Raw genomic sequence first — 288358 nt, forward strand, 5'->3', positions numbered from 1 at the left:
TTACAGTCATATGTACTGGACGGAGTCCGGTGTCGCGTCGGAGGTTCCAGAGCTTGGCGACAAAGTTGGCGACTATTTGGCGACTTTGGCGCCAAAATAGATTACACCCGAAACATTGAGAATTTTCCTGACCCGTCCAGTAGGAACCGAGATATGCCTCGGACGTTCCTGATTGGTTGAGAGGCGTCTAGCCCCGCCTCCTGAGACCTATAAAAGGAAGCGGCCGCGCCTGCTAGGGCATAGTAGTCGGAACCGACCTTCCAGAGATAAGCGGAGCAGCGGCGGAGTGAAGCTGGTGCTGAACTAAGCTGTGTGCTACTGGCTGTAATAGAGTCTGTTGTATGCTGCACGTCTCGGCTGAAGATAATCGTCTTCTGTGCTGTATATAGTTGTCGTCTTTGTGCTGTCCTGTGTGTCTTCGTGTAAATAAACGTCGTTGTTTTATTTTCTACTGCCGCCTGCTGATTGAGCGTTCTTCACACCATATAACCCTCACTATCCAAACGAACCCCGGAAATTTCGTAACAATATTCTTTTTAACACAAAATATTATGATTTTGTTAGATATTCTAAATGTCCTACGATATCGTAAAAATATTATAATCATGTTGTTGGGCTTCTGTGCTATCAAGATTGATTCTTAATTTCCCATCGATTCAAGTACGTGTTAATCTTTAAGAAGATACAATTTTCGTTTAAAGGTTTTTCGCTCACTTTGAAGTCAAACTAGTAGTCATATTTCATTTATCAACATCTAAAAATAGTTGCATTCTTTAATATTCCCAGGTTGATAATTTGAACGCACGCACTGTTTATTTAGAAACAGCAACAATCTACTGCCAATATTGCAAAAGAGGTTTCCGTTTTGTAATAATGAAAAGAAAATGCAATTTGTAAAAATTCATCAGCAGGTAGGAGAATTGATTGTCACATTGTATATAGAAAGCATTGATTTCCTATAAAAGTCTTTTACAGTAACATTTGAAATGAATGATCAAAAATGAATTTCATGCTTTTTTCCAACACTGTTCCGCAATTTATAATTCAAAACTGTTATTAAAGAATACATTGTATAAAAAAGAACTTTTTATTATAAATTGTACCTGAATGAAAGAAAAAGGTTCAATTTTATCTTTTATGGTTTTTATCATTCTAAAGGTATTTAGGGATACAAAGTGCAGAAAAACGGCATTTGGTGTAAATCAATAAGCATGAATTTTTTTATTCGGGGACTATCTCCCTATTTAAATGTGTTTTCTGCTTTTGAGAAAAGATTTATAATTCAATGCAAGTCTTATTTTTAACTCTATTTCAATAGGAAATAAGGTTAAAAATAATTTTTAATGCTTTAGAAAATGGATACCAAATTCGACATGCAAGCTTCTGCTGTGACTTTTTGAATAAAACTATTTACAAATTTCAACTTTCTGTAAGGAATAAAACGAATATTTGGCTTGCTGCCTACTCCATATTGATAATAATTATTAATTTTTAATAAATGAAACAATGATAATTTTTTATTGTGTACTTTAGAAAAATATAGATCGTGAAATTTATGAACAATTAGACATAGGCATATGTTTCTAACTGGAAAAATGCTTTAAATGACTTAAAATTTATTCTTTCATATTGTTTGAGTAGTAAATTATGCACTGCTGTAGAAAATTGCAAAATTAAAATTTTTATTTAATATCCCGGTCATATCATTCATATTCAGTAAAATGATCTATACTTTCAAATATTTTAATAGAAAAGAATTCTTCTTTTGCGACTAAGATCTTGTATATTGCCTTTAGGTATTTTATCTTGTACAGTTAATGAGACACGTTATGGGTCTTTTTTGCCCATATTCATACTCTGTACTTTAACATACTTTATATGTTGCGATTAAAGTGATTAATCGATTGTTTATCGAATTGGTGGGTTAATATTAATAATAAATGATTTATCGCATGGATCATAGTATATATAAATATACATATAAGGTAATAGAATTCAAGTAAAAGACTCGGAATATTCTGAAACAATTTATTTAAACGGAAGCAACATAAAAAGTTATATACACTTTTTACACTAGAATACAAGCATTCACAATTATGGTTCAATGAAAATATAATTTAAGATACAAAATCACAATGCAAGTAATATTCTCATAGCATATGTTTAAACATATAATTAATAACAAATATATTACAAATCATTCATACTCTCTCATAACATTTATTAAGATTTTTTATACTTTGTTATAAAAATATTCTACCAACATAAATTCCGTTATTTTTTGCAATGTTTAAAGTTACCATATCCAATAAATTTTGTAAATCATTTTGAAAATATTTCATTTAAGAATTTGATTGGAATCACGTTTGGTATTATTAAGACTTTTCTTAACACAGTTCTTAAAAATAATGTAATGTTTGAAAAACAGTTAACAGAAAGAATTACAATTTTAAGTTAAAAGATTTCACTTATAAGAAATCTTCTAATTGCCATCAAATGCAGGTCTTCAACTTTAATATGAACGTTTAAGATTTATTTAAACTATTATCTATTAGAAAATTCTCATTTTCCACTATTTGCAATCGTATCGAAAGATAGCTATCTATCAATCAATATAATTATATACATATAGTTTTCTTATTAAACTAATTAAAGGTTTTTCAAATATTTAGTTTCTTATATTTTAATGTTCTTACTTGAGAAAAAAACTATACTTATTATGAGATTAAAAATATCTTTATGGTGAGCGCATTCAAATGTGATTGATATTGTAAAATATCTCACGTAACAAAGCCTAAATAAAGAGACTTTTTAGCAGTATTATTTTATTGTTTTATGCTGTAAAACAGAATTTCAAAGCTATAAAAACGTAAACATGAAGAATGGATAGTTTAAATTTATACATTTTTCGTTACTAATTGACACTTTAAGAAAAAGGAGGAGTTAAATCTAATGCATTCACAGGTAGATTTTAGTCATAACGTAAGCGATGTCTTGGAAAGGTACCTGTTATCATCTTGGTAACCCATCTGTTGTAAAACAATACAACAGATGGCAGCCCTAATTACATTCTTCCTTTCTTATGGATTTATTGTGCAATGATTAATTATGTTTTAAAGGGAAAAAATATATCGAATGTGACCATAAAAAGATTTATGCGCCAATAATGGTATGCCAAACATCATTATTTCACTTTAAAATACATTATAAAACGCATCGCATGGCATCGCAAGATATCTTTACAACTAACTAAATGTCATGAAAAACAATAATATCAATACCAAACAATGATGCCAAATAAAAAATACACATCTTGTAATTAACTTATAAGTAAGTGAATCACGTTACACATTTTATGACACAGACATATGCAGATGAAAGAAAAATGCTTTAAATATAGCAAGCGCAATACAGCAACCTAACAAGCATCTCTTTTCGAGCGATTTATCCAATTAAAAACTAATTTCTAATCATGATTCGATTCGTGTCGATTATTTGCGGTTTCACCCTATGAGAAAAATTAAATCCAAATCATCAATTATAAAAATGAAATAAACATTGCTTTATAATATCATTTTGATTTTTAAGAAATTTTATTGAGCTCTAAATGGTTAAATTGATCTAAGTTATCCTAAAATAAAGGAGCATGTTTTGAAATTTTGCTCCAATGTGAAGCTTTTAAAGCTGAAATGCTTTAGGGCGTCATTATGGCACTTGATGAAAAGTAAAACTTTATGCTAAAATACTGCACATCCAAATTTCAATTGCAGTAGAATTCCAATTATTCGAAACTTTATATAAATCTCCAGTTATTCTAATCGTTTGGGATAAAAAAAAAGAAAATTAAATGTCAAAATTAGGAAAAGAATGCTGAAATCGCACTCTGTTGCCCTGAAGCGTCTTTTCCCAAACAAATTATATTATTTATTCTTCATGTCAGCGCATATTTTCGATATGTGTCAATGAAATAGTGCATGTATTGTACTGTAATGTATACAAACATTGTATAAATACATTGTATTGTAATATATTGTACAATATATACACAATGAAATAGTGTATATATTGCTATAATACATATGTATGAATACAATGAGCTTTCATGTTTAATTTTTCTGTTAACGCAAAATGTTATAAGATATCTCATAATGTTGTTCGATATTCTGAACAAGAATATCGTAATATAATGTTGTTAGGCATTTTGTGCTGATAATTGTTTTTATGTAAACACAGTATTTACAGTTTTCTGCACTGTTTATTTTTATAAAACGAAATTTTATGAATTAGCTTAGTTTTTCTATGTTTGATATCCTGGTTTTACTCAACTTCGAAGTTTTATTCAGTCATCTATTTCTCTCTTAACCGAATTTATCCAAATTCTGTTTAATTCGAATACTTGGTTTAATTTAATTATATTAACTTCCCATTTTAAAGCAACACTAGAGCTAGGGGAACGGCACTCGTAATTTTGAACGAGACGACACTTCAGCTGGCATCCTCCCCTCCAAACTTCCACGCCACACCTGTGGGAGGATGTTTGACAGCGACGGTGGAATCAACATCCTCCTGTTCCGAAGCCGAGACCTTACCACCAGGTCACAACGGCCATGTTCAAATAATTGGAATTCTAATCTAATTACCATTACGTTTATGATAATTTGTTCTACGAGTATATTATAATATTTGGGTAATATCGATTGACTTATATCTTATTATTTTCATCAATTTCGCCTTAAAAATAAAACACTGTCTCATTTAACATTTCTTCGTCATCTTGCAAAATTTCGGAAAACTTCTAAGGACGATAGAAACAATAATTAATATTTCACAAATTATTGAGAGCATCAAAACAGTGGAAATTTCAGCACTTACAAAATCGTAGTAATTCTACATTGCAAATAATTCTTAGTAATTCTATAATTATCACTTATAAATTCTTCTTCTCATCACTTATAAATTTACGATGACACTTTAAATAAAGGTTTTGCTTACAGTAAATTTAAAATAAAGGGTAATTAAATTTATATTAGCTAATCTAGACTATTAAATTAAATTTAACATAATTGGAAAATTTTAATAGCTCTTATGAAGAATGATCTTACTGAAAATATTTTTTTAAACTATTAATAATAATATACATAGTTAACTTTAAAAACTCCTATTTTCAAACAGTCTTATTCATTATGCTTTCATTCCTGATTACCTAAGCAAAACTCCTTAATAAATTACTGCGAATATCCTGCGCTTTTCAAATTATGTCACCAATAACAATTCCTAAATCAATAATGCTTCTCAGATGGCACATGATAATGCTTCTCGACTGGTTCGTAATGGGAATATGATTTTGCTTCATGATGATGGCTGTGTCCACCACCGAGATCGATGGCAATCCCTGCCCCTTTATGAGCTGGCCCTATTTTCAAAGCTATTTTACCCAGCTGACCCAGACCCAGAGCGGATACACCAAGACCTGCACCTGCCACCTTTCCAAGAGCCATCAGCAGCTTTAACTGTGTCAGGCCAAGAACTCCCAATTTTGCGATGGTGCCAAAGTCGAGGGGGATGTTGATGTCCACATTGGCAGACTTCTTTGGTGGTGGATGGTAGTCATGATGATGATGTTCATAATGTCTGAAAAGAAAGTGTGAAAAATTAATATTGGTAAAATTTACAAGAACAGCAGTATATTCAAGTCTTTAAACAGCAAGATTCAAGTATAACAGCAAGATTCAAGTCTTTAAATCTTTTTGATTATCAATATAAAAAAAATATGGGGTGGGGTGGGGTGGGGGGTATTGATCTATATTCTATTCAGTAATTTATTAACGAGAATAATATAATTTGAATATTCTTTTTGAACCATCGATTAGAAGTAGATTTTTTAATAAAATCACAAAAGAGAACAAGGCTAATCATTTTAGTAAGAATATGGAAAAATAAAATGCAGTACGATGATTTGTATATTGAGAGTCACTCTAATCATGATCCAGAAGCTAATTTCTGAATAATAGAGAGAAGCAAATTCTTCCAACTTGTTTTAAATGATGTAAAAAAAATTGCATGTTTTGATGTCTAAATCAAGAGAAAGATTAAGAAGTTTAAATTTTTATACACTTCTTCTATTCGATTAGTCATATTTTGTAAAACAATATTGATGCATCAATATTTTTATAAGCCATTTAAGAATTTTTAAGTATTTTTACACGAAAATCAAATATATTATGGTATATGATGTAAAGTCCAACGGGCTCAATAAAGGAAAAAGATACTTTAATTTACACGAAAATGTGATTACAGAATACAAAATGCAGTCGAAACATATGCAAGAACAGCACTGGCAATATACAGTAACACAAAAGCAGTAGATTACTATTAAGTAACCGCAACAGCACAAAGTGCTCCGAGAGATTCGCTGAACTACTCGCTTGAATTCACCATTATGTCTCTCGAATTTTCATAACTTTCGTGATAAGGCATGGAGTGCTCTAAAGCAAATGCCGGAATTCGAGTTTTAATAATACTCTCGTTACGATTCGCAAATACTTGGAATCCTTTACTTTTGTCGCCAAATTTGTCTCTACTGTCAAGGATCATTGACTTGGCATCTATTCAGCCACCATTGCGATATATGCCCGTACCAGGTGACATACTGCGCAGGTAAGCTATATTACAAATTTGTAGCAATATGTTCTGCTGTCTCTTATAGAATCGGCTGTATGCCAATAAAAATAACACAATTGAAAATGATGACATGAAAATTATATTATATTGTGCAAATTAACTAGATGCTTCATATTTTTGGTCAAATTTATTCATTGCGGAGTTTTGCAAAATTTCGGTGACGCTTAATATATTAATGTTAAAATTTATGCGTAATAATATAAATATTAATGCAACTTTTTTTTTTTAAATCGTTTGAGCACCTTTTTAATTGAAATGACTGAACATTAATTATTTGTCATTTTTCATTCTCAAACAAAAATGCAATTTTTTTCAAATGAAAAGCTTTTATTAAAGCCATTGTGTGGTAGAAATCAATTTTATATGCAGTGGTATATTGGGAAATTTTTTAATATTATAAAAACGATAAAATAGAAATTCAGGAAAAAATTCTTCCACAGAGGCAAGAAACAATAAAATGCGAAGATACTCAGTAAATGTTTTTTTAATAATAGGGAGTGGTCTCAAAAAAAACTTTCCCTTTGAAAGACATTTAGAGAAAAGAATTCTTCAAAATAATTTAGTAACATGTCACCAATAAGAGAGGATTCAAAGCTGTTGGAACTAATACGAATCATAATGAACGTATGGAAGATGAATTATGCAAAATGTTATTAATGTGTGAATCATAAAAAAATGCACACGCAAAAATGAATGGCATGTAGTATGAAAATTACAGAAAATGGTCTTTTTTTAAGTGTTCTGTAATAAGCGTGAATTATTTACAATTCTCTAACAGGTGCTGCATCGGCAGCTTCTAGTACAGTTTTTTCTCATAATTCATCTTTCCATGCTTTCCACAGGCTGCATATGAAATTTGATTTTCCTCCGTCCTTTAGATTTTGTTGCAAATACCTCCAAACAAGGAAAAACATTTTAAGGTCACCTTATGTCTACTTTATATTATAATGTTAATATAATCAATGAATAGAGGAAGCGTGTGATTCTTTAAAAAAATAATAAATTTTATAACACTCCTATTTTAACATAATGATTCTAAGTTTCTATTCTTTCTATAAATTGTGAGATAAATTATGTTTAAATTTCATTGCCTATTGCAATCAAGCCAGACGAATGAAACCAGAAACATTATTATGTTACAATGTTACAGACTACAGTTATAAATTTCCTTTTTTTATGAATACATGCACGCACAAGCTCACACATATTTCGGTTCGAAATCGGAAAAGTTTCAGTTTTGATTTTATTAAGGTTAGCCGCCTTTGGCGTCTATCTTGTTCTCTCAAAATATTAAATTTCCAGTCTTTCAAACTACAAATATAGAATGCATTTATTTAAACATTTCATTTTGAAATTCGACAAGACTAAAAAAATAAGAATTAATGGAATCAGTCTGATACAAATAAAAAAGCACAAATAAAAAATATATATACTACGAAATTGAAGCAAAAACAAACATCCTACCTAGGATTTAATATCCGAAGAAAACAATCGTGTAACCTTGATTTTAATTATGGCAAAAGAATGTTATTTGACGTTTGATTGAACTATGAAATTTATTTGACTTCTGTCATTAAAATAAAAACATTTTGTTACAGAATGTCTATAAAATTAAATTTTAAAAAGGATTAAAATTAGAGAAAAAGCATACGAAAAAGAAATTGGCATAGTTAAAAATGTAATGTTTAAGGTGGCGAAGGAATTTGTGAATTAGTATTTCCGAAAGATGTTTTTAAAAAAAACGAAAATCTGAATTGTTAATTAACATATTTTAATTATCCTTTTGGAATTAGAAAAATTGACAAGCGACAAATTTTTAAAAACGCATTGTTAAAAAAGATTTTAATTAATTAAAATTTTATTAATTTCGCCATGAATTAATTTTTATATATGTTTGAAAAAAGAATTATCAGATTCAGATTTTTTTTAAAATTTGATGTAAGTCTATTTTCTTTCTCTTGTTTTAAAGAGCACATATGAGAAATTTCTTCAAAAATAGGGCAAAAACCATGGATTTATTTAATACAATCAAATATCCCTTTTTATCTACGTAATTAATTGCTGAAAATTAAATAAGTTAACATATTGAATCGAAATCAAGAATTATTTTATTTGTTTCTTAACGATAGTCTAATATGCGGATGAAGAAAAATATTTGTGAAAATAAACTTACTTTCCCTCGTATGATGGATATTCGGCGTATTCTCCACCAATGACAAGCTCGATGTTGGCAACGACGATGAAGAATAGCATTAAATAGGATGTAAATACATGAGATGCTTTCATCTTTACAATGTAGTATAAAGCTCCTGAAAAAATAGAAATTTTTTTATTCAATATACAAAATAAAAACTTAATATAAAAATAAATTAGCATTGTTCTTTATTAATAAAGATTATATTTTATTAATAAAGAATAATCTTAAAAGTATTGTTTTATTAATGTACAAAAAAAAGTAGAAATTTTTTTAATCAAAATGGTGGCTGTCAAAATAAAAATCCTTATTTTAACCTTGAGCACCTTTAATTGCTATTAAAACCCGAAACTTACTCTCTACTCTAATACACTAGAGAATACACTCTAATAAAGGTGTTATACCAGAGAATGCCTTATATGGTATTGGCATACAATAGTTACGGAATATTAACCTATCGCGTGAATTTAACATTTCTACTGAATCTATTGTGCCATTTTTGGCGAATTATTTGGCCACTAAGCACTGATATGCGGTTGATAGCATCCGAAAATCGATTTACATGCGTTTTACCCAATCGGTTGAAAAACTGTTAAAAAGCTACACTTCTATTCAGAATCTCATACCTAATTTAATATATTGTTACGAAATATCCCACTTCTGACACCAAATGCTACGAAATTTCCGGGGTTCGTTTGGATAGTGGAAGTTATATGGTGTGAAGACACACAGGACAGCACAAAGACGACAACTATATACAACACACAATTATCTTCAGACGGGACGTGCAGACAACAGCACACAACAGACTCTTCTGCAGACAGTAGCGCACAGCTTAATTGAGCACTAGCTTGACTCCGTCGCTGCTCCGCTAATCTCTGGAAGGCCAGTTCTTTATCGTCGATTCCGACTACGCTCTTCTCTGTCGCTTCCGACTATTCTCGCACTCCACTGGTTCACGACTGCCCGACAGCTGCGGCTGCTTCCTTTTATAGGTCTCGGGGCTAGAAGCCTCTCAACCAATCAGGAACGTTCGAGGCATAACTCGGTTCCTACTGGACGGATCGGGAAAATTCTCCATGTTTCGGGTATAATCTATTTTGGCGCCAAAGTCGCCAAATGGTCGCGAAGCTCTGGGACCTCCTATGGAACCAACTATGCTGGGAAGCCGCATCACAGATTCGTAACAATATTTAACTCATTGCGTTTGTGAGGTATTGCGTTTACATGTTTCTGAAACTACAGACCGACAGACGATCAACCCCTCACTGGATTTGGCAGAAAATTTGATAACTGTCTACTCTGCAGATGTTAAATGTGTGTACGGAATTTTATTCATCCATCTCTCTTCATTTTGTAGTTAGCGTGTTAACTTATATTCGAACAGCTGAACAGACAGACTTCCTCAGAACGAATTTTGCTCAAAATATGATAGAAATTTACAAATCTGGTGTAAAGACTATATATCAAATATCATCCATTTAGATTAAAATGTTTTTGAGTTATCTTTGTCACTGAGAGACAGACAGTCTTTTTCCAAAAATGTGTTTTTCGAACTCAGGGCGGTTTAAAACATGGAGATGTTTAAATTTCGAGTTCGAGTTCTAACGATTACTATACTTTCTCTATACTACATATAAGAGAAAGTAAAAATTAGGATTGTAGTCTTTGATTAAGTTTTAACTTTTAGTAAATCCCAATCTTTAAACAAATGAGCAAAAAATAGTTTCCTATAATGAAAAACCAAAAAATTGGTCTTTTTTTCTGCAATGTTTTAGCAGGTGCAATTAGCAATTTCATACCTCAGTATTCAAAACTTTTAAACCTTTAAAATTTTCACACTCATAGATAAACCAATCACAATCTTCCCCGCAGAATTAATTTCCTAAATTAAGCCTGAATAAGATTAGAAGGAAAATAGACTTTAAATATTACAAAATTAGGGTAAAATAGTATTTTTTATTAAAATGAATGGGCAATTTGAATTTCAAATATTACAAATTGCAAAAATATGTAACAAAAACTTTTAATGATATTTTTTCTTTTATATTATTAAGTTTAAGCATTTCCGAATATAAGTTAGTATTTTTAAATCAACCTCTTATTTCTTAAATATAAAACTGAAATTAACTTTTTTAAGTTACAAAGCTGGATTAAGGGTTAAAACTTTTTGTTAAATCTCAAAAGAATTGTTTTAATGCATGAAGAATAAGAAATCTTCTAGAGAAAAAATGAATAGTAGTGGTTTGATGATAAGATCTCGGATTCCAAATGCACAAACCTCTTTCATCGTACACCCACTACGTATATGAACTGAAAAACATTAAATCGAATATCGGGGGACAAATGTCCTATCGTTTGTGCGGTACGGAGTTTTCATCTGACCTTTATTCAAAATTACATTGGCCTACTCAAATTACCCCTCATGTTACTTCAAAATAGTATGATGATACTATTAAAATTATAGAATTAAATATCATTTTTTACTTTTTTTTAACAAAAATGTTTGAACTTTTCAACTGTTCTCTTTATTAACAATAGTGTAATAATAGTTTATATTAATTTTATCAAACATCTCAATTTAAACATTTTTTAACCTCAATATTTTGAGGAAAAGAATAAGAATATAGCTTCAATTTCTATTTCTACATTTTTCTTTTGAATCATTTATCTCACGCAAATCCAATCCACACAAATTCTACTCAGGCACTGTAAAGTCCATACGAGAACTACAGAAAATTGTAACGCATAAAGGATATGAAAGGTTAAGGGTCTTGCAAAGATTACTTCCTCATTTTCATTTATTTTTAAAGTTTTTTCTTTCGTAATTAACAAACGTTTCTTATAACCTAAAATGTCTTTTCTTCTTTTCTTAGAATTCCTTGATTTTACCTACAGCCTAAAGGAAAAAATAGCATGAGAAAATGTGGCTTTTTAGAACAAGCCCAACTTCATCTTATCAATAGGTACCTTTCAGTAAGTAGAACCTTATATTATGCATTATTACCCAACTTTTACGTTCTCGTTTTTAACATTTATCTTCATTTACAATACTTTTCATAGAATCCCTTAGGTTTAATATGTTCATTTGAAGTAATCTTCCTGAATAAATATAATCTCTCAAGCTTTCTTTTATGAAATTTTATGTTTCCCGCCGTTTATTCAAATCAAGCAATTCGAGTGGAAGAAACTCGACGAAAAATAGCATCATTAACAATCAGAAATACTTTAAGGAACTATGGCATCATCCAGAAAGGAAGCGAAAATAATTTGGATTGTCCTAATGAAATTGAAAGGCAAATAGAGGACATAAGAAATTAGAAATGCAAACAGAAATTTGTCTTTTCAGTATATATTCAGGTAAAGAGCTGTAACTGAGTTTTTCGTTTGGAATAAAAGTTTATTAATATTGTTGTTATAATATTGTTAAAATTTTAAGTTTCCAAGCAGAGAAAGAATATACATTGGATGTACAGTGAACGATAAACAAATTAGAAGAATCTGTTTTGAAATATAGTAATTACTATTCTACTAGCCGCAAAATAGAAGGACTAAGGCAAAATAATTAATTTCCATTGGGTATTTAAAGTAATTATTCAAATATAAGCAAAAATATAAAGATGTATATTAAATGTTGCTACAAAATTAATAATCGTCTCTACAATATTAATAATATTCATTTCCCGCCTTTACACCACTATGCTTTTCGTCTTTTGAAAAATGTCAAAACTGAAAAATAAATACTATATAATAAATTTAAAAAAATTATTTTTTATTATTATACTGAATCTATATTAATATACTATATAATCACTTCTGGCGATTAACTAATTCATCTGGAATATTAGACATATTTAATTTTATTTAAATCATATAAACATAACTTCATATTCATAATTGTGGCAAATTATAAGACACTGAAACCGTACTATTATAATTATTTTTAAATGTGCTCTATTTTTTGTGTTCTACTCTTCTGTGTGTAAACGTTCTAATGTAGTCTGAACCCCGTCGATCCTGGTGAGGTCTTGGGTTATCTTATGTTAAAAAGCAAATTGACCATTTCATCTGAAGTAATTCGTTATTGTGTTGTGACTTATGGCACTTTACAAGCCCGCTGACAGTGATTTAAGGCAAGTGAGCGTCTCTTGGTTTTTCAGTAGCGCCAACTAGAGCCAAGAGTACGACTTAGTTGCTTCATGCGTCACATTCGCTTGCACAACCCCTTTTTAAAGGGGGGCAAATTCACACACCTCACAGATAGAACACAGAAGAAGAACAACCATGCCCGAACAGGGACCCGAACCCTGGACGTCCAGATCACGGGGAAGACGCGCTACCCTTTTGCCAGGAAGCCGGTGAAGTAATTCGTTTAATACATTAATAAATAAATTACTTTTACTTTTTAATCCTTGTATTTTAAATGGTTGGTGTTTTAGATCATTTTTCATCGAAAGAGTAATTCACTATTTATTACGCAATTATTTTTTAACTTATACGCTTAATACGATGTTATTATTTGCTTACCTATATTAATGAGAGAAAAAAATTTCTCTTGTGGATTCGTAATTTTTATAATTTCTCTTACTCTTACCATATAATGATATTTAGAATTTTCATTTTTTAAATCAAGAAGATTGTATAAGTAATCCCAAATGTAATTTGATATTAACTTTTTAACATTTCAAAATTAGTTCAAAGGAGACAACAGCCAGTAAAAATTACCCAAACAGTAGGATATACAATTAAAACATGTACAGAAAATAGTGTTTTAAATTCCAAACGCTTGAAAATCATAATTCGGGTGTTTTACTGATGATTTTCATCTCCAATAATAAGATCAAAATTAATTTTGCCATTGTGTTACCCAATGAAATTTTCGCGGTTGATATCCATAAAAATTCTATAACGATATCAAAAGAATCTTTATAGAGATGGATTCACAGAAGTTTTATTTTCCATATATATCTTACTTTCGGTAATAGCTTCGGATACTTGCTTTGAAGAAACCGATTTTAAATTGTAAAACACATCATTCTCGCTGTATTGTTTTTTATACTTTCTAAGATATCTAAAATGTGTAGATATCTTATTCTTCAACTTTTTTCATGATTATAATACTTTTCATTTACATTTTAAGCATACGAGAAATTGAATAATAAAAATAAAAAGATTTTCAATCATGTGTTTTATAATGTACTGAAAAGTCGAAATTAATTTTTATTAAATATCTGGAGGTCTAAATAAAATCATAAAAACAATACTATAAGAGAATTAATTCACAAAAAAAGCAACTACTCAGCATTCTAAAAGGTTTAAAATATGTTACAAACGTTAAGTATTCTTATCAATACTCTTATTGTTATTTCTTATTAAGTATTCTTATCAATACTCTTATTGTTATTTCTTATTAAGTATTCTTATCAATACTCTTATTGTTATTTCTTATTAAGTATTCTTATCAATACTCTTATTGTTATTTCTTATTAAGTTTTCTTATCAATACTCTTATTGTTATTTCTTATTAAGTTTTCTTATCAATACTCTTATTGTTATTTCTTATTAAGTTTTCTTATCAATACTCTTATTGTTATTTCTTATTAAGTATTCTTATCAATGCTTTTATTATTATTTCTTATTAAGTTTTCTTATCAATACTCTTATTGTTATTTCTTATTAAGTATTCTTATCAATGCCTCTTCTAATTTATTTCACCTCGAAAAATTTAGATGTAAAATATATTTTCTGCTTATAATGTTCAATTAAGTGTATTTCAAATAAGTATTTATTTTTATTATTTCAAACTGTTAAATCCTTTTAATGCCGAACGAAAGTATCATAACTTTGCGAGGAATGCCATCTCAATTTGACGAATTTACTAGGATTTGGTAAGAAGCTCATAAAGAAAGCAAAATAAAAATATTTGCAAAGTTCAAAAAGAAACATATTAAAAAATAAATGGAGAATAAATTAGTTCCAGTTGTATTTCAATATTTTTTTGAAATGCAAAGTGCCTTCTCCTACATAACGATATATCTTCGTTGGCATTTTTCACAAATGAATGATATATCGTCGTTCCATACTAAAAAGGTTAATCTCCATTATATATCCTAAATTTTATGGATTCTTATAAACAATCTTTTTAGAATTCAATATCAGATGATGACTGTCATATAGATTCAAAATCAATTAAGTAGCTGGCTATGAAGTTCTTAAAATACTAAATCATGATATACTTGAAGCACATAAATGCACAAAATTGCAGGACTCTAATAAATGCAAAAGAGTAAAGATTTTATTAGTCACTAATAGACACATTACCAAACTGTACTCATAGCTAATAAAGAGACAAACAAAAGAATTCATCAGTGAGTAATTAACAGATAGGGAGACAAACAGTACTCATCACTAAGTAGTATTCATCGCCAACTAATAGATAGACTCACTCAGTTGAGATTAACCATTTGCAAAATGCCTATGCTTAAAATTTACAAACGTGAAACAAATCAAATTAAAGTATGTCAGTTGATTTTTTCCAAATTCATAGAAAAAAATTTAAAATCAGATATTATAAAATTATGAGGGCATCTTTTTTTCTTGACTACTATATTCTTTTACGTATACTACATATTTGAATTAATAAAAAAAAAGGCAGACATGTCACCTTTTAACTTTAAGTTATTCAATGAAGATTTCATACGTCATTCAAAGACGGGTGTTTCCGACATAAAAAATAGTTAATAGTTCTGGGAATAGCCACTTATTTTGAATGGCATTTTTAAGAAAAGAATCTCATTTCTTTCTTGCAGAGAAAGCAATCTATTTTTGCATCTGCCAACGGTCCGAACAGGATTTTCCCTCCGACCTACATCCAGAAACTAGCCCACTTTTTCTACTTTCCCAAATGTCTCTCCACCTTCGCGATTCGCACCCCCGGGCGATGGAAAGAATTATCGAAGCACTAGAAAAGTCGACAAGTCCATTGACCGAAACCCAATGACGTATTTATCAAAAAGGACCGCCGACGGCTGTGCGGATATTGCTAACAAATAACACCAAGCACGTCTGTTTGAATAGAATTTTATGTTTTATTTGACATTCCAAATATCTAGCAATGCAAAATGTGTCGTGGAATACAAAACAGTTTCTATTTTTCCTCATTTTTTTTATTGATTATCAAGTTTAGAATTGTAACATCGTGTAAGTATGCGGAACTAAACATTGTGGTTATTCAGTTTTGAAAATTGTAAGAATTTTTTGATGTTCAGTTTTATCGCAACATTTAGAGTTATCTTTTTGAATTTGAAAACCAATTTAAAACATAGATATCGCTATAATGAATCCAATGCAATATACAAGGAAACAAATCACCCAATTTAGTATGAAAGGATATCTAGCTCAAAGATGGAAAAAATAATGAATGACATTTATAAAAATTTGAATAAATAATATATTTTAAAATAATTTTTTTTCGAATGGGAATGAATATATTTTGACTTATAACTCATCTTTTCTTTTCTTATTAGTTGTGTTCGATTTGCTACTTAAATAAATCGTCTTCCCAATCCGAAATTGCTTTGTATGGGAAAAAAAGTTTCTTCTAAATTATAGTAGTACCACAGTTATATTCCCCATTTACATTAATACGATTTCAATCTTTTGTTTAGAGCACCATAGTCAGCTTCATGGCTTTGTCATCGGGGAAAAAACTTAAATTATAAGTAATAGAAAGCATTTGCATTTTTTTTCATTATATTGAACTTTACCAATTCTTTTCAAATGTGCTTTTTTTAAAAGCTATACTTTGTTGTTCTGCTATTGTACGAATAATAAAATAACATTTTTTTTCTAAAAAAATACTATAAGAGTAATTGGGAAAATGTAGCTTTAAAAAAACTAATGAATCTTTATTGCTTTGTGATAGAACGAGGAATATAATTATGTATATCAGACCTTGAAGGAAAATATAGGCCGCGGTGGCCTGGTGGTAAGGTTTCGGCTTGTGAGCCGTAGGGTTTAGACCGTAGTTTCGAGACTCGATTCCACCGAAGAACCGTCGTGTAAGGGGGTCTGTTGCACTTTAAATCCGCCATGCCAAACGTCCTCCCGCTGGTGTGTTGTGGAGGTTGCCAGCTCAGGTGTCGTCCTCTTCATCTGATCGCGGTTCAAAATGACGAGGTCCGTCCCAAAATAGCCTTAGTGTTGCTTTACAAGGGGCGTTAACATAACTAAACTAAACTAAATCAAGGAAAATATTTGATTATAATATCATTTATCTTATAACTTTAAACTAGCAATTCTTGTATATACGTTACCGTTAATGTGTGAAATCCGTTATTTCATAGAATAACTAGGTATCTCATAAAATAGCTATACAAGGAAATTTAAGTATATAAAATTATTGAATTCTACGATTTAACTAGGTATTCTATAGAAAAACGATTACTTGATCGTTAAAGAATGAAATGTGGCACTCGAATGTTCTTTGAACCGGTTCTAGCTGCTTTTAGTATATATATTTTTGATATTTATATATTTGATATGTATTTTTGATAATATTTAAATATAACTAATTCTGCAACATATTCTTTTTTTTTTCTTTCTGTTTAACTAATGATAGCAATATGAGCAATTATAAATTATATAATCTACTTTACCTTATTATTTATCTACTTTACCTATTTATTTATTTACCTTATTATTATTTATTAATACTCTGCAATAGGGATAAAATTTATTTTTTGAGCGATTTAACTATTTATGATCAATAAATTTATAAAATAACTTTGAAATTGTTTATTTTTTACTTTAACGTCTATTATTAGTTATTTCATAGAATAACTAGATAAAGTATGAAATTTTTCATCTATTATATACTGGCTTGTCTAGTTATTTCATGAAATACTTAATTATTTTAGGAAAAAAACTGAATTATACATTGTAACGGTATTGTATAAATTTATTTAGTTATCTTCGAAACGACTCTCACAATTTAGATCAAGTTTTATATTTAGATAATATTTTGCTTTTTATCTATATAGGTGTCTTACCTGAAAAAATGCAATTTTTCACACAAAAAAACATTATTTTAAAACTAACTATTAGAGTTCTTTTTTTCTTTCTGCTTTCATGCTGACAATGTCATATAGCGCCATCTAAAAACCGATTTCACCATGTTAAAACTGAGTTCAAGTTCAAAAATATAAGAAATGATAAATAAACTGTAAAAGGAATTCTATAATATTTCAGATTGTTTCGAATAATATGCTAAACTAAGTGCATTTGTGTTCCTTTTTATTCAAATGACCAGTTAATATGCAAGTAGGATTGAAAAATATTCATATGTAATCAGTAAGTGATTGGTATCTAAATATTTTCTCCAAAAAAACATGGTTTTAATAAAAAAAAAAAAAAAAAGTCCTTTATATCAATATAGCAACAAAAAGGCGAAAAAGAGGATGTTCGATTCGTAGTTTCAAGTAATGATTACAATTTAGTATGAAGAATATTTCTACGCTTAAATTCAATTGAAGAAAAACCAGTTGGGATAAATTAAAGGATGCAATCTCGATCATGATATTTAAGATAATATGTTAATTATATTTATGCTTTTCATAAAATATATAAACAAGTTAACAGCTAATGTTTCATTAGAAATTCATTTCCTATCATGAAATAATAATAAACAATCTGAAAAATATTCTTGCACTTAAATGAAATCCAAAAAGAATCACTTCGAGGAATATTGTAATAGGTTATTAAATAAATTTAATCTCTAAGGAAATGCTATATTAAAAATTTATTTATTTATTTAAACGAAAACATTTTATATATTGACCTTATAACAAAATATGATAACTTAACTTTTAGCAAATCCTCTTTATAGATTCAATTGAACGTTATAATTAATTTTAAAAAATATTTTAAAGCTTAAAATTAATTTTAAAAATTTTTTCCTCTTATAATATTTATTTATATGTAGAAGCAACTAATGAAAAATAAATATTTAGTTATTATCCTATTTTATTTTCAATAAAACCATGTATGATATTTTTTCTCCTGCAAATTGATATTTTATTTTATAGAAATTATCTCTTCATTTGTTTTCATTATAATTACGCGATAAGTTGAAATGCTATTTTTAGATGAAAAAGATAATTTCACTCAAGCATCAACAAATTTCTGAAGTATAACTATAAAAGCATATTATTTCAGTTTTTAATTTAGTTAAATTTATAAATTTTAAAGGAATTAAAATTTTTTACGACTTTTTAAACACGACTGTGATAAAAAAAAAAGTGAAGTGTGACATGATCAAAAATTTTATATGGTAGCAAAGATAGGATACTAAAACATTAGAATACTAAAAAATTCGTGCATCTTTGTTTTGAAATATTTACAAAAAAAAAAAAAAAAAACTGTAAAATTTCTACTGTTGATTGGCAGCACTTCGTCACGCCTATTTCTTAAAGAACTGTGTATTATTTATATATAACTGTTTCTCTCGATCTACTTGTCGCGATATATGAGTTTAAGCAATCATTATAAAATTGCCATTGGACTATTTCCAGATCAAATTATTTTAATATAAAGTAGAATTTAATTTCTTATCAAAGATAATATATTTAATCAGTCAATACAAAATAGTATAGAATGAATATCTTATTAGAAGAAAACGAATTAATGTTGCTAAAACGCGATTTTTGACGAATCATTGATATTTTATAATCCATCTTTCTAAGATTTAATAATCAATGATTAATTGTACAAGTAATGCTTACTCATGAATTTTTATGTAAAATTTGAACATAAATCATATAGTTTGCATACTTTCGATTTCGTTTGACATGAGAATTTCAAATAAGGGCTATGAAAACTGTCTTATTTATAAATGACAATCAAAGATAGTTACTTATTTTAAATCGAAAAGTATTATTTATGGAGGAATTAAAAAGGATGCTATTTTATATTTTTATAAGATATTCTATGTCTACGACTATTTATATTCTATGACTATCTTATCTGCGCTTTAAATATGATTTTATATTTTTAAAAAATATGCAAATCAAGGTATGTAATTCAAAGTAATTCAATTATTAAGCCTAAATAAACTGAGAGTCAACCAATTAGCACAAAGGCAAAAGGTAAAGTAAAAACAATTAAGTAAATAAAAATTCATCTTTACTCTTTCCTTTGCCGAAATAAGAGCATGCGCATTAGACTGAATCCCATTTGTAAATAGCTTCATTTTAGAAATTCTGAATACAGATATTTGTAGTGCATCCATCAAAGCCGATGCTGAATTGCTCATTTTATGATGTCTTTCTTTTTATAAAGTGAATGTGAACTTCTTTTCTTTCAAAATGTATTGATTTTTATATTCCTCCTGAGGTTAATTCAACCATCTATTCTTACTGAATCTCTTGTTTTATATTTCTAAAAAACTGACCTTATAGAAACACCAATGTTATTCTGATTCAAACTACAAAATACATAACTTGCTCCCATCGCATAACCATATTGGATGAAAATTACTAGAATAAAATTTAAAAAGGACAAAAGTTGTATAGCTATTTCTGTATTTTGCAAGAAATGAGAAGCGGCTTAGATTTAAGTCTAACAACTGCAATATCAGCGATATTCCACTGAAACTTCAGTATCGTTGTCTACAGTGAATACAGCACTTCAATCGTATATTTTCATATTTAAAATAATTCTTTATAAATTTCTATCATTTAACCCACAACCATTTCTATCATTTAACCATTTAATGCACATGCTCAGGTGTGTATTAAATATAGTGACAGATAGAAATATTAGGACATATTATTGTTGTTATAATCTTTGCATTCTGTTTACAGCAAGAACTGTTTCAAAGTTAAGATCTATACTTGTTCAATGTTTAAGCAAATTTTCTACAAGTGATATATGATCAGCTTATTCAGAATCATCATCCATAGTAACAACTGAAGATAGTATTACCATTACATCCATTGTTATTTAAAATGATGCAATGCTAACACCCTTGATTAGCATCATAAGTTTGCATCCAGAAATCGAATATAACTGGTTTAAAATTAAATTCCCTATCGAATCATCTAGACCTCTATCCCACTTTCTTTGTAGATGATGTTCAATTAAACCTCATTAAGTACCGTCCTTCACAAAGAGAATTGATGGCATTTCCGTCACATTCCTTCCTGTTTGACATAGTACAGTACCAGCTTCTAGAACTCACACCATAAATCAAACATAGGCTCACATATGTCCCAGATTTCATGACAAAGTCAGTAAAGTATCATCAGTCAATAAAGTAAAGTATAAAGTCATTAAGTATCATCCTTCTGTAAAGTATCATCACTCAGTAAAGTATAAAGTCATTAAGTATCATCAGTCAGTAAAGTATAAAGTCATTAAGTATCATCAGTCAGTAAAGTATAAAGTCATTAAGTATCATCCTTCAGTAAAGTATCATCAGTCAGTAAAGTATAAAGTCATTAAGTATCATCCTTCTTAAAGAGAATTGATGGCATTTCCGTCACATTCCTTCCTGTTTGACATAGTACAGTACCAACTTCTAGAACTCACACCATAAATCAAACATAGGCTCGCATGTGTCCCAGATTTCATGACAAAGTCAGTAAAAAAAAAAAAAAAAAAAAAAAACTTCCGAATCTTCCTTTTCTGTTTTTATGTAACATCACACTAAAGTAAAAATAAAATCAAAATTCCAGAATGTTTTTTTTTTCAAAGAAAAAAAATCTCATCCTACTAGCAATATCTGGGTGTAACACAAACAATAGCACTTCAGGGCATACATCAAATTTAGAGATATTATAATAAACTTTGCATTGGGCTTATAACAAGAACTGTCTTAAATCTAAAGTCATATAGAATCATCTAGACCTCTGTCCCAATTTCTTTGAAGATGATATTTGACTGAACCTCGTTACGTATCATCGTTCATTGGGAGAATTGGTGGCACTTCCGTCACATGCCTTCCTGTTTGAAGTAGTACAGTGTAGTACAGTACCAGCTCTTAGAACTCACATCATAAATCAAAATAGGCTCACGTGTGTTCCAGATCTTATGACAGAGCCAGTAAAAAAACTTTCAAATCTTCCTTTTCTGATTTTATATAACATGACACTAAAGTAAAAATAAAATCAAAATTGAAAAAAGGTTTTTTTTTTCAAAAAAACAACATTCTACTACCAATATCTGGGTGTAACACAAACAATAGCACTTCAGGAGAAACATCAAATGTAGAGATATTATAATAAACTTTGCATTGGGCTTATAACAAGAACTGTCTTAAATCTAAAGTCATATAGAATCATCTAGACCTCTGTCCCAATTTCTTTGAAGATGATATTTGACTGAACCTCGTTACGTATCATCGTTCATTGGGAGAATTGGTGGCACTTCCGTCACATGCCTTCCTGTTTGAAGTAGTACAGTGTAGTACAGTACCAGCTCTTAGAACTCACATCATAAATCAAAATAGGCTCACGTGTGTTCCAGATCTTATGACAGAGCCAGTAAAAAAACTTTCAAATCTTCCTTTTCTGATTTTATATAACATGACACTAAAGTAAAAATAAAATCAAAATTGAAAAAAGGTTTTTTTTTCAAAAAAACAACATTCTACTAGCAATATCTGGGTATAACACAAACAATAGCACTTCAGGACAAACATCAAATGTAGAGATATTATAATCAACTTTGCATTGGGCTTATAACAAGAACTGTCTTAAATCTAAAGTCATATAGAATCATCTAGACCTCTGTCCCAATTTCTTTGAAGATGATATTTGACTGAACCTCGTTACGTATCATCGTTCATTGGGAGAATTGATGGCACTTCCGTCACATACCTTCCTGTTTGAAATAGTACAGTACCAGCTCTTTGAACTCACACCTTAAATCAAACATAGGCTCACGTGTGTTCCAGATCTCATGACAGAGCCAGTAAAAAACTTTCAAAACTTCCTTTTTTCTTTTTAAGTAACATCACACTAAAAATAAAAATAAAATTTCCAGAATGTTATTTTTTCAAAGGGGAAAAAAGATCGTCTTCCTAGCAATATTTGGGTGTAACACAAACAATAGCACCTCAGGGCATGTATCAAATTTAGAGGAAAGAAAACGAAAGTTTACCACTGACCTAGATGATCTTCCGGAAAAAAAATAACAACGCGCTCCATTCTGCTCACGAACTAGATAAGATTAAGGCAAAACTAGATTATCTAGAAGAAACTGAAATGTTATAATGCATTTTTATATATTTTTTCTTTATAATTTTCTACAATCAAAATTGAATATAAGATAAATAAGAGGCACAAATCCTTAATGAATATGTTGGTTTCATATTACTCTCATAATCATTTTGATAGCTTAGTATATTCAAGATACAAATGAGAAAAAATGCAAAGAATAGAAGAGTTCCAAAAAAAACTCTTTATTTCCTTGGAATCAATTCCATAATACATCTGATATTAGCCATAGATACTCTTCTGAGCCTTAGGGTAAAAGTCCAAAATTTGATTCGAAATCTAAAATAGAGATTTATCCTGTTGACCTGATTTTTTCTCGGATAATTCAATTCTTTGACAAGAAAAATCTTTCATACAAACCACAAACCGCCGAAACGAAAAGAAAAGAAAGTGAAACCATCAACATTAAAAGCAAGTGTGTCACAAGTGGGATTATTGTCGAGTCTTTCCTGTTATCCATCAAGGATTACTTTTAACACTTGATGAGTAATGGATGAGGTAGAGAAGAGGAAATGCAACAGTGAATACTAGCCAACGGCTACTTAGTTCCGATTATGGGTTTTTCTTTCTTTAATTTGTTGGTAAAGCGAGATCTGTAATGAGATCAACTCTATCTAGTAGACACCCTGCACAGAAGAAACCCAAAAGATAATAAAGATATACAAGAAAAAAAGACATCTGTTAGACAGTAGACAGGAAAAAAGTGAATCCGCATCATCAGAAAGTCATGTAAGTTCAGGCGGAAGTCATGCTTTATATACATATCGAATACAAGTTTATTTTAAGAAGTGGGGGTAAAAATATCACTTTTGACAGCAGACCGGAAGTAAGGGAATCCGTAACTAAAGTCACGCAGGGTTCAGGCGGAAGTCATTGTCTGCTGTTCCGATAACGATCTGATATATTTAAAACTAGTTTTAATTGAACATAACATTGTTAGGTGAAAATGAATGCAGGCAAAAGAGAGGGTATAGAAAACGACTTCCTGCTCATTTTTGTTTCTTTATTTAGAAAATATACGTTCATAATTAGAACACCGCACTTTGAGCTATGTATTCTCATAACAAATGGAAGGAACTGTTTGAATATTGAACAGTAATATTTAGGCAATGAAAACAATTGTTGCTTTTAAAAAAGTTCAATGACTTGTGATAAATGAATTACAATCCTGTGAAATTAGTAACTTTATATTAATAATTAATTTGTTTAAAAGTCCACGTGCATGAACTTATTAATATATCTTCACTGTCCGAAAAACGAATATTCCACATTTTAACAGTGTAACTTCTAATTTCCTAATTTCTAAATAATTTATTACTTAACTCGTAAAAAAAATTTCAAAATTATTTTTGCAACAAAAGTAATTTTTTGATGAGCTTAAATTCTAAAACTTTGGTAATCATGATTTCAGATATTTTTCGTTTCAACTTCCGTACTTTTGTTTCCTGTAGTCTCTATTAGTGCGATTTTTTTGTATTCTTTTTGCACTTTCACCTGGCTGGAAAAACATAAAGGGTCGTTAGCTGATTTTCCGTCTATTTCGTTGTGTAAAATCTTAGAAAATATGTCACAAATATAAATGTTTTTGGTGTCTGACTTAAGAAATATTTGAACAATACCCTTGAAGCAGTATCTAGCAAGGTTTCCTTTTAATATTTTTGCGTGTTCAATTTTGCGAAACAATACTACAAAATCTCCGTGTTGCGCTTAAGAAACAAATAAATATGGGGGGAAATTTTTAAGAATGATTTAGTCATAATTCCTCAATATTACTTAAAGATGATTTTAATCCGAAATCAAGGAACTTGAAACCCTTTATGAAGGGGACTGATGCATGAGAACCCATAAGGTTTTCATTTTGAGTTCTCTTCTTTCATTAAGTTAAGAAATCATCAAAAGTTTTAGCAATGTTTCCCAACAAACATATTAAATTTCAATTTATAACTTCAGTTAAGTATACCCAAATTTCAAGATGCATTCAGTTATAAAAAATATAATTGCATTTATTGGCAATACTGTTTTTTTTTTTTTTTTTTTTTTTTTCGATAAAATGAAAATATATTATTTTAACTCTTTTTTTTTTCAAAATTGCGATTTAGAATTAAAGATGCTACTCGATGAATTATTTTGTGATATAAAATATTTAATATAGACTAATTATGACATAGACTATATAAATAAACTAATTATGACACAAATATGAAATGTTTATGTTTGTTAATTTGTTTCTAAAGCAAATGTATTATTTCAGACGAATTCACCAAATACACATTCTTATGATCATATTTTAAGTTTCTACTACAATAAATATTTCAAATATGAACAGCAGAGTTTTATGATTAATATTTATGATTAATGATTAATATATCACACCAAACCTTTTTGGCCTTTTATGAATATATAGGACACCAAATATTTTGCTTAAACTTCTGAATTAATTTTTTTTTTCTTATAGGACTCTTACCAACAAATATGCCGTAATTTTATTCAGAACTTTAAAAAGAGTTTCGATTATGAAAAAATTATTATTGTTGGTTTGTAAATTTCTTCTGCTATGATTACATAAAGAACTGAACTGGCTTGATTGTGCAGCTTTCTCGGGTTGCGATAACTTAAAAATATTACATAACATTCATTATATCAAAAATTATCATACAATACCTTGTACGAATATATGGATCGTTTTGTGCAATTTACATTGCTAAGAGAATCCAGTATGCATTGTTAATTTCTTCTCTTTAACTGATTTGAATCGAAATTGGATGCATATCTGAAATTTAGATTTTAGGCCCATATTGGGAATTTCTCCACCATAGTTCGATGGGTTTTTGGATTATTGCAAATAGACCAATTACCGCAGCTCACTAATAAACCGATCAGTAGATAATTGATCAGAAAATTCAATATGGATCTACAGTTCTGAATTCAATCAAGTTTTCATTGCGTTTTGAGTTATAGTGTTATTATGCATAGAAACGGTAGTCAGATACATTTTTGAAGAAATATTTTGCTCAAACTTTTATATAAATGTTCATTTTTGGTGTTAAGTCCACCTATGTACATTCGTTTTTGTACCTTTTTGGAAGCTGTCTTTTATTGGATGGGCACAATGGAAAATATGTGTTTTTGCGAGTAAACTCGAAAATTCTAAACGTCTCTAGATTGAATTTTTTAACGATTACTATAATTTATTTTTTTCAATATTGTATGAAGGGAAAAAAGTCAGTTATTTTAAATAAAAACAGAAAGTTTTGTGGCAATAATGCCATAGCCATAAAAACACTTGACAATTTTGTTTCGACTTAATTTATGTTTTCTATAATTGAAAGGATTCGTTCAAAATGAATTATTTTCTAGTTCCCCAATTTTTTTAATGCTTTCTTTAACCAACGTATTAGGCATAGAGAAAATATTCAAATACTTTGTCGGCATTTAAATAAGAAAAACTTTAGTATCAATTTTTTGTAATGTTAAATAAAGTTTTGATTTCTCTTTTTCATAAAGTTCAGAAAATATCTTCATATATATCTTCATATTTCTTTAAATATGAGCACTATAATCGAAAAAAGTCTCCTTTATTATTTAAAATGTATTTTTTCGCACAGAAATTATTCCCAGGAATCCCCTTTCCTTCGTTTAACCTTTTCCTTTGCATTTTTAGGAAGTATTACAAGTAGATTACAAGTATGTCGATTATTTTATTCTTTATTTTCTCTCTCTCTCTCTCTATATATATATATATATATATATATATATATACACACACTGAAACTTAATTAATATTATAATGAATTTTAGTACAATAAATCGAAATTATACGGAGTTGTATAATTAAAAGTTAAATATTATTTTTAACCTAGTTTTATTAAATTATAAATATATCCTACATTTTATATCCTATTTTGAAGCCACTTGGGCATTATACTGACAAGGAGTCTTACTCTGAATCTCGTCAGATGATGAGGATGATGCCTGAACTGAGACACCAGCCTCTCCTGACTTTCACGCCTCACCAGTATGAGGTCGTTTAGTCCTCAAAGTCTACCTCAAACATCTACTAAACGTGCATACAAGGTAAATCTTTAATGAATACAAAATCATCCAGTTACAAACCCGATAAAATTTAAATAAAAAATTATATAAAAGTATTTAAATTTTAAAAATCTATAAATACTTCATCTCTTTAAGTATGTGCTGTACAAAAATATCTCTCCTAAAATATTTTCACTTCCTTTTCTCTGCATACTTAAATTTTAAAGTCTATTAATTCCTTCAGTTCTTTAAACACGCCCTGTCCAAAAATATCCGGTCTGTTATTTTTTCGATGAATACTTAAGTTTTAAATGTTTATAAATTATTCATCTCTTGACGCACTTACAAAAATATTCGTATATTCGTTCGGACACTTTTTAGCTTCCTTTTCGCTGGATATTTAAGTTTTAACAATCTATAAGTCCTTCAATTCTTTGAGCACGCGCTCTACAAAAGTATCTGCTAATAGGTTTTTGGTTCTCCAAGTTATACGATTAAAAATGCACATTTATTTTGCAGTTCAACGAAAAATTTGATATCACTTTTAAAGAAAACTCAAAAGTTTCCTTTTCATGGTTGACTTTCTTTTGAAAAGTAAACGTCATGGCGCGTTTCACACTACAGCAGTTCAAATCGGTCGAACCCATTCCTGTAAGGTAACTCGCCTTAATTAGAATTGTTTTAACAAAAGTTGACTACACTGATCTCTAGGTTAAAATAAAAATAGATATTTTTTTTTTCAAAATAATAATGAACTTTCGTCTGGTCATTATTTTCCAAGGTTGCTTGCAACGCTTCGTTGGATATTAAGATGACCTTGCTTGAGCTATGAAGAAGAACAAAGATATGAAGATTCTTGTTCTAACTTTTTACAATTTCACAGATGGATAACAATGAATTCATTTTTAATCAGAAAGATTAGAAAAGCACTTATTAGAGTTCGTGGAATCAAAAGCTCAGATATGATTGTTATTGTAGAGAATTGCCCTAATCATGTGCCATTGTTACGCATTTTATGAATTCGATTAACCGGCGGCGTAAATACTTAACTAAATATATTTACTTTTATTCGAGAGTCTCAATTATTTGGGGTCTATTTTAAATTATATTCGCTTTGATTTGCAAAAACATTAAATTTATTTGAGATATAAAAACTGTTATTATCGTAAATTACTTTTAAAAGCATATGAGCTGTATAATAAGCATTAGATATTTTTAGCCTATTAGACTTCTGTATAACATCAATGTTATATAGAAGAATCATTGTAATTATTTAAAGAACGTGTTGTTTGTATTACTACATCTGTATGATTATTTAGACAATTTATTTATTTCTTAGATTATTTTTCTGTTTCATTGATGGGCAAAAACTATAACTAATGAATGTCATATTTTAAAAATGCCACAAAATATTTAAATTGATTCTGATTTTCTAAGAGTACCTAGTCACATGCGATTCAAGATTAACATATACAAGCCCATGTTATAGGGAGATTTTGAATAGGTCTGTGTCTTCATTTCACTAACTTCCAATCACAAAGTCAAATATTTACCATTAAAACATTTATAATTGGCCTTAATCGTCATGGCTCTTGCGATAAGTAATTATATTCATTTTAAAAACTTAATTTGGAGGGAGGAGGGTATTCAAGGTTTATTATAATTAACAATTCGGTGGTTGTTATTCAAATATTCTAGAAATATAGTTTTCTGACGTAGAAATAAGAAGGGTAATATATTTTTCATCAACTGAAATACTCTTATATTTTAAAGAAAAAATTCTTTATACTTTTTATTTATCAGAAACTGAGATAAATAATTACTGAATCAAAAATTGTTAAAAATAATATTAAATTAAAAATATTACATCCTTAAAATTTGCTATAACTTGATTTTAATAACATTTATTAAAATCAAAGATAATTCGGTACCGTTATTGCTAGAATTTCGAATGATTTTTTTCTGGTAATCCCAGATTTGCGAAGTTCAGATACACTACATTTTCCAATTCTTTTAAGAGTAAGTATATCTGTCAGAAAGGAATTATATCAATGATATTTTAAAACCTAAAAAAATCCCTGAGAATGCTGTCTTTAGATACTGCGCATATGGTGAATATCATTAGTCTCATGAAATAAAAATACATGTGAAATTTTGGAGTCTGGAGATATTCTTAGAGACAATGTAATTAAATATTTAAAAATTAATTTAATGTTTTGGCAATTTATGACACTTTTTTACAATCCACGATATACTACTCTCTGCTGTTTCTAAGCTCTAATACTGATTAATATCATCACTATAATGTCAATATGTCATAAATCAGCTTTTCCCTTTTATTGGCGAAGAAAACTTGTATAAATTTTCTACATCTGCTTCCAAATTTTATATATCGTATGTTTGTAGCATATTTCCAGATAATAACTTATGCAACAAGTGGTTTTCACTATCTTATTAAAATGTATGTTTTATTATGTGTATGTTTTAATATATTACATTTTGATGTAACAACAACGATTAAATTCTAGTTTAATATTTTTAAGGTTAAGTGAAAAGCCAGTGTCTGCATCAAAATGATTTCAATTGTTGGTAAAGAAAAACAATATAAAAGCAGAAATTTCCAGACTTTTAATTTCTTCCAAACACAAGAAAAGGAAGCTAAATCTCTCAATATTTTGGGGGTTTCTTTTTTTTTAATACCTCAGAGAATTCAGAAATTTAATAACACACAGATATTTTACCATATAATATGACATCGAGCAATATTCTATAATATCATGTAACAAACTATTCTACAAGGGAAAGAGTAAATAGTTTTGTGAGATAAACTATAAGGGTTTATTAGGTTTTGGGCTCTAAATTTTTATTGTATTTTTTAGAAATTCTTTGCATTTTTGAATATTGTATTGCTAGAAAGGATGTTTGGCAGCGCAATCAAAATTTTTGAAGACTCATCAAGGAATTGAGTTTCTTATGGTTAATATATTCTCATTTTGTATACTTCATATGCATTAAAAGTACTTTGATGCAATGAAAGATATAATAGGTATTAAAAAGGAAATATAAATTCATTAATATGGCATAAATCAGCAACTTCGTGAGAAGTTTCATAGTTATTCGTTCCCCAAAACGTTTTGACTTAAGCCAATTTTTCTATATCAGAATATAGTGAAAATTATATCTATTCTTACCTTATCCAATATTGCAACCTTCGTATAAATTGAGAAAAAGACATCTTAACGACAGAAATAACATAGGAGAATTGGAATGTTTCATGCTTTTTAAGCATAACATATGCTTTACAATTTCTAATGAATATTCCACAATGCGTCATATTAAGTATATTTTATTATGAAATTAACATTTTTTCTCCAATTATAGACTTATTTGAATTTTTCTTAAAACTTAAAAGTAATTGCAGTTAAAATGAGTGCGTGCAAATATTACGTTATTAGACTTATATATAATATATCTATAATTCATTAATGCCTTGTTCTTAAATTATGTATCTATCTTAATAATACAAGATGGTCATAAAATTTTTCTTTGATAATAAAAAAAATTATTACTAATGAACCAGAAAATATAACACTGTAAAATTTTTACAATGGAATAAACATGTTCTTGATTTTTTTTTCTTGGTCCAACAGATAGCTTAACTAATACAGAAACGAGGATGTTACGTTTGATTTTATCAAAATGTCAACGAAGAAAAACGCTCAATATGTTCTTTGGTTCCATGATTCAAATTGACCAATATTGTTCAATACCACTTTTGGGATTTCATAAAATACGAAGTATTTGCAACACTAGAGGAAAATATAAATGTATTCAGAGATCGAATTACCGATACTATGTCCAATGTAACAACTGAATTGTTGGACAATATTTAGTGAAAACTGAAGTGCCACCTTGACATTTTTCGAGCAACCAAGGGTGCTGCTCTCATTAAAATTTACTGATGCAAGTGGTTTTATTAAAAACTTAAAATCCATCTTTACAACATACCGAAACAACCATGTGACATTTTATAAAAGATTTTATAGTATTTTTTTGTAATCAGAGAATGAACTTTTGTTACCTTGTATAGTTATAATTAATTTACACAGTATTCTTAAATAATGTATTATTAGAAATTTCCGTCTAAAAAAGGATATACCGTGAAATATGATATAAAACTTTATAATGGTAAATATTTTTTAATAAATCCACATTTGTAACTAAATATTTGATACACATGGAGCATTTTAAAATATAACTAATCTGTAATTTCATAAGTTCAAGATATCAAAAATCATTTAAATATCAAATCCACTTTTTTCACGAATACAATAATTTCTGTATACATATATAGTACACAAAAGAAATAAATTTTTCAGATATTACCAGAATATTAAAAAAATTTAAAATTGGAAATTAAATACTTCATTCTATTTTTCCCAATATAAAAGCTCATTATATCCTTAACAATTATTAAAACTTTGTCCTTATTTTTAATAAACGTATGAAAGCAAGGATTTATGAATTTAATTCAGTTTGCTGTAAAATATATTTATTCATTTAATCACTGTACAAATCCACTTTTTTCACGAATACAATAATTTCTGTATACATATATAGTACACAAAAGAAATAAATTTTTCAGATATTACCAGAATATTAAAAAAATTTAAAATTGGAAATTAAATACTTCATTCTATTTTTCCCAATATAAAAGCTCATTATATCCTTAACAATTATTAAAACTTTGTCCTTATTTTTAATAAACGTATGAAAGCAAGGATTTATGAATTTAATTCAGTTTGCTGTAAAATATATTTATTCATTTAATGAATAATATGATAGGAAACGTATAAATATTATAAAAATAAACCAAAACACAAAACTGAAATTTTTCTTACTTCAATCACAGATCAGACGAGAATTTCAAATCTCCCAAACCAACTTAAATCCAACTGACCACTCTTCCAAACTCGACGATCTTTCTCCTCGGTCGCTGTCAGATGGTATGCTCATTGTCGGCCATTGCCACTTGCTTAATATAGGTGCTCCAGATTTGGGAGGCTCGTTTGTAGGACACACACTCTCCCCGTCTTTTTTCGACCCCCTTGCAGACCGGTTTCCTACGAAAAAAACTTTCTTTTTTTAGAGGAAGTTAATTAGTTTGTATTTAATTCTTTTTTTCCATACCGCGCGGTTTTTCCTTTTCCGGCTTGTTATTTCAACGCTGTCACTTTTGTTTGAGATAACGGAACGGCAATTCTTTTTTATTTGTTGATTAATATATAACGACTTATGGATCATAATAAGATCTCTCTAAAAATATAGACCGTATTTTGTATAATGAATGTTCATGTTGATAAATGAATTTTGAAGTCGATATACAATGCAAGTTGATTGAATTCTGTCACACGTTTCCTTAATCGAATTTTTCTCAATTCTTCGCAAAGTTTATTTTCGCAATATTCAATTCATTACTCCGATTTATGTTGACAAGAAAGTCCTAAATGATTTATTTAAAAGCTTAATTTTTCTCACTAGAAAATTCATAAACATTTTCCATGCTTTGATGAATTTTCAGTTGTTGGTTTATTAAAAGTAAGATATTATAAATAAATCGATATTCATCACAGAAATTACCCTTTTTTTCAAAAGTATTTTAGAAATATTATCAATTTTTTTTCTTTGAAGATTTCTATATTCTCGATTGGAAAAAAAAAATTAAGAGATAGGAACCTCTAATCTTACTCTGTAGAAGAGTGATGTTTAAAACTTGATTCGTCTATCTTTAATATTAAAATCTTATTTTAATGTCTCCTCTCGGTTATATATTAGCAGTAGAATGCAGATGAAAACGATAATTAAAATCGTTCTCAACGCGCACGTGCATAACACTGGTAATTACAACAATAAAAAATATTTTAGAATTTATTGGAATTAGAGAAAAAAAATTATAAAACTGAATTCACCGAAAAGCGCATATTTTGTATTTCAAAGTAGTATAAAAATGATTTTCTTGCAATTATATGCTCCGAAGCTATTGAGAAAAAGATTAAAATTTTAATTAATTTTTAACTAAGCGTGAAATTAAAATTTTTTTAATGTTTTCCTATGTTAGGATCCATAACCGAGAAGTAACTACGAGCCAAAAATGGTATCTCTAAGTCAAATGATTTTCTTTCTGGACTGTTTTGGTTAATTTTTTTATCTTGCAAATCACAATTGACACTAGTGTACCAGCCTTGAAACTTTATCGTAAGCGTTTCTTTTTTAAAGGATCTTTAGTATTTTTCTATAGTATTTTATTATTAAAGTTGTATTTTAGTATATATATATCTTAAGCTATTGCAATGATTATTCCATGGTTATCTTTAAGCTATTCTTGATATGACTTTAGGAACTTTTCTGCAGTTCTTCACCATTCATGGTACCTAGAAACCCAAACCATTATCAAAAGTTTATATTTATATATTGTCCGTATTATCTTGTTAACACGATCAATATAATACGGACAATATATAAATAAAAGTATTGTCTGTATTATCTTGTTAACACGATGGGCCGCGCTGGCCTGGTGGTAAGGTCTCGGCTTCGGAACCGGAGGGTTTCACGTTCGAGACCCGATTCCACCGAAGAACCGTCGTGTAAGCGGGTCTGGTGCATGTTAAACGTCCTGGCCAAACGTCCTCAGCTGGTATGGCGAGGTGTGGAGATAGGGGTGCCAGCTCAGGTGTCGTCCTCATCATCTGACCGAGGTTCAAAATTACGAGGTCCGTCCCAAAATAGCCGTAGTGTTTCTTTAAAACGGGACGTTAATATAACTAAACTAAACTAAACTTGTTAACACGATAACTAGAGTATTTTGATTGAATTTTAAGCCTCCTGAGTTATGCTGTGAGGAGAGTAAAAATCCTGGATGAGTTTGTAAATGGACCATCTAGTTCAAAGAGAATGGAAACGGTTGGAAGGAGTTGAAATTTTCATTTCCCCATAATTTCTTTACGAGGTCCGTCCCAAAATAGCCCTAGTGTATAGATAGAAAAATAAGTCCAATTAGATAAATTGGCATCTCATTAACAACATTTATATTAAAAGTTTTTCAATAACCACAATGGCTTAAAGTTAGGGGCTAAAAAGTAGTTTTCAAAACCTTGCATCAACTATCTGTAATGTTATCTGTATTGCCTACTTTCGTTCCTTAAAAAAAAAAAAAAAAAAAAAAAATCAAGCGCATGTGGACACAAATTTAATTGCTTTAAGAAAATAATTAAATAAAAATAAAAGAAGAAAAATATTTATTGGCAACATTATTTAAAACTCATCAACTTTAGAAACTTTCAGAAAGTCCTCTTGTTTCAGTTCTTTCCAGCGTATCTAATTATAATTTTTATTTAAATGTGGCAGCACAAATCATATTAAATATATATTTTGCGATAAATGCTGTATTGTGTGATATGAATTATGTCATTCTCTGTGGTCGCTCCAGTAAGCAGTAATTCATTGTTTTGTCTATATTTGAAAGGAATTTGGAAAACATTAACTTATATTATAAGGGAACTAACTACTTTTATCTTCTTTCTAACTTGTCACGGGAAATATTTGTTGATAATGGTAACGGTAATGTTAGTAGTAGTTAAAATGTAATGCATTGCAATAAAATCTCTCTAAAAATACAGCCTTTATGCATTACAATAAATGTCTCAAAAAATACATACTTTATGCATTACAATAAATGTCTCAAAAAATACAGACTGTATACAGTAAAATGAAATCTCTCTAAAAATACAGACTATATGCATTACAATAAAATCTAATAAATTTTTAACAATCTGCATGTAATGCTTTACTTTAAAATCGCTAAAAACATGATCTGTATAAAAAAAATGATCATGTTGAGCAATGAGTTTCGAAGTTAATCTGTAATGCCACTAGATGGAAATATGTCATTAATGTCCTTAATGCGATACTTCTCAATTTTATGCAATGTTTGCATTTATTTTAATAGAGTTAAATTCAGCGGAAATGGTTTTTCGAAATTTATGTTTATTTTGGCAATAAAGCTCTAGATAATTTATTTAAAATAGCTTTTTCTTCCACTAGAAAATTCATAATTGTTCTCTTTACTTTGATAAATATTTAACTAATGATTAAAAGGAAATGATGTTTTTCCGCAAAGAGATATTTTTTTGACGAAATCAATCACTTTTTTTCTTTTTTTAAGAAACAACAGTTAATATTTCTAATGAATATTTCATCAGCAGCTATTGTTCCAATAGAAAAACAGAAATCATGAATGTTGATATAATTATTCGTTTGCATATTTTAGACACTTGAAAAAACAGAGCGATTTGATATGTGCAAACCGTGATAAGATTATCAGCCGTGACAAGAAAATGAAGGAAAAAAAATGAGGAAAAAAATGATGTCAATATTATAAACACTCTATGGAGAAAAGAAACGTCAAGCCGTATTTATTCCACTTGTGGGCATTTTGCAATATACAGGGTGTCTCAAAAACCTTGACCGCGGCTTTTATTCCTTAAATATTGATCGTAGACATATACTGTAAATTACAAAGTTGCGTTAAAAAGGTGCAAAATGTTATGAAATCGATTTAACTTTTCAGGGGATAAAACTTTAAAAGAACACAAAATTTAAATTTTTATATGGACCCTGTACTAAAAAATTCTCAATGAGTAAAATGTTTTTCACTCCCTAATAAGGTCATGTACAAAATTTCAACAATTTATCACAAAAAGTCTCAAAGATATGAAACTACATAAATGACCACTTTTCGATACCTGGATATGAGTTCGCAAAAAGGAAAAATCATATAGGATGTTCGTGTTTTAGGGGTCGTACACAAATTAACAAAGAAAGTAATGATTGAATAAATTAATAATAATTTTGCTGTTTATTGCTTCAAAAGTATTAAAAATTTGTAGAAATAACAACTTAAAGGAAAGATTACTTAAAGGACAAATTACATAAGTTTTTTTACAAGTTCATTGACTGTGCTATTTTTTTATATTTTTCTGCGTCGTGTCATCTGCACTGAAGCTGTAAACATTTGCATTTTAATTTGTGATTGACCCTTCACCAGCTTTGTTTTAACATATCTTTGAGAGTTTTCAAGATAAAATTCTGAAATTTTGTAAATTCTTATTAAAAGACGAGGCACATTTTACACATTGGGAATTTTTTATACGGGGTCCGTATAAAAATTTAAATTTTGTATTTTTTGAAGTTTAATCCCCTGAAAATTTTAATCGATTACATAACAATTTGCACCTTTTTTTTACGCAACTTTGTAATTTACAGTATATGTCTACGATAAATATTTAAGGAATAAAAGCAGCGGTCAAGGTTTCTGAGACACCCTGTATAGAGGTGAGCTGACTTAGAGAGAAAAAAAAGTTAATACACCCACTTTCTTTTTATAATCGTTCAATAAATCCTTTTAAAATTCTTCAATAAATGAGAATCTGAAATAATAAAATCGATTCAGAAATAAAATCAGTATATAACGGTTATTTTATTTCTAAACACAATCGTGCATAAATGTGTCTTCACTTTCTTCATCCAAAGTAGCAGAATATATAAATATGCCTTGCTTTCCATTTTTTTTTCAACTGCATAGATGTTTTCTAATCCATTTGTTTTGTTTATCCATACAAAAAATTCTGATCCCAATTATTTATGGAAACTAGAAAAAATTAAATATATTGAAATCAAATTTAATTAAATTGAAAAACATTTCGAAAATTTTAATGAAGTGTTTCAAAACAAATAGTTTTCTGAATGGCTTTTATTTGTTTAAATTAAAGCTGACAGATTCTCGCATTGTGAACACTTTGAAAAAAAATAAAGGATAACGACCCAGTTTTAGAAACAATTTTTAAACATAAATGAAATTTTTACATACAATCAACTGTCGATATGGTCCTGAATATTAAGCACGAGAGTCTAGCTCATGAATCATCCTTATCATCTGACCACGATTCGAAAATATCAGTCCTGAATAGTTCTCATATGGCTTTAAAGTAGGAGGTTTATGTAACTAAACTGAGTTATAAAAAATGTATTAAATGGCGAATGTTGATGTTTCTTTATAATGATTTTTATTTATAGCCATTTAAAAATATTTAAATAAAGTATGAATTCAAGTACACATTGTAATTCACGACATCTTATAAAATCGTGATTCTTCAAGAAGTGTTTTGCTTCATGAAATTTTGCTTCAAGTAATCAAAATGACCACATCCTTAAAAGATATAAGATTTAGCAAAGTAGTGTTATTGAACCACAGGTAGACGGATACTATAACGGAACTATTACACTGTTACTACGAAAGAAAATGGCGAAATGTATCATCAGTTCCTGAAGTGGTTTGTCTTGACACTAAATCCTTGGAAAATCCGAAGATTACACATTAGAATTTGCTTTCAGTTACCAATCTTTCTTATTTTTGGTTTAATTCTCTTGGAAATCTTAGTTTTAGTAAAAAATGAAACGGGTACTTTCTTACTTTTTTTCTATTATACGACTAAAAATTAATAATTTATATTATTTTGATTATAGGTGTATTGTTTTATGTAACATTTAATCAGCTTTTGTTTTATAATATATAAACCACATGATCATAAAGATTAATTGAAAAAAAATAACAAGATGGTCTTGTATATTTGATCACATTCTCTTGGATTTTGGATAATATTGTCTGTATTAGTATTAATTCGGTTCCGACGAGATTTCAGTTACGATGAGGAGAGAATAGGAGCTAATCTCAACAATGATTCATAAAGAAATTTCAAAGAGGTTTCAAAACTGATAGAATTTGAAAGTAATTCTCTTCATCGTCTTGAACTCGTCACTTTTGGACTTTTATTGGGTAATTTTTCACTGTGCCTTATCATAAATAATTTCAACTATTCTTGTCTGTACATTTTAACTCTTTCTACATGAGAGATCAATTTTGTTATTGATCATTGAAAATGTATTAGTCAGATTTTGAACTCATTTTTTTTATCATTCTGTAATTCCTCTTTGCACTTTGTTTATATATTGTTCCAAAGAGAGCTCTTTTTTATTTTCAGAAAATATTTTTCTAGAGTCGCACTGAACATCATAGTTGCATTTCTTTTTTCCCACACTTCTTAAAAATGTCAAATGCCGAATTAAGGTTGTAAATTTAGCTTTCAAACCTTTATACGTTTCCTTAATCGAAATTTTCTTTTCCTTTTCACTGCATATAGATTCAATCAGTGGTGTAACAATACCACTAGACAAAAGAGTACTCTCTTCTCCGTAAGTTGTTATCTGGCTTATAATGTTACCACCACAAATGGTAACAGACATCTGGAACATAAAATAATTTTTTCGCCACTATTGTCATTAATAGTTCAGTAAGTATAGAAGTAGCCTAGAGTATGGCATTAGGTTTCCTGTCCAGCATAATATTTCATTTCAAAAAAGGATAGAAACACATTAAGATTTTATCCAGATAGAGCCTCATAGGGCTATAGCCTTCCCGGTCGCTACGCCACTGGGTTTAATTGCTTATCTCATAGCTTCAAGATCATATTTACCTTCGTATTTATCTGTATTATGATCTTATAAGTTAAAAATAACCATGATAATCAAGCTTATATATTTGGATCAATTATTCGTGGTTATTATGTGTTTAAGAACCAAGGTGCAAGAAATGTATTTAAAGTTGTAACAGGATAATATTTATAGATTATGATCGAACTACAAAGAACAAACAAATTCATTGATCAAATATTATGAATTATCAATTCAAAGTCAATATCAAATATCAATATCAATCGTTTCAATTACCAAGATACAGATGGAATTACCATGGCAAAGAAATTACATGACACAAATTGGAATTTAATGAAAATAATCAATATTTTTGCATGATTTCTAGAAAATTACCCGTTTTCTTAAGCTTCAAAATATAGCTTGCAGAGCATCTTAAATTCTTAAAACTAAAATAATACTCCAAGCAATTTAGAATTCCATCGGCTTATTTATTCTTTCAACATAACAGCGTATCTTCCAAACATTGTCAGATTCCAGATGGTTTACAATTGATCATCAGCTTTTATACAAAAAATAAACTAAATAATATTAACAAAATATGTTTATCAAAGAAAAAATCGTTTGCTTTCACTTTTTTATAATATTTTAACAAAATAAAAATAGTAGCAGTTATTAAACGTCTGAAAAGGAATCGTCGGCTAAATGTCTATTAACAGATTTAGATTATGATATTTACCGAACAAATATATTCTTGAAATTTGTAAATAAACGAATATAAGTATTTGAAAGTTTCACTCCTTACATAAAAAAAATCAACTGCACTCATAAGCAATATATGAATGGTAAACAGCAATATATTTCTATTGAGTACTGATGAGCAATGCTTGAGATAATTCAACTGTTTGATACAAATAATCAACTCATGCCGATATCAGAGTTAATATTCCAAAGTATGCTATGCCCAAAATACAATTATATCCCTACACCAACTGTGATTATTAAAAAATTCGGCCTAAATATTTTAATGAATATCCATATTTTGGATCTTCAATTTGAAAAGAAAAAAGGAAAAAAGTTCCATCCTATCTATGAAGCGACGACAGAAAAGCAATAAGGAAAGTAAATTAAAAACAGAATTCTGTACTTAAACTAAACTTGTTTATATGTATTAAATTTTGATTTTCCATTGTTTAAAGGAACCTAAAAACTTGCCGTGCTATATAATTATGCCAGACAGTAGAGTAACAGACACTTCCAGTGGTTACATAATTTTTCTAAGCGAATCCAGTTTTTACTTCCTCATATACAAAGAAAAAATATTGTATCATCGAAAAATTCGACCGCGACATTTTGACGAATCTCCATATTTCAAATCTCTCTGAATTCGAAAAACACATCTCTGGAATTTTATTTATCTGTGAACACGATAATTGAAAACCGCTTTCAACAAAATGGATGAAAATTAGTATTTAGTCTTAATACCAGACTAGTAGGTTTCTATCCAATTTCAAAAGAATCCATTGGCAGGAAGTCTTGGTTGCTTATTCAAATACAGAAGAACACATTAACAACGAAACATAAAAATAGCTATATACATGAAGTTTTGTCGACATTTTAAACCTAAAGTATAGTTTTTCATGACAAATTTTAAACAAAATCCGTCAATGGGTTGTACATTCGCATGCATATGATCACAATTACAGAAAAACTCAACCATTTATATAAATAAAATTTGGTACGTGATCTTATTTCTAAAATTATAGTTTTGTGTCGAATTTCGTTTAAAAATGAGTCGAAAAAAATTCTTTCAGAAAATAAATAATCGGATTTTTTTACTACAATAAAGCTAAAAACGGCCATGCACTAAAACTCAAAAATAAAAATCTGAGCAGTCAGGGCTTTCAAGTCCGATGTCCACAATTATTATATGGACGGAAAGGGAGAATACACCTTTATAAAAGAGTATGCGTGAAAGCTTTTGGGAGACCTGGTTGCTGTTTTTTTTTTTTTTTTTTCTTGAAAAAGGAATGTAAAATAAGTTTAAAAAAAAACACATTTGAAAATCATTTTATCAAAATATTTTTAAATTAATAAAACTGTATTTTTGAAATAATAGATATTATATTTATCAGTTCGTAGAAAGGGAGCCGACCTAATAATGCTTATAGCTAAATTTCATAACGAAGCCCCCCCCCCTTTTCTAAGTAAAAAATGAATAGAAAAAAAGGAAATATTTAATATAAATTAATTCTATGTAGCTATCATTCACAATGAATGCTTAAATATATATAGATAATAATGTCTCCGACAAGATGATACATTTTACTTTTTTCCTTCAGAATGTTCGTTGATGATAATGATTCTTATCTGAGGTCTATTTTTCATTATAATATTTTCAGAATCGATCGATAACTTTCGAACGCTGCTGAAAAGCTGTTATCAAAGGACTTTCAGTTACATAATAGTCTGAAACATATTTGGTTACCATAAAATCATTAATGGTTGAAGTATAAATCCTGGCCAAGTAAGTTACAAAGAACCTTGTCCTGTGATGTATGATGATTGATTCTTATTAATTCTGCTTTTTTCTCTTTTTTTGAATTGTTATCGGTATAAAAAGAATATAATTAAGCTAAAAAATAAATTATTTTTATTTCATTTTCAAACTTTGCGCTCTGAAGAAATTGAAAAATATTCTATTCGTTCTGACTTACATACAAGTCAAAACAAATAAGACATCTTTCAATTTATATACAGTGATGACTCTAGACTTATAAGTATGTCAAAACTGGAAAATTGGGCAAGAGCGTGTTTTCCCCTCCTATACTTGCACAATATGACGTGTCTGTTATTTAGCTTCATATTACAATAAAAAGCACATTTTGCTCCTATTCCCGGTAAACGAAAATTGACAACAGATATTTAGTCCTAGTATAATACATGAAGCTTGATTTATCTCGCTTTATTGGTTTTGAATTATCGTATTCAGATATACAAAAGCAAAACGTCCAGACAGATTTACCAATCTAAAATCAATACAACCTATTAAACTTCATTTACTTTATTTTACTTTTTTTTTTAAATATCGTATTTAGGTACTATATACAAAATAATAACAAGCAAACTACCTAGACTTATTCATAGTTCTATAATCAAGAAAGCATATGAGACTTCATTTATTTTCCTTTTTTTCTTAATTTTTATTTCCTCTATAAACGGACAGAAAATGAACATACGATCAAGAATTATTTATATTCTAGTATCACGACATCATATAGATTTCATATAACTTGCTTTTTTTTTTTTTCCCCAATTTCCATGTTTACATGCGCAAGGTCAGGAAACAAACACAAAGTTAGCCTCTTAATGGCTTTACAGTATTAGTATATTAGTATCAAGATAGCATATGAAAGTTAGTTTACCTTGCTTGTTATTCTGAATTATTGTTTCTGTACATGCAGATAGGAAATAAGCAGAATATTTATCTTTATGAATTTTTTTTCCGAAATTAGATACAAATTTTCAATTTTACTGAAAATGCCATATATTGAAATTCTCTTATCCAATTTGTTCACGTTTTAAAATACTCTCAAATAAACAAATCAACAGACAAACAACGAACACATTGAGAGATTTGGTCTGCATTTTGATATTGATCTGTCATTTTAATGATAATCTCATATGCTAAATTTCATATGTATAAACCTGGAACCCTTAAACTGTTAAGTATTGCGACGCACTTTTTAAATCATAACGACCTACTTCATCTTCGGTGATTAGAATTTTTACTTTATCTTTTTCTTAGTATAGAAAAAGTATTGTAATCGGCAAAAAATTCGAAGTCGAGATCTTGATGCATCTTCAAATTTTTGATTTCCTTAATTTCGAAAAACATATTTTTGAAAAATGTCTGTCCTCTGTCTATTACAAAGGTAATTCAAAAATGATTTAAGCTAGACAGATGAAATTTGGTATACAGTCTTTATATAGTTTCATCAGATTTTGAGCAAATTCGTTGAGAGGAAGTCTGTCCGTCCGGCCATTCGAAAATAAATTAATACAATAACTACAAAACGAAGAAGGCTAGATGGGTAAAATTCAGTACACCGAATTAACAACTATAGTGTAGACAATTACCAAAATTTGAGCTGATTTCAACAAGGGGTCGACCGTCTATCGGACAGTATTTTCAGAAATATATAAAAGTGATAATGATTTGAGACTAAAAATGTAGTTATGTATCAAATTTTTGTTTCAATCGGTTGTGAAGAATACGTCTAAAGTACAAATTCGATTTTCGTATACTATTAACTGCTTATCAGGGATTAATCGCCATAAACATCGCCAAGTATCACTCAATGGATTCAGTAAAAATACTAAATTTGCGCCAAAAAAAGGGACCAAAGTTCATAAAGAAAGAAACCTATCAACTAGAAAGAAGAAAGAGTTTTTCTTCAATTTTCAGTATAAATACCCATCGCTGGATCTTGACGAAGTTGCCAACAGAAAATCCCAAATTAGAACTGACAGAATGGCTGCTGACATTCAGATTCGAATCTCCCGTTTTAGAACCTTTACAAAGATACATCAAAGTTTCTATTCTGAATTTTTCGACGATTACGGATTTTTTTTTTCGGCATTGTAAACATTTTTAAATAATATAAGAGAGTGAATGAGATTTTATTTGAAATACGAAATGAGGAGTTAAATTTTGAAATTAAAATATCAATTAAAGTGAATTTTATATTCATTAATTTTATTAAGAACAGCTGTAAAGAAAGCACACAGAAAAAAAATTGCTTACATTCAGATATGAATTTTGTTGAGTAATTTATTTGTTAACTCAATTCAAATAAACATGAAATGTTTGGACAATGCTTACTTATTTCTATTTACAGGACTTCAAAAAAAAATTTTTTTTTCAAGCAAATTTATTATTCAAAATGTATTAACAAAAATTACTAGTCCTTATGTAAAATATTTTATACCAACAGCAGCAAATAAAAGGTTAATTAATTTCATGGAATTTTTTTCCCTGTTATCGGCTTTTATTTTTCCCTCTCTTTAAAATATAAATGATAATTCTTTTTCAAATTCATATAATGTGTTTAAAATCTTAGCTTTTAGCTGTCGATTATTAAGCTTTTAAAAAATAAAAGCTACTACACTCACTAAAGATTACACCAGTAGCATATAACTATGAAATTATAATATCATGAAATTTTATTTTCATCCTAAAAGCGTTGGATTGAATTAAAATGCGTTGTATTACGTGATGCATAGACTAAATCTGACTATTCTAATCAGACGTATGAATTCTAAGGGAAGTATTTTCGGAAAAGCTAAGCCCATGTAATTGCTAGTAAAGAGGGAAAAGGGAAATACAATTAGCTGATAGAAAAGCGATATTGCAGCAATTAGTTCTATTTTAATACAGCCAAGATTAGAAAACATCGAACAGCAATTGCTGCTTTGCAATTTATTATACTCAAACAATGCTATCTGATCTTACTTTTAATTGATACAATCGCAATAAATAAACTTATAATCTACAAAATATCGCTGTTTATATGTGCACGGCCATTTAAATTCAAATCCAACTACGTCAACAAATGTATGTATGTTAGCAGCCCCACAGCATATTTCTATATCTAGAAGCACTTTGGTTTCTTTATCATTAATTTAAATAAACATACATTAGAAGCAAATCAATTTCAATTGAACACCATCAGCGCACTGGATATTTAGAAAATTACATATAGACAACGTAGCATTACCTTATTAAATATTATTTCCACAATAAATCGATTGTCGAGCAACAAATATAGGTATATTGTGACGTGTTTAAATAACCACACAGGGCAACTCCACCCCGCTAATTTAAGGCATTCGGATTTTAAATACAGATGACTTTATAAACGAATATGTGCCATTATATACGGTTATACAATGTCATATATGTCATTATATACAACAGATTATGTCATTAAAATTATAAAAGGATATATGTTATTTTTAAAACGGATATATGCCATTATAAGCGGATACGCAAATTTATTCAAGAATTTGAATGATCGGACCATCGGTAACTAAGGTTGAATCCTAAGGGCCATCGCCGGCCATGGTACAATCCTTCCCAAGGGAAGCACATCTCGTCATCGATAGGAGGTAGTCGACCTCCCCACGATTGTTTAACCCACCAGAGTGGCGAGTACCAACCACCATACCGGAAAGCTTCTCATCCTCATTTTTGAGAGGCCCCTCGGTGGGAGTGGCTTATTTAAATTAATAAGAAATTTTAAGTCACAATGAAAAAAGATCATTACTATATAAGTTCTAAATAGCATAAAATACTTTATTATAAATCGAACAATCCAGTCTTTGGACTTTAAGAACACAGATAATTTTATAGAAACAAAAGGTTATGTAAGGTTAACCATATTAAACTAAACTAGTCTTCGAAATTAAAACTTAGGGAAATTAAATTAATAAAATAAAATAAATTCAAACAAATAATTAATTTAACTAAAGTATTGTAGTATATAAGTTCAAAATTGTCCTTTATCCAAATTTTTCCCATGCCTGTTCACAATTGGTTTATGCGTAAATAGCATACTCCTTATCAATAATTGTGAATTTACTTTTTAACACTCTAGAAGCATTTTGTCACGAGCGCCACTAGCACCGAACTTAAATTGTTTTTGTTTGTTTTTTTCTTTTTGAGAGCGAAATGAAGTTTTCTTTTTTGAGAATGGCAACAAAAATGTAAATAAAATTGTAAACATTATTCTTTAGAACGGAAATAAGTGAACTCAAATTAACAGGCATGTTATTTAGCCTTATAAAACCACGTGATAAAAGTATTTTAAGTGGAGAAACGACTGAATGAAATGAAATTCAGATAGAATCTCATCACATTTTAATTTAAAATAAAATTACTGTTCATGATCTATGTTTACTTTAAAAATTGGCAAAATAAAAGATCGTCTAATGACAAAAATTCTAGCTTCTTCTGGCTTTTATACTAACTTAAATAAAAACGAGAGACAATCTCTGTAGCATAATGGAATAAGTCTGGAAAGACTGTAGCAAATAACCAAATAAAATATTAAGCAACTGCTGACTACATTCTGCAGTAGGCAATATATCGGATGCAAATCTTTTATATTTATACTATGAAAGGGCATGTGATTTTGTAATATTTGAAAAAAAAAATCATTCAAGAATCCAAAGAAATGAATTCAACATTTTAAACCAGCGGGAGTGGTCTTTCGAAAACTTTCTCGCGCACCCTCTAAGAAACTTGTCATGCCAGAGAGCATCTTGCATGACAATGGCGTACATTAATTACGGAATCTTAACTTTTGGCATGATTTTAGTATTTTTACTGAATGCATCAAGACATACTCGGCGAGTATTTAGCAATTAATCCCTGGCCTGCGGTTAATAGTATTCGAAAATCAAATTTTTGCTTTAGACACATTTTTCTAAATCGACTGAAATAAAGATTTGATTCAAAATTGCAATTATAGTCACAAAATCCCATACATAATATACATTTAAGTCATTGCATTTTTTAAATATCGCATTTACATCTTTCTGATTGTACAGACCAATAAATAGTCAAGTTTTTGTTGATTTTGGCTCAAAGTTTCAGCCAAAATCAACACTACAGATGTTGATTCTGTGTATCGAATTTTCTCTATCTAGCTCTCTTCGATTTGTAGTTATCATGGTAATTTAAATTCGAACAGCCGGACAGACGGTTTTCATCTGAACATATTTTATTAAATATTTGATAAAAGTATGTGAATTTGGTGTAAAGACCATATACCAAATTTCAACCATCTAGATCAACGCGCTTTTTAGTTATCTGTGTCACAGGCAGGCAGACATTTTCCAGAAATGTGTTTTCCGAACTCAGGGAGATCTAAAATGTGGAGATTCGTCAAAATCTCGAGCTCGAATTTTTTAACGTTTATTATACTTTATCTGCACTGCGTACATGAGAAAGTAAAAATGAAAAGCTTTCAATAAATGCCAAGACATCAAAAGTAGGCTTAGCACATTCTTTATGGCGAACGTCGCGACACGATCGCCAAACCGGAAGTGTTAAAAGCGTGGAAGATTCTACAGAAATTAAATAATGATGAACATAATTTAGAGATAATATTCATTGTTACATAATATAAAGCAAGCATATTGAGAAATCTTAAATAGGCCAAATAAATAAAATCTAAGTTTATGTGTCATAAAAGGCTAAAATATTTTGTTTATTTTGTGAAATCCATTATAAAAAGGAAAGAATACAACGTTAAAATGTATCTATTATTTCTATCACGTAATATCTTTTCTGTTCTACTATATTTCCTACTTCGAGATTATTCTTGTTTGTGATGATACTTTTGAAACTGGTCCAAATTCAACTGAATTTTGCTTGGGACGATTTAATTTTCCAAAATGAATAAATAAATAATACTGATGCAATGATTAGTGTTTACAAATATTGAAGTAATTTCATTTGGGAATTTTCGAATATTTTCGAAATCTGATGGGAAGATATTTATCTAAATTCTCCAATTTGGAATAGCATTTTGCCCTATTTAAGTCATCGGAGCATGGTTAAACACCACTTCAATATTTATGAAGAAAATCTATGAAAGCGAATTGAAATTTACTTGTGAAGCACTTCTTCATTTCAATTTTATTTTTCATATGATTTAGAATTTTTACTACATATGCTTAACACAACAATAATTTTACTTAAACTTTATATAAAATCAAATTTCAAACCAATGAAAATTAAGTTTTAAGTTTTAAAAAATTGGAAATGGAATTTTGTTGCATATTTTGTCTTCATATGTATTCTGGGGAGGATTAGAAAAATAAAATCATAGAAAAATTTTTCATCGGGATTTTTTCAAAGCTAATTTATAGGACATGCTATTAGAAAAAATTTAAAGAAATGGGAATCGCTAATCCAAAACACCGTAGCTTGGTAATGTTTACGATTTGATTTGTTTGTCATATATTTTTTTGATTAACCTTTAATTATAGCAATGATGACACAAAAAGTTTAACGTGTTCGTAATGCAACAGGCTTGTATAAACTTAATAATTATACAATGAAAAGTGCTATTCTAAAATATAATGAAAATAATTTTTCAAAATTTATTAAACTGAAAGAAAAATTTTACATAAATAAAACTGATATCACTGTAAAACCAGTTTTATTTATTTATTTATTTATTTTTAATTTTAAACAAGTTAGCAACATTTTTTTGCAACAATATGCTCCGAAGTTATTGATAAAAATAATAAAATTTCGATTAATTTTTAATTAAATATCTAATTAGAATTTCGACAAAACCTTTTTTTAATGGACCTTTACTATTCAAAACGTAAATACTATCAAATCAAGTTGCTCTAAATCTTATAATCTGCACTGCAAAGCATTTTGAATCATTTTTGCTACATGTAGTTTATACATTGTATAACATAATTTACAAATGGCATTCAGTCTATGAAAATTTGTACACTAAAAAATTAATTTCATATCTTATTTGCTGAACACTATTTCTTATTGTAAACAATATGTCTTAGAGAATAATTATTATGGATTCCATATGCTTGTTCTAAAATGTTTCGAATTTCCTCTAGAATTTTCTCTGGGGGCTCTAAAATGGTTTGGAAACTACGTGATTGCATTTTCTGCCAAACTATAATTACGCAATACATTACATCTAGAATAATACATTTCATAAAAAAAAAAAAAAAAATGTTTTTCATGGCCTATTTGTTGCTACTTCCTCTCGAATCAATATAGTATTAATGTTTCTGGGAGCCGCAAATGAAAACATGAAAGTAATACAAGAGAGAAAACTCTCTAAGTACCTGTAAAAGTTTTCGCAATAGTTTTAAAAAACTATCCTTTGTGGATCCAATTATTTCCATCCTCGTTCAAAAGACAATTAAATGCCCAGCACACTCAACGGTCCATTTGTTTTGATACACATGTGACCCAAAAAAATTATGATGTTGAAGAGTGAATTGTTACTTGAACAATTACTGAAGTATTGCAAAGCCTATGCTTTCCGTATTTTCTGGGGAATCAAAAAATATTATTAAGTGTCTTACACCAAAAATTTATTTTGAATCTGAGGTAACTAAACTTGAATCAATGTTATTCAGTATTTGATAATTCAATTCGTTGATTACGAATTAAAACTAAATATTTTCTCATTTTTCCGTTATTTATTTCTCTTTATATTAACGTAACATTATAATTTTTCAATTAAAATAGAAAAATAATTAAAATTTTGCAAATTTTAAATGTTTGTTCTCCACAAATAGTTTTGTTGCAGTAGTCACATACGTGTTATATTATTCTATATTTCTTAGATGATAGAAAGGACCAATTTTGCTTTTCTTAAATATATAGAAAGTACAAATTTTGCTTTTCATAGAGGGATAGAAAGTACAAATTCTGCATATCTTAAATAAACAGAAAGTGCACATTTTGCATTTTTTAGATGCACAGAAAGTTCAAATTCTGCTTTTCTTAGATGCACAAGAAGTTCAAATTCTGCTTTCCTTAGATGCACAAGAAGTGCAAATTCTGCATTTCTTAGATGAACAGAAAGTACAAATTCTGGATTTTTTTTTAAATGCAGAATTTGATACTCATTAGATACTCAACAAGTGTGCGAATTTTTATAAGTTTTATAGTTATCAATTGCATTCATTCTCGAAACCCGGACAACAGACTTCTTTTGAATAGAAATCTACAAATTTGGTCTATATACCAAATTTCCTCCGTCTAGCCCAAAGCATTTTTGTAATATCAAGTTCATAGACAAATAAAAATAACACCAAAAAGTGTGAAACATGTCAATATATGATAATTTTTAGTTGGAATTTTATGAAGATTAATACTTTCTCTTTAGTTCATATATGGGAAATAAAAAATAAATATGTAAAATAGATGGAAGTAAAAGTCAGAAGAAATGCAAAATATTCACAATGGTTGAATATAATATTTAATCAAATTTCTGCACATTATCACTAAACATTAGACTTTTAGACAACTATTATAGCAAATCTCGAAAAGTAACCGGCAAAATTAGTTTCCTGAATCTTTCTCGCGTATTATAATAAAGGTCCCCCCCCTCGCATAAAATTGCTGACCTCGGTCAAGGCAGTGTATGCCATAAATGCTCAGATTTTTATTTTTAGAGTACCGCACAGGAAAGTTTTGTAATTCGTAATAAAGTAAAGAAAGCCGAATGTGCATTTTGAGTAACCTTTTTTTCACCCGATTAAAATCATACTTTCCCATAAAACTACACTTTTGATAACAAGATCGCATAACAATTTTCATTTATTTAAATCATTGCGTTTTTTAGTTATCATATTAACTAGTATGCGAAAGCTCAGACAAACGGACAAACTTTGACAGATTTGGTTTAAAACTTTTTAAGAATCTGTGCCTACTTTAGATGTTAAAACTGTTTATAGAATTCCGTTCACCTAAATCATTGCTTTTTTTTATCTATATCATTTACATGTATGTGAAAGTATACACAGATAGACAGTCGATCCAAATTTGTATATTTTGTTTTCAAAATTTCATACAAAAATGCAATTTATATGATAATTTAGTGCACTAAATTTTATCCATTTAGCTCTTTCAAATTTGTATTTATTCATTTGTATTCGGACAAACAAATAGAATTAATGTGAATATATTTAGTTCGGAATGTAATAACACTGTTCAAATTTGGTGTTAAAAATACATACCAAATTTTATTAATCTAGCTCAAGGCATTTTTGAGTTATCGTGTTTGTAGATAGAAAAATAGAGTAATAAACAAACATAATTTGAAAAATGTTTTTCTCACAAGAGAAAAATTCAAATTGTTGAATTAGTTTATTTTTTGAATTTTAAGTTCACATGAAAATTATTTTCATACTATAATATTTTCGGAACCATGCTCAGAAAAACAGCAAAATTTAGCTTAATTTTTAATTAATTAAAAAGTTAGTTAAAATATGGGTAAAATGCTTTTCGAACAGGTATAAAAATAGGAGAATTTTAGAATTGATTCAGCATGGGACTTGAACAATTGCGAGCAAGAATATTATACAAAATATATTGAAAACTCTTTTTCATAATAATGTTTAATGAGTACAGTATTTACATGATTTTTGGAACTGTGTTATGTTTTGCAAAATATGTCTTGTATTAATTATATTACTTTTTCTTATTATAAATACTATTTTAAACTGTGTTTTATTTATACTGTTATCATATTCTTTACTTTTATTGTACAGTCAGTTTTATATTTACATATATTTTCTTTTTCTTTTACTTACATATTTTTATTGCTATTATTTTGTCTTTTTCATCTTATTTGTTATTGCCATTTTTTACGCTTTAAACTTCGCTATTACTTTTAAGTTTCATGCACTTAATCTTTTCAAAACTCTTATAATTACAGATATTGTAATTTCTAAATTCTCATTATATGTAAATTTAGTATTATATTTTATCGATACAGTTAGAAATTATTGGATATGGAGAATATGAAAGCATCTGCTATCATCTAATTTGTTCTGTATGTGCTGTCTTTCGCCCGACTTTTTGCAAATTACCCGCAAATCACGTTTGGATTAACCGGTTTTCGTTATCTTGGATGCTACTCTCAAGTCAATAAGTACAAGATAACGCTGCTAAAAGAGACTACTTTCTGAATTCTTAGAACTTACTAGAAGACGGGAAAATCTAGGCTTCGAAATGGAAATACCGCTGTTTCGAGAATAAAATCGTCTAAAATAACGCTTATTGTTAACTGTTGAGTTTGAAAGTTTTAATATGCATTCAGTCTGGAATTTTAATGTAATCGAGTCTTCTATCTTTTTAAAAATACTCTTCTACTATATTATAACTAACCATCAAATTGTTTCTTAAATTATCCAATGTATACCCAGACCATCTGAATTCACGGTGAGGCCCCGGCAAGATATTGATATAATGAAATTAAATTAATGTGAATTCCGCAGAATATCGTGAAACAGAGTTGCAATAATGGTTGGCATTTTGTACTATAGGAATGCCCAGTCACATGCATTATTAAAAAAAATGTGTTTTCTATCCATTTACTGTAATATTAGTTAGCATGATGAGAATGTGTGAATTTTATAATCGAAGAAATTAAATTTCAAAGTATATTTTAGCTCATGTAGATACCTATTTATCAAGAATAAGGTATTAAAAGAAACGAAAATTAGAAATATATATATATATATATATATATATATATATATATATAATATTTCTTATCCCGAGTTGCCACATCCAGATCCCTTTACTCTATTAGTAATAAATTTTCAATAATATTATGACAATATTTTCATTATATTGCATGGCTTTTGGATCATCGAATAGTTTCGTGGAAATATTATGCATCTTGTTTTAATAAAGCTTGACTGGGGATCCCTCACTTCTTAGTGGGCTCTGTGTAAGCTGTGAACTTTTGAAGTAAAGGCGAAATTACCCCATTATTTCCAGAATAAAGAATTATAGCTATAATCACATACTTTATAGTTCTATTATCAAAATCTAATTTGGCTTATTTAGTAATACACCCATGTAAGAAGTGTATTAATCGGAATTTTGAGATTGATTGTTCATTTTTAGATCTTTGTTTCCTTCCTTTTAAACAAAGAAAACTAAAAGGGAAAAAGAAAGGAAGAAACTCTGGACTATAAACTTGAATGCTAACCAGCTGTAAAATAAAAGTAAAAATACATTTTCCTTTTCAGGAAACAAAATCAAGAACTCTATATGACATGAAAGTGGGAACCCAGTAGTAGAGTATAAAATGTATAGCTAATAAACTCATTCTATTAAATAAACAATGGCGTAGATGAGTAACTGGCGTCTGAGGCATAGTATAAATTTTACTCCCCCTCCAATTGTTATCAGTGACTTTAAGGCAAATGGCGCCTGATGCATAATATAATTTTTATCTCCGCCTATAGTAAAAAACTTTAAAAGGGGCTATAAAAGCATTAATGCCTTGCTTTTAGGCAGAGAGCCCTTAACTAATAACTATTTATACTCTCTCTAACACCCGATCGTTTCACCACAGCAAACAAACATATTCTTGAGATATCGTTAATATTCCACAATATTTCTTTCGTGAAAATTTATTTCAATGATATAGCATTATCATAAATAAGATTTTTATCTCAGTCTTATCAGGTGGGTGAAAATCTTATAGAACTGATTTTATGAATCATATTCTAAAGTCCTCAGATACTTTTATCAACTTAGAGCCCAATACATTATACTACAATCAAATGTCAGAATTTTGTATGAAAATTATTTTAAGTCATTTGTAGTATAATTCAGCCTGTACTTTATTTTAAAATTGCAAAGTTATTAAAGGATTTTTTTTTTTAAATTCTGATTTGTTTTTATTTATTCAACCAAGTTTTCTTATACCTCGTGTTCGTCTCTATGGTAAACAAAACGGTAAGCTCGAAACTTGAAATTTTAGGACCGATTGTTCAAAGACCTTCGAAAATAATTCTATATAGTGCCGCATCTAGTTTTATTTTTCAGATATATTACAAAATCTTTTTTTAAAAAAATGTTTGGGGATGCCAATGCTTTAGAAAAACATATGTGCGAAATGTGCAACAGAGCGTTTAAAACTAGAAAAAATCTTAGATTGCATTTCATTACTCATGCAGGTATAAAACCATTTACATGTGAAATGTGCAACAAGAAATTTACCAGAAAATTTAGTCTGAAGGTACATTACAAAACCCATACTGGTGAAAAATCTTATATTTGTGAAATATGCAATAAATCTTTTAGTAAAAAATCTAATATGGTTAAACATTGTGTGACTCATACTAAAGAAAAACCATATCCTTGTGAAGTGTGCGGAAAGCGATTTAATAATAAATCTAATCTTGCCGTGCATCTTCTTATTCATACTGGCGAAAAACCTTTCAAATGTGATATTTGTTGTCAAGCCTGCCCTACTTTATCTAAATTTAAAAAACATCTTCAAACACATTCTGGTGAGAGACCATACATTTGTCAGGTTTGTGGAAAAGGTTTTGCTACTAATTGCCATCTTAAAAGACACAATCAAATTCATACTGGGGAGAAACCCCATATTTGTGAAGTATGTAGCAAAGGCTTTATTACAAAGGATCATCTCCAAAAACATTTCCAAATTCATACTGGCCAGAAATCTCATGTTTGTGAATTCTGTAATAAAAGTTTCAGTGCAAAATGTTATCTCAAAAAGCATCTTCAAGTTCATAATGACTCATTATTTGTGATTCAACCAAAAGAAGTACCTAATACTGAACTTAGATAAAGTCACTTTCAGTATAAAATTAAAATACAGATTTTACTGCCCTATTTTCTATAGCAAATTGTTGAATGAAATGATTTTGCATTAACATAAGAAATATTTTGATTACATAATTATTTTTATATTTATTGACAATGTAGCTTATTTTTAATGGCAATTTACATATTTAATTCATTTGTAAGCATTTTCATTCAAATTTATTTTATCTGTTATATTCAATGAATATATATATATATATATATATATATATATATATATATATATATATATATATATATATATATATAAATATTAAACAGAATATGAGATCAAAATGTTTTCATATGGAAATTTTGTTAATGATATAAGAATAGAAAAAGTTTTGTTACATAAGTAATATTTACAGATTTTGATATTAATATTTCTTATATATTTATTTTTATTCTATTTGCAAGCATTTAATTTGTCAGTGAAGAACAGTCTTTCATTTCATGAAAAAAAGTATGTTCTTCAATTTGCTGTGATAAAATTTTTGTCAGAAAAAGATTTTAGCAAGGTTTTCATTTTATTATTCTTCATTAATGTATTATATTTTATAACTTTCCATCATTTGTTCATTGTTAATGTATTTTTTGATCTTGTATTATTATTCTTGATTATAAAGATTGTATGATTCTTTTTTGATCTTGTATGATTATTATTTTCTTCTGAATTCTTTTTTTATGGTGTCTCAATGTCAGACTATTTACATAATCATTTTGGCAAAAGAACACAATATTGTAACTATATGAATTAACTTTATATCAATGAATTTGTTTTGGATTTACATTTGATTTTACATTACAATGATTGTTTTACATTTGTATTAAATAATAAAGAAATAATTTTATTAAAAAAAATTTGTGCAATATCATTTTCCAGTTACATTTTTTCAAAAAAGAAAATTTATTTTTCAGGAGTTTCCTTGTTGAGAAAGATTACAAATTAATTAGCCTAAAAAAATTATATATAATGCTAAATGGATTATCCTAGTTTCAGACTGATTTTATAAATTAATATATACATGATTTTTAAAAAATTATATTTTTTTATAATTATAAAATTATAAATTTTATTTTTACATTATACTTTAAAAAGTTTCTTAAAAAATTTTATTTGAAAAAAAAACTTTTTTCTTTCTTTTAAGATCTAAATTGTGAAATACTGCTTTAGTTGCTTTAATTTACAAAGTAAATTCTATTATCTACTAACATGTATACACACACACACACACACATACATATATATATATATAACACAACTATTACTTTATATTTTGGGAAAAGTATATGGTATTTATAAATCAAAAAATATATATTTGGCACCATAAAATGGAAATGATCACCAGACCATAAGTTTCTTATACCCAGAAACAAACAAACATATATCTGTGTAATATATGTAAAACTTTAATAAATGACTTTAGTTATTCAATTCAATATGAAAAATACACTTTTATTTCCATTTCATAGGGATGATTTGATATGCATATATTTAAATTTTCTACAAAAAATTATAAATACCTTAATATGTTATAATAAAATTTCAGTTAAAATCTATTCTTGCTACGTACAGTTTATAAGAAGGTTTATAAGATTACTTAAACAATAAAACAGCCTTTTCATTTGTTACTGAAAAATCTATTGATTGTTTTGTGTCTTGTTTAAATTCTGTTCACATTGACATAACACTTAAAATAAATTATTGAAATTAATTTTAATTAAATTTAGTAAATTTGTATTATCAGTATAATTGGTGTGGATTTTGCCCCTCCCCTTTCTCTGTTTGGTTTTTATCTTTTGTTACAATTCATATGTATGTCCGTGAATTTAGAATTTCCAGTACCATTTTGTATTTAGATTCACATCAACAACACAACAGTGACCTCCAGTTTTATAAATATGTTTAATGAAACTTTAAAACTAGTGGTTTCACATTTGTTTCAATAAAATTTGTATTTTTTTATCACCTGATTGTTTCAAATTTTTCATATAAATGAAATATTTTTAGATATAATAAATGAGCTCATTTTTATCCTTTTTTTTTTCTTTGTATTTACATGGATTTGAAAAAAAAAATACATGAACTGTTATTATACTATAATGTAAGTTATTTATTTATTAGAAAAATTCTCAAATAAGTAAAAAAAAAAAAATCCTTAAATTATCCATAAATTTTTTTTAATTATCCTGGAAATTTGTACATCTTAAAATGGTGAATGTGGTTGCAGCAACTTTTTGCATTAATTTGCTTTGTAATATTTATTTATTTTTATTCCAAACAGTTATAACTATTTTTAGTATATTCAATGTTTTGTTGCATAAGAGAAGAAAAGAGAACATTCTTTTACAGAAAACTTACACCCTTGATAAATGCAGCTTCTTTGCAGTTGCACACACAGGTACGTTTACTTGTCAGTTAATTATTTTAACACTTTCAAAAGTGAAGTTGCTTATAAAAGTGATCAAATTCTGAAAAGATTCATTCTAAGCATATTAAACATGAAATGATTCATGAAAACATAACTAATTTTTATATATTCTTTTTAAAATAAAACTAATTTTCAGTTTATAAGGTATTATAGATATATAATATTTTCATATTAGATCAAAGTTCTATTAAGAAGAAAAATTCGGTGGACATTTTGTCAGCAAACCCTCTTACCCGAGCAACTGCAAATGATTTTAAGAGCATCATGAAATGGAAGAACAAGTTAATCGGTATTTTTGATGCATTTAGTAATTGGACTTTCTGAAAAGAAGTAAAAAGTTTGATGGTAAATAGAATATAAAGTCATATTGGGAACTGAGAGATTTTTATCTTGATCGAATAAGAACAAAATTTTGATCACTGGATTGATTTCTACAACATACAGCTGAGTTCGTAATGATAAATATGGATCAAAAATTGAGATTGTCACAATTTTGCTTGTTATGATAGAAAGTAGCACTTGCATTAATACGAATTGAAATGATTGATTCAGTATTTTAATAATAAGTAATTGTGATTCAATTACTGATAAATATTATCAGTAATTGAACAATATTTCTGCTGTTGACCAACCTACTTTTTAAATCTCCGATATTAAATCTGCTTTTGTTAACAACGTAAAACATTAATGTGTTCACTTACATTGTTGATTTGGTAGATATTAAAAGGAGAATAAAAGAAGTTAATAGGAGCATTCTATTTTAAATATGCATATCATTAAGAATAAGCGACATAATTTGTATAAATTACTACTTCTTTTATTTTTTGATGTATTGAGAATGAAAATGCGCGTACATTGGAGCATAACAGATTTTATAGAACTTTATCCTCCCTAAGATCAAAAACAATTTAAAACATAAGAATTCTAATTTGTATTAAAAATATTGCTATAGAAACTTATCTTATTAGAACAAATGCCCTGTATTATTATTATTATTATATATTTTCATGATATTCAAATATCAAACAAATCGTTAAGATATTGTACAATAGCATGTGCTATTAGAGTGAATAGGCCACTTGAATAATAACAGCACCAGAAAAAAAATCTTTGACTGCATTGTAATAATTTTATTATTATTTTTTTACATTTAGACATAGTAATTTCTTTTGGATATGATAATTCATTCATAATTGATTTTTTTAATCATTTACTTTATATAAATTTTTCTCCAGTGATGACTAATTTTGATATTAATTCCTTTCCAATTCATTCCATTCATTAGATTGTAATTTTGTGAGAAAATATCAGCGTTTGTTCTTCGTAGATTATAGAATTTAAAATTAATAATAAAAATACAATTTTCTTGGAACAGTATGAGAATAATCTTATAGAAAAACTATTTTCCATAAGGTATTCTGAAAGCAAATTGATTCTCAGTAATATAATACGTCTCCCATAAGAATCAATAAAATAACACATGACTGAAAAATTACTTAATTGGGAATTCAATATAACTTTCCTTTCTAATAATATATTTTTTCTTTTCATATTTTTCTTTCCCCCATGTATTTATTTATTTGATTGGAATTCTGGAGAAATGTGTTTCCCCCTCTCCAATCGAAAGTGGAAACGTCTCGTTCATAGTTTTTTTTTTTTTTTTTTTTTTTTTAAATCAAAGAGAAGAAATATTTATGCCCTCTTGGTTGTAATCGAATCGAAGCGTTTAGTTTGCTATCTAATCAATGCTATAAAATATTTTTATCTTATTGCAGCAAATATATAATGATGTCCGAGTACACTTGAAGAATTCAAGGCCAAACTCTGCATATTGTACAAAATTGAATATTATTGTACAAATTATGTTGCAGTTTGTAGCGTAATCATATTTCCATCTGAAGATAAGTATTTTCCTTTATTCTTGTGTCACTACAAGGAAAACCGATTTTAAAAATATGTTAATCTAGTTCAAGATTTCTTGTTTGTATTGGCATTGGGTAGGAATATTTATGTAAACAAAACCTTGCATGGATCCTTTATTCTGCTGAGTCCTTTAATTTTTGTAATCAAAAGATTCCATTTTTATAAAATATTGTTGGAAATGAGTACTAACTACAAATATTTCTTTCATTGTTAATTTTTTTTCCTTTTTTAACATCTGTTGATCACAATTTCTTGAAAATAAGTTATGGCAAGTTTCGTTACGAATGGTTCCATAAAGAAAACATTTCAAACAGTCAATGAACTCTTTAAAGAATGTTTTAATTACTTCGATGTTTAAAAAAGAAATTATTCCTAAATACAAACCATGATATTTTAAACTGATCTTATTTATCTATACACATAATGCTCCTGATATCAAAAGTAAGCTTATTAAAGTCTCTTCCCTGCAAAAAATTGGAAATTCATTCTGCCATTTTGCGACTTCATAATTTTATTTCTCAAAGTAAATTCGTCCATTCTTGGAAAGTTGTGTTTTATGGCACAGATGAGATATCCAAAGTTTCATTAGAAGCTTTGCACCTAAACAGGTAAAATTTGTTTTAGTTTCATCTCAAACTTTTTTTTTTTTTTTTTTTACTATTATGTTCCATTATTTTATTCATTTCTTTATAACTGCTGAATAATATCATGAGTGTAAATATGTTAAATTATTTTTTTAACTAGCAATTGTTGCATTAGTATCAACTTTTTCTCATACAGTAATGTGTGATTATTTAAATTTTGAATGTTAATTACTTGAGAAAGCAATTTTTTGGGGAGGGGGCAGATAAATATATTAGTTCCTAATGACAGATTTTGATTTTATATGCACTGTTGAATAATCTAGTTATCTAAGAGAATACTAAAAACATGACTTTAATATCTAAATTGAAGAGCATTCACTAAATCAAAGTTGTGGATTATTTTTTCGATATTTCAGAACCTAAAAAAATCTTTTATGTACTACTAAATAATTAGTATTGTAATATGTGTAAGTACCTCTTTTTGGTTATATTCATTGAAAAAAAAAGCACTATAATCTTATTAAAATATCTAATAAGATAATTTATCAGAGATATAATTATAAAATTGCCTTTCATCATTTCTTTATATAATATTATATATGTGTATGTGAAATGATAGAAATAAATCTTAAATTTATGTCCTTGAAGCTCCTTTATTAGATATTTTATAAACTATATCTTTTTCAAAAAGGTAAACAAACAAATTCTTAGACAGCAGTTATATTTACTGATAAATTGTATGCCATATTTATAAATTGTTAGAGCAAGAAATTATGCAAAACTGATTCTGAAAGCCAGATTAAATTATGATGATGAAAAGAATCTAAACACAAATTTTTAACTGGTACAGGAATAGAGATTCTGTCATTGAAATATATTTTTGATATCGTCAATTTAGAAAACAGTGTAAATTAGTATGCCAAAAGATATCAAGATATCAATTTTCGACAGCCAGGAAAGCAAATAATAATATTGTTTTAGCTTAAAAAATTGACTTGACAATCTTCATTCATATAATTGACTATTTTTAACTTTTAGATAATACTTTTGATGGCACAGATACTAAAATACTTTTGTTTTAAGTTTCTCAAATTAATTAATTTTATATATGAAGTAAATCAAATATCATTATAATAATTTTTAATCGAATTTAATTAATTTCGAATCAAATCAACTTGATTGAAGATTTGCTCCTCCCCCATTTCTTTCAGATGATCTGCTACATATTCAAGTGTGATACACAGTAAATCTTAGCTTAGGGCATGAAATGGTCTCACAGATATGCAAGAACATTTTGGAGATAAGATATTTTCTCAGATATTGTCATAATCACTTCTCCATAGTTCTAAATGATATCTGTCTCAAAAGGCCTTTGTGCAACTTAGAACAAGGCACTAATTTAATGAATTATTGATAATAATTAACATTTTAGTGGAATGGTTAAGTAAATAAACCAGAGGTTTATACACTTAACCATTACTGATATATTTCAATTAAACCAGAGGTTTACTTGTCTTATTCAAGATGGAATTCTTGGAATGAAGATGATTTAATAGTTATTGAACAAAGTGCTTAGTGATATATTTCAAATATTTAATTCAACAGGAGTCTAAAAAAATATGGTGTACGACTGTAGTCCTTTATTTAATTATATTGTTTATATTTGCATTCCATGCTCATTATAACTCATTTATCATAATTTGATGATATTTTTAATGAATAAGCATATTTCTTGCTTTCAGAATGTCTTCAGATTGTGATAGAATTGTTAATGATATTGATATAGTGTGTATCAAAGTAAGTTAAATATCTTAAACTTATTTCTCTTTTACATTATTATTATTGAATATTATTATTGTTAAATAGAAATATCTCAATTGCAAAATAATTTTCTTTCCTAAAAAAATTACTACTTTATATATTTGTTTATATTTTTTGTATATTTAAATTATTCCATTTTTATTATACTTATTTTACACTTTTTTGTTCTTCCTTCCTGTATGATAATTGTTGTAGATGGTTTCAAAATTTATTTTTAAAGAATGATAAATATATTTAGTTAGTTCTTTCTATTTCAGGTTATTTCTCTTTTGCTTTGTTGGTATATAAAATTTTGGATTGTAAATCTCTGAAAATATCAAGTTTCACTTGTTACCAAAATAAATAAATGACTCCAAAAAATAGGAAGTTCTTTCTGAATTTAAATGTGTATTGCATGAAAAATTAGGAAGATAAATTTTATTGTTCTAGAAATGTGTTAACAATTTTATTATTTATGTTAATTTTTTTTGTAAATAATTAAAAGGAAGGAAGGAATGAGGTTTGTTTTCCGGCGTATGCTCCTATCAAAACATGAATATCACAAAAAGTAAATAATTAAAAGAATGTTTATAATGAAAATAAAACATTTTTATTATTCAAAAGAATGTAATATTTTCCGCTATTTTATTTGTAAATTGTATATCAGAAGTTATCCATGACTTATTAATCAAATAAGTCATGGAAGCTTAATAAGTCAAATAAGCTATTGAACTTATTTTAAACTATTATTTAGTAGGGGTTTTTTTGTTTCGTTTTGACTATTTTATTAAAGACTTCCATTTTAATTCTTTGCACCACTATAGCCTTTAAATTTTAAACTCAAACAAAAAAAGTTTAAGTAATCTTTTCAGGCCTAAAGGATACAGATTAAGTTTCTTGAAACTTTTACTTATTGTTTTGATTCTGTGCATGTTCTATCAGCTGGAACACTGCATCATTATGGAGCTCTGAAAAGTGTAACTAAGTAAGCATTGCAGTGAAGCAGAAAAATGAGTAAAATCTATTATATTTAAATAAAAAAACACTACTTTATACCTTTATAGCAAATTTAATATAACCCAAACTACACCACAAGGTGGCATGCTCAAATTCACTATTCAAGAGCAATGTTTGAAGCATTTTTGGTGCTTCAGAAAGTTTATTATACTTACTTATATACTTATACCGAGTTGATTTCTCTGCACTATTTTCAATATAACTAATTTACAATAAAAAAACTAACTACAATTATATTCAAATTAAATAATAATAATATATATTTAATTAAAATATATTTACATAATTATATAAAATGAACAAAATAATGCTCAATAAAATGACTAAAACTCAAAATAAAGAGCAGAAAACTTCTTAAAACTGTAAATAAAGCTGATATAAATTTCCCAGGAAATTTCTGAGACCCAGAGTAAGAGTTGGTTATTTCCAAGAATTCTAACTTACTCAAATAATATCCTTTGAATTAAGTTCATTTCTCACGGAAAAGAGAGAACAGGAAAAAAAGACACAGACCATCATATAGCATAATGTTGCATGACACGATCAGGGCCGTGATGGAACATCAAATTTGATCTAATGATTATACATATGTTTTATCTTTAAAATATTTCAAAATATAGAGAATAAATAGCTTACAATACAACCAACTAAATAATTTTGAAATTTATTTTCAGATCATTAATTTTTAGCAGAAAAAATTTACAAAATTCCTTGAAAAATAGGCTTGTACATAGCATGCAATAGCTAAAAATTATGTATTTGCTTGATTTAAATTGTCATCTATTGTTAAGAAGGAAGATTAAGAGTGAATTCTATATCTATTTTTTCCACTTATAATTGAATTCAGTGATTTTAAAAGTGAGCAAAATTAAGTGTGCCAATCACTGCATTGCAAATATTTGATAATTTACTTTTGATATTTGTTATTTATTACTTACATTTCATTTATTTTTTCTGTATTATGTCTTTTACATCTATATAGACTGATGTTTGTATATAATTGGAAAGAGAATGAATTAATTGTCTTTAAAAATTAGGCAAGTGCTATTGTTTGATAAAAGATTACTTTAAGACTAAATGAAATTTATATACTGCTCGACTCTTATATCTACTTTTTTCATATGTTTTTTTCTTTACTCTGGTTCATCTTTAATTTTGACTTTATTTTTTCAAACTCTTTCTGTGCATATATTTTAATTTAAAATGTAAAAATAATTTTATATACATTTTCTTGTTTAAAATTATGAAATATATAAACAATTTGCTTTTTAAAAAATATTGAATTTTATCATATATTTGTTCATTTATTTTTCACTACAATTCTAATTTAACCTTCTACCATTTAATTTGCATTTTCCATTTCTAATGTTTAATCCTAAAACAGTTATTTCACATTTATTTGTACATTTTCTGAAAATTTTGTATTTAAAATATTCTTCAGAATTCTACAAATCAGTTATGTTGGATAATACTTTGATTTATCTACAGTAAAAATTTCTTCAAGCTAAGCATCATTTGATCAGAATAGTTAACCACTTGGAAGATTATTTAATTTTTTTCAATTACAGAACATTTTTAGCAATTTTATGTTTTTATTTTAGAACTTCTTTGTATCAACTATTTAAAATATTTGAAAATAAGAACCTTTGTAGTGGTATAGGATTAATATCTTTCTTTTTTATTTTATTGTAAATGTAAATGATGAATTACCATATTTTTAGATATGATTTATTTTTTGAAGTCAGATTGTCCAGTTCGACAGTATGCAACTCTAAATAATATGACAGTGCACACCTGGCCATACTTTCTTCCTTCTAATATGTATGATGTTGGAGTAGTGGTTTCCTTTGGACATATGATTCCATCTGAAAGTATTCTTGCATGTAAATAGTAAGTTTCTTTTAATCAGGATTTAATTCAGTGGATTTAAGATGTTAAAATATATTCAGCATACCCCCTGCCATTTCATTAAATTTTATATGCACTGTAGGTTTGAATAATATTCTCATTGAAAGCGCATGGCATTTTCTTGTGTATTAATTGAAAAATGTTGTTAGCTATACATCTCTTCACCTATAAATTCAAATACTAATTTAGGAGACGATTTTTTACATACCTTTTACAAATTAAGCAATAACAACATTATTATTGATCAATAATTTAATAGAAAGCATTATTTATGCTATTTCAAGAAAAGGTATTTTATCTTTTTATTTAAAAAACTATTTCATAAAATAGCAAATTATCCAAGCAGATTATTAATTAAAATGTTAAAATACTTTTATAAATACAATCTTTTGTATTCAATAAGCATGGTGAAATTTCATATAATGAATTTGCTATATAATGAATTTTAATAGTTAATTTTTTAATTATTAATTATTATTTTTTATTTTAGTGGCATTATAAATGCTCATCCTAGTCTATTACCTCGATGGAGAGGTGCCGCACCTATAATACACACTATCTTAAATGGAGATATTGAAACTGGAGTGACTATCACGCAAGTGTCTCCTAATAAGTATGTTTGGATATCATGTTTTGTTATAAGTAGGTCTGAATGTCGTGTTTGAATTCATAAAAATATGACTTAGATAACAGCTTAATCCATTAATAGCCAACTTGATATAAATTATAGATTTCAATAAATTTGGTTTTAATTATAATTAAAACCAAACATGAATATTAAGGTAATTGTAAAGTAAAATCTAATTTTGATTTTGGTTTTAGAAAACTATTAAAAATTAAGTAATAAAATCATTTGGAAAACTTCTTTTAATTATATATATTAAGAAATTTTCAAAATGTAGTGAAATATTTAAAAAAGATTACTTTGAAATTCCTTATTTTATATTAAAAATAAATAGTAGGGTAAAAAAAATGTAATAATACTTTGATTTCAAAATCTAATTGAGAATATATGCTTGCTAAAAACAGTCAAGGATTTTAGAATTTATATTGACTTACTGGACGAATTAAAAAAGAAATAATGATATGCAATTTTTATCCATGGAAATAAAATACATTTGTTCTATAAATAGAATGGTGATGTTAACAAGCTAGGCATAATAAGTGAGCAGAGTTTGTAATGAGAAGTTATTTAGAAGAATTTGAATTAGAACTTCTTCCTTGAAACATGCACTAGAAATTATTTCTGATGTATGTTTATAAATGGTTGAAAAACAGAATTATAAATTCATCTATTACATTTCATTATTTTGAAATTATATCTGAATAAAAAGGTCATTTTGAGATTCTGTGTGTAATTTTATTCCTTCAGGAACTATTTATTCTTCTAAAGTTATTGCGAGTTACGATCTATTAGTCTGCATGCCTACTTGTAAAATATCTAGTGTGGTCTTCCCTCTAAGTAAATAATAAATGAATAATCTACATAAATCTAATTATCGGTATGTGGTGACACAATTGGAAAACTATTTATGAGGAGAGTGAGGTTATTTCCTCCATGAATTCTAGTTGTTTATGACTTGATGATATGACTTTATGATTGTACTCCTTATAAAGTGAAGGTAAATATTTATTATTAAATTTTTAGAAATTATAAAAACACTGGATAAAAAAAAAACTGTCTGTTTATTGACAGAAATTTTTATTTGTTTGTTAAATGAAGAAAGTAAATACAAAAATAAAAATTGTTAAGATTTGGCATCATTGGATTTACTTTATGATATTGATAATAAAATACTTGTATTATTAAAAGCATCTATATGATTCATTTATGCTGTTATAACTTAATAGCTTCATCGATCTAGTATTAAAACTATTTTTGTGTACAATTTTTAATATCATGAGTTCTATCATTACTTTTTATATCTTATAGTTTTATATATTGTTGATGATAAATTTATTATCTGATATTTATCTGAAGTTTTATGCATGTAATAGTTCTATATATTAAATTTTATTCCAAAATTATTTATTATATGTAAATAAAAGTATTTCTAATAGTGTGTGAAGTTAAATTGATTTTTTTTTATTTATTCCCTCTACTTTCACAATTTTTAAATTATTATATTTCATTTAATGCATTACTTCATTATTTATATTTTTCATAGCTATTCTAATAAAAAAAATCATATTAACTAGATTTGATGTTGGAAATATTTTGATGCAAGAAAAATACAAAGTGCCTCCTGGATGTTCTGCAAAAACTCTGACAAAAGAACTTAGTAGAATTTCTGCCCATCTAGTAGGTTTTTATTTCAATCCAATAGTTTCTAATTTATTAAATGTGATTATGTAATTTCAATATAAATTAAGGTTATATAGTAATGATGTAAAGAATGAAATGGTTATAATGCATTTATAATTAACTGTTTTCTCAATTTGTGTACAATAAACTTACTCCCCAAAGTTAAAAAAGTGGCCTCTTTCTCCTCTATTTTTCAAGTTCGACTTCAGATGTGATTAATTATTTTTGAACAAATCATACGTACTTTTAAAGAGAAATTGAGATTATTATTTTAAATATTGTACTATATTTTAATTACTTTATTGATGAACATTACTAATTGTTTATTTATTAATTATACATTATTTAGTTAAATTTGAATATTAAAAAAATCGTTTAGCTTAAAAATTCTCCCTTTCTTCTGCTCATTTTTTGAACAAGCTTTTCTTAATTTAAATTTTTGGATTAATCAAATTTTTATTGTACTCCTATCAACCTCAAATCAGACAAATTACACTGTATGAGAACTTTATTCTTCATTACTTTTATAATATCCATATTGTATATTTTATTATTTGCTTTTTCCAATTTTTATTTGTGTATTCTGATTAGATAATGAAAACATTGAAAGCTTTACCTCATTATATTGAACACAGCTATCCACAGACCAAGGATGGAGCAACCCTTGGTGAGAAAATGCTTTATAATGTCTAATTTCAATTTTCAAATAAGTAATAAAAAGAAAACTCATTATCTACATATTTTTTTTGCATTGTAAAATTTTTAAATTAGAAAATAAGGGTACCTTTTTATGATAACTTCAATATTTTATTTCCCTAGCTCGTAAAATCAAACCTCATCAAGGCAGTATTGATTGGGCAAAAGAATCAAGCCTGCATATATATAGAAAATATAAAGCTTTTAATGGGTTTGTAAGTTTTAATAATTTTTATGCTTTTAAAACAATATTTTGCTGAAATATAAATTTGAATTATTATTTTAAAAAACCCATATGAGTTGCAAAATGTGGAATTTTTCAAAACCAAATTCTCAATAAAACTCCGACACCAATAAAAAATAGAATGTTTTTAATAGAATTTAAAATCCATATTTTTTTCAAAAATTGCTTGCATAATCTGTGAAAAATTATTTTCATGATTGCTATTAAGTTAACTGATTATAATATTGAAGTAAAAGTACTTTTTTGAAAGTATTATCATTAATATTTAAATTCGATTATAATTGTAAAATGATCTAGACATTTTTCTTCTTGACAAAATAATAATTTGAAATTATAACTGAAATAGATTCATCATTTCTTTTCTGTTTCTTTGAGGTGTATTTTCTGTAGAAGGAAAATATATGAATAAAATACTGCTGTTTGTTAACTTAACTGTTACAAATCAAATGCGGTTTTTCAACAACTGTGCTTTAAAAGGTATTATGCATTAAATAATATTTTAAGAAGTAGATTTAAAAATTAATGTGTAAATTCTATATTGATATTAGTCAGAAAGGTCTGCAAATTTAATTTATTAGCTAAGTCTTGCTTAGTAAATATCTTTTAAAAGACTGTGTATAAAAAGCTGAGGCTTTTTAACATACTTAAAACATCTGTTTTGGAATCATTTAAATTTTTAGCATTATAATTATTATATTAATATTTTCTTAAAGTGTGAAATGTTATCACACCTCTCATTAATAATGGAAAGAGGGTAGTTAAGTTTGATATGATACCCTAAACTTGATAAATTTTTCTCAGCTTAAACAAATTCTTATATAGATTTGATTAAGGATTTGCTAATAACTATATCAGCATAACATTTTACATGTATCTTGCAGACATGATGCAAGCTTGGAACCAAAAGCTAAACTTCATAAAAATAAAGAATTGTGTTAAAAATAAACATTAGGAAGTAAATTAAGTATGATTAAATTCATTTCCAATAATGCTGAAATTTGTTATGTCTTATCTTGGTAATTGAATTATCTTCATTGTTCTATCTGATTTTTAAATGTATGGTTAATGCAATGAGAATTTAAACTGCTGCATTTTATTCACTTTTATAATTTGAATTTGCAGTTTGATATCTACACATTTTGGACAGATAAGAAAATAATTCTTCTGGAATTTCTTGAACCACAGGAAGTTGAAAATGCAAAGATTCAAAGTTTAATAAAATATCCAATATCTCCAGGATTTTGTTATTTCCATAAAAAGAGGAAAATTCTCTTTGTTAAATGTCAGGTAATATAATCAATTTTATATTTGGTATATTTATTACTTGTCAATTATTCAATGATGCCTATTCTAGCCTGTTTACAAAAAGAATGCAATTAATTCCCTTTGTTCAAAATATTTTGAAATTTTAATCCTCAGGCTGCATACATTATAAAATTTTTTTTTATTATACTAACTGTAAAATGTTTTAACAATTTTCAATAGATTTTGGAACAGTCTTTCTAATTAATAAATACTTAGCAAAAATATGCATTTTTTTCACTCCGTATTTTTAAAAGTTAAAATACATTCAGTAAACTAAAAATATACTCTTTAAATAATTTTGATATCATTGTATAATTTATTTGATTGTTTATAAAACCTATTATTACTTCTTCCAGGATGGATGGTGTGGGATTTTATCTGTTAAAGTACCCAAAAGAGGCAAAATTTCAGCTCAGGACTTTTATAATGGATTTATATCTAAAATGGAACCAAGCCATAGTTACTTTCATGCAAATGATAATAAATCTATTTGAAATTAGATATATATATATTGATTTATGCAAAATATTATTATTGACAGATTCTATATAGTATCTATATACTTAATTCAAAATATGCTTATATTATACTCAGTATCTAAAAAAACAAAACATAAAACACATTTTGACATTTGCTTGTAAGTTATCCATAGAAGTCAATTATCTTGCAAAATACAGACTAAAAATAAGGCAATAATAAAAATATATTGAAGTTTTATGCATTTTTAATAAAAATCTTCAAAGTATTTTGAACTACCAAACTGAATAAAAAGAGTAGTTTTGTTTTAAAAATAAATAATGAATTTACAACAAGACATGTCTCTTAACCTCAGAAGTTTTAGTTTCTCCGCTTATTAATGAAAACTGCCCAAAAACTTACAATTCAAACAAATCTTCTATAACAAGCCTTATAGTTCAAACTTTTAGATGTGTTTAGAAGATTTCTTTGAGAAATGTAGCTTACTTAATTTGAGCAAGGCTGCTTTTTAATCTTGATGGTTATATAAATCAAATTTCAAAGCATTTTCTAGAAAAGCTCTGCTTTGTTTATCAATTAAATTACCATGCTGCATAGTTTCAAATCTTCGTCTTCTCACTTCTATTTCTCTTTTAATTATTATTGGATGTTTTGAATATTGCATCTGTATTAATGAATGATTACAAGAATTAGAATATTTCAGTTAACTGAATGACATTTTTATTAGTTAAAATGCATTACACAAAGAAAATAAATTAAAAACATTATAAAATGAATATGAAAAAATGATTACATGAATGATAAATAAAATGCATTTCTGTTTAGAGGCAAATACATGTGTAAATTTGTTAAAAGTAAATCTATATTTCACTTATACAGTATCTGAATAACTTAACACAGTTTCCATAAAAAAATATAGTAAAATTATAATTAATAGGTTAAAATATACACAAATATACTAAAGAAAATCAATGTGCTGATAAACTAATGGCAAATGAGCATTCAGTTGTGTTATTTTTAGATACAGTGTAGCAATGTGAATTATAAAAAGAGAATAAATAAATACATTGAATTTTAATTTATATAAAAGTAACAGTTCAAGCACATAAAAAATATGATAAATACTATGCAATCTTTCTGGTAAACAATCACCATTTAATATTTTTAATATACTTATATTCCATTATAAAAAAAAATAAACATCTTTTAACAGTATTTTAATTGGACAATTTCATGATGCACAGGAAGCTCTCATAAGTGACTATTTAATCAGTTTTATATAGTAAATTTAATACATAAATCAAACAATAAGATTTCCCTCTTTTTTTTTTTCATTTTCAAAAAGTTTTTTTTATAGCAGTATTTGTAACTGTTATTTACGTAAAGCCACAACTTGAAATATTATTTATAAATAATATTCAATCCAAAAAGGTTTTTAATATAGTTTTTAATATATATATCATATTTAAACAAAGCTACAATATTATTATTTTCTACACAATCTGAATTTGTAAACATTCCATAAAAAGCAATTGATATTTCATTTCTGCAATATAAAAAAATCTCTTATTTCAACTTGAAATATATATATATGTATAGTATATAATATATAATGCATACAAAACCACTTTTGTACATATGTATACTTTCAATAATCTAAAACTTATTTGCTTGCTGTCCCATCAAGTATAATCTGTAGTAGCTGAGTATCTTTGTAGCAGAAGAGTGTAGCATGTATCACAGACCCGTACTGGTTTAGCTGATGAAGGAAGTGGCATAGTGTTATCAGAACACGAGTTGCAAAATATATCGCCACAATGTCTACAATGATGCTGAAAAAATAAGTGGATAAAGGATTATGAGAAAAGTATTATTTCGATTATAGCTGTTGTTGTTATAGCTTATCCTATTTAATCTAGTACAGTAAAAAGTCAAGGATTCATGAAAAAGGAAAATGATGAAAGCTTTTGTTAGTTAAAATGGCATTTGATCTCCTAGATATCATATGATGGAATCATTCTTAAGTCCTTTAGTGTAAGGAGGCAAATTGCATTTTTAGAGGACTTTCAGAGAGACCTAACATGCATTTGCTTTGCAGGAAAATCTTCAATAACAAGCTTGATCATGTTCTATGAATCAGTTGACAAGTTTTTGTTACACCAATTTGAAGATAGAACTCGCTACCTTCTAAATGAAGTTTTTCTGTCAAACAATGGCTTAATCCTTTCAAATAGATACTGATTCTCAAAAGACATTTTAAGAGAGTTTCAAAAATGGAAGGTGGAAGAGAAATAAAATTGTATGAAATGAAAAATTCTTTAAATATGTTTTATTATTATTTATATTGTGAATACTATTATCAGGAAAAATTATAATATTAGTATTGAAACAAGAAATGTACATTTTATTACAGTGTATTCAACAATCACCACATTAGGCATCACAGTTGTTGGTTATTTCTAAATTGTTCAAACCAAATATAATCCATTTGTTGACATAACCACGATAAAAGTATTAAAAGGTTTCATAATATATTATTATTTTGTAAATAAATAAAAAGTTGTGTTTAATGACTATGCATTATTTGTAAGTAATTTGTTAAACGAATATTTTTTTTAAATTCTCATAATTTGAACTTTGTATATGAAGATATATTTTGGATTGTTGATATAATTACAATAATAATTTCCATTAAATTTTTTTAAAAAAATATTCAAGTACTAAAATTATTGAATTATATGAAGTATAATAATTTAATTTTTTACATGAACCATATTTCACAATTTTTATTATTTATGAATAAAAATTAATATTGAATATATTATAAAGAACTAACCTTCCGTCTAGCTACTGAAAAGGGTTTGTTACACTGTTTACAGTATGTAACTTGTTTATCTTGAGTCCATACTGCTTCTTTCATAGCCATCTGATTTTCTTTCAAATCTTCGATTTTTAATTTTGATCTGCATGAACGAAAGAGGCAACATTATATTTAATCACAAAAAATAATAAAGAAATTTTTATTCTAAAATTAATAAAATTACTCTTTTTATTAAAATTGATTGTATAATTAATATTTCATTTACACTAAAGATATACAAATATTTAGCTAATTAAATAAAATTAGATCCGAAATTAAATTTTAAATATTTTAATAAGTAAGCAATACAGTATTAAATAATTCCATTAACTTAAAAATTTATTACTTTTCAGAAATAACAACAGTTCAACAAGAAAATATATCAATTTTTAGTTTTATTTGCATTATTCTCATTTATATCCAAATGGAATTAAAACAAATCATAAAACAAAATGTATTCCTAGGGGGTCATGATACTAAATTTGGAAACATTTAACACTTGATTAGTTCAAGCCGGAGGTTAAGAATACAAAATTGACACTTCAATAGTTAATCTTATTGTACCAGACTTCCCCTCTTTCTTAATGTTTAATTTTGAAATAGTAAAAATAACCATTAAAATTGATCTTCAAATGCTGATGCAAATTTTAAAATGTCTGAAGGAAGATGAAATTGTATGTTTAAGAAATTTTTTCCTCAGTTTTATTGATCCCCCCCCCCCTTTTATTGCATTTTTTAAAAAATATCTAATCACTAATTTTTTAAAATTTATTTGCTAAGAATCTTTTAATTTGTGCAATGATTACATTGATGTTTGGTATACATAATAAATTTAGACATAATAATCATTAGAAAACAATAAGACAAATTCAAGTAAACATTATTTTTTAAAATTAATTATTTTATCTTTTGAATTAAGTCTATAATACTTTATCCCAGATAGATTTTGGCTTAGCATTAGAAAGAAGAAATCGTCCACATTTCATATAATTTAATGAGATCTCTCAAACAAATTTAGTATTCAATATGTATTGCAATGTTTTTCATCGAGATCACTGTCAATGGATATTTATATTTAGAAAGGAAATAAAATTAATTTCTTGAACATTTAGAAGATGGAATGGGTCACAAGTTTTCCAACAACATGCATGGCTCTTTAGAAGAACACAATTTCCTTAATGAAAAACTCATTAGGTAATATCAATTCAAAAATTAGCATCTGGTAAAATTATCCCTCAATACATTTTTTTTAGTGTTTCTGTATATGTGTATGAATGATTTAGGTTAATGGTTATGCTCAATCTTCTCAGTAAGTCTAAACGATTTCATAATCTCTTGATAGCAAATTCCTTTGAATAAAATGGAACCACAAATGCCATTTAATTTAAAGGTATAGAAGAGATTAAGAGGTCAAATAAGTGTGGATGATACAATTATGCTTAAAAATGAAAAGCTATCGCATTAAAATTTGAGACCATTTTACAACCTATCCCAGTTAAGCTAATTTGAAAAAAATGGAGAGAGGATTCTGAAACCAAATAAAAACTGAAACATTTTGTATTTTCTTCATTTTCAGGACGAGTCATCAACATGTGTCAGTTAAAAAAAAACAAAAACTTGAAGCAATGCATTTAAGTTCTTTAATTCATAAAATAGGTTTTTCAAAATGGTAAGAGAAAAGGAAGACATTTATTTCCCCCTAGAATAAAGTATTGATATTGTCTAGAATTTCAAATAATATATTTAAAAAGTCTCGATTCTTTTAAATAAGTTTTCTTAATAGAAAACAAGTTTTTTCAAAGAAATAATAGGAAAAAAAAAAAATATTTGTAAGGCTGTTTATAAATATATGCAACAATAAATACTGTTTAAAGATAATAAACAATACTGAAACAAATTTTAAGTGACACTTCTAACATACATTACATTATTAATACAAATTTATTTTCAAGTACAAACTGCTTACTCTTTTAACTGAATTCCCATTTCTTCTAATGTTCTTTCATGCTCGGAATGCAACCTCTGTAAATCTGCATAGCTAGCCTTTAATTTTTCATATTCCTGGAAAGTATAAATATATATCAATATTTACATCCGAATAATAATGTGTAATAAAGTATGGCAAATAGAACAGCCTATTAATGTAAACAGATAAACAACACTCCAATGCTGTATATTCTTTTTGATATTTGCTTAAATTCTAATAGAAAAGAGTCATGTTGAATGAAGTGACTAAGTAGTCTAATTATTTTTTTTGCCAATAAATCTACCTGATGTACCTAATAATCCGAATTACCATGGTAATGCCACTTTAGCTATTTTTAGTTAGTTATGACATAAATCTCACTGCATTAAGAAATGTAATACCATAAAAGAAATTAAATACATTCAATAAAATCTTTGTTATATGTAATGATAATTTGTTTGATTTTCTTTTTTAAAATATGATTTTATGATTCTATAATTTAAAATTTAAGATTTTCCAGAAAAAAAGCAATTAAAATAGTTTATTAAGAATGTTTATAGTTTATTAAGAATGTTAAACTTTTCCATTCTACTAGTGATGCATGTTCTTTCAAATAAATGAATGCATATTTATTATTTTATAACATTCGATTACACATAAAATTCTACTTGCATTTTTTATAAACACTAATTTTTGCTAATGATTTAACCATACGTGTTAGATAAAAATATGTTTGTCTTTGCCCTGCATAAATATATCTTAAGAAGTTATTTAAAAAATAATGTAAAACTGAATATTATTCTTCAAAACTTTCTATGTATTTTTAACTCAATATACAAACTTATAGAAATGACAGCTCATGATAATGCTCACCTGGTTTACTAACTGAGATTTTTTAATTGTATCCTTGAGTGAAGCTATTTGTTTCTGGTAATTATCAACAGTTGATTGCAATGAAGCTCTTTGAGCTCTTTCAATCTTCAGATCTGATTCCAAAACTGACCTATAAAATATACAAAACATGATAGTAAAAGCATGCAATAGAATACATTATTATTGTTTTTTAACTAGGCAAAAATAAACAAAAGTGGTAAAAATCAATATACCATCAAAAGTTTATATAACAAAACAAATGCGCGATTATATTACATTTATTAGTTCTATTCAATTAATGAAAAAAAAAAACGCACATATTTTTTAATAAAAAATCATTTAGGCATACAAAGTATTTTAAAATATAGAGTTTAACATATTTGTTTTCAGATTCAATGCTAAATTACATAAAATTTTAAAAAAGATTTAAAATAATTTTTCTGAAAAATTTAAAAAGGAAGAAACCCCAACTCATAAATATTCAATATGTACTTTCTGTAAAAATCTTTATCTTTGTTAAATAAATAAAAGGTCATTTTCTTTACCTTGATTGATCCTTTTCTGCTAATTGAGCTCCAAATTTCCTCACTAATTCTTCATTTTTACTTTTGAGATTCACTAAGTCATAACTCCTACATTAAAAAGAACAAAAATTGAATATATATATATATATATATATATATATATATATATATATATATATATATATATATATATATATATATATATATATATATATATATATATATATATATATATATATATATATACATTATTGTAAGAGTATTAATGTATTCTGTAAAATACTTTTAGTGCATTATTATCTTTTGTAATACATGTAATTAATAAACAAAATGTTGCACATAAATCAATTTTCATCTACAACTATTTTTATGATACCAATAAATATTGAGAAATGTGTACATATGTACATTTTACAATAATTAAATTTCTGTAAGACTGTCATGAAATCTCAATAGAAGCATTAGATATATTATAAAACTTTGGCATAAGATCTTCACCAAAATCATATATTTGAATAATTCTTACACAGAAAATCAAATGTGATAAACATTTTAAAAATATAAAAATGTGATTCAATTAGATACCTTTTAACTAGGTGCAAGAAGTAAATAGAAAACGTTCACTAAAAGCAGATCATAATCTGCAAAACACAAGTTTGTTGAAAATGCCTTTTTTTGAAATATTTTACATATTTCAAATATTCAAATTATACATTCAAAATATATTTTGTTGAAAATACTTTTGAAATATTGAAATTATTTATTTGAAGATGGAAATTAAAGGTTGGTATAGAAGAAAAATGCAATAATAAAAGATAATGATGAAAAAATTCAATATAAGAATATTTGAAGTGATAAATTATAAAATAATCAATCTTGAAATTCTTGAATGGTTAGCTTTTATATTTAAAACCCATCAAAATTCAAAGGCATAAATAAAAGAATTTCTAAATTTTTTTAAAAGCCTTTAACAGAACTGATAAATATTTTTCTGGTTCATGAAAAGGCAAGAAAAAGAACTTATTATTGTTCCAAGTAAAACAAGAGATGGCAGTTTGAAAATTTAAATTTTTCAGTCTTGGTATGAAAAAGCAATTGCATGCATTTTCGCTATTTATGAAATTGTTGATGTGGTTCTACTAATTAAACACTTGAATTTTTAACACTTTCATAAGCAAGAGTGAAAGAATATATTCATTAGAAAAAGACAGTTATTACATTTAATACTAGAATACATTTCTTTAATACATGATTTATAAGTTAATGAAACAACAGCCAAAATATTTTACTCAATTTTTAAGAGCTCAACTTCATACTAGAGGACATTTAATATTTCCTTATATAAGCACAAAAGAATAAGCACCTGTAAAATGACTGATCCCTGTTAATTATTGCATCTACAAGCAAAATAGTAACTATTGTTTGCAGTTTCATTGAAGAATTAATGTATAATAATAACACAAGAAAAATTATACTTTGTCTGAAAAAAAAAATCTATACTCTGTCTTATTTGAGAAATCCAGTTTCACATGAAATTTAAAGAAAGGAAATTTAGTACAGTTTTACAATTTATTTACATAGCAATAATATATTGGTTTAATTCTTAAAATCTTAATTATTTTATGTCGATAAGATAAGATTAATTCAGATTGCCTGAAATAAATTAAACCCATTTCAGCAAAACTGTAATAAAAAGATTACAAATGAAAATCAAAACAAATCAGGAAAATAAATGTACCCAGTACATTTTAAACTAAGGTACATTTATAATAATATGACATACAGACAAGGATAAATTAGGAATATACAGGTTTTGAATTTAAAAAGAAATAGTATATAATATCAAATGTTAGTTATCTAATTCTTAGATATATATAAACCTTACAAAAATTAATACTATAAAATTCATATAAATTATTAATTAGCTGATAACTTTCTATAATATCCATTTTATGATATATTTTAATAAATTCACTAAAGAGAAAATAAAGCTGGATAAGATATAAAAAAAGAAAAAAAATATTAAACTGTATCATTAATAAAAATTATACAATACATTAATAATTTCTGCAATAAAATAATTTCTTTTCAGCTTCATTAATCAATCCTAACCAATACAGGATGCTAAAACTGAAAATCAATGTTGGGCGGAAAGGATCTGCTGTTTTAATATTTAAATTAAACATAAACCAATATGTTTAAACAAATATTATTTCTTTCTTAATTTCTGGATAGTCCAAAAAAAAATCTTAATATTTTTATAATATTAACTAATGATTAATTAGAAATAATAGTTTAATTTAAAATGTCATTTAATTAATGAAGAAGTAATTTTCAATAGATTATGATAAGATAATTCTTTAAAAATGAAAATGGTTTTTCAAAGGCAATAGCTGACTAACACCTAGTCATTTTTATATAATATATGAAAAATTTAAACTGCTTTAAATGTGGAAATAGAGAAACTAAAATTATTAAAGTGAAATAAAATAATAATGAATAATTTTTATGGCAGAAATTAGAAATGTTAAATATTATCACGATATTTATATGAATTTATTTGCTGTTTGTTAGAATTTTATTAATTGCTTGAAAGTAGTATTAATTATGGCACTCTTTAACCTATATCTTTATGACACTTATTAAGCTAATTTATCTTTTAAGACAAAATCTCAATAAAAGATAAATAACAGTGGTAGTAACATTCAAAGTTATTTTTAAAATATGTTTAAAAATCTACATTTATTCAAAAAAATTTAAAATCTATTTAACTTTGCATTAAATATTTTCAATAATCTTAAACAAATTTATTATAAATTAAAATTTATTTATCATTTGAGACAAAACTACAATAAAGTTTAGAAAGGATAAGAACTTCACTGGAATGATGAGCATTTTTCAGAGAAAATAATCTTATTAGCTGTAGAGCAATTTCCCATGTTAAAATGATACAGATATTAAAATAATGAAGCTTGGACAGAAAGATTAGTTTTTAATATTTGTAGACAGAATTGTTCACTTTAGATTTTGACTGGTACAGCAACAAACTAATTTTTATAAATTTCAAAACAATATTTAAATATCTTTTCAAAAATTTATGTTAATTATTTTTACGAATGTTTATGTACTATCTGTTCTATTCTTTGTACTAGAAATATTTAAGAGCTGACTTAAAATCAATTAACAAGAATACCCAATGAAAAATTATTATACAATATAGTGATTGAGAAAAAAGAAATAATTGCAATACCTTTTTCAAAAATTAGAAGAAAAAAGAGAAACAGAGAGTAATTACCAATAAGTCTTGCTAAAAGGGAAGTAAATAAAACTATATCTAAATATGAACTTAATTCATAATCTTGTTTATTTATGCCATCAGCTTTGAAGCAATTTTGAAATGCTTTTAAATAATGAACAATTTTTCAGCATTTTTAGTAAGCCCTGTTTTAATAAAAATATTTATTTTTATAATATTTAAAATTTCTATTTATTACTAAAAGTTGATTATTAACTTTCAAAAAAGATTTTTTTTTCAGTAAATATTTTTTTATGAGCAGAAAAATAAATAATTAATTTTATTTATCATTCAATAACTAACAAATTCATAGAAAAGACTTCCAATTTTGAATGATAAAATTATTGTAAAAGCTTCATTGAAATTATAGTAGAATTAATTTAAAATGAAGAAAATGTGATTTGCTGATAATTATTTTTTCAATCTCAATTTCACTTTTGTATTAAAAGGCTGATGAATGAATTCAGCATTAAGGGAGAAAAAATACCCGAACAGTTAAATGTTATTCATAAAAATAAATAATAAAACCCATAGTTTGGCACAAAAAATAATTTCAAAAATGTTCTAATCTTAAGTAATGAACAAAGTTTTTGCAATAAAATCTTGTATATAAATTAAAATATTATTATGTAAAAATCAAAAAATATACTTTGCTTACAAATACCGAAAAAAAAATTATTTCTTTATTTATCCAATTATTAGTTAATATTAAATGGTTGATTGTAATCATTTTTTTTGGTTAGTGAATGATATAGTGTGAAATATAAAATTACATTATAATACAGGAACAAGATTTTATTACAAGCAAAATGTTCATACAGTGTAAAATTTCATTGCATATTACAAAATTATTACATAGCATTAACAAATTTACAGTTGTATCATACAGTTTCTACAAAATGTGATGTTCCATACAGAAAAAATATAGGATTTTCTAAATGAGCACCCTTTCCTTTCCGCCAACATAAATACTTTCAGGAAAAAGCAATACAGTGCTTCCCATAGTACAAATAAAAAATCTCACTTTGAAATCAAGCATGGAAGCATTATCTATACGTTATATATTAATTATAAATAATTACATCATACTGGAAAATTATCAATAATGTTAACACAAGAATTCACCCATGTTGTAAATATTGGCAAGAAATGTACACTTTTTTTTTAAATTAAAGAATTATATTTTATACCTATCAAAAATATGTTAGAATATTTTAATATAATTCATTTAAATAAACTAGATTTAATACAATAAATGTAAATAATTCAAAAGAAAATAAATGACTTTTAGAAATTTGCAGTATACAAAACTTGACTATTAAAAAGAAATATTATGCAAGAAAAAAAAATACTTTGATATTTGAAAAGATTGTTCAAAATCATGTGAGTATGTATATTTGTGAAAAATTGTAACATAAAATTGTGTAGTACCTTTTGTGCACCTTTATACATAAGAGTTGTTGCTGTTAAATTAGTACCTTAGAGATAACTAAAAAAACATACAGTGCAATAGAGTAAATATCACATCCATTTCAATAATTATTAATGCAACTGCATAAGTTATAAATGGGAGGCACGTAACATTACTTTTTTGCACAATGGGAATTTTTCTAATGGTCTTTTTCAAAGTGCAGTTTCAGATTACAGTGTCATTTTCCTAACATTTAATAAATAATTTAATAACTAAATTAATTAATCAAAATATTTATATATAAAAACTAAAAGGGTTAAATTATGGTGGAAATTTTTATATGATAAATGCCCTTTACTAAACTTTATTTGGATCATTATGTAAAATAGCTTAGTTATTCTTTACTAAATCAGAATTTACAAACAGAAATTGAAAGAACATCATGTACTGCAATTTTTCAGTATGCCCAATTTTACATTAAAAAAAAAGTCATATAAAAACAAATAAATTAGCTGTTAAAACTGTTTGGTGTCTAAACATTAATATAAATTTCAGCAAAAGGTATTTAAACATTTCTTTTACTTATTATCTATATTCAAATACTTAGAAAATAAATTCACTCCATTTTCTGAAATACAAATTTTGTTCATGACCAGAAATATTTCTGCTACATATAGTTTTAAATGATTTAAAAATTTATTTAAAAATTAAATACAAAGGTTTACAAATTAGTCAAATCTAACTGAAGCATAATTCTGAATATTCCAAATATCCCTTCTGATTCAGAAAGGAGTCCAATTAAAGAAAGGCACTTGCATCTATTTTATAAATAAATTTATATTGAAATAAACTATAAAGTACTTATGGAATTACAAACCTTTAATAATTAAATATTTTTGTTTTCAATAAAGGTATATTCAGTATCTTATACTGACATAAAATCACATCATTAATATTATAAAAACTGTTCAGACTTGTCTTTAGGTAAATAAATGCATGCTAAGTTTACATAAAAAAATAAAATTCCTTTACAAAGAATAAAATCTAGCCTCAAGGAATATTGATAAAAAATTGAAATTGTATTTTTATTATCACAAAGTTCATAATTTTCTGCAAAGAACTGTGTAGAAATTAAAAGTGCAATTTGTAACTCAATCATTAAAATATTTAGGAACATGAGAAAAAAAAATCACCCTTAATATTTAATATTTTTAAAATTTAAATACACAAAATAAAAAAAAAAATTGATTAAAATTTATTGCATGAAGACATGTACACATAAAAATAATTGAAACTAGAAATGAACAATAATAGTTCCTGAAATAAAATAAAAAGGACAATAAACAAACAGACTTAATACAAAAATAAATGCAACCATCGCAAAATCAATATTTTCTAATATGTAGATTCTTCACTCTTCCATGACATGTACCTAGTAATATGTATGGTTTGTATGGAGTTGTACTTATACTATAATTACTTAAATGCGAATTGATAAACTAAAAAAAATTTACCCTGTTTATAAAATTTTCAAGGAACCAGAGGAATAATTATGGAAAACCAAGAAGGAAATTCAAATCATGGGAAACTATTTACATTAATTACCACTTAAAATTACTCAAATCGGAACAATAAAAATAATAAGAAAAATGTAAGATATTTTAAAGAATAACAAGTTTTGTAAATAATAAGAAAATGGTAAAGATGGGAATATACAAGCAAGGTGATATAGTAATTAAGGATCATTCATAGGAGTACAAAAGTTTGCTTTCATAAATTTATATTATGTTAATACAAATTTTTTTCATAGTTTAAATAAAGATAAAATTTGTTAGTTTATTTTTGTTATATGCATTAATTATAAAAAATTTAAATAAAAAGATTTTTAATTATTTTTAACATATGAGCCTATTTTAAAAGAATTTAAACTAACATAAGAATTTCACATGCATCAAAATGCAACAAAAGATTATTATTTGGAATGAAAAAAAATTATATCAAATATGCCAAAAGCCAATAATGAGATTACTTGTGAGATGGGTTTTTCATAGATGTTATTATGAAACTATAAAATGGTAATATTGCAATTAATCTTAGAATAAATAAATTTACATCAAAAGCACATGATAGTAAAATAACATATTAAACTAATTGAATGTTGCTGTTATAATTACATGCAAATCTATTCTATAGTTATTTAGGAAGCCAAAAAATATAAAAAGCCTTTTATGAATAGCATAAATAAATGCTATTAAAAACTGATTCCCAGAGAGAATGCTTAAACAATTTACCTTTCTTTTGGTACTAGATAACGCCTTTAAATTGCTTCATCAATAAATTTAAATAAATTTAAAAAAAAGGTTAACTTACAACATAAACCATAAAATATAAACATCCAATATTGTTTATCAAACTCCCTATACCACAAAATAGTAAACAGTTTGTTTTCTGTTAAATTATTTTGAAAACAAAATAAAATTAAAAATCTAAGTCAATATATAAAATAAAATGTTTTTAAAATATATGATAAATGTTTTTTAAAGCAAAGTCATCCCCATAGAAACCGAGTAAAATAAAAGATGCAAATAGATAATATGCAAAGTAAAACCACTCTACTTTGCATTGCACATATTAGTTTTTCAACGTCATAATAAAGTCTTTTGTGGCTCACTGACAAGACTAGATTGTGCTCTACATAAAACTTCGTACTTATCCTCCAGTTCATGCAAAGACTTGTTCAGCTCTACAATTTTTGATTCAAGCTCAGTCGAATAATCTGTTTTCATCTTCAAATCTTTCTCACAGGCCTAAAAAAATTGATTAAAAAAATTCATTAAAGAAATTCATGATTCAAATTTAATAATATGTTATATATTAAAGTGAATTCATATAAAAGGATTATGTTAGCTTTAAATATGAAAATGGGGAAAAAAATTGTTAAATCTGAGCTTCTTAAAATTTTCAAAATTAAGACCAAGAAAAAGTTTGATAAAAAATAATTATTTAGAAAAACTCAATGGAATCTTTTCAGTCATTTCATAATTATTCTTGCTCTCAAATACTAATGTGTCTGACAGTAAAAATTCTTTGATAAAATTTGGGGACATTAATTATATATATATACATATATATATACACCCTAGTATGAGTCATGATAAAATTTAAGAAGCCCTAGATTAAGTAATACTTTTTTATACAAGCATATCCAAAAATTTGAGAAAAATGTACTGAATATGATGCATTAAAACACATACAGCTTCACATTAAAATTTCACCCAGTAATTTTATTTACCTGTAATTTATTATAAAGTTGAAGATTGATAGCTTTAATGTCTTCCAACTGCCGTCGCATGGATAAAATAGTGTCTTGTTTTTCATGTATATCTTTCTCAAGGAGCTTCATTGCAACTTCTGCTTCATCTCGTAATGTCCTTTGAAGCTCACATTCAACTTCCAACTCCTGTAGAGAAGTTAGCATTGGATCATTCCATGTATTACCAACCTGAAAATAAGTAAAGTTTTACCTCATACGGCTGAGGTTTACATTTAAAGCTGCTTATTTTGTTCCACTGTTCCCATGTTCATAAATTATAACATTTAACTGAAAATTCTTGCAAACTTATTAGGAAGCATTTAAGCCAATTTAACGAATTTCATTAAGAATAGTTTTAAAATATATTCTGAACATTAAGTTTTAATTTATTTCTATAAAGGCAAATAACAAATAAGAATATTTTATACTGATAGAAATGTTGCAGATCTTTCTGTTATTTAAATTAAGAAACAATTATTTTTTTTTTCAAATAAAAGTAAAAAACTCAAGTGTAATTGAAGCAGGAGAAAACTGAAACATAATTAAACTCAATAACATAAAAACATGTTAATGCGGAATTATGAAATTAGTGTGAGTATTTATTGTGAAAGGACCACTGAAGCAGATTGAGATTTTAAAATATGACAAAATATGCATAATGTGTAGTGCATTACATGATTGTCATGCAAGGAAATTAAGATAATGCAAATAAAAATATTTAAAAAAATCAGAATGAACAGGCACCAGTCAAAAACCTGAAAACACAGAAAATAAAAATAAAAAGAGACACTATGCAGTACTTTAACACTATCATATGGAATGTAGGTAAAATTATTAAATCAGCATATACAGTCAACAGTGCTCTTAGTGATAAGAAAAAAAAAAAAAAAAAACGAACATACACGCACACACACAAAGAAAAACCAAAATAAATATATACATATATTTTTAAAAATGTATGAAAGCAAAGAAAAACTTAATTTCACTTGCTTTTCTTTTAGCCATTTCTTCTTGCAGTGAATTTCTGATATCTGTGTACATGGAATCAAGGCCAACTTGAGTTGTTTGATAAGTTTCTCTTTCAGTCATCATATCAGCCTTAATTTCCTTTAATTAATAAAATTGGTCATATTTAAAGTATTAATTCAAAAGCTAAAAATTCTAATAGTTTTGCTTTCTACTTAAAATATTTTCATACTTACATCAAGCCTCTTTTTGTTCTCTTTTGTCAATTTATCACAGATTTTTCTTAGTTGTGCATTTTCATCCTGAAGTGTAATAATCTGATTTTTTGATATGGCCAAATCTTCTTTCATTAATGCATTCGTGGTTTGTAGCTGCTCAACTTTTTGTTGTAAATCTGTTACAGTAGCACTGTAACAGACAAATAAAAACAGACAAATTTAGAAAAATTAGACTTTTCTCACAGATCAATAGAATGCATAAAATGTAAAAGAAACAATTCCTTCATAAAAAGAAAATGAACATCATTTAAATTCTTAAAGACATATAAATAAAAGATAATAATAAGAAATCAACAATTTATTAATTCATCTATTTGTTTTATTTTTAAAGTTATATATGAGAAGCAAAGCATTGAATAAAAATGCAACTATTTAAGACCAACAATTTAATTTACTCATCACTAACTATGACAGTCAACATATAAAGGAAGAAATTAAACAGATTAACTATTTCATTTCTAATTCATAAAATTTTTATAATAGTAATTTAAAGTTTTTCAATATTTAATTGCAAAAAATACACAATAAATAAAAATGCGAATAAAAGATAGAGGAATTATTTGTATTTCATTTTCTGCAAACAAGTTCATTTTTTTTTTAAAAAAAGTATGTTAATAGTTTAGAAATAAATAACTAATTGCCCTATTATGCATAAATAAATACAGGAAACTTCACTAATAAAAATGTGAATAAAAGATAGATGAACTATTTTGTATTTTATTTTCAGCAAACAAGTTTTTTTTGTTTTTTTTTTTTCAAAAAATATGTTAATAGTTTAGTAATAAATAACAAATTGCCCTATTATGCCTAAATAAATACAGGACACTTCACTAAGAATAAACAGAATAAAATTTAAATAGTGAAACAAGAGAAATTTATTTATTTCAGTTTTTTAATTTCATGGTGCAATGAATATCATTTGAATCTTAGTTCAGATAAAAAAAAATTGTACAAAATCGTAAATAAACTAAAAAAATTGTAATTTTTTTTTTTTTTTGTATCAATAGATTAAATATACACTGCAAACTTTTTTTTAAATAAAGCAATTTCAAACACATGAAGATACACATTTTTGTGCTCCAAGAGTCAGAAAGATCACTTATCAAAGTACATGATTGATAATAAATCTACTGTATAGCAATTCTGTCCTTTTTTCAAACAGTTCACATCTATATATATATAGAGAGAGAGATTCCCATCTATATATATATGTAGATTATTAATATAAATGTCATATTAATAATAGAGATAACTTTCCTATACTATTTTAATAATACAGTTATATTCTAAAAAGAATAAACAAAACTGAATAGTAATTTGCAGAAGTTTAAATCTTTCCCAATGAAATTTTTAATAATTTTTCAATTAAGAAATATTAGTTTTCACTTTAGCACCAAAGTGATGGTCAGAAACATCTATTCAGACAGCAAATATTTTTTTAAGTCATAAATAATTTGTAACAGCAGTTCACTTATTTCATTGTTACTTAGCACAGAGAGAAACTGCAGAATATGAAAATTTCAAACAAGGAACAATAGAGGGAAAAAAGATTGAAAATAATTCAAATTTTTAAAGATTAGCTTGTTTTAATTAAATTAAATTGTTATAAAATAAACAACATAAACCAATACTTTAAATAGTAGAGAGAAATTACTTGAGATGACGATTCAGCTCTTCAATGTAATTCTTCTGATCTAAGACTGCAGTGAAGTTGCTAGTTTCTACACTGTAATTCACAAAAGGATAACATCAAAATAATGAGCATCAGTATAATATTATTAAAAAAATAAAACATTTTTTTTTCTCTAAATAAATGGATTAAAAACTTTAAACATAACAAATAATTTTTGTTTTTCTAAAGTGATTTTAAGATAGATAATGAAATTCATCAACATTTTAAAAAGGTGGTCATGTTAAAAAAGGTTCCCATGATATAATAAAAATATTGTCTTTTCTTTCTTTAAAAGACAAGACGAAAGCAAAATGCCCAAACCAATTTTAAAACATTCAAAGCGAAAGTGAAAAGAAATTGCAATATCCTTCTTCTATTAGATTATAAATTGTATAAATGAACCAAAGGTAACATGAAGTGTGCATTTCTAACAATTATAAATAAAATATAAAAAATATTCCTTAAACTAGCATATTGTCTTTTAAATAAATGCTGAAAGATTTATTGCAAGACAAATTACAGAAGGAAAAAATGTTTTGTATAAACTAAACAAAACTTTTTCAAATTATTGTGAAAGAAATTAAATTATAGTTACCCTTCAATAGGCTGAACTTCACCATTTGGTTCTCTTAAATATAGACTGAAATCAATGACACCTTGCTATAGACATAAAAATCACAATCAGTACATCATATTTTTATATATTGAAAATGACTAACTATGCAAATGCAAGGCAATAAGAGAATATTAAGAAACATTTTAAACAACGGTAGAGAAAATTTGCACTTATGATAATAGAATATAAGTCTGGAAAGTCAAGTGTAAGAAACTAGTTATAAAAAAATAAGCGAAGTAAAAAGAAAGACACCAAACGAAATTTATCAATCTGTTTAATGAGTATTTTCAGTAGATAATAAAAAGAGTGACTACAAACACAAACATGCTTAACATCATAGCTGCACAATAACAACTGTTGGCAGAGTTAGACATTTATGGCTTTAGGAAGTGCACAATATTAGGGCCATCTCTTAATAACTGATTAGTTTTCATATACTAACCTATGTTTGATTATTAACAAATTAATGATTTATTTCATTCTTTTAGTAACTTTGTACAAACAGATGTTTAATATGTAAATCAAGGAAAAAGTAATGAAAGCAGTAGAATTCTTAAAATTAATCATAATTATTATAATGGATTACAAGGGAATAATAGACTACAAGCATATAAATATTAAAAATTAAAATATTACAGACCTTCCAACAGGACTATTACTAGGCAAATAGATTATTAATCCTATATATTATATGCAAGTAATTAAAAGTAAGTTTACAAAACAAGTAAATTTTAATTTATTTTCTAATAATTTTAATAATGAATTGCAATTCTAATATTTTATAATTCACTGAATCATATTTTATAATCCACAGATTTCATATTTTGAAAGATACCATTCATATTTTGAAAGACATAAAGATATATTTATAATGATTCCAGCATTAACAGACAATCTGAGAAAGAGTTCTTGTTGAGTGTCAATGAAGGTATTCAAAAAAGTGTTTTTGAAACGCCCTCACACAAAAACAAAACTTCGCAATTTTTATATTTCCAGGGGGGTAAAAAACTGATCATCCAGCAGTCTTTATAAATGGGGTCCTGGTAATTCAGATATTTACTAGTGCCTAAATCTGCAGTTTCCTTACACACATTTTGTAACACAAAATATTTATTTTGGTTCACTCTAAATATAGCTATTTTTTTTCTGAATATATTAATAATATACTTACTTGATAATCCAAATCTTCCTCCTTAACACATAAATTACAATCTATGACATTCAATCCAACTAAAAGACCACCCACAACAATTGCTTCTTCAGACATCATAAGAGCATCTCTTTCATAAAATTCACTAAAAGGTAATTTAAATATATTTTAAAATCATTAAATATTTCTTTTATTATAAGAGTAACAACCAAAACATGAAAAAATAATTAATTATTAAATAACAGATTAATAATAGAATACAATAAATAAATTTAAAATTACCTTAGAATCTCATCTTTTCCATCAATTAGCATTCTGAAATAATCAGCTAATTTTTTTTGCATTAATGCTAACCTAAGCCATGCTCTTGCTCTACCTAAATGAGTTCTAAAAATATATAAAAGTATTAGAAAACACTGTTTTATAAATTAAAAAATTATAATATAGAATGAAGACACTGAAAAAACAATTATAAACAAAACATAGTAAATTATTACCCAAAAATATATTAATTTACTCATTACACATTAAAAGGTACTAATTTTTGGGAAATATGGAGATAAAAGAAATAATTTTGTAACAAGGAGCTAATTACAGTTTGAAATATAGATGTTTTGACATAACATTGCAGAAAATATCTTAGCACATTCATGAATAGAATGGTTATAACCATTTGCATACATATGACTAAACTAAACCATAAATACAAATGACAGTTACACACATCAATAAAAAAAAAAATGTAATTTTTAAATTGTTATACCTACTAGGATATTATTCTGTCAATATTTTGAAAGAAAAATCACTTTAACCCAGAAGAGAAAAATATAACACTGTTAGTTCTAACCATATTTAGACATGCCAAACTGAAGACTAAGTCTTCAGTTTGGCATGGAAAGACAAACAGATTTGAACAATTTTCAAAAAATAATCTAGTATTCGTAAAATAATAGCTAGAATCTGTTTGAAGAACTATTGTCTTTGAATATAAATTATAGTAATCATATTGTTTTAAACATTTAAAATAATTCTATGGCATACTAATCAACAATGAAGGTCATATTTTGTTTAAATTCCCATTTTAATTATGCTGTTAAAAGTACGATGTGAAAATATGCAAAGTATATAATTTTCTTTACTTCTATCACTTAATAATAGAAATAAATAATAATAAAAAATACGTACTTTACAGATGGCAATTCCCTGACACTTGAGGTAATATCTGAAGCTTCAGGCATGTATTTTTCTACAGCTTCCATTACATTCCACAATTCTTTTTTAGGACCCAGAAGACCTTTCTTAGCTATAATTCATTTCAAAAACAAACCATATTTTTAAAAAAAAATGGTGTTAAATAAAAATTGACAAAAATTTGTGAAAATATTTTTTCTAATGACTCAAATTTTAAAAAATTGTATAAATTTAATAAGCACTTAGTTACTCTTAGAAGCTCTATATTAAAACAGAAATGAATACTGAAAGGAAATTTAATGTAAAATTAAATCATTAAAAAAGAAATTCATTTTATAACAAATATTTACTTAAGGGCTACTCGTAACTAAATAAAAATTTCATTCAACACGCAAGTTGATATCAGTTAATTAACTATATTAATTTATTAACCATAATAAATTAAAATTTGGAAAAAGGTTTTGCAACATTGTATTAACTAATTTAAACCAATGTATATTTTAAAATATGAATAAATAATTTGAAGTAACTAATCATGGATACATTACATTAGATTAACTATTGCTTTTAAATGAATAACATATTTAAGCTGTAAAAATGAAATAAAAATATTAATACATAATTAAGAAATTAATTTTAATGAAAAAGTGAAAATTATAACTAAATTTTTTTATTATTTCAAAAATAATTTCAATAATTCTGCAAGATTCTTTCATAAGCAAACAGAAGTTTAAAAAAGTATTTTTTTTATTTTATTTAATTATTTAATTGATTTTATGCATTCTACAGCAATAGAAATCTTGGATTATTTAAAAGCCTTAAGAAAATTACTGCATTTATAATCACAGAAAATATATTTTGCTGCCAAAACAATTTAGAAATAAAATGACATAAGTTTTATGTTTGAACTAAATAAAATAAGTTCGAACAACAGACGATATTTTAATTTTATTGCATGCAGAAATTGAAGAGCTCAGATGGAAAATAAAATAGAACTAATCAAATTATTAGTGTTTTAATAATAATAATATTAGTTAGTATTTTAATAATATGGAAATATTTGAATAGAGTAAAATTTGGAACAGTGGCAAGAAAAAGATAAGAATAACTTACGTTTCAGACCATGTCTCATAGCATGCTCCATAAGAATAAAAAAATGTTGCAGAGGAACATGATCTGAGTCGAGTTGTCTACCGTACTTAAGGGAGGATTCAATGAGCTCTTTGACAACTAATTTAATCACATTCAAAAGATTTGAACGTTCTATGGCTACAGGATCTTTTTCTGAAAAGAAAAATTAAACAATGAATAAGAATAAACGAAGTATCACATTTTTACTAAGCTAACTAACATAATTTGAAATTTTCAAAAAGAGAAAAAAAAAATGTCATAATACAGGATTATTACAAATGAATATTCCAACTGTACGTGTCTATTTAAAGAAAACAAAACGGAGCACAGCTTTGTTATGCTTATAATGAGCATTTATCACTGTGTTGAATTTAAATTTTCAACTACTATTTGTCATTTCTGACGAATAACAAGGTTATGCTTTGCTTTGTTTTCTTTCGGGATATTCATTAATAATCGCCCTGAATATGTTTTCTTATGTGATTGTGTACCTAAGAAACAATGTATAATTTGCATTAAATGTTCTAAAATAAATTTATAACCTTTTAAAATTTACAAGCTAAACTTTGTCAAAAAAATCATTTATATTTTGATAAGTATATATTTTAATAACTTAATTCCTTATAAACGATAAACTTTTATCGGCAATGAGTGATTCTCTGGTAAACGGCAGTTTAAAATTTTTTAATGGAAACTTTAATTAAAAATAAAAATTACAGGACTGTAAACTGTGAATTTTTATTGAGACATATAAGGTCTTTGTAACTCCACCAAAGTAATTTCTACGGCTACTATGTTTAGGGTAAATCCAGAGTTGATTATTTTTGGACTATAATATCTTAAAATTAAATCTTAAATTAGAGAATAGTTTAAATTTTGCTAGTAATAAATTATCTTACCAATAAAATCTTAACAAATCTCCACTATACAATTAACGAGATTAATATCTAAAATAATTGTGGTAATGAAAAAGTACCGATACCTTAAAATATGAGATAAGAGTTTTTATATGAAATATTTCGAAAGATATATGACTAAAAAAAAAAGAAAATAAATCACAAATATCAACAAATCAATTTAAAAGAAGACTAGTAGTACAGAAAATATAATATTCACAATTTCAGAAATCTTAGAAACTTATAATTATTCCAGTCAGTGTTATTAAAACTGTAATAATACAGAATGAATACTTAGTAGTTTAAGCAATCATTCCTATCATCAAGCAGACATTCAAAATTCGCCCACGCACAAAATAATTTAATTTTTTAATGGGCTTCATTTGTTAAACATTTTCACTGATATTAATATAAAAGCATAATAATAAGCATAAAAAGGTGATATAATTCTACATGCATTAAATTTTGATAAGAGATCGGCTAGTAGATTGTGAAGTATTACTATTCTAAAACAAAGAAGCGGTTGAAAACAACAGAATCTTCTTTGGACTGTAATTATTGATAACCTACACAAATTCTTTTTTAAACTTTTATCGTGTTCTTAAAATTACAGTATTAATCAGAAAGAAAAAAAAAATCCTTCAAAATGCATATGCTCTTAAAGAATCAGTTGCTAGTAATGTGAAAAGAAGTGAGGATTAAAATTTCTTAATATAGTAAATATTTATATAATTTCTTAATATTGTTTTATTTTAGAATGAAAAATCTTGAAAACGGTTGAAAATAACATAATTTTTTTTGGACTGTAATTATTGATAACCCACACAAATTCTTTTTTAGACTTTTATCACTTTCTTAAAATTACAGTAATAATCAGAAAGAAAAAAAAATCCTTCCAAATGCATATGCTCTTAAAGAATCAGTTGCTATGCAATGTGAAAAGAAGTGAGGATTAAAATTTCTTAATATAGCAAATATTTATATAATTTCTTAATAATGTTTTATTTTAGAATGAAAAATCTGTATTATGACACAATTATGATTAATCCGAAAATGCTTTCCAAAGAAATGTCAACTAACTTGCTTTTTCATTTCTAAAAGAAGTCCACTTATTTATGTTGAGAAGTAAATATGCAGTGAATTCTTCATTTTGAAAAATTCTGTGTATTATTGTCAATACTTCTGACAGAAATAAGGATTCTTCAGAATCACATACAGATAGAATACATTTTCTATATAAAAATAATTTTAAGAGAAACATGCGTAGATAGTTTCCTACTTATAAGGCTCAAAAATTGGCACTGCCAGACAAAAATATAGCAGTTCTAATGTCTTGAAACAATAAACAGCTAATATTATAAGATAAATTAAATAAATAACTAATACTATAAGGTAATATCAATGAAAAACAAGCAGATATCAAAATTAAAATAAAATGATTAAGATGGTCCTTGAATAAATACTAATTACCCATTTGGCAATGAGTAATATATCAAAAAAAATTATGCAAATAGCAGATGCAAAAATATTTAGCACATTTTTTCATAGGAAAGACTAAAATACAATAAATGCATATAATCGTTATTAAAAAAAATGATCCATGAAATAGTAAGCAAACCTTCTTTAACTTCATAAGTTTTCTGCACGGGAGAAGTTAGTTGGCTCGCATCAAACTGAACATCAGTTAGTTCTCTTAAACATAGCCATTCACCATCAACAGAAACACGAAAATTGCATAGATAAATAGTATCTTTAGCCATGCCGAAAATGCACTACACAAGATTTCAGTTAAGGAGATATTTTAAGATTCGAGTTCCACATACAAATTTACATTATTATGTCACATTTATTTTTTATATAAACAAATTTGCTTCATACACATAAAAAAAATGAAATTTTTTTTTAAGCTGATTTTAAATGAACTTCCCTTTTTGACATAAAAGTACAACAAAGAATAATTTGCGACCAGTACAGAAAAATAATGATAATATTAATTTAAAAAAAACTAAAAAAGTAATAAAAAAAACTCAAAATAATTTTTTTCTTCTTCTAATAGATCTATCTACTAACTTAACCCTTTAAAGGGTCATTTTTTTCTAGTCATATTATGTTAAAATATTTTTAGGCTTGAAATCAGAATAAGAAAAGGGCTTATTAGATAAATTTAATTTTAGCTTATTAGATAAATTTAATTTGATTAATTAATTAATCTGGTTAATTAATAATTAAGTAACAAATCAAGACACATCATTTTTTCTGAGATAAAGAACTGAAGCATGTAAGTTTCTGACTTACTAAAAAAAATTGCCAGAATTTATGCCAACCTACATAATTTCATACAAAGATTGATAAATTTGGGGGGAAGCATACTTCCCACGGCCCTAGAAAGCGTTAAGCTCATAAAATATTATTCTTCGAAAAAGTTAGCCCACATAGGTTATTTATTTATTTTTTAAAACCTACAAAATATAAGTTTTTCGCACAAAAATAAATCTAAAATAAAATGTTGAAGTCTTTAATATATAGTTTAAAATGCGACAGAGCTTACAATTAGTTAGCTCAAAGAATATCTATCATAATACTTTAAAAAGAAATTTATTATAATTTTATTTTAACTTGGAACAACAAAGTAAAAAAAAAAAAAGACAGTTTATGGAAATGGGAAAGAATGAAAATAATTTAATAAAGTTCTAAATTAGTATTTTACATAAAATATTTCAAGAGCTATTCAAATTACTAAATTCAATACAAAATATCACACACACACAATTCAAACATAGTATCATAATATATTAGAAATTGAATTCATTTCTTTCTGGATTTATGAGGGCAAATGAGATATCATGTATAATGTAATAGCCAATAAGGTAACAGGAATTCAAGCCCATTGAAAACTGGCTGTATAAAATCAGTTTAAATGAAATATTACGTATCCATTAATATACATTTATATATTATCAAAGAAAAAATTGAGATTAACACATTGAATAAACAAAATATAATATTTTGCGCTCATCTACATATACAACTAAGGTTATTCAACTTGAATATGGAAATGATAGAATAATGCAAAGTATTTTGGCAGAAAATTACAGTCATCTATTTCTCAATAAACAATATTAAAATGTACCTTCGATGATATAAATGTAAAAAGATTCCGATTTAAACGCAATAGAAAGAGTATACAACCGCATATGGATAAAAATAATTCTAATTAAAAGATACTCTCTTTAGGGTAAATATATACTTTACGAAAATGATACTAAAATTTCTTAAAGATGCTCGTTAAAATTTAAATAAAGGGAATATTATTCTTAAAAATGACCTATACATGATGACTAAGCACCACATGGAACTACGCAGATTAAAAAAAAAAAAATGAGAGAAAAAAAAGGAGCTCACTTGAACATATATCAGCCAACTGTCTACAAAGCAAATCGAAAGTGAAAAAATAAATCACATGTTTCAATATTATAAAGAAGGGGGAAAAAAACCTAGATATGGATGATGTTATCTTTTCAATAACACATACTAGTACAATTAACTAACAGAAGAACTATTCAAAACATAAGGAAATCTGTACTAGGAATGGCCAATCTAAGTAGTAGCTTGCAGTTCTGCAGAACTATTTACTTGTCAATGTACGTCACTAAATCAGGTATATACACATGATTTAACAGCAAAAGGATACATGGCAGTCAAGTCTCAATACAGTAATTAACAGACTGTATGGATAGCTTAATAAGTTAGCGTGCATTCGCAACACAACATGGAGAATTCTTTTTAGTACGTCATAGGCCGAATTTGGTCGATCGATAGTGGCATCACATATTGATCCGACCACCTGGTGGATGTGAGAAGAACTACAGCTTATTTTCTAAATATAGGAACTCAAGAGAACTATGGATGAGGAAAGAGGGTTAATGGGTCATTTATTATTTGCTTTTTTAATGGAAATTATCTTTTAACGATTCATTCCAACGATTTCAGGTAGACTCAATTCACAAGACACCATTAAAATGGACAGTTATGAAAAAGAAATGACACTAGCAGGAAAAATGATAAAACATGTATTGAAAGGTGGAGTAATAATTATAATAACAAAGTAATTAAAAATAAAGAATTTTTTCCTAAAATATGAATACGCTAAAATATCTTCTTAAAATATCATATGCTAAAATATCTGCAGCAGCATACAAAAGAAAAATACGTCTTGACACGTATTTTTCTTACTGAACACAGGAAGCATTACTGAAACACAGGACATCCTTGAAAATAGATCCGTCAAGTTTCGGCAGCAAAAAAAATTGCCCATTTGTGATATTAAAGACACTTTTGACTATCCAGCCTGGTTAAATTAATAATAATAAAATAAAAAAATAATTTTAGTAAGAAGCGTCTGCACTTTACGTTGAAGCTTTTTTTTAAATTTAAATTTGTTTGCATTCTCATTCTATTTAGATTCCTGCGATTAGAGTAGACACTATAAAGTTTATTCAAAAAAATATAAAACATTTTAAAATAAGTTTTCAATATTTTTATGCTTTGTCTTTTGTCAGAATATTTTAAAATACACAATACAAAACGTAGTAAAAATTTATAAAGTATTGGCTTGTGTTAAAACGTCAGAAAAGATGAAATTATGTATAAAAAATAAAATAAAGAAAATAAGACAAATTAATTTTTAAAAAATAAGCCAAAAAATTCCTAATAATTGCAATGCAAGCAAAATTTTCTTTTTTAACGATAAAGAAGACAGAACTGTGATAACTATAGACCATCCCTCCCCCTTTTTAACTATTCAGTTAAAAAAAAATTAAACGATAATTTTTCCTAAAATAGAAAATGATAATGAAGAATATAATAATTATAAAGGGTATATAAAGTATAAAGTAACTTATTCTTTTTAACTGTTTTTTAGATTCAAATTACAAAGTGAGAATTTTAAAATGAATAATACCGAAACAAGGTTAAAATGTTAAATCTTGAAGTATCAAAACACACAAAGACTAACGCATGATTAAAAACAAAACATTAGCTTATACCACCAAAAAAGTAGAATGAGACAATGTATTCATATTCATTCTTATGCATAAACGTCCAAAATAAATAAAGAAAGAAAAATCTACCGCTCCTATTTTTAAATTAAAATTCCAGAACAACTTAATTATTTTACTCCTACTTCTCATCCATCCATCTCAAAATAATCTTTACACAAACTGAATTTATGCTTTTCATGTGGAAGTATGTGAGCAAACTCAGGGTAGAAGTTCCCGAATTCTGAATTATTTTTAATAAAACTGGACAGAATTTATGAGCATTCATCTAATGGGTGCTTTTCAGCAAACTGGTATTGAATTCCATACAGACATGGGCTACGAAAATTTCATTAAGTTGCCCCTAAGTTGCTATAAGTTAAGACCTATTACATTCAAAGAGCGATAATCGTGATTATTATTAGAAGGTAGCATTTCAGTGAAGTCGAAAACGACATTTTACAAACATTTACTGCCATAACTGATAATACCCAAATATATGCACACAGAATAACTACCATCTTCTTATTTACTTACAAATGTAAGCAGTTATTATTAATTATGAAAAAGAAAATCACCAGGAGAAACTGATTTTCAGTTTTACCAATACGATGTCCGCAAAGAGAAAAGATGGTAAAAAAAGAAGATAAGTAAATTGCCAAGAAGAAAACTTTAACCCTAATACATTCATATTCATAAATTAAGAATAATTCAGAGTCACGCAGAAATCGAACTCTAAAATACATACATCACCCGTAAAATGTCTACACACATCTTCAAAAATCATATGCAAATTGCAGGAAGTCACCAGATGACACCGATAGTACGTCACAATGACGAGAGTGTAAGAGGTGTATGTATAAGGAATACAGGCAAAGAAGTAAAATTGTTCGCAAGCGCTTTATAAGCCTTTCATTGCAATAACCGCATAGTTATAACACAAAGGAAGCATTTGGATGATTTTTTACGTGGTAGAATTATCGGCCGTCTAGAATGTGGGCGTACCCAGCTGGAAGTATCCGAGGAACTTGGAATCGCCCAGAATGTCATCTCCAGACTTTGGCAACGATTCCAAGATGATGGTAATGTGGGTAGATGTTACAGCACAGGTCGCTTCCGAGTTACAACGTCGAATGAGGACCAGTATTTGGCAGTTACTGCCAAAAGAAACAAAACAGAAGACAGCATCAGACCTGTCTCGTCAGCTCTCTTCAGCCACTGGTACGACAGTTTCAAGGCAGACCGTGTACAGGCCTTTAGGGCAGATTGGTCTATATGCTCGTAGGCCTGTCAGATGTATTCGACTTACAGCAACTCACTGTAGCCTGCGGTTAGCTTGGAGTAGAGAGCATGCATTGTGTACACCGCAACAGTGGGCTTGTGTGATGTTTTCCAACGAGTCCAGGTTTAGCTTGCTGTCTGATTCTCGTCGGACTTTCATATGGAGAGCGCCAGGTACCCGTTACCATCAAGAGAACATCACTGAACGACACCGTTACGGTGGTGCAAGATTGCTCGTTTAGGGAGGAATTATTCTGGGTTACAGAACTGACCTGCATGTTAAAATTGGGACCGACCATGACAGGCCAAATCTATCGGGACGTCATTCTGGAACAACATGTATGTTTTTTTCGGGGCGCCATGGGCGTAGAATTCGTGTTTATAGATGACAGTGCCCGTCCTCACCGTGCAAACATCGTAAACGAATGTCTTCGATCGGAGGATATTACTTGTATGGACTGGCCAGCATTCTCATCGGTCTTGCATCCAGTAGAGCATGTGTGGGACATGCTTGGCCAAGGAGTTGCAACCCATCAACCACCTCCTACATGTCTACCGGAACTTCGGAATGTCTACATGTCTACCGGATGTTCGGAACTTAATATTCTCCAAGATCAGATCGATAATTTGATACTCAGCATGCCTAGACGTTGTACGGACTGTATTGCATCGTCTGGGAGACATATTATATATTAACCATCATACCAACCATGTAATATTGGTTTTTGTAAATATTTTTTTTTTTTTGTAATTTGTTCCAGGGAGCAAAAAATTGTTATTTTTAATAATGATATCAAACATATAGCATCTTCTTTGCTCTTTACCCCTTGTTTAATAAATAGGCTTTACAAATAAGTCACATTTGTTTTGCTTCTGACTCTTTCTTTTCCTGAACTTGCATCGTTACATCTACATGTAACAATAGAAATAATTTATATTCAGCAATATCAGAGTCTAATTAACTTAAATAAATCTATATTTATTTATAAAAAAAGCTTTTTCTTGTTCTACGTGTTAACTTTCATGAAATAATAATAATAAAAAAAGAACTTAATAATTTTTTCCCCACGCTAGCTTGCATCCTTTGGTTAAACAATGGGTTTCAAGATAATAACTGATAACGGGCAGATAATAAGCTACATTTATTTGTATTTCTGGCGCGCAGACAGAAAGCACATGGAATATTCCAAAAACAAAACAAAACAAAATAATTATTTTGTAAAAATTAATTAAAAACAAATGTTTTATGGATGTTGTTTAGTAGTAAAAATTATTGAACACCTGTGAAGTTAAATAATTCGTTTCTCAAACACTTAAATGCTGAAATCCGCATTCAAGATATTCTGCAAACTGAGAGATAATAGTGATTTGGGTCTAAAAATTATCATGGATAATGTAGATACATTTTTTTAAAAATAAAAATCAATCACAATATTTCATTAGCTGCTGCTCACTGAACGATAGAATGATGGGGGGAAAAATAAATAATTACGCAAGATTCTAGTCTGAAACATCGAGCTGTGATGGTTTGGAATAGAGATTAATCTCTTTATTTATTTATTCTTTAAGCTTCATTCATCTGTTTTTATATTCTCTCTACAAATTTATTTTTAAGTAACAACAACGTGCTCACAGGAAGAAAAAATTTCTAATATCGCCGTAACGCGCGTTTGAATAAAAACAGTTAAAAAGCTAATAACAAGGGATTTTATAAAATATGCTTAAAAATATTTTGAAGGAGATATTAAAATTAAGTGGAAAATTCAACAGAAATAAAATTAATATAAATAAAAAAACACTTTTTAAAGTTTTATGTGAAGTTCAAATGTTTCTTTTTGATACAAATTGCCGAATTATTAACCCTCTGACTGCACAATTTTTTAAAATCCGTATTTAGATGCGACGTTTGCAAATAAGTTCAAATATATTTTTAACAAAACGAACTTATATATTTCACGAAAATAATATGATATAATAAAAATTTATAATCGTAAAAATAAACACACTGAACTGCGAAAAACGCGGAATGCAATAGAAAATGGACTGATTGCCATCCGCGGAAATCACGGGATGAACAGCTGAAGGGTTAAAGAAAAAATGTAAAGATTTTACTTAATTTTTAATTCAAATTCTGAAAAACTCTTTCACCGTGAGCATTTACTACCAAGAAATAACTACAACCAATTTCGGTTGCTCTAGGTATTTCGGTCTGTGATACCTAGATTCGAAATGCACCTTTCCATCATGCATATCGCAATTTGTACATGCTATGCCAGCTTAAAAGCATAATAATGTTAAAATGTGTGCAAATTCCAGATATAGATAAGACTTTATCAGATGCATCGCCGAAATGAAACACAACACGCCTGATCAATAAAAGTTGTCCTCGTACTTTCATCAATCATTATTGCTTAAAACGATTGACTTCTATAAATACAACAAATTATTTGATTGATGGTGATGGACGTAGTTCAATGATTAAAAAAATCAAAAATCTGCATCTGCAACGAATTTAGTAGTACCTGCGAAAAGGTTTTTAGGAAAAGAAATTATTACTGTTCGTTTCAAAAATCTGTGCCTATTTGGATGATTTTACTCCGTAGAGGAATGATACTCAAAAAGTAAGATTCTTTTTAGGCGCGTCTTTATTTCAGCTGTTCTTTTCTAATATGGATATTGATTTCCTTTTTGTATCATACTGTACCGTTTTAGCCAACACCACCTAAAGTACACGGGTTTTACAGGGTACAATAAAGTACTTTCCGAGGTGTTGTTTTAACTCGTAACTTGAGTAATATTTAAATCCGTTGCTTAGTAAAAAAATAAATATCTGCTTTAATGTAGCCTATTTTTCGATGAATAAATGCCAATTGGCTCGTGCGCAGAAACTTGGATTTCTTTATTTGAAAGCCGACACTACTAAACAGGTATACCGATGAATTTGAGCTTCCAAATGTTAATTTTCAAGGGGGAAAACATGGGAAAGGGGGATAATTACATTCTTTTTTTTTCTTTGCATATTTCCACAATTTTAAGCGTTTTGTAATTATGTTCGGCATAAACAATCAATAACGCATTTTGACCCTTCTCTTGAGGTAGAGTCAAATATTTGGCACAAATTTATAATTTTGGCGTAAATATCAGAATTTTATTTACTTACTATGTTGCGTTTTTCAGTACTCATGTTCATGTACATAAGGAGAAGCCAACCGACAGATAGTCAAGTAATCGGCGGAAGACAATAATTTCATTAACAAAATCATATAAGGCATTTCATCGGCCCATCTCTTTGTATTTTTGAATTATCATTAAATTTGTATATGGATCGAAAAATCAACTTCGACATGACGAATTTCATTTAAATTTCAACAAAGATTTGCAATTTGGAAATAAGGATAATGTACCAAATTTTATTCACCAACTTCGTTCCGTTTCGAAATCATTATATTGAAAAATAAACAAGCATTATTTTTCTTTCGAATGAAGGGTGGTCTTAAGCCCCGAAGTTAATTAAACTCTCAATTTTTTTTAAACACACTTCTAACTTTTTCTTGAATTATGCGCAGAAACGTAGAATGCCTCTTAGGAAAGTGCGTTTTACATTTCGATCAACTCAAAGAAAAAAAAAAAAAGAAAGAAAGACGCACGTACATCACATACATATTAAAATAATGAATTTCAACACATCATTGTGACGGCGATTTTTTTCGTTTCAACTCTCTTCACACTCATTCATGGCTGAACACTGAATAATAATAAATATTTATGATTTGGAAAGCTATTAGTTTTTTTTCCCACAACAATTCCATTGTTTCGGGCGCCGTTTCACCAAATTTTCAGGCGGAAGCAATAATTAAAAAAGGGCGTAGAGTTAAAAAAAAATCCAGTTGATGGAAAATTTAGCATTAAAATTTATAATTTATTTGGAAGTGTTGAAAAGAACCTGTGGGCCAGATAACGAACGATTTTTGAAAGTAAAAACAATTTTGATTTTATATATTGACAGCATTATTACGCAAATGAATTTTACACATTTACTACCATGATTGTATCTCGCTTGATAATCTGACCATTTATCAAATTAGACGATCTCTTCATTACATTATCTTAACTATAGTAGAGAAAGAATCATCTAATTAGATATATGGTTCGGGACAAATAGATGGTAGATGTGAATTAAATGAGAGTCATGCAGTAGTCAACGTATTAATATTCATAATGCCAATTCCGCAAAAATATACGATGTGGTTTTGATATATCAGTGGTAATAGATATTTTTTTATTTTAAATTACTATTAGATAAGAAAGCGTAAAGGAAAAAAAATCATAAACTGGCATTTTTATTTCTATCTTCTCCCCTATTTATTTTGTTCCTTTGATTTTAATTATCTTGTTTAATATTTTGGTGAAGGAAATGCTTTCGATTTAGCATGAATTGTACTAAAATGTTTTCTCTACTTCTCTTTTATCAATCAATCAGACAAATAATCATAATCACAGGCAACAAAAAGAGTACTTTGGAGTTCATTTTTATTGTTGTTGAGGTGAATTAAAAATATGGATAATGATTTACATGTGTGAAACTATTTAATCGATGTAACAACTGAAATATAGTTGTTTGATTCAATTAAATTACCATAAAATTAAATATTTATTAAGTTACATTAAGTTATGTTGTTTTATATTCCATTTATTTTACTACGTATTTCTCTTATTTTCAACTCCTAAAATTCATAGAAAAAAGAAAACGAAAACGAATACACTCCGCTACTTCTAGCCTTTTAACAATGTAACCTAATTTCTAACCAAAAGCAATGAAAAATCTCACATTTTTCATGTTAATAGTATATTTTAAATATAAATTCAAATCTTTACCAGATTCTCCGACTTAACTAAATATATCGCTTGCTTTCTTGAAATCTGCTATATCAATAACGTTTTGTGTTAAAGATAGAAGCTTGATTTCAATTTTTTTTTTAATGAATATCGATTGTAGGTAATTAGGATTGTAAAAAAAAAAAAAAAAAAAAAAAAAAAAAAAAAAAATTAAAAAAATGAATAATGACTTTTAACAATAACTATAGTGTTCTTTTGCATTATTGCTGCCTATACGTTTACTATTCTAAGTATTCTTGATGGAAAATATGTTAAAAACATTAAAAAAATTATACAGAAAAAAATTCATATCACTAAAAAGATAATTTCTTTGAACTGAACCTCGAGATTTTGAGAATCAGAACGTTTCACTAAATTTTCACACTTAAAAAGCTTTAGGAATTAAACGTGTGTGTTTCTTAACACTACAACTGAGAAACGATATATGTTAAGACGGATCAAATTTTACATACTGGTTTTAAATAAAAATTGTAGATTTCCAGCAAATATCAACATAAATGCGTCAAAAGAAAGTCTGTTTAAGAGTCTATCAGCATGTATATAAGCAAAATAATTTTTTAAAAAAACTACACGGATGAAATTTAGCGTAGTAGTTTCTTTTTTACGACGTATGTGAATGCGATATAAGCACGAAAATAATAATAAAATAGCATGCTACACGGATGAAGCAAAAAAGCAAATAATAGCAAAATAATGGATGGTTGGATCTCAGCAAATGATATTTACATTAAAATCCAAGTTCTTTAATTTTGAACCATATTTACAATTCGAATAGGCATCAAGTGTATATGTCAGAGGGATAACGCCATACCCCATTAGAAACCCATACCCATAATTAGCGTTACCCATAAATGAATTTTGATATGTAGTCTTCGAGGAAATGTGAATTAAAACTAATTGGTCAAAGGAAAGAATCCAAAATGGATATTCACTTCATTTCACTATTTTATGAAATTAAATACAAGCGCATAGAATTGTGTAAGTTCACAAGAAAGGATCCAACAAAACTCCCAAGGCATAAATTTTAAGAAATACATTTTGCAACATTTCTGGATTTTGAGTTGAGCCGCAACAACTCTAGAAGCAGAATTTCCTCCTCTTTTCTTTTCTTCGTCAATGTCTACATTACATTCGTTCAAAACCATGCCAGAGGGAAAAAGAATTTCTTAAGCCCTAAAAGCCCTAAAGAACAGACGAAGAAATTGTTTTCTATCAAGAATAAATCCTATATCAGGAAGTAAGCTCTGAAACTGACAAATTAATAAAAGAAAAGTTTTCAGCCGCTCTTGCAATCAAAACAGGATATGAGATTTCTAGAAGAAAAATAATAATAAAAAGAAACATTTATTTCGATTACACTTCCGAAAACTTTAAGCAATGTTCTTCAACTTGGGAAACATACACATTGTTTTTTAGAGACGTATTAATCAAAAGTTTAAAAGGGGGGGAGGGGTCATAGAAAAGTTGACAAATATATCTGATTTTTATATGCAAACAATTTTATATTACTTTTTCCACTAGTTCATTGATGCAACTTAAGAAAACAGAATTGGAAAAAAAAAAACCTATACAAATTTCGATAAATAGAAACAACAATTGTAAATATGTATAATTTTCTAGTCAATTTTTCAAAAAAGTTTAAAAAGTTTTTAAGAAAAATAATTTATTAAAGAAATGAACAAATATGCATGTAATTTGTAAATTTATTTACAATGTACTAATAAATGTATGTTTCTACAAAAAAATACATAATAAATAAAAAAAAAAGAAGAAAATTCTTATTAATTTATTTGGACAAAGGAGTCAGTCCCTCATACTTTTTTGAACATCACATATATTGAAGATGTTTCAAAATCAAGTTCACTTTAATTCAGAGATAAAAATTTCTATAGGAAAATTAGGGATAAATACCTTTAAGGAGTGAAATCTATGACTATTCGTTTCCCCCCCCCCGACAACAAATACACATAATTCACATAATTTGCAAAAATTTTATGCTGTATAGAAATTTTATTCAATATACAGAAACTACTTCGTTAAAAAAAATAAAAATTAAAGTTTTTTAAAAAGTTCGATAGGCAAATTTTCTATATATATATATGGAATTCCATTTATCTAAAGAAAAAAAAATTTCACAACAACTTATATAACCCTGAGGGTTTTATCAACTTAAAGAATAAACACATGTAATTGTAACAATTTTTTATAGAGTGGCATGTATATTTTTTTCTTTCATAAAACATGAATTATAGAGTTTATTTAGCCCTTATATTGATTAGTATTCACAAATAAATCATGGAAACTACTTGATAATTTTAATGCAGAGCGGATTTCAACAACAACTTATCACTGAATATTTTGATTTTGAGAGAAAAGCTATTTTTCTCTCATTTTATTTTCTTCTTTTACATTCAAAATTAGTTAATTAGACAGAGCGATTTTTATATTGTAAAATATTATGTGATATATATATATATATATATATATATATATAGCGAAAATTTTTACTTTCGGAACCACAATAAAAATTCCGACAATTCCACAATAAAAATTCGCTAAGTTTCAACATTTATATTAAATCATTTTTAAGTTTCAAAAAGGTATTTAAGAAAGGATAACGAAATTCGATATTTACAAACACAAAACAAGACAAATAAAATGAAAGCATCTAATAATAATTTGAAAATCGCACTAAAATAAATCGACGAAAAATAAGGGATCCAAGTTTCAATCCTTATTCAATCCAAATAGCATTAAGAAAAAAAAAAAAAAATAATAATAATAAACACATAAAACTCAGCGTTCAGCTATTCGAAAAAACATTAATGTAATTGAGTGCTTCGAGTTTCGGAATGCTTTTCACGAACCAAACTGACAAAAAGAATGACTCTTAGCTGTCTAAACTGCGAAAGAAGATTCAACTGCCATGAGTCCATTACAGAAGCACTAATGATGATGAGATTGGAAAATAATCCAATAAATTCTAAAAAATAGCTCGTAAACTAAATACTTTAATAAAAAAAGGAATGACTTTTAATGACTGATAGAATCAGATAAATTTTTTGACAAAAAAAAAATGTGTATTAATGAGTTGAAAATTTTTTGGGATATACTTTTTTTCAACTTGAGAGAATTTTTATTGCCAGAATAAAAACTAATTAGTTTCCATATCATACGGATAGTTTTATCATATTTTCAGAACTGGCTGAAAGTCTGGAGAAAAAATTAAATTATACTAAAATTAGAAAGAGAATTACAAGGAAATTCACTAAATAAGAATTTAAAATTGCTCAAATGAATTTTAAAAGTATATTTTTAAATAAATATTATAAAAGTATATTTTTAAATAAATATTATAAAAGTATATTTAAAAAAAATTATATTACCTTGTACCGATCTAGAATGTGTGTCGTTTTGCTTTACTTAAAATATCACATAATGCATAAATTGTAATGTTTTCGGAAATTTAGATTATTTAGCAGTTATAAAACAATATTATCGAACTAATCTTTAATGACCAAGATAATAAACGATCATTATAAATTGTATTTGGCAGGGGTGGGGGATCCACAGTTTCCTTGTTTATAATTTGGTTCTGATCATTAAAGTGTTATATATTTTTTATGTTAATTTTAATAACAACTAGTACTCAATTTTAAAAGCATCTGGCAGAAAGTTTCGACTCAATTTAATTTCGAATTAGAAAGAAGTTAAACCTGCGTTGAAATGATTATTGAGTTTATTTGCATTTATTTTAAACACGAGATTGTTAGCTAAAATCATTATAATTGTATCAATTGATATTTATGAAACCATTAATTAATATAACTAATCACATTAAAATTATCGGAGATGAGCCGTATAATGATAATCAGCTGGCGGCTGATTCAAAATTTCAGTATTAATTAATAGCTTTATAACAAGGTGGTTGCAGAAACTGCGAAAAAAATTTCCTTGGCTTTCCCTTGACTAAATTTGCAACATTTCTCTGACTTACGACTATATTACTTTCCCTAATCAGAGTCTTTGGGTGTACACAATATAACATTATTAAAAACACTTTTACGGGTAATTTAATATAAAAAAAATATGTTTTTTCGTGAAGTTTAATTTTTTAAACAGGAACATCCTAAAAAAACTATTAAAACAATATATTGCATTTCTTATATGAAAATAATATTGGAAATCTTAACAAAATACTTTGTTTCTGAAACTGCTTAAGAATTCTAAGCAACATTTAAACTACTCTTTGCAAAACAAGTTAATTAAAACAATATGGTTATATTCATCTAAATTCTTATGCACTTTACAAAAGATTTAAACAAAACAAAATAAAATCCCTGACAAAATATTACTTCAAACTTTTTTCTTTAACAAATCATTAGAAATTATTACTTGTTCTAATCAAAAACTTATATTTGTATAAGTGAAGAAAAGTTTTTAATTCCATTTATTATTACAAATAATGCTACATATAAGGTAAAGATAATTTAAGCATAATAATTCAAATAACGAATGCCTCTCACTACAATTAAAATGTAAAAAAATTACAAATAATAACCAAATATTAATTTTAAAATATCAATAATTACAGAACTAATAAAAAAAATACTAGATTACAAACTAGCAATTAAGTAATTTTTTTTTTTTTTTTTTTTTGCAAAATTTAGAGGCTTGTAATTTTTAAACTCTTTTTTAGATCTTCAAGAATTATTATTTTCATTTCCTTGTAAATCTTTTAGCTGATACTATATTCCCCCCCCCCTTCAAATTTTCGCATAATTCACTTTCTTCCATTCGTTTCTTCTCTTTACAGTTTTCATATCTAGCTCATGAATTCCTCACACATAAAATCAATTGTTTTGTCACTTCAGAATTATTTATTCCACTATTTGCTTGAATACTGTCATAAACAACTCATCTTGCAATTAGTGCTTGTTTTTTCATATTCTCCCGCACACAATCTTTATCGAACAAAAGTCCTCTCAACATTGTCGTTGCCATGAGAAAGTATCATTATCATCCTTAACACTGATGTGATATCATTATAAGATTTTGAATTCAGAACAGGTCGTACCAAAATTTATTCACTCTCTCTGTCATTTGAAAAGTGAAAGACGACTTTTCCAAAAAAATTCATTAGGGTTGCTATTAGCAACATCACTTTATCATAATGGAATTCAAACAATGTCGCTATATTCTTGAAAGAAAGTTGTCCCAGGTTGATGCTGCTATTATAGTTTTGGCGACATTAGACTTCCGATGTAGAGAAACAGCAGGAAATCACCAATCACGTGCATGCTTGGAGTGAAACACTCTCGTCGCCAATTTCTTTCGATTTTTAGATATTTTTACAAATTTCCCTGACTTTCTCCTGATTTTTCCAGATCTATTATTCAATTCCCAGACTTTCCTCTGATATCCGAGTTCTGCTGCTATTCTGTAGAATATATAAAGTTCATGTACAAAAAGAAGAAAAAAAAAAATCATCTGTGTAATAAAATTTGAAATCAGTGGCATTTTGGCTCAAGTTTAATGAACTTCTAATGAAGCACATGTATAAATTTATGTGACAGTTCGACTTATTTTGTAATTTAATACTCTCTTCCATCTTTGTTCAAAGTAATTTTTCTGCATATAATCTAATTCAAAAAGAATTTCAAAACGGGAAAGTGGTAAGATTTTTTTCCTTTCAAAAAATTTGAGTTGGAATGATTTATTATAAGAATTTCATGGCAAAAAAATTAGTTTTCATAAAAACTGTCACTTTATTTCAATTCTTTGCAAATTGCCCTTAGGTAAAGCGACCATTTATTTACTACAAAAATGAATGAGCAGTCTGAATGAATTTCTAATAGAACCGATTATGAGGGTTTCATAAAAGAATTATTGTAGACATGGAGTTGGCGAATGAAACAGTAGTAAGAGTTCAAATTTCGTTTCATCACCTGCCTGGTAAAAAATAATAAAATCTCACAGAGTAACCCGTACATAGTTAGGGTGTTAACCTAATGCGGGGAATACATTTATCGCAAATTTTTCGGACCAATGACGTTTTGTTGTGAGTAATAAAAATAAACTGCTTCAGGGCTTTAAACATCCGAAATTAAAAAGCAAAAATAAATAAATAAAATAACCACGCAGTCATTCGCTTTGGTTGTATAATACTTACGCACGGCCGCATTTGCATTCAAACAGCAGATTGTAAGAATATAAATATTTTGGGTAAGAAAATTAGATGAAAATCGGAGAGGCAATAGAAAATGTCTATTTCTCAGTCTAAAAAGAAAATGATTAATGGATGAGGATTTTTTTAATAATCAGCATTTACCCCCATACAAAAACTGATATATACCATTTAACCATTAACTCATTTCACAATAATAACTAAGTTCATCAGTATTTTCAGATAGTTCTTATTATTATATTCTCATATTGACAATTGCTGACTAACATATGATATTATATGAAACAAGTTTTCAACAAGCGAAGACTGCTAATTACATTAACATTGATAAATTTTATAATACTATAATCACTTAAACATTCAAGCGCAAACAATACTATTTAACGGATGAGCACAAATGCGACTGAGAGCATCTGTACCGATTCCGTCACTGCCTCTAACAACAAAAAGAGTTCGCAAGATTGGATGATTTAACCCTTTCATATAGAAATAAGAAGTACGACCGTGATCAAAACTACAGCGAATAAGACTGCTGATGTAGTCTTTGCAGTAATATTATTGAATTGTATTTATTTTGAAATACAATTGAAGAAAGAAAAGGTCTTGCTCCAAATCACATACCGATTTTTACTACATGAAGTAACAAACACAAAACGGGTGGCTTTGTGGAATTGCACAAGAAAGTTCAAGAGAAAAACACTCCAGTTGTTATAAAATTTCTAACACAAGAGAGAAAAAACAGGCAGAAATTCAATCTAGATGATCGCAGTCAGCTAATTACTTAAACATTAGCAGAGAGAATAAACAAGGTTCTCTGTTTATTTTTTAAACAAATTCAGGTTTTAAGTTTCAACATGAAACGTAGTTCCTAAATAAGGGAACTGAAGTTACAACCAGAATTTCCCAAGTTTAGTTCCTTAATCTATTGATTTAAATTGATTTCCGACATAAAATTATCTTATCAATTTTTCAAACTCTATTTTCCTATTTAAAATATTAAACTAGAGAGTTTTTGGCAAATAAGATAATCATAGAATGATTTTTTTAAACAATTCTAAATTTGGAATCCCTAGACAACTATTTGCAAGGGGAAAAAAAAGATACATATGATATTTGTATGTAAATACAATCAAACCCATTTATTTAACAAAGAATGGTTAAATTATAGCAATTCAGCTTTTAAAATTTTAAACAAATAAGTACTTATTGTGTGGTAAGTAAATACTAATTCGATCAATTCGACTTTAAGTAAGAGTAATTAAATTAACAGGAATAAACGTTTATAGAATACAATAGAATACAGAATACAAAAGCAGGCCAGTCTCATATGATTAGTTGCTTTAAACATTAAAGAAAAATAAATTTAATCAGAAAACACAACTTTCAAAAAAAATTTCTTGTATGTGATAAAGTTGCTCGATATTTTCAAATCTGAACAAGAGAGGCGAAGTACAATTATAATTAAAGAATCCCCCCTCCGATTAGAAGGTCAAAAACGAGCTCAACACCCCCAGGAAATAGGATGGTGAGTGTTTTCTCATGTAACTGAGACGATATGCTGCATCCGCGATCGTTTAATAGACATTTATATTTCCATATGCGAAGTTAACTTTATGGTTAAAAGCTACATTAATTGTTAATGAGGGAGAACTATAACCGTAAGGTCAGACAAATCCTATCTTAACTCAAAAATTAGAGAATGAAATATCTTCCTTTTTCGTCACAAGATTACCCCAACCTCAAAAAAATCATGTCATATTTTCTGTCATCTATTATATTAGTATTCTGAGTAAAATTTAAAATTTAGATATTTGTTCATTAGAAAAACAAACAAACAATTTTGAATAATGTATAAAAGAGTAATGCAAACAGTTCTTTCTATAATAAGCGGATGCATTGTGACTGGAAAAAAAAAATCTTGAACAAGTAAGTGCTATAAAAAAGTATCATTCACACATTTTTCAAGTAAATGTTTTAGGAAAATGACCAGAGCCAGGTCTGAAAACAATGTATCTTGTTTGAATAAAATAAAATTTTATACATGTAGTTCTCTTCGTTTTGTAGTTATCTACATTCTTATTTTCGGACAGCTAGATTTCCTGTGAATGAATTTCGTTCAAAATTTGATAAAAATCTAGGATAGAGATCATACACTAAGTTTTATCTCTCTAGCTAAAAACGCTCACAAACATATAATTACAAAAAATATGTTTTGGGAATTCAAGGGGATCTGAAACGTTGAGATTCATCAAAATCTCGGGTTCGAATATTTTCAGCGAGTATAATACTTTCTCTTGTATACTTCGTACATGAAGAAAGTAAAATTATATTCTGAAAGGTTCATTTACCTAATTTTTTCTGCACAGAGAACATTGTCAACCTCTTGGCAATCTTCTATAAAAATCTAGTTCCTTTACTCATTTTTCTAATTAGTGGTATGTTTACTTGAAACTAATAAGATTACAGAAAAAAGAATTTTTTTTCTAATGAATAATACATAAAAAAGCGAAAAAAAACAACCCCAATAACTATTGAATGCCATTAAGTCATGCGCAAGCTGGGCAGATTTTAACGATTTTATTTAACATTTCATTTATTTAAGAAATTGTCCTCTGACATTTACTGATTATCATACGGTCCAGCCATTTCCAAAAGGAATTTTATACCCTTGGGAAGAAGATATCTTTTAAAAAGAAACAAATATAAATTTGTGTTTACCCTTGTATTTGGAAGCACTCACTGAATTTCAGACAGAGCTCACACTGGATTTTCATTGCTCTAAATATTATTACGGTTTTTATTTGTTGGAACTATTTTTCAATTATTTGTTGGAAGTATTTTTCAAATTTCGATATCTGTAATTTTTTTTTCACTAATAAAATCGATTTGGATAATTGACTTCCGTGTGATTAGGTGAGGAATATTTCTACTTTAGTGGAATTGGAAATATGTCTTTACGTTAAAGATGGAATAAACAACTATACGTAAAAAGAATACAATTCATTGATTCAATAAATATATAATATTTTCAATTAATATCAATATAAATTTTAACTCAGATTTTGTAGAAACCTGAGACAAAAAAAAAAAAAAAACCACACACACACACACAAACTAAAAAAAAAAAAAAAATTATAACCAACTATTACCAAGTCCAAGAGATGGTGCCACCAGTCCAAGCTGTACCGAAAGGCAAGCCTCCGAGCTTCAGTTAAAATCTTATAATTTTAAACGAGCAATTTATATATATATATTTCATGTATCTCGAAAACTACTCTAATATATATATATATATATATATATATATATATATATATATATATATATATATATATATATATATATATATATATATAATTAACTATAAGAGCCTTTTTCTATCTGCCCTCATACTGACAATGTCATATAGCTCCTTCTCGGACCTGATTTCACCATGTTAAAACTGAGTGCAAGTTCAAAAATATAAGAAATGATAGATAAACTGTAAAATGAATTCTGTAATAATAGCAGATTGTTTCGAATAACATAGTAAATTCGCATTCCAATAAAATATTAAACTCATGTATTTCATAATTTTTTTTATTTAAAAGATTAGTTCATAAGCAGGTAAGATTAAAAAATATATATAACCAGAATATTATTCGTACCTAAATATTTTCACCGAAAAAACACAACTTTTAAAACAAAAATGAAAGAAAGAAAGAAAGAAAAAGAAAAACTGCCGAGCTAAGCTCGGTCTCCCTGATAGTAATAAATATCTGAAGACAAAGAAAAATTTTTTAAATTTTATTTATTACTTATTTGGGAATTTGATTCAGCAAGTAAAAAAAACGAATGTGGATAATTACGAATGCTACAAAAATAACTAGGAAATCTGAATAACATTTGTTTTAAAAAAAGTATATATGTGAGGAGTGGATTTGTGCACGAAGTAATTATATTAATATGCTAAAAATAAACGTTAAACATGAGATATCACAGCAAAGAAGTTTTAATTTAAGATTAATCTTTATTTGACTGATGAAGCTATTTTAAAAAACATAAAAAAAATGTTTTTAAATAGAAATGAATTAAAAATGCTCTGAAAAACGTCTATGTAATAATACAAATATATTTTTTTCCTCTTAAATACTGTAGGGCCTCTATTCAAGCTTGTTGCTTTCCATTACTACACAGAAAATTCCTTAGACAGAAATTTGTAAATTAAATTATTAAAACGGGGAGAAAATAAAAACTGAAATCTATCAATCCACTTTATTTTTAACACATTAACAAAACGTTAACCTTTTTTCGTCTACGAAGTATACAAACTGTAAATACTGTGATCGTCAAAAAATTCGAATATAAAATTTTGACAAATTTCCATATCTCAGAACTCCCTCAGACCAAAAATACATTTTTGGAATTATGTCTCTTTGTGAATATGATAATTCAGAAATCAGTTGAGCTATAATGGTGAAATTTGATATATGGATTTAAATTAGATTTGAAGGTTTCTTTCAAATTTTGAAGAAAATGAATTCAAAGGAAGTCTATTTGACCAGCTATCCGAATAAAAATTAACAGGATAACTACAAATCAAAGAGATCTACATGTATAAAGTGCAAATATGTATCAAATTTGGAATCAATTCCGTTAAGGAATTAACCGTCTGCCGGTCTGTATTTCATAAGGATGTAAACTCAAAAGAAGAAAGATTTAAATATTTGAAATTTGGTATAGATTCTGCCACTACAATTTAGTTCTGTATCAAATTTTGGTTTTAATCGGTCTGGGGAGAAAAAGAGTCCAAAAGGAACATTCGACTTTCTGGAACTTATATAGTGTCAGCAAACCAGCCCTTTTTTTGGTCCACCATTTTTTGAACCACCAAAGATCACACACTAATAGGCTTTTCGGCAATGCCATGCGGTTAATAATGTACAAATACGTTTATTACAGAGTATGTGAGAAAGTTCGAGAATTTAAATTATTTTGCATAGAACTTCCATAGAATATATTGTATTTTGTAAGACAATCAGCAATCACAATGCCTTCATCAAAGTGGAGAAATTTAAACAGATGTATAACTTCTGCATTATTAACAGCATGGAATCGTGAAGAAGCAGTCGATTTGGTTTGAATTTAGCCGAATCAAGAAACATTGAAAACAAAAATCATCTGAAAACTCTGCTAAACAGAAATTCATTCATAATATGATGAGTACATAACATATAAATATTTTTCAGTCAAGGATCTGCAGAAAATTTCGCTAAATAGAAAACTTCATTGAATGGAGACTCTATTGTTGTAGCTATTTTTGACTTGGTAATCAAATATACTGTAGGATGTGTTGGAAAAGTTGTAACCTTCTGTATATATAAGCATAGATGTTTTTTATCGAGAGAATTTTAAAAAACATCAAATTTGGAACAAATTTTTTAAAAATTTTCTCAAATGTTTAACAAATATTTAAATAATAAAATATTTTTAAGCGATATATAAATTTTTACATAAATATCATTTGGAAATACAAAAATATTGCTTGAAATATCGTTTATGAAAAAAAAGAGAGGGGAGAGGATCACCGAATATTTTAAAAATTCCGATCTTCTGCTATCAAGTTATTTAGATCAATGATCAAATCAAATAAATGCAGTCGGTTAATGAGAAAATTTTCCTCGAGGTGGCAGTCAAAATTTATTAATCTAAAATAATCTAAAAAGTAATATTCAAAACTTCATAAATGGATCGATTTTAATCTCAAATGAACAAGTAACTTTTTTATTTAAAATATTAGGATGACAAGAATTTCTTACTAGATGTAATTAATAATGGCAGGGATGTATAAAATTTTAACTTAGCAAAATTTTCAGAAACGGTTCAAGTTAGCATAAAATATAATTCCTCACACCATTTACAGCATTTTTCCAAATGCTTATCTATAACAGTTTAGACATTAATTACGGACTACGATTGGAGTGAACACCTATTATATAATCAAATAATAGCTTTTCAATAACAAAAGAAAAAAATCACACAAAGTGACGAACTCATAGAAGCTAATGCGTCACAGTTTTAGAAAATTCAGAACTGAAACTGAAAACAAACATAGATAACATATAATACTGATAAAACACGCTATCGAAATTCTACGAACTAATTTAAGTTAAACAAATGATAAAGTATACTGACCTCATGTCTGAAATAGCCAGTAACACAAGTGCAAGGTTGTGAAAAAATAAACACGAACGCATGCTGATGAATTATGAAGCACGACATCGGTTTTTTTTAAACACCTGCCTGAGACAGTAAACTTCAATTCTTTATTTTCTCATAATTAAAAACGGAACAATGTTTTTCACAACAGTATTATGGTAGAATTGCTCTGACAGAATAATATAATAATGTGTGACTTACAATTAATCATAATAACTTAAATAAAAAACAGTTTTTAACAATACACTTCAATTATTATTGAAGTATATTCAATCAATATTGAAATTTTTATTAATTTAATAATTTTCTACTTTTTAATCGTTAATTTATAATTCATTATTTAAAACATAATGAAATATTGAAGTTCTTTCGTTACCAACTGATGCCACGATATGAAATCAAAATTTCATTAAATTAAATCTTTAATTGATAGTTACATTCTGAAACTACTTCATTATTATATTTATTATGGAATCTGGTAAGCAATAATTAACTAGCAAACGACATTCACTATTTAATAAAAAGGAGATAAAATAAACATATCAATTAAACTCTGAAAATATTAAAATAGTATATTGTCATCGTGAGCATATAAATGTACACTAAAGAGCCAGAAAAACTGGTATAGGTTTGGATATATATAAATAAAGAAGCTACTCAACCAATCAGAGTAACATGATATAATCGGTAGCGTCAATACACTGAGATGACCAACGTATGCCAATACAGCAGTAGTATCGCGAGCTAAAAGTATAAATAGGCAATGCAATGTCAGGTCATTTGTATTCAAGAGATTCACGTAAAAAGATTTCTGACGTGATTATGGCCCCACGACAAAAATTAACAGACTTGGAACGCAGAATGGTACTTGGTGCTAGACGCACGAGATATTCTATTTCGGAAATCGTTAGAGAATTCAATATTCTGGGATCCACAGTGCCAAGAGTATTCCGAGAAAACCTAGTTTCAGGCATAATCACTCATATGGACAAAGCAGTCGCCGGCTGCTGAACATTTAAAGCGAATGATTTTGCCACTTAGATTGTCGGACATGAATCCCATCGAACATTTATTAAACATAATCGAGGGGTCAATTCGTGCAAAAAATTCTGCACCGGCAACACTTTCGCAATTATGGACATCTATAGAGGCAACATCGCTCCAGATTTCTGTAGGGGACTTCAAACGACTTGTTGAGGACATGCCACATCGAGTTGTTGCACTTTGCGGGCAAAAACAGGTCAGACATGTTATTAGGAAGTATACCATGACTTTTGTCACCTCAGAATACAAGTCAATAGATGTCTGGGCAAAGCCATTAGATGGATTCTTGCAGCTACAAGAGCAGGCTATCAAAATTTATGCGATTTTGAACAAGGCATTAAAGGATGGGACAAAGCATCTTTAAAGTAGTGATGAAATTAGAATTTTCGAGTACAAAAATTTCACGAATCTAACGCGAATATAAAAAAATCCGGTAAAACATGGAATCTCCGACATCAGAGCGACTAAAAAGAGACCGTGAAAGACAAGGACCACCTACAATTGACGGGAATCCTTAAAAGATATAGACGTGCAATACTTCTTGAAATTGTCGCGAATTCCAATGCTGGAGTCTCAACAAGTATTAACGTGCAAACTATTCAACGGAATATCATTAATATGGAGTTTTAAAGCTGAAAGCCCACTAATGTGCCATTTTGATTGCACTTCACAAAGCTTTATGCTTGTCTGAGATAGGCAACACCGGTATTGTACTTTTGATGAATCGAAACATGTTGCCTGGTCAAAGGAATCTCGTTTCCAATAGTATCGGGAGGATGGACGTGCATGAGTATGGAGACAACTTCGTGAATTTACAGAATTTACATCTCAGAAGGAGACTGATCAATCTGGTGGAGCCTCTGGGATGATATTGGGCGTGAGAAGTTAACGTGATGTGAAAACTCTGATATATCAAGAAAAAGATCTGACAAATGACAAGTATGTATACACCCTATTCGTTCATTTACAACAATTCATGTCCATTGAGCATTCCGACGATTTCGATAATTCCACAAGGACAATGCGATACTCCACGCATCGAGAATTTCTATCAAGTGGCTATAGGAATATTTTTGATTTTAGACACTTCCATTGGTCACCTAAATCTTCAAATATGAACATTATTGAACACATTTGTGATGCCATGCCACATGCTGTTCAAAAGATATCGCACTCATACAGCTTTGTGGAATACCCTGAGGAATTCATGATGTGAATTGCTTCCAGTATTGCCTTCTGACGTAAGTCGAATCGATGTTATGTCTTTTTGCGGCACTTCTGCGAGCTCATCGGGGAGGGGTCTACTTGATATTAGGTAGGTGTACTAGCTTTTCTTTAGGATGTTTAGCAAGTAGAAAGCGAAAGTAAAATGATTACAAAAATCTTCCTTAGTACACATGAACTAAGTTAAATATAAATTTGTAATATTAAGCTGCAATAATTAAATGAAAATTAACTTTAATGCAGTAAAAACTAAAAAATATTTTTTTAAAGATTCAGAAATTTGTTTTAAAAATAAAGACACTTATTAGGTTAGTGTTTACATATGTATATTAATTTTCTTCACACTACATTAAAATGCTTCTCAAAATACAAATGATGAAAATGTATACACCTAATTTTACTGACTTAGCAAAACAGGAAGATAAAAAAAAAAACAATAGAAACACGATTTTATTACAACAACAAATTATTTTTGAATTTTTGAATAATTATTTATATTTCAAGAACCAAGAACGATGAATTTTCAAAAAATATAGGCAAAGCTAGATACTAAACTTTCAAAGATGAAGTTTATCTTATATAAGATAGTTCAAAAATAGGAGACATTATAATCAGAAGAAAATAAATTCAGATAAAGATGATATTCAACGTAAAGATATACAACGTTTAAAATTTCAAACCTTATTTGAAAATTAAAAAAAACTCATTTAAAATACAGCTATATTGGATTAAGAGGTACACAGAATAATAATTAAAAACCATTAAAAATCTCTCTTCATTTAAAAAAAATCCATTTTCTCTATATAAAAAGATGTACGGAAATTTATTATACTTTTAAGTAATGCTTTAAACTGGATTTATTTTAAATTCTATACAAGAAATTTGGTATCATTCAATTTAATATTTATCATATTTTAATGTGAAGTTTCTTGAAATTTCAAAATCGTTACAAAATTATAAACTTAAATTTCCAAATAATATTTTCTTTTTTCATACCTAGATCCAAGCATGACAGATCTGCGAATATCACTGATGATATTTATCTCATTTCTTTCTCATCATCATCACATTTTTTTAACAAGATGTTTGACAAGATGACGTGGTCATCGCATCAAATTGTCACAAGTGACTACTCTTCAGAGGTGACATCACAATAAATAACAGACAGAAAGCTAAGCTAGTAATTAAAAAAGACACATATACAATCCTTTGTAAAATACAATCAAAATCCAAAAAATATCCATGAGAAGTAAAGTGAAATGCTAAATAATAAAATTAATTAGTAGTGTAAAATCCGTGCAATATTTTATACACACACACACACCTGTTGTATATATTAAGTTCATACAATTTGAAATTCAGTTCAGGTAAAGCATTATTGGATTGATTGAATTTTTATTATTTCTGAATTTCAACATTAAAAACCAAATTTTAAGCGAAATCACAAATTCGTAATCAGCGAAGTCATCATAATATTTTTTAATGGTGATAAAACTTTTATAAAGAACGGCGAACTATTTCAAATTATAATGGGTACACTATAATTTGAAACAGTTTGCTGAGAGATGCGCATAAGAGATTTAACTGAAATTAAAAGCAACCAATACTGCCAAAGAAAAAAAGCCGGTGGTTAAAGACAAAGATTTTTGCTAACTAAAAATTGCAAGAAAAATTTTCTCAAATTTCGGTGAGATGGATTTGTTAGAGGAACAGGTATCTACAATGAACAAAACACTAGCGTTGCTTCTAAAACATAAAAAGTTAAAAGGGAAGTGTTGTTCCTTTGGCTGATTATATCTTTGAGTACTTCTGTCTGTGCTGGAAAATGGTAACAAAATTTGAAAATTTTGTGCATAGTACAAAGATTAACCACCATTTACTTAATTTAATTTATCGCTAAGAAATGTTTACATGGATGAATCAGAACAATTATCTGATTTCACTACTAAAAAGAAAGCATTAAAAATACTACCTTTTGTCCTATAACATTTTTTTATACCATTAAGAAATGATGTTAGTGTATGCATATCATAGACAGATTAATAGCATTATTTTGAGCAAACTTTGATTTTACCATTCCAAACCTAAAATGTTATGGTGATTTGAATGTAAATTTGAAACTGTACCGATCTGCACCTCTGACAACTATGAGGTATTGTTCTTTAGACCAGTCAGAAGTACAATATTTCTTATTTAGAGTAAATTAGTAAAATTTCAATTGAGACCATTTTCTCAGATTATGAGCAATATGGTAATTTATGCATGAAACTTCTATTTGAACCAGATTATACGGCATTTCGCAAGTTATTGCCATTCCAATTTTAAAAACCATTGTAATTAATGATGAGTAGATATATATGTTCTGGGAGCCCAAAGTAAATTTTCTTTTTTCTTTTCTCTGTGAATTGGAAGCACGCTTTAAAAGGAACGATTAATTAGATATTACCGAGTTTCTAGTTTAATCCATATACTTTGAAATACAATATTGGACAATATCATAGGTCTAAATGGTTTATGCTTTAAATTACTTTTTGTCTACAATTTTTTTTCATATGAGATTGTTTTTCGATTTTTAAATTACTTTTCGACTTTTAGATTACTTTACAGGACTACTTTTCTTCAATTATATATGCACTTTATCGATCATTTCCGATCAAATCCAAAGAAACCCTCACTGAAACTCCTTGACAACCACAAAACATACATAACTATTCCTGTTACTGAAATGACAAAAGAAAAAAAAAAGATGTGATTATCATGATCTTTTATTCTCATTACAATTACCGAACGCGGCCATTTGACAAGGGTGTATTTTGCCCATTCATAGCTAATTGCAACCGAGCAATGAATAACGGGATATTGATATCAAGTAATAGAAATAAACCTGTTACCAACCATATATGATGAAACTAAATGGATTATTAAATCCACGACTTCAAATAATATTCTAAAAGGATTTAATGAAAGAAAGATTTTTGAAATAATCTATACATAGTATAAAATTAAGTTTCCTGTAAGCGTCTGTATGTTGAAACCCTAAAAACTCGAGAAATACTTAACTAATTTTGGAGATATGTGTACCATTCTGTAGGGCATTTACTGGGGAAAGTTTTAGTATATTAAAGTCATATCAAAATTTTTAAAAAAAGGAGTTTTATAATTGCAATTTTAATTATTTTCCTACTACGATTCGCGCACGCGTAAAGCAGCAGTATCTGTGCTTTGCACTTATCCGTGCGTGAGCGGAAATTTCAAACTTCGCATGTGCAAATAGCAAGAGTTGTGGCATTCATATGCGATACATTTCTTTGTTTACGTCTAATTTTAAACAGCGATTCAAATCTTATTATCCCCAAAAGAAGGAAATTCAACCTTGGCTGGAGCACATTAAATGCCAAAACGCTTTGTTTGTTGAGCGATAATGAAAATGTTGAGGAACGTTACGTTAGCGAATATCAGAGAAAGAATGCCCACACTTTCTTCAAAGGAGGGTCTTCTGTTGAGCGAAGTAACCGTCTCTCTTTAAATCGCACTACAATTGAATTACAGAGACATACTGAATCTCGCCTGTCTGCTGACAGAGAAAGACATTTAAATTTGAGACACAGGAGAAGAAGTGAAAGAACAAACTTTCCTGATATTTGGTCCGAAAAGGAGTACTCCGCTCTGAATTTCGATCCATGTGTGGATTACAGAAATGATGCTACGGTTTCAATAGGAACAATGTCTACAGTCTCTCCATATTTTTCAGCTTTAAGAACAGCTTTGATATACAGTCATTTTCGCCAAAAAATAATTTATCGCCAAATTTTAACGAAATGGCCGAATGTGGCGAGAACGGCAGCAATGGATAACAGTAGCAAAAGCGCCATCGAAAAATTGCCAACGTTGCAAGGCGCCAAATGACTGTATATCAAAGCTTAGACCTAAATATTTCTGAATATGTACTATACAAATTGTTTTGTAGCTGTTTTTGATGACTTCTAAATATATTTTTGATCCCGCATGACATTCCCATGTCATATCGGATGGAGACTGGACTTACATTTAAAGCCAATTTTTCCTCTTAGATACTATGCCACGGGCAACGCTGTGCGGATACTGCTAGTTATATATATTTTTAAATTTATTTCTATTATATAACATTTTTTTATGTATTCATTATATGTAAAATTTTATTCGTTTTGTGGTTGGTAGATAGCGAGTCACTTGACCTATGACATTTAAGGTTTGTTTTACAGTACTGTTGAAATATCCAATGAAAATTATTATTACGACAGTAAGTATTTATATTGCACTTGACGGTGAAATAGTTACAAAAAAAAAAAAAGGAAAAGAAGAGCTTTAATTAACATCAAAAGAGTTTTTAAAAAAATATTATTTGTTAATTCTAGTTGTACACGCAATATTTGTGGTAGGTAACACTAATAAATAACTTTCTGGTTTGTTTACCTTTTTTGAGAAACGGAAATTTTTCGTCCCTTAGCTAATAACGTCTGAATATCTAAACAATACACGTGTTAATCCTGCATTGTTTTTAAAAAATAGTAATGGAACAAACAGCGATATCAGATAAAGAAAAAATGTTAAAAAAAAAAAAAAAAAAAAAACCGAGGGAGACTCTGACAATTTGAAAAGAAAAACTGATCGTGAAGTTGCTAAGATGGCAACAAAATCTGAAAAATTGATTCAATATTTAGATATTGGAGAAATAAGCAAAGAATGTTCTCATTGTAGGGCTCTGAATTTTGAATCGGAAATAAGTTGATCGGAAAATTCATGTTCTCATCATGGAAAGATTAAGCTTCCAGTGTTGACCGAATAGCCAGTGGAGTTTAAAAACTTGCTAAAACTATATAATCTTGCAAATAGCTTGTTCTCATCTATAAAAAAAATGAGTTTTAATCAAATATAATTATTTTATTTTTTGTGTGATTAAAAGTCATTTTCTCATTTATTTTAGTAACAAATCATCAAAGATCCATCACCTCCCGATCAAAGATATACGTATCGTTAAAAAAAAAAAAAAAAAAAATCTGTGTAACTTTGTTATTTATTGTCGCATCTTCACAAATTTAGTATCGATGGAAATTGCTTAAACGGACTGGTTTTTTTATATAAATAAACTGATTAACCAATTTAATTAACTACTGTCTCCAAATTTTTTCAATTATGGAAACCAAGATTTTTTAAATAATTCTATTTAGCTGATCTTTTTATGTACGTGTATCAAATTTCATATTCACATCTAAATTCACGTTAGTTCTTGAGATATACTTCACTCTATTTGCAGAAAATTCCGTCTAGAAACAACCAAAACAACGGGGGCCGTACTTTAAGTAATACTCAGTTTGCTAATAGCAAAATAAGACTTTTTTCGTATTTTTAATCAAATAAAATTGAAATTTAATTGGATAAATTTGAATTGTGTTGTTTTAAGTTGAATTAATTGTTTTGTTTTTAAAATTGTGTTGTTTTTAAAATCTGAATATTTATTTTTATTTAAATATTGTAATACTTCTAATACTTTTAGAATCAATTGAACATTTATCTATTTAGTTGATCCCATCCTGAGAAATTAATACATTTTATTTATAACTTAATTTTTTTGGCGAATGAAATACGTTACTTAGTTCATTTTTTGTACGATTACGATTACGATTCATTACACGATTACCGTAAATCCGTTTCAATGAAATGATCAGTGTTTATTAAAAGGAAGGAATTTTATTTTCTGTAGAAAATGATTGCTAATCGGATAGAAGATTTATTAAGTTTCAATGGAATATTTTACTATAGTAAAAATATTACACGCATGATTTTCACACAGAGTTAAACAATAATTATTTTATGCTCTAAGCAAATGATAAGAGATTTATCTGTTAATGCCATAACAATAAAATTTTAAATTACAAAAGTATTGAGAAAGTGAAAGTTAATTAGCGGGATGAAATTCCATTTATCAGGCTGTAGGACTGCATGAGGAGAAAATTTAAAGCGATGAAACCATATTTGGAATAAACATTTTTTACTTGTCTGTATACGCAGAAACAGTGCAAAGAGCTGCAGTCTTCAAATAAATTGATCACTAGATTTCAGTGAATCTTTAAATTATAGTTCATTTCGGATTGACAAATAAAAGCATATTTGAAATTACATTCAACTGTCTGAGAGCACGTTAATTCAAAAACGGAACGAATTATATGGATGAAAATAATTATATATTTTTTACATCAAATTTATTAATTTGCACGAAGTTCTGGATGAAATCTTCTAAAATAAGTCTATCTCACCACTTAAATCAATGCGAGCATAATAAATGATAAGGCCTGATTGATGAAATTTTGTACAGTCTTAATCATAAACTTGCATATATGTGATAAATTTTGAAATTCTAGTTCTATTAGAAGGAGCACCCCTCAATTTTTCTATTCTTAGATACTGAAACACGATTACAAATAAAAGCAAAACAGTAGAACGATAAATACAGTTTGTAGTTATACCTAAACTGTTCTTAATCGAATTTTATATTCAATCAGTTGAACTTTTGCATGCTTTCTAGAAAACTATCTGTTTTCTTAAGCTTCAAACTATAGCTTGCAGAGCATCTTAAATTCTTAAAACTAAAATAATACTCCAAGCAATTTAGAATTCCATCGGCTGGTTTTTTCTCTCAACTTAACAGCGTATCTTACAAATATTGCCAGATTCCAGAAGGTTTACAATTGATCATCAGCTATTATACAAAAAATAAACTAAATAATATTAACAAAATATGTTTATCAAAGAAAAAATCGTTTGCTTTCACTTTTTTATAATATTTTAACAAAATAAAAATGGTAGCAGTTATAAAATGTCTGAAAAGGAATCCTGTGCTAAATGTCTATTAACAGATTTAGATTATGATATTTACCGAACATGAACAGATGAGACTTAAAAGATAGAATGAATAATATGATCTAAAGGAAGAAAGTTAACGAAAGTATATTTTGTTAGAATACAGAAACATTTTGGAGTTTAGAATCGAGAGCTGGTTGAAAATTCATGATAGACTGCATAATCTAAGTTCGATTTTAATATGTTAATATTTGTTTGCTGATATGATATCTATAAACAGCACAATGAGGCGTACGAAAACCACTCATTACACGAAAAGAATAGGGGGAAAAAAATTAGAAACATAAAAAGCTGCTGCAAGAATGACAGAGTGACGGACATTCTTTTTGTTATGCAATAGCTAATGTAATCCAGATGAACAAATACAAATGAACTGAGCCTGGCACATACATTATCATGCTACAATTTATCGCACTAGAGTTTCGAAACTGTGTGTTTTCATAAAAGAAACTGCAAAGAGAAGAATATTTCGTAACTTTGAGAGAATCATCCTACGGATATTTTGAAAATATCCTTCACTAAATTAAAAATATTTGTGAATAAGCGTTCAACATTAAGCCATTGAGTATATAAATAATACGTGAAATTAATTTCCTTATATTGGCATTAATTCATTTACTGAATGATAAGAAATTATATGGATTTCCTTGGATCTGTATTTCATTTACTAGCAGATGAGCGTCGGTAAAGAGTAAAAATTAACTGAACATTCCTATAATCAATCTGTTTTGCTATCAAATTTTTATATCGCCAAAGTGAAAAAAACACACACTTTTTTTAAAGGGAAACAAAACTTATGTTCAGTTTAAACCGTCTAATCTAAAAATAAATTAAATATTCAACTAACTGCGATATTATAATGGCATGTAAAGCTCGTGCTTCACGAAGAGCAGATCCATAAATACAAATAAATATACGGTCCCTCAAAAAAAATTGGCGATGCAAATCGACTGTGAGAATTTTATTACTTTTTGTGAATATTTCGAAAGCTATTTCGGTTTTCCGCAATTTTTTTTTGAATTCCAGCATTTTAGCATGTCAGCTTTGGTCTCGTGCAAAAATTCTATATCATAATTTCCTTTTTGCCAATATTCATGCTTAAAAATTCATAAAAAAATATTAGCATTATTTAAGCATTTATTTGTAATTTTATGAAATGTGATCATTTTCTTTAAGCGAGTGAAAATACTTTTGAGAAATCTATAATTGCTTCTAAAATATCACCGAAAGTTCATAGGATTCATTTAATATTAGAACTAAAATTTTCAAAACCCTATGACTCTCAAAATCATTATCAGAATTTCATAAAATTTTATTATGGGATTAATTTTATAATAACAAATCGATATAACAAAAAAAAAAAAAAACTGTAATTGAAAAATTTTGTGACAGAAGTTAATGAGTTTGTTGTTTGGAACAAATCTGTCCCCTCGAATCATTTTTGTCGATACCAAATTTGTAAAGATGCGAAAGTAAATATATTTATATATATATATATATATATATATATATATATATATATATATATATATATATATATATATATATATATGAGTTGTTTCTTTTTGGGTTGTAGTAGTTGTTGTTGGCGACTGTACAGCTAATCACTATGTAAGATTTAAAAAATAATAATAATAATTTCATAAATATAAAAATTGGAAATTTTAGTATTTTAAATTATGTGATAACTGCAAAACTAAACACAGTTATGACCAATATTTCAACAGAATTGTGAATTTATAAATTGCACCAATAAAAAGTCAATAGTAAAAATTAATTAAAGGTACAACATTTTCCTCTACATCAAAACTGAAATATATATATTTTTTCCAAGCTGGCCTATCTTATCCAAATGCAAAGCTTGAAAAAATATTTTGATGGTCAAACTAAGTTGTATATAGGAATTCACTGTAACCGCATAAAAAACAGGTGAACGAACTGTTGGTCAAGGGTGGCTAGTATTTGAAAAGTACTATAATAAAATCCATTACAGAAACCCAAATCGCAAACGGAATTACTGATCTGATCTTATGTTTGTTTATCATTTTAATTCTTATACAATTCGTTACTGATTAATCATTATTATGTTTCAATTTGATGAAATGTTTTCTTATACTGATCAATAACGCATTCTCTAGATGATTATTTGAAACTTTAACGCCTTTACTGCTTTCTTTAAAATAATATTGGGAATACTATATTATCGATTTTAAATTTTCTAGTATCAAAGAGCCATATAGAAACTAAACAAAAAAAATGCATAATTAATTGATTAAAAGAATAAATCACAATCTTTTTTTCAAATTATTCATTTTATTTTGAAATATAGTATTTTTTAATTCTATTCTAAAATACTATTATAGAATAGAATTTACTTAAAATATTCATGTGCTTCATATCTATATTTTCCTTGTGATATTGATTCTCCTAGCCGATAAGTACTAGGTTTACAAAATAGCACGTGCCTCATTTTGTGCAATTTACTGATCAAAATTTAAACAAGAGACTGCGTACTACAAACTAGTTCTTGTTAACACTTTATTTACAAAACAATAATTATATCTCTTTTTCTATGTGTTCTTTTACGGTAGCGAAGAAGTTTCGTCGTGACTAATTTTACCTACACTTCCTGATGTGCTTGGAATTCTGATATTATGCGGGGTTGTGTGTTCCCAATGACAAGACAAAATTTTAAAGCCTCCTTTTCGCTTTACGTAAAAGCAAACCGTGTTTACAAATAAGAAATTTTAACAGTTTCTAAAAAAGTTAAAGCTCCCACAAGAAAATCAACTGTTTTCTCAGTTTTGAAAGTGGATGGCAGCAAATGCATGTCCATATTTCTATTAATCGAAGTAGTTCTAAATAGAAACGGCTATTTAGTTGAGAATTAACAACACTTGATAATATTTGAAACAAAATTAAATTTAAATAACAGGTGTGGTCTTCCCAAAACTCTCTCGCATACTCTCTAATAATGATGTTTACCCTTTTCACAGCATAAAATTATGGACTTTATATAAGGTCACGAATTGAATAACTGGTGAATAACAGTTCCGGAATATTGATGTTTGGCGTGCATTTAGCATTTTTACCAAATCTATTGTATGATCCTTGACAATTTTTTTGGCGATTAATCCTCAGCACGCGAAAAATAAATCTTCGCAAACCAAATTTGTGATTAAGACAATATTTTTCCAATCGACTAAAACCAAAATTTGACGCAGAAGTAGTCGGAAAATGACATACCAATTTTCATACATTTAAGTCATTGCGCTTTTGAGTAACCGCGTTTACACGTTTGTGAAAGTACAGGCCAACAGACTTTCAATCCCTTGACGAATTTCGTTCGAAATTCGATAAGTATCAACATTTTCGATGCTAAATCTGTATAGCAAATTTCAACTATCAAGCTCTCCCCATTTTGTAAGTTATATTGTTAACTTGCCTTCGGTCAACCGGACAGATAAGATTTCCTTAGAATGGATTTCGCATAAAACTTGACAGAAATCTACAAATTGGGTGTAAAGATCATATACAAAGTTTCATCCACCTAAGTCAACGATTTTTAAGTTATACTGTTCACATACAAATCGATTGACAGACATAATGCCAAGAATATATCTTTCGACCTCTGGAAGGTCTGAAATGTAGAAATTCGTCATAATCTCATGTTCGATTTTTTTTTTTTTTTTTGACAATTACAGTACTTTTTCCATGACTCATATACGAGAAAGCAAACATGTGACTGTCTAGCGCCTAAAAGCACTTTCTTAGTTTAATGCTGTGCTGTGATTTCACGGCTTTTCCATCTTAAAAAATGCCCAATGAGTTCAAAAATAATATAGGTTTGAAACATTTTAAATATACCATATATCAATGAATTTGCTTTTTTTTAACCGTTAAAATAATTTTCACCATAGAGTCTATACTATGTCTATTTTAATTATTTTGTTCTGCTTAAAAGAAAGCCTGTTTAAAAATCAAATCATAAAAGCTTGAAATAAGAAATTTATATAGCATCTGAAAACGTTAAGATAGCCTCTGGTTATCTCGGCTTTAAAAATAGATGGCAGCAAATGCAAGTTACACTTCTACCAATCAAAGTAGTTCTAATTAGAAATTCAAATTATTGTAGAGATGTTAACAGTAATATTGATTACAATGGAAAAAAATCTGCAACAAAATAAAACTTAAGAATCAGAAGACGAACAAATAACAAACACTTTCTTCGTAGTCAACCATCACTTTTTATTTTCACAAACGCAGACACAAAGTTATTGTTAAAAATCATTATTAGCGTTGCAATTTTTTTTTTTAAATTTACGTTCTTAACATAAAGTATATGCCGCACCTTGATAAAAGTATTTACAAATTGATGAATGCAGAAAAGTTAAGATTTGATAAATGATCGCGTGGTATTGATATGCCTGAGATTTACTAACATATTTAAAAGAAAATGCAAGAATTAAATATAAAATTTTATCCACAGCCCTATAAGCTTATTAAAACTGATTAAAAAATATTAGTCAAGACACAAGGATATTTAAAGTTAAACGGCAATGCATGGAGATAATTACAAAATGAAACTTAAATAATTTCATATAACAAATTAGTATCTAAAATAAAATTAGCAGAATTTTTTCTAAATGTAATGGTTTTTAACAGAAAAAGAAAAGTACATATATAAACTCTAACAAATTCAATAAAAAAAAAAATTAAAAAAATTTCAGAATTCACCATTAAATCTATAAGCAAGAAAGGAAGATGCATTAAATTAATTAATTCGAATGTTTTCTCATAATTTAAAACAAAAATCACTAATTGCAAACTCTAATTACAAAATTCACAACTTCTGACTTCTAATAATTCTTTACAATTATTTCCTCTTCTTTCCTTAAATTTTTATTCTTACATGTATTCTTTTTTTGTATAAATCATTGAAAAAAATTAAAACAAAAAAAAATTAATAAAAACAATGTTGAAAAATAAATTTACAGACATAAAAACATTCTACTTTTTAGTCCTTAACATATAATTATTTAATATCATGTTGGGTCTTAAATATCTCTTTAATTAATCCTCATTATAAATGTAGTAAGATCTTGAAATCCCCATTTTCTTACATTTAATCCTAAATGGTGCTATTCGTATAGAATAAAAATTTAATTAAATTCATCAATTAACTAATAATCGAATTCCATATATGCTGAAACAGTAAACAAAATTGAAAAAAATAGCTCAAATAAATCAAGAAAATGAGTGATAAGAAACCAAGACCAAAAACCCATCCTCATAAAAAAGGAAGTCAAGTAATTTAAAAGTGTTTAAAATAAAATATCCAAATGCATTAAAAATTCAGATGACTTTATATCAGTTTGGACATCTTTATGCATATACTATACTATGACTACTATTTTTAAAATACCAATATGTCTATAAAATAAGTGAAAAAGAAATATTTTTCATAAATGCTTTAAAAAAATCAAATTGTAAGCACACAATTGTTACACAAGTGTTTGCAAGTAATCGATGAAATATAAATATGTAATTTATTGCTACAACACCTTCATTTCACTAATTTAATAGCAAATTATATTTTGATGTAATATCTATATAATACTATGGAAATTATAAATTCAAATCTATTATATAAAGTAGCATTCTTTTAGAAATACAGAATCATAAAAAAATGTCCATATAATTTTTTAAAATTACAAAATATTTAAAGTAGCCTGAATATCAATGAAATAATGAATTATTTTTCCATGAATTCGATAAAATTCTTAATTTTGACCATAAACAAATAAATTAAAAGAAAAACTGGAATAAATAAGGCAGTATTATATATTAAACTCGAAACAGAGTATTTCTGTTTCGAGTTTATTTGAGCGTAAAAATAAATTTAAACATCGCCAGTTTGGTAATAGTTATAGCTACGTACATAATCTAAGAAAATTGATGTTCATATCTTCCAATAACAATAATTTCATAAAAGAAATCTTTGTATTACCTTAAAAAATTATCTTTTTAATGATATTAATTTCATTTCCAAGAATTTTTCTCTTAATTTTATTAATATTTTAAATTTAATTTCATACACAATTTGTAACAATGTTTTAAAATATTATAATGAAATTAAAATTCATCCATCAAAATATTCAATTTATGCTTTTACCATTCATTAATTCCGTTACTGGATTTTCACTTCCGCTTTTATTTTTTAATACATATACTTTTTATTTGTAGTAAGTTGGTTCAATTGATTTCATGTTTTTCTAACGTATCAAATAACAAGGTAAAATTTTTTAAAGTAAAAGCATTCCTTATTAATTATTTAATAGCGTAAAATGTCAATACTCTGGGAAACAAAGTGGTCATCAAAGGTGGCTAGTTGTAATATAAAATCGAATTCTCATCACCTTTCATCAATCACATAACCTAAATACGGCTCTTAAATATAACGTGCAAGAAGGGAAATGGATGATGCGGAATTGGGCTTGGAAACGTCGCCAAGCTTTTTTAAATGGCGAAACGGGGTCAAATTATCCTTGTTTAGCTTCTCTGCAATTTCTTCAATTGTTATTCTAGTGTCTTTCTACCACATCATTTACAGTACGAGACTGTCCACATCATTACGCTGGAAGACTGTCTCGAACTTGGGTGATCTTCCAGTGTAAAAATCATCACTCTTAAATCTATTAAACCAATTATTTACAGTTCACCGAGAAAGAGCACGATCTAATTAAATAGACGGTTATTTATTTATTTGTGCAGTTCCAATATTCAGGTTTTACCGAAATTCATAAAACATTACATGTCGGAAATGAATTTTTCCATAGTTAATTTTTAAAATCGACCTATTATATCAATATTTAAGCTGTACGGATCATGAGACACTTTTATCTTTCAAGTGCAAGAAACACAGTCTAACATCACTATTTCGCTAACACTATCAATGATATGTTTATTTCTAAAGTTATCGTTTTAATAAAGAAAAGCATTACAAAATTTATAGTCCTGATTTTTCAGTTCAGTTTTCCACAAATTCTTATATTTACATATCAAGGATGACGTATTTAATAAGTACTTTTCTTTTTAATAGGTTCCCTAATATCAAGGATTTATTCAACGTTGGATAAAAATAAAATAAAACCACAATAACAATAAAGATCCTAAACTAATTAAAAAAACTAAATTATATATATATATATATATATATATATATATATATATACAAAAAATATTTTTGGATAAAAAAAGTAACTAATAAAAACTAAATCAAAATATAATAATCAGCATCAAATGGTACACAAATATGCAAAAAAGATTTTAGAAATGATTTCTGCCTAGCACAGGAAGAGATCAAGAAACAGAAAGGGTGAGGGATCCCTAAAACTTCACAGAACGTATTTTCTTATAATTTTTTTAAAAAAATATTATGTACGAAAGAATAAATGGAAACAATCAACAATGAGAAGAATGTTGAAAATTTTAGAGAAGACAATTCTGGATAAAGTTAAATTTTATGAATGAATTTAAAGCTGAATTCAGAAAGAGACGTATGTAAACAATAAGAAACCAAATTCTCATTTCTCCAAATATAATAATAATTTTTCTTAAATGTAAAATTACATAAAATAAAAATTTGATGATGCATTATACTTTTTAATATACATTCTGATACTAAAAACAAGGAGTCATGAATTAATTAAAATTAATTTACTTTTAAATGTAAGTTTACAACAGTGGAACAAGCATTGAAACATTCAAAATTCACAAATATGGAATTCCAAGAAAAATTTGTATGTTCCTTTTATTAAAAGAAAAATATACTTGTACATTAACTGCATACCAGCGATTAATCGCCAAAAAATTGTACTAAGAAGTCATGTTAGTCTATTGACAATATTTGTCAATCACACAGGATTAAATATAAAGTTCACTAATGGTATAAAGTTGAGCCAAAAGTTTACCAATGGCATGTGATTAATACACAAGACCAAATAAGTTTTTCAGTAGTCTTATCCATGAAACAAATATAATCATACTTTCATTTATATTATTGGAATTAAAGAGAAAATTGGAGAGTTAAATGGGAATTTAGAAGCAATAAAAATAGAATTTTAAATAACAGAACTTAAAGAACTTTGTTTGAGAAATCTTCAATATGCTATGTTTCATGGTCTATTTGAGAATAATTTAATGAGTTTAACTGGATAATAATTTAGTTAGGTAAGATGAGGATTAACATACATACATCCCAATATGAAAGATTTGCCAACTGTTTCACTTATTCTTAATGTCTATTCTTAGAATTATTTATAAAATTAACTAATTAATTATAAAATTCATTGTCGATGAAACTTATTTTATATTCTCAAGTTTACACATTTAATAGATAAGCAATTCTTAAGAAATGACTTATATATTTACGTCACAAGATAATTTCTTGAGTATCAAGCACCTGATATTTGATATGTATTGGAAAAATGGCAAAATATGAAGAATCATGCTCTTTCATTATACATGTTGAATATTCCATCCCATACAAAGATATACAAAAAATACATGTTACTGCCACATCTCATCAACACATTGATCTTCCAAGTCACACAAATAAAATTATTTTGACACTATTGTCCAAGTCATTTCCTTAGAAGAATTATAATGTAAAAGTGTTGTAAGAGTCAAACTGCAACATAACTTCAAAATTTGGTTCAACATAATTTTTTGCCTTTATCATCAAAAATATCGATTTAAATACAGTCAAATATTCAACAACATCTTTAGATGCAACTATAGGTATTCAAATCATGCAAATATATATACATGACAATTACATATTTAGCATGATCAATATATGCATACCCTATTTCCACTTTTTATTCAACTGAAACTAAAACAAAATTAAATATAATACAGAACATGAGAATTACATGAACTTAACACAGGTTTTGTTATTCAAATTCTATCACTCATTAAACCAACTAAAACTCATGGCTTTCCCTGACCCTAAATTTTATTAAAGGATATCACAGTTTAGCTACAGAAATATTTATTTTAAATATTTTACAAAACCTAAGAATAACTGAAGTTTCAACACAGTTTAGGGATATTAACTTTAATAATTTAAATATTAACAATGTCACAAATAGTTCAATTTGATAACATAAAAAGTAATCTGAATTTGGACAAAAATATATTTTGATAACTTCAGTTTAATGTTTTCCTTTTGACAAATGTCAAAAATAGTGCAAACTTCTAGTTAATGACCTTATTCTAATAAGAAGTGGACAATGATATCTTCAAAATAAAAGTAATTAAAATTAATTTTGTATTTAATTAATATTCTTTGAATTTATTTATTGGAAATACTAAGAGTTATTTAAATTTGAAATGAGAATCTACATAAATCCTATAATTGAAACTTTGAGCATATGAGTTGTTCATATCTTCTGGAAGAACAGATGCAATCACAGAAAAAAAAAGTACCACCCAACTTTAATCTAGTATTGCTTATTGTAAAATTATAAAAAAGGTATCATTCCATAAGAATTAACAGATACTTAAAAATCTTTTAATCAAAAATTTCAAATGAGTTTGTCAATACATTGATATAAGAACAAACTTTAAAATTTCCAGCAGTGACATCAAATTTCGTCATCAATTTAAAAGCAAAAAATTATTCGAAGAAACTAAATTTTATAAGTCTAGCTTTATTCAGGTTAAAATAAAGAGCTCACTAAATTTTGATTCTTGAATGTTAAAATAAGAATTTCGATTTTTATTCTTATCTCTCGTTATTAACCCGAAAAATTTTTTGTTATAAAAAATATAAGGTATTCTGCATATATTACTCATATATTTATCATTAAAAAGTCATTTTTCACATAAAATATAATTTTTCAAAATTGGAATAACTTTTTTTCATACAACTAAATTTAAGCATAAATCAACTGACTAGGCCATTTTAGTTGGGCACGTAAAATTTCAGCTTATTCCTATGAGCAATTTTTCCATTATATTAAATTCTCTGCATTCCATCGAAAACAATGTATTCAGGGGTACATTTACAAATTTCAAATTGACAACAAATTTTTCTTTGACACTCAAATGTTATGACCATGCATTTCTTGTATCAAACATTATTTTCCACTTTATTGTAAAGTATGAACATGTTAAAACCAGATGTTACTGATCGTACAAGTATTGTATCAAAAATTGTTTCAATTTGACTGTAATACAAGAATATATGAAAAATTTCATCTGTAAAGAAAAATATTAAATCAAAGCAAAAAATATGGTCCAGACATAACATTTTATTAATAGTTGCTACTTTTAAATCTGCTGATGAGCTTCGGTCCATATGGCAAGATAGTATTTTTATTTATTGGCTTATATATTATTCCTTAAAAGAATAAAAGGAGACAATGAAAAATGTGAATTTTTCTTCCTAATAAATATTTTGTATAACTGTAACTATTTAATTTTACAAACATTCTGAATAAATTATTCCTGCTTGTAATTAATGCATAATGAACTCTATATTTATTTTGTAATGAGAAACGGTTCATTTCTATTTATTTAATATTTATTATTGCTTGTTTCATTTTGTGTTCCAAGGTTTCTTACAAACATTTCAAATTTCATAAAATTAATCAATTATAATTGTGAATAGAAGAATCTTAAAAAATAATGAATTATAAAAAAAAAGAAAGAAATATAACAATTTTATTAATGCGACTTATACAAGCAATCATCCTATTTTAGTACTTCAAGCATAATAACAATTCAGGTTCGAGAACAATTTACACAAATCTTTGGATGCTTTTTTTTTTCTTTGTGGAAATTCAACTTCTACTAGAAGTTTTCATAGCAATATTTTGCCATGCATCAAGAACAACTGATTATAACCTTATATATGCTTTTAAAGTGTAACAATTTGTTTTTAAATTACCAATTTCTAGAGAATACTTGAAACAACCCCTTAACAGAAAATGTCAAATATTTCCATCATGCAAAATATTGAAATTTGCATTCCAGATAATTTTTCTCTTAGCAATCTATTTTCATCCCATCAAATAAGGATGTTACTATGGGAAAATTTTAAAAGTTTATATAATTTTAAATATCCAGAGGAACTCATATGAACATTTTTAGGCTCATTATCTTTTAGCATTCATTATAACTTTTAACATGGCAAATTTAAATACACAATGATTATTCCAATGATGTTTATATATAATTTTACCTAACATTTGAAGAAAGAAAGAATTTTATTTTTCATATTAAAGAAACCAAATTTTTGCCGGCGAAATTTTTGTTATTTTAAACAACTATTAATATTGTCATACATTGCAATTACTATTAAAAAAAATGATTTTTTTTTCTTACAATCGAATAAATATAGAATGAAATACAATTCTAAAAATGTTTGTGGTAAAAATATAGTGTGGCCATATAAAAATGTTTTAAAAGGAAATATTCATAAAGAAATGAAATTATTCAGAGTTCAGAGAAAAACCGAAAAAAAAAATAATAAAACTAACAAAGTTTCGAATTCATCTAACCATTTGACTAAATAGCTACTAGTTATGTCAAAAATCTAAAATTTACTATTCGGTAGGTAGATTTCTTGAATTCAGACAAAGACAAATTTCTTCAAGACATAGAAATATGTAGGGTTTAATACCATATTTATCAGCTATAATACATTCTGGAATCGTACTTATAGCAAATTAACGTCTTATATACATGACCTTGATAGACAAAATATGTGTTTAAATAGCAATACTTCAATAATTATAAAAATATGTGCCCTTTCTTCCGAAAAATTACCGAATGTGTCTTAGAACATGAAGTTGTAAAATACACAACTAGCGAAAGTTGATAAAAAAAAAGAGAGAGAGAGAGAATACTTTACTTACTTTCATAAACTTTATTACTTCTGGGTTCAGAAGAAACCAGAAGTACAGGCCATCGATCTGCATTGTTTTTCAGTTGTCGAGGCTCCCCGCTTTCTTCGCCACCATTCTCCATTTCATTTACACTTTATTTTGCGAACACAAATACGACTACAGATACGGAAGTATGTTTACAAATCAAAACCAAACACCTGGCTGATTCATTGGTTACAGTTAATCAAAATTTATGGCCGTTGCGGTTATGGATATGTTGTCAGCTCATTTAATAAACAATTAAATTTTAACGGGGCTCTCGAAGCCAATTTTATGTTTCAGAACCATAAATCTTAATTTGAAACACCGCATTGATTTTCTTGCCTAAACTCTTTATACATAAGGGGAAAAAAAAGTATTATGTACAATGTGAACATTTAGTGAAGAAGTCACGTGATGTACGGAAAGTTGATCAGTCATTAATAGTTATGCAGAATTTAATCTTTTTTCATTTCATTTGAAGTAGCTAATACATTGATAGCATATTAATACTTTACTAATTGAGTTTCAGATGATTATCTTTCCAAATTTTCTCAAAAATAAGTAAATTAAATAGAAAAATTAAGATATACTTACCACCTCCAATTTCAGTTACACATGATTCACGAGATTGCTCCCATTTCGTTAATTTGATTCGTATTTTGATTCACTGAATTTATTTTAAATAATTTAATTGACGAATTCCTTAAAAGGAAAAAATGTTCTCGAGCAGAATCAGGCCACATTTCCTTCGAACGCCTAAGTGGTTTAAGATTCTATATGATTAACCAATTCATCGATTCCTGGATTTAAACTGAAGACTTGCAAAAAACACAGCAAATGACCTGCAGCACAATAGAGATGCATAATCCCCGATTTTTTGAATAACAAATAATTTTGCTATTGTTATTTTTAAATATTTGTTCCAAATATCTGTTATTTCAATAATATTATTAATTAAAAATTATTAATTAGTGTTAAATATAAAATTTATTAATTGTAATTAGTACTTAATTTACTCATTTAAGTAACGTGTGATTGAATTAATTTATCTATTTCAGTTTACGTTCTTAAATTCGATTTTTTTCAAAACTATTTATTTAATTTCTTTATTGGAGTAACCATTTTCTGAAAAATTTGAATTAAAAATATATAAAATTTCTTTAAAATGTTTACTTTAGTTCTACATTCTATCAATAGATGGCGCCAGCAGTAAACAGAATATATGCAGTCATGTCACAAGCAATTAAAAATGATCTTTATGGAACAGTGCATCGTCAAATGCAAATATCGGAGAGTCAAGGTCACTCCCATGAAGTGGAGCGGTGACTTCCCACTTTCCAGTGAAATCACCGCTCCAATAAATTTCAGTGATATGCAATTCAATGATACGATAATTCCCAGAATAACCGGTTCGTTCACTTTTCAACCCATTCACAGATCGTATCGATTGTTACTTAATATCGTGATCCAAGACCTGTAATCGAAATATCCAAATTAAGATCGTATCAAGGATTTGAACCACACCCCTCTTTGAACAGTATAGATCACTGGTACTTGTGACTCTTGAATATTAGTTACGTAATAAACACTCTTAAAATATTCGTCATCCTTACAGCACAACCCATCAGGTCACACTTCCTTCACATTCAAATGCGGTTTAGGATTGGATATTCGATTAGCGATTCCTAATTTGAAATAATATGGGTCTCTAATTAAAAAGCACAGTGTTATGGGCAGGAACGTTTCTTCGCGTTTGTAAGATCTTAACACCCAAAAAATGTATTAATTTTATTTTATGAAGTAAAGCTATTGAAATAATACGAAGCCACTGTAGGAATAGTTTGGAGTATAATATTCAAAATAACAAAGAATAAAAATATATATAACTATTCATCGCTGTGAAATTTGAACTATAAACCTACAAAAAGCAGAAAAATTCAAAGCCTTTCTACCCTCAGTATACGCATCCATCGATTGCCAAGGAGGTCTAAGATTCTATATACGATTAAACACTCCTAGTATGAAATACGATGCGCCTGTAGTAGGGAGGCATAATACTATGAATAAAACAGATTTCTGAGCATGTGCAAGACCTTGACTTCTAAAAATTGAATGAATTTTTCTAGATATTTTTAAGTTAAATTTCATTATAGCTATTGTAAAAATTTGTAGAAACAGTAAAATTTACCTGAAATATAATATTGAAAACTAATGAAAAAAAGAATAAAAATATATATTCATCAACATCAGGATCAAACTGAAGACCTACAAATGCAACGAATATGCTCTGCCATTCCAAACACTAAACCACACTTTCCTCGAATGCTAAATCGGTTTAAATTTCCGTATAACTATTCCTAATATGAAATGCGATGGGTCTTTAAGGTAAATGCACACTGTTATGAATATTAAATATCCTTGCTTATTTGCACGAACTTGATTTCTAAAAATTTAATTATTTTCATGAATATCTTGAATACAATTTTATTTTATCAAGTGTATTTATTGAAATAATTCGAAGTAACTGCAGAATTAGTCTGGATATAATATATATAGATTAGTTTCGATATAATATTCAAAATAAAAAAGATTGAAAATCATAAAACTTTTTATGTTGGCGAGATGCGAATTGATGACCTACACAAAGAAGCAAAAATGCCCAGCAGTCCCACTAATCAGGCCACACTTTCATAGAATTCTATTTCCGTTTAATATTCTATAAATGATTAATTATTCTTAATTTGAAATACGATGGGCTTTCCGTTTAACAGACAATATAATGAATAGAAATGATTTCTGCGCATATGTAAAATCTTGACATCTAAAAATTCAATTAACTTTATAGACATTTTTCGGTAAAATTTTACTTTATGAAGTATAATTATTAAAATAATTAGTAGTAACAGAAAAATGTGTCCGGAGCATAATTTTCAAAATAAAAAGGAAATAAAATGTATAAAACTATTTATCATTAAGAGAATTGAATTGTAGACCTTCAAATGTAGTGAAAAAAGGCAGGCCTTCCAACCCATCAGGCTATACATATCTCGAATCCAAGACGCTTTCAGATTCTTTATACGATTAACCGTCCCTAGTTTCAAATACAATGGATTTTTGCTCTAAAAGCATAATGCTGTGAATAGGAATGACTTCTGCGCATGTGCAAGACCTTGACATTTAAAAAATGAGTTTATTTTATAGATATTTTGATGTAAAATTTTATTTTATTAATCACTACTCTTCAATAATTCTTAATAGTTGTAGAATTAGTATGGAAAATAGTATTCAAAATAAATTTAAAAAAAAATTAAAATATCGAAAACTGATCGTTTTTCCTGAAATCTGCACTTTTAAGTAAGATCTGAGATCATTGAATAATAAAGGAAGCTTCTTTTGAAAAATGTTTTTTGTCACAATTGCACGGTTCCATGTGCCAATCTATACATTATTAGATAAATCTGAATAAGATTCGAATTTTCATCTTTAGTTATTAAATTTTGATGCGCAGTAATGCTTTCTATCATTTTATTCAGTAAATGTTTAACATCTATGGCATTTTCTAGAAAAATATGGAGAAAATAAAAGTTTCATTTGCATATTTTCGAATACTCCAGAATTCAAAAATGTATCTGTTAAATATCCCAAACTTTATTGTAGCTGGTTTCTAATATATCGAAATTGATTATTCTTTCGGCTTCAAAAGAGACTTCAAATTTTAAGTAATAATGCTTTTCTACATCAGTTCCCATTCAGTTTTGATGAATCATTGAATTATATTGATCATGAAAAAGACACTCTGATTTTTATAGACAATTAAATACTGTCCTTTGAATGCGATTATCCTAAATTTCCCCATGTTCCTTTAGAATGGACGATTCTTTGAATGCAAGGAATTCATTTTAGTGGAGGGGAAATATAGCTTCATGTCCTCTTTCATTTCAGTACAATTACTCATATACTATTCTTCTACAACATTGCAGAGATCGCCTTTCAAATATAGTGTGTACTCTGAAACCGGTAGGAGATTTCATGGTAAGTTTTTAAATTTATCTAATATTATGTAGATAATATTAATGAATTGCTTAAATATGCAAGAAAGTTAATTTATACGTTTGTTCAAGCAATGCTTCAGATAAATTCAGTTTGATTCAAATACATTTTACACGATTTCTGGATTTCGGCTTCAGCATATCTTAGAAGGAGATCAAATAAAGACGACAGGGTTTATAATGAATATTTTATTTACATTATGTACACAGATATTCAATGCGATTTCCATTAAAGTGTACTCTTTCCTTAACGCTCAAATAAGAATCTGATGCCCTTCAGAGGGGCATTTCTTCTACTGCAAGGCGATTCACGACCAACACCTACACTAGTGTTTGACGTCCTTTTCATGTGATATTCCCATCCTTCTGTTTTTCAACTTATTTTATCTTCCATCATGGATAGTAATAGAAACAGCAACTGCAATAGCGGGAGTTTTATTCTTGCTTGATGCAAATATCACATTTCGGCCATGCATGCCAAACAGTAGGCGGGTGGTGCATTAAATTCCAAAGAGTATTAATTCGACTAGTTGTTGTTGTTGTTTATAATGGCACTTGCCATAGACAAGCTCACTGACGAGGTCAGTGATTTTAAGCCAAGGGCGCGTCTCTTGTTTCAGTAGCGCCAACTAGGGCCAAGAGTACGTCTTAGCTACTCACGCGTCACATTCGCTTGCACAACCCCTTTTTACAGGGGGGCACATTCACACATCTCACAGATAGAACAGATGAAGAACAACCATGCCCGAACCGGGACTCGAACCCAAGACGCCCAGGTCACGGGGAAGACGCGCTACCCCTATGCCAGGACGCCGGCATTCGACTAGTAATAACTATATAATTAAGACTAGTAGATATAAAGAAACAAATAAAAGATAAATGTTGATTCATGCCCTTTTAAAAAGTCGTATCAGCATATAGAAAAATGAATATACAAATAATATAACTGTTAAAGAGATATATTATATAATGGCTAGGTATTCAGCCGTCTGACATTAGAGTAACTGCAGTGGAATGGTGACAAATAAAAGTCTCCAAAGATTGGGTCCGACAAAAGAAAAGATTTAAATTAAACACAATTTATTAAGAGGAAATATTATGAAACACATGATAAACTATTTATAGAAAAGACGAAAAACTTAAAAATACAAAGACGGTCATAACAGGCCAGAGACCACCAACGACATTACAAACATAAATATACGTATTTATATCATGTCTTAGTTCTTATATTTGCCTATTCGCTGCGGTTATTGAGTAAAATAAATCTCAGATACGATACCGATTAAATAACTATATGTTTAATGTCAAGTGAAGTGATTACCCAAACTAACGAAGCACAGTAGCAAGTTCAAAAAGCAATGCATAATTTTAGAATAAAGTACGGGACACAAAAGAAATTTGGAATTTAGGACCTAAATGCCGAAATTTCCTAATGATAGCAATAAAACTAAGAATCAACAGGAAGAGAAATGTCGCTGCAAGAGGAGAGTGCACTACCCATTAGGAAAGACTAACACCTCGTTCGATCTATGCGTGGACACATCTCCCCTAAAACGTACAAATAATATAAAATCAAAAATAGGAATCAACAAGCTGAGAAATGTCGATGCATGCCGAGCGCGCAGTGCCTGTTACGAAAGACGGACACCTCGTTCGTACTATGCGTGGACATATCTCACCTAAAACATACAAATAATATAAAATCAAAAATAGAAATCCACAAGGGAAGAAATGTCGACGTATACCGAGCGCGCAGTGCCCGTTACGAAAGACGGACACCTCGTTCGTTCTATGCGTGGACATATCTCAGCTAAAACATACAAATAATATAACATCAAAAATAGAAATCCACAAGGGGAGAAATGTCGATGCATGCCGAGCGCGTAGTGCCCGTTACGAAAGACGGACACCTCGTTCGTTCTATGCGTGGACATATCTCACCTGAAACTTGTTGGAGTTTTTCTCAACAAAAATAGCAGAGTATAAAAAACCAGGCATTTAGATTAAAATCAAATTCTTTTAATAAAAAAATAAAAGGTCGGCATCTTACAAAGTATACAGCTACGAATTATACACAGACGGTGTCCGTTCTTATAATTTAAAAAGAACAAACATCCAATGACAGTTCATCCGGAAATACAACGTACTTCCAGCTTACAAAATCATTATCCAATAATTTTGCTTCTCTGGGACCGACATCTGCTTGATTTGAATATGCAACATTCGGTCCCATCGGTCTCAGAATCCATTTTAAATATATACTTTATTACAGAATAATGTTTCTCTTTCACAAGAGGTTCTGTTAAGAAATCAGCCAAATTTTTCTTAGAATTTAAATATTTTAGATAAAATTCATTTTCAGATAATAATTTCCGATTAAATTTATATTTAATATCAATATATTTCGTTTTATTATTCTCAACATTATTTTTAGAAAAATGAATTGCAGCTTTGTTATCGCAATACACTTCAGGAATCTCAAAATCAATTAAATTAAGTTCCTTTAGAATTCTTGAATACCATAAAATACATTTCATACTCTCAGTTAAAGCTATACATTCCTCTTCTATTAAGTTTAGAGCAAGACATTTTTGTTTTTGAGACTTCCAAGATATGAGTACATTTTCAAAAACCATTATGTAGTAAATTTATTGAATAAATTAAAGATATCATTGGAAATCTAACTTTTGCAGTTAAAAGAAGTTTACTAATTCCAAGGAAATAAAAAATCTTTCAAAAATTGTGAATAAACTATTTCTTTTTAACACACACACACACACACACACACACACACACACACACACACACACACACACACACACACACACACACACACACACACACACACACACACACACACACACACACACACACACACACACACACACACATATCAAGAAACTTAATGAACATTACCAACTAATACTTTACCAGAAAAAAGCAGATATTCAAAAAAATTTCTTTTAAATTATTGAAAATTATTTATTTATCCAATTTTGAAATATATATATGAACGCTTTTTTTGCTAGAATCATGGGAATAAGGATGTTTGGTATTTCTTAAACTGTGGAAAAAGCAATGGTTAACACAGTATTAAAAATATCCAGAACAGCCTGTATAATCTTTTATAGAGAGATGACTAACCTTTATTGAAAACAGGATTGCCAATATTTCAGGCTTATTTCGACGGGATTTTCTTCTGAACAAATCAGTGCAAACAGAAAGTTCGGCTTACAACTGTTCAAAATGGAGGTGAAATGACCCTTCCCAAAGATGAATCTCAATAATAATGATTTTTGATATTGTTAAAATAATGTAAAATGCATTGTAGGAAATTGAAATGTGGAATAATAAAGAACACAACCTCATAGTTGTTATATATTGTTAAAGGAAATTAGCATATTTTTATGATGTAAGAGGCATTGTTACAAAAAAGAAACCAAATTAAATCTAGAACAATAATATTAGATATGATAATAATGCTATATTCTATTCTAGTGTATTGTTATATTCAACAATATGTTTCGTTCATTCTTAAAATGACAGTAGATTTAGAACAATTTAGTAAAATTGAAGCAATTTGGTAAATAAGATATGTAATGAAAAACAAAAATTAAAAAATCTTGGAGTATCTGGATGAAAAGCTGCTGAGAAAGTTAGCGGACTTTCGCTTTTTCTGTACCATAATATACATTTGGCGCAGTATAAACAAAAATGGCTTTTGTTAAAGTCGACTCAAAGAAAATAAATCAAATCTTGGTGTGGGAAGAGACGAATTTACCCTCAATTTCGATGAGGAATTGTTAGTTGTAACGGCGATCAAAAAGCGTCAAGAAAAAATTTCGCCAATTTGGTAGCAATTCAGTTGGTAGCAAACTATTCGCTAGTGATTTGATCTATATTTATGAACATATTTATGAAATATATAAATCTAAGCACTTGAATATATTTTTATAATTTGACAAAATTTTTTCTTGGTACTTTTTGGTTGCTGTTACGGCAAACAAGTACCGGGGAATGTAATTATTTTTACATCGGTTTTCTCTCATAAAAAATGTTCTCTAGATTTTTATTCTCTATTTCAGTTAGTACTAATATGCCTATCATTCAGATCATTCAGATCTTCTTTGATTACTTTGGAGTGGTCGGGTGAGTTCAATTTTAGTGATTAAATTTCGTTTCTATGATGACAAACCACAGCCAAGCTAACAAACCACTTCTCAAACAAAATTTTATATCTGGTTTTTTCCAGCATGCATCTGAAATTCAAATGTTTCGATTTAGCAATGTTAACGTCTTCCATTATTTATCTTAGTATGTTGTTGGGTAAATACCAGACTGAATATTTATTTCAGAGGATCATGTCTGAAAATTCGATAAAAGTCGATGCATGTCGAGAAAACTGTGATTTTAACAAAAGACGAACAACTCTTTAAATGCAAATAATCGATTGTCACTCCTGATGTATTCTTTACATGAAGCAGAAAGAAATTTCAATATTAAATTTAATATCCCAGTACAATTCGGTATAACGGTGATCAAAAAGAGCCAAGAAAAAATTACGCCAAATTATAAAAATATACCCAAGTGCATTATTATTTATTATAAAAAATTTTGAAAGTGCGAATAACATGCTATGTACACTGCTCAAAACAATTAAAAGATATTGAAGTTGTGGGTTGATCTTGCACCTTGAAAACTGTTTGAATGATTCATACATTTCAGACAAATGTAATAGGCTATATGAGATAAAAATGACATTTGTTTGGCAGAAGAAAATGCGTTTTATTGAGCATTTGGGTACAAAAGAAACCCCCCCCCCACACACACACACAATTTGTGTATATGAGAAAAACGAATAAAAAAAGATGTTTCCTTAAAAGAAAATCGTTTTTAGTAGGGGGTTTGGTTTCCCCGGACGGTCAGCAACGTTGAACACCTTCGAGGTATCGAAATGAGGCTATTAATGAGGGGCTAGGGTATTCTATCCCACTCCTCCAAAAGAGTTCTTTTCAGTTCTTGGAGAGTTTGGGGGGGGGGTAGGCATCCAGCAATTCCTCTGCCTAGAATGTCCCAAACATGCTCGATCGGGTTCATGACCGGAGAACACGCTAGTCTATCCATTCGTAAGATTCCTTCCTCCAAAAGGAAATCATTCACCAAGTTTGCACGACGTTATTTTATACAAGATTTACAATATCCTTTAATTGTTTTGAGCAGTGTAGTTTGACGATTGAAATCGCTAAATTGGCAAACTTTTTTCTTTCGCTTTTGGGTCGCCGTTAAAACCGACATGTACCACTATACCTTACTCTTGGACCATTATTTTTAACTGTAGTTTTGCAGCGGATATTTGTATAGATTGGAAATTTCAAATAAGAAATAAAAATTATTATATATACATATACAACATAATTTGGAAAAAATTTACATTCAGTTAAATGAAAGCAATGAAACATACTCATAAGCACCAAATGCTACATCTTGCGAAACGAAAAGGAGATTCTCTCCAAATTTAAATTGCTGTCCACAGAGTATATTTGGAAATTGGTTAGTTTGAAATGTGTTCAGCTTTCGCTTAAATTTATGTAAAATGTTTTATGTCAAATATTTTGGATCTAACTCAGAAATACAGGAAAATTTTTGATTATTTCTGATAAAAATCAGTGTATGATTTGGACTGAAAATCTGTGTATAACCAGCAAATTTGAATTTTTTCAAGCGATAGTGTTTTTATTTTCTTGTATACGAAGCATAGGAAAGTTAATGTAACCATTAAAAAAAAAGTCGAACTTGAAATTTTGATGAATTTTTATGTTTTATATCTCACTGAGTCGAAGAACATCATTTTTGCATTATACCAATCTGTCTGTGGCAAAGATAACTCAAAAACATTTCGAGCAAAACAAATGAAATTTTGTGTACTGATTTTACACCAAATGTGTAGATTTTTATCAAATTTTGAGTAGAATACATCAGATGTAGTTTATGTAAAATGTTTTGGATCTAATTCAGGAATACAGGAAAAATTTGATTTTTGATGATAAAAACGTTCAACTGAAAATCAGCGAATGTCCAACAAATCTGAATTTCTTAAATGATATTGTTTTTACTTTCTAATACAAGAAGTATCGAAGCGTTAATCTAATCATCGAAAAATTCGAACTTGTGATTTGGGCGAATCTTTACGTCTTATACCTTACTGAATTGAAGAACATAAAATTCGCATTATATCTATCTGTCTGTGGAAAAGATAACTCGAAAACACTTTGAGCAAAACGAATGAAATTTTGTGTGCGGCTTTTACACTAAATGTGTAGATTTCTATCAAATTTTGAGTAGAAAATATCAGATGTAGTTTGTTTGTCAGCTGTTCAAATATAAGTAAATACGGTAACTACAAATCAAAGAGAATTAGATGGATAAAATTTGGTACTACTAAGGTACTCGGATTAAACATCCATAGAATAGTGAAATATCAAAATTCAAATGCAGCAAGGGGTTGACCGTCTGTCAATCTGTACTTTTAGCCTTGTAAATACGATGATTCATAAACGCAATAGCTAAAATATGCTGTATTCGGTATGTAATGTTGGGACTATATCTGTAGTTTTATGTGTACTTTTCCGTTGGCCGGGAGCAAGCAAAAAATCGCCAAATAATGTTGAATTCCGCCAAATTTCTTACGCCAAATTCGCGTTTGGTTCACAATCCGTTAACCGTGCGCAAGCGAAAAATCGCCAAATGATGTAGAATTACGCTAAATTTTAGACGCCAAATTCGCGTTTGGTTCACATTTGGCGATGTTTGTGCCCGGCTAACGGAAAAGGCAGGCTCGCATTTTGTTTCCAATCGGATGAGAAAATCTCGTCTAAAACCAAAATTCATTTTTATGAGAAAGTATGCAAGAAAGTTTTAGAGAGACCACTTTCATTGGTAACTAATTAAAAATTAAAAGCTTAAATTAGAGGATTTATAGCAATATGGTCTGTTATCCACAAATGGTTTTGCTAAATAACCAGAAACCAGCTCGCTATCACATTTTATAAACATAAAATAAATACTCTCAAATATTTTGACTCTCAGTGAACTAAATTATATATTGACGGAAATCAAACAAAATTAAATTATTAGAAAAAATACTAATACAATATGTTCATTTCAAAATAATGCTACATGGAGACAAAGAAAGTTCTAATTTTCAACCTAGCTAAAAATTTTAGACAAGAAAATGTAAGAAATTTATTTAATGAATAAAAGTAAGCTTGGGAAGACTAATATTTGAACTAAAAGAAGTCTTTAGGTTCTAAGGAATTTAAGAGTTTTGAAGAATCTTGGTGGAATTATTTTATTGTAACTTATATATTAAAAGATTATTGCTTATAAGACATATAAATTTTTTACCTGTATTGTACAAGTTCATAGATTTCAAAATACCCTCCTGCCTTATCGACATAATAGCCAATTTCCTCAACAAAATAACATTTCAAGTTAAAATAAATAATATTCTTTCTTCTGAGGGTGAAATGAAAGCTAGTAAGCCTCAAAGAAGTGTTCTTATTCCTTTACTTTATACTATCTTTACAGCTGACTTCTTCAAGAACAATTACATCACAAACTACTTCTTTGCTGATGATATTGCTATTACGCAGGGCTATATCACTAATTTTGTTGACTAAAACTCTTCAAAAAGGACTTCTGAACATTGAAATACGATGTACGAAGTGGCGAGTTGCCATCAATACGAAAAAGACTCATGCTGTCATGTTTGGGAAACGGCAGTTAAAGAAGCCACTATCTACACTCGCATTCTTTGAAGATAATCAGACTAGCGAAAAAGGAGTGAAACATCTTGGACTGATCCTACACAGTAAACTCACTTTTAAAAGTCATATCAACAATAGTAAAAAGAAGTTCCCCCTTTCACTAAAGAATAAAATGTTATTATACAAACAAGTTTTAAAGCCTATCCTCAAATATGCAAATTTGGAGTCTCGCTGATAAAACCAACCAAAACAAAATTCAAATTTTACAAAATAAAATTCTTCGTATCATTGCCAATGCTCCCTAGTTTATCCGGAATGATATTATACACAGAGATCTTAAAACTCCAAAGCTCGATGATTTAATCGAAGAACTTTCAAGAAATTTTTTTAATAAATCGAAAGCATGAAAATCCCACAATCAAGGAACAAATTAACTATGCCTGCTGCAATGGAAAATACGCCTTCCCTGACTGTACTAATAATTGGGCTTTGCCACTTAAACTTCCATAGCTTCGACCGAAATTTAAATTGTCTCTAAAGAACTTCAATTTTCACCTTAATCGCTTTTAAGCAATATTTCTTTTACTCAACTGATGGATCAATGGTTGCATTACTACTGATTTTTCACTCTGCCACTTATTACCTCAAATTGAATCGAAGTGTTTAAGCACTAAGATTCTTCACGCATGTAATTAAAGATAAATATTATACAAAAATTATTAAAGATGTTAATAGAATATTTTCTTTTAAATTCTTGAGAAAGGATGTAATATATTTGCAATAAAGCAGTGAAAAGTCTTCTTTGTTTCATGCATCTTGAGTATAAAGTATACTCGACTCGATATCGTTTAGATTGTGGAAAAAACATTGGTTAAAACGGTATGTAAAAATGTGTTGTGCAGTAGATACAAAATGTACAATAGCAAAAGAACTAACTTGTACTCAGAGCAAGATTATTGATGCTTCGGATTATTTCGATGGGATTTTATTAGCTCTGAATAAATCAGGGTTAATAAAATTTTTGTTAACAATTCTTAAAAGATGGTGGTGAAATGGCCCTTTCCAAAGATGATTATCCGTAATAATGATTTTTGATATTCTTGAAATAATCTAAAATGCATTGTTAGAAAATGTGATTTTGAATAATAAGAATTCTCGAGTAATACTTATTACGTATTGTTATAATCAGTCAACATATTCAAATAATATAAATGGTAATGTTTAAAAATGATACTAAATTAAGTTTGGTACTATAACATTCGGCGGTTAACAGGTCTATGTTCTATTCTTGCTGATTGTTATATTCAATAATATTGTTCTTTGTTTAAGCTTTTTTTTCTCTTATTCTTAAAATGGCGGCTGGTAGTAATTTTTAATTTAGTGAAATGGAAGAAGTTTAGTAAATTATGCATATGATTGCAAATAAAAAAATTAAGAATTAGAAGTAACAGACAAATTAGAAAGATTCGAGTAATATAAGAATTGTTATTAGAACAAAAATTCAGTATATGGATAAGAGAAAACTATTTTCCATTCAGAGATCATTACTTCTCTATATTTATGGGATCATTTTATTATTGAAAGGAAAATTTTTACTTCATTCCGATTTATTTGAATTTCCACTAAAAATTAAAAAAAAAAAATACACTTATGTCCAAAATTAAGGTCACAGACATAAAATCTGCGAAAAATAAAAAACTATTCACTGTGTTGCCACGAAATTTGGCACAGAGGTGCACTACAATGGAAGAAAGAACATAGAAACGTAACAACATGGAAAAGATTTTAATTGGGAATCAAGGAACAGGGTATATCAAAAAGTGTTACACTATGAATCAGAGATAAAGCATTTATCTCAGGGAAAGTCTGTCTAATATGGTGTATTATGGTATATAATATTTTAACTCTTGGAGGGTATTAGGAGATGGGTTACGCTGTGCAATGGCTCTTCCGAGACCATCCCAAACATGTTCAATAGGATTGAGATCCGGAGACCTCGAGGACCAGTCCATACGTCGAATATCCTCTTCCTCAATAAAATCATCAACGATCTGGGCTCTATGTGGACGCCCGTTATCTTCCATAAACATGAAGTCTGGGCCAAAAGCACCCCGGAACAACCTCACATAGACTTCAAGGATCTCATCCCTATAGCGATGTGCATTGACAGTACCCTCATCGAAGACATATTGTGGTGTACGACTGCCCAATATTATGCCACCCCAGACAAGGATTCCTCTGCCATCAAATCTGTCGATTTCTTTTACGTAGGAGGGATGATAGCGAACTCCTCGCTCTCTCCAGATGAAGATTCGACGAGTGTCACTCTGTGAGATAAATCTCGATTCATCACTGAAAAGAACACGTCCCCATTCTTGCTGCGCCCAAGACTGATGTGTTCGGCACCACAACAGCCGGGCTTTTCTTTTGGATGCAGTCAAAGAGATGCACTCAACTGGTCGCCGGGCATAAAGGACCCTCTCTGATAGACGTATGTATACGGTTTGTTTGGAATTCTTATTCCAGAGCAGTAGCAAGGTCACTAGCAAGTTGAGTAGCCGTTGTCAGCCTATGCCATCGTGCGCTTAATGCCAAATAGCGATCCTGTGCAGGCGACGTTGATCTGTGATGACCTTGGCCGGCCTTCCTGGTTACAGTATCACTTGTTTGGAATTGATTCCACAACCTGGATACCGCTTTAGGTGCCACTTGTAATCATCAAGCCACCTCCGCTTGAGACTGCCCAGTTTCAAGCCGGCCAACGACTCTCCATCTCAAGGAATCGTCAACACGATTATGAGAACACATTCTCACTGGAAACAGGTTAAATATTTTGTTCTAATGCAACATTCATAAAACTGCAGGCAAAAATTCTAGATGTCTAAACGGTCTAATTTCAGTAGTTCCTCAAAAACTAATACTAAACAACATTTTTTTTTCTCACAACAAAGGCTAATATCGTGTTACCACTCCTTCACAATATATAAAATATAATTTGTTTAAATTTTACTGGTAGCCATTTAGAATTACTTTGAAAAACATTTTTGTGACATTAATTTTGGACAAGAGTGTAGTATTGAAAGAAGCAAATATGAACCTTGAATACTGATAACTCATTCATAAAGATATATATGCTTAAAATTTTAAATTTTAATTCAAAATAAATTTATAAGGAAAATGAAATTTCATCAAGCAAGAAAAAATATTGGATATAATATAACTGGAAAAGCCTACTTTCTATTAAGTCGAAGCAACCAAAATATGCGCCAAATAACGCAAAGAACATGCAATATACCGTCAGTTTTGCATATTAAACTGCTGTTTATATGAGGTATTTTCACATTTGAAAACAGGATAATTTATAATATGTTTTTTATTGCTAAGTTCCTGTTTTCAGAAAATTATTTGTGGATCTAACGCAAAAGCAGAAGTTTTCTTTATCAAAAGAATGGACTGAAAAACGCTTTATGCCTCACAAATCTGAATTTTTCATCAGAATGCTTTTAATAATTAACTAGTTATTGGCGTACGAATAAATGCGATACATATTAATCAACACTATCACATACTTTGACTCATCTTGCGAATTAATTTAAATGCTAACTGCAATTTAAAAAATGAAATCATAAGGAAAACACAAGAGCACTATAATTCTCTCCCTGACTATTATTCTCTTCCTGATTATTATTTATCATGAAAAATTTTAAACGTGGGTATTACATGCTATATTGTTTAACGATTAAAATCCCAAAATTGGCGAAATTTTTTCTTGGCGCTTTTTGGTCGCAGTTATAACCAACAAGTACCGTAACCTGTACTGGACAGAAAACTATAGATGTTAAACGATACACAAACAAGACTTTCTTTTATATTCTTGAGAAATGAAAATAATTTCTTGATACAAATTTGAAAGATAGAAGTGAAATGACAATAAGGATTTTCTATATTATTTACATTATAGTGTTGAAAAAAAAAGTGTGCTTAGAAAAAGCGTTGTTTAAAAAATGGTATGTTAAAATATTTGGTTGCCGGTTGTAACGACAACCAAAAAGCACCAAGAAAACATTTCTGCACTTAGGCGATTTCAATCATTAAACTATATAGCATGTGATTCGTGACTTGAGTACATTCTTATAAATGGGTGAAGTTTTTTCTTGACGCTTTTTGGACGCCATTAAAACCGAATTGTATCAATATTTAGAGCAATAGATACGAGATGTATTAGAGAGGGAGGACTAACTTTAATGAAGAGAAGGTTGCAAACATTTCGGGTTGCTTCGATGGGATTTTCTTCTGAATTCATGAGAACTAAAAAAAGAATCATCCATACAATTCTTCAAGAAGGTAGTGAATTCACGTTTATTGAAGATGAATTATGATATAATGATTTTTGACATTGTTCAAATAATGTAAAAGGTATTGAAGGAACTGTTTATTTAGTAGAATCCCCAAATAGCATTGTTATTCGTTGTTACAAAAAAAAAAAAAAAAAAAAAAAAAGACAAAAAAAAAAATACACGATTTTAACTAATGTAGAAGGCATTGTTAAAAGATGAAACTAAATTAAATTTGGAAATGTAATATTTAGCAAGTAATGATGTTACATTCTGTCATAGAGAATTTTTATATTTATCAATGTGTATAATTGTTTAGACCATTTCTTAGATTAGGAACGAAAAAGAAACTTGGGAACGTGTGGACGAGAAGATATTGGATTAGTGACTGAACTATTGTTTTGTCTGGTGTCATATTATTATGGTTATGCAAGAATAATAAAAATGGTTTTTGTTCCAGAAAACCCCCCAAAAATAAAACAAATCCAATCAAATCTTACTTCTAGGGATATAATAATTTAGGACTGGGTTGGTTCAAATCCGATGACGAGTTTATTCACATTCCCTTAGGTGTGAAGGCAATGCGAGCATAGCTCAATTGTAAAGATAGGTGCTTCTTTTTGAAAATGGCGAAGACGATAGTAAAATCCATAACAAATTAAAACTATTGCATACTAATGATTGACCTATAATAATTTCAAAAAGTTCTTTTGTGATGAACAAGACATCTTGTAGAATTTATTTAACTAATCAGAAATGAAAATTTGATTAGAATTTTGAAGTGCAATTGCATCACTTAAGTGAATAAACGCCTTTAATAAACAAAGAAAGTGTATCAGAAGTGCATCCGGAACCAGATAATACAAACCAAATGCGTTGCATGTCTTCGTCAAAATGTAGAAAATTATAGCACGTTACATATGAGATTGCATTTTCTGAAGTACAGAAAAAACAGAATGTTAACTAAATTACAGAAAATTGTTAATCTTATTTTTATTAATTTAAATTAAAATTAAGAAATGGAATTCATTAAAAGAATTATTAATACAATTAATCTCATGAAAATTGTAATATTATTGATAATCATTAAATCGTGCTCTTTCAAAAATTGTAGTTTTGAAAATAACAAACAATTTTTTAGTTTTAATAATAAAATGATCATTATACATTTCAATACAATATTAAACAATTCCATCTGGATAATCCGAAAGAGCTAAATAAATTCTTCACTTGTTCTTCCGTTATATAAATACGAATATTTATCTTTTTTATATCCAGTCTTTGATGATAATTCAGAAGCTATCCTGTACTTTTCAAATCTAATCCTGCATTTAGATCAATTATCAGGTGTTATCAGGAAAATGCTCTAAGAAACCAATTTATGAAGTTTTCATGGCTCAAATTCTGTTTTAGTATTCATCCTACGATGTTTGCTAGCAGTAAAACTTATAGAAAAGTTTAAAATAACTTTTTCCTATTGTTGCCATCATGTGATGTTTGCTTTTGTTTCAGCGGCATAATACTGTTACAGACAACTAAAGAACATTTATTAAATGCAAAACTATAATGCAAAATTTGGATGCATCATCAATTCTGAACATAAACTAACGGCATTAAAAAGTTACCAGTAACTTAAATTGACTGCTCGCAATTCGATATCCAGGTAGCACAACTTGTTGCACAATATTATACAATCTTTACTATATTATACCATTTAATATTGAACAATATAATAAAATATTTTAAATATTGTTTAATATAATAAAATATTGTGCAATAGATGTGTGCTACTAGGACAAGTCTCAAAAGTTCTACACTTATAGCACAGATACAAATAGCTTTAAAAAGTGTAATAAATTTTCATTAACTTGAATTTGCTTTTTAATTTCGAAATTTGGGAATAACATTATATACATACACAGTTTGGGGTTAAGTAAATACTGTCTTTTCTATTAGATTATGACAATCACGGCACCCAGTTTATATTATTTATTTAAATTATACGATGAAAGTTTAAAGAATCTACATTACGTGAGAAAATTTAACCTCAATTCGGGCAAGCATGGAATGCAGTGACAAATTTAAATATATTGGGGCTCTAAGCAGTGCATATTATATGGCAAATCAGTTTTAATAAATTGATAAATTTAGTTTCATATTTCAGCAGATTTTTATTTGAAGAAAATTCATTAGATGATTATTAATCTTTTATTTTAGTAACTTTGTGAGAAGATATTGTATTTATTTATTTATTATTTATGAATATTACTAAATTAAAATTAAAAAACATTCGTATCCTTCTTTTTTATTTTTAAATGAAAATCATGTTAATTTAATAGTTTCATAATATAGTTAATTATTTTATGTTTTTTTATTGTTAAAGCCGCATTTCTAAAAGTTCGTTTTCTCTGTAACTTTAACCAAAGTAAATTTTCGTTTACTTACAATTTGATACTATGAAATTTCAAAACTAGTTTCTCAACTGAAGCTCGTTGAATAAATATTAAAAAAAAATTATTTGTTACATTTCGTGTAGAGAAATATTTTCTCCCTCGAACTTCAGATTTATCTTATTTTGTAGTGACAAAGATCATTTGTTGAGTTACAGTTACAGGATTTAAGTTTTATTTTAATTTTGTAGTCATTATAATTCAGGACACTTTATAAACATTTTGATGAAAAAAAATATTCTGTTCAGATTCATTAATTTGGAATATTATTTAGAAAATTTGTTATTTAAAGTTTTCTGATAGCTAGCTATTTCTAAATGATGTTTTTAATATTTTTCCAGAAACTGTTTTTTAAAATTTAGTTTCTTTATAAGGCTATTTAATTTGATTTTTTTTAAAAAAATCATCATATTTTTCTTTTATTCTATATACTTAATGACATGGGTACTTTGAAACTTTTCTCAGGTGTATTTTTCTTTTGAAATTTGATAGTAATGCACTGATACTTAGTTTCAAATCACTTAAAGTAAAAATGGCTGAAAGCGAAAAAAGTTACAGAAAATAATAATTCCAGTTTCAATTTTCATTGAATTTCTATGCTACAGTATTTTAAAACAATATAGGTGAAATTTTAAACGTTTATGTATTCCAAATCAATAAAGTAATAACCATGAAAGCTAATATTCTGAGTAACAGAGCTGTTACCTGTGTAAATAAAGCAACATTGAAATGCCGCTGAAAAATAACGAAAATTATGTTAACGAAACGAAAATTATATAAAAATGCAAATGCACTGTATTTGCATTAATAAGTAAAATTTGAATAAATAAATAGAAAACAGTGGAAGAAATTCAATAGGCATGAAATAAAATGCGTTTTAGCACGCAGATTTGACCTTGCAGATTTATTGAAGATTTTCTTAAAAGATGAACTACTCTGGAATATCAACAAATTTGAACTATAAATCTCTTAGTGTTTGATGAAAAACCGATAGGATTTTGCAATTGATCAAGCTATTCGTGAACAATTCGCATGTGTATATGCGCTTTTATGCATTCATTTAAAATGCCTACTGGTACATATTTACATAACCATTCCCACTGAGGGGCACCTCAAAAATGTGAACGAGAAGCTTCCGGTAAAGTGGTTGGTTCTCGCCACCCTGGTGGTACAAAAAGAGGTTGGGGTCGGTTGCCTCCCATTGATGACGGGACGTACTTCCCAAGGGAAGGGTTGTACCGTGGCCGGTGATGGCCTTTAGAACTCAACAACAATTCCCGCCAGTGTTGCGGGAATTGTTGTTCAGTTTTATCCGTGTACCTTTAGACGGGTCGAAGTATCCGATTATAGACTACAAAACCAGAGTTTATTCTTATAACTTAATATGCTACCATTCCAATAAATTGTAAATACGAAAGCAATAATACTGAGCAATAATTTATTACAATTTTTACGATCTTATAAAGAATTTTTTTTGTAAACTTTTTAAAAATAATTTTTTCTAAAAAAAGATTGAAATGACTAATGTTTTCACGATAGATAGCGATATATCTTGCTCCAACTTTCAGCATTATGATTACCGTGACATTTCAAAGTAGATTAAATTTCGGAAAGTGCTATAAATATTTTATCACTTTTTTAAAGTTACCACAAGCAAATTACCACAAACCATGTAAATATTCACAATTTTGAACTTACATATACATTAATGATCAGATAATGGTGTGGTTTCAGCAAGTAAAACGCTGAAAAGTTTCACTAGATTCTAAATTACCATGGAAAAAAACATCCGTATAATCTCTGTAAAAATATTTCGTGCTTCTTCTCTAAAACTATATCTCCTACATGCACGAAATTTTAAATTGAGAAAATAAGTGTTTCGTCTATATTTCGATTTCGCATTAAATAGTAATAGCTTACTCTATACAAAATCCTCCAAAGTTTCACCTCTCCATTTTAGGCTTTTGCAGTAATAACTAACTTAAATATCCGACAAAAATGTAGAAATAGTATTATTAGAACAAATTTGTTCAAGTTAGATGGTATCTAAGTAAGCGAATCCATAAAAACTACTATTAATTTGATATTCTTAATGGAATTCATTAAATAAACAGCAAAAAAAAAATAGTGTACATCAACTCCATAGACAATGTTACAATTAAACAAAAGAAAGATACAAACGATCAAAAGTTAAAAGACACAGGAATAATTTTTTTTAGTTACATTTTTCAATACTTATAATGTTCTGTTCTACCAGTCTTGAACCAACTGTTGCTATTTCTCTACCTTTATGTTCAAAATTTGTAAATTTATAAATAAACAAACAAAAAAATACTGGTTATATCAAGAGCAACTTTAGCAGTAAAACTACAGCAATAAAAGTAAAATAATCCCAACAGAAGTGATGAAAATGCAACGAACCATTTACCATTTTGACCCCGGCTGCTCATCAATTCTGAATGAAAACGACTCTCTAAAGCTCAATAAGCTCAGTACAACAGCAATACAAGAAAGTAAATATCTTTCGAGATCGATGAGCGCCTGAACAAAGTCTATACATTTCTTGAAAGGAAATGTTAGTTGAAAAATTATTGTAATATGAATACAATTCTGTTCGTTCCACGAACTTAAATTTTAAAACTCTTGTAAGCATTTTAGATCATACTAACCACTTAAACTACAACTACGGGCATAACCCGTAGTATGATGATTGGGCCAAATGTAAATAATACGAGCATAGCCAGTAATACGATAATCACACCGGGACTACAAATAAATGTTATTGATTTATGTTATAATTTAGAGATTGATAATAATTCTTTTGAATATATATCACAGTTATTATATCAGGATGTAATTACCTATCAAATATCCCACAACTTGAATTAGATGCATGGAAAGCCTTAGTGCCTAGACACCTCTACTCAGTTTGAGGTAATAAATAGCAGAGGAAAAACAGAAGTAATCTGCCATTGATGCGTCGGTTGAGTAGAGGAAGGATTGTTTAAAAGCGTTTTGAGGTGAAAACTGAAGTAGTTCATTAGATGCAATTTCAATTTCGGAGGAAGCTATGGAGGTTTAAGTGGCAAAGTCAATTTTATAGTAGAGTAAGGGAAGGCGTATTTTACATTGCAGCGGGCGTAGTGAATTTGCTCCTTGATTGTGGAATTTTCATGAGTTTTGAGTTGGCTGAAAAATTTTCTTGAAAGTTCTTTGATGAAATCATCCAGTTTTGGAGTTTTAAGATCTCTGTGTAAAATATCATTCCGGATAAACCAGGGTGCATTGGTAATGATACGAAGAATTTCATTTTGTAAAACTTGAATTTTGTTTCGGTTGGTTTTAGCAGCGAGTCCCGAAATTGGAACAGCATGAGTGAGGGTAGGTCTTAAAATTAATTTGTATAATAATATTTAATTCTTTAGTGGAGGGTGAGGGTACGTCTGCCAATGAGTGGGATAATGATGTGAACTTAAGCCTAGAATTTTTTTTACTATTGTTAATATGACTTCTAAAAGTGAGTTTATTGTCTAAGATATTAACCTTTTTCAACGAGTGGCACTCTACGCTCACAGGATACTTTCATTTGCCCTTGACATTAGTTAAAAGTTTAATCGTAAATTAAAGAAAGGCTGGTTTGGTGGTTTTCATATTTATTGAATTTATGTTATTTCGATCGCATTTACGATCACACTTCCTTTAAGAGAAAACTGATCTACCAAAGATATTACATTTGAATTTTTAAAAACACTTAAATGAATAGAAATGAATCAAAGTCAAGTCAAAATGGAACATTTGAATAGATGTCGACATCTTTTTACCAATAGTTTTGAAAACGTCACTTTTAGACATTAAAAAGGCATGTTTTTTTAAAATGTCATGCCGGATAATTTTCAAGAAATATTCTTTCAAATTTACATACAATTAATTCATTTTTTACATTTTAAAATAGAAATCTGAGATCACATTTAAACAACAAATTAATTCATTTTTGTACAAAATGAGCTAAATACGAATACATTTGTCAAACTAAGTGTTTGTGTCAAAATGTACTTTTTCAGAAAGCTATACATGACTTCTGAAATTTTCTCCGCTATTGTATATTAGTATTCAGAAAAGCTGAAATTGTATATTAGTATTCAAATGCCAAAAGTAGAAAAAAATTAAAGTGACAGAAGTAAACACAAATTCCTCCAAAGACGTATAATTTTCATTCATTATAAGTCCTTTTCCTAGTGGAAAACTAATGTTTAGAAGTATCCAAGGAAACACTTCTGCGTTGAGTGCAAAAATGAGTTTTACAATGCATTCGCTTTCATTATTGTTCCGGTAGTTACTTTTCTAAATTACATAGAAGTTGCAGTGTTCATCTCTTTAAAGTCTGCTTCTCTTCTCGCTTTCATGACTTTCATTCTAAAGATTTTGTTTATTTTTAATCTCCATCATTTAACATCAACGCTAGGGTAAGTGTTTTTTTAATAAAATTTCTTTCTTTGATTAAACATATAAATTTCAATATTATGCAATATTTATATAATAGTTTTTATTGGAGATTATTCATTAGCCGTAAGCATCATTTTTTTAATTTCTTTTATTTCTTTATTTTTATTGAGTAAATAAATTTTTATCTTAAACATAGATTTAGATTTTTAGGTCATATATTTCTATTTTCACTTTCTAGCATACAAAGTAGTACAAAAAGAAAGTATTGCTTGAACATCACACTCGAACGTGAGATTTTGTGGAATTAAAATTTTCAGATTTCTCTACACCCTCCTCCCCCCCAAAATCTCCTCCTCAATTTTCAAATTTTGTCTGCCTATCTGTGAATATAATAATTTATAAAAGCTTTGATCTAGACAGATGAAATTTGGTATATGTGCAATTCCAAATTTATCATTTTGAAAGAAAACCTTTATGAGGGAACCTCTCTGTAGAAAGCATGTCCTAGTACCACAAACTCGATAACTACAAAACGATAACTAGTACAAACTCGATAACTACAAAAACGTAAAGAGAAATATATATAAAATTTAGCACAAGAGTTAGTATCTAAAATATAGATCCATATCAATTTTTCTTTGTCAACATTTGTAAAAGGGTTGACTGTCTATCGGTCTTATTTTCGCATGCATGTAAACACAATAACTATAAAAAGGAACTAATTTAAATAAATTAAATTTGGTATGTAATTTTGCAAACACAATTGTAGCTCCATATCAAATTTTGGTTCCATTCGTTAGAAAAAAAGACATCCTAGGTATATAATATTAGGTATCCTAGGTATATAAAGATTTCCTAGGTATATAAAGATTTTTATATTTGTGTATTAACCGCATGCCAGGGATTAATTTCATATATCGAATAATTGAATAAAAAATGCTAGATTCATGCAAAAGATAATATATATATATATATTATCTTTAATTACCAATTTTTGAATAATTTCAGTTAAGAGCACAGAGAGAATCACATTCATAATAAATCGCAGGGATCAGAGAAAAATCTGAATCATTGATGAAATCGACTTAATAATGAATTACCCGAGTCTTAAGTTAAATCTTTAGGTCTAAGATGTATATATATTTTTTGAAAAACTGATTTCTTTTTACATTTTTTTTCCCAGAGACAGTTACTGCAAGGATTTCATTCCTGATAGTTACAAAAGATTTATTGCTCCAAGTAATGAAGGTAAAATCGCAATTTTTGAATTTTCTAAAAAACAATTCTTAAAAAATTTCAAAAGTTGAATCGTTGAATAAAATATGCAGAATATATTAATGCTTGAATAAAGATAAATATTTAATGTTGATTTTAATTTGAAATGAATTGGGATTCTTTTTTATTACCTATATATTGAATTTGCTATAAAAAAATTCTTAAAAATTTTCAAAAATTGAATAGTGGAATAAAATATTAAGAATACGTTAATGCTTGAATAAATATTTAGTGTAGGTTTTAAGTCAAAATAATCTTGAATTGGTTTTCTTATTTTTTGTATATTTTAAACTAAGAGGGATTCGAAAATTAAAATGAAGTTTTACAGTGCGATTCAAAATTTAGCATACGAATTGTTAAAAAAAGTTAAAAAACACAATTGGCCAAAATCACAAAAGAAGAAATAACAGAAATGATAAACGTACTAGATAGATGGGTCTGTCTTCCAGCTTTAAGTATGTAAAATCCAACTGCATATGTAAAATATTTAATAGTTCGTTATGCTTAAATAATGGATTTGCACCTTGTGAAGGGAGTAATTGACAATAATTGAAGAGCTTCAACAGGAATGTATATATAGTGGTAACTTAGCAGGTTACCTCATTACCAAACGTTTGGGACATTTTGTAATAGCAAGTATAACGCAAGCTCCAGCAGATAACAGCAGCTGATTAATTGAATTATCTTGTGTGGATTTTCTCTGGTGGGGCCCGTCCAAGCCATGAACTATGAGTTCCCATGACTTTATATTCATTTATTCTAAAACTGGAAGAGTTATGGCAACCCCTTGTTTTTGACTAATTAATAGACACTCAGTAAGGAGAGAATTTCATCAAGATGGAGGGAAATAGACTTAAAGAAGTGATGATGATGGTAGTAATTTGAACAAAATTTAAATAGGCGTTGTAAAGATAAGATGAATTTTACAAAGTTTTATAGTGCTTATATAGTAACAGAAGTTTATTTTAAAATATAAAAAAAATATGATAAAGGAACAACAACAAAAAAAAAATAGCAAGAGATATGAAAAATATTTACAAAAAAAATAATAAAACCCAGTAAAGAAAAAATTTATTTTAATTTAATTTTCGTCAGGACAATAGGTTATATCACAATTAAAAGAAAAATGGGCCGTATCAATTAAAAGAATAATTTTTTATATCAATTAAAAGAATAATGCGTTATATCAATTAAAAGAATAATTGGTTATATCAATTAAAAGAACAATGGGTTATATCACAATTAGAACAATAATAGGCCTTATCAATTTAAAGAATAATAGATTATATCACTTAAAAATAAAGGGCTATATCACATAAATGATTATCAATTATATCAATTAACCCAGAATAATAGGTAAAATCAATTAAAAGAATGATGGATTATAACAGTCAAAGTATTAAGGGTTTATATCAATTAAAAGAATGATGGGCAATTTTAACTATATGAATAATGGTCTATATCATCTAAAAGAATCATGGGTAATATCAATTAAAAGCCTTATGAATTAAAACAATTAAAAGATTAATGGACTTTATCACAATAACATTTAAAGCTAATTATTGATTCGAAAAAGGTTAAACTTTAAAGCATTTCAGTGTTTGTAAACAGAAAACTGAAACAAAGAATTACATTTTCTTCGATAAAATTGCTCCAAATAGTTCATTTAAACAGATTTTTTTCATTTTATTTATATTATTACTTAATACAATTTACTCACAGGACCAAAAGTAACATGCTATCTAGCAGATGCGTGCAACTTCTCTCATGCATTTGTGAGAGAAATCGTACTCATTATATTCGAATTGCATTTCATCAACCTGTAAAATGAACTTCGGATTAAAAAAATAAATTTATGAAGTGTGTTTGGAATGATTGAAATGGACTTGAGTACTTGTGTACCCGTGCTAAGCATTTTTGCACGTTTGAAGATTGCTAAATAAGCATGAATGTATAAAAAGGCATGAAGGGAAGCATTTAACATAAGGCAAGGTATTTTAAGATATGGAAAGAATTTATACTAAAGATATATCAAAATATCACTAATCTGCTTTATTTAATGACGCTGATTAGAGTTTTATAGAAATTGATTCGATCGTACATTTTAATCATTAAATAAACATGAATTTACAAGAGATAATATTTTTATGTGTACGCCTTCTAGACATCTGAAAAAGAAAAATTAACAAATATCTTTTTTTTTTTTTTTTACCAGGGAAACCTGTTCCAGTTTATATAAAAATATCGATCGTAGATATTGATGAAATGAATGAAGAAAACATGGTTAGTATATGTTTTTGAACCAGTATTTTATACTTCATCCATAATGAAATATAATTGATCCAGTTTTTGAAAAAACAAACAATGGGACCTAATCAATTCTAATATTTATTGTAGACCCATTCGAAGCTATTGGATGTACAATAAATATTCGAATTTATAATTAAATTCATAAAAAATATATGTAAAAATGAGTACAACAAGAGAAAATAACATATTTTAAACCAAAAATTGTAAATATTAATATATCAATAATTAATAGATTTATTCTAATCTACGGTAATTATTATAACAATATCCATAACAGTTTTTTTTTAGAAATTTTAACATAATGGTTTCAATAAATAAATATTTTCCATTCATAGTAAACGAAAACAATTCAGAAATAAAAATTATTATTTCCATAACTTTAAATTTGAAACTTGAATTATTGAAATCAGTTTGAATTATCGACGATTTTTTTTAACATTATGCTAACAGGAAATTCAAGGAACGAAGAAAAAAAAAATAAAAATACACACAAAGTCACATTTAAAACATGCAAAAATTCGACTATTTGTTTTTCGCCTTTCTTTGCAAAATAAATTTCCACATTTCTTGCTTTGTTCGTACTATTTTAATTGCTATGCTTTTAGAATAAAGAAAACTTAGTTGGGCGTGCGGACATGTAACCTCTAACCAAGCGAAGGAATCGAAATAGATAAATCTATAGAGCGGGAAATGTAGCATGAAAATTCTTCATTATGCTTTGGCAGAAGCAGTATTAGCTTTCAGATTCGATAACCATAGCAAGTTGAAAGATAAAAACTCATTTAAGAGGATACTAGAAATCAAAATCAGTGAAATGTTTCTTTGGTTCTCGGAATCCTTATTGTTTAGGACAAATTAAAAACGGACAAATAATAAATTCTAAATATTAAAATACATCCATTCTTCCTACATTGAAGATTTTGTCTGACACGAAAATTGTATGAAGTAATATATATCTTTACAAAGCATCTGCCGATTTTTGTTCCTCATTGTATCGGCTGATGGAGCTTTCATAACAAAAGGCCATCAAAGATTCATTTTTCAATCATAACTAACTTTTGAGGCCCCTAATCATCTCATGGATTGTTTACTCTCCTTTCCTGTACTTATTTCTTGAAAGATTGGTAATTGATGGAACAAGAAATAGAAAAATAAAATAATAATAATAATAATAAAACAAGAAACAGTGCCGTCGAAAAGGACAAGGGTTTCAAATCCTAACTTTAATTAAAAGATTTAATGACTGAGGAATGGAGAAACACTTTACTTTTCCTTCGTCAAAATAATGTTTGTCTGACTAGACATAGTTGGTGTGCTACTTAATTGATTTTTTTCGGTTACTTGCAAAGTATAGTGCTTTTTGTGTTTAGTTTGTCGATTATTGGCAGACATTCAAATGTACTATTTGCTTTAACACTTCTCTTATTTGATCACCTGACTAAAACAATATATATATATATATATATACACATAGCTATGATAGTAAATAAAGGTTTATTTTGCCACACGAAATCCTTGTGAAGGAAATGAAAATGAATAAAAGCAAAGACATGCAAGTATACTAATTGTATTAACACTTCTCTTATTTGATCATCTGGCTAAAACAACCATGAAACAAACCATTACATAAAACAGATAAACAAACCATATATATATATATATATATATATATATACAGTGGGTAAATAAATTTTTCGCACAGAGCTATGATCGTAAATGAAAGGTTTATTTTGCCACAAGAATTCCTTTGAGAAGAAAATGAAAAGTACATAATAAATTGATACAACAATAAAGTACATGTTATTTATTAATATTATAAAAAATATCGAGATATTCAAATAATAAATTGAAATTAAAAAAAATACCAAAATGGCAAAAAAATGTTTCTTTATACAGCTGGAATTGCAAACAATAATTTATTTTATCATAAGAAATACGTACAAGTGTACATATAATTTGACAATATTATAAAAAATATCGAAATATTCAAATAATAAATTAAAAGTAAGAAAAGGAAGCTTATGAGTAATCACTCATGATTAGCAAGAAAAAAAGTTTCTGTATGGTAGCTGCATAGTGTATGAACGATTTTCACTTTCTCGTATACACGGTATAGAAAAAGTTTAGTAATCGTCAAAAAATTCGAACTCGAGATCTTGATGAGTCTCCACATTTTTGATCTCACTGAAAAATACTATTTCTGATCTTACTAGTTCGAAAAATGCATTCTCGGAAAATTTCCGTCTTTCTATCTGTCTGCCTGTTACAAAGATAACTCAAAAACGCTTTGAGCTAGATAGATGAAATTTAGTATATGGTCTTTTCACCTAATTTATAGATTTCTATCAAATTTTGAGCAAAATCCGTTCACAGGAAGTCTGTCTGTCCAGCTGTTCGACTATAAGTTAACATGATAAGTATAGAATAAAGAGAGTTAAATAGATAAAATTTGATATATATATTTAACATCTATTATATAGACACCATCAAATTTTGAGCAAAATCGGTTCACAAGAAGTCTGTCAGTCCACTTGTTCGAATATAAGTTAAGATGATAATTACAGAATGAAGAGAGCTAGATGGATAAAATTTAGCATACACATACATCTACAATATAGACACCTATCAAATTTAAAGCCATGTCCAATAAGAGGTTTGCTGTCTTTTACTGATATTTCTTGACATATTTCATATATATAAAAAGGCATTTTAATATTTTAACCTCTTGTTATCTAAAAAATAAAAAGAAGTTTTCATACTTTTTGATATTTTGTACTCGTTATTATGTATTTTATATTATATATTTTCCCATCTAAAGAGAAAAAAAGGATTTTCATATTTTTTTGATATTCTGTACATTGTATTATGTATTTTATATTATATTATATATTCTTATTATATATTTTTTATCTAAAGAGTAAAAAAAGGTATTTCTATACTTTTTGATGTTTTGTACACTTTATAATATATAGTTTAATTGTATTTTTTAGGATTTTCGATTACACATATATCTCCACACAGCATGGAACGACACCAGACTGAACAAAAGTGTTTTTGCAACATTCAACGACGAATGTACAAAATACTTCTGGATTCCGGACATTTATTTTGAGAGAACGAAACCTTCACCGTCATTTTCCAGTTTCCATCTTGGCTTCAAAATCAACAAAGACGGATATTTTTATCGAACAGAAAGGTTTCCGACATGTTTATTGAATTAATTTATTTCAGGGAAAAATATATAACTTTAAAACTTTAGATGAAACTTGAGTTAAATATAATACAAAATTATTAGTTTGAAATAACATTCAAAGACATACGTTATTTTACTAGTTGAAGGATAGAGAAGAAAATAACTATTTAATGTGTTGATATTTTTCGCTTTTATAATTCTTATAATACGATCTTAAGAACTCGTAATTCTTCAATATATCTTTGATTTTATTGTGCGATCATAATTCTAGAGTAACAGATATCATCTTGAATATGTGTTTGTTCGATTATTCAATATTATTATCATTTTTATGCGTTTTTAGTCATGCTTTGAGAAATATGAGTATAAGAGTTCTGATTCTGAAGCAATAAGTACCTAGGGATAAATTCCATGAATTTGAGCCATAATTAGATTATGTGAGAATCTTTCTAAATTTATGCCTCAATTAATGCTACGTGAAAAATAATAAGTATTTATTCAATAAATAGCTGCCTTCGGCGAACAGCTGGTTCGCCAGGAAAGTAGATAATTTTAACTTTCATTTAAATGTCCTATGTGTAGCTAAATATATTAAGCATCAAATTAAAACAGATATCAAAGCCGTGAAATTTTAATAGCCTTATATCTGTTCTTTTCATTGTGTATCCCAATAGAATCAATTCACATGACATCATAGTGCTGTTATAGTACTACTATCATGGTACCTTTTTGGCATTATATTTCCACTTTTTTTTTTCCTTAACTAGCTGGCTCGCCGGGAATATTGGATATATTTGATTTCAGATAAATCATTTAGATATAACTTCATGTCCATGATTCTACCAAACTGTCTAACATTTAAGCCGTGTTATTTTAATTGTCTTTCTTGAGTTCTACTTATTGTGTGCATGAACCTTTCTAATGTAAACAACCTTATAGCATCATGGCATTATTAATAACTTAAGTGTCTTATTCGTCTATCTTCTAAATTTCGCGATTTTGTGGCCTCAATTTTTTTTATCTGTCTTGTGAATTGCTTAAATATTAAACTGGTATCATAAAAAAAGCAATTTTTTAACTTTCGAAACGGCGTGAAATTTAATTTTGTGTTATGATATTTTTGGAAGTATCCCGTGAGATGTCATTTTTAAAACTATATTATTTTTTAAAATTAAAAATAACAACAGATTTTTCCATGATTTCCCTGAATGTTTAATTGTACTAAGGGTCATTATTTCCCTTTTGGCTATCATATAAGAGTCGAAATTTTTTAATGTTTTTTCTACTGCCATAAACGATCTTGAATTTCAACTTTTACTGAAATGCTACTGAAATACATAAAATTAAAATCTTTTTTATTTATAAACTTAGCAAGCAGTTAGGAAGTAACATAAAAAAGGGTTGCTTTTTAACTCTTTAGCATTGCCGAGGGGTATATTACACAATCAAAACTAGTTGGAGGAACTTCTTCAAAACTTTCACACATACTCTCTAATAAAGGTGTTACATTCCCGCTAAAAGTTTACTCTTTAAGTAAGGTCATACATAGTGGATGGTGCTGGTGAACAGTGTAACAAAATGTAATCTCTGACATGAGTATAGCATCTTTACTGAATTTAGAGTACGTTCTTAATAGGTTAATCCCTGTTATGTGTTTAATCCCTGTAATGTGATAATATCCGAAAACTGAATGCATACATTGGACGTCTTGTTTTCCGATCGTTTAAAACTAAAATATGACGAAGATTTATAATGGTAACCGCAAGATTACATATTAATTTTTATTCATTAAAGTAGTTGTGTTTTGTAGTTATTACATGTACATGAATATAAAAGTACAAGCCGAAAGATGTTTGATATTTTTGAGAGATTTCTTTCAAGATGGAAATGTTCACTTTAGACGTTAAAATTATGAACCAAATTTCATATATGTAAGTTATTGCATTTTTGAATGTTATCGTTTATATGCATATGAAACATAGATAGACCGTCAACTTTGAAACAGATCTACATTTTAAAACCTAAAATGTGATGTAGATCGACATTTTATATAGTAAACATGCGTACTAGATTTCATCTATTCTGCTCTGTACGTTTTTGTTTTTGCCAAGTCTATTTGTATTCAGACAGCTGGACACACATACTTCTTTTGAAGGTATTTTGTTCGAAATTTGATAAAATTAATCAAATTGATTTTGATAATTTTATCAAATTTATTTTGATAAAATTAATCAAATTTGGTGTCAAGTCTATATACCAAATTCCACCTGTCTATATCAAGAGTTTTTGAATCATTGTATTCACAGACAGATGAACATAATTCCAAAAATGTGTTTTTTGGACTCTTAAAGGTCTAAATTGTGGGATTTGTCAAAATTTTTTTGATGTTTACATTACTATCTCTTTTTATACTTAGTATAAAAGAAAGTGACAATTTTCTGTTGATAGGTGTGATTAAAATGAATGGCATGCACTAAACGAATTGCATGTTGCTACTAATTTATGAAACATTCACCAATATTGGCTTATAATAATTTCGCATTACTGAATCCGACAAATATTCTTTCAAATATATACGGAATGAATCCAAATCACGCGAAGCTAAAATCATACGATATCACGCGATGTCAGGCAGTTGGATATCTAATTGCACGTTATCTTACGATTTAGTCTTGCTTTTGATTCATTTCTTCACGCTGTAATTATTTTCTTTTCTGCAGAATAAGTAACTGATTCTATATTTAAAATGGCGAGAATTGCTTCATGTGTGTCACATAAATATTTAAATTTTTTGTCTAGCATTGATCTTTTAGTTTTCATAATTATTCCACTGATTTTCTCGTGCAGAACCCAAACTCTTTGTTTACACTTTGAAAGTTAAAAATGTTTCACACCGTATCTTATATATTTTCCGATAATATACTACTCTGATTTATAGTTAAAAGTATTGAAAATCACATGCATGCTTTCCCATGTCTATTAAGCAGTTTAGATGAGGTGAAAAAGTTCTATATCAGAGCAGCGCACTAAATTCTTTTATTTTTAAAAAGAAATGTTTGTATCCCTTGCCTAAATCAAACAGTATTCAGACACACGCGGAACAGTATTTAAATTTCTGGAGACGTTTTTCTTGGTACAAAATGTAATATAAATATTCAATTATGTCGAAAAATTGTCAAAATTTTATACAAAAGAGCCTTGGAAAGAATTTTAGTATATGCAGTTGCAGCCTGGTGGAAGGGCACTAATAGTCAATGGCAAAAGATCGATAGTGTGCAACACAAAGCACTGTTAGCAATAACGGGGGCTTTTCGTACAATATCTACAACAGCTCTACAAATAATTAGTGGACTTGAACCAGTTGATCTGATATGTGATATTGAAACCGCTTGGTATTGGATAAAAAATCACCATAAAGACATCAATATTTTTAGCCAAACAGTTCAGAGCTCTAAAACGATTAGTTATGAAAATAGATGGGTTCACCCCAGTAAGATTGAAAAGATACAGTGGGTTGTTTCTGCAGTGACAGCTCCGCATTCCATCTATACAGATGGTTCGAAAATGAATGAACAAGTTGGTGCGACTTTTTGTGTTTTTGAGGGCGAAGATAAAATTGAAGAATTTCAATACAGGCTTGAAAATCAATTTTTCAAGAAGAACTTTTTGCAATATGGCAAGCTTTAAATTGGAAAAATTATAATAAACCATATTTGCATTATAATTTATTCATGGACAGCCTTGGTGTTTTAAAGGCTCTTCAAACATTCAACCCCAAAAATAATTCAGTAGAAGATGTTAAAAATCTGGCAGATTGTAATATTTCATTTTACTTGGTTAAAGCCCACATTGGCATCAAAGGTAATGAACTAGCCCATCTAGCTGCCAAAGCTGCTTCACTTAAACCTGCAATTGACTATCACCTGGGAGAATCTGAAAGAACAATAAAAACTCGTCTTCGTAAAATTCTCATCGATGAATGGCAATTAAGATGGGAAAATAATGAAAAAGGCCGCTTTACTTTCCGTATCTTTTCTCAGGTAAAAAGAAATAGATGCATTGACAATAAATATTTAGCCCAATTAACTACAAACCATGGACTTTGCCCGCATTATCTTAAAAGATTCAGTTTGAGAAATTGTAGTTGTAGATGTGGTAATGATTATGATGACATTCCACACTATATTTTCCATTGCCCTATTCTTCATCATTTGAGAAAACTTATTAAACCTCAACTAAATATTTCCCAAATTCTATTAAATAATAAATTGATTTTAGAAGCTCAAAATATTTTGGATTTCCTATATCATAATGAAAACAGAATTTTCCAAATTGAACAATAATTTATCCTGGTTTGGTCAAGCACTGTTAAAAGTGGACAGTATCTAGTGAGTACAAGGAAAAAAAATGCAAAAAAACTCTATCAGGCCTTTTGTTCCTGATTCATGGAATCTACCTTAGACTGAGCCATTGTATATATTTATTTTTCTGTTTGTTTATTTTTTCATTTACTTATTTTTTCATATGTTTATTTATATTTTTTGTTTATTTATATTTATTTTTATTTTAATTTTTTCTTCTAAATTTAAATTGCCTATCTTCGGTAAATTTTATTATTTACAAATTATGTTTCAATGATGCTGTTGGAATATTATGTAGGCTTTTCTGCTTGGGCTATTTAGACCTCTCCGCCTTTTCTTTTTTATGCCTACTCTTTTTTTCTTTTGGCTGTTTTTAGCTTCTAGTACACAAGATTATGAAAAAAAAATTTGAATAGCTAGTCCTTTGATAGCTATTTAAATTCTATTTTTTAAAATTTTATTTATGAGCTTTTACCGGTGTAACACCACTTTTGGCACACACCTAATCATCATCAGAATACAATTATATATGCGCTCTCATGTCGACTAAATAGTTTAGATGCCATGAAATAGCGCAGCGCACATATCTGTGAAGACTAAATTGCTTTGTCTGCAAATAAAACGTATGTATCCTTGTCTAAGCCAAACTCTATACAGATGCACGCGAAAGAACTTCCCGGAGGCGGATTTTTGTACAAAATGTGATATAAATATACAATTGTGTTTGTGTTGCCCTGTCGATTAAATAATTTAGATGAGGTGAAATAGCCAGCACACACGCCTTGACTAAACTGTTTTGTCTGAAAAGGAAACGTATGTGTTCTTTGTCTAAACCAAATTGTATCCAGATGCCCACGGATGGATTTCCTGGAGACGTTTTTTTCTTCTTTTTTTTTTTCTTTTAGCAAAACGTGATATAAATATACAATTATGTACGTGTTGCCCTGTCGACTAAATAATTTAGATGAGGTGAAATAGCCAGCGCACATGTCTTGATTAAACTGTTTTGTCTGAAAAGGAAACGTATGTGTCCTTTGTCTAAACCATTGTATCCAGATGCACATGGACGGATTTCCTGGAGACGGTTTTTGTCCAAAAAGTGATACAGATATACAAGTATACGTATGCGTTTCCCTGTCGACTAAATAGACTAAATAGTTTAGATGACGTGAAATAACTCAGCGCAAAAATCTTGACAAATTATTTTGTTTGGGAAAGAAACATATGTATTCTTTGTCTAAACTAAACTGTATTCAGATGCACACAGAAAGATTTTTAGGAGACGGTTTCTATCCAAAATGTGATACAAATATACAATTGTATGTGTTCCCCTGTGAACTAAATAGTTTCAATGAGGTGAAATAGCAAACCCACATGACTAAACTGTTTTGTCTGAAAAGGAAACATATATATATCCATTGTCTAAACCAAACGGTATTCAGATGCCCAAGGATGGACTTCCTGGAGACGGTTCTTGTCCAAAATGTGATACAAATGTACAGTTATAGCATAAAGGACAACATTTCATTCCTTTAGCTAGTATTTTCCCAAGTATTCGTCACAAGTATTTTTTGTCAGGAAGTGTTTAAATCACTGAATGCATAGACAGACAATTTATAGACGGAAAATTTAAATTAAAAATAAAAGATTAATGGAACTTTTTAAGATTGCGATGTTTTCTTATAATATACTAGCAAGTAAAAAGAAACAAAAGAACAGTTATCTGTGTGCATTTTTAATGATCGCTACGTCTTTAAATCTCCCAGCAAAATGATGAAGTCATGCTAAAATAAGGTCAACAGAATAAATAATGCCGAATATTAAACAATCACTGTATGCTTTATTATATAAATTCGAAAACGAAGAGGCATTAACTATGCAAATGCATGCAGTTCATTTCATTTTGTTTAAAGCAAAAATTTAAAAAGTTATGCAAACGGTTCTAACTATTTGTGTATTTTATATGATTAGATATTTTCGTGAGTGCTTATCACGAATCAGAAATTTTGTCTTTTGAGTAAGCAGGAAAACGTAAGCTGATTAAAAAAGATATAAATACTGAAAATGGCACCAAAATTGATCCTCCTCCATTGTTTTTTTCTTTCGCAAAAACGAATTAAATGTTACAACCGCCAAAAGAAAATATGTTTTCAGATTTTCATTTTCAACATTTAAATAAACATTAAGTTAAATATGAAGATACACATGATATAAGGAAATTTTAATTCAATATGTTTAGACGTTTGATCGAATGTAAAACAAAATTAAAAAAATCATTAATAAGTGATATTAAAGAAAAAGAGCAGATTTATAATAAAAGGTACAGTAACTAATAACGTAAGCTTAGTATTAAACCAGCGGGAGAGGCAGCATAAAATTTTCTCGCATACTCTCTAATAAATGTGTCATGCCAGAGAACGCCTTACAATGAAATGGCGTACAAAAATTACGAAATATTAACTCTTGTCTCTTGAATTTAGCATTTTTACTGAATCAATCGTGTCAAACTTGGCGAATTATTTGGCGATTAATAGTATCATTAGTATTAGAATGGCATGTGTTAATAGTGTCCCAAAATCGTATTTGTGTTTTAGATATATTTTCTTCAACTGATTGAAAAAACAGTGATAGAAAATTGCCCTTATAGTCATAAACACCATACCAAGTTTGATATATACAACTCAGTACGTTTTTGAATTACTGTGTTTACATATTTCTGAAAGTACAGGGTGACAGACGGTCACCCCGTAGTTGCATTTGGCTCAAAATTTGATAGGTTCTGTAGATTGTAAATGTGTGTGCCGAATTTCAATCATCTAGCTTTTTTCGTTTTGTAATTATCACGTTAACTTATATTCGAACAGGCGGACAGACTGACTTCCTCTGAACAGATTTTAGTCAAAATTTGAAAGAAACCTGCAAATTAATGTAAAGACTGTATACCAAATTCCAACCATTTAGATCAAAGCGTTTTTGAGTGATCTCTGTCACCGACAGACAGACGGATAGTTTCAAAAATGTGCTTTTCGAACTGAGGGAGGACTAAAACGTGGAGATTCGTCAAAATTTCGAGTTCGAATGTTTTGACGATAACTATATTTTTTCTATACTACGTATACGAGGAAGTAAAAAAAAGGCATAATTAAATTATTGCACTCATTAATAATAATTAAGCGATTGCTATTATAATTAAGATTAATTATAAATCTCAAATATTATTATTAATGAAATAGTAATCGATGTTGAGATGAAATGTAAGGATCAAAAAATCAAAATATGAAAGCATAAATATCTAACGCTTTTAGAGGATTCATAAATATTTGAATGTTGGAGGCTGCAGCAGTTTAGTTCATCTCTGACATTTTAGGAAAAAAATTTAGGTGATAACGCAGTCCAAGACAAGTTATAGTTTGGAATTGGTTAATATATGGAAAAGAGTTTATTATATGACTGTAATGACTAGATATGGTTTATATCCTCTATAGATCTTTAGCCAATGCAACCTTCGATATCCCATTCTTGTCCTTAAAGTCCAATCTATTATTAGCTTTTATTTATTGATTTTAGTTTAATATCTACACAAACTCTTTTTTAAGTAACAAATATTACAATAAACTAATAAACAAAGCATTTAATTATCGGTCATTCTCTAAAAAGTTGGTTTAAAAATTATTCAAAAAAATAATTGAAAAGTAATTTTAAATAAAATATAAAAGAAAAACTTCAAAATTATTTAAATACTTGAATGTCAGTCAGCCAACTGCAAAATATTTTGAATTGATTACCTTGGGCTTATCTGAATTTGAAGGCATGAAAAATAAAATGAATGAAAAATAAAAAAAATAAACCATCATAAGAATCATATTTTAAATTTAAATGGTATTTCAATTTAGTTTGAATACATTTGAGACTTGAGGACCTTGTAAATAAAATAGAAGTATAAAATGAAATAAATATTCCTCTCAGGCCTTTTTATTGTTCTAGGCAGCTGTGTAATCTGTATTTTTGATAATTCGTCCCTGGTAAGTGCATTCCTTCTGTTAAGCTGATTTTCTGAATTAATCTTTTTTTACTAATGATTTACAAGATATTACATTTCAATGCCAATATCTTACTAATAAAAGATACCTGATACCTTAATAAACTTGGATGATAACTTATAGTTTGCCATGCTTCAAGTTCTATATAAGGATATAAACTTTTTGTATAAATTGTTCCTGTAATTTCAGTTCTGGAAATCTTAAACTAACGAATTTTCCAAAATTTCGTTTCAGATTATCCTTGAAAGTAAGCTGCTTGATGAAATTCGAAGATTATCCTTTTGATGTTCAGAGGTGCATATTTTCCGTTGGACTCAGTAAGTATCTTTGCGAAAATAAATAATCTGAGATTTCAATAGAATATTTTAAATTGAATTTTATAATAAAAGCTTATAAATGATTTCAATCTTAGAACTTAAGATATTTTAACTTCCCACCTGGTGGGCATTTTAAAAATGAGGATGAGAAATTTGCGTTATGATAGTTGGTTCTCGCCACCCTGACAGATATAGAAATGGTGGGGTTTGGCTACCTCTTTTCGATGAGTGGGCGTACTTTCCACGGAAAGGGTTGTACCGTGGCCGGTTGTGGCACTTAGGACTCAACCACAGTTCCCGCCAGTGTTACTGTCACAGTGGTCTGGTCATTCAGGTTTTTTCTTTTGCCTTAGGGCGGGTCCGAGTTGTCAATTTATGATTAAGGTATTTTGACAATTTCATTTGACATTTCAACATTATATATAGAATGGCCCTTTGATCATATATTTAGCAACGAATTTAGTTCATAAATATTTCCTTTATACTTGATATGTCTCCTAAAATAATATGCGAATAAGACTGAAACTTTAATACTTATTATTGTCAATACGGCAAAAACTAAGCAGCAGAATTTCTTCTAGATAGACTAGGTAGTTGCCAAAGATAGCTTGAGTGAGAGGAGTTGCTAATAAGCTAGTTAAAAAATAAAATTTTTATGAGCGATAAATATTAAGGCACTATTAATATTTTATCAGGTATAATTCGGCAGGTTTCTACATTTTTCATTACATTCACCTGATTATTAAAATATTTATGAAACTAAGCATCTGTTTCTATAGTATTGTATACAAACGCGCATGCCAGGTAATCTGGAATCACAAGGGCTAAATAAAGAAAACGTATTGTTATGAAAAAGTTTGCTAAAATCAACGGTTTCGCTGTAGTGGGTGTATAGTGAAACGGCGAACAAGACTCAATAAAAAATAACGACAAAAAACAGCCGAGACACACACAAATAATACAAAGCAGCCAATTTAGAACAAACAGTAGGCCACAAGTAGCAATCGGTTGTAAACAACCGCAACAGCACACAAAGCAGCCAGGCAGAACTCAGCAGGAAGAAAGGATCTATGTAACTATTCTCTAAGGCCTCTCCAAACGCCTGCAATTTTTCTACTGTCTCCTCAATTTTGCCATACCCAAGTGCCGGCCCACTACTATATAACTGTTACTGAACACATGATTCAATGGAGCTTCAATACTTTCTACCAAGACTCTGCTCTCGACTCAATTTTTAATACACCAATCGCTTGAACTTCACTCAATGCTTATGCTTCGTTGGACTGATCCAACTAATTCGTCGCTGACTCAACAAACGCTCACTATGCTATTGATTTTAAATTTGTGTACCGAATTTTATCAATCTAGCTTTCAAAGTTTTGTAATTATCGTGTTAACTTATATTCGAACAGCCGGACAGACCAACTTTCTCTGAAATTTGATAAAAATCTGAAAATTTGGTGTAAAGACTGCATATCATATTTCAGCCATCTAGCTCAAAGCTTCTTTGGGTTATCTTTGTCACAGGCATACAGACAGACAGGCGGACATTTTCCAAATATGTTTTTTTCGAACTCAGGGAGGTCTAAAACATGGCGATTCTTCAAATTCTCGAATTTGAATTTTCGAATACGAGAAAATGGAGCATCAAACTTGATATGTAGTCTTCATACGAAATATGTTGATTTGTATTTAATTTTGAAATAAATTTTAAATGGAAATCTGCCAGTCTACGTCATTTGTTCGTGTACTTGTGAATACGATAAATCAAATTCTATAGAGCTGGGACAGTAAAAATCTAATATATAAAAATCTCGTGTCACAGTGTTTGTGTTCGTACTTCTCCGACACGGCTCGGCTGATTTTTATGAAATTTTTATGTGTATTTGGTAGGTATGAGAATAGGTCGTAAAATGTATTTCATAACGCTAGGTAATTAGGGTGTTCCTATCCCGACATTCCACGTTCAACGTACGCTGATGAGATCAACGCTTGCTTGAAATCATCGCCACTGTGGCGTAATGTTGAACAAGACCAGCTAAATATAAACATGCGCGTCCAAATGCTACAAGATCCATCTGCTGACACATTCTCGGACCAATTGTTATACATCGGCGATGGAAAAGTTGCTGTCTATGAAAATATTGGATGCATAAGATTGCCAACTAATTTCTGCACTATCGTTGATTCGCAAAATGCTGTCATTGACCGCATATTTCCCCATGTACGCACAAAATACATAAATCATGCGTGGCTGGTAGAAAGAGCCACTTTGGCAGCAAAAAATGGGGACGTCGACGATTTAAACTTCAAGATACAGCAATCGTTTCCAGGATTTGATATCATACAAATCGATCGATACAGTTTGCGATGCTAACGAAGCTGCAAATTATCCAGCAGAGTTTTTGAACTCACTGGATTTGCCAGACATGTCACGATAACTTCTACTACTGAAAGTTGGATCTCCTATTATTTTACTTCGGAATTCGAACCCAACACGGATGTGCATTGGCACGCGATTGGTCATTAAGAAATTGATGAAAAACGTTATCGAAGCCACCATTTTGAATGGCAAATTACAAGCCGAAATTGTTTTGCTGCCACGAATTCTAATGATTCTCACAGACGTGACAACTGAATTCAAATGCGTTAGATTTCCAATTAGATTGGCATTTTCAATGACAATCAATAAGTCGCAAGACCAAACGATGTCTATTTGCGGCTTAGATTTGGGCACGCTATGTTTTTCACACGGACAATTTTACGTGGCAAGTTCTAGTATTGGCAAACCATCGAGCTTATTTGTGTTGGCTAAAGACGGATTGTTAAAAAATATCATACACTCAATTGCTCTTCGAAATGAATATTGATTTTCTTTGTTTCATTTTTATACTTCAGGATAATAATATAGTATATTACTTTTTTCACTATACGTTTAACTTTTAAGAGATCAAACAATGTATATGTTCGTTACGTTAATGAAATACATTGCATTGAGAAAATGAATGGTTGTGTTTTTTTGTTTTTCATCGTTTACAGCACGCCATTCCTCTTTCTGTCATAGATGCAATCCCCAAACGCTTACAATATATTCGTTATTTTTTAATTAATAACCAAAATATTCACTAGAAATAATTTATATGGCAGAACAATGTTTGCTGGATCAGCTAGTTTTATTTATAAAACTAGCTGACAAAAACCGCTCAAAAATGAGATCCGTTGATAGTTTTTTTTATCGACCTATTCGATTGCATATGAATGCGATATCTTAAAATTGCTGCAAAATTAGAGGAACGAAATTCACCATGCGAATTTCCTATTTGATCTGTATCGTATTTCGAACCTTGTCATTCAACAGAAAGTGTTATAAACTGCAGGTTTGATTCTTCTCCTGTATGGCGATGTTAAATACAAATTATGTGAAAAAGTATATTGGAAAACACTCCCGCTGATTTCATACTGGTTTTGCTAATTGATTTTACATTCTTAGTGACAACCACAGATGCCGAAGCCGAAATTAAATGGTTTTCGGACGAAACATGTCCTTATATGGAGGCTCCCTTAGAGATGCTGAGAAAAATCGAGCCCCTACAATTTTATCTTGGAGAGCCAACGCTGCACTCGATCACGAAGGAATATTTTCAAGGAGGATCAGAAAACGAGGTGGAAAAAGGTAAAAAGTCTAAAATTATATAATGATGTTTAAATCTGATTCAATTCTAGAAATTGATTTTGATTGAAAAACGTGTTGAGATACAATATTTCCGAGGAGACTCAAAAAGCGAGATCAAAACAAGTAACTTGTGTCAAAATGATGGAAGAGTATCATTCAAATTTAAAGCAGTCTTACAATTGCCATTATTGAAATAGGGGTTTAAATAAAAACAATTTTTTAAGATGACTTAGGAAGATAGACAAAAAATGGTAGCAAGTCCAAAGTAACAAAAATTAAAATGTTCTAAACTGGCATAAATCAAGAAACTGTATTGATTGAAATAGTTATTGAAAGAAAAAAATTCCTCTCGGCAAGTTGGAAGACAAAGGTAGATTCCTTTATAACTAAGTTACTATCTGGCAACATAAATTGTTAGAAACCGCAGGGCTTGAAAATCATTTTTCAGCTCCTAACTTCTAAGATATTGCAGTTATCGAAAAATTTGAAATACAAAAGTTGTTCGTCTTAATAAGGTGCTAATTCGGTTAATAGGATTTATTTGTCTATCTTCAATATTAAGAAAGTTATAGCGAAATGAAAATTTCACCCCCCCCCATTTCCACCTTCTTTGAGCTACATGGGTCATTTACGAATTCGTCCAAGATTTTTTACATTTCTAACAATATATTCCATGCCAATCAAAATCCAAACAAAATTACTTTAGTTATTCTGTTCACAAGATAACATGGGCAAAGCGTTATGCGCATATAACATAATATAAACTTTTGAACGAAGGGTTATTTTGGATTCTATGGATCATGATCTGTAAAGTACTGAAGAAAATTTTCCGAAGTTTTATCATGAGAACCACTACAATAGGTTGTCTTCCTACCTAAAGCATTTTTATACTATAAAATTATTTGGTAATCGAACGAGCTCTTATTTACAAAAAAAAATTACTCCTAAACATACTCACCACCTTCCTTTTAGTGTTTAGATATATTGCCAGGTTTAAAAATAAGAGCGAAAATCTTCGAAATGTCGAAATAAAACACTTCACTGAAGAAGCGATATTGAAATATGATGGAATTCAAATTTAATAGATTTAGTAATCGCTTTCATTGAAGGAAGAATCTAGGGGGAAAATTCCTTTGCCGAATTTTTAATTCACTGGTGATTAAATGACATAGCTACAAAAATGAATATTTCAAAACAATCCACAAATTATTAAACCAAATCAATATTTTCAATATTGAAAAATGTTAGGAAATTTCTTCACAGCTGAAGTAGATCTATTTTAAATATTTCTTTTTTCTTCAAACCAGAATAGAAGCCTTTGAAATAATGCACAGCGAACGAGATGGCAACGGAAGTATAGATGTTCCGGGGTCCAGTCTTTTGGAGTGCCATTGGCACAAAACATAGGTGCTCTTGCATCATTTTTTCAAATGGAATATGATGATGGAACGAAGTATAATGTCATATTCCGCGCTAATGATGACTATAAGTGATAAAATTACATTTATATCCTGAACATCTACCATCGAGCTAGTCCTGAACATTTCGCTATGCCACATTCTTGAAGTTTTGAAAGTGATTCTTAACCATCTTAAACTAGTATATATGAAAATATATATGAAAGCGTCATAGAGTAGGTAGATGGACATTTGATAGATAATTGAAATTCATAGTATGTCTTTTATTTGACAAGAAAGAATAGCCTTTCTGCTCAAGTTTATAAATAAGTAGAAATAAAACCAAAGCAAAAGGACTGAGGGTAGATAAAAAATGTGAGTGTGTTTATCAGTGGAGGGAAAGACATATTATAACTTTAACTAACTTCTCAAAGTTAAATTTAAATGGTTTAGACATATTAATGACTTAATTTGGAAAAAACTGCAGAGTTAATTTGGATCAATCCTCATGATTTTGAACAGTCATTTCAAGATAACTCTATGATTTTGTATCGATTATCACCATAGCTGGCGAAAGAAGGGCAATTTTATCAATATCAGAAACAAAATGTACTATGTTTGGACCAAACGCAATGGATCTTTTTGTCGAACTGAATTAATAACTTTGAAAGTTACGAAACTCACTCTTTGAGCATGACTTAATATTAAAGTTAATTTTCCGTCTTTTTGTGTATGATACTGATGAGTTTTAACGTAATTATGCTAATTTTGTCAAGAACAGAATTTCTCGCTGAGTATTTGTATTAAAATAAAAATTAAAGTAACAATAACGTTTTACATTCTCAGTGTTAATGTGGATTAAGTTATTTTGGATTACATTTTTTAGAAAGAATTATTTTATTTATACGTGTGCAAAGAGCACTCGACATCATGGATCTGTTTATTTTTCAGACAGATTCACGTATCTATTGGTCAACTTTACCTTCGTCCGGCGGATTGTGAGCAGCATCATTAATATTTATGTCCCATCTGCTTTGATTGTAGCCATGAGTTGGGCTACATTTTGGATGCGTTTGGATTCGATACCTGCCAGAGTGGCTCTGAGTGTCACGTCCCTCTTGACGCTCTGTACTCAGGTGATCAAAAGCTATTCTTTAAATTCTTCATATTTCCTTTTTCATTAAAAGAGATTATCATATGTTTGATGTAGTGCCAAAAGCTTAACAATTATACATAATGATTAATAAATATCACTTCTGTTAGGAGTTCAATACCAAAAGGCTAGGAGCATCTTAGATTTGAAGAAGGGAAATATCTGGAATGGTTATTGCTTCCGAGATGGGAAGTTTCTGAAAGAGAAATTTCTGATATGGTTATTGCTTCCTAGATGGGGAATTTCTGGAGGAGAAACTTCTGGTATGGTTATTGCTTCCCAGATGGGAAGAATCTGGAAGAGAAACTTCTGGTATGGTTGTTGCTTCCCAGATTTGAAGATTCTAGAAGGAAAAGTTCTAGTATAGTTATTGTTTCCCAGATAGGAAGATTCTAAAAGGAAAACTTCTTGTTAGTTCTTGCTTCCCAGATGAGTATATGAAAGCTGTGGAGTCGAGTTGCCTTGTTTTTATCATGGCAGGTAATGACATTTAGCGAGCATCCCCATTTTATTGCGATGATCGTTATTCAGATTTAATCGGGCAGCTGGGTACGGGGGAACCCTGATTAACCAACATCCTTCAGGCACAAAGTAATAATTCCACTCTCACTAAGCCCGATTAACATGGTAGGCCGCGTAAGCATATTTTGGAAACAGAATGACTTATTTGAATTTTTAAATGCCACTAGATGGCGCTAAACGACCTTCATAAAGGTCGAGTAATTTGAATGGGCATCAGTTTTTGTTCTATGCTTCTGGATTTTACTGAACAAACTTTGGATCACAATTCTTTAAAAGTGCACATGGGAGTTAAAGGGATTTTAGCGATCCTGTTTATCGTATTGCTTTTTTTTGTTAAAACAATAGGGGAATGTGCATTCTCTTGACTAGTACAGGGACTGAGAATGAAATATTTCTAGACGTATTTTGCAGATGTTTTGCTATAGTGTTGTTATATTCAGTTGATTTCTTTAGCCATGGCTAAGAGACCGATGTATCTAACTGAGAATGAAATATGTAAAATTATGAATGGAAGTGATTCCGAGATTAATAAATTATATAAAAATTCATTATATAAAAATACTGATTTTATAGGATTTTTTTAAAAAAATTAGGCTTAACTGTTAAAATGTGCGTGAACCGATGGCGACACTCTGCGACTGACTTCGTTTTCCCACCACTAGTCTTTAAAGGGCTAAATCAAGTTTTAACTCGTTCTAATCCCGCCATTAAATATTTGGTGAAATAATAGAAGCAATTTCATTGCCATTTCAACTATAAAAACTGTTGCTGCAAATTTTGTGAGAGAGTATATAAAAATTTACTATAATATGGAAAGCATTTGTAGATATAAGATTAGTATCATGAAAACAATAATTTTTTAAATATTATAACGGTTCTAAAAGTTATTTTTTTCCCTCAATAATATTTTTGGAAATTATCCTGGAAAACGTCAAAATCTCGCTTAATTTTGAATTAATAAAAATTAAAAAAAAAAGATTGTTGAAAACGCGTACTGACATTCCTATTCTCCAAAGTACGTTAGTACAAAATTTGGTTACTTTAGGTCAAATAAGTTGCTTTGTAGCGTATCATTACACTCATACATACATACATTCTCCTATTTGAAGAAAAGAGATGGAGATTCTTGTCTGATTAATAAAACTGAAAATTATTGAAAAACATTTCCAAGTTTGTGAAAATGTTAAAACTTAACTTGCTAACATCGCAAAAAAAAAAAAAAAAAAAAAAAAAAAAAAAGGGGGCCGCGGTGGTCCGGTGGTAAGGTCTCCACTTCGGAACCGGAGGATTTCAGGTTCGAGACACGATTCCACCGAAGAACCGTCGTGTAAGACGGTCAGTTGCAAGTTAAATCCGTCCTGACCAAACGTCCTCCTGCCGGTGTGGTGTGGAGAGGGGGGTGCCAGCTCCGGCGTCATCCTCGTCATCTGACTGCAGTTCAAAATACGAGGTCCATCCCAAAATAGCGCAAGTGTTGCTTCAAAGGGGACGTTAATTTAACTAAACCAAACCAGTCGCAAAAAAAAAATCATGCTTTACACTTAATTTTACTTCAAAAAGAAAGATGTGGATTCTATTTACTCCATTTCCTTTTTTTATAATTACAACTTGCTTAATTCATTCCTTTACCATTCGTTGTGAACTTCACAAATGTCGAAGACCATGTATGACAAACAGCCCCTATTTTCCTAATAGCAACTAATAGCTATAGATTTCACTTCATAAATATTTACCCAAAGCAATTATTCCCGCCAATTCCATTTATCTAAATTTAAGTAGCATAGTTAAATATCGATTCACATTGCTTATGATTTTATTATACTTCAGATAAATTTTAAGCCTTCTCTTTGAATATCGATAGAATTAACATTCGTATGAAAACTAAATTAGTTCCAGTAATGGAATATGAGAAAAAAGTATCGGCTGGCTTGAAGTCAAACTTTCTACTATGTTATTATTCTCAAGCTGTGTAAAACATAAGAAGGAATAAAAATCGAATAGAGAACGAGCATGAAAATGAATCATTTTTTTCAGTAAACACCAGCACACAATAATTACTAATATAAAAGCTGAAGAGAATCCAGCACTAATCTTTATTGAGAATGTTGAATACATTATACCTATTTCGCTAAAATCACGCAAACGTTTGATGATCGGTAAATATTTTGATTATTCTCTAATTTATTCGGTTTGTGCTTGCAAGAACAATTTTTATCACCGATTTTTACTTATTTCTTAATGAACTTTGAGCATTTATTTGTTTTTATGTGCAAAGCACTATTAAAAAAATGCAAAACTTAATTACTTTTGCATTTTTATAATTTTTATTATCCCATACATGTGGCGCCATCTGGTAGTAAAGATGAAAAAATGAATTAGAGATTCAATAATGTTTATAACTTCTGCCTTTTACTACCTTCTAGTTTGCTGGGAATATTATTTGTTTATTTTCAACTAAGTCTTATGCACAGCTCAATTGTTTTGATTCCCTCAACAAAGTATGATCTCTAACTTACACATATAAAACCTCTTATATTATCACTTAACCTTATTAACTTAACAACTGTTTTGTTCGTTGTATGACTGAACTTCTCCAATGAAGGTATGTTATGCGATGGTCACAGTCACATGACAAGTCCAATTTTTATCGGCATATAAGTTTTAACTCCATGTTCTTTTACTCGACGCTTTAATTTAACTCAGTATATTCAGACTGAGACATTAAAATTGAACCACATTTCATTTGTAATAGATAAGAACATACAAGTGCCTGTTATGTGGTTTGAGAAGTGCTATAAAATAACATGTATGATAATTTAGCATATCGGAATATAATATTTAATATCTTAGACGACTTTTTGTTTAGATTAATTACAGAATTTGTATAATAAAATAAGAAAGTAGAATTTTATCCCGACATAGTTAAAGAGAATGAAAAAGAACGAACATAAACTTTAACAATGGAATTATATTATTCAACTATTAAAAAAATGCGATTAAATAATTGCAAAAAAAAAAATTGGAAAGGTTGAAATTTCCTAGCAACTATAAGAAACATTCTTGAAAATAATAATAATAAAAATTTTTTTTTAAAAAAATTGTCAAAATACCGGTAAAAAAATGTCACAATTAAATAAGTATCTATCTACGGATAATAATATGAATAATTTAGAAATTTGTTCTGCATAATCTTTTCTGAACTTCTCAACGAAAAAAAAGACAGAATTGTTCTTAATTTATGATAAATTAAAAGTAAAAATTTAAAAAATCGTTCCGAATGTTAAATTTACTTCTTCCAGAACACAAGTGGATAAGCCAAAACATCCATCATAAGCCAAATGGTAGGCCTAGAAATGATACTGTATTGAAAAGCGTTACATAAGTTTTTATTTACAATTAGTAAAAACCAGTAGGAATTATCTTCGAGAAACTTTTTTGTCTCCTCTATAATAAAAGTGTTATCCAACTCTTCATCTTGCACTTAAAATTTTGGATCTTGTTCAAGACCGTGAGCGGCAAGAGTGTTCAGATTTTTTGTTTTTAGAATTATGTATGTAAGAGTTGCGTACTTCTTGATAAAGTAAACCATTGCATGTGTATTATTAACCGTTGTCAAACTATTTTTATGGAAGAACCAAATAACATGAGATTATTGGCGACACAATATGTATATGAAAACCGAATATGTATATTAAACGCATTTCTGCAGAACGATTGAAATTAAATTTAGACATAGAACTGCAATTATAGTTACAAGATCATATCCCAGATTTCATAACTAAATCATAGAATTTGCATATTGTTTGTTATATCTTATACATGCATGAAAAAATACAGACCGACAGACAGTCAATCCCTTGAAGTATGCTGTTCCAAATTCGATGAAAAATTACACTTTAGATGTTAAATCAATATATACCAAATTTAAACATTTAGTTCTCTTTGCTTCTTAATTATCTCTTAACTTATAATCGGATAACCAGACTGACTAACTTTCTCTGAATGGATTTTGTTCAAAATGTGATAAATCTGCATATTTTGAGTAGTGATCATATAACAAAAATTTATATAACTTAAAACGCTTTTGAGTAATTATATTCACTGGCAAGCTGACAGGCACAGTTTCAAAAATGTGTCTTTCGGGTTAAGAGAGGTCAAAAATGTGGTGATACGTCAAAACCTCATGTACAAATTTATTAATGATTATAACACATTCTACGAAACGTATGTAAAGGAAAAGTAATATGAATTATATATTGAGTAATATGAATATTTAATATATATACATAATGAATAATATGAAAAAGTAATATGAATATGAATTACGAAAAAGTAATATGAATTATAAATTAAAAGCTTAAATATTCTTTCATATTGCAACATTGATTGCATATATCTTTATGAAAGAAAATATAAGGTCCAAAAATATATTATATAAATATTAAAATACCAAAATGCATGGTAACCAGATTTGTAGATTTCTTTCAAATTTTGAACAAACTCCATTCAAAGGAAGTTTTTTTTTTGTTTGTTTGTTTGTTTTTTTGTTTCGCTAGTCAATTACAAATGCACTCGATGACTTCAAATGTAAAAAGCCAGATAAATAAAACGTTGTATTCGAAATATAGATTCTGATCAAGTTTTGAGCCAAATTTGTCAAAAGATTGATTATCTGTTGCTACATACTTTTGCACGCACGTAAACGCAGTAACTGATGAATGCAATGAATTGAGTCAATAAAATTAGTATGCTATCTTATAAATGAATCTATAGTTTCCTGTCAAATTTTGGTTGCAATTGATCAAACAAACAAAAACAAATCTCCAAAATCCATATTCCCTGACAAATGTAGTAAAAATTCTAGATTTTTGTTAGAGATCTATATTTCTTAAATAATTTTCGCCAGTGCCATGCAAGAAAGAATTCGCGGCTTTACTCAAAGTTACCCAATTTTACACGAAGGAAGGGGAAGAAGATCTTTATTGGAGAGTATGTAGAAACATTTCGGAGAAGTTCCTCCCACTGGTTTACCAAAAAAATCTATACATATCCAATTTTATCCATTTTTTTCTTACTTTGTTTATTTATCATTTTATTCTCCAGTATCAATGCATGGAAATTATAACAATCGAATATATCTATGTTGTTTGTGCAGGTACAACAATACAAAAGAAATCTCCCGCCAGTTAGTTATGTGACAGCAATGGATATCTGGCTCTTCGTTTGTATCTTCATGGTTTTCTCTACATTAGTGGAATTTGCAGTGTGTTTTAATATTTTTGCGCAATCCCAAGATCAGGTAAACATTTTTTTTTTATTTTATTATTTTTTTTTTTGAAGCAGCTGAAGCGTTTTAAAATTATTTAGCTGATTTATTATAACGGAAAAAAAGAGAGAAATAACAACTTCTTGGAAAGAAATTTTTGTCTGTGGTTGAAATTTCATGCCCAGTATTTTTGAAAGTCACACCTATTTTTGTCTATTAATAAACATATCACAACTATTGTTTAATTTTAATAGTTACAACTATATTTCAATAATTCTATTTTTCTAAATTCGTATAATCTTGATCGGATAGAAGTAAATAATTGTTAATATTTAAGATCATAAGGTAAAATCAATAGAAACAAGGTTTGAATTAATTAAAGGTTAGGCGTCGGAGATTGTGATCTATAAGATCGGGTGCTCTGTCAATAAACCCCATATCTGGTGGTGGAAGATAGAACAGTTTAGAAAACATTTCTGATTCTTTTAGAAATGATATGCAACATATGCAGCTAAAAATCAAAGTATTGATTTGAAATCAGAGAATTATCAAATCAATCTCATTGAATTATTGATTTCAAAGTCAGATTTTGTTATATATTGATTCGTCGAGATTGAGTTAATTCCGAAGACACTTTTTTTAAATATTATGCAAATATAATGTGATTTTCAGAAAAGTTAATTCATGTAGGAGATAAGAGATCTTACACCTATGAACATTAAGATTAATTTCTATCATCGTATTTTTTTTAAAGATTGGCGTCGTCATACTGGGAAGAAAGGTTATAAAATTTTAGAACTATTAGATCATGCAGGAGAAAAGGTATCTCACTCTTATAAAATATTAAAATTAACTTCGATCATTGCATTTTCCATAGACGGTGGCGCTACGTTACTGAGAAAAAGAAACTAAAATTGATGTCAATCTGTCATGGTATCAATGAAATATATTAGTTTTAAGAAGGCAGTTTCTATTATCATGAAGCAAGTGTATCAATAAGAATTTTTTGGTATTAGTTATATTTTCTTCTTGATTTTAAAAGGATTTTATTTAATTTTAAAATGGATAGTTTTCTTTAATAAACTGTAAATTTCCTTATATTGCTATAATTTTAATAATATTTTTTTAAAAATAGTTTGTAAATTTCCAAGATGATTCTTCTTCTTCAATAATTATCACCCTTAATTTCTCTAAATATGCTTCTTAAAATTCTTCTTTTAAATATATCAAGAATATCTTTATCTTTTGTAGTCTGCCCATGTTTTAGCAACTCATGTAAGAACGGGTATAATCAAAATTTTGTAAAGGTGTACTTTTTTTTTTCTGAGGAGGATATTAAATTGTAAAAATTTTTGTAATCCAAAAAATATCTGTTAGCAGATGTGACTCTGTTGCGAATTACTTATGGAATTACATAATTAAGAATTATAAAAGATATGGAAAAATTAGTTTTGATATCTGTGTCTAAAACACTAACTGCAGAAATTATTTCACGAGAAGCACCTAAATTAAATAAAATAGAAATTACTGTCAATAAGATTCGTTTTATTCCGTAACAGTTGACACCGCTTTTTTTTCCTTTAATTTTTTTCAGCTAAAGAAGAATTCGTTACAACTTGCCGATCCAGATTTAAAGCTGAAGAAAGCTGCCTGGCCTGAAATTTCAGACCAGACGACTTCTTTGACGGATGAGAAAGTCAAACAAAAGAAGACGGATAACAAAGAATTTTGCGATCCTATTCTGATCGATTCGTATTGCAAATTTATTTTTCCAGGATTATTTATTTTATTTGCTATAATATATTGGTCATATAATCTGACTGCGTATATAAACAATATTGCTGTCTTACTGCACGAAAATGGTGAGCTTGAAGAAATTTAGTTCAAGTTAGCATGCATAGTGGGGATGACAAAGGTGACAAACAACGAACATTTTTGAACACTAAAAGTATTAAAATAAAAAGAAAATGAATATCCATTTGCTATAAATAATAAATCATTGCTCCTTAAAATTGTTAGAAATTTTATGTATGACGCATACATGTTTTCAAGACATTGTATAGAAGAATCTGTTTATTGCGTCATTCAAAGAACCCCCATAAGTTCGTGAAAAATGTACTATCGAATCTTCATTCAAAATGGAAAAAATTATAAACATCAATCTACATTTTATTAGATGTTTAATTAATTTTGAATTATATTATATCAATTATATATCAATAATAATTCAAAATTTTAATGCAATTTAATTAAACGTTATTAATTAAATTAATTTACGTCATATTAATTATATGACGTAAGTTAAGAATAATAACATATGCACTTCAATTAAATGATAATTTCAGCACTTACACTGCAATAATTCTTCCACTGTGGTTCGAAATTCTATCTTGAAATTTAAGCACAGGCTACATACAATTATAAGCAGGGAAACCAAATCGTGTTCCAACAATTGATTTTTTTTTAAACCATTAGATACAGATAGATGTATACACTCAAAAGATATAATTTAAAAGATGCAAAGAATGTTTTATTTTGTTATCTAAAATAGTGGTATTTAGACTTTGTAACTCTATTACAGTTGCAGAAATGCGGAACAGTTTTTTTTTAATTCAAAATGTTTATGCGACAAAAATAATTTACTAATTATGACTAATAAGACCAAATAATTAAAAAAAAATATTCTTCGATAGTCCATTTGCTGATTTAAAAAAACATAGAATCATTACATCATTTAGAGGATTTTTCCAATTGGAATAAATATCTATGTCTAACAGCTTAGAAATTAGTTATTGTACAATTAGAGTGGGTATCAGGTGTAATTTTCATTTGAATAATCCACATCCTATAAAAATATGACTTTGGGCAAAATTTCCATTTCAATCTATTCAGATCAATTTACCCGCCAGTACTTACATACAAGAATGTAACAAGAGCTTTAGCAACCGGTGTGGACAGTTAAATGGCTTTCATTCGACTAGGACGGAGATTATGTCCCATTTTTCAATTTATAATTATAGTTTGAATTTGGGTAATTCAAATTAATGGAAGTTACGAATTAGCTCTTTTACCCTCCTTGCCTTTTGTATTTAATAGTAGAATAGTATTAAAATAAATGTAACCAAAATTTGTTTTTCTTGATTCGAAGCCAAAAATAAAAATTGTAAAATATGTTTTTTACTTCTAACTTGTTTTTCTCAGTTAAATAAACTTATATTTCATTATATAAACTTGTACTATCTTTATCGTTACTGTTTTAATTTACTTGAATTTGAAATTTAATAAATAAAGCATTAAATATTTGCCAATTTCTACAAATATCCGAATATGTTACATGTATGCAGAGTGATTACGAAAAAAAACCTATCCTCATATATAAAAACGTTAATATTACACTATTCACACTTTTTTGATTTCTCTTTAAAAATGTGAAAGGTAAGAAAGACAATTTTTAATGAAATAATTAGGAATAATGACTTTTCCTAACATCGATGAAATTGGGACAGCAGTTGGAATTGACGGAAATTGTCACTCAATTTCCCACAGAGTAAACAATTTAAAATTTCTTTAAAAAACTAGTGGTGGAAGGCAAACTTTATGATATATCTAGAGATTATGAAATTTCATATAAAATGGAATTTTTTGACTGAAACTGGAGAAATCCATTGCGATATTTTTTTCATAAAGACGTTGCGCCAGCATATTTTTGGTTTTTCAGTCTTTCCAAAAAGTAAAAGTGGGTGGAAGGCAAAACACTTTTGATGATATAAGGAATGCATTAGTTTTCATATGAAACCAAAACTATCGAAATCGGTTCAGTGGTTTTGACTCGAGAAATCTATCTCGAGATTTGTAGGATGAAAGTAGTTTCTCCTTCTTTTTTTTTCGATTTTACTCGAAATTGAAGGAAGGAGATGGGCAAATGATCACTGAAAAATTTTTTAGATTTCTTGATTTTTCATATAAAACCAAATTTATGTAAATCGTTTCAGCTATTTTGATTGGGGAACAGAATCGCAAGATTTTTCCCAGATAGATTACATTATCATGTTGAGTTTTTTTTCTATTTCTACTAACAATGGAGGGTCTAGAAAGGCAGGTGGTAGATTATTGAAATCGGTTCAGTGCTTTCGGCTGGCGAAATCTGTCACAAGATTTCTAGTTAGGATATATGTTATGAAAATGGTTTTTTTTCCCGATTTTACTTGAAATTGAAGAATGGGGAACACACTCATCCATTTATACACACACACACACACACACACACACACACACACACACACACACACACAGAGAGAGAGAGAGAGAGAGAGAGAGATAATGCATTTCAAATGGATTTATTTATAATCTATATATATTTAAAATAATAAGGAAAAACCAATGAACCAGTTAGAAGTATTGGTCTGACTTCGCCAATTTTTGTTTATATAAAAGCTTATGACCTTCATATATGTCATTTAAGATTTTCTGCTTTCATGCACTCCCCATTTTCTGAAGAAATAGAAAAAATAAAACTTCATAATACATATTATGTGTGCAAATCTTTCGACAGCGCTTTCAATGGGGTGAATATATATAGGAAGGTTATAATTAATTAACTAGTTACTAAAACTTATACAGAGGCCGTTTTTTTAATGATTTTGTTGAGACTTGCTTTATACTTTATTTAGACCAAGGGAAAAGAAATCTGTAATAAAAATTAATAATCCAATTTTCGACAAGAAAGTAAAAAGTTAGTCCATAAAAAAAAAATAAAAATAAATAAAAATAAAAAAAAAACCCTCATAAACTAGAAACAGAAAATTTTATTCAAACACATAATTTGCACTATGTGCATTCCATTTGGTTCAAATACTTGTTCAAAGCAACATCAAGTGTTCCTTAAGGAATTTCAACGGCATGGCATATTTTTCTTGCTTTCAATTTAGGCATATTCTGCAGGCTTTCTCCATCAGCACAATTTTTTCTCCATCAGCACAACTAGAAATCCCAAGGATTCGAGTATAGAGAATAGAGAGACCAGACTATCAGGTGAATCCAGGTCCACCCTGTATAACTATACACATTTCAGACAGAGCATTCTGCATATAAATTTTCGAAATACATTCTCAATGAGGAAATCATGCTACTGAATTTGCTATCAAAAACGCTGATCGATTTATAAAAAGTTCATTTCGTAAAAATGATCATGACAACAATGTATATATCATCAAGTATCGCTTACTCTCATCAATCCAACCCCTGGGGGGGGGCACCGCACCTCGAAATGAGGATGAGATGCTTCCGGTACGGTGGTTGGATTTCGCCACCCTGGAGGGTACACAAAAAGGTAGGGGATCTGGCTCCTCCCATCGATGACGGGACGTACTTCCTACAGGAAGGATTGTAACGTGGTCGGTGATGGCCTTTAGGACTCAACCACAGTTCCCGCCAGTGTTGCTGTTGCGGCGGTCCGGTCATTCAGTATTTTATCCGTATACCTTCGGGCGGGTCAGAAAGTCAGTGATATGACTTATCCTCATCTATCCTCAATTTTTGAGAGAAATCGAAGAAGCACAACATAATGTATTTTATATGGGGAAATCCTGAAATAAAATTAGCCAGCCTCAACTACTAAACCGATTTCAAGAAAATATTGATCCATATGAATGTTTATAACTCTTGGTGCGCCATCAATGATCATCTACTATCTAGTTCTTCATTTTGAAGGATTTTATTAAAAAATTCTTTAACATAGCTCTCATCCTCAGTATTTGGAATAATTTCATCAATTTTTCCCGACAACTTCAGGAATTTTCCACTCTGAAATATAGCTAACAAATCTGTATTACTTATATAATCGCAATTACTCCTTATTATATTTATGTTGTGATAAAGAGATAGTAATCAAACTTGGTAAATATAACTCGATTAATTCTATTTACCAAGTTTCTTGGTGGTCAGATTAATAATATTAATCATGTTGACGTATTTTGAGGAAACAAATCTTGAAAAATAAAAGTAAGTACAATTTTAAGTTTTAACTGCATAATAATGGTACAAGCATTATCTTTGACATACTATGCTTTATAAAGTAAATTGAATTCGCGACGTAAATTCGCGAAATCGGTTCAGTTGGTGAGTTTGGGGAGATATGACTCTTGATGACTATAGAGGACTCATGAGCTTTTATCAAAATAAAAATTAGCAAAAATCAATTAATTTATTTGGTGATTGCGACTGGCAAACTCTTGGCAAGGAATTTAAAAACAGAAAATAAGTAACGAAGTAATTATTTTGAAATTTCTATTGAAAACACATGGTGGAGGAAAGAATGGACCATTGGTTTGATATGAAATTTATTTGATTATTTAAACCCTTTATTTCATATAAAATAAAAATTTGCGAAGTTGGTATAGAATTTGTAGCTGGAGAAATGGGTCTCTGATTTTGCCAGTTACTTCAAACATCTACATAGCGCGCGAAAAGCTTGCCAGACGGCAAATAAAACACTTCCTTGTAAACAGAACCTTCAAAGCATTTCTTCATCCATGAAGGAATCTCAAATGGAAAAATTATATCATATATACCTCAAGGAAGCGTTCTTAGCCTATTTCACATATTGAGATACTGGGGATTCACCCAGATATCTAAAAATTACAACCTTACAACTTATAAATTAGCAGCTATTGTTAAGAAACATGATTAGATATATAACAAGGACACTTCAATCATTCCTAAATACCCTTGAAACTGGTTGAAAAATTGGAAAATCAAAGTTAATATAGACAAATCAAAGGCCATCACCTTCGGCGAATGTAATTCTAATCACATTCTAGATAGTCTGGATATCTTCAACAAGATAATCGTGTGGGTAACCGAAATAAAATACCTCGGACTGGTTAAATGTCTTATCAGACTACACATCACTTTCTTAAAAATTGAGGGCAAAAATTCATCTTTGCTTACCTGCCATCGACAAAAATACTACTCTGTCACTTGTAAATAAATTTCTATCTTATAGCAAATCCTTAGACCAATTCTTACTTACGCATCTCTCATATGGGAACTTTTCGTGTTCTCCAAAATATAATAGTAAATTAACCCTGATTTACTCATAATTCTATAATTTACCAAGACTTAAAAATACATTCAATCTACGAGTACATTAAGAAACTCTCAGGAAAGCTCTTCAAAGGATTTGACAACCATTCAGATATTGTAAAATAAGTCATCTTGGCCGATTATAAAATACGATGCAAATACCTATATGAAATAACTTTCATATAGGTATCTGCATCGAATCCGCTTAAGCATGTTAACATGCGTCTAACAAAATTTCTTCCATCTTCTCCAACCTTTTATAATTTGAACCCATCTTCTATATTCATGGTGTACAACTTCTGAAGCACAAAAGTGAAAATAGTTGAAGGATATATAGAGCAAGATCATTTGTTAAAATAATATTTCTGAATTTTTTTCTTCTTTACAACAATAAAATACCTATATATTTGGTCTTGCTGCAAGATGTTACAATAAATACTTTCAAAATAATGCCACACACGATTTTATCGAACGTACATTTTAGTTTACAAATAAATTACATTGGAAATAAATAAATATATACATCTCAAATTAAATTGTATATCATGAAAAGTTACTTCTATATTCATATTTCTTTATTGATGCTTAGATTTTTTCAAGCATAGTAACCAAAGCTGAGATATGTTCATCAGATTTAAGATAAGATTCAATGGAAAACAAATATAAGTATACTCTGAGCAACTCAACTAAAAGAGCGTAATTTTTTGTAGAAAGAAGAATAAAGGGATTTCTTGAATATGACAGATGACAGTATTCGATAAAAAAAATGTTTAATACAATTTATAAGACTGCCAGATTGGCAAAATGCACAAAAAATATAAAAATAAAAAAGATACATCATAAAATTAAAATAAATGATTTAGTCAAATTGTATAATCACCAATATTTACTACATTGTTAAAGAATGAAATACTATCATTAATAGCACTGCAAGTGAAAAATGTAAAATAAATGAGTTGAGCTAAATATAAACATAACCGCATCAATATAAATGACCCATAATTAGAGTTCAAAACGATATATGCACATATGTTTTTAGCATTTACTAGTAACAAAATATTGCTGGAAAAGCAATCTCGTAATATTACAAATATGAATATTTTTTTTTCAATAAACACCTTAGGAAAGAAAATACTAATTTCTGTCACAATTAAACTTTCTTAAACGAAAGAAAGAAAAAGTATATGTTTAAAAATGTGTTTTTATGTTTTAGTATAATAAATTTCTGCAATTTTTCATGTGAATTCAATGGACTTTTAAATGAAGAAAACAGGAGATTTTATCATCACGACCTGGAGAGGGTTTTTCTTCTTATTATTATTTTCGTCTTAGAATAATGATAATAGGTTATGCATTTTAGAACAATGTATTTTCTGCCATAAAATTTGTTCTAAAATTAAACTTTTCTCTGCATTTTTGATTAAAAGGTAAAAAACAATAATTCATATATATTATGATTTTATATCTTTCTTTTCAGATATTATACTTCTCAATTGTTGGAATGAATACATAGACAATATACAGTCAATCGTATTCCTTCTTTAACTGAAATCAGTACTTTCACCATGGTACTATGATAATTTATTGCATATATAGAAAAAAAAGCATGCATAACTTTTTTAGGCAGATGATTTGGCTTGATTCAATAATTTTTATGTCTTGTTTCGAAATTAAACGAAGAAGGCTATTCTGGAAGAGGAAGAGAACCTTTTAACTTTGAGCCATATTCAAATGACGAGAATGATACCTGAACTTGTTTTTTGATGTTAAAATGTGAAAGAATCCTAGAAAACTTACAATAATGGAGACTGCTATAGTATTTCATCCAGCTCTGCTCACTTTCTATCTGAATTGCTCATTAATTCTTTTTAACCTGAGTATTTACCCACAAGAGCTTAGAGTTCTTCATTATCTTCTTTGTAGCTGTGAAAAGAAAAGAAGGAAATGCAAATTCCGTTTTTTCCTTGAAACACACACTGTGGGTCACATGATGAAGACGACACTGAAGCTGGGGCCTTTTAATAATTGGTCCTTACTTTTCAAAATTCAACACTATGTGAAGGTCAGAACAATTTCTTGCAAAGGTGTAACCAATACGCAGTCTGATGTGGTAAGTATTTGGATTCTAATGTAGAGAATCTAACGATAAACAATGAAAGATATCTCTAATTCACTTAAAAAATTTATTTGATATAAATTTGAATTAGTGTTTCAAAATATCAGAGCATATGATAAAGTTTTCAGTTTGATTCGTCAATATTTATCATATATTCAATAATTTAATCTTTAACAGAAAATATAATTAAAAAATTGTCACATATTTCCAGTTTTATAGAAATAAGAGAAACTCAAATTATTTTTTTAAATTTTATTTATTTAATCTATGCTTCATACCACTTTCAGCCATGAAAAAGAAAGTCAATTTATATGTCTCCACTCCTCCGGGAGGGTACACTACATCGCCTACTGGCTATGTGACAAACGGGATTTTCTGTAGACGTTTCTGTAATAAATTTATAGAAGATTGAAGTTTGCGTCACTACATCGTAATTTTATGATACGAAAATGTATTAAGTTATTTCTACAATCAAATAATTTCTAACTTTTTCTCTCTATAAATATAAGGGCAATTTGAAAATAATAATACAAAATAAAAAAATATACAGGGTGGGCGAAGGGTCAGTAAAATCTTTAAAAATTTATAAAATACTGAATATTAAGCAGAATAAGAAACGGTTTGCAGGTTTAGCATCGGTAAGTCATGCGGTATTGTTAAGGTAGAAAAAATAATAATTTAAAAAACAGCCGATAGGTGACATTTTATACATAAGTGAAAGAAAAGACAGGCAAATAGCGGAAATAATGTTACAAATCATTTATTATCGAAATATGTGTTTCCATTTAGATTCTTACAATAATGTTTCCATTGAAAATTTACCCCCAGGAGCTTAGAGTTCTCCATTTTCTTCTACATGGCTGCGAAAGGAAAGGAAGAAAATGCAAACATCTTTTTTTTCCTTGAAACATATACTATAGGCCAATACACACACACACAAGATGAAGACATCAAAGCCTTTTATAAATTTTTGTATCACCTTTTACTAATTGTTCCTCATTTTCCGAAATTCAATACTTCATGTAAGTCAGAACAATTTTTTTTCAAGGATTAACCAACACCCTGCCTGATGTCGTGAATATATCGTTTCCAATGTAGAGTATCTGATGATAAAAAGATGAATAAATTTCTGATTCATTGAAAAAAAGTTTAAAGGAAATCTGAATTTATATTCAACAAAGTTTCGATATAGAATTTGTATTCAATAAAGTTTAAACCCTGATTTGTCAATATTTAAGTTATATTTAAGAATCTTTAAAAAGGCAATATCATTAAAAAATAGTCACACATTTCCAATTTTTGAAAATAAGAGTAAATCGAAAATATTTTTTTGAGGTTTAGTTAATAAATCGGAACACGCTACCACTTTCAATCACGGAAAGACATAAATTTATAGGTCCCCAGGAAGGCAATTTTTACTTATCTCGGTGAGCGCAGTCATGAGTTGTTAGTTTTTTACCAAACGGGAGTTTCCATAGAAATTTATGTAGTTTCTTTAAAGAATTTTCGCACTTGTTTATTGAAATTGCTCTTTATTTTTCTGTTTAATAAATTGTGGTTTCTCTTAGTCGATATATTTTCATTACAAGTCTCAATCAATGTTATAGTATTATTGCCAGATCAGAAAGTCCATCACACATTGATTTTCATTAAAGTTTTTTTAAAGAAATATTAAAATAGGAAATTCTGATTTATAAAAACATGTTATAATTGCCAAACACACACACACACACACATTCAAAGTTAAGATCAGCATTTTCTACAGAGTAGAGAATTTATTTCACATCAATAACCAAAGCTGCACAAAGGTATGTACAAAATTCCCTTCTAAAATACAGATGTAAATGATGATATTAAGCTTGCGTTAATTTTCGCATTATATTAAGGTTACTGAGACCAGAATAGGTATACCAACTTATAATGAGCGATTCCTAGCGTTTAGTTTACGTATGAATTAAAAACCGAAAATACGTTTATCAGACAGAAGCTCTGACGAAATAACAGATACATGGATTTCTTTTTTATTCTTTTCAAATAATTTCAAAATAAGAAAAATTGCACTTCTCCATATTTATGTGAATTACCAATTCTCACTACAGCGAATTAAGTCCTGAAACTAAAGTAATTTAAGAAAATGAGGGAGTAAAAAAAAATCAACAGGTAAATTAGAGGACAACCAGCTTAATTTTGATCTCCAAATGGAATAAAATCGAGTGTAATTGGATGCGTGACACAACACCAATTCCTACTTAGAGGGATTATTTCTACTGGTGCACCATCAGTATTGCTGTTACAAATAAAATATTTTTTTTCTGTATTTAATCGTTTTTCAGATCGTCTCTATATTTGCTCTCCCCAAATAAGGACGGTTAGTTTCAAATCTTGATACTGCAAAATTGTGTAATAGAATAAGCATTTATAGCATTTGATATAAATTTTGGTTTTCTACCTCTGTTTCTGCTGCTTATATATTTTTTTCCTCCCGGATGGTCAGTTATCGCTCTAAAACCAAAGAGCTTTGGGTGTTGAATAAATAAAAGAATCTTTAAATATCAATGAAAAATTCAAAGGGGCATGTTTTCATTTTTCATAAGGAAGATACTCAAACTTTTCCATCTCAAATCAAAATTCTATTATTCAAGGTCATCCTTAGATCCGGGATCCGCATTTATCTATAGCCCTCAAATTTGGGGATTTTCTGCATCAAATAATAAAAGAAAGACCCAACGCATATAAAGAATTTCGGTCACTCTCATTTCATATATAAATGGAGTCATTGACTTAAATCATGAAACTCCTTTGCCACACTATACTATACAAACAACTCTATTGAAGATCGGGACTTTTCACACATCAGCTACATACAGATATTCACATTTTACAAAGAGAATGTGTTTCCATTTCAAACCAGCCTAAGTTTATCTCAATGAAAATTTCAGTTAATTTTATAGCTGATATATCTCTAGGTGTACCGTTTCAAATTACATTACATTTCATATACCAGTAATTAATTCATTCTACAGTAGTTTGAATTAATATTTTCTTACATTTCTCTCTTCTTTCATTTCAAAATGAACTGTAGCTTTGTCCCTTATTCTTTAAACTCTCTAAGAATTCTCCGATTCATGGAAAAATTAATTTTATGTATATTTGATTTTTAGAAAAATAACCCAGCATGATCAAGTTTTAAACTTGACTCGCCAATATTTATAATACTGTTGACGCCAATAAGTCAGCAGAACGCTCCGCCTACTAAATTTGTAGCGCCACCAAGTGGTGAAATCATATAACCGGGAGAGTGTGTGTGTAAACCCGAGAGAGAAGGTGTGTCAGGAGTGTTGAGAATAAACAAAGAGAGATACAGTCCACGAGTTTGTGTTTCATTTATATGTGATGAGTTTTCTAAAAACTGAGCTATCGACGGCCAAACCATGGTCCAGTTAGCCGGAGACGTCTATGCATCTATTGTATAGTGATTCATTATTTGAAATGTGTGATTTATTAGTGGAGATATCGTCGATGATGACGAAATTGGTGCGAAAATACCAAGAATGAGAATTCTATTGTGGATAACTGGTCTCGAGTGACAGCAGCCCCAGCAAAGAGGTATGGGCAGTATTATCCTTTGAGTTATTAACTAATTAATTTCCCGAGTTGAAGTTAATTTTATTTTTAATGAGTCATAATTAATTTCCCGAGATGAAGTTAATTTTGTTTTTGATGAGTTATAATTAATTTCCCGAGTTGAAGTTAATTTTATTTTTAATGAGTCATAATTAATTTCCCGAGATGAAGTTAATTTTGTTTTTGATGAGTTATAATTAATTTCCCGAGTTGAAGTTAATTTTATTTTTAATGAGTCATAATTAATTTCCCGAGATGAAGTTAATTTTGTTTTTGATGAGTTACAATTAATTTTCCGAGACGAAGTTAATTTTGTTTTAATGAGTTTAGAATAAAATTGTGATAATATTATTCTCGTGAATTGTTTTGAAATATATATTTAAAATGGCGGGTTTAGCAAAATTAAAGAAAGATGAATTAAAACTCGTTGCCGAGGAGATAGGTTTGGTTGTTGCGGAAGGCATGAAAAAGAGTGAAATAATACGTTTAATTGAGGAGAGTGATGTGTACAAAAATGACAACGAAGTTGTTAAAGATGCTGTAGATCAAATAATAGGGAATAAAAACCAAAAATCCGATCAGGATAGTGAAATAGAACTAGAGCGTCTTAGATTAGAGAGAGCTAAAATAGAATTACAATTAGCGCAATTAAGGGCTAATGAAAATAGTACTCAGACTTCCGTTAATGTAGAGAGTAAAACCGAACCAGAAGAGTCTCTGGATAGCTTATTAAAGTCTGTGAGAATATTGTGTATTAAACCACCGAGCAAAGCTCAGGATTGGGGTTTATTTTTTACTTCGTTAGAGAGAGCACTTAATACTAAAAAGGTTCCTGAAAAATATAAAGCGGAGATTTTATTAAATTTATTAGGAGAAAGAGCTTCTAATATCCTAACTTATATTGCTGAGAAAGACTTAAATAATTATGAAGAAATTAAATCAATTGTACTAAGAGAATTCGAGCCAACAGCGCAAGCGGTTTTAGAGAATTTTAGATATGCTACTAGAGATAATGAAACTCATGTGCAATTCGCGTCACGCTTAATGACGAGTTTTGAATATTATTTAAAATTAAGGGGTGTTACAGATTTTGAGACCCTAAAACAATTGATAGTTTCGGATAAATTATTCCAAACGCTGGATAAAGAAACAGCAACTCATATTAATATTAGGCAAAATCAAAAGTGGTTTACACCTCTCGAGTTAGGAAAAGAATGTGATCTTTATTTTGCTTCCAAAGGCAAAACCATTAATGAGATGAGAAGAGGGCAAAATTATAGCAATAAATTTAAACCAGCATCAAAAGTAGTTTTCAATGAGATGAAAAATAAAAATTGCGATTTATGTCTAAAAAGCGAGAATCATCCTTTGTATGCTTGTCCTCAATTTAAAAGACTTTCGGTTCTTGAACGCGTAGAGGTAGTAAAAAATAAAAACGTCTGCTTCAAATGCTTATCGCCTAATTGCAGCGTTAAAAAGTGTTCGTTTAGAAATTGTTTCTGTGGCAAAGCTCACAACAAGTTAATACACTTTTCGAAAGAAGCAAAAAATGTTTCGTCTACGAATGTAAAAACCGCCGAAGTCATAAATAAGTCGCAATCGGAGGGGAGAAATTCGGAACAGGGTCCGGTTTCCCCCAGTGAGTGGGGTCCGACCTTTGTCGCAACAAATCTAACCGTAAACAAGAATGTTGTTTTTTCGACTGTAAGATGTTTGATAAAAGACAGATGTTCGCAATGGCAGGAAGTAAGGTGCCTTTTGGATAACGGCTCACAGTGCTGCCTCATGAGTCAGAATTGTATGCAGAGGCTAGGACTCCAAAGTGAAAAAATAAATCAATCTATTTCTTGTATTAATAATGCCTCGCTTGTAGTTAATCGCAGAGTTACAGCAATTGTGGCTAGTAAAAATAAAAGTGTCGAAAGAAATATTTCAATGTTAGTGGTATCAAAAATAACGGATTTAATACCGAATAAGAGGATAGATATGCGTGTAAATATGCCAGAATCAATTGACCTTGCGGACCCTAATTTTAATATTCCGGGCAAAATAGATATTTTAATTGGCGCTGAATACTTTTATGAAATAATAAAGCCGGGAAAATTAAATGCTAAAAATGAGAATTTGACGTTACAGGACTCTGTATTTGGGTATATTGTGGGAGGTAGCGTTTCGAGTTCAGTTAAATTAAATTCTAATTATTGCGGTTTAATATGTGGAGCAGAAGAATTAAATTCAAACTTGAGAAAATTTTGGGAGATTGAAGAAATGGGTAATGAATTACCTGAAAGTAAAGAGAATGCTATTTGTGAGGAGCATTATGCGCGAACACATAGAAGAGATGAGACAGGAAAATATACTCTGGCGATGCCATTTAAAGAGCATTGGTCATGTCTAGGGAATTCAAGGGATATTGCTCTAAAACGACTCGAATCGCTGTGGACTCGCCTGTCTAGAGACCAAAAATATCTGAAACTGTATTCTGATTTTCTAAAGGAGTATGAGGAGTTAGGCCACATGAGCGAGATACAAGATGAAAGTGTTGAACCTGAAGTGACATATTATATGCCTCATCATGGCATCTATAGGCCTCAAAAAACGACGACTAAACTACGTACTGTGTTTAATGCGTCCACCTTGACTACTAGTGGAAAATCGCTCAATTCAATTCAGTATATCGGCGGAGTGATTCAAGACGATCTATTTACATTGCTAATTAGATTCAGAAAGCATATATTTGCATTTACTGCAGATATTCGTCAGATGTATCGTATGATCAATATAGATGAGAGTCAAAGAAATCTCCAAAGAATTTTATGGAAAGAGGGAGCTAATGAGCCCGTTAAAACGTATCAGCTAAATACGGTTACCTACGGAACGGTTAGTGCTCCATATCTAGTCATGAGAACACTTAAGCAAATTTCCATTGACGAGGGAAAAAACTTTCCAAGTGCTGCATCAGTCTTGTGCCATGATTTTTATATGGACGATGTTTTAAGTGGAGTGTGTACATTGGAAGAGACAAAAACTTTGCAACATGAACTTGTTGGCATTCTAAAAACTGCCCAGATGTCATTACACAAGTGGTGTGGAAATACGTCCGAGCTTATTCCTGCTACTGAGAAAGAGTATGAGCTCTCATCTACAGATGAAATTAAGACTTTAGGGATTACCTGGAAGGCTAAAACTGACTGCTTTACCTTTAAAGTAGATTTACAGCATAATGCCCATCCTACCAAAAGGTCGGTCTTATCCATTATCGCCCGACTTTTTGATCCACTTGGGTTACTTGGGCCAGTGATCACGAAGGCAAAAATATTCATGCAACAATTGTGGTTGCTCAAGATCGATTGGGGTGAAATGCTTCCCGAGAAAGAAGCTAGTGAATGGCAAGAGTTTGTAACATCTTTAAGAAACTTAAATGACATTGACATAGAAAGATGTATTGTCATTCCAAACGCGGAAGTGAATGAGCTTCATGGATTCTGTGACGCGTCTGAAAAGGCATATGGCGCTGCAATCTACGCCAGAACAGTCGATTCAGCGGGTGAAGTGAAAGTGAAGCTAATCGCGAGTAAATCTCGTGTGTCACCAATCAAGCAGGTAACTATACCTCGTTTAGAATTATGCAGTGCCGTTCTGCTCACCAAATTGATGCAGAAGGTAAAAAATGCATTAAAAATGGATATTACGCCAGTATCGTATTATTCGGACTCTGCAATCGTGCTTTCGTGGATGAGAAAAGAGTCACGAGACTTAAAAACATTTGTTGCGAACAGAGTGGCTACTATTCAAGAATCCACAGAAATGAATCAGTGGCATCACGTTCCTTCCGAACAAAATCCCGCTGACGTCATTTCAAGAGGACTTGATCCAACGAGAATGCAACAAAGTGACTTATGGTGGTTTGGTCCAACCTTTCTCCAAGAACTGGTTGTGAACTTTCCTGGTGATTGCGACGACATCCACGATTCATTGGACAGTTCTGTGCAGAACAGGGACGTTTCTTCTGAGAAACTTTATTTAGCAGAACTCAAAAAGTCGACTAATTTCTGTTTAATTTCAGCTGTGGACTCATCATTTTTAGATAATATACTTAGTGTGTCAAATAAGTTTTATAAAATAATTAAAATTTTAGCCTTTATTTTCAGATTTATTAATAATTTGAGAAACTCGAGCAAAATGTCAGGTCCTTTAACCACCAAGGAACTGCAGTTGGCCAAGTTAACTTTAGTCAAACTTGTTCAGGTAGCCTTTAATTGTGAAATAAAAGCCCTCAAAAAAGTTGAAAATGTTAATAAGAGTGAGGTAAGTTGCTTGAACCCATTTCTAGACCCAAACGGTGTCTTACGTGTTGGAGGAAGACTAAGTAATTCTGATTTATCATATGATAAAAAGTTTCCCATATTACTTCCAAAGAATCACAAATTCACGTTGTTAGTTATGCAATATTTTCATCTAAAATATTTGCATGTTGGTGCACAAACATTGTTGTATTTGGTAAGACGGGAATATTGGCCATTATCTGGCAGAAATACAGCCAGAAAAATTATTCATGATTGTGTTATTTGTGCTAAAACTAAACCTAGAACGGTAATCCAAATTATGGGAAATCTCCCAACCAATAGAGTTAAACCTAGTTATCCTTTTACTCATGTTGGGATAGACTTTTGTGGACCTTTCTATATTAAATACAAGGGTCAGAGGAAAGGCAATTATCAAAAATGTTATGTGGCTGTTTTCATTTGCTTTGCTACTAAGGCAATCCACTTGGAAATAGTCACTGACTTAACTGCAGAGGCAATGATTGCCACTTTAAAGCGCTTTTTTAGCAGAAGAGGTGTTAGTTCCTCTATCTGTTCTGATAATGCAACTAATTTCAAAGGGGCCAATTCAGAGTTGAAACGTTTGCAAAATATGATTGGTAGACCCCCAGAGCCATTAGCTAATTACTTAACAACTGAACAAGTGACATGGAAATTTATTCCACCAAGGTCACCTAACTTCGGTGGCTTATGGGAGGCGGGTGTTAAATCTTTCAAACACCATTTAAAGAGAGTTGTTGGTAATGCGCGTTTAACAATGGAACAGTTTTTGACTATTGTTATTCAAATTGAAGGTATTCTAAACAGTCGCCCACTGACACCTTTGTCATCAGATCCAAACAATTTTGAAATTTTGACCCCAGGCCATTTTTTAATCGGCCGTCCCATAAATTGTATTCCTGATCTAGATTATTCAGAGAGAAAAGATAATCTTTCATCTCAATGGCAAAGATTGAGCAAAATGGTCCAAACAATTTGGAAAAAATGGAAATTAGATTACTTAAATAATTTGCAAGCCAGACACAAATGGCAGTTTGAGAAACAAAACCTCTCAAAGGATTCTATGGTTCTTTTAAAAGATGATAATCTTCCCCCTTGCCAGTGGACAATGGGAAGAATACAAGATTTAATTTATGGATCAGACGGCAAAGTCAGAGTAGTACTTATAAAAACTCCACAAGGAGTCACGAAAAGAGCAATTTCAAGAATTTGTTTGTTACCATGTGAATAAAATCAATGTATATCTAGTGTAATTATTATATTTAGTATTTAAAATGATATAATGTATATTTAAGTTGTTCATTGTACATATTGAAATATCGCATGTATTTTCTTTTCAGAAATGTTTTGTATGTAATATTTAAATTTATTTTAAAATAATTTTTGTGTATCTTGTGCAAGATAATTGTTGAAATTTTGCATTGTCTAATTAAGTAATGTGTTAAATTTTTATTTCTGTAATGTTGAGATTTTGAAATGATATTTCAAGGGGGGCGGAATGTTGACGCCAATAAGTCAGCAGAACGCTCCGCCTACTAAATGTGTAGCGCCACCAAGTGGTGAAATCATATAACCGGGAGTGTGTGTGTGTAAACCCGAGAGAGAAGGTGTGTCAGGAGTGTTGAGAATAAACAAAGAGAGATACAGTCCACGAGTTTGTGTTTCATTTATATGTGATGAGTTTTCTAAAAACTGAGCTATCGAAGGCCAAAACAAATACCTCTCAGATTTTTTTCTTAAAAAGGATATATAATTTAAAAAAATAGTTACCCGGTTCCAGTTTTATGAAAATGAGAGTAAATTGAAAGTATTTTTCTCAATTTGATTCATTTAATCGAAACTCCCTACCACCTTCAGCCGTGAAAACACATCCATTTATATTTCCTCAGGAGCAACAATAGTCATTCTTCCCCCTGAACGTTTACAATTTTGGAATGAGTATACCAGACAGGAGCATATATCGAAGTTCCTGTAGTATAGTTAAGGACGATTCATGTTCATTCATTGACATTTCTCTGAATATCATTATTTATTAAAGAGTTACTGATATTAATGGAGGTTTTCATAAAAAATCTCAATCAATTCTGAAACATTACCTCCTGATCAGTAAAACCACACTACATTGTACCCTTGATTTTTACTGAAGTTTTATCAAAAAATAAGAAAAATTAAAATAATACATTGTTATTTTTTTATCAAATTATATTAAATCCCAGCTTTCATTAACTAATTCATTCTTCAATAGTTTGAATTAATTTTTTTTTTATTCTTCTGTCTTTTTTTACTTCAAAATGAACTGTAGCCTTTCCCTTACTGTTTGCTCGCTCTACATTGAAGTGCTAAGAATTTGGATTCAGCCTTTTCATATAATAATAGTTGACTGAAAAATAAAGGAATACTGGCTTATTTATTAGTTTGAAGACATCGGAAGGCAAGGCTCAAAATTTATATATATATATATATATATATATATATATATATATATATATATATATATATATATATATATATATATATATATATATATATATATATATATTTGCCATTATTGTATATTGGGACGATAAATTGAGACATAATGGCTTTGCAGCCGTTATATTTTGCAGATACTAAATGTAATATTTGCAATTCCAATACGGATCCACAACGCACACTGCACAAAAGAAAACGGATGCCAACTTTTAGAATTGTATTTATCCTTTTTATCTTGCAAAAATTTGTAACCTGTAGTATTTGATACAAATGTAGATTTTTTTGATTTCGTATCCTTTGCTTCCATTCTTACAGCCTGGTATTTTTCACCATGAAGTGTTTTTCCTCCCGGATGATTAGTTATTACTCTCAAACCAAAGAGTTGAGCTGGTTCTTCCCGCTTCATGTATCACAAAGCAGTTTTGGTTGCTACTTCCTTTAACAGCATAAATGGTATCGAACAATATTTTAAACAATATACTGGGCAATAGCTTTAGTAATAGGTAGATCAGGTGTCCCTACAAGCAGGAGATATAATGACTATTCTGAAATTTAAAAGAGTGAGAAAACCCAGTGTTTTCTCTTACATATTGAAAGCAGCGGATAAACCTATAGAAATATATTGTAACAAGGATTCTGATGGAAAGGATAAACGGTAAGTTCCGATGACTTATTTCACCTTTAGGAGACTTCCAGAAGGAAAGTCCTTCCCTCAATTTTTTTCATGTACTAAAAATACTGCATATTTGTCTATGTATGCATTTCTGACCTCTTCACTTTACTTATTTGTATCAAGATGTGATGCAGATTTATAATTTCCACAAAAATTTCAAAATTCATTTAGCTAGATTATTGCGTCTTCGAGCTATAAGGATAAGAAATCCAAGATAGTCCATTCTGATAAAACTATATTAAGATTCAGTTTACAAACAAATCCAGGTCTTTGGGAGGAATCTTGTTATTTTGAAAAGAAGTAAAAGGGCGCATATGATTGCTGAGCTAACCACTCCTCTTGAGACTGCCTCAACTCACTATAGCGGGAGCAGATTTAATCCACCAGAACAGCTCAGCCAGGGCTATAAGCACGAAAAATATTTTAAAACAAATTTTTTCCGGATGCAGCAAAAATCCTATTCAGAAGAAGAGCAGTATTGCTAAACTTGTTCTGAAAAATTTTCCTTAACTTTTTGGTAAAGAGAGTTTTAATATCAACTGTCGTTAAGTTCTAGGTCGGGTGAAAGCTCTATTTGCACGCAAGATATAAATGAAGCAGAATGAGATTTTGAATTCAGAACACATCGATTTCGAAACCTTACTGCCGAGCTTCCGGGCTACAAAATCTCACAAATACAGAACGACAACTACCCCGATGAAAGATTGGTATTCAGAATATGCCACAAGTGTATGCTCATGATTAAAGTTCATTACAGTTTTCAATCGATGTGTATGGACGAATCATTTGCAAGACTTCTTCTTGATGAATTTCGTCTAAAATTTGATTTATATAAACGATTTTGGGGTAAAAATTACCGAATTTCATTCAGCCAGATCTTTTAATATTAAAATTATCACGAACCCAGCCAGAAAGACAGACATACTTAATTCCAAATGTGTTCGTTTAGAACTCAAACAAGTCAAAAATATAGAAATTCATCAAATTCTGTGATAGAGTTTCTGAATGATTACACTTCTCTTTGAATAATTTGTACACATATACATCGGAAAAAAAATGTTATTATACCTTTGTTACTGGCATTCCAGAATTGACGCCTTTGAGCAATTTTAAAAGTTCTACGTATGTCAGCCTCTTTGTAAGATAGATCTTAACATGAATGATCGAAAGACGATAGGTTAGAAATACAATTCCATTCATAATAATCCTTTTATTGTAAATAAGGTGTAAAGTTGTCAATAAATATCTAATGAAAGAAATTTTGAATTCCTAATACAAATATATTCTTCTAAAAGAGGGCAAAAAAAGAATATGTCTAAAATCGCCATTAATATGTTTTAGTAAAATATTTTACACATGTCTTCGGCAATTTATCATGCAAATTCAATAATCTTTTAAATGAAAAAAATGAATAAATAAAAATAAAATTAGCGGGTGTGTTCATTTCATTTTATCGCCAAAGCCTGGAACGCTTTTGATTTATTTTCATATAATAGATTATAACTTTTTTAAAAGAGGGCAAAAATGGAAAATGTTTAAAAATGTGTTTAGTATGATTTAGTAAAATATTTTGCACATGGTTGCTGCAATTAATCATGCAAATTCTGTGATCGATTAAATGAATAGAAAATGAAATTAGTAGGGTATTCATTTCATTTTATCGCCACAACATGGAAAGTTTTTAGCCTCTTTTTGTATAACAGATTATAATGAATTATGCATTTTAGAACAGAGCCTCTTCTATTTGACAAATTTGTTCTGAAAGTTGATCTTTGTTTGCATTCTAGCTAAAAATATAAGAAACGGTAAGTAATAAATGCATTAATTTTTAGTATTTTCTAGTTATTAGGCTTCTCTATTCCCGTCATGAATAGGCTGACAAAGTATTGTCAATCGTATGGTTTCCTTTGGCGAAACCATAGCAAATCTTTTTCCCCCTTGATACCCATACTATAGGGCACAAGATGAAGACAACACCGAAGACCTATCAGTAAATGATCCTCATTTTCTAAAATTCAACATTATGACACAAAGTAATTTCTTCTACATTTGTAAACAACACGCAACCTGATGAGGTGAATATTTTGTATCCAATGTCGATAATCTGACAATAAATAATGCTTTGATTCAATTAAAAAATAATTTAATGGAAATTTGAAGTATGGTTTCAAAATATCATAGCGTTTGATAAAGTTTTAAGCTTGAGTCGTCAAATTTTATATACATATTTTTTAAATTTTATATTTGAAAAGGCTATATAATTTTTTTATAAAATAGATGCAAAAGTTACAATAATTTCTAGGTTTATGGAGATGAGAGTAAATCGTAAATATTTTTTTTTTCAGTTTTATTCATTAAATCTGAGCACCCTACCACTTTCAGCTGTGAAAAGATATGAATTTATATGCTCCCATGAAAGGCACCTTTTAATTTACCCGGTGATTGAACTTACTGGTACATTGAAAATATGCAAACGGCAACTTTATTAGAAGTTGCTGTAATGAAGTTAAAGAAAATTCATGCTTATTTCTCTAAATTGTTCGTTGTTTTTTTGTTTATTAAATCGCTACTACTATTTATGTCTATGTTTTCGTAATAGATCTCAATTAATTCTACAGCATTTCCTCCATTTCGGTAAGTCCATTCTACATTGTCCCTTCGATTTTTACTGAAGATTTTTAAAAAATAAGAAGTAATAAATTAAGAAATCGTGATCTTTAAAAATATAACATAAATGCGAAAAAAACAGCCAAATTTAATGCCAGCCTTTTCAACAGTGTAGAGAATATATTTCAAATCATTATCCAAGGCTGGTCTAAGGAACGTTCAAAATTCCCTTCTAGAATACACTTGCAAATAATGATAACATGTATGAAAATTTAGTTTCGCAATATTTTTAAAGTTATTGAGAGCAGAATTAATCCATAAACTTATAATGAATTATTTGTAGATTTAGATCACGTTTGATTTAAAACTTCAAAATTTATTTATGAGACTGAAGTTCTAGTGAAGTGACATAATCATAAGTCTACTTTCGTTTCAAATAAACTCAAGATGTGAAAAATTACCCTTTTTTCTATTTCACTGAGTTAGCGACTCTCACTTGAGTGAATTAAGCCCTCAGAATTAAATAATTTAGTAAAAAAAAGGGAATAAATCTATCAGCAGTTTAATTAGAAGACAACAAACTTAAATTTGATCTACAAATACAATATCATCTAGTGTAAACACTTGAGTGAACCATATCTGAATGAACTCGTATTAAAAGGAAGTAATTGTACTGATGTAACGTTTGTATTTCTCTTAAAATTGAAATATTTTTTATTTAATGCTTTTTTAGATCGTCATTAAATTTACTATTTTTTTTTATTAATTCTGGTTATTTAAGAATATCAAAATAGTGAGTATCTATTATATTTGATAAGAAAAGAAAATTCCCCTTTGGTTTACACCGTTTATATTGGTACCATTAACTGTGAAATAGTGGCTGCGCAGCCTTTGTATTTTAGAGATACTTTAAGTCATATTTACAATTTGGATACGTCATACTCAACGCACACAGAGCAAATGAAAACAGACGCCAAATTGTAGAACTGTACTTATGTCTTCGATCGTGTAAGTTCAGCTGCATCTGATATGAATTTCGATTTTCTGACTTCAAATCCGCTGCTTCCATATATATAAGCTAGTTTTTTCATCATGGAGTGTTTTCCTTCCTGATGGCCAGTTATAATTCTAAACCGAAAGAGCTCAGCTAGTTCCTATAGATATTGATTAAATAGAAGTATCTCTAAATATCAAAGAAAAAGTCTGTGGGACATGTTTACACTTTTCATTAAAACTTATTTAAACCATTCCATCTTAGGTAAAATTCAAATATTCAATTTTATCCTTCGGGTAATATTCATCTACAGCTCTGGAATTTGGTGACTTTCTGCATCAAACAACAACATCAAAAAAGATCCAGCTCATACAAAATAGAATTTCAAGAATCACGGTCACTTCAATTTGAAATATAAATACAGTAATTGATTTAGAACATGAATATCCAAAATAAATATCTTCTTTACCAAACTATACATATACAATACTATATATTGGTATTTGTTTTTGTTTTTATTTGAAATATCGCAGCTGATCAAATTTCAAACTTGATTCGTCAATATTTATGATATTTCTAAGATTTTTATCTTTAAAAGTCTATATAATTAAAAAAATAGTTACACATTTTCAGTTTTATGAAGATGAGAGTAAATCGAAGTAATTCGATTTACTCTCAGAGTAATCTTTGAGTGTAATGAGAGTAATTTTTCTCATTTTGAGAGTAATTTTTCTCATTTTGAGAGTAATTTTTCTCATTTTTATTCATGTAATCGGAACACCCTACCACTTTCAGCCGTGAAAAAGCACCCATTTATATTTCCTCAGGAACGGCGATTGTAATTCCTCCCGGTGAGTTTATAATAAAATTCTGTTGAGACAGTTCAAAATGGGAGTATATTTAGGAGTTCCTGTGATTTTGTTAAGAAATGTTCATGCTTTGGAATTTTTTCGTAATTCTGTGTTTAAGTAATGGTTACTAGAATAAATGCAGTGTTTTGATAATAAATCTGAGTCAACTGAATGACATTACTTCCGGATTAGGAAGCCCACTTTGCATAGTCTCCTTGATTTTAAGTGAAGATTCTTTTTTTAAAAAGAAATATTAAAATAATAAAGTGTGGATCTTTAAACTTATGAAATAAACGTATAAAAAGTTAAGGTCAGTATTTTCAACAGAGTTGGGAACTTATTTCAATTCAATATCGAAATGTGTTCAAAGTGAGGTGCAAAATTCCTTTCTAAAATGCGCAAAAAATAATGATAGCAGTTGGACGATAAATAATGATAACAGCCTTATTTTTATGGTTATTGAGAAAGGAATAAGTATATCAATCTATGATTTATTTTTTAGCGTTTAGATCACGTTTGAATAAAAACCTTTAAATACTTTTATGAGACTTGAGTTCTTTTAAAGAGACAGAAACAAGCATTTGCGTTTTTCGATTTTCAAATAATTTCAAAATAAGAAAAATGATCCTTTCCCGCATTTCAGTGAGTTATCAATTCTTACTAGAGCGATTTGAATCCTCCGGCCAATGTAATTAATGAAAATAAGTGAGTAAAACAATCAGCAGTTTAATTAGAAGACAACCAGCTTTATTTCGATCACCATGCAGAGTAAAATCTAGTGTAATTGGATCAGTGTCACAACAACTATACCAACTCGTATTTAGACAGAGTAATTCTACTGGTGCAACATCTGTTTTTCCTGTATAAATGTATAAGTTTTTTATTTAATACCTTTTAAAATTAAGAGTAAACATATTCTTTCCAACAAATCCCAGTAATCTCAAAACTCGGAATAATTAATGCCGAAAATATCTAGTAAAAACAGAAATTTTCCCAATGACGTATCCCGTTTTTATTGAGTCCATTCATGAGACACAGTGGCTGAGCAGCCCTTATGCTTTGCAGAAAACTAATTGTCATTTTTACATTTCGGATAAGTATTTGGTATAAATATTTACGTTTTATAGTTCATAAAACTATATTTATCATATTGATCTTTCAAAATTGTGTATTCTCTGCAGAATTTGATACAAATTTCGGTAAATTTAGAAAAGGGTGGATTTGAGATACCTTACAGCAACTCCTACATTAACTACAGTACAGTACAGTTAATGTACCTCCAGTAGTAATTAATTTTCTTTTACCTGAATATTTACCTTCAAGAGCTTAGAGTTCGCCTTTGACTTACATGTAACTGTGAAAGGAAAGAAGATAATGAATACATCATTTTTTTTTAACATTTTGTTCACAAGATGAAGACGTCAACGAAAAGCTGGAACCTTTTCATAATCGATCCTCGCTTTACAAAATTCAAGGCTACTAGTAAGTCAGAATAATTTCGTCTACAGATATAAACAACACGCAGCCTGATGAATGAATATTGAATATTTCGTACACAATGTCGGTAATTTGACTATAAATAATAAAAGAACACTGATTCAATGAAAAAGTAATTTAATGTAAAGTTGAATTTGTATTTCAAAATATCGTAGCATATGAAAAAGTTTTAATCTTGTTTCGTCAATACTTGCATTATTTTCATGTTAATATTCAGAAATCGTATAGTTTCAAAATCGCTATACATTTCCAATTTTAAGAAGATGAAGTTAAATCGAAAGTATTTTTCTCAATTTTATTCATTGAATCGGAACTGCCTATCACTTTTAGTCGCTAAAAAAACATTTTATTTGTCCTCAGGAATGGCAGCAGTTGCTCTACCCCGTGAACTTTTAATAGTTATTTTAGACTATTTATGAAGCAGGGACTTCAATAGAAGTTCCTGCAATCTAATTAAATAAAATTCGTGCGTGTTCATGGAAATTACTTTTCATCTTTACATTCCTTATATCAGTTAGCATTTATAGCAGTATTTTCAAAACAAATCTCAATTTATATTTACCGAATCAGAAAAACTACATTAACTTGCCCACATGGTCTTTAATGAAGTTCCTAAAGAACAAGAAATATTATAATGGGAAACTGCGAACTTTAAAATTATCAAATAAATGGAGAAAAAATATCCTGCTCAGCATTTTCAACAGATTATAAAAGAAGTTATTCTGAATCAATATCCAAAGTTGGTCAAAGGTAGGTGCAATATTATCTTTGAAGAGAACAAGTATGCGGTCTAGTGTCTCATTGTTTTTAAGGTTATAGAGAGCAGAATAAGTGTATCAACTTATAATGAAAGATTTCTAGCTATTAGATAAAGTTTCAATGAAAATCTCTAAACATATTTAATAGACACGAGCTCCCGTAAAAAAGCAGAAACATGCGTTTGCTTTTTTTATTTTCAAATAATTTGAAAGGAAGAAAAATTGCCCTTTTTTACGTTTTAGTGAGTTACTAATTATTACTAAAGGGAATTACATTTGCTGCCTTTGATTCATAGAAATTTATTTTCTTAAAGTACAATTTTAACTATACAACACTCGTATTGTTCACTTTAAAAATATGGGTGAATATAAATCCCCTATCAAAACAATGAGAAGTAATGCCAATTGCGACGTCACTAGGCCATGATCCTTTTTGAAACTAGCGTCACCTTTGGTGCAGTAACACTGTCCGAGATTCAAATATGTATAACTTTGATGCAATTAGCAAGCTAAAAGCAACTGTGGGGGATCTATTTTTGTCAAAGCCAATATTCTGCCATTAGACCTAGACAATTAAAGAACTCCTTCATGAACAGAAAGAATAAAAATTTATAATAAGATTTGCATTTCTATATCGGACACATTATAATAAGAAAATGTTTTAAGCTATGTGTCCAATTACATAATTTATAAATATTTAACCTTATGAATGTACGTGGTAATTTTAAAAAATGTACGTAATGAAAAATATATATTTCTTTGCATGACGGAATTAAGAAAAAATAATTCATAAATTTTCCTCTCAGTTTAAATAATTGAGTAGCTCTTTTTTCTGATACCACTTTGAATTGCGAAAAGAATGCAATGTGTATTTTTTTAGAAATGTCGATCCAAATAGGGATAATTTTGTTTCGGATATTGTGTCAGAAACACCGGTTTCTGAATAAACTCTAATGATAGAATAAAATGGACATAACACTATATGATAATGTTCTTGTTTCATATTGACCTAATATATTTTTTAAAATTATTAGTTTAACTCACGTAACAAGATATACTTGCTTTCATAATATGTACTTAATTTGTACCTAGGTCGCGTGACTGTATATAAGTAAAGTAAAACGTTTTTTAGAAAAAAGTATCAACTAAAAAATCTGAACTATAAATATCATTAAAAATTTATTTACTTTATGAATTTTTAAAAACAATTTTTATTCAGTTAATTCAAAATTATTGTTAAAAAACTTTAATATTTTGCCTAATTTAGTCAAAACTCTGAAAACACCCTTTTTACTGATTATATGCTTCACGAATATTAAAAATAAAATATAATATATAACGGTTTATTCTATAGAACGTTTCAATCCCGTTTATCGCCATGTTTGTGGTATGATGTTTTGCAGATAATCCGCATGTTATGTAATTCTGATACTATATAATGTGTCCAAATGAAAGCAAATAGATATAACGTAACTACACGCGCAAATAATAATGGTTTGAGCACTTTATTTGACTTCCTGAAATGGTCCTGATGAGAATTTTTAAAAGACACTAGCGTGTTTTGTCTCTTGTAAAATGGACTATAGCATGAGTGATCGAAAGATGATAGCGAAGCACTAAATTACACTGATATTAGTCTTTTTGTATAATGCAGGAATAATTTGTATGCGACCTTGACTAGTAAGAAGAAAATAGTTGATAAAGCGATCCCGAAATTATACAACATTGAGAAATGTTTTCAATACAAATGTTACAAATTTTTTTTTTTAAATTTCTGTCGGAAATAAATTTTTTTAAGCGAAAGCAGGAGAAAGGATATGTTTAAAAATGTCTTTTTTATATGGTTTAGTAAACCATTCTGGACATGGTTTCTGCAATTTATTATATAAAAATCAATGTTCTTTTGAAGTAAGAAAATAGAAATAAAATTGGCAGGGGTGTTCCATTCATTTTATTGTCATAAAACAGAGAGTATTTTTTCTAATTATTTTAATCTCAGAGTGATGACAACAGATCATGTATTTTTGAATAGTGCTCTTTCCGTGAATAAATTTGTTCTAAAATTCAAATTTTCTCTGCATATTTGTTTTAAACTTAAAACAATAATTAATTTAATTTCCTTTGTGTTTTTCACCTATTATGATTCTCATGAATATGTCGTTCCTTGCATGATTAGACAGACAAAATACTGTCAATCATATGACTACTTTAAGTGAAACCACTACACTCAACAACTATGATAAAATCATCAAACATTCAAACTTCATATTTCTAACACGTTGTGGTTTTAACTTATTACATATTCAGAAAAATAAGAATGCTTAACTCCTTTAGGTAAAGAATTTGGCATGATTTAATTATTTTTATGTCTTGCTTCAAATTAAAATGGAGAAATGTTGGGAGGGAGAAGAGAACATCGGAATGTTGAGGCATTATCGAATGACTAGTATAATAACTGAGGTTAGTTTGAAGTAAGAAAGTGAATGGGAAATGATTGCTTGTTTATAATAACGAAGGTCTCATATTGTGTACTGTCACTTTCTATCTGAATTGCTCATAACCTTATCCTATTTAACCTAAAAATTTACCCTCAATAGTTTAGAATTTTCTATTGTCTTTCACGTAGTTGTGAAAGGAAAGGAACAAATGCAGGCTTCTTTTTTTTCCTTGAAACACACAATGTAAGCCACATGATGAATACGATTCTGAAGTCTTTTAGTAATTGGTAATCACTTTTCAAAATTCAACACTATGTGAAAGTGAAAAGAATTTCTTCCAAAGCTCTAACCTACACGAAGCCGTTTCCAAAGATAAACAACTGACGATAAGCAATGAATGAATTTTCTTATTCATTGAAAAAATAATTTAATGAGAATTTAAATTTGTATTCCACAATATCGTACCATATAATAAAGTTTTAAGCTTGCTTCTTCAATTTTTATAATATATGTATTTTTAAACATTCAATTTCCAAAGCTATAAAATAAAAATAGTTACTAATTCCCAGTTTTATGACTATGAGAGTAAATCGACAATATTTTTCTAAATTTCATTCCTTAAATCGGTACACCCTACCACTTTCAACGTGAAAGGAAATCAATTTACATGTCCTTACGAGTGGCAATATATGTTCTATCCGGTAAACTAAAATTAGGACATGTTCATCATACAAGAAATGGGAACTTATGTAGATTTTCCTTTATTGTAGGTCAAGAGCTTTCGAGCTTATTTGTTCTTTTCTCTTTTTATAAAATAGATTCTTCTATTTTTGGCTGTATTTTAAAATTAAATCTCAGTTTATTGTATAAGATTACCTAGCAATCAAAATGTAAACACTTTATTGACGCATTCGTCCTACCTGAGATTTCTTTTAGAAATAATACAAAAGGTAATTGTTATCTTAAAAAATCTGAAATAAATGCAAAACAACCCGAAGCAAAGGTCGGATTTTCAGCAGAATAAAGAACTTATTTCAAACCAATATTAAAAACATGTCATATGTAGGGGTGAAATTTCTTTTTAAAATGCACATGCAACTGATGATAACAAATTTGCGATTAAGTGTAGCATCATTTTTGAGCAGAATAAATATGTCGACTTCTCCCGAGCTGTTTCTAGCGTTTAGATCCTGCTTGAATTAAAATATCTTAATAAACTTATGAGACTCTAATTCAAGTGATGTGATAGAAAAATGCTCTTTTTTTTTTCTCTTCAAATAAACTCAAAATAAGAGAAATTGCCTATTTCCGTCTTTCGATGAGTTACCGATTCTCACTAGAGCGAATTAAATCCTAAAACTATGTAATTTAAGAAAATGAGAGAGTAAAACCTCAGCAGGTAAATTAGAGGATAAGGAGCTTAATTTTGATCTCAAAATATAATAAAATCTAGTGTAACTCGATTAATGACACAACACCAATACCAACTCGCATTTAGATGACGTAATTCTTCTGAGATAGCATCTGTACTTCCAATAAAAATGATATATTTATTATTTAATTCTTGTTTTAGATAGTCAGCAAATTCACTATTTTCTACTAACGCCAGTCCATCTCAAATTTCCAAATAGTTGGTGTCGATAACATTTGGTAAGAGCTGCTTCTAAAACTGTATTTATCATGTTGATCTTGCAAAATTGCGTAATCACTTTAGTTTTTGATATTAATTTCAATAAATATAGAAAGGGATGGGATTTGAGATAACTGAAAATAACTATGGACATTCAGTATGTAATGTGGCAAATCGCAGTTTCTAACTGAATTACTTTTAAATTTCTTTAACCTTGATACTTATCCTCAAGAGCTTAGAATTTTCCATTGTTTTCCATGTAGCTGTGAAAGGAAAGGAAAAAAATTCACACATATTATTTTTTTTTGAAACACATATTATAGGTCACAGTGACCAGTGCAGTTGTGGTGGGACAGACACCGCTCTTCATTATGCTACAGAATGCCTCCTTACAATCTTCTGGCATATGAAAAAAACCATCACCAAGCCATGAACAGGAATGGCTGAAAAGAGTCGCCAACAACTTCCTTTCCGGGCAAAAAAAAATCCACAGTATAATGAAATTTATAAGTGAAAATAGAGACCTATTCTTGCCTCCATAGCTCTCAACATGAAATCTCATACCAAAAAAGACTAAAGGAAAAAACAAGCACCGCAGTCTCCTGTCACACATTTCAATCAATCAGAGATTGTCTTCATTTCCATTTCTCACATTATTCTCCATCTGATTTTTTTTAATTGTATCCTGATCTACTATATCATAAAAAATAAGTGAACACATATTATACGTATATTTTTACACATTTTATCTCGCAGCACTATATTTCTAAGTTTATTACTACAAATTATATTTTTAAGTTGAAAAATTATGTAAACGGTCTCATCATGATATAATTTCTTATATAATTGTAAATTCTGTATATAATTATTTTTGTTTTGTTTCCCTACTGTAAATATTTTGTTAATTAAATAAAATTCCCGTAACATGCCCAACAAACCGTTCAGTGACCAGAATGGTCACGGATACGGGGGCATGAGACGGCGTTCTGTTCTATTATAGGTCACAAGATGAAGAGGACGCCGAGAATCTGGGACCTTTTACTAATTGATCCTCACTTGACAAAATGTAACACTGCTTGTAAGCAATCAAACTTTCGTCCACAGATATAAACAGTACGCAGCCTGATGTGGTGAATATTTATATACAATGCCGATAATTTGGCGATAAATAATGCATGAATTCTCTGAGTCACTAAAAGAGTAATTTAAGGGAAATTTGAATTTGTATTTCAAAATATCGTAGAACATGATAAAGTTTTATATCTTCATTCATTAATACTTACATTATTTTCATGTTAATCTTTAAAAATCATATAATTTAAAATTAGCTGTACATTTCCAATTTTAATAGTATGAGAGTAAATCGGAAGTATTTTTCTCAATTTAATTCATTAAATCGGAATTCCTTACCACTTTTTGTCGCTAAAAGATCAATTTATATGTCCTCAGGAATGACAGCGGCTGTTATACCCGGTGAATGTTGAACACATTGATTAATTGTATTAATTGAGCAGGGGCTTTAATAGAAGTTCCTGCGATCTAATTAAGGAAAATTCATGCTTGTTCATTCAAATTGCGTTTCGGCTTTCTATTCGTTATATCGGGTACCATTTATAGCAGTATTTTTAAAACAAATCTCAATTAATTGTGCAACATTATCACCGGATCAGAAAGCCTACATTAATTTGCCGACATGGGTTTTAGTGTAGTTCCTACATAACAAGCAATATTAAAATAGGTAACTGCTATCTTTAAAATTATAAAATAAATGCAAAAAAAAAAATTCTGTTACGCATTTTTAACAGAGTATAAAAGAAGTAATTCTGAATCAATATCCAAAGTTGGTTAAATGTAGGTGCAATATTCTCTTCTAGAATGAACATGTGAATGAAGATAACAAGTATGCGATCTAGTTTTGCAGTGTTTTTAAGGTTATAGAGAACAGAATAAGTATATCAACTTATAATGAACGATTTTTAGCTATTAGATCACGTTTCAATGAAAAACTCTAAATATATTTAATAGACACGAGCTCCCGTAAAATAGCAGAAACATGCGTATCTTTTTATATTTTCAAATAATTTCAAAAGAGGAAAAATTGCCCTTTTTCACGTTTTAGTGAGTTACTAATTATTACGTTAGCTGCATTTGATTCATTCAACTTTATTTTCTTAAAGTACAATTTTAACTATACAACACTCGTATTGTTCACTTTAAAAATATGGGGAATATAAATCCCCTATCAAAACGGTGATAATTAATGCTTAGCTCCTTTAGGTAAAGAATTTGGCATGATTTAATTATTTTTATGTCTTGCTTCAAATTAAAATGGAGAAATGTTGGGAGTGAGAAGAGAACATTGGAATGTTGAGGCCTTTTCGTATGACTCGTATAATAACTGAGGTTAGTTTGAAGTTAGAAAGTGAATGGGAAATTGTTGCTTGTTTATCATAACGGAGATCTTATATTGTGTACGGTCACTTTCCATCCGAATTGCTCATAACCTCATCCTATTTAACCTAAAAATTTACCCTCAATAGTTTAGAATTCTTTACTGTCTTTCACGTAGTTGTCAAAGGAAAGGAAGGAGATGCAGGCATATTTTTTTCCTTGAAACACACAATGTAAGACACATGATGAATACAATTCTGAAGTCTTTTAGTAATTGGTAATCACTTTTCGAAATTCAACACTATGTGAAAGTTAAAAGAATTTCTTCCGAAGCTCTAACCTACACGCAGCCGTTTCCAAAGATAAACAACTGACGATAAGCAATGAATGAATTTTCTTATTCATTGAAAAAATAATTTAATGAGAATTTGAATTTGTATTCCAAAATATCGTACCATATAATAAAGTTTTAAGCTTGCTTCTTCAATTTTTATAATATATGTATTTTTAAACATTCAATTTTCAAAGCCTATAAAATAAAAATAGTTACTAATTCCCAGTTTTATGACTATGACAGTAAATCGACAATATTTTTCTAAATTTCATTCCTTAAATCGGTACACCCTGCCACTTTCAACGTGAAAGGAAATCAATTTACATGTCCTTACGAGTGGCAGTATATGTTCTATCCGGTAAACTAAAATTAGGACATGTTCATCATACAAGAAAGGGGAACTTATGTAGAGGTTCCTTTATTGTAGGTCAAGAGCTTTCGAGCTTATTTGTTCTTTTCTCTTTTTATAAAATAGATTCTTCTATTTTTGGCTGTATTTTAAAATTAAATCTCAGTTTATTGTATAAGATTACGTAGCAATCAAAATGTAAACACTTTATTGACGCATTCGTCCTACCTGAGATTTCTTTTAGAAATAATACAAAAGGTAATTGTTATCTTAAAAAATCTGAAATAAATGCAAAACAACCCGAAGCAAAGGTCGGATTTTCAGCAGAATAAAGAACTTATTTCAAACCAATATTAAAAACATGTCATATGTAGGGGTGAAATTTCTTTTTAAAATGCACATGCAACTGATGATAACAAATTTGCGATTAAGTGTAGCATCATTTTTGAGCAGAATAAATATGTCGACTTCTCCCGAGCTGTTTCTAGCGTTTAGATCCTGCTTGAATTAAAATATCTTAATAAACTTATGAGACTCTAATTCAAGTGATGTGATAGAAAAATGCTCTTTTTTTTTTCTCTTCAAATAAACTCAAAATAAGAGAAATTGCCTATTTCCGTCTTTCGATGAGTTACCGATTCTCACTAGAGCGAATTAAATCCTAAAACTATGTAATTTAAGAAAATGAGAGAGTAAAACCTCAGCAGGTAAATTAGAGGATAAGGAGCTTAATTTTGATCTCAAAATATAATAAAATCTAGTGTAACTCGATTAATGACACAACACCAATACCAACTCGCATTTAGATGACGTAATTCTTCTGAGATAGCATCTGTACTTCCAATAAAAATGATATATTTATTATTTAATTCTTGTTTTAGATAGTCAGCAAATTCACTATTTTCTACTAACGCCAGTCCATCTCAAATTTCCAAATAGTTGGTGTCGATAACATTTGGTAAGAGCTGCTTCTAAAACTGTATTTATCATGTTGATCTTGCAAAATTGCGTAATCACTTTAGTTTTTGATATTAATTTCAATAAATATAGAAAGGGATGGGATTTGAGATAACTGAAAATAACTATGGACATTCAGTATGTAATGTGGCAAATCGCAGTTTCTAACTGAATTACTTTTAAATTTCTTTAACCTTGATACTTATCCTCAAGAGCTTAGAATTTTCCATTGTTTTCCATGTAGCTGTGAAAGGAAAGGAAAAAAATTCACACATATTATTTTTTTTTGAAACACATATTATAGGTCACAGTGACCAGTGCAGTTGTGGTGGGACAGACACCGCTCTTCATTATGCTACAGAATGCCTCCTTACAATCTTCTGGCATATGAAAAAAACCATCACCAAGCCATGAACAGGAATGGCTGAAAAGAGTCGCCAACAACTTCCTTTCCGGGCAAAAAAAAATCCACAGTATAATGAAATTTATAAGTGAAAATAGAGACCTATTCTTGCCTCCATAGCTCTCAACATGAAATCTCATACCAAAAAAGACTAAAGGAAAAAACAAGCACCGCAGTCTCCTGTCACACATTTCAATCAATCAGAGATTGTCTTCATTTCCATTTCTCACATTATTCTCCATCTGATTTTTTTTAATTGTATCCTGATCTACTATATCATAAAAAATAAGTGAACACATATTATACGCATATTTTTACACATTTTATCTCGCAGAACTATATTTCTAAGTTTATTACTACAAATTATATTTTTAAGTTGAAAAATTATGTAAACGGTCTCATCATGATATAATTTCTTATATAATTGTAAATTCTGTATATAATTATTTTTGTTTTGTTTCCCTACTGTAAATATTTTGTTAATTAAATAAAATTCCCGTAACATGCCCAACAAACCGTTCAGTGACCAGAATGGTCACGGATACGGGGGCATGAGACGGCGTTCTGTTCTATTATAGGTCACAAGATGAAGAGGACGCCGAGAATCTGGGACCTTTTACTAATTGATCCTCACTTGACAAAATGTAACACTGCTTGTAAGCAATCAAACTTTCGTCCACAGATATAAACAGTACGCAGCCTGATGTGGTGAATATTTATATACAATGCCGATAATTTGGCGATAAATAATGCATGAATTCTCTGAGTCACTAAAAGAGTAATTTAAGGGAAATTTGAATTTGTATTTCAAAATATCGTAGAACATGATAAAGTTTTATATCTTCATTCATTAATACTTACATTATTTTCATGTTAATCTTTAAAAATCATATAATTTAAAATTAGCTGTACATTTCCAATTTTAATAGTATGAGAGTAAATCGGAAGTATTTTTCTCAATTTAATTCATTAAATCGGAATTCCTTACCACTTTTTGTCGCTAAAAGATCAATTTATATGTCCTCAGGAATGACAGCGGCTGTTATACCCGGTGAATGTTGAACACATTGATTAATTGTATTAATTGAGCAGGGGCTTTAATAGAAGTTCCTGCGATCTAATTAAGGAAAATTCATGCTTGTTCATTCAAATTGCGTTTCGGCTTTCTATTCGTTATATCGGGTACCATTTATAGCAGTATTTTTAAAACAAATCTCAATTAATTGTGCAACATTATCACCGGATCAGAAAGCCTACATTAATTTGCCGACATGGGTTTTAGTGAAGTTCCTACATAACAAGCAATATTAAAATAGGTAACTGCTATCTTTAAAATTATAAAATAAATGCAAAAAAAAAAATTCTGTTACGCATTTTTAACAGAGTATAAAAGAAGTAATTCTGAATCAATATCCAAAGTTGGTTAAATGTAGGTGCAATATTCTCTTCTAGAATGAACATGTGAATGAAGATAACAAGTATGCGATCTAGTTTTGCAGTGTTTTTAAGGTTATAGAGAACAGAATAAGTATATCAACTTATAATGAACGATTTTTAGCTATTAGATCACGTTTCAATGAAAAACTCTAAATATATTTAATAGACACGAGCTCCCGTAAAATAGCAGAAACATGCGTATCTTTTTATATTTTCAAATAATTTCAAAAGAGGAAAAATTGCCCTTTTTCACGTTTTAGTGAGTTACTAATTATTACGTTAGCTGCATTTGATTCATTCAACTTTATTTTCTTAAAGTACAATTTTAACTATACAACACTCGTATTGTTCACTTTAAAAATATGGGGAATATAAATCCCCTATCAAAACGGTGATAATTAATGCTTAGCTCCTTTAGGTAAAGAATTTGGCATGATTTAATTATTTTTATGTCTTGCTTCAAATTAAAATGGAGAAATGTTGGGAGTGAGAAGAGAACATTGGAATGTTGAGGCCTTTTCGTATGACTCGTATAATAACTGAGGTTAGTTTGAAGTTAGAAAGTGAATGGGAAATTGTTGCTTGTTTATCATAACGGAGATCTTATATTGTGTACGGTCACTTTCCATCCGAATTGCTCATAACCTCATCCTATTTAACCTAAAAATTTACCCTCAATAGTTTAGAATTCTTTACTGTCTTTCACGTAGTTGTCAAAGGAAAGGAAGGAGATGCAGGCATATTTTTTTCCTTGAAACACACAATGTAAGACACATGATGAATACAATTCTGAAGTCTTTTAGTAATTGGTAATCACTTTTCGAAATTCAACACTATGTGAAAGTTAAAAGAATTTCTTCCGAAGCTCTAACCTACACGCAGCCGTTTCCAAAGATAAACAACTGACGATAAGCAATGAATGAATTTTCTTATTCATTGAAAAAATAATTTAATGAGAATTTGAATTTGTATTCCAAAATATCGTACCATATAATAAAGTTTTAAGCTTGCTTCTTCAATTTTTATAATATATGTATTTTTAAACATTCAATTTTCAAAGCCTATAAAATAAAAATAGTTACTAATTCCCAGTTTTATGACTATGACAGTAAATCGACAATATTTTTCTAAATTTCATTCCTTAAATCGGTACACCCTGCCACTTTCAACGTGAAAGGAAATCAATTTACATGTCCTTACGAGTGGCAGTATATGTTCTATCCGGTAAACTAAAATTAGGACATGTTCATCATACAAGAAAGGGGAACTTATGTAGAGGTTCCTTTATTGTAGGTCAAGAGCTTTCGAGCTTATTTGTTCTTTTCTCTTTTTATAAAATAGATTCTTCTATTTTTGGCTGTATTTTAAAATTAAATCTCAGTTTATTGTATAAGATTACGTAGCAATCAAAATGTAAACACTTTATTGACGCATTCGTCCTACCTGAGATTTCTTTTAGAAATAATACAAAAGGTAATTGTTATCTTAGAAAATCTGAAATAAATGCAAAACAACCCGAAGCAAAGGTCGGATTTTCAGCAGAATAAAGAACTTATTTCAAACCAATATTAAAAACATGTCATATGTAGGGGTGAAATTTCTTTTTAAAATGCACATGCAACTGATGATAACAAATTTGCGATTAAGTGTAGCATCATTTTTGAGCAGAATAAATATGTCGACTTCTCCCGAGCTGTTTCTAGCGTTTAGATCCTGCTTGAATTAAAATATCTTAATAAACTTATGAGACTCTAATTCAAGTGATGTGATAGAAAAATGCTCTTTTTTTTTTCTCTTCAAATAAACTCAAAATAAGAGAAATTGCCTATTTCCGTCTTTCGATGAGTTACCGATTCTCACTAGAGCGAATTAAATCCTAAAACTATGTAATTTAAGAAAATGAGAGAGTAAAACCTCAGCAGGTAAATTAGAGGATAAGGAGCTTAATTTTGATCTCAAAATATAATAAAATCTAGTGTAACTCGATTAATGACACAACACCAATACCAACTCGCATTTAGATGACGTAATTCTTCTGAGATAGCATCTGTACTTCCAATAAAAATGATATATTTATTATTTAATTCTTGTTTTAGATAGTCAGCAAATTCACTATTTTCTACTAACGCCAGTCCATCTCAAATTTCCAAATAGTTGGTGTCGATAACATTTGGTAAGAGCTGCTTCTAAAACTGTATTTATCATGTTGATCTTGCAAAATTGCGTAATCACTTTAGTTTTTGATATTAATTTCAATAAATATAGAAAGGGATGGGATTTGAGATAACTGAAAATAACTATGGACATTCAGTATGTAATGTGGCAAATCGCAGTTTCTAACTGAATTACTTTTAAATTTCTTTAACCTTGATACTTATCCTCAAGAGCTTAGAATTTTCCATTGTTTTCCATGTAGCTGTGAAAGGAAAGGAAAAAAATTCACACATATTATTTTTTTTTGAAACACATATTATAGGTCACAGTGACCAGTGCAGTTGTGGTGGGACAGACACCGCTCTTCATTATGCTACAGAATGCCTCCTTACAATCTTCTGGCATATGAAAAAAACCATCACCAAGCCATGAACAGGAATGGCTGAAAAGAGTCGCCAACAACTTCCTTTCCGGGCAAAAAAAAATCCACAGTATAATGAAATTTATAAGTGAAAATAGAGACCTATTCTTGCCTCCATAGCTCTCAACATGAAATCTCATACCAAAAAAGACTAAAGGAAAAAACAAGCACCGCAGTCTCCTGTCACACATTTCAATCAATCAGAGATTGTCTTCATTTCCATTTCTCACATTATTCTCCATCTGATTTTTTTTAATTGTATCCTGATCTACTATATCATAAAAAATAAGTGAACACATATTATACGTATATTTTTACACATTTTATCTCGCAGCACTATATTTCTAAGTTTATTACTACAAATTATATTTTTAAGTTGAAAAATTATGTAAACGGTCTCATCATGATATAATTTCTTATATAATTGTAAATTCTGTATATAATTATTTTTGTTTTGTTTCCCTACTGTAAATATTTTGTTAATTAAATAAAATTCCCGTAACATGCCCAACAAACCGTTCAGTGACCAGAATGGTCACGGATACGGGGGCATGAGACGGCGTTCTGTTCTATTATAGGTCACAAGATGAAGAGGACGCCGAGAATCTGGGACCTTTTACTAATTGATCCTCACTTGACAAAATGTAACACTGCTTGTAAGCAATCAAACTTTCGTCCACAGATATAAACAGTACGCAGCCTGATGTGGTGAATATTTATATACAATGCCGATAATTTGGCGATAAATAATGCATGAATTCTCTGAGTCACTAAAAGAGTAATTTAAGGGAAATTTGAATTTGTATTTCAAAATATCGTAGAACATGATAAAGTTTTATATCTTCATTCATTAATACTTACATTATTTTCATGTTAATCTTTAAAAATCATATAATTTAAAATTAGCTGTACATTTCCAATTTTAATAGTATGAGAGTAAATCGGAAGTATTTTTCTCAATTTAATTCATTAAATCGGAATTCCTTACCACTTTTTGTCGCTAAAAGATCAATTTATATGTCCTCAGGAATGACAGCGGCTGTTATACCCGGTGAATGTTGAACACATTGATTAATTGTATTAATTGAGCAGGGGCTTTAATAGAAGTTCCTGCGATCTAATTAAGGAAAATTCATGCTTGTTCATTCAAATTGCGTTTCGGCTTTCTATTCGTTATATCGGGTACCATTTATAGCAGTATTTTTAAAACAAATCTCAATTAATTGTGCAACATTATCACCGGATCAGAAAGCCTACATTAATTTGCCGACATGGGTTTTAGTGAAGTTCCTACATAACAAGCAATATTAAAATAGGTAACTGCTATCTTTAAAATTATAAAATAAATGCAAAAAAAAAAATTCTGTTACGCATTTTTAACAGAGTATAAAAGAAGTAATTCTGAATCAATATCCAAAGTTGGTTAAATGTAGGTGCAATATTCTCTTCTAGAATGAACATGTGAATGAAGATAACAAGTATGCGATCTAGTTTTGCAGTGTTTTTAAGGTTATAGAGAACAGAATAAGTATATCAACTTATAATGAACGATTTTTAGCTATTAGATCACGTTTCAATGAAAAACTCTAAATATATTTAATAGACACGAGCTCCCGTAAAATAGCAGAAACATGCGTATCTTTTTATATTTTCAAATAATTTCAAAAGAGGAAAAATTGCTCTTTTTCACGTTTTAGTGAGTTACTAATTATTACGTTAGCTGCATTTGATTCATTCAACTTTATTTTCTTAAAGTACAATTTTAACTATACAACACTCGTATTGTTCACTTTAAAAATATGGGGAATATAAATCCCCTATCAAAACGGTGATAATTAATGCTTAGCTCCTTTAGGTAAAGAATTTGGCATGATTTAATTATTTTTATGTCTTGCTTCAAATTAAAATGGAGAAATGTTGGGAGTGAGAAGAGAACATTGGAATGTTGAGGCCTTTTCGTATGACTCGTATAATAACTGAGGTTAGTTTGAAGTTAGAAAGTGAATGGGAAATTGTTGCTTGTTTATCATAACGGAGATCTTATATTGTGTACGGTCACTTTCCATCTGAATTGCTCATAACCTCATCCTATTTAACCTAAAAATTTACCCTCAATAGTTTAGAATTCTTTACTGTCTTTCACGTAGTTGTCAAAGGAAAGGAAGGAGATGCAGGCATATTTTTTTCCTTGAAACACACAATGTAAGACACATGATGAATACAATTCTGAAGTCTTTTAGTAATTGGTAATCACTTTTCGAAATTCAACACTATGTGAAAGTTAAAAGAATTTCTTCCGAAGCTCTAACCTACACGCAGCCGTTTCCAAAGATAAACAACTGACGATAAGCAATGAATGAATTTTCTTATTCATTGAAAAAATAATTTAATGAGAATTTGAATTTGTATTCCAAAATATCGTACCATATAATAAAGTTTTAAGCTTGCTTCTTCAATTTTTATAATATATGTATTTTTAAACATTCAATTTTCAAAGCCTATAAAATAAAAATAGTTACTAATTCCCAGTTTTATGACTATGACAGTAAATCGACAATATTTTTCTAAATTTCATTCCTTAAATCGGTACACCCTACCACTTTCAACGTGAAAGGAAATCAATTTACATGTCCTTACGAGTGGCAGTATATGTTCTATCCGGTAAACTAAAATTAGGACATGTTCATCATACAAGAAAGGGGAACTTATGTAGAGGTTCCTTTATTGTAAGTCAAGAGCTTTCGAGCTTATTTGTTCTTTTCTCTTTTTATAAAATAGATTCTTCTATTTTTGGCTGTATTTTAAAATTAAATCTCAGTTTATTGTATAAGATTACGTAGCAATCAAAATGTAAACACTTTATTGACGCATCCGTCCTACCTGAGATTTCTTTTAGAAATAATACAAAAGGTAATTGTTATCTTAAAAAAATCTGTTTACCGGCCGTTTCCAAAGATAAACAATTGACGATAAACAATGAATGAATTTTCTTATTCATTGAAAACATAATTTAATGAGAATTTGAATTTGTATTTCACAATATCGTACCGTATAATAAAGTTTCAAGCTTGCTTCTTCAGTTTTTATAATATATGTAATTTTTAATATTCAGTTTTCAATACCTATAATATTAAAAAATAGTTAATAATTCCTAGTTTTATGACTATGAGAGTAAATCGACAATATTTTTCTAAATTCCATTTCTTAAATCGGTACACCCTACCATTTTCAACGTGAAAGGAAATCAATTTATAGGTCCTTACGAGTGGCAGTATATGAAATGGGAACTTATGTAGAAGTTCATTTAATGTAGTTCAAGAGCTTTCGATCTTATCTATTCTTTTCCCTTTTATAAAATAGATTCTTCTAATCATCGGAAGTATTTTAAAATTAAATCTCAATCTATTCTATAAGATTACCTAGCAATCAAAATGTAAACACTTTATTGACGCATTCGTCCTACCTGAGATTTCTTTTAGAAATAATACAAAAGGTAATTGTTATCTTAAAAAATCTGAAATAAATGCAAAACAACCCGAAGCAAAGGTCGGATTTTCAGCAGAATAAAGAACTTATTTCAAACCAATATTAAAAACAGGTCATATGTAGGGGCGAAATTCCTTTTTAAAATGCGCATGCAACTGATAATAAGAAATTTGCGATTAAGTCCGCATCATTTTTGAGAAGAATAAATATGTCAATTTCTACCGAGCTGTTTCTAGCGTTTAGATCCCGCTTCAATTAAAATATCTTAATAAACTTATGAGACTCTAATTCAAGTGAAGTGATAGAAAAATGCTCTTTTTTTCTCTATAGAAGTTTGAATTAATTTATATTGCTTTCTCTCTCTTCTTTCACTTCAAAATGAACTGTAGTTTTTCCCGTCCTTGATTACTCAATCTGAGTATTCTCTTTTCATTGAGAAATTTGTTTTATGAAAATATGATTATTTTAAAAATATCTCAGCATGATAAATTCTTCGCCAATATATTGCATTTTTTTATAAAATGCTGTATCAATAAAAAAATACTTAACCATTTTCTGTTTAAAAAGATAAGTGCAAATCGAAAGTATTTTTTTTTCTATTTTATTCTTGAAATCTGAACACCATACCACTTTCAGCCATGAAAAGACATTAATTTTTATATTTCCAGTTATGGCAGTTTTCAATCTGCTTGGTGAGCAAATATCATGGCTAGTTGATTGTATACCAAACGGGTGTTTCAATAGAAGATTCTTTAATAAATTTTACTAAGATTAATACATGTCCCTTGGAATTGCTTCTTTTTTATTTAAAAAATATTTATAAATATTTCTATCACTTATGATCATATTTTTTTGAGTTAAAATATCGCCTCTGTTTCAGGCTGTGTACACTACATTGCCACTATGATTCTTATCGCATTAAAAATAAGCAGTAGTAAAATCGGAGATCGTGATATTTATAAATATGAAATAAATGCAAAAAAAAGTTAAAGTGAGGCTTTTTAACAGAGTATACAAGTTATTTCAAATCAATATCGAAATCTGGTCAGAGATAGGTACAAAATTCCCCTCTAGAATGCGAATGTAATTGATGTTACAATTATGCAATTTTGTTTCGCATCATTTGTAAGGCTATTAATTATTTGAGCAGAATAAGTATATCAACTTATGATGAGCTATTTCTAGGTTTTAGATCACTCTTGAATTAAAAACCCTTAAATATTTTTAAGAGATCCGAGATCTAGTGAAGTGACAGAGTTATGCGCTTTTTTCCTTTTCAAATAAGTTCAAAAAATTAGAAATTGTCCTTTCCCACCATTTGATGAGTTACCAATACTCACTAGATCGAATTAACTCATCAAACACAAGTTATTTAACAAAATATGGAAGTAAAAACATGAGCAGGTAAATAAGTGGACAACCAGCGTAATTTTGATCTCCAAATGGAGTAAAAGTAGTGTAACTCGTTAGTAACACAACGCCAATACCAAATCATAATTAGAGGGAGTAGTTCTACTGGTGCATCATTTGTACGTTCCCTCAAAACTTTTATATAAGTTTAATGTTTTTAACATATAAATTGCATTAGAGTTATATTCATTAATTAAAAGTTCTTTATAATAATATTTACAAATTAAACAGAACTTATTTGCTGATTTATCTATTACTGTAATAACAAATTTTTCTTTTAAATTTTTTATTTCGTTTTCAATGTTTTACTAAAATAAATCCCACGTTCTTTAGATCTGTCAAAATCAGTATTCATTTTTATTTTAATTTCCTTTAAAATTCTCATTTTCTATTCCCCGAAACCTTCCGCAGGCCATAGTACTTTCTAGATAATTTAGCGATAAAAACATCCAAATCATTACCAATAGAAATCAAAATTTTGTTATGATTTATTTTTTCTCTTAAACTAAATTTTGTTCCTCTTCCCATCAAATCTCTTAAAGAGTTGGATTCAATAATTTTTAAATTACCTGTAATAATATGACCTTTATCAACATCTATAAAATCTTTATAGTTTTCTTTGTTACAGTAACAATCTGTTTTATTTATATTATCTTTTAAGTTAGATCAAACTGCACACGGTGTGCAAATTTGATTAAAATCGGTTAAGTAGTTTAGGAGTCCATCGCGGACAAACAACGTGACACGTAATTTATATATATTAAGATATATATATATATATATATATATATATATATATATATATATATATATATATATATATATATATATATAAATTCATTTAAGAACATCAGTAAATTTATTTGTTAAGATTTCTTGAAAGTCTTAATAAATAAATCCTTTTTAAGAATCCTTTTGATCATTTTTGAGATAAAAAAATCTTACAAAGGATATATAATTAAAAACTAACTACCCGTTTCCAGTTTTATGAAGATAAGAGTAAATCGAAAACATTTTTCTCAATTTGATTCATTTAATCGGAAATCTCTACCACTTTCAAGAGTGAGGAGACATCCGTTTATATTTCCTCAGGAACAACGACTGTCATTCTTCCGGGTGAATTTATAATCATATTCTGAAGAGAATATATCAGACGGCAACTTATATAGGCGTTCATGTGTTATAGATGAGGAAGATTCATGTTTGTCCATTGAGGTTTTTCTGAATATAATTATTTATTAAGGAGTTACGAATATTAATGGGATTGTTTTCGTAACAAATCTCAACCCATTGTTAACCATTGCCTCCGGATCACAAAAGGCACGCATTTTGTATTGATTTTTATGATAATTTTTCAAAAAAAAAATACGAAAATAATAAACTGTTATCCTTAATTATCAAATTATATTAAATCCCACATTTCATTAACTCTAATCCATTCTTCAGTAGTTTGAATTAATTTTTTTTATTATTCTGTCTTCTTTACTTCAAAATGAACTGTACCTTTTCACTCACTGCTTGCTCACTCTACATTGAAGTGTTAATAATTGGGATTCAGTCTGCTCATATAATAGTAATTGACTGAAAAATGAAGGAATGCTGGTTTATTTATTAATTTGAAGACATCGGAATGAAGAGTTCAAAAAAATGGTATATATATTTAATATGAACGTAATTCTTCGCACTTCTACGTAGTTACTGAAAATATATATACGTTATTTTTCAATATAAGTAGCATGCATAACCATTTTCACATATGTCATTCGTATTATTTAATTTTAAAAATTGAAATATTATAAGCGTTACGGTGAATAGACAATCTAGCGATAACAAGTTTAAGAAGTCGATTGCGCATTTTCGAAGTATATTTTCTCATTTCTATTTGGTGGCATACTTTTGCATCCACGAGTGCTACCGTAAGTGTGATTAGAAAAAAAAGCAAGCATCCAGTTCATGGCGTTAGTTTATATCAATTTTGGCCATTATAATATAACTTACTGCGTTGAAGAAAATATCAATCCCCAGTTTTGTGAATATCATGAACTTTCTCGAACTTTGTCATATTTTTTTCTCTTTAGGTTAACTGAGTTGAAATAATTTGTCCATCAAATAAAAAAGAGGTAGAAGAAACAACAATTGTGTCAAGGTGTTTGTTCTTTGAAAATAATGAAAAGAGGAAGGAATTGGCAAGATTAATGAAATATCATTGTGATGATGTCTTGAAAAATTAGAAATAACCAACAAAAAGAGGATGGCACATTGCAATTGTAACTTTTCTTCAAATTTGTTATGTTCTTTTCATAGGTTCCCATATAATGCAAATATTTAACTATTGCTTTTTTATTTCTGAATTCATTAGGCATTTCATTTCCCTAAATATATGTATTATTCGCTGCTTTATGTAAAACGTAACATTCTTTGCAAGCCTAAAAATTTGAAAAATATTCAAAATAATATATCATCCTATCATAAATCATATATGTCTATCATAAATCATTTATACCTATCATATATACCTATCATGAATCATATTTACTCTAAATCATATTTGTAAACTACAGGCTCAGTCGAGGCTTTGTTTGACGTAATTACCTCGTCGTGATCATCATCCGGGTATGCTTCTAAAAGACATTTCTCACTCTCTTTTCTCATCGGAACGATGTCGCGCACTGCATCTGTAAAGAGCGTAGTAAAAAATTAAATGTTTAATTTCTTTCATTAAACTGTAAATAAAATTATTTTTCCTAAACGTCGCAATAAATGGAGTCACAACAAATACACGCAACCCTAGTTACGACATTTCAAAAAGTATACACAATATTAACTACTATTCTTTTTCATTCTGTTGTAAATGTTTAACCGCTACCCTAACTTTTTTTCAATGAGACATAACCGTTTCCAACACAAAGCAATTTTCGTTCCAACTTATTAGAATAGCATAAATGATATTCAAATTATTTTTAATGTACTGGGCAAAAGCTTTAGTAAACTGTATACCTCATATATCTAGGTGTACCTACAAGCTGAATACAGACTGACAGTTGTAGAATTTAAAAGAATGGATACAAAATCAATGGCGTCTACAACATATGGCTACGCAGCGGATAACTCTATAGATGCATATTGTGACATGGATACTGACGAAGATGATAAATAATGTTTCGATGACTTATCTCACTTTTAAAAGACTTCCTCAAATCAGATCAGATGGAAAGCGTTTATCCAAACTTTTTCATGTACCAACGCAGTACGGCGGATTTGTCGTTCATAGAATAATAACGTCCGACATCTATCCTTTGCATATTTGCATCCAGATGTGATACAGGTTTATAATGTTACGAAATTTCCGAGGTTCGTTTAGATAGTGGGAGTAAATGGTGTGGAGAACGCTCAATCAGCAGGTGGCAGTAGAAAATAAAACAATGACGTTTATTTACACGAAGACACACAGGACAGCACAAAGACGACAACTATATACAGCACAAAAGACGATTATCTTCTATCGAGACGTGCAGCATACAACAGCATACAAAGCAGCTTACAACAGCATACACATCAGCTTACAACAGCATACAACAAGACTCTACTGCAGACAGTATCGCACAGTTTAGTTTAGCACTAGCTTGACTCCATCGCTGCTCTGCTTATCCCTGGAAGACCAGTTCTTCACTGTCGATCCCGACTACTCTCCCTGTCGCTTCCGACTACGACTACTCACTTCGCGACGACGCTGGCAGCTGCGGCTGCTTCCTTTTATAGGTCTCAGGAGGTGGGGCCAGAAGCCTCTCAACCAATCAGTAACGTTCGAGGCGTATCTCAGCTCCTACTGGACGGATCGGGAAAATTCTCGATGTTTCGGGTATAATCTATTTTGGCTCCAAAGTAGCCAAATTTTTCGCCAAGTCGCCAAGTTTGTCGCCAAACTCCGGGACCACCTATGGAACCAACTATGCTCGGAAGCCGCATCACAGATTCGTAACAATAATTTGATTAGCAAAGTCAAACTCCGTTTAGCTAGATTATTGCGTCTTCGAGTTATAAGAATAAGAAATCCACGATAACCTATTCTGTTAAAACTACATTAAAATTCAGTTTTGAAACCGATTCACGGCACTTTTGGGAAGGGTCTTGGAATTTTTAATTGCAGTCAGATCGTATATACGAATATTTGGGCAAACCACTGCTCTCGAAACTTCCTTAAATCACACCAGTGGGAAGAAGTTTGATCCACCATGTCAGTCGAGCCAAATACGCTAACTGCGGAAAATATCAACCAGAAATTTTTCCGGCTGAAACAAAACTCCTATTCAGAAAAAAACAGCAACGTAACCAAACTTGATCCGGACAATTATCCTGTACCTTTTAATAGAGACAATTTTAATATCAAATCTATTTTAGTGCCACAGACTCCTGGAGGAATAGCGGATTTCTCAATCAAATGACTTACACTATAAGATGTAAGGTATTCCTGTAGTAAAATAAGATTTCTAAGAACATATCGAATCCGAAGCTTCACAGCAGAGCTCCTACACTACAAAATTCACAAATAAAGAAGGACAAACACCCCAATGATAGATTCGTTTCAAAATATGCCGCTGAACGATAATAATTAATGTTCATTACAGTTTTGTATCTATGTGTATGGAATAACCACTGGCCAGACTTAATCTTGATAAATTTCGTTTAAAATTTGACATAAATGTACAGTTTTGGTGTAAAAATTACCAAATTCCATTCATTCAGATCGTTTAATATTAAATCATCGTGAATAAAGTCAGAAAAATAGACAGGCTTAATTCTAAATATGTTCATTAAGCAATCAAAGAAATCTAAAATATGGTAATTCATCAAATTTTGTGATACAGTTTCTGAATAATCACACTTCTCTTTGAATACTTTGTACAGAGACACACACTTAAAAAGAACAATATTACACATCTGGCACTGGCATATATATATAAACCATTATTAAACCTTTGGCAATCACAATCCTGAATTGACAATGTTGAACAACAATATTGAAAGGCAAAAGCATGTTAGTCTCCTTGCAAGGTAGACCATAACAAGAATTATCGAAAGCCGATGGGGTAGTAGTACCAATTACACCCATAATAATCCCTTTATTGTAAATACAGCTTAAAGCTTCATGTAACTTTCATTAGTAAGAAAAAATTGTTTGAAAAGCAATCTAGAAATAATACAACACTGAATAACATTTTCAATAAATATGTTAGGAAAGAAAAATCTAATTTCTATCACGAAAAAAAAAATTTCTTTTAACACTTTCTAGGGCCGTGGGAAGTATGCTTCCCACTAAATTTATCAATCTTGTATGAAATTTTGTAGGTTGGCTTAAGTTCTGACAAATTTTTTTAGTAAGTCAGAAATTTAGATGCTTCAGTTCTTTATGTCAATCAAAATCATGTGTCTTGCTTTGTTACTTAATTATTAATTAATCAAATTAGTTAATTAATTAATCAAATTAAATTTATCTTATAAGCCAAAAAAATTCCTTTTCTTATTCTAATTTCAAGTCTAAAAATATTTTAACATAATACGACTAGAAAAAAATGGCCCTTTAAGGGGTTTAAGTAAAGAAGGCAAGTAAAAGGATACGTTTAAAAATGTCTCAAATATGATTTAATGATACCTTTTGGATATGGTTGCTGCAATTTATTATTCAAATTCCTTGATATTTTAAATACAAAAATAAAATAAAAATAAATTTAGCAGCGTTATTCACTTTGTTTTATCGCCACAACTTATAACGTTTTTTACTTCTTTTCGAATAATAGATTATAATGAATTATACATTTTAGAACAGTGTCTCTTCCATTTGGAAGTGCTGTTCTGAAATTTGACTTTGATGTGCATTTTTGTTTAAAAGATAAACAAAAATTAATGCATTCATTTCTGTTTTGAGTTTTGTGTTTATGCTTCTCTATTCCCGGTACGATTAGACAGACAAAATAAAGCCAATCATATTGTTTCTTTATGCTAAACTATCACAATTCTTTCTCTTGAAACACATACTACAGATAAAGGCGACACGAAGTTACGATCTTTCACTAATTCAGCATCACTTTCCAAAATTTAACAGAACGGGACGATCAGAACAATTTCTTCCACACATATAAGCAACACGCAACCTGATGTGGTAAATGTTTCGCATCCAATACCGAGAATCTGACGATAAACAATAAAGAAATTATTTGATTCATTAAAAAAAGTAATTTAATGAAAATTTGAATTTTTATTTAAAAATGTAATGGCATATGATAAAGTTAAAGATTTGATGCGTCAATATTTATATTATTTTTATGATTTTAATCTTCAAAAGTCTATATAGTTAAAAATAGATACAAACGTTACAATAGTTTCTAGGTCTATGCGCATAAGAGTAAATGGAATTTTTTTTTCAATTTTATTCATTAAATCTGAGCACCCTACCACTTTATGCCTTGAAAAGACATGAATTTATATTTCCCGGGAAAAGCTAACTTTTGTTTACCCAGTGAATGAATTCTTCATATTTTGAATGTATGCAAACGGGAGCTTTAGTAGAAGTTCCTGTAATAAAATTAAAGAAAATTCATGCGTGTCTCCTGAAACTGCTTGTTCTTCTTTTTATTAAATCGCTATTATTATTAATAACTGTTTTTTCGTAGTAGATCACATTTGAATATCTATAAATATCTTTATCATACTGAAGTTCTAGTGACTGGACCGAATCATAAGATTTCTTTTGTTTCAAATAAATTCAAAATGTGAAAAATTGCCCTTTTCCACATTTCATTGAGTTGCAAACTCTCATTAAAATGAATTAAATCCTTAAACTTAAGTAATTTAAAAAAATAAGGTGGTTAAACTATCAGAAGGAAAATGAGAGGAAAACCAGCTGAATTTTTATCACCAAAAAGAATAAAATGTAGTGCAACTGATTGAGTGGCACCTATTCGTAATTAGAGGGAGTAATTATACAGAAGTAACATCTCTACTTCGCCTAAAAATTGTATATATTTTTTTATTGAATCGTTATTTTAGATCATCAGTAAGTTTTCTCTTTTCTTTTAATGTCGGTTAGTCTATGATAATTAGAGTCTACTATATTTGGTTCGAGCAGAAAATTCCCCTTTTGCTTAAGGTCGTTAATATTAGGGACATTAATTGAGCTATAAGGGCCTTGCAATCGTTATAATTTGCAGATATTAAATCTAATAATTACATTGGGGATAGCGGTTCCACTACGCACACTATGCAAATAAAAACGAAAGCCATCTTGTAAAATTGTATGTTGATTTTGCAAAATTTTGTAATCCTTGCAGCATTTGATTTAATTCCTTTCCTCCGTTTGTGCTATATATATATATATATATATATAGGCAGGTGTTTTTCATCGTGATGTATTTTTCCTTCCGGTTGGTTAGTTATTGCTCTAAAATCAAAGATATTATCTGTTTCCTGTGGGTCTTGAATGAATGAAAGAATCTATAAATATCAATGAAAAATTATTGGAGACATGTTTCTTCTTTTCACTGGAAGGTAGACAAACCATTCCGTCTCTGGAAAAATTCTAATATTCAAGGATATCCAACGAATCGCATCTATCTGTAACACTCAAATTTGGAGACTTCCTGCATGAAACAAAAGCAACAAAAAGACTCAGAGCAACCACAGCCGAATTCAAGAATCTCGGTCACTTCCACTTTATCTATACTTATAATAAAGCTCAATGTGTGTGTGTGTGTGTGTGTTGGCGCTCTGCAGGCCAGACCGTTCGACCAACAGCTACGAAATTTGGCACGTGTATACCTTGGAGGCCGGGAATGTGCAACTCGGGGTTATTTTTTCGAATTTTTAATTAAAATTTTATTTATTTAAAAAATAAGCGAAAAGTTAGCGTGTTTCTGCTATAACTTCCGAAAATATTACCGCATAAAAAATATTTTTACATGAAGTTAAAGATCAAAAATTTATCTTTTAAATGATACCAATGTTTTAACCTTAAAATTAAATTTCTATTTTTAATTAATTTTTAAATAAATAATTTAACTATATTTTTCAACAATATTTTTCTTACAAAATAAAAATAAAATTTAAGCTGCACGAGCACGTTTCGCATTCATGGGGAAAAAATTAGCTTTTTTCAAAGTGTTGCCATCAATCACATCGATTAAAGCTCCATTTAAAAATAAATTAAATCTTTTTGGATATGAAATCTGCAAAAATATGATTTTCGTCACGTGTCTGTAGGAAATGAAACAAATATGAAATATTATTTTTTTCTTAAAAATAAATTCAAGAAAAATTATTTTATGATCTTTTACACTATCTGTATTATTAATCCAATAAATCAGTTTTATTTTAAGGCAAGTTTTGTTTATTATGAACAGGAAATCCATTCAAATCAGGGCCACACTGCTAATTTGTAAACCTATAGTAATAGACACAGATTTGCTAAAATGGTCTAAATGGAAAATGATTATATTTTATGTAACTTGATCCAATAAATACTCTAATATATAACGAATTTTTGATTTTACATAAAGCTTCTGCTGTGGAAATCACGTTTAACAAAATGTTCTTGAAACACTAATATTTTAAATAAAGAATTAATTTCCAGTCAACAAAATCAATCACTTAAACTGGCTGATTTATAAAAATTTAAATATCACTATTCAAAAAAAAAAAAAAAAAAGGATAATTTTAGATTTTCTATCGATTGTTTTAAAGAAAATACGCCAATCAGCTCGCAGGTTTCTCAAGATTAATTGGCCTAATATTATGAAAATGTTGATTTTTTCTAAATTTTTAACATTCAAAACTTCATAAATCAGTCTTAGTTGATCGTAGAAAATAGAAACATTCATTCATTTATTTAAAATTTGGTGTGTCCAGAATATTTCTCAGAATATGATACCTTACTGCATCAAATTTAGACTTCATAATTTTTGAAATATATTTATAGGCCGGAACAAAATATTATTATTGATTTCATTTCAATCCTTTTGAAAGCAAAACTAAAAACTGAATTTTATGCTGAGAAATTTTTGCTGAATTATTCTTTGAGATATTACGCAAATTATGAAAAATATTTTGTAGTTCACATAAGACTTAAATACCGAACGATTCTGTTTGTAGTACTCATATTTAATAATAATAATAATAAATAAATAACAACAAAAATGATAAATAAAATAAAACGCTTGGTTTCATTAAAAAATATTTTTACATTAATTCAATTTCAGCATTTCCACTTTAAATTAAAGTTGAAGTTTTACCGGAAATGACAACAAATTAGCAAAATATATATAGTAAATTGAACGAAACGATCTAAACAACAGTATAAGTTTGGTATGACTATCAAAATTTGAAGATTAAAAATGTTTTGTTTGAGAAGCTATTAAGAGACAAGTTACTTAAAATATTTAATTGAAAATTGTAGCGAGCGGTAATACTGGTGAACAGGTCGCCAAAGGCGGCTAGTATATAAATACAGTCATTGATTTAGATCAAGAACCTCCCAAAGAAATATCTTCTTAATTAATTAATTATATTAAATTTCAGTTTCTTAATTATATTAAATTTCAGTTTCTTAATTATATTAAATTTCAGTTTCCATTAACTCTAATTTCTTCTTCAATAGTATGAACTAATCTTTTTGCTCGTCTCACTTCTTTCACTTGAAAATGAACTCTAGCTTTATCTCTCTCTGAGAAATATCTGAGTCATTAAAAAATAACGTTATTAAAATTTGAGTTCCTTAAATATCGCAGCACGACAAAGGTTTCAGCTGAATTCATTAATATTTTTTATATTTTTTCAGAATTTTGATTTTTAAAACGTATTTCCAATTTTATGAAGATGAGAGTAAATCGAAAGTATTTTTCTCACTTTTATTCATTTTTTCGGAACTTCCTATCACTTTCAGTTGCGAAAAGAGATGAATTTATATTTCCTGAGAATCGTTTTACCTGGTGAATTGAGATGCGACTTCAACAACTGTTTAATAAACGTGGGCTTCTACAGAAGTTCTTTCAATAAGGTGAAAGAATGTTTATGCTCGTGCATTGAAATTTCTTTTTATTTCTCTGCTTATTGAATATTTGTTACTGCAATTAATAGCAGCATTTTTTAATTAATATTAATCTATGTTACATTATTGCCTCCCGATCAGAAAGTTCACCCTCTATTGTTCCCTTGATTTTTACTGAATTAAAAAAAAATAGAAATATAAGAAATATTAAAATAAAACATGAAATAAATGCAAAGAAGTTGAGGTTAGTATTTTTAACAGAGTTTAGAGCTTATTTGAAGTCAATATCGAAATCTGGTCAAAGTTAGGTGCAAAATTTTCTTCTAGAATGCTCATGCAAATGATGATGACATTTATGCGATTTGAGGTTATTGAGATCAGAATAAGTACTTACAACGAGTTATTTTTAGCTTTTCAGATTATATTTGAATTAAGGCCTCTAAATATCTTTAGGAGACGGTAGTTCTACTGAAGTAACAAAAATATGGGTTTTCTTTTCTTTTTTTTTTTCAAATACGTTATAAAGGAAAACAGTTGCCCTTTTCCACATTTAAGTACGATTACCACTTCTTATTAAAGATAATTATATTTTCTATATTTGCTTCATTAAATTTTATTTTCATAAAATTCAATTTCAACTATGCAGCACTAGTATTGGCCACTTTAAAAATAAGATAAATCTCCTCGTAATATGCATGGATATAAATTCTTTTTTGGAACAATGAAAAGCAATGTAAAGTACGACGTCATTAAGCCAGAATCCTTTCTGAAACTAGCCCCATATTTAATACAAATACACTTTCCGAGAGTCAAAATGAATGATTTCTATGCATTTAGCAGGCTCAAAGTAGTTGTGGGAGATAGTTTGTTTCCAAAGCCAAGATTCTGTCATTAGAGCACGACAAATAAAGAACTCCTTCATATATATAGAAAAAATAGAATTTTACAATAAGATATGAATCTCTACATCGGAACATTGTGATATGAAAATGTTTTATTTATGCGCCCAATTACATCATTTGTAAATTTTTAACTTTAGAAATGTGAGGGGAAATTTAAAATATGTACATAATGAAAAATATATACGTCTCTGTATGGTCGAAATGAGAAAAAATAGCTCGAAAACTTTCCTTTCTATTTAAATCGTTGTATCATGTAATAAGTATGCTAAAATTCTTTTTCTTTAAATTTTAAAACCAGGCAAGAAAGATTTCAATGCAATTAAGTTGAAATTATTGTGTAAAAAATGTTAATATTAAGATTAATTTGATTAAAATATAAATAAAATTATGAAAATCTCTTTTTACTGATTATATGCTACACAAAAATTAAGAACAAATTAGAAGGTGAAACAGCAAATTGTATAGAGCTCTTGAATGGTTTTTTTTCTTCACCATTGTCCCATGGTAAAATTTATAGATAATAGTACTATATATATTTCGGATATTTAATAACTTAATTCCAAATAAAAGCAAATAGATATAACATAACCACACGATTAAATAATAATGTTTGAGCACTTTATTTGAGCACTGAAAGGACACTGTTGAGCATTTTTAAAACACAAGCATGTTAGCTTCCTTGTAAGATGGACTGCAGTATGAGTGATCGAAAGACGATAGCGAAGCACTAAATTACACTGATATTAGTCCTTTTATATAAAAAAGGAATAAACTTTATTTGTAACCTTCACAAGTAAGAAACCAATTGTTAGGAAAGTGATTTCGAAATAATATAACATTGATCAACATTTTCAAACATATCTTAGGAAAGAAATTTTTAATTTCTATCGGAAATTAACATTTTTAAACAAAGGAAAGGAGAATTATATCTTTAAAAATGTCTTTAATAAATTTTATTAAAACATTTTGTTCATGGCTACCATTTTTCATAAAAGTACAATGGGCTTTTAAATGAAGAAAACTAGAAATCGAATTGGCCGGGGTGTTTATTTCGTTAAATTAACATGGAAAGTATTTTTACTTATATTCTTCTTAGCGTGATGATAATAGATTATGCATTTTAGGATAATGCTTTTTCCATGTGTAAATTAGTTCCGAAACCAACGCTTCCCAGCATTTTTGATTAAAAGAGAAGAAACAAATGATTAATGCATGCCTTTTTTTCGGCTATTGTACTTCTTAACTCCTGACATGATTAGACAGACAAAATACGGTCAACCCCATGGCTTTTGAAAAGCACAAGCGCGTTAGCTCATTTTTAAGATAGATTATAACACGAATGATCGAAAGAAGATACCTTATCATTATCAGTTACATTCATAATAAACCGTTTATTGTAAATAACGCCTTTAACTTTGATGAAATCTTCATTAAGAAAAAAGCGTTTGGAAAAGCAATCTCAAAATAATACATTGTACATGGTTTTCAATACATATTTAAAGAATGAACATTTATATTTTTATCACCAATAAAATTTTTTAAACGAAGGCAAGAAAAAGAATACGTTTAAAAATATCTTTAAAATATAATAGTAAAAGTTTTGTGCATGACTGCCATCTATCGTATAAATTCAATAGTATTTTAAATAAAAAAAATTCAATTTAGCAAAGGCAATCATTTCATTTCATAGTCAAAACAGTGAACAATATATCTTATTTTCATATTACATTAATGATAATATGTTATAAATATTTAGAATAGTGCCTCTTCTATTTGACAAATTTGTTCTGAAATTCGGCTCTTCATCTGCATTTTTTAGTTTAAAAAAACAATAATTAATGCATTATGTTTTTGCGCTTTTCAGCTATTATGCTTTTCAATTCCAGGCATGAATAGACAGACAAAATACTGTCAATCACATGGCTCCTTTAAACGGAACCACTACATTTAACCTCTATGATAAAACCATCAATCAATGGTACTTCATAATTATAACTAGTTATGTTTTTAACTAATTGCATATACAGAAAAAATAAGCATTCATAGCTCTTTCAGGCATCGGATTTGGCATGAATTATTTATTTGTATGTTTTGTTTCGGAATAAAACGAACGCCCTTTGCTACGGGGAAGACGATCGCCGAATTTTGAACCATTATCAAATGACGAGAATGATATCTGAACTTGTTTTTTGAAATTAAAAAGAATTAGAGGCGAAGAGGAGCTATTTAAAATAACGGTGGTCTGCTATAGAATTTAATCCAACCTTTCTCACTTTCAAATTGGATTGGTTATTAATCCTCTTTAATTGCTCATTAATCCGAATTGCGCTTTAATCCTTTTTAATCTGAATATTTAGCCTCGAAAGCTTAGAGTTCTCCACTGTCATCTAATTAGCTGAGAAAAGAACGGCAGGAAATGTATATATTTTTTTTTCCCTTGAAACACATACTGTATGTCAAAGGGTAAAGATGATATCAAATTTGATCGTTACTTTCCGAAATTCGACACTACATGAATGTCAGAACAATTTCACTCATAAATACAACTAACATTCAGCTCAATGAGATGAATATTTCGTTTCGAATGACGAGTATTTCGAATATTTAAAATAACGGTGGTCTGCTATAGAATTTAACCCAACCTTTCTCACTTTCAAATTGGATTGGTTATTAATCCTCTTTAATTGCTCATTAATCCGAATTGCGCTTTAATCCTTTTTAATCTGAATATTTAGCCTCGAAAGCTTAGAGTTCTCCACTGTCATCTACGTAGCTGAGAAAAGAACGGCAGGAAATGTATATATCTTTTTTTCCCTTGAAACACATACTGTATGTCAAAGGGTAAAGATGATATCAAAGCTGATCGTTACTTTCCGAAATTCGACACTACATGAATGTCAGAACAATTTCACTCAAAAATATAACTAACATTCAGCTCAATGAGATGAATATTTCGTTTCGAATGACGAGTATTTCGAATATTTAAAATAACGGTGGTCTGCTATAGAATTTAACCCAACCTTTCTCACTTTCAAATTGGATTGGTTATTAATTCTCTTTAATTGCTCATTAATCCGAATTGCACTTTAATCCTTTTTAATCTGAATATTTAGCCTCGAATGCTTAGAGTTCTCCACTGTCATCTACGTAGCTGTGAAAAGAACGGCAGGAAATGTATATATCTTTTTTCCCCTTGAAACACATACTGTATGTCAAAGGGTAAAGATGATATCAAAGCTGATCGTTACTTTCCGAAATTCGACACTACATGAATGTCAGAACAATTTCACTCATAAATATAACTAACATTCAGCTCAATGAGATGAATATTTCGTTTCGAATGACGAGTATTTCGAACATTTAAAATAACGGTGGTCTGCTATAGAATTTAACCCAACCTTTCTCACTTTCAAATTGGATTGGTTATTAATCCTCTTTAATTGCTCATTAATCCGAATTGCGCTTTAATCCTTTTTAATCTGAATATTTAGCCTCGAAAGCTTAGAGTTCTCCACTGTCATCTACGTAGCTGTGAAAAGAACGGCAGGAAATGTATATATCTTTTTTTCCCTTGAAACACATACTGTATGTCAAAGGGTAAAGATGATATCAAAGCTGATCGTTACTTTCCGAAATTCGACACTACATGAATGTCAGAACAATTTCATTCAAAAATATAACTAACATTCAGCTCAATGAGATGAATATTTCGTTTCGAATGACGAGTATTTCGAATATTTAAAATATCGGTGGTCTGCTATAGAATTTAACCCAACCTTTCTCACTTTCAAATTGGATTGGTTATTAATCCTCTTTAATTGCTCATTAATCCGAATTGCGCTTTAATCCTTTTTAATCTGAATATTTAGCCTCGAAAGCTTAGAGTTCTCCACTGTCATCTACGTAGCTGAGAAAAGAACGGCAGGAAATGTATATATCTTTTTTTACCTTGAAACACATACTGTATGTCAAACGGTAAAGATGATATCAAAGCTGATCGTTACTTTCCGAAATTCGACACTACATGAATGTCAGAACAATTTCACTCAAAAATATAACTAACATTCAGCTCAATGAGATGAATATTTCGTTTCGAATGACGAGTATTTCGAATATTTAAAATATCGGTGGTCTGCTATAGAATTTAACCCAACCTTTCTCACTTTCAAATTGGATTGGTTATTAATGCTCTTTAATTGCTCATTAATCCGAATTGCGCTTTAATCCTTTTTAATCTGAATATTTAGCCTCGAAAGCTTAGAGTTCTCCACTGTCATCTACGTAGCTGAGAAAAGAACGGCAGGAAATGTATATATCTTTTTTTACCTTGAAACACATACTGTATGTCAAAGGGTAAAGATGATATCAAAGCTGATCGTTACTTTCCGAAATTCGACACTACATGAATGTCAGAACAATTTCACTCATAAATATAACTAACATTCAGCTCAATGAGATGAATATTTCGTTTCGAATGACGAGTATTTCGAACATTTAAAATATCGGTGGTCTGCTATAGAATTTAACCCAACCTTTCTCACTTTCAAATTGGATTGGTTATTAATTCTCTTTAATTGCTCATTAATCCGAATTGCACTTTAATCCTTTTTAATCTGAATATTTAGCCTCGAAAGCTTAGAGTTCTCCACTGTCATCTACGTAGCTGTGAAAAGAACGGCAGGAAATGTATATATCTTTTTTTACCTTGAAACACATACTGTATGTCAAAGGGTAAAGATGATATCAAAGCTGATCGTTACTTTCCGAAATTCGACACTACAGGAATGTCAGAACAATTTCACTCATAAATATAACTAACATTCAGCTCAATGAGATGAATATTTCGTTTCGAATGACGAGTATTTCGAACATTTAAAATAACGGTGGTCTGCTATAGAATTTAACCCAACCTTTCTCACTTTCAAATTGGATTGGTTATTAATTCTCTTTAATTGCTCATTAATCCGAATTGCGCTTTAATCCTTTTTAATCTGAATATTTAGCCTCGAAAGCTTAGAGTTCTCCACTGTCATCTAATTAGCTGAGAAAAGAACGGCAGGAAATGTATATATTTTTTTTTCCCTTGAAACACATACTGTATGTCAAAGGGTAAAGATGATATCAAATTTGATCGTTACTTTCCGAAATTCGACACTACATGAATGTCAGAACAATTTCACTCATAAATACAACTAACATTCAGCTCAATGAGATGAATATTTCGTTTCGAATGACGAGTATTTCGAATATTTAAAATAACGGTGGTCTGCTATAGAATTTAACCCAACCTTTCTCACTTTCAAATTGGATTGGTTATTAATCCTCTTTAATTGCTCATTAATCCGAATTGCACTTTAATCCTTTTTAATCTGAATATTTAGCCTCGAAAGCTTAGAGTTCTCCACTGTCATCTACGTAGCTGTGAAAAGAACGGCAGGAAATGTATATATCTTTTTTTCCCTTGAAACACATACTGTATGTCAAAGGGTAAAGATGATATCAAAGCTGATCGTTACTTTCCGAAACTCGACACTACATGAATGTCAGAACAATTTCATTCATAAATATAACTAACATTCAGCTCAATGAGATGAATATTTCGTTTCGAATGACGAGTATTTCGAATATTTAAAATATCGGTGGTCTGCTATAGAATTTAACCCAACCTTTCTCACTTTCAAATTGGATTGGTTATTAATCCTCTTTAATTGCTCATTAATCCGAATTGCGCTTTAATCCTTTTTAATCTGAATATTTAGCCTCGAAAGCTTAGAGTTCTCCACTGTCATCTACGTAGCTGAGAAAAGAACGGCAGGAAATGTATATATCTTTTTTTCCCTTGAAACACATACTGTATGTCAAAGGGTAAAGATGATATCAAAGCTGATCGTTACTTTCCGAAATTCGACACTACATGAATGTCAGAACAATTTCACTCAAAAATATAACTAACATTCAGCTCAATGAGATGAATATTTCGTTTCGAATGACGAGTATTTCGAATATTTAAAATAACGGTGGTCTGCTATAGAATTTAACCCAACCTTTCTCACTTTCAAATTGGATTGGTTATTAATTCTCTTTAATTGCTCATTAATCCGAATTGCACTTTAATCCTTTTTAATCTGAATATTTAGCCTCGAATGCTTAGAGTTCTCCACTGTCATCTACGTAGCTGTGAAAAGAACGGCAGGAAATGTATATATCTTTTTTCCCCTTGAAACACATACTGTATGTCAAAGGGTAAAGATGATATCAAAGCTGATCGTTACTTTCCGAAATTCGACACTACATGAATGTCAGAACAATTTCACTCATAAATATAACTAACATTCAGCTCAATGAGATGAATATTTCGTTTCGAATGACGAGTATTTCGAACATTTAAAATAACGGTGGTCTGCTATAGAATTTAACCCAACCTTTCTCACTTTCAAATTGGATTGGTTATTAATCCTCTTTAATTGCTCATTAATCCGAATTGCGCTTTAATCCTTTTTAATCTGAATATTTAGCCTCGAAAGCTTAGAGTTCTCCACTGTCATCTACGTAGCTGTGAAAAGAACGGCAGGAAATGTATATATCTTTTTTTCCCTTGAAACACATACTGTATGTCAAAGGGTAAAGATGATATCAAAGCTGATCGTTACTTTCCGAAATTCGACACTACATGAATGTCAGAACAATTTCATTCAAAAATATAACTAACATTCAGCTCAATGAGATGAATATTTCGTTTCGAATGACGAGTATTTCGAATATTTAAAATATCGGTGGTCTGCTATAGAATTTAACCCAACCTTTCTCACTTTCAAATTGGATTGGTTATTAATCCTCTTTAATTGCTCATTAATCCGAATTGCGCTTTAATCCTTTTTAATCTGAATATTTAGCCTCGAAAGCTTAGAGTTCTCCACTGTCATCTACGTAGCTGAGAAAAGAACGGCAGGAAATGTATATATCTTTTTTTACCTTGAAACACATACTGTATGTCAAACGGTAAAGATGATATCAAAGCTGATCGTTACTTTCCGAAATTCGACACTACATGAATGTCAGAACAATTTCACTCAAAAATATAACTAACATTCAGCTCAATGAGATGAATATTTCGTTTCGAATGACGAGTATTTCGAATATTTAAAATATCGGTGGTCTGCTATAGAATTTAACCCAACCTTTCTCACTTTCAAATTGGATTGGTTATTAATGCTCTTTAATTGCTCATTAATCCGAATTGCGCTTTAATCCTTTTTAATCTGAATATTTAGCCTCGAAAGCTTAGAGTTCTCCACTGTCATCTACGTAGCTGAGAAAAGAACGGCAGGAAATGTATATATCTTTTTTTACCTTGAAACACATACTGTATGTCAAAGGGTAAAGATGATATCAAAGCTGATCGTTACTTTCCGAAATTCGACACTACATGAATGTCAGAACAATTTCACTCATAAATATAACTAACATTCAGCTCAATGAGATGAATATTTCGTTTCGAATGACGAGTATTTCGAACATTTAAAATATCGGTGGTCTGCTATAGAATTTAACCCAACCTTTCTCACTTTCAAATTGGATTGGTTATTAATTCTCTTTAATTGCTCATTAATCCGAATTGCACTTTAATCCTTTTTAATCTGAATATTTAGCCTCGAAAGCTTAGAGTTCTCCACTGTCATCTACGTAGCTGTGAAAAGAACGGCAGGAAATGTATATATCTTTTTTTACCTTGAAACACATACTGTATGTCAAAGGGTAAAGATGATATCAAAGCTGATCGTTACTTTCCGAAATTCGACACTACAGGAATGTCAGAACAATTTCACTCATAAATATAACTAACATTCAGCTCAATGAGATGAATATTTCGTTTCGAATGACGAGTATTTCGAACATTTAAAATAACGGTGGTCTGCTATAGAATTTAACCCAACCTTTCTCACTTTCAAATTGGATTGGTTATTAATTCTCTTTAATTGCTCATTAATCCGAATTGCACTTTAATCCTTTTTAATCTGAATATTTAGCCTCGAAAGCTTAGAGTTCTCCACTGTCATCTACGTAGCTGTGAAAAGAACGGCAGGAAATGTATATATCTTTTTTTCCCTTGAAACACATACTGTATGTCAAAGGGTAAAGATGATATCAAAGCTGATCGTTACTTTCCGAAATTCGACACTACATGAATGTCAGAACAATTTCACTCAAAAATATAACTAACATTCAGCTCAATGAGATGAATATTTCGTTTCGAATGACGAGTATTTCGAACATTTAAAATAACGGTGGTCTGCTATAGAATTTAACCCAACCTTTCTCACTTTCAAATTGGATTGGTTATTAATTCTCTTTAATTGCTCATTAATCCGAATTGCACTTTAATCCTTTTTAATCTGAATATTTAGCCTCGAAAGCTTAGAGTTCTCCACTGTCATCTACGTAGCTGTGAAAAGAACGGCAGGAAATGTATATATCTTTTTTTCCCTTGAAACACATACTGTATGTCAAAGGGTAAAGATGATATCAAAGCTGATCGTTACTTTCCGAAATTCGACACTACATGAATGTCAGAACAATTTCACTCATAAATATAACTAACATTCAGCTCAATGAGATGAATATTTCGTTTCGAATGACGAGAATATGTCGATAAACAATGAAAGAATTCTCAAATTTATTTAAAAGTAATTTAATTTAAATTTGAATTTGTATCTCAAAATATCTTAGCATATAATAACGTTTTAACATTGAATTGTCAATATTTATATTATTTTTAAGATTTTAATCTTTAAAAAGCTATATAACTAAAAAACGGTTACATATATTCCAGTTTTATGAAGATAAGAGTAAATCGAAAATATTTTCTACGTCTTTATGAAATCGCAGCACCCTATGGTTTCAGCTGTGGAAAGTCATCAATTTATATGCTTCCAGTTATGTTAACTTCACTCTACTCGGTGAACAAACATCATGGCTTACTGACTTTATATCAAACGGATGTTTCTATATAAATTCCTATAATAAAGAAGATTCTTACTTTCCACTTGAAATTTCTCATTATCTTAATTTTATTAAATACTTCTACAACTGATGGCAATATTTTCCTAATAAATCTCAATTATGACATCAAATCTGGATTAAAAATGTCTACAGTGCATTCTCTTCTTGATTCTGGCTGCACTTTTTTAAACATTAAAATAGGTCTTTAGAAATCTTTAGAAATATGAAAAAAAAAAAATAATAATAATAAAGTCTGCATTTGCAACACAAAGGTAGGTGTAAAATTCCCTTCATGTATAATAAGATATGCCATATATCATATATATGTCTTCATCATATAGAATAAGCATGCGAATGATGACAAAAGGTTTACGAATTTTATTCGCATCATTTTTACGTTTATTGAAACAGAATAATATATCAGCTTATGATGAGTTATTTCTAGCTTTTTGATCAATTTGAATTAAAACCTCTAACCATCTTTATGAAATTTGAATTCTAGTGAAGTGACAGAGTCATGCGCTATTTTTTCTTTTCAAATAAATTTTGTAAAAAGTGAGAAATTGCCTTTTTCCACCTTCCGATGAGTTACATATTCTAATGAGAGTGATTTTACTTCGAAAAATTGTATGCCTTTCAAAGTCAATAAAAAATTCAGACAACTTTGACATCTGATATATCTCTAAGTGTACCATTTCAAATTATATGAAATCTCAGTTTGCATTAACTCTAATTCCTCCTTCAGAAGCTTGAATTAATTTTTTTACTCTTCTCCCTTCTTTCACTTCAGAATGAACTGCAGCTTTTCCCTCATTATTTACTCTCACTACGAATTCTCTGATTCATTAAAAAAAATAATTTTATGGAAATTTGATTGTTTTAAAAAAAATATTGCAGCATGATCAAATTTCTAACTTGATTCGTCAATAATTATGTTAGTTATAAGATTTTAATGCTTAAAATGCTATGTAATTAAAAAAATAGTTACACATTTCCCGTTCTATGAACACGAGAGTAAATCGAAAGTATTTTTCTCACTTTTATTCATTTATTCTTAATTCCCTACCACTTTCAATCGCGGAAAGACATCAATTTATATTTCCTTAGGAATAACGGCTATCATTCCAATCGGTGATTTCAACAACAACAACCATATAGCAAGAGGGAGCTTCTATAGAAGTTCCTGTAATAATATGAAAGAATGTTTTTGCTCTTGCATTGAAATAGCTTTTTCACTCTCTAGTTATTACTACAATTAATTCCAACGCTTTTATAATAAAATTATATCAGTTATATAATATTTCCACCGAATCAGAAAGTCCGCTTTGTATTGTCCCCATAATATTTACTGAATATTTAAAAAAATATAAGAAATATTAAAATAATAAATTGTGATCATTGATTTTGTGTAGAAGTAGGAAAAAAATGTGAAAAAAGTTAAAGTCAGCATTTTCAACAGAGTTGAGAGCTTATTTCAATTCAATATCGAAATCTGGTCGAAGGTAGGTGAAAATACTCATCTGGATTGCGCATGTAAATTAAGATAACAAGTGTGCAATTCAGTTTTATATCATTTTTAAGGTTATTGAATATATCTACGTATAATGAATTAATTTTAACTTTTAGATCAACCCCCGGGAGGGGGCGCCTCGAAATGAGGATGAGATGCTTCCGGCATGGTGGTTGGATCTCGCCACCCTGGAGGGTACACTAATAGGTGGGGGATCTGGCTCCTCCCATCGATGACGGGACGTACTTCCTTCGGGGAGGGTTATACCGTGGCCGGTGACGGCCCTTAGGACTCAACCACAGTTCCCGCCAATGTTGCTGTTGCGGCGGTCCGGTCATTCAGTTTTATGGTTTAAATCCGTGTGCCTTCGGGCGGGTCGGAGAGTTAGATGGTTGACTTAACTTTTAGATCACGTTTGAATGAAAACATCTATGTATCTATATAATATTTGTTTATGACTTTCGTTATTTCTATTTGAAGTAGCTTTTTTAGTTAGCTTTTTTCCTATTAAAATAATTTAAAAACAAGAAAAAAACAAGCCAATTTTCCCATTTCAATGGATTAATAATTCGCTCGAGTATAAGAAAATAGGTTACATTTGTTTCATTCAACATTATTTTCTTAAAATTCTATTTTAATTACTCAACACTAGTACCGTTCACTTTAAAATTACAATAAATCTCTTCGTAGCATGCGTGAATATTAATATTTTTTTTTTTGCAACAATGAAAAACAATGTAAAGTATGACGTCACTAAGCCAGAATCCTTTTTGAAATGAGCACCACATTTAATACTATTACAGAACTACAACTAAATTTAATACAACGCTCGAGAATCAAAAGGAATAATTTCCTTGCATTTAACAGGCATCAAGCCGTCGTGGAGGATCTTTAAGTCCCAAAGCGGAGATTCTGTCATGAACTCCTTCATGTAGAGAAAGAATAGAAATTTATAATGATTTGAATTTCTACTTTAGAACATTTTTATATGAAAATTTTTTAAGCTATCCGTCGAATTACATAATTTATAAATTTTCTTCTTTATGTGGAATAATTTTATAAAAAATATGCATAGTAAAGAATATGCATATCTTTGCTTCGTTGAAGAAAAAAAGGTAACTCGAAAATTTTCCTTTCGGTTTAAATCATTAAATCGGGTTTTTTTTGTTACCCAATTTGAAATGCAAAAAGTCTGCACTGTTTACTACTTTAGAAATGACGAGCGAAATTTCGGTGTAAATAGCGACAATTTTATTTATTCCTGGTACTAATATTGCAAATAAAAAATATTATGATAAATTAAAAAAGGTTCGAACTTCCTACCAGAAATATCTTTACCTAATCATGTTCCGGTTTTGTTTGGGCAAATATAATTTTTTTAAAAATTACTTTAATTAATGTAATGACGATACTTGTGCAAATATTATAGGCTTTCTATTCTTTTGGTCCGTGACTTTAAATCTAGTAAGTAAAAAAAAAAAAAAAAAAACGGAAAATATTGATTATAAAATTAGCTAAAATTTGTTTATAAAAATTTTTAAAAATGGTTATGAAATAAAATTGGTATTACTAAAATGCTATTTATTTAAATATATAATCGAAAGAAGAAATATTTTTATGCAAATAAGTCGATATTATTGTGGGAAAACATTAATATTTCGCTTAATTTAATTAAAAATCTAATTTGAATTTTGTAAAAACATATTTAGAATGCTTATACGCTATAGAAAATTGTAGTACAAGATATAAAGTTGAGAAGAGTATTCTACATAGCGCTTTTATAGCCTTTTTTGTCACTTTTGCCCCATTTTAAAGTTTGCAGATAATACGCACAATTTTAGTTATAATACAACCACACGAGCAAATAGTAATTGTTTGAGCACCTGATTCAGCTTTTTGATATGATATTATTGAGCACTTTTTAAAGACAAGAGCATGTTAGCTTCTTTGTAAGATGGACTATAGCATGGACGATCAAAAGAAGCTAGAGTAGCATCATAAAGTACAGTCATAATATTTCTTTTATTGTAAATAAGGCGTAACGTTTTATGTAACCTTCACTAGTGATAAAAACTACTTGGAAAAGCGATCTCGAAGCAATACAACACTGAACAGCGTTTTCAATAAATATCTTAGGAAAGAAAATTTGAATTCGTATCTCAAACAAAGTTTTTAAACGAAAGCAAGAAAACAATATGTTTAAAAATATCTTTAATATATTTCAGTAAAACATTTTCCACAGGGATGTTGCAATTTATCATGTTTATTCAATGAGCTCTTAAATGAAGGAAACTAAAAATCAAATTTGCAGGGGCGTTCCTTCCGTTTCATCGTCACAGCATTGAATGCTTTTTATTTATTTTCTTCTTATATAAATAATAACAGATTATGTGTTTTATAACAGTGCCTCTTCTATTTGACAAATTTATTCTGAAATTCGACTTTTGTCGACTTTTTTGTGTTTTTCAGCTACTATGATTCTCCACTTTTGGCATGATTAGACAGACAAGATACGGACATTTGCATGGCTTCTTTAACCGGAACCAGTATTCTCATCATACCATAATGAGCCATCAACAATTGAGACTTCATATTTTCATACCCGCTGCGTTTTTAACTAATAGTATATAGAGAAAAAAAAAGCATGCATAATTCCCATAGTCAGAGGTTTCGTCTGGTTTGATAGTTTTTATATCTAATTTCGAAATTTATGAAGACTATTTTGGTGGGGGGAAGAGAACCTCCGGATTTTCATCTCAATTTGTTTTTTAAAATTTAGAAGAGATAAGGGGCGAATGAGAACTGATACACAATAACGGATGTCTTCTATAGTATTTAATCCGGCCCTGCTCACTTTCTATCTGAATTGCTCAGTAATTCTCTTTAACCGGCATATTTGTCCTGAAGAGTTTAGAGTTTTTCATTGTCTTCTACGCAGCTGTGAAAGGAAGGGAAGGAAATGCAAACACCTTTTTCTCCCCTTGAAACACACACTGTATGTCAAATGATGAAAACGACATCGTAGTCGGGGCATTTTACTAATTCATTCTCACTTTTTAAAGTTCAACAGTACGTGAAAGTCTGAAAATTTTCTTACTTAGATGGAACACGCGCAGACTGATGCTGTGAATATTTCGTATAGAATGAGGATAAACAGGATCTGGGGATAAACAAAGAAAGAGTTATCTAATTAATTGAAAAGAAATTAAAGAAAATTCGAATTTGTATGTTAAACTACTGTAGCATTTGATAAAATTTTAAACTTGATTTATCAATATTTATGTTATTTTTAAGATTTTAATATTTCAAAGACTATTTAATTAAAAAATAGTTACACATTTCTCGTTTTGTGGAAATAAGAGTAAATCAAAAATATTTTTTTCAATTTTATTTATTAAATAGGAACACCCTACCACTTTCAATCGCGAAAAGACGTCAATTTATAGGTCCCCAGGAATGTAATGAACACATACAATGAACAACACAATGATGACATAAATACTAAGCGGCAGTTTCCATAGAAATTCCTGCACTGTAGTTAAAGAATATACGTTGTTGTTTTTTGAAGTTGGTCTTCACATTTTTATTTTTTTAAGTAAATGCTGTAAGTAATGGCAGTATTTTCATAACATATGTTAGTTAATTGCATAGCGCAAACTGCGGATCTTTAAGTCCACTCAAGATTGCTTCTTTAGATTCCCACTCTAGTTTTTTTTAAAGAAATAAATATTAAAACAGGAAATTCTGATTTTTAAAAATATGTCGTAAATGTCAAAAAATAAATAAATAAACAGAGTTTAGATCAGTATATTCAATAGAATAGAGAACTTATTGTAAATTAATATCGAACGTTTGTTAATGGTAGATTCAAAAATCCCTTCTATAATGCGGATGTAAATGACGATAACAAGTGTGCGATTTAGCAGTTTCGCATTATTTTTAAGATTATTGAGAACAGAATAAGTAAGTATATGAACTTACAATGAGCTATTTGTAGAGTTTAGATAGGGTTTGAAGTAAAAACTCAAAATATCTTAACTAAATAGACTTTAGTTCTAGTGAAGTTACAGAAAGAGGCGTTTAATTATTTTTTTTTTTCAAATAGTTTCAAAATAAGGAAAATTGGACTTCTCCATATTTCTGAAACCTAAGTAATTTAAGAAAATAATTAAGTAAAAATATAAACAAGCAAATTAATTGAAGCATGCGTTTTTTTTTTCAAATAATTCAAAAGAAGAAAAATTGCCCCTTTCCCAATTTTAGTGGAATATCAATTTCCATTTTCTCATTTATTTTACTTGCTTCGTTGAATATTATTTTCTAAACATTCAATTTTAACTATACAATACTGGTATAGTTCACTTTAAAAATAACATTAGTCTCTTCGTAGTATGCGTGAATATAAATCCTCTATAAGAGTAAGAAAAAGTAATTTACGACGTCACTAAGAACATTTTCTAAACCTAGCCCCATATTTAATACTATTTCACCGCTCGAGAGTTAAAGTGAATACATTCAATGCATATAACAAGTAAAAAACCATTGTGGGGGAATCTTTTGTTCCAAACATTCTGTCATTAGAGCACGACACATAAAGAACTCCTTCATGTACAGAAAGAACTGAAATTTATAAGATTTGCATCTTTACACAAGGCCATTGTGAACTGTAAGTACTTTAAGCTGTGCTTCCAATTACACGATGTTGGGGCAATACACGATGTAATTGGCAATATATATATATATATATATATATATATATATATATATATATATATATATATATATATATATATATATATAAGTATTAAAATCAAGTAAATAGGAAAATCAAATGAACCAAATAAAATTTAAAAAAAAAGGAATCCGGCCTGAAGACTTTTTCAAGGGTCACCCTCAGGCAGGGATTCAAAAAAAGGGATTTTTTTTTCTGTGAGCTAATGCAGACAAAAAGTCTAATAATGATTCCTCGTGACCCGAAAATCCCCTGAAATTAGGCCTAAGAGATATACCAGAAGAGATACTATGAAGTTTTTCCTGTTCCTTTTTTGGATTTAGTTTGAATATGAAATAATTTTTAGTTGCGATTCCGAAACTATTTCGTTTCGTTTTCATTTTGGTTTCGTTTTATATATATATATATATATATATATATATATATATATATATATATATATATATATATATATATATATATATATATATATATATATATATATATATATATATATATATATATATATATATATATGGTTCGTTGGGGTGTTAAAAGAATGAAAGAGTAATAACAATCCAATCGATTCATCAAATATATATATATTAATATATTAAGGGAAACGCAATGGTTTGAATAACTTATTCAAACCATTCCCACTTAAGTAAAGTTCTAAAATTCAAACCGATCCTTTTGTCCACGCTAGAGTATACCATATTAATTTGGAAATCTGCATACCTCATATATTTAGTCAGTACTTTTCTCATTCATTCCGAAACTATGCCTTGAAGACTAATCTGTTTTCATGAATTACTCATTTGAATTCACAATTAAAAATCAATGGATTCCTTGAATCCTTCTTGAATTTTACTAACAAATGTGTTATTGCCTTTCTGCAGCAAATAATTATAGACAGGACAAAGCCATTAACGCCTCCAGAGTTCAGAATTTATTTTTAGACTGTTGTACATGCGTGTTTTGTGCCTTGTAATATAGTAGAGAAAACGAAGTATGCATGTTACATAACTTTTTCTGCCTGATTGAAATCAAAATCTGACATAGAACTACAATTTTAGTCATACGGAAATGCACATTTCACTTTATTCAAGGTTCCAAACATATGAAAATCACTTAAGAGCCAGGTCTGGACTCTATGGGGGGTGTTCCAACACTTCGAATCCTAATTCTTTATTATTTCGGCCATCTTTTGGGCACAATGTGGTCGAGCGTTGTCTTATTCTGTTTGGATCTTCGCCTGTTTTCCATCACCATACATTCAACGCCTTTCAAATTGTCATCATTGATTCACATTGATGGCCTGTTCGATATTTCGTCGTCACAAAAAGTTTTTCCCTGTTTGAAGAATTAAAGTTTGAAGTGGTAGTAGATCTTGATTCTCGATAGTCAGCTGTCACCATACTGCGCTTGCATTCGACGAATACTTTTCGCAATTTTAACAGCTTCCGCAAACAAAAGGCGAATCACTGCTCTCATGTCCTCTTTGGCTTAGATCGACAGTGAAGCTGCGATATTTAACGGTCTACTTATTCCAACAATTAATGCATGAATAAGAATCACTCGTTACTTAAGTTTTGTCGACTACACGAATTCCGTGTTACATACCAAAAGTATTACCAAATCCTGTAAAAAAATTGGAAAAGTTCCTTTACCTTTTGACTTTTCTTTGAATTAAATTAAGAACAGAATCGGCGAGCATTACAACATTACAAAATTCAGAACATAGAGAAGAATCGTCTTTTCTTGTATTTATATTACAGGAGCTTTTATTCAAACTTCCGTTTGATACACTTAGATTCCTATTTTTTTTCACTAGGATGAATGTCAATTGCCATTACTGCAGAAATATAAATGGATGACTTTTCGCAACTGAAAGTAGTATCGAGTAACAATTCAACAATTAAATTGACTATTTTCGAATGGGATATTTAGGTCCATAAAAATTAGAGAAATATTTTAATAAAATAAAAATAAAAATAACATAAAAAGACATTTAAAAAATAATTGCATTTATCTGATGAAACTGCTTGCTTAATTATACTTATAAATAAAATTTCAAATATATAAAAGTTTTCGAAAGGGGTTTCAACAAAAAGCAAACATTAAGAAAATTTAAAAGAGCCGAGAAAAAAAATTATATAAAATTATATAAATTATCTTTATTATAAAATATAATTAAAATGTCTAAAGAAAATTGTTATGTATTTAATGTTTTATCAAGTTGCTGCTGTAAAAAAACAACATTGGAAACCTTTCCTAGAAATGGATTAAATACCATTCCATTATTCAAAATTATATTCTATGGTTTTTCTATTTTAAATATTTTACATTCATTTGGACAAGAGAAAAGTTCATAACATTTTCTAAAATATTATACACAAACAGTTTTTCAGGATAGAAATATTTAAAAATTGCAGATTTTCTCGAAATTATGCAACATTTCCAAAAGATAATCGATAGAATGTCCTTGTAAGGGATCATTCCAAATGCGTGATTTAGTCTTGCATTCTATTCAAAGTTATTAAAAACAGAATCAGCGTATCATATTATAATGGAGTTCTACTAGCTTTTAGATCATATGTAAATAAAAGCTCTAAACATTTTGAATAAAATGCTTTTTCGCCATATTAATAAAAAGCGCTCTTCCCATTAACATTTTCTAATAATTTCAAAATAAAATCAAATGTCTTTTTTAAACTTTGTGTGAATAATCGGTCCTGTCCCCAAACAAGCATGGAAAGAAGACAGATTATTTAGAATTTCAAGTGGAACCCTTTATATTGTTACGTATGATGATACAACATTTGAAACAGCTAGATAGGTAAATTCTATTGATGCAACATTTGTATCGCGCATAAGGAAAAAGATAATTTTTGCATAGATCATTTGTTTAGATCATCAATATTTTAATTCTTTCCTATTAGTACCAGCTATGTCTGGAATCTTGAAGCATGTTTAATGATTGTTGTATCAACCGTGCACTGCCGATTTCACACCGGTTTGATCCTTTTAAATTTGGTATCATTAATTGCTCCACTACGTTCACAGATGGCAACACACGTGAGCGGATTAGCCAAATCCGGTAGAGATGAGAAAAGCAACCAGCATTGTCAAAAGGCAGAACTGGGATTCTCCCACAAATCTGTGAAGAAAATCCAAAAGCAGTAGCATGGGATGGAAGGAGGATTTAGATTCTCAGAGCACGAATCTTAAGGGGCTGATGGACTATAAACCTCCTTTGATATTAATGCATTATAACACTTTCTGAGAAATCCGTGCTTTACTTTAAGAATATGCAAAAAAAAAAAAAAAAAAAAAAAAATCACATTATGTCCGAGCACCATTTCCCCTTTCTACATAATTGATAACGATTAAGAGCAAAGAAATCCCACTATGCGCCAGGCGTCACTTACACTCGCTCTGCTACTGACCAAGCGTCCATTGTCTTAGCTTGAGAATCTTTACGTGCGCTTTTCTCCATAAATTATATCCATATTATCTCCATAATTATTTCCATAAATTCATAACAAAACTATATACAAAGAACGATAAATAATCATTAAATACAAAAAATCCGATAAAATAATTAATATATTTTAACACATAACGAAATTTGATTATTATCCTTTAATTCCTGAAAAATATTTCATTAAGACAGAATTTTTAAAAAATTAATCTTTCAACATCTGCCCTTTTACTTCTTACAGCAACTTCTTTTTTACTTCTTACAGTTATCTTCTATGTATGTAAATAAGCACAGACGCATACATATAGAATACATAACACGTTTTATCAATATATAAGTGCTGAAGTAGAACGCTACATACTTATGCTGCATATATATTACGTTTATAACGTATTATATGCATATATAAGTAATGCAATGCTTGAATAACGTGTTAGATACATATAAGAATGTACGTGTGCATGCAAAAACATTATATGCATATGTACACATCTATTTATGTACGTACATTGTAACGCAGTTCAAACATACATATATAGGGTGTTCATTAATTATTAACTGGGTTTCCGTACCTCATAACTTTCAAATAAAAAATATTACACAAAAACCGATTACTTATTCGTAAATTACAACTCAAAGAATTTTACGTGGCAACAATGCGATCTTAGCGCATTTGCAGTCTGGGTAATTATGACGTCATAAATAAAAGAAATCGTGCAAGAAAAAGCAATGTTTGTATTGTGGTTTTTCGAAACTAAATAAGTCATAACTACTCAACGTCGCTTCAGGACCACGTACAAGAAAGATCCTCCATCGGATAATTCTATCAGACGCTGGTTAACACCATTTCAGAAACTGGTAGCGTTCTACACCGAAAGGGAGCGGGAAGACCGAGCACATACGACGATATGGAACGTTCTCCATAACCACCTTCAACTGAATGCCTATAAAGTGCAAATTGTGCAAGCTTTACATTTTAATATCATTAATAAAATTCTTTGAGTTATAATTTACGAATATGTAATCGGTTTTTGCGTAATATTTTTTATTCGAAAGTTATGAGGTACGGAAACCCCGACAATAATTAATGAACACCATATACTACATACAAACGAATATAAATTACATAAAAAAGCACAAAAGCTGGAACTCAAATATTTAGACAATGAACAAAATACACGTCAACTAATTCTAACACAGTTCCGATGTAATACGCTTCATCTGCATTACAATATTTTAACAATTAAAGCTTACAGCAAGTTATTAAGAAATTGAAAAGAATTAACATTTTCTCAAAAATATTATCCAAAATTAAATTAAAGATGGTTTAAAAACTGATTGTACATCCATTCTTGTTCATGAATTTAGAAATATAAGTATTTATCAAAGAAACTAAATCTTGCATGTTTGGAGCTTGATTTTGTACCACACAAACTCAGTAACTCACTTGAGATAATTTATAGAAGAATATTGTTTACCAATTCTGTAAATTTTGCAGTGCATGATGAATCAAAGATTCTTTATTGAGATCTGAACCACATACTGGCCAACTGTTCTATTCTGAGAATTAAACTAGACTTTTGTATTACTTGCAATAAAATCTAAATATTTTCTTGAAACACTTCCCATTGAGAGCCACATAGAAGACCAACAGGTGGCAGCAGGTTATCCTTGAAGGTTTTAATATAAATTTGAGATGTTTAGAGACCAGTAGTAAAGTGCAGAAACAACACTTTCCTATGTAAAAAAATGCTGCCTAAACCCTCATCCAGCCACTACCTTGAATTCTATTGAAAAAAATCTAGGGACTTTGCGCAAATCATGACATTACGATGTTCAACCATCTGGATCTTTCGGATTCCAATTCTTTTCATTGCTAAATATCCCTGATTGCTAGTTTAATCCATATGATTTTGTGTTCGCAATAGTCTTTGTGATTTATAATGCTCCTATTAGCACAAAATATTGAGCTATATTTTCCCGATACGATATCTTGCTCGATATCTAAATAATGGACAAAATCCTGAAGAAATCATAACAATGTTTCTTTTTTTATTATGTGGTACTTATTGGGGTAGTTTCAAAATTGGTTTCTATTTCATTTGTCAACAATCCATTGTTCCTGTTTCCAAAATTTGCCTTCGAATTGTAACCTTTGCTATCAAGGGTAAGGATGACTTTCTACTGTCACAAATGATCATTTTTTGGGTCTTCGTTAGTTTTTAATCTAATGTTAATCCTATTAAATTGTCTCAGGCGGCTTTACAGAACTGTATTTTGCTTCATGTATGCATTTATTAAATAAAGCGATATAAATACATTTCTTTGATCGATTATTATTAATTGTAATTTCCGAGATAAACTTGCCTTCAATTTTCATCTGTAATTCTACCTTGTGGCCAAACCAAACCAAAATCAACTGTTTTTATTAGCAGAACCTGAGCGTGACTATCGAGATTCTCGATGGTCCGGACTTAATTACTCGAAATCTGTGACATCTTCTGTTTTTAAATTTGCTTGTGTTGACAAACATTAGGTGAAATTATTAATCGTATCTGAACTTTTGCATTAAGAAAATATCTGTTTTTATCAAACATTTAGTATTATAGCAATTAAAACACTAAGTTTTGATTATTTCATCTTAAAATAGTTTTTGAATATATTCAATGGTTTTTGTAATTTTATCATCACAATTCTAAATTTTAGATGCGAACGATAAAAATGCTTATATTTTTGCATCGCAATGTATCTGACTTTTCCTATCATAAAGAAGTTCCCTGTGTTTGTTACGTTAATAAAACGTTTTTTGTTTATTTCTTCTAATGCTTCTCTTCAGTGATAATTTAAATTCTCCCAATGGTTGGCTGGTTCACTGGTTGGCGCAGCATAGGCGATTTCTTGGCTTATGTGCCATAAAAATCAAATCAAATATTTCCAAGAAAACTTTATTACCGTCCGTCATCTGTCTTATTTTATTATGAAAGGTTTATGTTAAAATACGTAACTTACTACCAGAAATATCTTAACCTAATAATGTTCCAATTTTGTTTCGACACATTGTATTCTTTTTATAATTATTTTTACTCGTGTAATGACGATATTTGATCACATAATATGTACTTACTATGGTTTTAGCTTCATGAATGTAAATCTCGTAAGTAAAAAAAAACGGAAAGTATTTTATAAAATATTAAAAAACAATTGGACGGAAATAAAGTTAGTATAGCTAAAATTGTATTTATTTACATTGTAAAACCGTGTAAAAAAGCTTTTTATGTAATTAATTCGCAGTTATTACTGGAAAACATTAATAATTTGCTTAATTTAATTAAAAATCTAATTAAAATTTAAGAAATTTCATTATTACTGATCATATGCTACACACAGTGAGTTCTTAAACTCGATTTTTCTTCACATTTGTGAAATGGTAAAATATGTTTAGTATAAGTACAATATATAATTCTGTTATTAATAATATAATTCCAAATAAAAGCATTGAGAAAGACGATAAAGTATCATTATAGATTACACTCGGAGTAATCTTTTTATATAAAAAAAGGAATTAAAATTTTATGTAACTTTAACTGGGGAGAAAAAAAATGCTGGAAATCTCAAAATAATATAACGCTGAACAGCTTTTTCAATAAACATCTTAGAAACGCAAAATTTTATTTCTATCACAAATAAACTTTTTAAAACGTAGGCAAGAAATTGAATATGTTTAGAAATATCTTTGTTTGTTGTTTGTTTTCTTATGGCACTTGCCACGGACAAGCCTGCTGTTCAAACACAGCCGTTTTAAGCCTAAGGGGGACGCCTCTTGTTTTTATCGTGGCGCCAACTAGGGCCGAGAGTACGACTTTGCTACTCACGCATCACTCATTCGCTCGCACAACCCCTTTTTACAGGAGGGCACATTCACTCATCTCACAGATAGAACAGAAAGAACAACCATGCCCAAACCGGGACTCGAACCCGGGACGCCCAGATCACGAGGAAAACGCGCGACCCCTATGCCAGGACGCCGGCAGAAATATCTTTAATATACTTTAGTTGCTGCAAGTTATTATATATTCAATGCAGGAAGTTAGAAATGAAATTGGAAGTAATGTTCACTTTATCATCACAGCATGGAGAATTTGTTTTACTTATTTTCATCTTAGAGTATTGAGAAGAGATTATGCACTTTAGAAAAAAGCTTATGCCGTTTGAAATTCGTTATAAAATTCAACTTTTCACCGCATTTTTGATTAAAAGGTGAAGAACAAATAATTAATGCATTAATTTTTTTTTTGTTTTCTGCTATTATATTTTTTAATTCTTGGCATGATTATACAGACAAAATATAGTCAATCACATGTTAAACGAAAACGAAACAGAACTCCTACCATGCCACTTAGATCAAGCCATCGAGAATTGAAACTTCATATCATCTACGCGTTGCGTTTGCAACTAATTGTATATACAAAAAAAAAAAAAAAAAAAAAATGCATATCTATTTTAGGCACAGAATTTGCACAATTTTCATTTTTACGTTTTATTTCGAATTAAAACGAAAGCTATTAGGAAGAGAGAATATAATCTCTGAAATTAGACAATTACCAAACGATTAGAATGATATTTGAACTTGATTTTGAATTTAGAAAGATGGTGGTGGGTGTGAGCTAAATTACATCAACGGATGTCTCTTATAGTAATTAATATGGCCTTTGCACTTTCTAAATGAATTGCTCTTTAAATTTCTTTAAGCTGAATATTTACCTCAAGAGCTTAGAGTTCTAGACTGTCTTCTAAGCAGCTGTGAAAAGAATCGAAGGGAATGCTTTTATCTTTTTTTTTTCACTTGAAACAAACACTGTAAATCACATGACAAAGGAGACACGGCAGAGGCGACTTTCCACTAAATGATTCTAACTTTACAAAATTCAACATGACGTGTTAAGTCAGAACGATTTCTCCCACATACGTAACAGCACGCAACCTCATGTGGTAAATATTTCGTATCTAAAATCGAGAATCAGGCGATAAAAAGATTTCTCTGATTCGTTGAGAAAAAACTTAATGGAAATTTGAATTTTTATATAAAAACATTAGAGAATATATGAATTTGAAATTGTATCATATGCTCTATATCAAAATCTTAGTGCATATGATAAAGTTTTAACCATGATTCGTTAATATTTATATTAGTTTTAAGATTTTGAGATTTAAAAGGCTACATAATTGAAAAATATTTACACATTTCCAGCTGTATGAGGATGAAAGTAAATCAAATGTGTTTTTCTCCATTATATCCATTGAATCGAAACAAATTACCACCTGTAATTGTGAAAAGACATCAATTTATATTTCGTCAGAAATATCGACTTTCTTTCTTCCCGGTGAACCGAAAACATGGACGTGAAGACAATATACCAAACGAGAGCTTCTGTAGGAGCTCTTGTAGTGTGGTTAAAGAAGAATTCCGATTGTCTATTGAATTTGCCATATACCTTTCTACTTCTTATAAGAGAGCGGCATTTTATAGCGGTATTTTCAGGAGAAATCTGAATTGTATGTCCTTGCGTCCGGGTCAGAAAATGTACATAACTTTGTCCCCACGGTTTTTTTAATGTTCTTAAAACAGTAGAAAAAAAAGAAATTCTATAGGAAATAAATGAAAAAAAAGAAAGGAAGAAAGAAAAGGAAAAAAAAGTCCTGGTCAGCATTTTTAACAGAGTAGAGAAGTTATTTCAAATCAATATCCGAAGGTAGGCGCAAAATTATCTTCTAGAACACGCAGATAAATGATGATAAGAAGTATGCGATTTAGTTTCGCAATTTTTTACGGTTCTTGAGAGCAATATAAGTATATCAACTTATAAGGAGCTATTTCTAACATTTAGATCACGTTTAAATGAAAACCTATACATATTTTTAGGAGATGCGAGTTCTAGTGGAGTAACAGAAACATGCGTTTGCTTTGTTTTACTTTTCAAATAATTTCAAAATAAGGAAAAATGCGTTTTTCCACAATTCAGTTAGTTCTCCATTTTCACTCGAGTGATTTACATTTACTATATTTTCTTCGTTAAATTTTCTTAAAATTCAATTTTAACAATGCAACACTGGTATCGGTCACTTTAAAACTAACATCACTCTCCTTGTAGCATGTGTGAATATAAATCCTCTATCAAAATAATGAAAAACAATGTAAAGTATGAAGTCATCAAACAAGGATTTTTTCTGAACCTAGCCCCATATTTAATAGTGCTACACTGCTCAAGGCTCAAAAGGAAATATTTCTTTGCAATTAGAAAACTCTAAATCTTTGCGGTGGATATTCTGGTCACAAAGCCGAGATTCTGTCTTTAGAACACAACAATTAAAGAACCCCCTCATACACAGAATGAACAGAAATTTATAATAAGATTTGCGTCAGTACGTATAATCATTGTGATATTAAAATGTCTTAAGCTATTCATCGAATTTGCAGTATTTATTTCTTTAGAAATATATATATATATATATATATATATATATATATATATATATATATATATATATATATATATATATATATATATATATATATATATATATATATATATATATATATATATATATATATATATATATATATGTATATATATATATATATACATGTATATATATATATATATGTATATATATATGTATATATATATATATATACATGGATGTATATATATATATATATACATCCGTGCATGATTGAAATAAGAAAAAGTAATTTGAATGGTTTTTATTTCTGTATCCTTTTGAATTACGAAAAGATTGCAATGTTTATTTCTATAGAAATGTCTATCCACCTTTCAAGATGATTAGAAATTTCAAGCAATAATTTGTTCTAAAATTCCATTTTTCTCTGCCTTTTAGATTAAAAGATAAATAACAAATAATTAGTACAATAATTTTTTTCAGCTTTTAAACTTCTTAACTACTGGCATGACAGAGAAGATATAGTCAATCATACGGCTTTTTGAAGCGAAACCACTACATTGAGCCACTATAATAAAGCCACCAAGCATTGAAATTTCACATTTTTAACCCGCTGCGTTGTTAATTAATTGTAAACACAGAATCATAAGCATGTTCAATGATTTCAAGCAGAGAATTTGGCATGATTCAATTATTTTTCTGTCTTGTTTCGAAATAAAACTAAAAAGGCAATTCGGAAAGAGGAAAAGAACCTCTTAACTTTGAGTTTATATTCAAATGACGAGAATAATACCTGAACGTGTTTTTTGATATTAAAATGTGAAAGAATCCGAGCAAATTTACAATAATGGAGACTCCTATTGTATTTAATCCAACTCAGCTCACATTCTATCTGAATTGCTCTTTAATTCTTTTTAACCTGAGTATTTGCCCTCAAGAGTTTAGAGTTCTTCATTATCTTCTATGTAGGTATGAAAGGAATAGGAGGAAATTCACCTCCTGTTTCTTCCCTTGAAACACACACTGTGTTTCACATGATGAAGACGACACTGAAGCGGGGGACTTTTAATAATTGGTCCTCACTTTTCAAAATTCAACACTATATGAAAGTCAGAACAATTTCTTCAACATATGTAAACAATACCAAGAATTTGACGGTAAGTACTGAAAGAAATTTCTCATTCATTGAAAAAATAATATGATGGAGACTTGAATTCGTATTTCAAAAAAATAAAGAGCATATTGTAATTTTTTGAGTTTGATTATAATATATTTAATAATTTAATGTTTAAAAAGCTCTATAATTAGAAAATAATCACATGTTTTCAATTTTATGAAGATGAGAATAATTGAACTTTTTTTTTCAATTTTATTTATTAAATCAAAAAAATCCTACCACTTTCAGTCGCGAAAACAACATCAATTTATATGTCCCCATGAACAATGATTTTCACTCTTTCAGGTAGATACATTAGATGGCTATTGGCTATGTATTAAACGTGGATGCTTCTTAAGATGTTTTTGGAATTAGGTGATAGAGTATTGAAGCTCATGATTTGAAATCGGTGTTTTTCTCTGTATTTATTAGTTAATTATTAAAGAATTAATCAGAGGATTTTTTGAATGTATTTTAGTCAGTGTGCAACATTGTCTCCGGATAAGAACGTCTTTACTACATTGTCCCCCTGATTTTTACTGAAGTTTCAAGAAAAAATATGTAAGAAATATTAAAATAAGAAATTATGATCTTCAAAAACATGAAATAAATGGGAAATTTTAAATTGAGCCTTTTCAACAAAGTTGAGAACTTTTTTCATTTCAATATCGAAATTTGTTCCAAGTAAGTTAAAAAAATTCTTTAGAATACACAAGTAAATAATGATAACAAGTATGCGATTTATTTCCACATTATTATTGTTACGTAAGCATGTTGCCCCGCCTCTCACTTGTAACGCCCTCTAGCGGTATATGTAAAAAACGATCAGTCTTTGTAACATCATCGACGAAGCAGCAACGCCGAAAGGCAAGGCTCAATCCAACTCCCGAAAGCGGAGAAACAATAAAGTCTTTAAAATACAAAAAAGGTCCGTCATCATTATCGAACCTCTCCATTCTGGTCCTAGCGATCCGGAGACGAATTAGCGAAACTATGGAGAAAAATAAAACTCAAAAAGCCAAAGAGTTAAATAGAATCCGTGGAAGGATAAAGGCGAAACTAACAAGTGTTAAAAAGTTTGTTGAAAGTAGTTCAACGGTTGAAGAAGAAAATAAATTTATATTCACCTGTCAACAAAAGCTTGGAATTGTGGAAGAAATAAAAAATGAATTAGAAATTTTATTCAAGGATTATTTAGAAATCGACGAAGATGAAACGTTAAGCCAGAAGTGCGATCAAGAAATGTTGGATATCGAAGAAGAAAGAAATGAATTAGAGGTAAGTTTGAAATACTTACTCTCTAATTATAATAATAAGGAAAATGTAATTCATAATATAAATGATCAAAATTCAAATTTGAACGCTTATATCAATCATATTCAATTAAAAACGAAACTTCCAAAAAATTAATTGGATTTATATGTGTATATGATTGTAAATAATATATAGAGACTTTAACTCATTTGTATAAATGTGTATATATAAGAATTATTTCAGTACTATTTTGTGTAAATTTATATTTAAGAATTATTTCAGTATTTTTTAAATTTGTTTTTACATTTATTCATTTTTTGTAACAATTCTGTCGAATTTATTGTTATGTGTGAAATTCATATAGTGTCTGAATATTGAAATTGTGCAATTTCAAGGCGGGAGTATGTTACGTAAGCATGTTGCCCCGCCTCTCACTTGTAACGCCCTCTAGCGGTATATGTAAAAAACGATCAGTCTTTGTAACATCATCGACGAAGCAGCAACGCCGAAAGGCAAGGCTCAATCCAACTCCCGAAAGCGGAGAAACAATAAAGTCTTTAAAATACAAAAAAGGTCCGTCATCATTATCGAACCTCTCCAATTATTAAGGTTATTGTGAGCAGAATAAGTATGTCAATTTACAGTGAGCTATATCTAACAAATCATGTTTAAATTAAAACCTCTAAGTGTCTTTATGATATTTGTTTATATACTTTCGTTATTTCTGGTTGAAATAATAGAAATACATGTTTTTTTCTATTAAAATAATTTAAAAAGAAGAAAATAGCCCATGTTCCCATTTTAGTGAGTTACTAATTCTCCCGAGTATGATTAAATTTGTTACATTAGCTTCATTGAACATTATTTTCTTAAAATTCTATTTTAACTACGCAACGCTGATAGCGCTCACTTTAAAATTACTATAAATCTCTTCGTTGTAATTAATGTAATATTCCGGTTTTTTTAGTGGCAAATTTTAATTTTAAAAAAATTGCTTTAATTAATGTAATAACGATACTTGTGCAAATATTATGTACTTACTATTCTTTTAGGTCCATGACTATAAATCCAGTAATTAAAAAAGCAATAAAACGGAAAATATTGATTATAAACTTAATCAAAAAGATTTTATAAACAATTTAAAAAAACATTCTGAAATGAAATTAATATCGCTAAAATGCTATTTATTTAAATTTATAAACCAAGTAAGAAATATTTTTAATCAATTAGGTTGAAATTATTGTCGAAAAACATTAATAATTCTCTTAATTTAATTAAACATCTAATTAAATTTTTGTAAAAACACATTTGGACTTTTTATATATAATACAAAATTTAAGTTGAAGTCGAGTAGATTATTCTATAAAACGCTTTAATAGCTTTTTCGTCATGTTTGCCCAATGTTAAAATTTTTAGATAATACGTACAATATATAACTCTGATTTTAATACCTTAATTCCGAACAAAAAACATTTAGTCATAATATAACCACAGAATCAAATAAGAGTGGTTTGTAAGCAAGTTATTGACCTTCCTTAAATGACATTTTCAGCAATTTTAAAAGACACCAACATGTGAGCTTCCTTGTAAGATTAACCACAACATGAATGATCGAAAGACGATAGGGAAGAATCACGAATTACACCTCATAATATTCCTTCTACTGTAAATAAGGCATAAAGTTTTATGTAACCTTCGATAGTAATAAAAAAATATTTGGAAAAGCAATCTCGAAGTAATACAGCACTAAACAACGTTTTCAATAAATATCTTAGGAGAGAAAATTTGAATTCCTTTCACAAATAAGAATTTTTAACAGGAAGCAAGAATAAGAATATATTTAAAAATGTCTTTAGAATATTTTAGTAAAACCTTTAGCGCACGGCTGTTGCAATTGATCATGTAAATCCAAGGAAATTTTTAATTGAAGAAAACAAAAAAATCAAAATTACAGGTGCGCATTATCGCAACATTGGATGATTTTACTTATTTTCATTTGAAGACGACACTGAAGCGGGGGTTTTTTAATAATTAGTCCTCACTTTTCAAAATTCAACACTATGTGAAATTCAGAACAATTATTTCAACATATGTAAACAATACGCAGTCTGATGTGGTAATTGTTTGTCTTCTAATGCCAAAAATTTGCGATAAACACTGAAAGAAATTTCTGATTCATTGAAAAAAGAATATAATGGAAACTTGAATTAGTATTTCGATAAATAAAGAGCACATGATAAAGTTTTGAGTTTGATTATAATATATTTAATAATTCAATGTTCAAAAAGATCTATAATTAAAAATAGTCACATATTTCCAATTTTATAAAGAAGAGAGTAATTGAAACTTTTTTTCAATTTTTATTGATTAATTCGGAACACCCTACCACTTTCAGTCGCGAAAAGAACATCAATTTACATGTCTCCAGGAACAACAGCTCTCACTCTTTGAGGTAGACACACTATTTGGACTACTGACTATATACCAAACAGGAGTTTCTATAGAAGTTCCTGTAATAAATGTATTGAAGATTCGCACTTGCATCTGTTCATTTGAATTTTGTGTTAGGAAAACATTTTAAGTCTGTCCTCAAACTAAATAGCTTAAGAAATTTTTGTATTTCTAAAAATGTAAGAGCCAAATTGGAAAAATAATATATAATAAATACATATACAAGGGTGAAAAAAAATTCGTAAAAACATTAAAAATTTATAAAACCAAGAAAATTAAGCAGAATAAAAAATCGTTTACAGGTATATAATCGATTATTCAAGGGACTTTCTTAAAGTAGGAGAAAAAAAAAATAATTCAAAAAAAACGCCGGTGGGTGGAGATTTGTGCATAATTGAAAGAAAATACACTCAAATAATAAAAATGATGTTACTAATCATTTATTATAGCAATTGTGTTCCACATTTAGACGACATTTCCATATTTAGATTCTGACGCTAATGTTTCAATTTCGGCTTCAACGCGTTTTGAACATGTTTGCCTTAGATTTGGTTGTCCAGGCCTTACATTATCCTCCAGCGATCTAGTTTCCACAAATCGTTGAGCAAGCTTTAAGAGGTCTGCCACTGTTAAAGCCTCCTTGCCAGTCTTCATATTTTTCTGAAGTCTGAATTTACGCAGTGCAGCAGTTCCTGATTCCTGGTTCATGTAAAACAGCTTCAGCAACAAAGCTTTATCTTTTCCACTCAGCATCCTTGTTCGCATAAATAATGAAGAACTGGTTCTGGAATGGATCAAGACCGTAAGTATCTCTTGTCTCATTTACATACATTTAACTAAGACGTTCATATCAGCGCCATCTGTCGGTTGATTTTTAAACTTTTTTCTAATCTTAAAAAAAAATTCCGTCACCAATCATTGCTAAACCTGCAAATTATTTTTTTAATTTGGGAATGTCTTCGAGTTTTACGTATTTTTAAAGTTTTTACGGAATCTTTCCCCACCCTGTACATCTTTTCGTGTGATTAAAGTAAGGAAAAATAGCTCAAAAATTTTCTTTTCAATTTATATTACTGAATCGATCTTTCTTTCTATTACCTTTTTGTAATTCGAAATTTTTAAAAATGAGTATTTCTCTAGAAATGTCGTGCCAACTCTTAGCACAAATAGTGGTTATATTGTACTTGGCAATAATGTAGAAAACCCCAATTTCAATAGGAACTCTCATAATAAAATAAAGGGATTTGGATATTCCACCAAAATTATCTTGGTCTGATAATAGTTCACACTACATTGTCCTTTGAGTTTAATAAGGGTTTTTTTTTTAAATAAGCAACATTAAAATAGAAATGACGATCTTAATAAATATGAAATAAATATAAAAAAGTGAGTTCAAAACTTTCAACCGAGTAGAGAACTTGTTTCAAATCAATATCGAATTTCTGTCAAGGGTAGGTGCAAAATTCTATTCTAGAATGCGCATGCAAGATAACAAGTACCCGATTTCGTATCGCATTATTTTTAAAGTTATTGAGAACAGAATATCAACTTATAATGAGCTATTTCTAGCGTTTAGATTAGGTTTTATTTAAAAACTCTAAATATCTTTAGTAGACTCTAGTTCTAGTGAAGTAACAGAAACATGCGAATGCTTTTTTTTTCTTTTCAAATAATTTCAAAAGAAGAAAAATTGCCCTTTTCTACATTTTAGTGAGTTACTAATTCTCACCAGAGAGAAATATATTTGTTATATTTGCTTCACTGCACTTTATTTCCTTAAAATACAATTTTAACTATGCAACAATATCATTTTTCACTTTAAAAATATGACAACTCTCCTCGTAACATGCATGAATCTAAATTCTTTTTTTGCAACAATGGAAAATATTGTACAGTGTGACGTCACCAACCCAGGATTCTTTCTATAACCAGCCTCACCTTTAGTGCAGTTACACTGTCCAAGAGTCAAAATTTATAATTTCGACGCATTTAGTAAGCACAAACCCACTGTGGGGGGGGGTAGATCTATTATTCAAAAATCCAATCTTCTATTGTTAGAACACTGGAATTTAGGAACTCCTTCATGTGCATAAAGAATAGAATTTTACAATAAGATATGAATCTCTACACCGAAACATTGTTATATAAAATTGTTTTAGGCTATGCTTCCAGTTGTGCAATTGTTAAATTTTTTCTCTTTATTAATATTAGAGGTAATATTTTTTTTTAAATTTATATATAATAAAAATTATGATCTCTCTTTGTGGTTGAAGGGTTTAAAAAGGAACTGCAAAATTTTCCTTTTAATTTAAATCATTAAAAAGTTTATTTATTTATTTATTTTGTTCATCGCTTTGAATTGCGAAAAGACTTCAACTTAGAACTGGGGACCTACTTTCTTGATAAGTAGCGATAATGTTATCTCTGGTACCAGTTTTGAAAGTGATAGTTTAAATATAAACGCTTATAATTAAGTAAAGAAGGTTCAAACCTCCTACCAGAACTATCTTAACCTGATGCTTTTTCAGGATATTCGTTTTAACGAATTTTATTTTTTTTAAAATTGGTTTTAACTAATGTAATAAAGATATTTTCTCAAATATTATGTGCTTGCTACCTTGTTAGGTCTGTAACTTTAAAACTTTAATTCATGTAAGGAAAAAAAAATCGAATATATTGCTTATATAATTAAAAGAAATGACCGGAAATAAAATGAGTATCACTGAAATGCTATTTATTTAAATTTTAAAACCATGTAAGAAAGATTTTTATGCAACTCCGTCGAAATAATTGTGGAGAAACGCTAATATTTCACACAATTTAATTAAAAATCTTTTTATAATTTTGTAAAAGTGCCTTTTGATTGATATATACAATACAAAATTCAAAATATAAAGTTGAGCATATTATTCGATATTGCGCTTCAATAGCCTTTTTCGTCACGTTTTCCCCATGGACAATTTTGCAGAAAATACGCACAATATATCATTCTGATATTTATAAATGAGCTCCTGATAAAAATATTTAGTCATTATATAACCAAGCGAGCAAATAACAATGCTATGAAAGCACATTATTTGCCTTCCTGAAACGATACTTCGAGCAATTTTAAAAGATGCAAGGATATTAGCTGCCTTGTAAGATGGACCACAACATGGATGATCGAAAGACGATGCGAAAGAATCACGCATTACATCTCATAATATTCCTTTTATTGTAAATAAGGCGTATAATTTTATATAACCGTTACAAGTTTGAAAAATTAGTTGGAAAAGCGATCTCGAAACAATACAACATTGTAGAAGGTTTTCAAAAAAGATCTTATGAAAGAAAATTTGAATTCTTTTCACAAACAAAGTTTTTGAACAAGAAAGTTTAAAGCAAGAAAAGGAATATGTTTAAAAATGTATGAGAAATTATCAATCCATAAATAAACAATGTGCAAAAACACCTATATAATTTTTCTGAATCTCACAGAAAACCCCTCACAGAACCCTCACAGAAAAAAATCCCTGGTTTGAATCCTTGCCTGAGGGTGACCCTTGAAAAAGTCTTCGGGCCGGATTCAGTTAATCTTTCTTTTTGATTCTTTGACTATTAACTTAATATTTATTTCTAATTTGGTTTAAAAATGTATATTTTATTGAAACATTTTGCATATGTAGTTCCAATTTTTTAAATGAAGGAAACAAAACAAAAAAAATCAAAGCAAATGCAAGCATATTTGTTTCTTCTTGAAATACACACTATAGGTCACATGATGAAGACGGCCAGAACCTGAGACCTTTTAATAATTTATCATCTCTTGCCAAAATTCAGCATTACGTGAAAGTCAGACCAATTTCTTTCATACGGAGTCTGATGTGGTGAATATTTTGTTTCGAAATTCAAAAATCTGGGAATAAACAATGAAAGAATTTTCTGAATCGGTGAAAAACTAATTGAACGGAAATTTGAATTTCTATTTCAAAACGTCGTAGCATATGAGAAATTTTAAGTTTCATTCGTCAATATTTATGTGAATTTTAAGTTTTTTGTTCTTTAATGGGCTTTATAATTGTCAAATAGTTACACATTTCGAGATAAAGACGAGAGTAAATCGAAAGTATTTTTCTCAATTTTATTTATTAAAGTGGAACTCCCTACCACTTTGAACCGTGAAAAGACGTCAATTTATATTTCCACAGGAATGACGATTATTATTCGTCCCGGTGATCTCACAAAATATTGTGGCACACGCATAACGGACGGGAGCTTTTACAGAAGTTCCTGTAATAACTGTGAAAAGGTTTAAAGCTCATCCATCGAAATTGCACTTTGTTCTTTTCATTTGTAAAATAGCTATTGTTGTCAAGGGCAGTATTCTTTTTATAAATCTCTATCAATTTTTGACTTTACCTCCGGTTCGGTAAGCCCACTCTACATTTCCCTTTTGATTTTTACTGAATATATATATATATATATATATATATATATATATATATATATATATATATATTAGAAATGCTAAATTGTGATCTTTAAAAATATCACATAATAGCAAAAGAAAACCTGTAGTTCAACAATGTTTCAGAGTAGAGAATTTATTTCAAATCAATATCCAAAGCTGGTCAAAGGAATGTACAAAACTATCTTCTAGAATGCGCATGGAAATATTGATAACAAGAATCCGATTATGGTTGAATCATTTTGAAGGCTAGTATTAACAGAATAAGTATATCGTCTTATAATGAGTGACTCCTATTCATTAGTTTATGTATGGTTTAAAAATTTAAAATACATTCATTAGATCGAAGTAACAGAAACATGCGTTACTTTTTTCCCCAGATAATTTCAGATTAAGAAAAACTGCAATTCTCCATATTTCTGTGAATTAAGAATTCTTACAAGAGCGAATTAAGCATTGAAACTTAAGTAATTTAAGAAAATAAAGCAGTAAAACAATCACAGGTAAATTTTTAAATTACCTGCGTATTAGTTACCTAGTTCTTCTACTCGTATACTATCTGTACTTTCTTTTAAAATAAGCTTTTTTTTATTTAATTTCTTTTTTAGATGATCAGTAAATTTATTCTTTCCGATTTATTCCAGTTATTCTAAAATCTCAAAATGGTGAGTATCGACAATATCTGGTAAGAATTAAAAGACACCCCCTGACTTCAGCCCTTTGTATTGGGCCAATTAACTGAGAAATAGTATCTGTGCTGCCGTTATATTTTTGCAGATATGAAATGTTATACTGACAGTTGGGATGCGTGATCCACAACGGTCACTCTGCAAATGAAAATGAACGCCAGGTTTTAAAACGGTACTTATCATGTTCATATCACAAAATTGAATAGTTCTTTCATTGTATGATATAAATTTCGATTTTTCTCATTTGTTTCCGCTGTTTCTATATAGGCTGGAATTTTTTTTTCTCGTACAGTGTTGTCCCTCCCGGATGATCAGATATCGCTCTAAAACTAAAGAACTGAGCTCGTTCCTCTCAGTATTGAATGAATGTAAGAATCTATAAATATGAAAGAAAAATTCAAGCCCACATGTTTGCACTTTTTATTTGAAGGTATTCAAAGCATTCCATTTGAGGAAAAATTCTAATATTCAAGACTATCCTACGGATAGCATTCATCAATGACCAACAAATTTGTGGATTTCCTGCATCAGACAACAACAGCAATAAAAAGGTCCAGCGCATCAAAGCAGAATGTCAAGTATCTCGGTGACTTCCACTTGATAAACAAATACAGTCGTTGATTTAGATCATGAACATCCCAAAGAAATGTCTTCTTTTCTACACTATACTATACAAAGAATTCAAATGGTAATCACCATTTTTTCATACATATATCTGATAAACACATATATTCACATTTAACAACGAAAAAGTGTCTCTTCCTTAAAAACACTAAGTCTACTTTAAAACAATTAAGATAACTTTGATATCTGATATATGTCTAAGTGTAGCATTTCAAATTATATTAAATCTCAGTTTGCATTAACTCTTTCTTCAATAGTTTGAATTAATTTTTTGACACTTCTCTCATCTTTCACTTCAAAATGAACTGCAGCTTTGTCCCTTATCCTTTAAACTCTCTAAGAATTCTCTGATTCAATAAAAAATAATGTTATTAAAATTTGAGTTCATTAAATATCGCAGCATAATAAAGTGTTTAATTCGTCAATATTTTTGATATTTTTTTAAGATTTTGATTTTTAAAACGCATTTCCAGTTTTATGATAACGGGAGTAAATCGAAGGTATTTTTCTCAATTTTATTCATTTAATCTAAACTCCCTACCACTCTCAGCCGTGAAAAGACATCCATTTATATTTCCACAGTAATACCGATTATCATTCGTACCGGTGATCTAAGAATAACACTTCGGCATCAATATAAAGACCGGGAGCTTTCATATATAGAAGCTCCTGTAATAACATTAAAAAGGATTATAGCTTGTTTATGGAAATCGCTGTTGGTCTTTTTATTTGTTAAATAGCAATTGTAGTTAATGGCAGCATTTTTTTAATAAATGAACATCTGTTATCCAACCTTATCTCCGGATCAGAATGTGCACTCTGCAATGTCCCCTTAATATTTACGGAAGATTTCTTTTTAAATAAGAAATATTAAAATAATAAACTGTGATCTTTAAAAGTATGAAATCAATGTAATAAAAGTTAAGGGCGGCATTTACAATACAGTAGAGAACATACTTCAAATCATTATCGAAAGTTGGTCAAAGTTAGGTGCAAAATTCTCTTCTGGAATGCGCATGTAATTGATACTATCAAGTACGCGATTTCGAATAGCATTATTTTTAAGATTATTGAGAGCAGAATAAGTATATCAACTTATAATGAGCTATTTATAGCCTTTAGATCACGTTTCATTTAAAAACTCTAAATATCTTCAGAAGACTCTAGTTCTAGTAAAGTAACATAAACATGCAATTGTTTTTTTTTCAAATAATTTCAAAAGAAGAAAAATTGTTCTTTTCCACATTTTAGTGAGTTATTTTCACCAGAAATATACTTGTTACATTTGCTTTACTGAACTTTATTTTCTTAAAATGCAATTCTAACTATACAACAATAGCATTTTTCACTTTAAAAATATGATAACTCTCCTTGTAACATTCATGAATCTAAATTCTTTTTTGTAGCAATGAGAAGTATTGTAAAATAAGACGTCACCAAGCCAGGGTCCTTTCTAAAACCTAATTCACTGTTAGTGCATTTACAATGTCTGAGAATCAAAATTTATAATTTCGAAGAATTTAGCAAGCACAAAGCTACTGTCGGGGGATCTATTATTCAAAAATCCAATCTTCTATCGTTATAACACGAGAATGGAGGAACTCCTTCATGTGCATAAAGAATGGAATTTTACATTAAGATATGAATCTCTACACCGAAAAATTGCTATATGAAATTGCTGTAAGCTATGCTTCCAATTGCGCAATTGTTAAATTTTTGTCTCTTTATAAATATTAAATATACCTTTTTTTAAATTTATACATAGAAAAATTATGATCTCTCTTTGTGGTTGAAGGGTTTAAAAAAGAACTGGAAAATTTTCCTTTTAATTTAACTCATTGAAAAGTTTATTTATTTCTTTATTTTGTTCATCGATTTGAATTACCAAAAAACTTCAATCTTTTCTTCTTTAGAACTGCAGAGCCTACTTTCTTGATAAATAGCGATAATGTTATCTCTGGTATTAATTTTACAAGTGAAAGTTTAAATATAAACTCTTATAATTAAGTAAAGGATGTTCAAACCTCGTACCAGAAATATCCTAACCTGATGATGTTTCAGGATGTTCATTTAGACAAATTTTATTTTTTAAAATTGGTTTTAACTAATGTAATAATGATATTTTCTCAAATACTATGCACTTACTACGCTGTTATGTCTGTTACATTAAATCTTTAAATCATGTAAGTAATAAAAAAATAAAAAAAACGAAAACATTGCTCATATAATTAAAAAAATGATCGGAAATAAAATTAGAATCACTAAGATTTTTATGCAAATTTGTCGAAATAATTGTGGAGAAACGCTAATATTCCACACAATTTAATTAAAAATCTAATTAAAATTTTGAAAAAGTGCCTTTTGATTGATATATGCAATACAAAATTCAAGTTCCAAATATAAAGTTGAGCATATTATTTTATAGTGCGCTTTATTAGTCTTTTTCGTCACGTTTACCCCATGGTAAATTTTGCAGATAATACGCACATTATATCATTCTAACATTTATAAATGAATTCCTGATAAAAAAAAATATTTAGTCATTATATAACCACGCGAAAAAATAACAACGGTATGAGAGCACATTACTCGCCTTCCTGAAATGATACTTTGAGCACTTTTAAAAGATACAAGGATATTAACTGCCTCGTAAGATGAACCACTGCATGAATGATAGAAAGACAATGCGAAAGAAGCACTCATTACATATCATAATATTCCTTTTACTGTAAATAGGGCGTACAATTTTATATAACCTTCACTAGTTTGAAAAAATAGTTGGAAAAGTAATCTCGAAATAATATGACATTGTAGAACGTTTTCAAAAAAGCTCTTAGGAAAGAAAATTTGAATTCTTTTCACAAACAAAGTTTTTAAACGAAAGCAAGAAAAGGAATATGTTTAAAAATGTATAATATATTTTATTGAAACATTTTGCATATGTAGTTTCAATTTATCAGTTAAATTCCATGACCCTTTAAATAAAGAAAACAAAACAAGAAAATCAAAGTAAGTGCAAGCATCTTTGTTTTTTCGTGAAACACACACTATTCGCCACATCATGAAGACGACACAGAAGCTGAGACTTTTTAATAATATATCCTCTCTTTCCAAAATTCAACATTACGTAAAAGTCAGAACAATTTCTTTCATACGGAGCCTGATGTGGTGAATATTTTGTTTCGAAAGTCGAGAATCTGAGAACAAACAATGAAAGAATTTTCTGAATCGCTGAAAAACTGATTGAATGGAAATTTGAATTTGTATTTCAAAACGTTGTAGCATATGAGAAAGTTTTAAGTTTGATTCGTCAATATTTATGTTTATTTTAAGCGTTTTGTTCTTTAATGGGCTTTATAATTGAAAAATAGTTACACATTTCCAGATAAAGATGAGAGTAAATCGAAAGTATTTTCTTCAATTTTAGTTATTAAAGTGGAAGTCCCTACCACTTTCAGCCGTGAAAAGACATCTATTTATATTTCCAGAGAATTGATGGTTATCATTCCTCCCAGTAATCTGCAAATAACACTTCGGAACCTGTATAAAGAACAGGAGCTTTCATATAAGCTCTTTTAATAACGTTAAAAAGGAGAAAAACTTCTCCATTCAAATTGCTGATGGTCTTTTTATTTGTTAAATAGCAATTTTTGTTAATTATGGTCTTTGCAGCTGGTTGGTTGTGCGTATTAAGCAAGGTGCTTTCTTGTCTCTTTTCTTATTTATTTTGCACACACATACATATAGCAACACATGGACGATGACTACACATATATAAGGTAACACATAATACTATATACATTTAAAGTAGAAAATGCCGCTAACAAAGAGCGAACGAATACTTCGTTTTTGCCGCTAACAAAAGAGCGAGCGGTGCCTGCTTGCGCCAGTTTCACACCAACTCTCAGGGTCAAGTGTTTACAAAAAAAAAGCTTAAGAGCGCTTCCCCCACATTCCAAACATACATATGGGTTAGCGCATACTGCGCCATCTATGTTCAGTATTAATCTTTACTGTATGAATAAATATACAAAGAATAAAAAATACTAATAAAATAATTAAATAAAAACAAAATATTATAAATAATAAAATCACATAAACAGTGTTCTTTTAATAAATCTCATTCAATTGTACAAAATTATCTCTGGTTCAGAAAATCCACACTACATTGTCCGTTTGATTTTTACTGAAGATTTAAAAAAAAAAAAACATGAAATTTTCAAATGTGATCTTTAAAAATATAACATAATTGCAAATGAATAGCCGAAGTTAATGTCAACATTTTCAGAGTAGGCAATTTATTTCAAATCAATATCCAAAGCTAATCAAAGGCAACTGCAAAACACTCTTTTATAAATGTAAGTGATGATAACAAGAATCCAATTAAGGTTGAATCATTTTGAAGGCTATTGTTAACAGAATAAGTGTGTCGTCTTATAATGAGTGACTCCTATCGTTTAGTTTATGTATGAATTAAAAATTTAAAATTTAGTTATAAGACCGAAGTAACAGAAACATAAGTTTCTTTTTTTTTTTCAAATAATTTGAAAATAAGAAAAACGTTTCCATTTTCTGTGAATTAACAGTTCTCACAAGAGCGAATTAAGCATTGAAATTTAAGTAATTTAAGAAAATAAAGCATTAAAACAATCAATAGTGATTTTTTTAAAATTTATAAGCGAATTTTTAAATTACCTTACGAATTTAAAGGGAGTATTTCTACTGGTATACCATCTGCACTTCCTTTTCAAAAAGATATTTTTTATTTAATACTTTTTAGATGATCAGTAAATTTACTCTTTCCGATTTATTCCAGTTTTTCTCAAATCTCTCAATAGTTACTATCGACAACTTTTGGTAAGAATTGAAAGAAACACTCTGACTTAAGCCATTTGTATTGAAATAGTATATGTGCTGCAGTTATATTTTTGCGGATACTAAATGTTCTATTTACATTTGGGATACGTGATTCGCAACGGTCATTGTGCAAATGAAAACGAACACCAGGTTTAAAAACTTTATTTATCATGTTCATATTACAAAATTGAGTAATTCTTTCATTATATGATATAAATTTTAATTTTTTTCATCCGTTTCCGCTTTTCCTATATTTATAGAGTGGTATTTTTTTTTTTCTCGTACGATGTTTTTCCTCCCGGATGATCAGTTATCGCTCTAAAACTAAAGAACTGAGCTCGTTCCTCTCGGTATTGAATGAATTAAAGAATCAATAAATATGAAAAAAAAAAAAAAAATCTGGCGGACATATTTGCACTCTTCATTTGAAAGTATTCGAACCATTTCATCTGAGGTAAAAATTCTAATATTCAAAATTATCCTTCGGATAGCATTCATCAATGACCCCTAAATTCGGGGATTTCCTGCATCAGAAAACAACAGCAATAAAAAGGCACATCTCACCAAAGCAGAATTTCAAGTATCTCGGTGACTTGCACTTGATATATAAATACTGTCATTGATTTAGATAAAGAATATCCCTTAGAAATCTCTACTTTCCCACACTATACTATACATACAATATAAATGGAAATCAGTATTTTTTCACAGATATATCTGACAAACACACATATTCACATTTTGCAGCGAAAACGTGTCTCCCTCTCAAACACACTAAGTCTACCGCAAAAAAATTCAGATAACTTTGACACTTAATATATCTCTAAGTGTACCGTTTCAAATTATATTAAATTTCCTGTACCATTAATTAATTAATTCTACAGTAGTTTGAATTGATATTTTTTTGCACTTCTTTGTTCTTTTATTTCAAATTAACTGTAGCTTTGTCCCTCATCCTGTAATCTCTCTAAGAATTCTCTGATTCATTGAAAAATAATGTTATTAAAATTTGAATTCTTTAAATATCGCAGTATGATAAAGTTTTAAGCTCAAATCTTCAATATTTTTGATATATTTTTTTTTTAAGATTTTGATTTTTAAAACACATTTCCGGATTTCTGAAGATGAGAGTAAATCGAAAGTATTTTTCTGAATTTTATTCATTAAATCGGAGCTACCTACCACTTTCTGCCGTGTAAAGACAGCCTTTTATATATCCTCAGAAATAGCTATTATCATTCATGCCGGTGAACTTATGATATAGTTCTGTAGAGAATATACTAGACGGGAATTTCTATAGAAGTTCTAGTAATTAAATTTATAAGGATTAGACTTCGTGAATTAAAATTGCTATCAATGGCAGCACTTCTTTAATAGATCTTAATCAGTTGTACAACCTTACTTCCGAATCAGAAAGTCCTTCCTACATTGTCCCCGCTATGGTTACGGTAGGTTTTTTTTTAAAAAATAAGAAATATTAAAACAATAAACTGTGATCTTTAAATGTATGAAATAAATGCAATAAAAGTTAAGGGCGACATTTACAATAGAGTAGAGAACATATTTCGAATCATTATCGAAAGTTGGTCAAAGATAAGAGCAAAACTTCCTTCTTGATGTAAACACATATAATAACAAGCATGCGACTTAATTTCGCCTCATTTTTAAAATTATTGAAAACGGAATAATTGTATCCGCATATAATGCGCTATTTCAAGCACTTAGATCACGTTTGAATTAAAACCTTAAAATTTCTCAATGAGATTGGATTTCCAGTGAAGTGACCGAAAAATGCGTTTGTTTGTTTTTCCCCTTTCGAAAAATTCTAAAATAAGAAAAATTGCTCCTTTCCCTATTTTAGTAAAATACCGGTTCTCACTAGAGCGAATAAAGTCTTCGAGCCTACGTAATTTAAGAAAATAATGGAGTAAAATCATTAGCAAATAATTAAAGGACAACCAGCTTTGTTTTGATCTACAAAGGGAATAATATCTAGTGTCACTGGTTGAGTAAAACAACACCAATACCTACTAGTATTTAGAAAGCGTAATTCTATTGATGTAAAATTCTCTTTTAGAATGCGAGTGTAAATGATGCTAACAAGTGTGCGATCTAGTTTCGCATTATTTTTAAGGTTATTGAGAATAGAATAAGTATATCGAATTATAATATATAATTTCTAGCGTTTAGATCACGTTTCAATTAAAAAGTATCTTTATGAGATTTGGTTATGACTTGCGTTATTTGTAATTAAAGTAACATAAATATGTGTTTGCTATTTTTTTCTATTAAATTAATTTAAAAGGTAGAAAAAAAAACCGTTTTCTCATTTTAGTGAGTTATTAATTCTCCCGAGTGTGATTAAATTTGTTACATTTGCTTGAATCAACATTATAAAAAATTGAACTAGAAAATATAAAAAATAATGTTACGTTACGTTTACCCCATGGACAATTTTGCAGATAATACGCATAATATATCATCCTGATATTCCTAAATGAGTTATTGATAAAAATATTTAGTCATTATATAACCGAGCGAGCAAATAACAATGTTATGAGAGCACATTATTTGCCTTCCTGAAACTATACTTAGAGCAATTTTAAAAGATGCAAGGATATTAGCTGCCTTGTAAGATGGACCACAATATGGATGATCGAAAGACGATGCGAAAGAATCATACATTACATCTCATAATATTCCTTTTATTACAAATAAGGAGTATAATTTTATATAACCTTTACAAGTTTGAAAAATTAGTTGGAAAAGCGATCTCGAAATAATACAACATTTTTGAAGGTTTTCAAAAAAGATCTTAGGAAAGAAAATTTGAATTCTTTTCACAAAGTTTTTAAACAAGAAAGTTTAAAGCTTATTAAACTTTCGCTTTCTTTGTTTCTTTATTTGTTAAACAAGAAAAGGAATATGTTTAAAAATATATAATATATTTTATTGAAACATTTTGCATATGTAGTTCCAATTTATCAGTCAAATTACATGACCCTTTAAATGAAGAAAACAAAAAAAAAATCAAAGGAAATGCAAGCATATTGGTTTTTTCTTGAAATACACACTATAGGCCATATGATGAAAACGATCAGAAGCTGAGACCTTTCAATAATTTATCCTCTCTTTCCAAAATTCAACATTACGTGAAAGTGAGGACAATTTTCTTTCATACGGAGCCTGATGTGATGAATATTTTATTTTGGAAGTCGTCAATCTGAGAACAAACAATGAAAGAATTTTCTAAATCGCTGAAAAATTAATTGAACGGAAATTTGAATTTGTATTTCAAAACGTCGTAGCATATGAGAAAGTTTTAAGTTTCATTCGTCAATATTTATGTTAATTTTAAGTTTTTTCTTCTTTAATGGGCTTTATAATTGAAAAATAGTAACACATTTCCAGATAAAGATGAGAGTAAATCGAAAGTATTTTTCTCAATTTTATTCATTAAAGCGGAACTCCCTAACACTCTCAGCCGTGAAAAGACTTCCATTTATATTTCCACCGATTGCCGATTGTCATTCGTCCCGGTGATTTAACAAAACATTGTGAAGCACGTATAAGGGACGGGATCTTTTACAGAAGTTCCTGTAATATGTTTGAAAAGGATAAAAGTTTATATATCGAAATTCCTCTTTGTTTCTTTATTTGTTAAACAGCAATTGCTGTTAATGGCAGCATTCTTTTCATAAATCTCAATCAATTTTACGATATTACCTACGGTTCGGTAAGCCTACTCTACGTTGACCTTTTGATTTTTACTGAATATATATATATAAGAAAGACTAAATTGTGATCTTTACAAATATGAAATAATAGCAAAAGAACACCGGAAGTTCAACAACATTTCAGAGTAAAGAATTTATTTCAAATCAATATCCAAAGCTGGTCAAAGGCAAGTAAAAAACTCTCTTTTAGAATCCGCATGGAAATATTGATAACAGGAATCCGATTTAATTTGAATCATTTTGAAGGTTAACAAGAATCCGATTTGGTTGAATCATTTTAAGGGCTAGTGTTAACAGAATAAGTATATTGTCGTTATAATGAGCAACTCCTATCGTTTAGTTTATGTATGATATAAAAATTTAAAATACATTTATTAGACCGAAGTGACAGAAACATGCGTTTCTTTTTTTTTTTTTTCAAATAATTTCAGAATAAAGAAAACTGCACTTATCCATATTTCTGTGAATTAAAAATTCATACAAGGGCAAATTAGACATTGAAACTTAAGTAATTTAAGAAAATAAAGGAGTAAAACAATCACCAGGTAAATTTTTAAATTACCTGCGAATGTCTAAATGACCTTACGAATTTATAAGGAGTACTTCTACTCGTATACCATCTGTACTTTCTTTTAAAATAACCTTTTTTTATTTAACACTTTTTTAGATGATCCGTAAATTTATTCCATTTATTCTCAAATCTCACAATAATTAGTATAAACAGCTTTTGGTAAGAATTGAAAGGAAACCCCTGACTTAAGCCATTTGTATCGAGTCCATTAAATGTGAAATAGTATATGTGCCGCCGTTATATATTTGCAGTTATTAAATGTTACACTGATGCGTGATCCACAATGGTTACTGTGCAAATGAAAACTAATGCCACGTTTTAAAACTGTACTTATCATGTTCATATTACAAAATTGCTTAATTCTTTCATTATATGATATAAATTTCGATTTTTTTCATTCATTTCCGCTGTTTCTACATATATAGGCTGGTATTTCTGTCTTCTCGTACAGTGTTTTTCCTCCCGGATGGTCAGTTATCGGTCTAAAACTAAAGAACTGAGCTCGTTCCTCAGGGTATTGAATGAATGAAAGAATCTAAATATCAAAGAAAAATCCTCTCGTACATGTTTGCACTTTTCATTTGAAGGTATTCGAACCATTCCATCTGATGTAAAAATTCTAATATTCAAGATTATCCTTCGGAAAGCATTCATCAATGACGAAAACATTTGGGGATTTCCTGGATCAGACGACAACAGCAACAAAAAGGCCCAGCGCACCAAAGCAGAATGTCAAGTATCTCGATGACTTCCACTTAATATTTAAATAAAGTCGTTGATTTAGATCATGAACATCCCAAAGAAATCTCTTCTTTTCCACGCTATTCTATACAGACAATTCAAATGGTAATCACCATTTTTTTTACAGATATATCTGATAAACACATATTTTCACATTTAACAACGGAAAAGTGTCTCTTTCTCAAACACACTAAGTCTACCTTAAAACAATTCAGATAACTTTGACATCTGATATATGTCTAAGTGTAGCATTTTAAATTATATTAAATCTCAGTTTGCATTAACTCTTTCTTCAATAGTCTGAATTAATTTTTTTACTCTTCTTTCTTCTTTCACTTCAAAATGAACTGCAACATTGTCCCTCATTCTTTAAACTCTCTAAGAATTCTCTGATTCATTGAAAAATTATGTTATTAAAATTTGAGTTCATTAAATATCGCAGCATAATAAAATGTTAAGTTTAATTCGTAAATATTTTTGATATTTTTTTAAGATTTAGGTTTGATTCCAGTTTCATGATAATGAGAGTAAATCGAAAGTATTTTTCTCAATTTTATTCATTTAATCTTAACTCCCTACCACTCTAAGCAGTGTAAAGACATCTATTTATATTTCCACAGGAATGTTGATTATTACTCGTCCCAGTAGTTTAATAAAATTTCAGAAACTGTGTTATGGAAGGGAACTTATGTTGAAGTTTCTGTAATAACATTAAAAAAGGATAAAAGCTTATTTCTTGAAATTGCTGTTTGTCTTTCTTTTTGTAAAATAGCTATTTCTGTTAATGGTAGCGGTTTTTTTTTTGTGATAAATGAAAATCTGTTCAGCAACCTTACCTCCGGATCAAAAAGTCCTCCCTGCATTTCCCCCTTAATATCTACGGACGATTTTTTTTAAAAAAATAGGAAATATTAAAATAATAAACCGTGATCTGTAAGAGTATGAAATAAATGCAATAAAAGTTAAGGGCGGCATTTACAATAGAATAGAAAACATACTTCAAATCATTATCGAAAGTTAGTCAAAGGTGCACAATTCCATTTTAGAATGCGCATGCAAGTGAAAATAACAAGTACCCGATTTCGTA

At 28.9% G+C, this 288358-nt stretch overlaps 5 protein-coding genes across 8 annotated transcripts; 3 read left to right on the forward strand and 2 right to left on the reverse strand.

Annotated features, from left to right (window-relative positions):
• Positions 1-3952: 3952 nt before the first annotated feature.
• Positions 3953-32204, reverse strand: LOC129972278 (uncharacterized). The gene is made up of 3 exons (XM_056086361.1): positions 32085-32204; positions 8855-8990; positions 3953-5631 (listed from the first exon to the last, which is right to left on the reverse strand). The coding sequence occupies exons 2-3, from the start codon at positions 8965-8967 to the stop codon at positions 5280-5282; spliced, it is 465 nt and encodes a 154-aa protein (XP_055942336.1). The 5' UTR covers positions 8968-8990; positions 32085-32204; the 3' UTR covers positions 3953-5279.
• A 21426-nt stretch (positions 32205-53630) lies between these two features.
• LOC129971820 (zinc finger protein 121-like) lies at positions 53631-54131 on the forward strand. The gene has a single exon (XM_056085796.1). The coding sequence runs from the start codon at positions 53631-53633 to the stop codon at positions 54129-54131; it is 501 nt and encodes a 166-aa protein (XP_055941771.1).
• A 4374-nt stretch (positions 54132-58505) lies between these two features.
• Positions 58506-68858, forward strand: LOC129971343 (methionyl-tRNA formyltransferase, mitochondrial-like). Of its 2 annotated transcripts, none has more exons than XR_008784790.1 (9): positions 58506-59108; positions 60827-60881; positions 63643-63791; positions 64300-64422; positions 66009-66111; positions 66706-66781; positions 66934-67021; positions 68177-68341; positions 68716-68858. XR_008784790.1 is itself a non-coding variant. In XM_056085014.1 (9 exons), exons 1-9 carry the CDS (start codon positions 58924-58926, stop codon positions 68851-68853), a joined length of 1086 nt encoding a protein of 361 aa, XP_055940989.1. In that variant the 5' UTR covers positions 58509-58923; the 3' UTR covers positions 68854-68858. The 2 variants fall into 2 exon arrangements, 1 of the variants encoding a protein (XP_055940989.1); XM_056085014.1 differs by having other exon boundaries at positions 58509-59108; positions 66934-67025.
• A 792-nt stretch (positions 68859-69650) lies between these two features.
• Positions 69651-135848, reverse strand: LOC129971341 (RUN and FYVE domain-containing protein 2-like). Of its 3 annotated transcripts, none has more exons than XM_056085011.1 (17): positions 94670-94759; positions 92597-92750; positions 90065-90235; positions 88946-89063; positions 88043-88147; positions 87782-87905; positions 86590-86654; positions 85977-86048; positions 84281-84452; positions 84069-84185; positions 83058-83267; positions 82475-82572; positions 75081-75167; positions 74536-74665; positions 73663-73757; positions 71673-71799; positions 69651-70668 (listed from the first exon to the last, which is right to left on the reverse strand). In XM_056085011.1, the coding sequence occupies exons 1-17, from the start codon at positions 94733-94735 to the stop codon at positions 70519-70521; spliced, it is 2061 nt and encodes a 686-aa protein (XP_055940986.1). In that variant the 5' UTR covers positions 94736-94759; the 3' UTR covers positions 69651-70518. The 3 variants fall into 3 exon arrangements, with proteins under 3 accessions (XP_055940986.1, XP_055940987.1, XP_055940988.1); XM_056085012.1 differs by having other exon boundaries at positions 69652-70668; positions 83058-83225; positions 94670-94758; XM_056085013.1 differs by lacking the exons at positions 92597-92750; positions 94670-94759 and adding an exon at positions 135669-135848 and having other exon boundaries at positions 69653-70668.
• Positions 135849-141148: 5300 nt separating this feature from the next.
• On the forward strand, positions 141149-188362 carry LOC129971822 (uncharacterized). The gene is made up of 9 exons (XM_056085798.1): positions 141149-141287; positions 143818-143881; positions 168698-168895; positions 169243-169543; positions 174139-174151; positions 177712-177894; positions 180243-180427; positions 186122-186265; positions 187827-188362. The coding sequence occupies exons 1-9, from the start codon at positions 141149-141151 to the stop codon at positions 188112-188114; spliced, it is 1515 nt and encodes a 504-aa protein (XP_055941773.1). The 3' UTR covers positions 188115-188362.
• The last annotated feature ends 99996 nt before the right edge of the window (positions 188363-288358 follow it).

This window comes from Argiope bruennichi, chromosome 6 (assembly GCF_947563725.1).
Source record: "Argiope bruennichi chromosome 6, qqArgBrue1.1, whole genome shotgun sequence".
NCBI classification, from domain to species: Eukaryota; Metazoa; Arthropoda; class Arachnida; order Araneae; family Araneidae; genus Argiope; species Argiope bruennichi.

Coding starts and splice junctions, on each gene's coding strand:
- LOC129971822 (XM_056085798.1), top strand. CDS start 141,149: ATGCCGAAATTTCCTAATGATAGCAATAAAACTAAGAATCAACAGGAA. Junction 143,882..168,697: donor GATTACTTTGGAGTGGTCGG/GTGAGTTCAATT, acceptor TTTATACAAAAG/AGCCTTGGAAAGAATTTTAG. Junction 180,428..186,121: donor TCTTGACGCTCTGTACTCAG/GTGATCAAAAGC, acceptor TTGTTTGTGCAG/GTACAACAATACAAAAGAAA.
- LOC129972278 (XM_056086361.1), bottom strand. CDS start 8,967: ATGAAAGCATCTCATGTATTTACATCCTATTTAATGCTATTCTTCATC. Junction 5,632..8,854: donor TATCCATCATACGAGGGAAA/GTAAGTTTATTT, acceptor CTTTCTTTTCAG/ACATTATGAACATCATCATC.
- LOC129971820 (XM_056085796.1), top strand. CDS start 53,631: ATGGTTAAACATTGTGTGACTCATACTAAAGAAAAACCATATCCTTGT.
- LOC129971343 (XM_056085014.1), top strand. CDS start 58,924: ATGCTCCTGATATCAAAAGTAAGCTTATTAAAGTCTCTTCCCTGCAAA. Junction 64,423..66,008: donor ACGCAAGTGTCTCCTAATAA/GTATGTTTGGAT, acceptor CATATTAACTAG/ATTTGATGTTGGAAATATTT. Junction 66,112..66,705: donor GTAGAATTTCTGCCCATCTA/GTAGGTTTTTAT, acceptor TATTCTGATTAG/ATAATGAAAACATTGAAAGC.
- LOC129971341 (XM_056085011.1), bottom strand. CDS start 94,735: ATGCACGCTAACTTATTAAGCTATCCATACAGTCTGTTAATTACTGTA. Junction 89,064..90,064: donor TATGAGACATGGTCTGAAAC/GTAAGTTATTCT, acceptor AATGAATTATAG/CTAAGAAAGGTCTTCTGGGT. Junction 87,906..88,042: donor GGAAAAGATGAGATTCTAAG/GTAATTTTAAAT, acceptor ATTACCTTTTAG/TGAATTTTATGAAAGAGATG.